The 243,793-nt window shown below is 41.5% G+C and overlaps 4 protein-coding genes and 1 long non-coding RNA gene across 14 annotated transcripts in view; 2 read left to right on the top strand and 3 right to left on the bottom strand.

The window, feature by feature from the left end:
* The window catches only part of LOC125454112 (TGF-beta receptor type-1-like), a 58,132-nt gene extending 39,573 nt beyond the window's left edge, over nt 1-18,559 (bottom strand). The window contains exons 1-3 of the mRNA XM_048534486.2: nt 18,481-18,559; nt 12,616-12,846; nt 10,169-10,336 (exon numbers count right to left, since the gene is read on the bottom strand). Of these exons, the coding sequence (XP_048390443.1) occupies nt 10,169-10,336; nt 12,616-12,846; nt 18,481-18,502 (421 nt within the window). The 5' untranslated portion in view covers nt 18,503-18,559. The remainder of the gene's footprint in view (nt 1-10,168; nt 10,337-12,615; nt 12,847-18,480) is intronic.
* Nucleotides 18,560-49,995: 31,436 nt separating this feature from the next.
* On the bottom strand, nt 49,996-185,962 carry LOC125454151 (activin receptor type-1-like). 6 transcript variants are annotated; one of them, XM_059647283.1, is made up of 11 exons: nt 185,743-185,962; nt 185,058-185,229; nt 102,584-102,657; nt 94,271-94,534; nt 80,979-81,196; nt 80,124-80,223; nt 71,852-71,998; nt 63,067-63,342; nt 57,899-58,096; nt 53,790-53,920; nt 49,996-51,141 (listed from the first exon to the last, which is right to left on the bottom strand). In XM_059647283.1, the coding sequence occupies exons 3-11, from the start codon at nt 102,651-102,653 to the stop codon at nt 51,007-51,009; spliced, it is 1,539 nt and encodes a 512-aa protein (XP_059503266.1). In that variant the 5' UTR covers nt 102,654-102,657; nt 185,058-185,229; nt 185,743-185,962; the 3' UTR covers nt 49,996-51,006. The 6 variants fall into 6 exon arrangements, with proteins under 6 accessions (XP_059503266.1, XP_059503267.1, XP_048390575.1 ...); XM_059647284.1 differs by lacking the exon at nt 185,743-185,962 and having other exon boundaries at nt 185,058-185,609; XM_048534618.2 differs by lacking the exons at nt 185,058-185,229; nt 185,743-185,962 and adding an exon at nt 153,956-154,343.
* Nucleotides 153,498-162,666, top strand: LOC125454152 (uncharacterized). The gene is made up of 3 exons (XR_007247930.2): nt 153,498-154,228; nt 162,094-162,237; nt 162,598-162,666. It is a non-coding gene; the product is annotated as an uncharacterized LOC125454152 (long non-coding RNA).
* Nucleotides 168,448-170,698, bottom strand: LOC125453788 (uncharacterized). Its single transcript, XM_048533723.2, has 2 exons — nt 169,738-170,698; nt 168,448-169,233 (listed from the first exon to the last, which is right to left on the bottom strand). The coding sequence occupies exons 1-2, from the start codon at nt 169,784-169,786 to the stop codon at nt 168,632-168,634; spliced, it is 651 nt and encodes a 216-aa protein (XP_048389680.1). The 5' UTR covers nt 169,787-170,698; the 3' UTR covers nt 168,448-168,631.
* c7h7orf57 (chromosome 7 C7orf57 homolog) lies at nt 185,452-242,602 on the top strand. Of its 5 annotated transcripts, none has more exons than XM_048533718.2 (9): nt 185,454-185,611; nt 205,044-205,109; nt 213,451-213,633; nt 218,439-218,538; nt 225,603-225,759; nt 229,302-229,438; nt 236,375-236,496; nt 238,706-238,856; nt 242,382-242,602. In XM_048533718.2, the coding sequence occupies exons 2-9, from the start codon at nt 205,079-205,081 to the stop codon at nt 242,440-242,442; spliced, it is 942 nt and encodes a 313-aa protein (XP_048389675.1). In that variant the 5' UTR covers nt 185,454-185,611; nt 205,044-205,078; the 3' UTR covers nt 242,443-242,602. The 5 variants fall into 5 exon arrangements, with proteins under 5 accessions (XP_048389679.1, XP_048389675.1, XP_048389677.1 ...); XM_048533720.2 differs by having other exon boundaries at nt 236,381-236,496; XM_048533719.2 differs by having other exon boundaries at nt 185,462-185,581.
* The last annotated feature ends 1,191 nt before the right edge of the window (nt 242,603-243,793 follow it).

Below are 243,793 nucleotides of genomic sequence, written 5' to 3' on the forward strand. Positions count from 1 at the left end.
TCTTCCATTCACTCTCCCACTCACTCTCCCACTCTCCCACTCACCCACTCTCCCACTCTCTCACTCTCATTCTCTCACTCCCACTCTCTCTCACTCTCACTCTCTCACTCTCTCACTCACTCTCGCTCTCATTCTCACTCACTCTCGCTCTCATTCTCACTCACTCTCGCTCTCACTCTCCCACTCACTTTCCCACTCTCTTACTCTCATTCTCACTCTCTCACTCACTCTCTCACTCTCATTCTCACTCTCCCACTCTCCCACTCTCTTACTCTCACTCTCATTCTCACTCTCTCACTCAGTCTCCCACTCTCTCACTCTCACTCTCACTCTCACTCTCGCTCTCACTCACTCTCGCTCTCACTCACTCTCCCACTCACTCTCTCTCACTCACTCTCCCACTCTCACTCTCCCACTCTCACTCTCCCACTCTCACTCTCTCACTCTCTCACTCACTCTCGCTCTCATTCTCACTCACTCTCGCTCTCATTCTCACTCACTCTCGCTCTCACTCTCCCACTCACTCTCCCACTCTCTTACTCTCCCACTCACTCTCCCACTCTCACTCACTCTCGCTCTCATTCTCACTCACTCTCCCACTCACTCTCCCACTCTCTTACTCTCATTCTCACTCTCCCACTCACTCTCCTCTCACTCTCCCACTCTCTTACACTCGCTGTCATTCTCACTCTCTCACTCTCCCACTCTCCCACTCTCACTCACTCTCCCACTCGCTCTCATTCTCACTCTCTCACTCTCACTCACTCTCCCATTCTCTTACTCTGACTCTCACTCTCCCACTCTCCCACTCTCCCTCTCTCCCTCTCTCCCACTCTCCCTCGCTCTCTCACTCTCCCACTCTCATTCTCTCACTCCCACTCACTCTCACTCTCCCACTCTCTCACTCATTCTCTCACTCCCACTCTCTCTCACTCTCACTCTCTCACTCTCTCACTCACTCTCGCTCTCATTGTCACTCACTCTCGCTCTCATTCTCACTCACTCTCGCTGTCATTCTCACTCACTCTCGCTCTCACTCTCCCACTCACTTTCCCACTCTCTTACTCTCGCTCTCATTCTCACTCTCTCTCTCTCACTCACTCTCGCTCTCATTCTCACTCTCCCACTCACTCTTCCACTCACTCTCCCACTCTCTTACTCTCATTCTCACTCTCTCACTCACTCTCTCACTCTCTCGCTCTCATTCTCACTCTCCCACTCTCCCACTCACTCTCCCACTCTCCCACTCTCCCACTCTCTCTCCCTCTCTCTTTTTCCCACTCTCTTACTCTCACTCTCATTCTCACTCTCTCACTCAGTCTCCCACTCTATCACTCTCACTCTCGCTCTCACTCACTCTCGCTCTCACTCACTCTCGCTCTCACTCACTCTCCCACTCACTCTCTCTCACTCACTCTCCCACTCTCACTCTCCCACTCTCACTCTCTCACTCACTCTCGCTCTCATTCTCACTCACTCTCGCTCTCACTCTCCCACTCACTCTCCCACTCTCTTACTCTCGCTCTCATTCTCACTCTCTCACTCTCTCACTCACTCTCGCTCTCATTCTCACTCTCCCACTCACTCTCCCACTCACTCTCCCACTCACTCACCTACTCTCACTCTCTCACACCCACTCTCTCACTCCCACTCTCTCACTCACTCTCACTTTCATTCCCACTCTCCCACTCTCCCACTCTCTCTCCCTCTCTCTCTCTCCCACTCTCTTACTCTCACTCTCACTCTCTCACTCTCGCTCTCACTCTCACTCTCGCTCTCATTCTCACTCTCCCACTCTCACTCTCTCACTCCCACTCTCTCACTCCCACTCTCTCACTCACTCTTGCTCTCATTCCCACTCTCCCACTCTCCCACACTCTCACTCTCCCACACTCTCACTCTCTCACTCTCTCACTCTCCCACTCTCCCACTCTCCCACTCTCCCACTTCCCACTCTCCCACTCTCTTACTCTCACTCTCACTCTATCACTCACTCTCGCTCTCACTCACTCTCGCTCTCATTCTCACTCTCCCACTCTCTCTCTCTCTCACTCTCTCTCCCACTCTCACTCTCCCACTCACTCTCGCTCTCATTCTCACTCACTCACTCACTCTCGCTCTCATTCTCACTCACTCTCTCTCTCTCTCACTCACTCTCCCACTCACTCTCCCACTCTCTTAATCTCACTCTCATTCTCACTCTCTCTCCCACTCTCCCACTCTCTTACTCTCGCTCTCATTCTCACTCTCACACTCTCTCACTCACACTCCCTCTCCTCCTCTCTTACTCTCACTCTCACTCTCACTCCCACTCTCCCACTGTCTCACTCTCCCACTCTCTCCCACTCACACTCTCTCGCTCTCCCGCTCCCCCGCTCCCCCGCTCCCCCGCTCCCCCGCTCCCCCGCTCTCCCGCTCCCCCGCTCTCCCGCTCTCTCGCTCTCCCGCTCTCCCGCTCTCTCGCTCACTCTCACTCTCATTCTCACTCTCTCTCACTCACTCTCACTCTCACTCACTCTCCCACTCTCTTAATCTCACTCTCTTTCTCACTCTCTCGCTCTCTCACTCTCCCACTCTCTTACTCTCACTCTCTTTCTCACTCTCTCGCTCTCTCACTCTCTCAGTCTCCCACTCACTCTCATTCTCACTCTCCCACTCTCTCTCTCTCTCACTCACTCTCCCACTCTCACTCTTCCACTCCCACTCTCCCCCTCCCACTCTCCCTCTCCCACTCTTCCACTCCCACTCTCTCACTCCCACTCTCTCACTCCCACTCTCTCACTCACTCTCGCTCTCATTCCCACTCTCCCACTCTCCCACTCACTCTCGCTCTCACTCTCACTCTCTCACTCATTCTCCCACTCTCTTACTCTCATTCTCACTCTCCCACTCACTCTCCCACTCTCTTTCTCTCACTCTCATTCTCACTCACTCTCCCGCTCTCCCGCTCTCTCGCTCTCTCGCTCTCCCACTCATTCTCATTCTCACTCTCACACTCTCTCACTCTCACTCACTCTCCTCCTCTCTTACTCTCCATCTCTCACTCTCACTCCCTCTCCCACTCTCCCTCTCTCCCACTCTCCCACTCTGCCTCTCTCCCACTCTCCCTCTCTCCCTCTCTCCCTCTCTCCCTCTCTCCCACTCTCCCTCTCTCCCTCTCTCTCCCACTCTCCCACTCTCCCTCTCTCCCACTCTCCCTCTCTCCCTCTCTCCCACTCTCCCTCTCTCCCTCTCTCCCACTCTCCCTCTCTCCCTCTCTCCATCGCTCTCTCACTCTCCCATTCTCCAACTCTCTCACTCTCATTCTCTCACTCCCACTCTCTCTCACTCTCTCACTCTCCCACACTCCCACTCTCTCACTCTCATTCTCTCACTCCCACTCTCTCTCACTCTCTCACTCACTCTCGCTCTCATTCTCACTCACTCTCGCTCTCATTCTCACTCACTCTCGCTCTCACTCTCCCACTCTCTTACTCTCGCTCTCATTCTCACTCTCTCACTCTCACACTCTCACACTCACTCTCACACTCACTCTCTCACTCACTCTCACTCTCATTCTCACTCTCTCACTCACTCTCCCACTCACTCTCCCACTCTCTTACACTCGCTCTCATTCTCACTCTCTCACTCTCTCGCTCTCATTCCCACTCTCCCACTCTCCCTCTCTCTCTCCCTCTCTCTTACTCTCACTCTCATTCTCACTCTCTCACTCACTCTCCCACTCTCTTACACTCGCTCTCATTCTCACTCTCTCACTCTCTCACTCACTCTCACACTCTCACTCTCACTCTCTCACTCTCTCACTCACTCTCGCTCTCATTCTCACTCACTCTCGCTCTCTCACTCACTCTCACTCTCATTCTCACACTCTCTCTCTCTCTCTCACTCACTCTCCCACTCACTCTCCCACTCTCTTACTCTCACTCTCATTCTCACTCTCTCTCCCACTCTCCCACTCTCCCACTCTCTTACTCTCCCACTCTCTTACTCTCGCTCTCATTCTCACTGTCACACTCTCTCACTCACTCTCCTCCTCTCTTACTCTCACTCTCACTCCCACTCTCCCACTGTCTCACTCTCCCACTCTCTCCCACTCACGCTCTCCCGCTCTCCCACGCACTCTCACTCTTATTCTCACTCTCTCTCTCTCTCACTCACTCTCTCTCTCACTCACTCTCTCTCTCACTCACTGTCTCCCTCACTCACTCTCACTCTCATTCTCACTCTCTCTCCCACGCTCCCACTCTCCCACTCTCTTACTCTCCCACTCTCCCACTCTCCCACTCTCTTACTCTCACTCTCATTCTCACTCTCACACTCTTTCACTCACTTTCCGCCTCTCTTATTCTCTCTCTCTCGCTCTCTCCCACTCTCTTACTCTCACTCTCACTCTCACTCCCACTCTCCCACTGTCTCACTCTCCCACTCTCTCCCACTCACGCTCTCCCGCTCTCCCACTCACTCTCACTCTCATTCTCACTCTCTCACTCTCACTCACTCACTCTCTCTCTCTCACTCACTCTCGCTCTCACTCACTCTCGCTCTCATTCTCACTCTCTCACTCCCTCACTCACTCTCCCACTCTCTTACTCTCATTCTCACTCTCTCGCTCTCATTCTCACTCACTCTCGCTCTCATTCTCACTCACTCTCGCTCTCATTCTCACTCACTCTCACTCTCATTCTCACTCTCCCACTCACTCTCCCACTCACTCTCCCACTCACTCTCCCACTCTCTTAATCTCACTCTCATTCTCACTCTCTCACTCTCTCTCCCACTCTCCCACTCACTCTCGCTCTCATTTTCACTCTCTCACTCTCACTCTCCATCTCATTCTCCCACTCTCCCACTCTCCCACTCTCCCATTCTCCCACTCTCTCTCTCTCTTACTCTTACTCTCATTCTCACTCTCACACTCTCTCACTCTCACTCACTCTACCCCTCTCTTACACTCACTCTCGCTCTCTCACTCTCTCGCTCTCCAGCTCTTCCGATCTCCCACTCACTCTTGCTCTCATTCTCACTCTCTCACTCTCACTCTCCATCTCCCTCTCCCACTCTCCCACTCTCTCTCTCTCACTCTCTTGATCTCACTCTCTTAATCTCACTCTCATTCTCACTCTCTCACTCTCTCTCCCACTCTCCCACTCTCACTCTCATTCTCTCACTCACTCTCGCTCTCATTCTCACTCAGTCTCGCTCTCTCACTCACTCTCGCTCTCATTCTCACTCACTCTCTCTCTCTCTCTCCCACTCACTCTCCCACTCACTCTCCCACTCTCTTACTCTCACTCTCTCTCCCACTCTCCCACTCTCCCACTCTCCCACTCTCCCACTCTCCCACTCTCTTACTCTCCCACTCTCCCACTCTCTTACTCTCGCTCTCATTCTCACTCTCACACTCTCTCACTCACTCTCCTCCTCTCTTACTCTCACTCTCGCTCTCTCGCTCTCTCCCACTCTCTTACTCTCACTCTCACTCCCACTCCCACTCTCCCACTGTCTCAGTCTCCCACTCTCTCCCACTCACGCTCTCCCGCTCTCCCGCTCTCACACTCACTCTCACTCTCATTCTCACTCTCTCACTCTGTCTCTCACTCACTCTCTCTCTCACTCACTCTCGCTCTCATTCTCACTCTCTCACTCCCTCACTCACTCTCCCACTCTCTTACTCTCATTCTCACTCTCTCGCTCTCATTCTCACTCTCTCGCTCTCATTCTCACTCACTCTCGCTCTCATTCTCACTCTCTAACTCCCACTCACTCTCCCACTCACTCTCCCACTCACTCTCCCACTCTCTTAATCTCACTCTCATTCTCACTCTCTCACTCTCTCTCCCACTCACTCTCGCTCTCATTTTCACTCTCTCACTCTCACTCTCCATCTCACTCTCCCACTCTCCCATTCTCCCACTCTCTCTCTCTCTTACTCTCACTCTCATTCTCACTCTCACACTCTCTCACTCTCACTCACTCTCCCCCTCTCTTTCACTCACTCTCGCTCTCTCGCTCTCTCGCTCTCTCACTCTCTCACTCTCTCGCTCTCTCGCTCTCCCGATCTCCCACTCTCCCACTCACTCTCGCTCTCATTCTCACTCTCACTCTCTCACTCTCACTCTCCATCTCCCTCTCCCACTCTCCCACTCTCTCTCTCTCTCACTCTCTTGATCTCACTCTCTTAATCTCACTCTCATTCTCACTCTCTCACTCTCTCTCCCACTCTCCCACTCTCTCCCTCTCTCTCTTACTCTCACTCTCATTCTCACTCTCACTCACTCTCCCCCTCTCTTACTCCCACTCTCCCACTCTCTCCCACTCTCTCCCACTCTGTTACTCTCACTCTCATTCTCACTCTCTCTCTCTCACTCTCTCTCCCACTCTCTTACTCTCGCTCTCATTCTCACTCTCTCATTCTCTCACTCTCACTCACTCTCCCACTCTCTTACTCTCACTCCCACGCTCCCACGCTCCCACGCTCCCACTCTCTCTCACTCCCTCACTCTCTCTCATTCTCACACTCTCATTCTCACTCTCTCACTCTCACTCTTTTACTCTCACTCTCACTCACTCTCCCCCTCTCTTACTCCCACTCTCCCACTCTCTCCCACTCTCTCCCACTCTGTTACTCTCACTCTCATTCTCACTCTCTCTCTCTCCCACTCTCACTCTCTCTCCCACTCTCTTACTCTCGCTCTCATTCTCACTCTCTCACTCTCACTCACACTCGCACTCTCTTACTCGCACTCCCACGCTCCCACTCTCTCTCTCCCTCACTCTCTCTCATTCTCACACTCTCATTCTCACTCTCTCACTCTCACTCTTTTACTCTCACTCTCTTTCTCACTCTCCCACTCTCTTACTCTCATTCTCACTCTTTTACTCTCACTCTTTTACTCTCACTTTCTTTCTCACTCTCCCACTCTCTCACTCTCACTCTCACTCTTTTACTCTCACTCTCTTTCTCACTCTCCCACTCTCTCACTCTCTTACTCTCTCACTCTCTCACAGTGAGAGAGTGAGATACTCTGTCACTCTGTCACTCTGTCACTCCGTCACTCTCACATTCACACTCTCCCACATGCACACACTGTCCCACGCATTCACACTCACACATACTCTTTCTCTTTCTCTCTCTCCCCACGTGTGATGGTGGTGTCCATGTTGATGATTCGACATTTCTTGCAGAGGTTGCCATTACAGGGTTGTATATAGTGTTGTGATCGATGTTGTCCTGAAAGCTAGGTAGTTTCCTGAGAACAATGGTCTATTTAAGGTTTGGTGGTTGTTTGAAGGCAAGAAGTGGAGGCATGAGGAACGTCATGGCAAGGTGCTCATCATCATCAATAATGTGTTGATGGCTGCAAAGAACTCTATCTCTCTCTCTCTCTCTCGCGCTCTCTCTCTCTCTCTCTTCCCCCCCCCCCCTTCACACACACACTCTCTCTCCCCCAACACGTGCACACACACATGCACATATGTTTTCCCCCATTCTCTCTCTCTCTCACACACACACACACACACACACACACACACACACACACACACACACACACACACACACACACACACACACACACACACACGTGAATGTATAATATGAATTTATATTTGCAGATACATTCTATTTTGTTCAAAAAGCACACAATTTATAGACAGTCAGTCAATGCGGCGTTTTAAAAATTCCTACTTTAGAAATAAAACCAGTCTGACTCCAAAGCAAAACACAAACAGATTCCAAACAAGGCCTCACACCTAACATGCATTGTCTGCCCTAAGCTGTCATCTCTTCTTTACACTGATAAGACCTTTAGTTCTCTCAGGACAGTGACTTCAATGGAATTTGGGGATTTACATATACATATTAATCAATTAAAACCTTCTAACTGATTAAAGATTGAACAGCATCTTAGCTTTTTTTAGTACATCCTCATCAGTCGTGTGGCCCTTTGATCTTTTATTTATAAAATCTGTCTGATACCACCTCTGTTACTAACACCTGAAGAAGTAATACCACTCTGAAATCTTGTGTTTTCAAAAAAAAAGCCATTGGGTTATAACCTAGTTTTAGACATAAATAGAGATTAGAGAAACATCCATAAGTTAGCTTTGCTGGCAAGAGTTCAAGTGTTTCTTTTGATGATGAAGCATTTCAAGGAGAAAATACATGAGATAAGAGAAGATGATGACAATAAAGTCTGCTTAGGCCAGGACAGAAGTTGTTCATGAGGATTTGTGAGTCTGACGGCTAGCAAATGGATAACATTAAGGTGAGCTTTTACTTGATTTAGGCAAAGAATTCAACATTTGTGTGTGGCAGTAGTAGTGAAGGAAATTTTTATAGAACAATAAAGTCCTATTGATCATCCAATCAGGTCCACCCCTGAAAAATGGTTTCAAATAAGATTTTGGGGAATCGCAGTGCAGTAGACAGTAGCCAGAAATATTGAAAGGTAAATTCATGCTAGGATTGTTGAATAGTTTGCCATGATTTAAAAAATATGACACAGAAAGAAAAGGTATGAAAGATCCTTTTGCCTGTATACCTTCTCTACTGATTGGTGGTACATTTCAGACATGTGAGGAAGCACTTAAAATCTTAATTAAAAGTTGACTATTGGTTATCTAGTGTTAATATTTCAAAGTTATAATTATCTGTCAGCACAGTCCCTTTTCTAAGGAAAAATATACTTGCATTGGAGAACATCTGGAGACGGTTAACTAGCCTGATCTCGGATATAGGGGAACTGTTTTATGAGAAGCAGTTTAGTAGGTTTGGTCTATGCGTATTGGAGTTTAGAAGAATGAAAAGCAACCTTATTGAAACATACAATGTTCGTTGGGGACTTCACAACATAGATGTCAAAAGGTTGTTTCCCCAAGTGGGAGAGTCTAAGGCAAGAGGACATGATCATAGAATAAGTGATTGCACATTTAAGACAGAGATGAGGAGGAATTGCTTCTCACTGAGGGTAGTGAATCTGTGGAACTCTTTACTGAAGAGGCTGTCAGGGCTGGATCATTAAAAATATTCAAGGCTGAGACAGGCAGATTTTTAATGAGGAAGGGAGTCAAGATTTATGAAGAAAAGGGAGGAAAATGAAGTTGAGGATAAGCAGATTAGTCATGATCCCATTGAATGGTGAAGCAGACTCAATGGGCCAAATCACCTACATTTGCTCCTATATCTTATGATTTTATAGACCAATATTTTTTAATGCAATATTGTTGTTTATTTCACACTCACAGCATGTAGGATGATTCAGGGGAATGGAACTGTAGGAAGGTAATGTTGTTCCTACAATGTCAGGAAGGCAGAAGCAAGTTGAGTTAAGCAAAACCTATAGAATTCTATCCAGTGCACAAAATAATGTTAACTATCCCTATATTTTGTGCTTACTGTGGTGATACCAGAATTAGCTGACCTAGAGAGACTATTACTTCTGGCTATGTGTTGACAAATCTTTAAAACCATTAGTCATCAGTATTGTGTACAGGCTTTAGGAATCTGAAGCAAACTTGCAATGATGCCACAAAGCTGCTCCTCACTATTAATAAATAGCCAAAGAGAAAAACACACAGGTAAGACAGGAGTATGAAGTCTAGCCACATGAATGTTAGAAACACGTGCAGAGTCTCATGTGGTGAAGACCAATCTGCATTAAGTGACAGACTTTATGGAACAGTCTTTCTATAATTTAACAGTAATATTGGTATTTCTCTGAATATCTTGTATTTAATATTTTGCCTTAGTATGTAATGTAATAAGCAATGTTAAGAAGCCCAAGCCTGAAGTTCTTGATCTCACCTTCTCCTCAACCAATCTGGTTTCAACTCAGACTCAATAATGTGAGCATAAAACATTCAACAAAATAACTCGTTTGGGTCAATTTAAAGTTTGCATCCATCACTGTCTTGCTTCATGTCAAGCATTTTATTTCAGAAAAAAATTCAGAAAAAAGCATTTCTCTCATGCTCAGTCTGTAACTTTCAACATATCTAACAATTTTAGAGAGGAGCTGCGAGTGCTGGTAATTGAATCCATTTAACCAAAATAATGGTATTGTAAATGTTTTTATTTAGTAACGTTCGGTAAAAGATTCAGAGTTAAGACAAACTATAAACATCCTTTCAACCATTTGATTAATTTGGGCTGAAAGCTATTTTTTACCTTGTGTGCCAATTATTTCCATATGGAGATGTGCTAGTCCACTAGCAATAGAGATGGCAAACTTCAGCATACTATCAACAGTCACAATGTATCTCTTTAGGTAGTCATTCAGTGAACCATTCTCATGGTAATCGGACACAAGCCAAAGCTGAGTCCACGTGCCAGTATCTGACAGGAAAGGAACATTTAACCAATATTATAATTATCAATAGACAATATTTTATTTAAGAACTCATCATTTTAGAATCTATCATTAATGTACTTTTTTCTTAAGTGTGTTCTTTCCAGTTACATTCATAACTATTCAACATTTAAATCATGGAGGGATTTCTTAAAAATTTGCTCAGAATATTCTTATTTAACTGAAGTATTACTTTCAGGCCATCAAAATACACCTACAATTGGATTACTCTGTACCCGTGAAGAATAAATCCAATTTCAAACATGGTAAATAAATAATGTCTGTTGAGATACAACATGGGTTTTTGAAAATAATAAAGGGACAAGGAATAATATCAATTGTTCTGGTCTCTAAAATTGTAATCTATTTCTGATAGTGAACCAGTTTGGTTATACTATTCAAATCACCCCCAGATACTACACACAGTTTTTTGATTACTATGTAGAATCAATGTGAGGAACAGCATGGGTTTGATTTCTTTCAGTTTGTGTTTCCAATTAACTCAAAATTTTAACCCTCATGCAGTTGACAAAAACTTGGTTCCCTTTACCATTCTCCTGTGAATTTCAAAGTCTACCAGTGCAGAAGTAGCTATCACAGGAAATCATTACTAGCACATGAAGAAAAATGCAAGTGAGCCACTTCCTACAGGGCCACATACAGACTTACACAAGAACTTTCCTTTTCAATAATTTATCTGTTACAAGACAAAAATTGGACAAAGATCAGTTGCAGATTTTGAGTAGAATCAAAAGTTCCATGATACCACTGTTCATTTGTTTTTATGATTCTAGTTTCAGCATGAAGACTCTGAAGGATGTTGCAATGAAGTAATCAAAGTAATAGAACACATGGTCAAAGATAGATGATGAGATACTTTGAATGCTATTTAAGAAATCACTAAGAATTTAATCCATTACTTAGAATATGTTGTGACCTTGTGGACTACTACAGCCAGTTTAAATTGCTTCCCTTCTTTCGAATCTCTTCACATCACTCAGTTATAATCATTTAAATTTGGAACAAAAGGAGAAATCTAATGGATTTAAGAATTTCAATTAAGCTCAGAACTCACCAATATTTGTTACTCTATTATTTTCATACGATCATTTTAAATTCTAATGTGCATAAGGAAAACAATAGCAAGTCAAATCAAATTCTACCTTTTGCCTTCATTTACTTGTTCAAATATTGAACTGGATCCAAATTTCCTCTTAGAAAAACTAACAAGATTAAGAAGTGTTTTCAAGGGGATTCAAGGACCTTGACAAAGAAGCCAGAAGGCTTGTTTGGTAAATAAAACACAAAGGATTACTCAATTTTAAAAAAAGAATAGATACTACAGGGAATATTATGGCTAGCATTTTCCAGAGCTGTGTACGAATGAAGAATCAGGCACTAAAATATGATGAACTGTATTTCCAAGAAGTGGCAATGCCTTGCAGATTGCTAATCCATCACTTCATTGCTGACACAAAATTCTGCTCAGGCCTCCTTGAGAACTGCACAGTTGTACTTCAATTCTGTCAGTACTTCCACAGTGTAGAAATGGCAGAGAAAAGAATATCATATCCCCTTTTCACCGCAGTCAGTTACCATGTTCTGTATGTTAAATCACAGGCTGAGGCGGAACTGATCCTGGGGGGCGAGTAAGAGAGAGGCAGATGCAGATCAAGTCTGGAATGGGGTAAGAGGGACGGCTGAAGAAGTGGAGAGCAGATGTGGAACCAGAGATCAGCTCCCGGGAGGTGAAGGGGAAGGTCAAGTGAAGACTGGAAGAAAGAGGGGTTCAATTCACGAAGGATTAGGTGCAGAGCACGGGAAAAGGTGAGTCTGCTACCTGGAAGGAGAGTGGGCAGAGGTATATGTGGAGTCGATTGAATAGTCACTTAGGAGTTAGGCTGGTGTTTAATCATCTAACTCTGTCTAACTCTTAATTCCATCAGAACTCTCCGAATTTAATGGATACTTTCAGAATTTCAAGTATAGAAGAATTGCCCAGTGGAACCTTCAATTTCCCAGACATCAGAGTCTGCTATGACAGGAATTCCATAGGAACCCATGCATATCTCCCACCTATGCTGGATAAACAACTATCTGGCCATCAGAAAATCTGGGCCAATTAGTAATGTAATAGATATAATACAATCTTTATCCTTCATCGCATGCAATTGGTATAAGAAATTGATAAACAAACCTCATCAGTGTATTATTTATTTGAGTGGACATTTCCTTCTAGAAGTAATTTCTTTGGCATTTGAATTACCTTTAGTGTCAGCAGCAATGAAACCCAGGATATTTTCATGTCGTAGCATGCAAGTTTGATAGATTTCTACTTCTCTGAACCAGGACCACTCTTTAAACGAGGAGAAAATTTTTACTGCTACGTCATTTCCATGCCACTTTCCGTGCCATACTTCACCAAACTGCCCTTTTCCCACAATTTCATGAAGAACAATTGTTCTGGCAATGGTCCTTTGGATAAGAAGTGGCAAGCCTGTCAATAAATTATTACAGACTAAGTATGGAAACTTTTTTCAGTTTTGGCATTCATGAAAGGTTGCACAAAAATATTTTGTTTAGATTCTGAGGAGTAAAATCTTCAGCATTCTTAATTATTCGATTTTTTTTTAGAAAAACAATGTTTGTTGCATGTCCAACAACCACTGAAGAAAAATGCTTCAAGTACATAAAGCAGAAAATACTGAAAATGTACAAAAAAGGCAGGTTTAAGTTACATGTAGAAACCTTTTAGAGAGTAAGAGAATTAAAAGCACAGCAGGACTAAACAAAGCAGAAACTATAGGTCAATATCAAAAATTACATGTAATTTTACAGAGGAGTAAAATATGATAAACTATGAAATGCAGAACTTTGATGTCACAAACTTTTAATTAAGTAGCTCATGAAGTGTAAAATGCTGATGATAAATAATATTCAGCAATGACAATCAAAGGGATTCAAAATAATTAAAGGTGAATCAGACAGCTACAAAATTGTCAAAATGGAGGGGGAAAAAAGTGAATTTCAAATGATTATATTTGCCTAAACTTTCTCTATCAGGGTCTGAAGTTTCTGTAGAATTTCCCATTCTTCTTGCTTTTCTTACTTTTCTCAGCTTACTCCATCTTTAGTGTCTACTCTGATGACCTAATTTTCTGAACAACATACCTAAGTATTCTTTTTCCTCTATTGAGGTCACTTAGTTCCTGTATCTGTCCAATTATAACTAGACAGCTTCAACTTTAAACCTGTCATCTTCATTTTCAATTCCCTTTAAGGCTTTGCACTCTTTCTGTCATTGTTAGCTCATCTAGCTCTCTTCCTATCTGCGATATCTGCACTCTTGAATTCCAGGCTTCTGGGGGTCCCTGATTTCAATTGCTCCATTTGGAATTTGGTCCCCAAAGTCCTTTTCTTTCTTTTAAGTTGTTCATCACATACAAGCAAATAAACAAATTATTCCAAACGTGAGATTTTATTTGCAGCGACCAAAAGTGAACATTAGCAAATTGAATAGGTGATGGCAGTTGACCACCACAATGCAAACCAATTGCTGGCATCATGATCGACTACTAATTAACATTCCATGATTGTCTGTTGTACCCAGCTCTTACCCACTGGAAGTGGGCATCAATCAGGTCCTGTATGGTTCATAGTGTCTGATGCAGCTGAGTTCTGTCCTGAACAATGCTGGCAAATAGATGGTCCAAATTTGGGCCAGTGGTCACTTGACTGGACTGGGTGGAGCTAATCTTTGTTCCAGCTCAATTTCTGTTAAGTACTCAGTTTATGTAGCCAGCAGCAACATGTATTTATTTATACATTTTGCTTGATTGCTTACAAAGGTCTCTTGTGCAACTCAGATGTAATGTAACTAGCTATTAAGGGTCATGTGATGAACCTGTTCAGTTTGTCAACTCTGAGCTTCTCGTCTGCTAAAGATGTCATGTGAACATCTTTCCTAAGTTGGTATCAGTAGCTTAAATTAATGCCCCCATAAAAAGGATTGGTGACAACGAGCCTACCCAAAGCATCTCTGATGCTTCTGAGGGATATAAACGCGACAGGTTCTATACTGGCAGAGCTAGTAAGCCACAACATACCAGTTGTTCTGGGCTACTTCAAGTGCATATCAAGGTCATAATTCACTCAACTGCACCAGGGCTTGTGCTTGATTTAAATGTAGGTGTGGCCTCAAAAATCATTAAATTCTCTTTAGGATAAAAATGGCTGACTAACCAGAGTTCTCCAAAAATCAGAACAGAACCGGGATTATGCTATGTCATTGAAATATTTAAAATATTTAATAGAAGGAATTATTTTAAAATAGATTTCAAATAAAAACCTTAATTCAAATCATTTTGATCTTTTTTATTCATTCACAGCATGTGGCTATCGCTGGCTGGGCCAGCATTCATTACCCATGCCGAATCAACCAGAGGGCAGTTAAAAGTCAACCGTGTTGCTGTGGATCTGGAGTTACATGTAGGCCATACCAGGTAAGCAGGTCAACATCCTTCCTTCAAGGACATTATTGAACCTAGGCCCCGAAACGTCAGCTTTCCTGCTCCTATGATGCTGCTTGGCCTGCTGTGTTCATCCAGCTCTACACCTTGTTAGCTCACATTATTGAACCAGATGGGTTTGTCCTAACAATTGACTCATTATTCCAAATTTTTGTTTTTAGTTAAATTCAAATTCCACCATTTGCTGTGGCAAGATTTGAACCTGAGTCCCAGAATACTATCCGGGTTATTGAATTAGTAATCTAGCAATAATATCACTAGACCAGCACCACCAGCACCACCACCACCCCCAAACCCTACTGGCTACTCCACCAGATAACAATGCAGAAACATAAGTAAAGCAGGCAGTTTTGTTATCTCAGGAAGCATTTGTTTTTTGCCATTTCTATGACGTCATCATAAAGTAGTTTGAAGTGGCGTCTAGAAATCTGGGGTGCATTTTGTATGTTGGGGGCATGAGAGTGTCAGGGAGTTAATGGCTTTGCCCTCGAACATAAGTCAGAGGCAGGTATGCCTGCACATTGCCATCTTCTGGTTCAGCTATTTAATGGCTGTTAGAGCATTCAATGGTTTGAGTTGGGCTTTTTTAACCCCTTTGGAGAGTAAGTTGCACCTCCAAGAACTATTGGAAATGTTAAGAAATTAGCTGCAGCATCTTGTCCCTGGAGTGCTCCTGGAAGTATGGCCAACGATGAGGACCAATGTACTTGGGGTTAGGGCTCTTGTTAGGTCAGGTTAGCAGGCTCCAAAAAGGTATGGAGGTGCAGAAGGATTCACAGGATAGTGGGATGGCAGGAGGTGAGGGAATTGGGGTAGGTGGGGAGAAATGAGGGGAAGGGAAGCACTGAGGGAGAAATACTTTGTCAGGGAGGTCTCAAGGGAGGATACCCCACTGTCTCCCAGGCCCAGTCTCAACGCCATCAGGTTTCACTTTGCAACCCAGACCTCCCTTACTATGGGAAGAATTCCACCTTAGGCAGGAAGAGTCCCTTAAGTGAGTATTGATTGACCACTTAAGGACCTCAATTGGCCAATGTATCAGTGCGCTGCCTGGCTTTTCTTCCTGCTGTAGGTATAATGCTGTTACCAGGCCCCCTAATATATGACACTTCCCCATTCTCTGCCTGCCTTCACTTCGTCTGGAGAGTCTAAAATTTGAGTTTGAACTCAAATGGCCTCAAATGGTGTGCAAGCTATTTATGATGTGTTTTCTTATTTCTATTACTATTTGACATTTCCATTCATCTTTCTGTTTTCCTCAACGTACTCCATCTCCTGTTCTTTCTTTTCCTGATTACATTTTGAAATCATCACACTAATTCATCTTCTCTCTGTCCTTCCCCTGTATATTTCTAAATCTCACGGATTAAAGGGATAAGGCCAGTGGTCCCATTGTGCTGTTAGCAGCATATATTTCCAGCAAACTGAAGTACACATTATTTAAAGGTAAAGCTTCAGGTACACATCTAAGTAATGCAGCATGGCACAAGCTGCCCCTCTCCAACAAATTCTGGACTATCAAGCAATTTTGAAGAGCTGAACAACAAAATGTGTGAAGCTGTTTTAATGTTCATGATGTTTTAATGGTCAGGTAGATAATGAGTGAAAATAGTACAATGAATTTAATGTTCTTACTACTGGTCATGCTTCACTACCTGAACTGAAATCACAAAGTAATTGGGCCATGGGCACCCGCATGGGCCCCAGCTATGCCTGCCTCTTTGTAGGTTACGTGGAACAGTCCATCTTCCGCACCTACACAGGCCCCAAACCCCACCTCTTCCTCCGGTACATTGATGACTGTATCGGCGCCGCCTCTTGCTCCCCAGAGGAGCTCGAACAGTTCATCCACTTCACCAACACCTTCCACCCCAACCTTCAGTTCACCTGGGCCATCTCCAGCACATCCCTCACCTTCCTGGACCTCTCAGTCTCCATCTCAGGCAACCAGCTTGTAACTGATGTCCATTTCAAGCCCACCGACTCCCACAGCTACCTAGAATACACCTCCTCCCACCCACCCTCCTGCAAAAATTCCATCCCCTATTCCCAATTCCTCCGCCTCCGCCGCATCTGCTCCCACGATAAGACATTCCACTCCCGCACATCCCAGATGTCCAAGTTCTTTAAGGACCGCAACTTCCCCCCCACGGTGATTGAGAACGCCCTTGACCGCGTCTCCCGCATTTCCCGCGACACATCCCTCACACCCCGCCCCTGCCACAACCGCCCCAAGAGGATCCCCCTCGTTCTCACACACCACCCTACCAACCTCCGGATACAACGCATTATCCTCCGACACTTCCGCCATTTACAATCCGACCCCACCACCCAAGACATTTTTCCATCCCCACCCCTGTCTGCTTTCCGGAGAGACCACTCTCTCCGTGACTCCCTTGTTCGCTCCACACTGCCCTCCAACCCCACCACACCCGGCACCTTCCCCTGCAACCGCAGGAAATGCTACACTTGTCCCCACACCTCCTCCCTCACCCCCATCCCAGGCCCCAAGATGACATTCCACATTAAGCAGAGGTTCACCTGCACATCTGCCAATGTGGTATACTGCATCCACTGTACCCGGTGCGGCTTTCTCTACATTGGGGAAACCAAGCGGAGGCTTGGGGACCGCTTTGCAGAACACCTCCGCTCAGTTCGCAACAAACAACTGCACCTCCCAGTCGCAAACCATTTCCACTCCCCCTCCCATTCTCTTGATGACATGTCCATCATGGGCCTCCTGCACTGCCACAATGATGCCACCCGAAGGTTGCAGGAACAGCAACTCATATTCCGCCTGGGAACCCTGCAGCCATATGGTATCAATGTGGACTTCACCAGTTTCAAAATCTCCCCTTCCCCCACTGCATCCCTAAACCAGCCCAGTTCATCCCCTCCCCCCACTGCACCACACAACCAGCCCAGCTCTTCCCCCCCACCCACTGCATCCCAAAACCAGTCCAACCTGTCTCTGCCTCCCTAACCGGTTCTTCCTCTCACCCATCCCTTCCTCCCACCCCAAGCCGCACCCCCAGCTACCTACTAACCTCATCCCACCTCCTTGACCTGTCCGTCTTCCCTGGACTGACCTATCCCCTCCCTACCTCCCCACCTACACCCTCTCCACCTATCTTCTTTACTCTCCATCTTCGGTCCGCCTCCCCCTCTCTCCCTATTTATTCCAGTTCCCTCCCCCCATCCCCCTCTCTGATGAAGGGTCTAGGCCCGAAACGTCAGCTTTTGTGCTCCTGAGATGCTGCTTGGCCTGCTGTGTTCATCCAGCCTCACATTTTATTATCTTGGAGTCTCCAGCATCTGCAGTTCCCATTATCTCTCACAAAGTAATTGGATTTCTTTGTGAGAATATAGCATTTTAAAATGATGTTGTGGTGAAACAGCCTATACAGATCAATGTCAAGGGTATAACAGAATGTAGTAATGAGGTTTATGAAGGATTTTAAGTTATTTCCCTACATGAAACCCAATAAAATGAGTGATTTTAAAAGTGAAGATAATTGCCAGATAACAGTTAATTTGAGAAAACTCAAAAGGAAACAAAAGATAGAGATAAACCCAAAGTATATAATAACACATTGACCTACCAGAGTCCGATCCTACAGTCATATCTGTGAGGTGATCCTTCAGTGTTTTACTCTCTGCAACAATGCTACAAACAGAATCCTTTTCATTCTTCTTTTCTTTCACATAGGCACACACTGCATGACTTTTGTAGGCAACAGCCACTAATAGGGCCAAGCATAAGAAACTGATAAGTCCAGTTATTATAGCCGCTAGCACTTTGGGTCCCCAGACTGATTTCCTGGGATGGTTTCCTACCAACAGAGAAAATTGAAAACACCACTTAGTACATCTTTTAAATATACAATACATTAAATGTATCCTTTAAGATGTCATTCTTTCTCGTTAAGAAAATGTCTCAGGTTAGATCCTATAAGCAATACATAATGTCGTCAAAGAGTGATACAACACGGAAACATACCCTTTGGTCCCACCAGTCTGTGCCAAACCTAATCCAAAACCAAATTAGTCCCACTTGCCTGCTCCTGGACCGTATCCCTCCAAACCTTTTCTAGTCATATATCTATCCAAATATCTTTTAAACTTATTTGTACCCACATCCACCACTTCATCAGGAAGTCCATTTCATATGTGAACCACCTTCTGTGTAAAACAAAAAGCCTCATGTCTTTTTTAAATCTCTCTCCTCTCACGTTAAAAATGTGTGCCCTAGTCTTGAAATTCCCATTTTAGGGAAAAGACAGCTACCATCAACTCTACCTATACCTCTCAATATTTTATAAACTTCTATTAGGTCATCTCTTGACCTCCTACTCTCCAGTGAAAAAAGTCCCAGCCTATTCGGCCTCGCCCTATAACTCTAACCTTCCATGTCTGGCAACATCCTGGTAAACCTCTTCTGAACCTTCTCCTGCTTAATAATATCCTTCCTATAACTGGGTGACTGGAACTGGACACAGTATTCCAGAAGAAGCCTCACCAATGTCCTGAACAACCTCAACATAACATTCTTTGAAAAACTGGTTATTCTTCTTAAAACTATTCTATTCATCTCTGTGACTAACAACAGAGGAGGAGATTGTTCTACATTCTTGTGACTGGGCATCAAATTTTCCTTATCGGTCCCATGAGCAACTACTCAATGCCAAACTCTTCCAAATAGTGGCAATCACATGCAAACTGCAACTCAATTGTTTCTATTTTTTAATAAAAGAATAAAACTCCACATTTCTGGCAGAGATTCTAGAACCAAAGATGTGGGATATTGGATTATAAATGTCAACTCTATTTCCATACCCACAGATGCTACTAACCTGCTACGTTTCTCCAGCATTTTCTAATTTTCTTTCAGATTTCCAGCACCAGCAGTATTTTGCTTCTATTTCGGAGTGGTAGTGCCCAGAATATGGAAGATGAAAAACTGTTGTTTGAACGTAAGGTCCTGGACGGAGACTCCTGCTAGTCATATTTTAAAATCTAAACTTTTCGGTGCCTGTGGCTACCGAGAGACCAACCCAATAAAAACAAAAAGAACTGCAGATACTATGAATCAGAAACAGAAACAGAAGTTTCTGGAAAAGCTCAACAGGTCTGGCAGAATCTATGAAGAGAAATCAGAGTTAACACTTCAGGTCCAGTGGCCCTTCCTCAGTAGACCAACCCAGTTTTGTATGGGGGTCATCAAAATGATCCCCTGATCTGCACATCGAATAAACCTAATGCTTGTTTCAGTCACAGGTCCTGAATGTCTTTATTCATGTTTATCTTTACCAGGATTATAATGGGTTCAATTCCAGTTTGTAATGGATAGCTGCTTCCTGCTCATTGTATCCCAGGCTTAAGAACCTGTGTTACCATATCGAAAAGTTTTGAATTTTTACATTTATTTTTCCCTCACTGTACAGTTCACATTTTTCAAAGCTAACCAGCCAGAAAATGAGCAGGTTGGACTTGATCTCAGGCCTACTGGATCAGAGGCAGCGGCACTGCCGCACAACCCCTTTCATGTATTTGTATCCTTTATTTCAGAGTTCTGCTAAAATCAGCATTTGGTTGCCAGTTCTATGTATCTGGAAAAATGACTGCCATTGTAGAGTATATTTCAAATTCAGTACTGTCTAAAATTGTCAACTCCAATGTGATGTATTCTTAAGATTTTATCACATAACAGTGATCATTAACATGTAATCATGTGATACTACACTGAAAAAAGTGACCTTATTTCACAACAAATGAAGAACCAATTATAAATCAAAGCACACATGACAATAAAATGATTTAAAGGATAAGTAATAATTATAAGCACAAATCATAGCTTTAAATCGAGGGGTGAAAGATATAGGACAGATGTCAGAGGTAGTTTCTTTACTCAGAGTAGTAAGGGAATGGAACGCTTTGCCTGCAACGGTAGTAGATTCGCCAACTTTAGGTACATTTAAGTCCTCATTAGATAAGCATATGGACGTACATGGAATAGTATAGGTTAGATGGGCTTCAGATTAGTCTGACAGGTCGGCACAACATCGAGGGCCGAAGGGCCTGTACTGTGCTGTAATGTTCTATGCTGTATATGTTCTATGTTCAAATACCACAGATTCAACCGAGATATCGATGTAAGTACAACAGTAGTGATATTTTACAACAGATAGTTATAAAAAATAACTAAATGAATCACTTGGGACGCACAGAATTTGAGTTTTGTTCCTAAAAGAGACATGCTGCCACAGCATGGCAAAAGCAAGCATGCCAAAGTGCAAAGGTAGCAACAACATATGCTATGAGGGAAAAGTACTGATTGGCTAAGGTGTTGATATGGAAATTGCACCAGGCAACTGCTGGCCCTATAAAAATCATTACAATCCAACCAGAGCTGCACAGGTAAATGAAGAAAGGATGTTCCTGATGGCTGGGGAAACCGGGGTCACAGTTTAAGTAGCTGAGATAGGCCATTCAGAACTGCAATACAGATAGATTTCTTCACCCAGAGAATGGTGAACCATGGAATTTGGCCACAGAAAGCAGTTGAGGCCAAATGTTGATTAATTTCAAGATCGAGTGGGATATAATTCATGGGGCTAAAGGGATCAAAGGGTCATGGGAGAAAGCAAGAACAGAGTACTGAATTGGACAATCAGCCATGATTGTATAGAATGGCTCAGCAGGCTTGAAGGGCCGAATGGCCTTTTCCTGTTCCTATTTTCTATGTTTCTATGTACTCCGCTCTTAATTTTGTTTGATTCAAAACAAGACACAATGCATGGACTTGGTCATTTTTTTTCCTGCAGAGGACAGGTGTCAGCACGTGAATATATGTAGTTTAATTTTCTTCTTGTATTATCTCCCCAGAGACAGTCCAATCCACAGCACCATGATCTCTAGCACTGGTAGAGCAATGAACCAGGTCCCAAATGTACCCCAGGCAGAACTGTGATCAAATCCTCATTGATCCACAATGGTCAATCAGGCACTAAGCCAATCTGTCCCAAGAGTCCAAGCTGTTGCGGTAGCATGTCCTTCATCACACATGCTGTAGGCCAAAGCTATAGATGATGTTGGCAGAGGTTCCAACATTCTTTCCTGCACATGGCTGATTAGGAACATCTCCCAGCCTGACCACATACCATTAGTATATGTTAGAAGAATCTACTTTTGATACTCAATTTGTGTGTCTGCACTTGAAAACCCCTTCCTTGACCTTGAAGTCCAGGAGTAGGATCTGAAATGCAGGGGCAGGGACATTACCCATTGCACTACAACACTTTACCTATTTTTAGCAAGCATAGGTAAACCATTTCTTGAGCCTGACTGATCATTTTAAATTGATCATTAGTGTAGTTCCTAGCACAATCAACTTTGTTCACCAAAGTGTTTAATTGTGAATCACAACCATAGTCAACCAGTTAAAGCTTGCAAAACTCAGAAAATAATACCCTATGTTAGATTTGTATACATGATGCATATGTGTCAAAGCATAATCTGAAAGACCTTGGTTTTCAAAACATATCTTTCAAACACAAAAACAGAAATTGCTGTAGAAACCCAGCAGATCTCACAGTGTCTTGTGGAGAGAAAGCAGAGTTAACATTTTGAGTCCACTGGCCCCTCTTCAGAGTAGCTTCTTTTAGTACTTTGACTAATTGGAATAAAATGTTCAACATAGAAATATTTCACCTTTTTCTGGTGTCAATTACGTCAAACAACGATGTTAATCCCCATTGTAACCTCACCTCACTTCACCAAACACCTTAATTTTGGCACAAAGAATGAATATTTTGGTTTCCAATCAGAAAAGTGTCTGAGCATTGGCATCTGAAAGGCATGATTCTCCAACATCCGTGAAAATATCTATTTTTTTTGGAAGCTCCCAGTTTTAGCTATTCACTATCCCACAGTTCAACTTGATTAGTGACTCCATTTTGGGGACACTCTGAAAGTAATTTCTGGTTATCTTGCTTTTCCAGACCAAATTAATTGAATAACAATTAAATTCTACCTGCTCCTTGAGCGAAAGCACCCCCTCTCACAGATTATCCCTCTTCCTCAACATCGCTTTGGAAAAGAAACCAATAACTCTTTGCATTTAAAGGTATTTAGTGCAAGCCAATCTGGAATATAATCATTTATGACAATTGACATGGAAGACAACTTGCAAAGTTTCAAAGAGTAGTTGTTCTCTCTTACCATTAGTAGTTCCTTTGGCTTTAGCTCTGGTACTTCTTTGCCATATGTGCCACTTGTTCCTTTTTCCCTTCCTTACCAACACCCTGACACTCCAATATCGCTCCCCCCCCGCCAGTCCACATTTATCTATAGCATAAAAGCCATCTATTTTCCAGCCCCCTTCAACTACAAAGAAAGTCATTCTGGACCTGAAGCATTAACTCTGTTTATCTCTCCACAGATGCTGCCAGACCTGTTGACTTTTCTCCAGAGCTTTCTGTTTTTGTTTCAGATCACCAGCATCCACAATACTTTGTTTTTATTGCTGTAACATAATATTCATTGCCATCTGTTTCCAATTACAACCAAAATATTTAGATTTGTTTCCTGACGTTTGGTAACTTTTCAAGTCATGTTAATTGACATTTCTGTGGAATTATTTTCTAATTCTGTACCAAGATGCAATAACACAGAGGCATGCATTCTTACCTTTAGGTTGTGGTAGGTCTACATCAGCGCTGTTACAGTAGTCTGTGTCACAACAGGTGGTTTTGGACACATTTTTCATACTGGCACAGATGAAGGGGTTCCCTGGCGGAATCATTTGCTGGCGATGCACACAACTCTTCCACTGTTTTACTGCTCCATCGGTAAGAAAGGCAGAAGCCAAGCAAACACCATCTGTTTCACATGTGTTATTTTTATATACACAATTGATGCACAAACATTTCAGGCCTACAGAAATGAAAATGAACCAGTGTTAGAATGTGAAAACTTAAAGAAGGTGAAAGAAAAGGGAAAAAAAAATGCAAAAGGGAGCGGGGGGAGTAGAGACAAGAAAAAAGGCATCTTGTGACAAAATTCAGACAAGTTAAGCTTCAAATGGGAATGACTGTCTTTAATCCTGAACTGGAGATGATCACAGCACACAGAAGTAAAAGGAAAATTAACTCTACACCTATAAAAGCAGCCACTGTCCCGCATGGCCATTTATCAGCACATCCCTCAACTTGGCAACATTAACAGAATCTTACGAACCATTGAACAACGTGAGTATTGGGCGAAAGGTGGGAAATCACTTGAAATCAGCAGTAAGTAGTTTCCTGCGTTGAGAGCAAAAAGTTCAATTTTTCAACCAAGTATTGAACGAGTTGAGATTTATGTTTGTGACCAGAGAAAGGCCTACTTGCCTGCATTAATATTATGTCATTTAGCCTCAATGACATGTATTTTCTCATTCTCCCACCCAGTAAATAGAAACTAGACAGTGACAATTCCTGAAATGAAAGTCAGAATAGTAACTTTGTGACTTCAGTTTGCCTCTTTCACCTTTGGCCTTCCAGGCGCCAACAGCTCAGGGCATGCTGCATGGGCAGCAACCAAAAATGCACAAGACTGCTCAGTCCCTGTCGGTATCCTTGACATGGCTGAGTCAATTGACAGGAACCGAGGAGGGCAGCTGCAGACAGCCCACACCTTACCAGTGTACAACTGGCCTTTAAAGCTGGCATCACCCTCAGGATCCTTGGTGTTCCCAGCAGTGGCCGGCAATTCCACCTGTGTTGAGGGGCAGAGTACACATAGCGAGCCAAGGTGTGAGGTACACATAGATAATGAAATGAGTCTGTGAAGATATCGTGAGGTTTCAATGAGAGAATCCCTCACTGAAACTGACCAAAACGGACAAGTAGTTGATTTCAGCCCTGCCTATAATGAGTTCCATGGCATTGTTGACAGGCATTTTGGATATGAAAGGTGATGCAAGTCCTCTCCCTGATAATGACAGCTCTCATCACTTTCTTTCTTGTTGTCCAGTATCACTGTTTTATTGTCACTGCTTTATTGCATAGTTGAATTTCAGACTGTTTTGTTTTCCAAAAGTATGCTGCTCAAGTCCGTGATCTTTTAATACATGTACACTATATTTATGCATGTTTCATCTACATACAAGCTTTTCTCCCTTTCCGGATCTCCTGAATTGCTCACATGGCATCATGTTCTGATTTTAGCTCCAACTGTGTACAACCCAATTCAAGAATGTGCATCATTACACTCTTCAGCTGCAGGGCTGAGAATTTATTCTCCTTTGCTGGGGTAGACTCAAACATTGTGCATATAAAAGACATTCCTGCTCGTTCTCAACCAAAGAGCATACATAAAACTACAGATACTGTTGGATAAGGGCACAAGGATCTAATGGGGCTAATATTCAAGAGTGCCTTAAGCACCACTCACAATGATAATGTTTTATAGACTTGAGGAGACAACAGTCTTGGAGGAGTAAAATCCAACATCCAGGTCCTCCTCATAGACTTGGATTGTGTCAAGTTTCTTCAGTGTTCTTGGAGCTGCACCCATCCACTTAAATGTGGAATATTCCTTCACATCCCTAACTTGTTGCTTGTACATGATGGGCAGGCTTTGGGGAGTCAAGAGGATAGGTACTTGCCACTGTATGCCTTGCCTCTGACCTGCTCTTGTTGCCTTTCTGTTTATGCAGCAATTCCAATGGAGTTTCTGGTCAACGTTAATTCCAAGGTTGTTGATAGTGATGATAACACCATTAAATGTCAAGGAGTAGTAGTTAGATTGTCTCTTCTTGGAGATAGTCATTGCCTGGCATTTGTGTGGTGCAAATACTACTTGCCACGAGCCAGCCCAAGCCTGGATATTGTCCAGATCTTGTTGAATTTGAACACGGACTGCTTCAGTATCTGAGGAATCGTGAATGGTGTTGAACGTTGTGTAATCATCGGCAAATATACCTAATTCTGACCTTGTGATGGAAGGAAGGTCATTGAAGAATTGAAGATAGTTGGCCTACGATACTACCCTGAGGAATCTAGCAGAGATGTCCTGGATCTGAGATAACTAACCTCCAATAACCGAAACCACCTTCCTACATGCCAGGTATGACTCTAACCAGCAGAGTGTTTGTCCCTCATACCTATTGATTCCAGTTTTGCTAGGGCTCCTTGATGCCACTCTCAGTTGAATGCAGCCTTGATGTTAAGGGCTGTCACTCTCACCTCACCTCTGAACTCAGCTATTTTGTCCCTGTTTAAACTATGGCTATAATGAGGTCAAGAGCTGAGTAGCCCTGGCGGAACCCAAACTGGGCATTACTCAACAGGTTATTACTGAGCAGGTATTGCTTGCTAGCACTGTTGATAACACCTTCCCTCACTTTACTGATGTTTGAGAGTACACCCATGGGGTGGTAGTTGGCCAAGTTGGATATGCCCTGCTTTTTATGTACAGGACATATCTGGGCAATTTTCCACACTGCTGCATAGGTGTCTGTGTTGTAACTGTCTTGGAAAAGCTTGGTTAGAGGAGTACTAGAGCTTAAGTCTTCATTGTTCTTGCTGGAATGTTTCCAGGTCCCAAAGCCTTTGCACTATCCCATGCCTTCAAACATTTCTTGATATCATGTGGAGTGAATTGAATCTGTAGAAGACTGGTATCTGTGGTGCTGGAGACCACTGGATGAGGTAAAGATGGGTCATTCACTCACTACCTCTATTTGAAGATTGCTGTGTATTCTCCAGCATTACCTTTTGCACTGGTGTATTCGACTCTTCCATCATTGAAGATAAGGATAGTTGTGGAGCCTCCTGCAATGAGTTGTTTAACTGACCAACAGCATTCATGATGTGATGTGGCAGAACTGTAAATCTTAGATTTGATCCATCAGTTGGTGATCTCTTAGCTCTGTCTATCACTTGCTGCATTTGCTGTTTACTATGGAAGTAGACGTGTCTGGTAGCTTTATCAGGTTGACACCTATGTTTAGGTATGTCTCGTACTGCTCCTGGCATGCCCTCCTGCAGTCTCCGCTGAACCAGGGTTTATCTGGTTCAATGGACACTGCAGGATAGATGGTGTCTATCAACACAGTAGATGGTATCATCAATGTGAAGGTGGAACTTCATCTCCACAAGGACAGTGCGATGGTCACTCTTACCAATACCGTCATGGATATTAGTATGTGCAGCTGGCAGATTGGTATGCATGTGTTTCCCTCATGTCGGTTCCTTCGCCACCTGCAGCAGACACAATCTAGCAGCTATGTCCTTTAGGACCCGCCCAGCTTGCTTGGTGGTGACATTGAAGAAGCACCAAATGTACATTTTGCACTGTTGCCACCCTCAGTGCTTCCTCCAAGTGTTGTTTAACATGGAGAAATACTGAATCATCAGGCAAGAGAGGACAATACGTGGGAATCAGCAGGAGGTTTCCTTACCCATGTTTAAGCTGAAGCCATGAAACCGCATGGGGTCTGGAGTCAATGTTGACGTTTCCCAGAGCGATTCTCTCACAAATGTACAGCACTGTACCACCACTTCGGCTGGATCTGTCCTGTCAGTGGGACAGGACATGTGCAGGGATGGCGATGATGGAGTCTAGGATAGAGTCTGTAAGGTATGATTCTGTGAGTACGACTATGTCAGGCTGTTGCTTGACTAGTCTGTGAGGCAGCTCTCCCAATTTTGGCACGAACCCCCAGATGCTAGTGAGGAGGACTTTGTAGGTCGACAGGGCTGGTTTCTGCCTTTGTCTTTTCCAGTGCCCAGTTCAGTGCCAGGTGTTCTGCATCTGCCAGTACAAGTGTTAGGAGTTCCCTGGAGAAGGAGAATTAGCTATCACAAAGCAGGGGCGGTCTGCGTTAACTGGTAATGGTCTATGGGAGAAGTCCAGAGTCAGACAGCATGTGATGGAAGATAGTCTACAAATCAGTCTTAGCAGAAAGCGTTCTTGTTTTTAGGTAACAAAAACTTCATGGTACCAAAGTAACTGTTAGGCATATTAACTATGACTAACAACTGGTGAAGTCAGGGTTCAGCCAGATAGACAGCGAATTCTAGAAGCTTCATGAGTAAAGCATATATCTGCAATTGTCATGGGTATTATGGGCTGGGAATATGAAAAATAAAGAAATCCTGACAGCTCAGAGCAGGCTCAGGAACATTGCAAATCCAAAATTAAAGCAAAAAAGGAGCAAATTATAGTTCTAAGCAACCTTAGTCTAATGGACAAAGCAAGCTAGGAGACCCTAGTACAGCCACAAAATAGGTGGGAGGTCATTCATTCAAACTGCATAAATGCAGGATGCATTTATTAAACTCTGAGGAGCAGGAATCATCCAAGAATGAAGAGTGAAGAAGCAGTACATATTTTTTAATTGCAGTGAAAAGCAGAAGTTTTTAGACAAACCATTTTCTATTAAAGCTGCAGGCAATGAGATCCATTTAGTAAAACTGCTAAGGAAAGGCGAATCATTTACTAGGATTGAGTGAAGCTGCTGAAAACACGAGATTCATCCATATTAGCTACTAAAGACATGAATTCGTCATTAAGTTGTAAAAGGGTGGAATTCTCCATGTTAGCCATGAGAAGTTCAGAACACTCCATTTTAGCCACAGTATATTATTGCAAAAGGAAAATTGTTAATTAAGGAAAATAAATAATCGCATTATAGCTACAAAAAGAACATTGTCAAGAAGATTCAATTTCAGAAATAGACAAAACAGAACACACTTGGACATCTTGGAGAAAAGAATTCTTACTGCTATAGCATACATTCCCATTCAGCCCATCAAGTCTGCACTGACCCTCCGAAGAGCATCCCTCCCAAAACCAACCCCATTTTATCTCCATAACCCCTATCTACTATGGCTAACCCATCGAGCCTGCATATCCCTGGACACTATGAGACATTTTAACAGGACCCATGCACCTCCTTGGACTATGGGATAAAGCCAGAGTACCTGGAGGAAACTCACAGAAGGAGGGAGAATGTGCAAAATTCAAACAAAGAGGCTGGAATCAAACTGGGTCCATGGTGCTGTGAGGCAGCAGTGCTAACCACTGAGCCATCATACCACCCCAACTGACAATTAATCTCATAACGAGATTTTTGAAAGAACAAGATTTAATAGAAGAGTTCAGCGTTCAGGGGAATATATAGATTATTTCATTGATGGTTCCTACAGATTAGCCAAGAAATGTGACTATGGTGACTTCAAGTCAAAATTCATAAGAGGCAGAATTGATCAATCTTTGCCAAAGTTATTAGAATCAAAAGACAACTTGATTCTAGAGAAAGCCATTCAGATGCTGAGAGAAGCAGAGGTCAGGAAGCAGCAAATGGTCAATATTGGCACAGGAGATCAGTAGAGCTCATTTAACTCTTAAGGTACAAGACCATAAAAGGCATGAGAAACCCATACCACAGGTAGGACAGGCAATATGCACTAAAATTTCTTGTCAGTGCTGTAGAGCAAAATTCCTCATTCGGAATATGGTGCAATCCTAAAACACTTAGCCAGTGAGAGGGCTCACCCACAAGAACAAGTGTGAATTCTCCAAAAGAATCTATTCACTTCCCATTATCAACAGCAGTGGTACAAATGGCAGACCAGCAGAAAACTAAAACCATTACGGAGTTTTCAACTCCATTGTCAGATCAAGACCTCCAAAGATTGTCAGTCATGGTAAATCAGTTGGTGAAATTATGGTGTCAATTGGCATCCTCACGAACCCTTGAGACAACTCCTCAATGAAACAGATCCTGCTTGTCAGAGAATTAAGGATATATTGACAGTCACAGATGTTCTAGCCCTCTACAATGTGTCTTTTCCAATCATGACAGCAATTGCTGCTTCAGCTAAAGGCTTAACAGCAGTACTCTTCTAGGAGCAACGAAACTGTTGTCATAGCTGGATCATTACACATCACAGGCATTATAATACAGAAACATTATATACTGTGAGTCAGAAGAACAAATTTGCTAGACATTTTTAAATGTATTCTTGGACAGAAAGTGGTCATGGAAGTAGATCCCAAACCTCTAGTTATTTAACTGATTGAGAAAGAACTCGTAAGGATGCCTCCAAGAATAAAGAGTTTTTCTAATCCAATTTCATGAGATTCACATATGTTGGAATATATGTGCAGTTAAAATTGCAGACCATGGTGGATGTATTCTCCAGAGTGATGGTCAACAGCCACATAATATTGCATTTGTTCATGAAATTGCATCATACACTCAGTCTATAATGAGACAGTAGTCAAAAAGTCATAATCAACCCAACCAAATATGACAGAGCAGGAATGTCTCACCACTGGCTGGGTTGTGTTGAATGCCATTGAAGGATGGTCATGAAAACGTACTTTAAGTACCAACAGCATTTTACAATCACGGATGACAAGTTAGTGTCATTCCAGCCTCATTTCAGAAAAATGTCCTGGAGAAGCTGCAACCAAGGACACTTGAGGATCACCAAACACAGAGCCAAAATTCAGTCAATGGTGTGGTGGCCTTGAACCACCAAAGAAATTGAAATCATGGCTGACTACAAAACTTGTGTTATTCACAGACCAGACAAAACAAGAGCCACTGACACCCATCACATCCCCCACCAGAGCATGGAAACGTGTGGTAACAGACCTATTCATTTGATAGAAAATCTCATCTCTTCATCATTCATTATTTCTCACTGTAGTTAAATGTTAAAGTTGCACTCCATGACTCCAAAAGCAGTTATCTGAGTTCTATGAGATATTTGTAATTCATGGCGTCCCTGAAGTGGTCATTATGGACAACAGGCCACAGTTCACGAATGAGTGCTTCAGCAACTTGCAACGAATTCTGGATTTAAACATTTCACAAGATTGCCAACATAGCCACAATCCAATGGGGTGGCTGAGCCCATGATCAGGACAGCTAAGTTAGTTTTAGTGAAAAATTCTTCACTGCTAAATTACCGATCCATTCCACCCTAATGTGGTCTAGCATCAGAGTTGCTACTGACCAAGAAGCCGAATATTCAGCTCCCTATCCTACCAAAGAGGCTGACTCCACTTTCATGACGATGCCAAAGAACATAGCAGGCCAAGCAGCATCTTAGGAGCACAAAAGCTGACGCTTCAGGCCTACATCTGATGAAGGGTCTAGGCCCAAAACGTCAGCCTTTGTGCTCCTAAGATGCTGCTTAGCCTGCTCTGTTCATCCAGCTTCACACCTTGTTATCTCGAATTCTCCAGTATCTAGAGTTCCCATTGTCTTTCACTCATATTTATTTTCCTGTTTGTGTCTCTGTGTCTATACATGACTGGGAGTTGAAAAGGGGATCAAAATTTTAACTAGTAAAGTTATATGTCTGCAGTTCATAATTGTTTATCTGCAGCTAATGTAATAAATAGTGATAACATAGTGTGGAGCTGGAGGAACACAGCAGGGCAGGCAGCATCAGAGGAGTGTCTGGAACACGCTGTCAGAGGAGCCAGAAAGTTAACATTTTGGGTTGGAACCCTTCTTCTGAAGAAGGGTCCCGACCTGAAAGGTCAACTTTTCCTGGTCCTCTGATGCTGCCTGGCCTGCTGTGTTCCTTCAGCTCCACACTGTGTTGTCTCTAACTCCAGCATTTGCATTGCCTACTATCTCTCTGGAATAAATACTAATGCTTTCTGTCAAGCCGATCTGAAAAATCAGGGAAACTGGGGAATTGGTGCTTCTTTAAAGTCTTCAACTTTTATGACGACACTAGAAATAGTTCCCCCTCAAATGACTCACCAAAATGATTTGGAAAGATATTGCCATTTCTTTAGTGTCCCGAGGTCAAAATGCTGCAACTCCCTCCTTAACAGTATCATGGGTCTGGCTACAACAAATGGCCTGCAGTAGTTTAAAAAAGCAGCTCAGCACCACCTTCTCAAGGGCACTTAGGGATGGGTAATAAATGGTGGCACAGTAAGCAATGCCCAAGTTCCATGAATTTTTGTTTTTAAAGCTCTGTTTTTCAGATAACGTTATAAGATCAGCAGGAGAACAAAACTGAGATTAATACATCATCAAAATGCTGGCTCTTCCAAACATGCAGCAGCGCCTTGTTTATTGCACTGAAGTGTCAGCTGGATTTATGTACTCAAGTCCATGATTGGACATCAATGTAACACCTGCTAACATTACAGGATAGCTGGTTTCTAGAATATAGTATGCTTATATAAGAACAATTTCATTTTATACTTGTGTCTTTAAAAACTGAGGATTGCAAAAAGAAGCAACTTTTTTTTTAGAAGAAGAAACACATGGCCGCACAATTTCACAGTGAGAAACAAAGAAACAAAGAAACTTACAGCACAGAAACAGGCCCTTCGGCCCTCCAAGCCTGAGCCGATCAAGATCCTCTGTCTAACCTGTCATCTGTTTTCTAACGGTCTGTGTCCATTTGTTCCCTGCCCATCCATGTACCTGTCCAAAAATATCTTAAAAGACGTTAACGTGTCTGCGTCTACCACCTCTGCTGGCAACCCGTTCCAGGCGCCCACCACCCTCTGTGTAAAGAACTTTCCACGCATATCTCCCTTAAACTTTCCTCCTCTCACTTTGAACTCATGACCCCTAGTAATTGAGTCCCCCACTATGGGAAAAAGTTTTTTGCTATTCACCCTGTCTATACCCCTCATGAGAAATTTGATACCGAGTGTGATCTCTTTTGTGGCTGTGGATTCCTGCAATGTGCAAATGATCAAGAGCAAAGAACTGTTTAAAAGTGAAGCTGATTGATTGTCAGCTAACTGAGCAGGTTGGAACTGGAAACAAGTTATAGAGTCACACAGAGAGAAACACACAGAAATGCGTGCTGTTTATCTCACCAGCAAAAGCTGTCTGTTCTACCTAGTAAAAAAATTAAACTTGGAAAAAACCAGTTACCTTTCCTCTAGCATATGCTGTGAGCTTTAACTTTTGAATTGATAAATCAGAGACATTTTCTAAGTTAATCAATTATTCTGTACTTCTTACAAACCAGTGGAAACTTCCAGAGAGAGATATCTGAACACCAACAGACTTGGCTAGCAAAATAGGATCACTTCTGCATTGGAACAAAGCACAAAGACTCTAAACTGAGTTTCGTTTTTCACTACCTCCACCATATCTATTTCCCTATTGCTTTGTTTGCTTTTGTTTAAAGGCAGAGTTTATAAGGGAATTAGTTTTAATTAGAAGTATAATATGCTAATGATTTTATCTGTTACTTATGACTATGGTCTGATTACTTACAATAAATATTTTTTTAGATACACAAACTTGATCCTTGCATTCAATCAAGGTCAGGTAAGTTGATATAGTGAGCCCACCTCTTAAAAATACTTTAACATTTGTTATGATTCCAGGAATAGTGGGGCTCAATTATGGCATGTTACTACCCCAGTAAGGAAGGAAGCATATTAAAATCAAAAAAGTAAATGCAGTTGTTCAGACTAGATATGAACGGAAGAGTACACACGAATCATCACTTACAGGAGAAATCTTGAAACAACATTACTGGATGATCTCAATAGATTAGTATGTTGCATAAGAGGAATGCAAGTTCTCAATCTACACTTAAGGAAACATATCCCAACATTTTTTTCTGAAGAAGGGTCTCGGCCAGAAACATCAGCCTTCCCACTCCACTGATGCTGTTTGGCCTGCTGTGTTCATCCAGATCTACACCTTGTTATCTCATATCCCGAGCAAACCTTTTTTACATAATTCCACTAAATTTGTAAAAATCGGATGCAGACGAGACCAGAATGCATTTGGTACTCTAATGAAATTTAAATACAGTCTAAATTGTGTAGTCCAGAACTAAGTTGGACATGTGGTCTACTTATGCAAGAACTGAACCATTATATTGCAGATAGATTTTATTTGTCAAACTTGAAACTCACATCATGTAACGGTTACATTAGAAGAAAACAAGTAGTAAAGCAAATGAACATATAAATTAGGAGCAAGAGTAGGCAATTTGTTCCCTGAAGCCTGATTCACCTGTAAATCATGGATAAGTAATTTTGGCCTTAATTCCACTTTCCTGTCTGACCCCATATCACCTCACACTCGGAAAAATTACAGATTTGTTCAACTCAGCTTTCAGTATATTCAAAAACCTAGCCTTCACTGCTCTGTAGGAAGGAAACTCTAAATGCTATCAAACCTCAGAAGAAATTTGTCCTTGCTGCCATCTTAAATGGAAGAACCTTTATTATAAAATAATGTTCTCTACCCCAAAGGGAAAGCCTTCTTAGCACACACCCTATCAAGCTCCCTGAGAATTATATGTGCTTCAATAAGATCACCCCTCGTTCTTCTAAAGTGCAATGAGTACGTGTCAAACTCACTCAACCTTTCTTCAGAAGACAACTGCTTCATTCCAGGGATCAGCATTATGAATTTCCCTGAACTCTCTCCTGTGCAAGTAAATCTCTCTTTAAAGGAAGGTGATGAACACTGTACACGGTGCTACAAATGTGGTCTCACCGATACTTTGTTTAGTTGTAGCCAAGACACTGCTACTTTGAGACTTCATTCCTCATGCAATCAACATACTATATTAACTTCATTTTCTTTCAACGTCTTACGCTTTGCCTGCAACGGTAGTAGATTCGCCAACTTTGGGTACATTTAAGGTGTCATTGGATAAGCATATGGACGTACATGGAATAGAGTAGGTTAGATGGGCTTCAGATCGGTATGACAGGTCAGCACAACATCGAAGGCCGAAGGGCCTGTACTGTGCTGTAATGTTCTCTGTTCTACGTTCTATGTTCTATGTCCTTTTTTACAATAGCATAAAACTGAACATGTTTGACCTCTGTCTCTAAAGTTCCAAAGAAAAGTCATGTTGGATTTGAAATTTTAAGTCTGTTTCCCTTGACACAGATGCTGCCAGGTCTGCAGGGATTCTCCAGCATTTATTTTGTTATTTCAGCATTCCATTGCTTTCCCAATCAGCTGCTGTAACTGAAGTAAATTTTCGCGTTTTTTTTTAACAAGAACACCTGTGTCTTTCTGTACTACGGCTTTCTACAGTCACAATTTAAATAATATTCCACATTTAATCCATTTAGTGTCTATGGCACAGAAAGAGGCCATTCAGTTTATTGTGTCGGCAGTGGTGTAATAAACTGGCCATCCAGTCTAATCCCATTTAGCTCCTACTCTGTAGTCTATCAGGTTTCAGTGCTTCAGGTGCAGATCCAGGTTCCTTCCATAGGAGTTGAGGGTTTCCACCTCAACGATCAATTTGGGCAGCAAATTCCAGGCAATCACCTTCTGGATTAAAATGTACTTCATCATGACCTTCTAATCCTTCTCCCAAATCAGCTTAAATCCACGTCCCCTGGTCATTGATCACTTTGCCTGGAGAACACAAATCTTCCCAGTCAACTCTATGCAAACCCTTCACGACTTTTAAGTCTCCCCTTACCCTCAATGTTGTAAGAAGAGCAATTCTAGCCTATTCAATGTTCCTTATAACTGCAATTTTCAAGCCCTGACAACATTCACGTAAATCCCCTCATACTCTCTATACAGCAATTATATCTTTTCTGTAACGTGGTGAACAGAACTGTAAAGAAAGCTCCAACAAAAACAGTGTTTTCAGTGCCTCATCCAACGAAGAAAAGTAGCCCATAGGTCTTCTTTACTATCTTATCTACATGTCCTGCTAGCTTCAGAGGTCTGTGGACTCGCACTCCAAAGACTCTCACTCCCTCAACAGTTCTCAGTATTCTTGCTTTTTTTGTGCATTGTTTTTTTTTGTCCACCCCAATGTAAACTATACACTTCTCCAGACTGAATTCCTTTTCTCATTTTTCCATCCATTCAACCAAATCATTAATATCTTCCTGCAATTGAAAGCCACCCTCTTCTCCATCAACTGTTTTCCATTCCCAAAAAAGATTCAACTACTACCCTTTGTTTCCCACAACTAAGCCAAATTGGGATCCAACTTGTCAGATTCACCTGTATCCCATGCATTTGAATATTTCTAACCAGTCTGCCACGTGAAAGTCTGTAAAATGTTTACTAAAATCGACGTAGGCAATATCCACTGTGCTACCTCTTCATTACTGACAATTGAATTTTGAGGAAGACATAACCTTTCGTTAACCATAACATGCTGACTATGCCTGATTGAACCCTGCTCTTTCTAAGTAACAGTTAATTCTATTCCTGAATATTGATTCGAGTCATTTGCACAGGTCAGATATACTTAGCCTGTCCCTTTTTCGATAGTGGTACATTGTTCACAAACCTGCAGCAGTTCAAGAGGGCAGCTTATCATCATCTTCTGAAGGGCCAGTAGACATGGACAAAAAATGTTGACCCAGCCAGTGATGCCCACATCCATTGTTTGAATAAATGAAAGTCTCCAATCCTCTGATGTTTTCTGTATTTGGCGTGGATTAGAAAATGATCCTCGAAGTGCCCAATCTTTCCTCTATGGCTTCCTTCAACCTTCAACAGTCTAGGATACAACTCATTTGTACAAATAATTTACCCACCTCCAAGGAGGCCAGCCCCTCGAGTACTCCCCATCTCATTATATACATTTTATGTACTATTTCAAACTTCCCTTTATCTAGAATGTCTGCATCATCCCATTGCTTTGTGAAGACAGCGACAAAGCATTCATTAAGAACACTACACTCATCTTCTGCATCTATCTTTCCTCCCAAGGTGGACAAACTCACATTTTTCCATTTTATACTCCATCTGCCAATTTTTTTTCCCATCACTTAAACTACCTATTTCTCTACAGAGTCTTTGTACACTCTCACAATTCACTCTTCTACCTATTTTTGTACCAGCAGCAAATTTGGTTCTTTTATCCAGGTCATTAGACTTCATAATAGTTGATGTTCCAGCATTGATTCCTGAAGGACTCCAGTATTTTCCTAATCTGAAGATGGCCAATTTAACCTAGCTGTTTCCTTTTAGTTAGCCAGTTCCCCATCCATACCAACTTATCTCCCATAACAGAATGTATTCCTTTTTATGTGGCACCTTATAGAATACCTTCAGAAATCCAAGTATGCTTTATCCAAAATGTTCAAAGAACTCTCATAAATATATTACACATGATCTCCCTTTCACAAAACATGCTGAGTTTGCCTGATGGTATGATGATTTGATACATATCCTGCTATTAACTTTTTAATAAAGGATTTTGACATGTCCTGATTAAAGATGTCAGGCTAACCGGCCTATAGTTTCCTGTTTCTTGTCTCTCTTTTGAACAAAGGTATTACATTTGCAGTTTTCCCAAACCATTTGGACTCTTCTAGAATCTAAAGAATTTTGAAAGATTACAATGAATTCATTCACTTTCTCTGCAGATACTTCTGTTTAGTTGCTTTTACCTTTTTTATATATCTAGCTAGCTTTTGCTCACTCTCCTAATGTTCTGTTTTTAAATTGGACTGTTGGAATCAGAGTGGAAGATAAGCATCAAACACTGCAAATCCTGAAGACTGAACCGGGATGGGAAATGCATGGGAAGTTCATGCTTGCCTGCAATCCCTGATTCCCCATCCACCACCACCCCACCCTACATATAATACATCCTTCCCCAATCCCCATAAATGTCTCCAACTATGAGCTAAAGGTGGAATCTTGGGACAGAACCCAATGACTTGCCTGCTAAGCTACTGTGGAGATGTTAAGATAGTTTAAAACCCGCTATAATTCCTGGGTTACCTTAAACCAACTCCCAATCATTCTCCCCAAATCATCCAACTAACCTTAAGCCAGACACTGTTAAATCACAGCCTCCTCCCAAATACTCAGCTTATCCACTCAATCACTCATTCAGTAGCACAATCTCAAAGACAGGACCTTTAAATCTTCTGTGACTGTTGTAAATAATTGGTATGTCCCCTCTGGCCGGAGCTTAATTTCAGTCTGTTGAAGTTTCTTAGGAGATGCTGAGCCGCACACCTCTGCAAGTGATCACAAGATCCCAGAAGAAATGGACAGCGGTGTTGAGCAGGGAAAATCTTTCTGAGAAACAGTGTGGTGCACAGCAATCTACTGACTAGAAAATTCAGACAATTTCTTAGAAAGTCATTATTTGCTGGTACAGTATTATCAACAGCCCCTTGAACCAATTCAACCTATATACGTAACAGCTGATCTTCTGCACCCACTCTTACTTCGTACATTCTCTGGATTAGAATTTGTTTCTTGTAACCAGCCATGTCAGACCAGACTCGATCGGTCAAATGCCCAATTCTGCTACTATTTCTTACGCCTAAATATAATACATGATGCAGATTTGAGATCGGGGTCAAAGAGCAATTAGAAACAGCTATAGAAAAGGATCTTACTACAACGAAATACTGAGCCCTGGTTTCATTCTGTTAAACATGGTAGGCGCAGTGTCAAAGTTAAGTTCAAATGTACAATTGCCTTCACCGTTTTAACTTTAAAGAAAGGAGCGTCCCCGCGGTTTGATGAATATATGTATGTCCAAAAATGAAATTTCAGCTCCAGTGAAGAAACAACCTAAGCAAGGTGCATGTTTGCAGTAACTTCCCTTTGGCAACAATTACTGCTGCTTTTCAATTCAGCGTGAATTCACAGCAAGAAATTTAACTTTGGCGCTAGTATCGCCAGTACAATCCGAGGCTGAGAAGTTCCACTGACAGCTCTGGCGACATCAGTAAAACACGACAAAATATCGCAGCACAACTTACATTTTAAAAAAAAGCAAGTCAATTCAACACTTACATTTCGATCAAGTGCTTTGTTATGATGAACCAGGAGAAAGAAATGTATGCGATCACAGCATCTTACCGGTAGTTAGGTGAGTATAGCTGAGAAATAAAGCCCAAGGAACACACCCCAGCCTGGCCATTGCTGCGCATCAAGGAGCCGTGCTACCTAAAGCCTATTCATATTGTGGAGGTACTGCTCACTTCACCCATAAGAACGCAAAGAGTGCTCAACCTCTCCAAGCTCCATGCTTTGCTCAATGTCGAATGGTTGGGCAGAGAATTCATCTGTGCTTTCAGTCAGGTAGCCAAGCTCTCAGATCGACTGACGATAGTATTGAGAGGGGTGGGATCTGGTAAATCAGTGGAAATTAAGCCGGTCGGTGGTAGCGTTTAGGTTCTAGTATTTGTGTTTACAGAGAAAGGTCTTGACTTATGATACCATGAAGACTTTTAATACCTGATCTTACCTTTCTTTAAAAAAAGGCATAACTCTAATGTTTCAAAAGTTATGCCTGAAATAGTGGCTGGATCTCCGTGTAGTATTTGAATGTCTAATTGATTGTCAAATTGACTAATCGTAAAGCAGTAGGACAAATTTCAATATAAAATCAGTTATTGGTAGAATACCATGGTTACATCCGCATAGTCACCAGTATTGAGCTTGAAAACAGTAGAAGATGGCTACATAAGCAGTGCAAAGTAAAATTGAGAACTTGCTTTAAGCCGCAAAGTTGATTTTGCATGTAATTGCAAACATTTTTTGAACATTTGAAATGTTTGCATAAGATTAAACACATCAAAAACATATCCATTTTAGGTAATGTTTTGTACAATGTTGCAAATCCCTGTAAAACAATTACCTTAGGTAGGCTGAACTTCTTTCTGGAGATTTGGATAAAGTTTGAAGCCCATAGCTGGGGCCTCAGTTACTGACTGTTAGGCTGCAGCATCATTTGTGTTAATAGATTAGCTTAACATTGGTTGTAATTTTCCTGGCATGTAGATATTTGCTTATACCTATTCTTCAATTGATTCTTCAATGTGAAAACTCTGTACCTTGCTTGATTTCCCACTAGCTCATTTCTGATACTAATCAATCCTCACCGTTCATTTTCCTCTTCTCCTAAACCTACTTCCATGCTATTGGCTCTGCCCTAGTTCCCCTAACCATTCGTTCCTCCTTATCTCCTCAAACTTTCTCTTTCCTCTCCATTGCATCGATCCTCTTCCAGCCAAGCACCTGATAACTGGGGTTAATAACTCAAACCTGTTCTTGGATGGAGGCATAAAAAGGAAGAAAAAAATGAGAGTTTTTAAAAATTTATTCTTGCTAAGTATGCAACAACGACAGACAGAATTTCTTGCCTACATGCTTCTAATCTTGGACATGTAGGATAATGCGATGTAGGATTTTCAAATACATATGATATAATCTAGTGGGAGTTGATTAGCTTGGATGGCTGCTTTGCATGGCATAATGATGCCAACAGCATGGGTTCATAGGACATAGAACACTACAGCAAAATACAGGCCCTTTGGCCCTCGATGTTGTGCCAACCTGTGAAACCAAACAGAAGCCCCAACTGGGGCGGCACGGTGGCTCAGTGGTTAGCACTGCAGCCTCACAACACCAGGAACCCAGGTTCCATTCCAGCCTCGGGCAACTGCCTGTGTGGAGTTTGCACATTCTCCCTGTGCCTGCCTGGGTTTCCTCCAGGTGCTCCGGTTTCCTCCCACAGTCCAAAGATGTGCAGGCTAGGTGGATTAGCCATGCTAAATTGCCCGTAGTCTTCAGGGGTATGTGGGTTATAGGGGAATGGGTCTGGGTGGGATGCTTCTAGAGGCGGTGTGGACTTGTTGGGCCGAAAGGCCTGTTTCCACACTGTAGGGAATCTGATCTAATCTAACCTACACTATTCCATTATTATCATATGTTTATCTAATGACCATTTAAATGCCCTTAAATTTGGCGAGTCTACTACTGTTGCAGGCAGGGCATTCCACGTTCAATTCCTGCACAATCTGAGACTACCATGTAGGACTCTCCTTCTCAACCGGTCCCCTCTCCTGAGGCATGGTGACCCTAACCACCAGTCATCTCACTCACTCTCTAATGAGAATACAGCCCTGTGGTCTGGTAAAACTATAGCAACTGTATCTTTTATAATCTAGTACCCTACTGACTTCTTTTACTGGTGCTAGTTCTCAAAAGGTCAAACTTATTGGTTTTAATTTCACAATTGGAGGATGCAGACAAGAGTTACCTGGGACAATACAAATTTCTTCAGTTTTGTGGGAAGACCAAAGAGGTTGGGATTTGTTCTCCTTATGGTCAAGAAGAGCAAGGCATGATTTTATGGAGGTATTCAAAATTAATTGATAAGCTATATAGGGAGAAACACTTTCCACTGTCAGAAGGGTCAATAATAAGAGAATGCAGTTTACTGAATTGAATGGAAGCGTTAAAAAATCAAAAGACAGGTAAAATGTACTGCCGACTTATTAACACCAAATTTGCACTCTCGCTAGCCAAACTATACCTCAGGTTTTGAATCTGAATTACGTAAAAAGATTTTAAAGTCATAAAGAGGGCCATCCTGTTTTTGGATTTTTAAAACCAATCTATCCGATTTCAAAATGGACCCGAAAACATGCTACTACAGATGATTTGTAAAATTGGCATATCACTGCAAGAATCTAAGGGAATCTGAGATGAGAGTAGTAAAGTACTATTGCTGCACAAGACACAAAGTTTTAAGGAAAGATTTTCTGTCCTGTTATCTGTTGGATGGAATACAGAGAGAGAGAGAATAAACTGAAGTCATATATGATTATGCATTTATAATATTGCTACATTATGTTTAACTAATTCTTATAATCTATTGTTGTGCAGACTCAATTCAAATTCACAGAGTGTTAACTTGGTCTTTGTTAACTGGCCTTTGGTTTTCTGCTTTCTGCCTCCCTCCTTTCTTGCATGAAGATATTACACCTGTTATTTTCCAATCTGCTGCAACCCTTGCAGAGTGAATCTATTATCTGTGCCACCTGGTCTGTAATATGGTTTTGTTATAATTGGGAGAGTTGACCTGTGAACAGAGTTTAACATTAGAAAATTGTACATTTTCTTTTGATTACAGGCAACATCCATAGCTTGTGAAAATGCTTTTAGCTTTCAACTTGGCAGATTTTACAGAAGTTTTATCTGAAGTTGGATGTGTGAAAGAGTTGTCCTGACAAAAGTTGATTGTTTAGAACTGTAAGAAATAGCAGTTTAGGTTGCAAATTCCAAAGCAGATGTATTTAATTCCCACCCTAAATGAGTTATTTGAAGCTGAAGGGTCCAGGGAGAGGTCATCAGATTCTCTAAATGGTGAACCTGAAGCCGCAGTTAACTTAAGCCCTACAGACGTGAAAGAGAAGGAAATTCTCTCCAGTGTGAATACTTTAAAGGTGTGCTTTTGAGATTGTATTTTGCCACCTGTTTATAAATCTTTAAACTTGTATTATATGTAAATATTTCGCTTTATTCCATTTTGATTTTCATTTTATTACACAAAGTGAACTTCTTTTTATTTTGTTAAAACCAAATCTGCAGCATTGCTTAATTGTGTTTCAGTGAAAGATCACCTTATTAAAACTAAAAAGAAAGAAATATGGTGTATCAAGCCAGATTTCATTCTGGGATCTGACATGTTTAGTAATGATACCCTGTAAAATCATTACATTATTCCACACAATATAATGAACGGTATCCCAAAATAGAGCTTGCACTTTGTTTCAGATCCAGTTTAGCAGTTATGTTCTTTAGGGTTTGAACTGTCAGTGGTGGAGCTGCCAAGCCACTCTTGGACATTGAAATCCAAATACATTCAAAGTACATTCATGACGCTTATCACCATTAGTACTTCCTCCGACTGGTGTTCCAAACAGCAAAGGATCTTCAACTATGGTAGCTCAGAATATGGTCATCAGCAAAAGGATTCCTTGTCCAAGTTGACCTGGTGATGTCACACTTTATAGAGTCTAGAATCAAATTTGAATCTTCCAGGGAAACTCCTTCCCCATTATACACTGATAGGCCACTATCACTATTGATTCTGGCCTGCTAGTGGATTAGAAAATACCCAGGAATTGTGATGATATTGGCTGGAATATTTCAAGGTATATTTCCATAGGTACAACTATGCCAAGCTATTGTTAAATGAGTCTGTGAGACCACTCTCATAATCTTGTTACTAGCCCCAAACATCATTAAGGAGGGCTCACAGGGCTGTGTTGTCCTTTTGATGGCAGGTGTCCACCCGCTTTCATTTCTTTCTTTACACTTTGAAGCAGTTGATACAACTGAGTTGCTTGCCGTGCCATTTCAGAGGGCAGTTAAGACTCAACCACATTGCTGTTGGTTTGGAATCACATGTAGGCCAAGATGCCAGTTTCCAGCCCTAAATTCTTTTTAAATAACATTCAAAAATGAATTTTTAAAAATATTTTTTATTCATTCACGGAATGAGGACATTGCTGGCTAGGCCAGCATTTATTACTCATCCCAGATTGCCCAATGGACTGTTAAAGAGTCAACTACATTGCTGTGGGTTTGGAGTCACATGTAGGCCAGGCAGGTAAGGATGGCAATTTTCTTCCCAAAAGGGCATTAGTGAACCAGAAAGGTTTTTTCCGATAATCAACAATGGCTTCACTGTCATCATTAGACTCTTAGTTCCTGGCTTTTTTCTAGATTCTACCAGCTGTCTTGGCAGGATTTGTAGCCAAGTTCCCCAGAACATTACCTGGCTCTCTGGCTTAATAGCCCCGTGATTAAACCACTAGACCATTGCCTGCCCAATTCTCATGAAACTTCTGATTTCAGATTTTTAGCATTAAATTCAAATTACCCTACAATGGGGTTCAGACTCAGGTCCACAGAACGCTACCTGGGTCCAGCAACAGTGCCAGCAGACCAACAATTCCAAAGGCTTAACTGTTTCCATTGTAATAACATGGGACTGTTTGTTCAGAATGCTGGAAATTACGTGGAAAACTAATGGGACTGAATGGCATCACTCTTAAATGCACCAAAGAAGAAATTCTTAAGGAAAATATCATGGATTAAATTGCAGCTCTAATGACAATTAGGAAGCTAGAGGTAAACATTGCACCTCGAGCAGGAGAATCTAATAAGGTAGACAAGAGATATAAAGGATTTTTGTCAAAAGAAAAATTAACCTCTTTTTCATCAATTGATGTCACTAAATCCATAATCATATTATGGAGCCACTGAAACTCTATTGTTGGAGAAGGACTTAGTTATTCTTCCAGATAGTGCATTGAAAGCTAAAATGTGAATGAACGAGATAAGAAGGGAGTGCACCCTGGTTCTATGGTGCAAAGTGCAATGAAGTGTAATGTGTTATCCAGAACACTAATAGAAGCATTGTTAAGAAATTATCTGTAGACTGAGTCAAGTTATTCCAAGGGACTGATCTGGGTCAAGCAAAAGTTATTGATTCACCTATAATCGCAGAAAAGTCCAAGTAAGGTTAAAAAGATGAAACTGTTACAGAAATAAGTACCAAAATTTTTCCTGTCATTTGTAGTGACCAGAGAAATGGCTAAAGAAAATACAATCAGAGTTCAAAGTAATACCACAGGAAGATGCTGAAGTCAGAGAATTTTTCTTTACGGATAGGACATCTTCTTCAGTTGAAGCTCAGAAAGCCGATCTGGAGTTATGTACATTAGCACAGGCAGCTAACACTGAAGTTAAGCCTAAGCGTTGTTCTATTAAACACTGAGTCTTGATGAGGAAGGGGAGACATCCTCACAAACCTGCGGATGAGGAATGAGAATTGAATGTTCATCAAATAACGAAACTGCCAACATTTTGTCAGGAAATATTCGGAGTAGCACAAAATATGTAGGAACATTGAAAGCTCAAGTGTTGATAAGCTTGCATTTTACCAGGCCTTGCAGAAGAGGCAAATTTTCTCCATATGTTGAGACTTGCAGTTCCATTGCAACGTGCCTGTGCAGCACATACTTCAATTGGGCATTGCCCATAAGTGTTAGCTTGCATGACTAGATGCACCACTTACTTGATCACCCATCCTGTTCCTTTTTTTGATTGATTTGTAGAATGTGGGCATTACGGGCTGGCCAGCATTTATTGCCCATCCTTGGTTGTCCTTGAGAAGGTAGTGGTGAAATGCTTTCTTGAACTGCTGCAGTCCACCTGCTAATGGTTTGATCCACAAGGTCTTTAGGGAGGGAATTCCAGTATTTTGACCCAGCGATGGTGAAGGAATGGTGATATTTTGCTAAGTCAGTTTGGTGAATGGCTCGGAGTGGAACTTGAAGGTGGTGTTCTCATGTATCTGCTGCCCTTGTCCATATAGATGGAAGTGGTCATGGGTTTGGAAGGTGTTGTCTCTGATTTTTGGTGAATTTCTGCAGTGCATCTTGTAGTCAATACGCGCTGCTGCTAGAGTGTAGGTGGTAGAGGAATTGGATGCTTGTGGATGTAATGCCAATCAAGCAGGCTGCTTTGGCCTGGATGGCATAAAGCTTCTTGAATATTTTTGGGGCTGCACCCTCCAAGCAAGTCAGGAGTATTTAATCACACTCCTGACTTGTGCCTTTAGATGGTGGACTGGCTTTGGAAAGTCAGGAGGTGAATTCCATGCTGAAGTATTCATCACCTCCAATTTGCTGTTGTAGCCACTGTATTTATGTGGTGAGTCCAGTTGAGTTGCTGGTCAATGATAACCTCAAGGATGTTGATATTTGGAGATTCAGCGATGGTAACATCATTGAATGTCAAAGGGGCAGTGGTTAGATTATCTCTTACTGGGGATGGTCATAGCCTGACATTAGCATGGCACAGATGTTATTGCCACTTGGCGTCCCAAGCTTGAATACTGTCCAGATCTTGTTGCATTTGAACATAGTCATAAAACCATAGAATCCCCTATAGTGTGGGAACAGGTTATTCAGCCCATCGAGTCCACACTAATCCTCCAAAGAGCTTTCCACCCAGACACGCGTCCCTACCCTATTCCTGTAACCCTTCAATATATGAGGAGTTGCAAATGGTACTGAACATTGGAGAACCAATGATTCCACATTTATACTTCTGACATTATGATAGAAGGTAGATCATTGATGATGCAGCTGAATATGATTGGGCATTGACACTGCCCTGTGGAATTCCTGCATAGATGTCCTAGAGATGAAATACTGATCTCCACCAGCCACACCCATCTTCCTATGTACCAGATATGACTCCAACCAGCATAGAGTTTGTCCCCTTATATCCATTGATTCCAGGGCTCCGTGATGTCACACTTGGACGAATGAAGCCTTGATGTAATGGGCTGTCACTCTCACCTCACTTCTGGAATGCAGCTCTTTTGTGCATGTTTGAATCAAGGCTGCAATAAAGTCAAGAGCTGAGTGATCCTGGCAGAACCCAAACTGAGCATCACTGAGCAGGTTATTGATGAGCAGGTGCTGTTTGATAGCCCTGTTGATAACACCTACCATCACTTTACTGATAATCAAGAGTAGACTGATGGGGCAGTAATTGACTGGGTTGGATTTGTCCTGCTTTTGGTGTACAGGACATACCTGGACAATTTTCCACATTGTTGGGTAGATGCCAGTATTGTAACTGTACTGGAACAGCTTGCAGCTTGGAAGATCTTTCTGCACTGGATCCACCTCCTTCAGCGAGGCCATTAGCACTCGAATGCTTGGTACCTTACCCAGCCCACTGGGGTGTGATGGGAGGGCATCCTCCTGCCATTCCTGGAGAAGACAACCTTCCTTCCTTCTTTCAAAGACACATGTAAGGAGATATTCTGAGTAGCACATGGAATTCCTGTGGCAGGATATGTAAGAATATTGAAAACTCAAGTGTTGACAACCAGCTATTTTACCTGGCCAAGATTTCGTAATCACTGGCAATCACTCACAAGGGATCACTGAACATTGGGAGCAGTTTGTGTTTCCTCGGAGACATTTGCAGTGACTAACTCAGGCTCCAACAATGCTACAAGCTGGAAGTGAGTAAAGGTCTGCCCAAGTAGCCTTTAAAATATGACACACAAAGTCTGAAACACCCAGACACTTCCAGTAATGGGGTGAACTTCCTGGCCAGCCCATGATTCACTCTGTATTTCATGCAGCAACTTGCACGCATGCAGAGCTCAAGGGAGTTTCACTTGGTAATTTACGATGGTGTATTTTAGTTTTCAAATAATCTCCTTAGCTCATAATTACTAATCAACCACCATTTTACTATTCTTATATTTGACAAATATCTGTATTATAGTTTAAAAATCACATCTCAGCTTCTATCTTAAACCAATGTGCATATAGAACATAGAACATAGAACATAGAACAGTACAGCACAGAACAGGCCCTTCAGCCCACAATGTTGTGCCGACCATTGATCCTCATGGATGCACCCTCAAATTTCTGTGACCATATGCATGTCCAGCAGTCTCTTAAATGACCCCAATGACCTTGCTTCCACAACTGCTGCTGGCAACGCATTCCATGCTCTCACAACTCTCTGCGTAAAGAACCTGCCTCTGACATCCCCTCTATACTTTCCACCAACCAGCTTAAAACTATGACCCCTCGTGCTAGCCATTTCTGCCCTGGGAAATAGTCTCTGGCTATCGACTCTATCTATGCCTCTCATTATCTTGTATACCTCAATTAGGTCCCCTCTCCTCCTCCTTTTCTCCAATGAAAAGAGACCGAGCTCAGTCAACCTCTCTTCATAAGATAAGCCCTCCAGTCCAGGCAGCATCCTGGTAAACCTCCTCTGAACCCTCTCCAAAGCATCCACATCTTTCCTATAATAGGGCGCCCAGAACTGGACGCAGTATTCCAAGTGCGGCCTAACCAAAGTTTTATAGAGCTGCAACAAGATCTCACGACTCTTAAACTCAATCCCCCTGTTAATGAAAGCCAAAACACCATATGCTTTCTTAACAACCCTGTCCACTTGGGTGGCCATTTTAAGGGATCTATGTATCTGAATAAGTTATTTAATTTTCGGTAAAATGTTTAATTCATGAAAGAAAGCTGATGCATTTCACTCCCTGCTTGAGAAGCGAATATTTCAGTGTGATTGACTGTTTGACTAGGGAGTTTTGAGAAGATTTGTAGCTCACGTTGAGGTTCTGGATGTGAGTTTGCTCATTAAGCTGGAAGCTTAGTTTTCAGACGTTTCATCACCATTCTAGGTAACATCATCAGTGAGCCTCCGCTGAAGCCTCATAAGAAGCTCACTGATGATGTTACCTAGAATGATGACAAAATGTCTGAAACCTAACCTTCCAGCTCAGCGAGCAAACTCACATCCTGACAGTTTGACTGTTTACCTAGCTCGATTACATTATTGTTACTGAACTGCTGGAGATTCCCTGATCTCAGCACCAGGTTGAAACTGACAATCAAGAAAGGAGGTATTCACTTCAAACGTCACAAATCTTCAGTCATTGATAAGCACTTACACTTCACTGCTAATCATAAAATCCAAACTATTAGGGAAACAGCTGTAATGAATACTATTAAAGAAACAAATACTATATACAAATACTATAACAAATACTACATTGAATAGTACAGCATAGGAATGGGTCTTTCACCCACTATCTCCGAGTTGACCATAATGTCATCCCATCTAACTGTACATACTGTATCCCTCTATTCCCTGCCTGTTCATGTGTCTGTCAAACTTTGCTAGTGCCCCTGTTCTACCATCTCCCCTCCAAGTACCTACCCCATGTCTCACATAATTTGATGTGTACATGCCAGAGTTGGACTGGGGTGGACAAAGTCCGAAGTCACATGACACCAGGCTATAGTCCGACAGGTTTATTTGAAACCACTAACTTTCAGAGTGCTGCTCCTTCAAATTGTTCAAATAAATCTGTTGAACCGTAGCCTGGTGTCATGTGACTTCTGACTTCCTCATAATTTGATATACTTGTACCAGTCACCCCTCGGTCTCCAACGCTTTAGCAAAAACACCTCTTCTTGCAGTCAATACACTCCAACCCAGGGAACATCCTGGTAAACATTTGGCTGCAAAGCCTTCACACCCTTCCTAGTTTGGGGACCGAGCGCACACACACACGCGCATGTGCACTATCCCAAATGTAGCCTAAATAAAAGTCTCATACAGCTGCAAAACAACTTGCCAACTTTGTTGTACTCCAATGTCCCAGCCGATGAAGGCAAGCGTGCAATTTGGAGTCATGGAGATGTACAGCACGGAAACAAATCCTTCAGTCCAGCTCATCCATGGCTGACCAAATAGCCAACATTAAATCAAGCCCCATTTCCTAGCATTTGGCTCATATCCCTCCAAACCCTTCCTACTCTCATACCCATACAGATGCCTTTTAAATGTTGCAATTGTACCAGCCTCCACCACTTTTAGCGGTTCATTCCATACACGCACCATCCTCTAAGTTAAAAAGTTGCCCCTCAGGTCCTTTTTAAATCTTTCCCCTCTCACCTTAAAACCTACGTCCTCTAATTTTGGACTTCCCCTACACTGTGGAAGAGGCCTTGACTATTTAGCCTATCTATGCCCCTCATGATTTTATAAACTTCTGTTAAGGTCACCTCTCAGCCTCTGATGTTGCAGGGAAAATAGCCTCAGCTCATTCAGCCTCTCCCTATACCTCAAACTCTCCAACTCCAGCATCATCCTTGTAAATCGTTTCTGAACCCTTTCAAGTTTCACAACTTTCCTACAGCAGGAAGGCCAGAACTAAGTGCCATATTCTAAAAAAAATGGCCTAACCAGTGTCCTGTCCAGCTTCAACATGAACCTCCCAACTCCTATACTCAATGTACTGGCCAATAAAGGCAAGTGTAACAAACACTTTCTTCACTACCTATCTACCGGTGACTCCAATGCCAAGGAAACATGAACCTGGACCCCAAGGTCTCTTTGTTCAGCAACACTCCCTCGGACCTTAAGTGTATTAATCCCACCCTGATTGGCCCTACCAAAACGCAACATCTCAATTTTCAAGTCATCTGCAGGCTTAGTCAGACTACCTACACTTCCATCCAAATCATTTAGATGCTTTACAAACAAAGGAGGTCCCAACACTGATCTTGTGGAATACCACAGGTCATAGAACTCCAGTCAGAAAAACACCCCTCCATAACTACCCTCTGTCTTCTACAACCAAGCCAATTTTGTATCAAACTCGATAACTCACCATGGATCCCATACAACTGAAACAGAACACGTGGCTGCACTTATAAAATGTTTTATTTAAATTATACAAATATAAAATATATAGATTAAAACACAAATACAGTAGTTAATTCTCTGTAAGAGTTCATAATGTAGATTTTACCTTGGACCACTAAACGTTTTCACATTCAAAAAAAAAGTAACAGCATTTCACTGGTATGTAAGGTTACACAACTTGTAGATGAATTATTTTTGCTCCTGTGAAAGCATTTACAATATACAAATACAAGAATTTTTAAAAAAAATTTGTAGTTCATAAACTAATGCTGTACACAGAGTACTCATCACATTAAATGTAAACATTGTGAAAAGGAGAAGATCAATAATCTATCCATTTAAAAAATCAGTTGCAGTATTCTTTCATAATTATGGAAAACAATGGCATTATTGCAATAAATAACTCAAATTCAGTAAGGTAGGTGTGAAAACATTTGGGTTAACAGTGCATGTAGCATATACCAATATTTAAAGAAATTAGTTAGAGGTGGAGATTGTCTGTAATATGTAATTGCCACCCAATAGATGCTATATCATAAAAAATTTGTAATTTGGCTAGTTAGAAAGGTTTTAATGCACTTAAAACTATAACATATAGTGCATACAAGGAAACTCAAGTCACCAGTGCAAAATAAATCATGAAAGGCCACAATGACTATGACATTTGAATATAAATATTAAACCAAAATGTGGACATTGTCAAGATTTTAGAACAGAATATTTTCTTTCAAAGCCCCCAAGTTTATTTTTACTTCTGAGAGAAGTTTTTAAAATTTCAGTTTCCTTTCTGATTACAGATGTTTTATCTACAGTTAGATTTTTTCCAAATCTAAGCAAGTTCTCAATCTTTGTACTCCTGCAATTTTAACTTCTTAAATCAAGAGATGTTCCAAAAATAATCATATGGTGGATAAAACTGAAGTGAGTTGTGACAAGGATATGACCTGAAATGTTAATCATGTTATCTTCAGTTTCTAAGCAACAATCTGCTTATTTCCATTGTATCGAAGCATTTCAGAAAGCTATTTTTCTTCCATTATATTCCCATTTGTAGATGCACAGATAATAGACACTTTTCAGGAATAATCAACGGTCCATTTTAAACTTATCAAATGAGCTGTCAATTTTGGTCAGAGTCTTTCTAATACGTAGGGCAGTTAGTCTTGCTGATGGATTATGATACCAACATTCCTTCATCACCTTTGCAAGAGATGTTAATGTCTGTTGACAAAGATGTAGTAGAGGTTATCTTTAAACGTTCACCTTTGATGTTCTCGCAATTAATTTAAAAATTCTTTTCCAGAATCCTTGCATTTGAAACCAAGAATTAGATTTTCCTTTCTATACTATTCTTCCTGCCACTTACCTGATTAGCAAGAACTATGAAAATCCATTATATTGCTGCTCAAGGGAAGGCATTATAGCTTAACAGAGCAGTAGTGATGTCAAAATCAAGAACTGTGACAAACCGGTCACAGACTTAGAGAAACAAAACAGAAGTTGCTGGAAAAGCTCAGCAGGTCTGGCAGTATCTGTGAAGGGAAAAACCCAGAGTTAACATTTCAGGTCCAGTGACTGTTCCTCAAAACTGATGGTAGCTGGGAAAACATCAGTTTATATGCAGATAAAAGGGGGTGGGGGGGATGGGGTCAGGAGTAAATGATAGGATAGAGCCGAGCAGTTGGACAAACAAAGAGTTGATAATGATCAGGCTGGGAGGGTGATTAGCTGTTAATGGAGACTATTAGTTACTAATAGTGGGTACTGTGTAATGGCAGGTTCTGCAGTAATAGGGCCTGGTGTGTGGGATTGGGGGCTGGGACTTGGGAGAGTTTAGGCCCTAAAATTATTGAACTCGGTATTGAGTCCAGAGGGCTGCAGGATCATCCGCAGTTCTTTCATTTTTATCACAGATGCATAGAGATGCACAGCACAGAAAAAGGCCCTTCAAACTATTGCATCCACACAGTCACCTAATTATTCTAATCTCATTTGGCCTATTGCTTTGTATCCCACGTGCACATCTAAATACTTCTTAAATGTTAGGAAGATTTCTGCACACCCCTATAGACAATGAGTTACAACACCCTCTGAGTGAAAAACCTTTTCCTCAACTTACTCTAAACCTTCTACTCCTTATCTTAAATCTATGCCCCATTGTCATTGATGCCTCCATTAAGGGAGACAGTTTCGTTCTGCCTTCCCGATTTATGCCCCTCATAATTTTATACATCTTAATCATGTTCCCTCTCAATCCCTCCTGCTCAAAGCAAAACAACCCCAATCTGTCCAGTCTCCCTTCGTATCTGAAACTTTCCAGCCCAGGCAACATCCTAATAAATCTCAGAGATAGTAGGAACTGCCGATGCTGGGATCTGATATAACAAGGTGTGGAGCTGGATGAACACAGCAGGCCAGGCAGCATCAGAGGAGCAGGAAAGCTGACGTTTCGGGTCCGGACACTTCTTTTCTGAAGGGTCCGGACCCAAAACATCAGCTTTCCTGCACCTGTGATGCTGCCTGGCCTGCTGTGTTCATCCAGCTCCACACCTTGTGATCCTAATAAATCTTTCTGCACCCTTTCCATTGCTATTACGTCTCTTGTGTGGATCCCAGAACTGCGCACAATATTCTAGCTGTGGCTTAACCAATGTTTTGTACAGTTCCAGCATATCCTCCCTACTCTTAAATTCTGTGCCCTAGCTAATAACGTCAAGTATACCTTCTTAACCACTTCATCTACCTGTACTGCTACTTTAAGGGATCAGTGCACATGCACACCAAAGTCTCTCTGATTCTTGATGCTTCCCAGGGTCCTACCATTCATTGTGTATTCCTTTGCCTGGTTTATCCTGCCCAGGTACATCCCTGAGGAAAGAATTTCATTTAATAAATCCAGCTGATGCAGTGAATCAAACTGAGCATCACTTCAGTCAACAATAAAGATGTGCCAGATGGTGAAAAATGTCTCAAGAATGCTGCTCCAAAAGGTGAAATTTTTAAATATAGCCAAACAGAAAAAAGTAAAAATCGCCAAAAACAGAAATCACCAATTGCCTTGCCGAAAAAACTTCACATAGTGTTTGTTGTACACACCATGACATCAACACAATGAGCTTACAGAATTGGAGATGCCACCATGAATGGGAGTTGCAAACCCAAAGCAAATTCAGGCTAAATTCATTCATGTTCCTTCAATGGTGTCCAAGTCCACCCTAAAATAGCTAAGCCTGTTTCTTAAGCATATTGTACCTGACACAGAGGAAAAATCTGTTCAATTCTTATATTTTAACATTATGAAGTTATAGCTTTTTTTTTCTTTTTTCCTCATTGAATAACCCACAATTTTCTCATGAAATTTTTCCAGTACATGCCTAACGAATTTAAGTGGCATGACTTGCACACTCGAATCACATCTGCAGCACCACAAGTAGAATAGCTTTAAAGAGCAGGCCCAAGTACGTTCTCTGAACTGATTCTTGACAGAAGGGGTTTTTTTGGCAGAATTTCTGACTGTAACTGGTGTACATTGTATAACAGCCTAAAACTACAAAAGTTCTATAAAATTTTATTTTGGACCCTTATTTCATTTTTCTTTACATAAACTTCTTGTTTAAAGTAATTCGCAGATATTACTTGCATCAGTACATTTTACTGCAATAGATTCCAGTTAGTTTTCATAATACTACATTTTTTCCCCAGTTTTCTATTATGCATTAATTCAATTTTAACTTTGTACATCAAGAATATCCCAGAAGTATATTTTAATTTATACTAATTGAAGATAGATAATAAAGTGTATCAATTTACAGAGAATCAACTCTCAATATTGTATATTTTAATGGTTGTAGTAAAACAACTATACTAACCGGATCTGAAAACCATCTGTTGGGAATATTTGGTCTTTGTTGATCCAAACAAATCACTTTTTTCATATCATCAAAACCAGGATCATTAGGAACAAGGTCATAAAATGGAGGTTTATAATCTTCAACAATACCTAAACAAAAACATTATTTGATTAGAAAATTAAAGATGCATATTAAAATGGAAATGCTGCTGATCCAGCATTTCAATCTCCAAAAACCATTTTTTGTTCAAAAGCAAAAATCAGATCAGGCAACTAATTTTAGAATAGGACTACAAACCTGTCCAGTTTCCCTGGATGTTAAACTCTTCTGGCTGTCCACAGGGAAATTCACCTCTACCATCATTTCAAATATTGTAAACATTGAATTACTGGTCAATATTTGTGAAACAAATGTACAATGGACAGTATTTAGATGTCTGAATTTAATGATTTGAAAGTGAAACCAGAAACACAACACAAAAATCACTCATAGATAATAAAGTGTGAAGCTGATGAACACAGCAGGCCAAGCAGCATCTCAGGAGCACAAAAGCTGACGTTTCGGGCCTAGACCCTTCATCAGAGCCTGTTGTGTTCATCCAGCTTCACACTTTATTATCTTGGATTCTCCAGCATCTGCAGTTCCCATTATCACTGATACAAAAATCACTCATTTGGTTCTAAAATGAACATTTCAGTCTATCCAACAAGAACTTTTAAAATAAAAATCAATATATTGTGAATGCTGGAAATCTGAAACAAACAGAATGCTGGAGAAACTCAGCAGGTGTGGCAGCATTTGTGGAGTGAGAAACAGAATTAACCTTGTGAATCCAATATTAGTCTTCTTCAGAACTAAGGATGAAGGACTTTTAAAAACCCATGTAAAAATCTGGAAAACAGTGGAAACTAACCATACAATGTTTTAGCTAAATTAAGGTCATAATCCAGGCTCTGTAAGAAAAATCACTGAACTGAGCTGCTGATGGGTTCTCACTACTCTTACACCATAACCCTATGCAATTCTGTACGTTATGGACGAGAAAACCAGTCTAACTGGTGATGAATCAAGGCAGGAAAACACCATTTTTAAAAAAGCACCAGAGCAGGGGAAGATGGCACATGATCTTTGTGTGCCAGGAAAAATATGACAAAAATAATATAGGAGATAAATCCAATGCAAAATAAATTATAATATTTGAACCTAACTCCCTACTGACCAGAGGGCCAAAGCACAAGATGGCAGCTTATTTAGGTCTAATTGACAATAGCAGTTAGAGAGCCCATAAAGATGAACGGCATGAAGTGAAAATGTCATCCTAGTTGGAGCTGTGCAGGGTGCTCTTTAGGTATTGGGGATAAAAAATAAAATGGAAATCAGGAATCTTTACTTTGAGTTCTTAAGGAGTGTCATTAGATTCAAAACATTAGTTTTGTTTCTCTCTCCCACAGGTGCTGCCAGACTGGCCAAGTTTCTGCAATAATTTCTGTTTTTGTTTCTTTAGTCTGTAGCTGACAACCTGCTTAGACGATGCTTAATGCTGGTATTAAGTTCTTGAAAAGAAGTACCCCTGTGTGAACATGGCTTACCTTGAGAAGCACAAAGATTTATCAAAATATTTGAAGTTTACATGACATTCTATAATTGGAACCAAGAACCATGTAGTTGATAAATATGCCAATCATCACATTTATTTATACAATTTATTTCTCCAGTCTAAGCAATAATATGGTGAACCCCATCACCTTTCCCGAATGGGCAGATCTTTATTTTGTCATTAGCACCTACTATGGGTATACACCTTGTCTACTGTACACGCATTAATCCTCCCGTTGTTTTCTTTGTTCTATGATGCTTTGATCTCCAATCTTTCACTTTTCCCTCACGCATCCTCTGTTCCACTCCACCCACTTTTCCAATAACATAAAACCCATGCCTTCTACATTTCTCCATTTCCAAAGTTGAAAACAGTCAGCAAATTCATCCAGGCAAAGAGCCCTCGAGTTAACAGATAACGGTATTTTAAACCATGATGCTTCGCTGCTACAATAGGAAAATCTTCAAATTGGATTGGAAAATACTATTTCAAAAACAAAGGACAATGGCAACACAGTGTTAGCAGTTTGCTTCTGAATGTGCATCTAATGGCAAAATCTCCTTTCATTAATACGAATCATTAACAAGGCAGTTCTTGTCAGATTAGAATAACTAACACACCTAGGGAGAAAGCAAGTATGTACAATGTTCACCATCCACTACGTTTCCTATAAACCTTGGTGACCGATGTAGCAGTGGGTAAATTGTGTCTGCCCAAGTGATGTAACATGTGATGTGATATCTAATTCCAAAGATTCTGACAGATCACATTTTCAGCAAATTATTCTCGGCTCCATTTCAACACAGGCAATAAACAAACAATAATAATTGGTTTTAGCACAGCAAAATGATTATGTTGTGCAACTTCCAAAGCATGGTCCATGTATCGTAATGGTTGAAAATGCAAATATATACAACAGTTTCTTCCTTCTGCACAATGATAGATTAAAAACTAATTTTAAAAAATAAATGACAGAGCTCCAGCAAGGAAAAGTCTGTCAAATCAGTGAAGTGTTTTGTGGCCAGTAGTTTCTGGGAATTCTATTAAGTATAAAGCTTAACATTAACTTAAATTATAAATAGAACAGCAGATAAACCAACACAAGTCAGACATGCTATTTGCTAATTGTTGTATAAAAAGTCTGGAGAAGTCACTGTGCCCAATAAATTCTGAGAAATGCATGAAGCATAAAGCTTTTAAGTAAAATGGTAAACAGAACAACAGTTTTCTCTGAAATGACATTGCCTAATGCATCAGAGTTTAAACAAGGTAATAGAGACAGTACATACAGGAGATTTGGATGGAAGAAATGCAATCCATAGCTAATGCTTGAACAATGGTTGTGCTGCTGAAAATAAACACTCGACATCTGCTATTTCTGTGAACACTTAAAAATCACCTTCACCTTACGGATTGCTTCTAAATTAATTGAACATATTACTTCGATTAGATAAGATAAAAACAGATTTTCTCACATGGCCAATTTACATAAGCAGCAGCTCTGGGCATTATTAACATTTTGAGTAAAATTTTTTTTCTTATGATGAGGTTTAAGGTACAATCTGCAAGACCTTCAATCACGGCCTCTAGAAACTTTACACAACCTCTTTAATGTATGAATGATGGTTGCTGGGTGATAATTTCAAACTTCTCCTTCACTGACCTTGGGGAGAAAGAAATTCAAGTATGTACATTTTAACATGATTATTGTTACCTTAGAGAATCTTAGAGTTGTTTCTTCAAAATGCAAAGAGCTTTCCACATCATTGGGATCAAAGGCTTTGATATTTATGCAATCCATAAAACCACAGGAAATAGGAGCAAAAATAGGCTGTTCAACCACTTCAGCCTGCTCCCCTATTCAGTAGGACCATGGCCAGATCGAACACCCTTCACATCCATTTTCCTGCACTTTCTCCATAATCCTCAATTCCCAACTGATTAAGAATCTGTATATCTCAGCCATAAATATATGCAAAGATTCTGCTCCCACAACTCTCCGAAGAAAGGGGTTCCAAAGACTTTAAATTGGTGTCCCTTAATCCTGAAGCTATGCCATCTTGTCCTAGTCTCCCTCATGATGGGAAACGTCCTCTTAGCATTTACTCTGTTAATCTCCTTAAAAATCCTATTTGTTTCAATAAGATCACCTCCCACTCTCTAAAATCCAATCAGTAGAGTCCCAACCTATTTAGCCTTTGCTCAGAAGACAATCTCTCCACACCAAGATCATCCTAGTCAACATTCTCTAAACTGTTTCCAATGAAGTAATAGTTTTTCTTAATGCCCACAATACTCAAATGTGGTCTCACCAGTACCAGTACAGTTGCAGTAAGACTTCTCTATTTTTATACTCTGACCCTTATGAAATAAGGCTCCACATTCCATTAGCCTTCCTGATTACCATTTGCATCTGTGTGCTAGCTTTCTGTATTTCATGCACAAAAATCCCCAAGTCTCTTTGTGTTGTAGTTTTCAGTGATAGTATTCTCACAGTTGTTACAGTCAATGAAACCATGCAAGCACTCACCATTGCTAATTGTTCTCCTTGCTACTTCCCATAAGACGAGACCAAAGGCCCAGATGTCCACCCTCCTATAGGAGTCAAACAGATTCACTTGAATTGTTTCATCCAATATTTCAGGTGCCATATATCGCTTGGTCCCTACCCTGGGATTATTGCCAACATCCAAATGATTAGTACACTGGGAATGCATCACAGCAAGACCTGAAAAACAAATGCAAAACAAGTTACAATAAAACTTTGCAGAATACCATGAGGAATCAGAACAATGGGTCAATTTACTCAACAGTTCACTTAAAATTATTCTGAAGCATCGTTCACTTTTCGTCCTTCAGCACTTCTTTGCAGATAAGCCAAATGAACATGTGAACAACACTGTAACAATGGTTTCAGACATCGATATGCATTTTCTGCAGTCATTCTCACATATTTTATTGAACTGGGTTAGCTTTATTGTCATGTGTACTCAAATGAGTACAGTGAAAAGTTGCTAAGTCACCACTTACAGTGCCATTTCAAGTACAAAGGTACCTAGGTATAAATCTTAGTTGCGGAATAGAGAAGTGAAGAAAAAAAGTTACATTATAGCTAAAAGCAAAATAATCATTGGTCAGAAAAACAAGAAGTTAAAAAGGCAAATAGGCAGTGTCTCTCTGAGGGCTTTCCACAGCAGACCAGCACAGGGGGCCTCCACATGGTCTAACCACTGGCTGCCACCACTACACACCACACAGGGTGACTGGCATCATCGCTTTGGGCCGCCTACCACTACCCCTGCTTTGGAGGCCAAGGCCGTGTATCCAAGGTCATGAGAAGGGAGGTAAAGAGGAAGAAAAAGAATGGGTAGAGCAGAAGAACACCAGCGACAGGTCCTAATTTGCTGCCACCTTACCAGAAGAACACAGCATGGTTGCAATACTATAATACTTTAATCATAGCTAGAGAATGAAGGACTGCTTGGAAGAGGGGAATGGAGCACAGCGAGGACATGTAGTACTGGGTAATGAAGCAAATCAAGAAGGAAATCTGAAAGTAGCGGGCACTCTCTAATGTTACTCTTTTTCTAAAAGAACCAGCGATAAGGCTGTAAATTGTGTTAACACAGTCTGTAAGATGTCTGAGAAAATACCAAGAACTGAACTGGGATCTGTCCCTCACTTAAAAGACACTCAGTGGCTGATCATGGGATCGAACATCATCAGGATGGGAGTCACCCACTGAGAACCACCTCTGCCATTATGCCAAACTCCATCACAGGTATTCATAACTCATAAACCTCCTTTTACCTTTACTCACAAAGAGTCTGGGTCCTTCTGTGATCCTTGGCCTCAGGTGGGTACATTAACAGCCATTGCCTCCCGAATGATGTTTTGATCCGAGGAAGGCCTACACCTCCCCAGTTAAGGGGATGGCTTCCTCTATCCTCTTCATCATGGCAATTTAACCTTTGCATTCAAGTGAAAATGCTAAGTAGCTTTGATACCAAAACTCCTAGAATTGGACAGGTTAGTGCATAGCTTAGACATGTCTTTGTTCCATGAATTACTCTGATAATTTTCTCTATTAATAATTTGTTTTTGTCATCTTTTCCTCTCTACCCATTCATTTTCTAATATTGGGATGCATTGTGCATGCAAAATATTTGCTCAAAGCCTCTTCTTCTTTATCTTCCATTATTCACTCCTCAGTTTCACACTGTGAAGGACGAACACTCATGTTAACTGACCTCCTCCTTTTAATATATGTTGAAAAGTTTTTGCTGTTTCTTTATTTGCTGTTTCTTTATTTGCTAGCTTATTTTCATACTATAATTTCTCCCTATAAAATTCGTCGTCCTGTGCTTGTTTCTAAAATAGACCCCATCTTCAAGCCTACCATTAATTTTCTTTGCATTGTGCCCCTTTGCTTTCACTTTGGTACTATTGTTAAATTGCTTAGTTAACCACAGATATGGAATCAATTTTGAAAGGTCTTTCTTTCTTAATAAAATAGATCCTTGTTGGGCTTTGCAAACCTTCCATCATTATCCATATGGATAATGATGGAATAGTGTTGGGGGAGGGGCTTACATTAGTTCACAGGTTGGCGCAACATTGAGGGCCTGTTCTGCGCTGTATTGTTCTATGTTCTATCTATCACTGCTTCTCTCCCTTACCTTTTAAATGTATTTCCATGACCTCTTTAACCAACTCAATTCAAGAGCCTCGATTATTTATCATCGAAATTGATTTGGAGGAGGGATCAGACTGCAATGTATCTAATATGGCTGATGATGCAAGAGTAGGTGGGAGGGCAAGTTGCGATGAAGATGTAAGAAATCTGCACAAGCCGAGTGAGTGGGCAAAAGCTTGGCAGATGGAGGTTAATTCAGCAAAGTGTGAGGTCATGCACTTTCTTGGATGAATTATTTAAATTATTATTTAATTGAAGAAAAATTCCAAAAGAATTGCAGCACAAAGGGATCTGGGTATTTTGATACAACAAGTATTAAGCAAGAAAGTGGAATTCTGGCCATTATTGTGAGGGGATTAGGGTTTAAAAATACTAAAGTCTTGTTACAACCATACAGCCTGCCAGTGAGGCCACAACTGGAGTACTGTGTAAAGTTCTTTTCCCCATTTTTAAGATCATCGTTGGCACTCTCTAATGAGTATGATTGTCCACCTAGGAAATTCCATGTCACTGGTCATAGGTTCCTCGAGTCCTTGTGTAGCCAATTAGCCTGATCCTACAGCCACATCTCCAGACACACTTTTGGCAGGTGTTTCTGAGATAGAATTGATCCTTAGCCTTAAGATCATTGGCATTCCTTTGTGGTTCCTTATTTATACTTCCTCTTGCTGACTGGTGCTCTCAAAGAATTGTGTTCCTTCTCACGGGAGTTTCTTCCAAGTTGGTTGCTTCTGAACGATGTTAATGTTGCATTTCTTGAGGGAAGCCTTGAGGGAGTCTCTGAAATGCTTCTCTGTGTTCCTGTCATTACAGTGTGCCTTCCTTGAGTTAGGCAAAGATGATATGTGTATTGATTTGTAACAGCATTCCCATGTTAAAGGATATCCTACACAAGGCATTTTTCTTGACAAATTTAACCTCTCCTACCCCACACACAGAAAAAAAGATACAAGCTCTGTGGCAAGAGGTGACAGACATAGGACTGAGAGATCTGGAAGGCTCTAGCTTCAGACTGGCACATAGGCAGTGGAGTTTGACTCAGTTGTTTCGTTCTTGGAGTAGAAACAGCAGGGTGTTTCAGCAGCTTTCTTATTGACTGAGCAGCTCTCTTCAGGATCCACTCTGCCCACCTCAAACAGGGAAGGGGCTGGAAAAGGTATCCTAACATGAGTCTGTTCCATCACCAACCTGGCTGGAAAATCATATCCAGTGGGCTCATCTACCTGTTGTGTGAAAACCAAAGTGAAGCTCAGTCTTGGAGCCTACAATGTATGAACCCTACAAACAACGAGCAAAACAATCATCCAGGCAAATAACTGCCCCTGGTCGCCTGTGAACTCAGGCACTTCAACATTGAGATCACTACCCTCCCCAGACTCAAAGAGTAGGCAAAGGGCAGCTGAGGGAAGAAGGTAGTGGTTAAACCTGCTTCTGGAGAGGCAAATCCACAGAATCATAGAATTGGATTCGCTATCAAGGACAAACTCAACAACCAACTCTCGAAGCTCCCTGTTGGCATCAGTTATCACCTCATGACTCTCCATCTACAACTTGCCACGAAGTAGCAGGCAACAGTCATGAGTGCCTATGCTCCAGCCCTTAATACCACAGAGTCCAAAAAAGACTCCTACTCCACCCTGGACAGCATACTTACCAACATCTCCAAGGATGATAAACATATGATGTATTGGTATTGGAAGCTGTTCAAAAGAGATTCACTAGCCAACTCCTGGGATGAAGGTGTTGACTTACCCAGAATGGCTAGAAGGTTAGTCCTTTATCCATTAGAGTTTAGAAAAATGAGGCAGAGCCTTGTTGAAACACAAGATTTTGAAAGGGCCTGACAGGGTAGATGTTGAGTTGGAATTTCCACTAGTGGGGGAAATGTCAAACTAAAGGACATAGCAATAAAATAAGGGGCATTTAATTAAAACTGAGATGCAATGGAATTTATTTACCCACAGTGTAGTGACTCTATAGATTTCTCAACCCCAATGTATTATAGAGGGTGGATCATTGAAACTATTTCAAGAGGATGGAGATGGATTTTTAAAATAATCAAGGAGTTAGATGCAATGAGGAACTGGCACGAAAGAGGAGGTGAGGCCTGGAACAGATGAGCAATGATCTTATTGAATGACAGAGCGGGTCTGAAGGGATGAACATCCTCCTCTCTTACCTATTTCTTACGTCTCTATCTTTATAACTTGCTTTTATTTAAGTTTAAATCACTAGTTTCAGACCACATGTCTTACCCTAAAACTGAATGTGTACTTATTGTATGCTCATTCTTGCTTAGAGGATGCCTTTCTTGGAAGTAATTAAACAATAGCTTTTCATGATGTATTACCTACAATAAAATATCCATTAGTAGAACTTCCTATTGATATTCCAGACCAGGATTAAAACATATGAACATATTGACAAAAATTAAGATCAGCTGCAACCCAAGAAAGATTAAATCCTAAATTGGTTCTAAAGTACTTTGTGCTGCTTTTATATTATGTAAAAAAGACTGTAGGAAAGCTAATCATGCATCTCAATCTCAAGCAATAGCCCATGCCTTTGGTGAAATTTAAAATTCGTGAAATCTGGCATTGAAAGGTAGTGTCAATATGATGGCCATAAATCTACCATTGATTGGTGTCAAACCCAAGCAGTTTACCAATGTGTAGTCATGAAAGAAATCTGCCATCCTTACTTGGTCTAGCCAGTAGGTACCTCCAGATTCAAAGCAATGTGGTTTACTCCTGACTACCTGCAAGCCAGTCAGTTCAACAGTATTTCAACATGGGCAAAAAATGATGGCCTTTCCCATGAGAGAATAAACAAAATAACATTTTTCGTTTAGAAACAAACATTCCAAGCCCATTAATCTTAAAACTGTATCAGCACATTTATTTAAAATTGGTTAGCAACACAAATGGCTGTGGTTCAAATCTCACTGAAGACAGGATTGACAGCAAGAGCCTTCACAGTATACCAGAGGAAGAAGTACTTACCTAAATCTGCAATGCAGCACTGTCCATTCTCCTTAACAAGGATGTTTTTGCTTTTGAGATCTCGATGTGCAATTGCAACTTTCCCCTGTGTCCCAATGATTTCTGTATGCAAGTGTGTTAGACCACTAGCAGTAGACAATGATAATCGTAAGCATCCTACAGTGTCCAGAGTTGTGTGCTGTAGGTAGTCATAGAGTGACCCTGCCTCATGATAATGGGTAATCAGCCATAGCTGCGTGCTGGAATTTCTGGACGTCATGTCAGAGGCAATAAAACCTACAGGGGAAAGAAACAAAATGTATAATTTATAACTTGCGTAAAGACTGAACAAAGTTCCACAATAAATTTGAATAGTATATTAAGCTGATTTTATATGTTAAATAAATGCCACTTACACCTCTAATTACTCTAGAAGTATTATTATTTAACAAAGTACAAATAAAACTATTTCCATGAGGATTCAACAATGAAAGGAGGGAAGGAGCTATGGAGTGAGTTAATATAGAAACATAGCAGCAGTGTAGACCATTCGGTCCTTTGAGCCTGCTCTGCCAATCCATGTTACCCTGGGTTGTCATCCAACTCAGTACCCTGTTTTACTTCCTCCCCATACCTTGATCCCTTCTGCATGAAGAACTATATTTAACTCCTTCTTGAAAACATTCAATATTTTGGCCTGGATCACTTTCTGTGGCAGAAAATTCCATAGGTTCACCTCTCTCTGGGTGCAGAAATTCCTCTTCATCTTGGTCCTTAGCAGTCTCTGAATTACACTCTCTAACAAGAGGTATAATGGGAGGGTATAGGAGATTAATGTTTGGCTACAGATATAGTGCAGAAAAGAGAGCCTCAAATTCCTAGGACAATAGGACCACTTCTGTGGCAAGAGGACCCTGTTAAAGATGGAGAGACTGTACCTGAATAGAGTTGGCACTGATATCCTTGGCAGGTGGATAATGTGTACAAAGAAGACATAAGGTATACAAAGGATTGGGAGAGACAATTAGAGTTACAAAAAACTCAAAATTAGATCAGATCATTAAAAATTCAAAAGGAGGTCAAAATCTGGTTTGGAATGCAGATGTAAAGGCAAAATGTGGTTAGTACCATTGGTGAGGTGCAGTTGCAAATAACTAAGTGGGAACATGGGGAAGCAACAATAAGTGAGAGTCAGCTTCAAACATAAAGTAGAAGCTTTGACATTCCTTGGCTTAGTTACTCAGCAAAGAATGAGAAAGGGCAAGCATGAGGAGATGGTAGCAGTTTTGATTCAGGTATATATTAGTGCTAGAATGAATGCACTTGAGGGTCATTGATAAAAACATCTGTCATTGGAGTTTTAATAAATTGCAGGTCAGATATTAGAAATTCTGCACCGGGTAATCACCTAAAGTCTCTCCAGTACCTGACCAAAATCTACAAGGCATAAGTCAGGAGTGTAATGGAATACTCTCAACTTGCCTGGATGGGTACAGCTCCACTATTACTGAAGCAGCTAGCTTGATTGGCATCACATCACCATTCTCAATATTCATTGGTGAGAACTCGATTCTGACAGAGTTTTTTTACTCGAAGCAGCAATGTTGTCTCTCATAACATAAGAAACTAGGTGTGTACATTGCAGTATTGAAGAATCCAACAAGCATTTATTACCACTACCTACTACCTACAAACATTGCATTCTTCAAACACATACATGTCTGGGATAACAATAAGCTCTGAGGTTACGAACAACAAAGTGCTTCCAGGAGATTGTTAAGCCTCAAGTAATCAGAGGGAAGGTGGAGTACAAGATCTTTGTAGGATTGAGCAATTTTTCAACGATTAATCATTTTGATTTGGTTAAGCTAGTAAGGAATTAAATTACATTCTATATCAGTGGGGTTAGTTACAAATACTTCTTGTAAGGAAGAAAACCATTAACTTCAGATGAAATTGGTTTATGTTTTCATTGTTTTATCGCTCTGTTAGTCTAAACTTAGGCCAATACACAGGAGAATGCTCTGTGGCAAAGGGATTTTAGACAAGACACAGCTCTTTTTTAAAATATTTTAGTTTTTCAACTTCAAGTATTTAGCAGGTCCCTTCGATAACACAAGAAGCCTGATTGGTTTTTGGGAAATAGCTAAGGTACATATTTAAAAACATTTTTCCTCATAAAATGGATCAATGACTAGTGGAACAGGGGGTGGATGCAAAGATTTATGTTACAGTGTAGGAGGTTTGGAGGGGTAAGGTATCTGAAACCATAAGCCATAACACATAGGAGCAGGAATTAGGCCATTTGGCTCTTCGGGTCTGCTCCACCATTCATTCATGGCCAATACATTTTTCAACCCCATTCTCCTGCTTTCTCCCCATCACCCTTGATCCCCTTGATAATCAAGAACCTACCTATCTCTGTCTTAAATATACTCAATCACCTGGCCTCCATAGCCTTCTGTGGCAATGAATTTCATAGATTTACCACTCTCTGGCTGAACAGGTTTCTCCTGATCGCCATTCCAAAAAGTCTTCCCTTTAGTCTCAGACTGTGCCCTCAGGTCCGAGTCACTTCTACCAATGGAAACATCTTCTCAACATCCACCCTATCCAGGCCTTTCAGTATTCTCTAAGTTTCAATTAGATCTTCCCTCATCCTTCTAAACTCGATCAAGTATAGACCCAGAGACCTCAAACATTCCTTATATGTTAAGTCTTTCATTCCTGGGATTATTCTCATGAGCCTCCTGTTGACCCACTCCAGGGCCAGTACATCCTTCCTGAGGTATGGGGCTCAAAATTACTCACAATACTCCAAATGTGGTCTGACCAGAGCAGAGCAAACACACTACCTGAGAAGGGTGGTGTAAGCAGAAACCATCACGTTGAAGTAGTATTTAGATGATGTGCCAAATGCAAGAAAATGAGACTAGAATAGATAGATGCTTGATGACTTGAACAGACATGATGGGCCAAAGGGCCTCATTTCACATGACAAAACTCTGACTCTATCTCAACCTAGTCAATACAAAATTGCTTGTGATTATTCATACGTAAATAAGACAATTAGAGTCGCTGATCATGCACAGCGGATGGTGATTTGCAAGGGTCATTAAACAAATGATTCTTGGTGGCTTGGCACAGAAAAAAGATTGAAAGACAAGGGGGACTTCAGTCCACAACAAAAAAAGAGAACTGTGCTCTGTCTATCCCTTCAAGTAGGTTTCAATGAGATCACCTGTCATTCTTCGAAACTCCAGAGATCATAGGCCCAGTTTGCCCAATTCTTCTTCAAAGGACAATCCTGCCGCCTAGGAACATGTCCTTTGAAATTTCATTGCATTCCCTCTGTGACAATAATATCTTTCTTACAATCAAGTTTACCAAAACTTCACACAGTACTACAGGTATGATCTAACCAAGCTCCTATACAGTTGAAGAAAGGCTTCTCTGCACCTGTACCCTTGCATTCCACTAGCCTTCCTAATAGCTTTTTGGACTTGCATGTTAATCTTCAGTGACTTATTAACAAATATACCCGAGCCCCTTTACACATCTACACTTTCTAACCTGTCACCATTTAAGAAATTCTCTGCACATCTGTTTTTCCAACTAAAGTGGATACTTTTATATTTTTCTACATTATTTTCCATCTACCATGAAAATGCAAGAGCTCAGAGCTCAGCTCCTTTCTCAGTCGTAGTTGGAAAGAGAGGGTATAAAACACAATTTGTAAGCAGAAAGGTAACAACCGTAAAACTGTCAATGAATCTTTATTCAGTTTGGAAGGAGATTACTGATTAAAATGCGAAATCCAGGTTTCTTTCAAGTCATTGTCCTGAGATAACTAAAGGTTTTATCAATGTATACAACAGGTGACATCTCAGGTCAGACAATGCATTTTGTCTGAAGTCTAGCTTAGAATCTATGTTTTAAACTGCTGTCAGGTTTTTTTTGAGCAAAACAGAACATATTTGCAACTACACAAACATCTTGGATGAAATAATTCACGTGTGTCAGCAAAAGTGCCTGTGCGCGTGTGTGTGTGTGTGTGTGTGTGTGTGCGTGTGTGTGTGTATGAACACACATACTCACTTGAGAAAGTGCGAGTGTGAGAAATCACTGAAACAAATTTCATCCCACCAGACTTACCATGGCCTACCCTCTAGCATCAGTCTCATTCTTGGACGCAAGCACTTCCATCAAGGACAGACACCTTAGTACCTCACTCTACCGCAAAACCTACAGATAACTTTATGATCCTGCACTTCTCTAGCTTCCACCCTATACATATTAAAGAAATTATCCCCTACAGACAAGCCCCACACTTGAGGATATGCTCAAATGAGGGAGACACGTAATGGACACCTGAAGGTGCTCAAAGATGCCCTCATAAGAACAGCATATGATGCTCAACTCATTGATCACCAATTCTGTCATGTCACAGTGAAAAACCGTAATGAGCTTCTCAGAAGACAGACACAAGATACGATCAATGGGATACCTTCGTCGTCCAGTACTTCTCCAGAGCGGAGAAACTACATCATGTTCTTCGCAGCCCTCACCATCTTATCGATGACGATGAGCACCTCACCATGATCTTCCCCATGCCTCCACTTATCGCCTTCAAACATCTGCCAAACCTTAAACAGACTATTGTTCACGGCAAACTACCCAGTGTTCAGGAAAACATTGACCACAACACCATTTAACTGTGTCATGACAACCTCTGCGAGTCTTGCCAGATCATTGACATGGACACTACTATCACATGTGGGAACATGACCCACCCCGTGCACAGCTAATACTCATGTGATTCAGCCAGTGTTGTCTATCTCATACACTGCAGGCAAGGATGCCCAAAGCCATGGTACATTGGCGAGACCATGCAGACGCTATGACAACAGATGAATGGACACCAAACAACAATCGCCCTTCCAGTGGGAGCATTTCAGGGGTCATACGCAAACAGAAACACACACATGAAGTATTTAATTCAAGCTGTTTGTGCAGTTGTAGATATATTCTGTTTTGCTCAAAAATTAAACCTGACCCCAGTTTTAAACATAGACAGATTGTAAGCAAGGCCTCATACACAAAATGCATTGTCTGACCTGAGATGTCACCTCTTGTATACATTGATAAAGTCTTTAATTATCTCAGAAGAATGACATGAAAGGAATCTGGATTTTGTGTTTAAATCAGTAGTCTCCTTCTTAACTGATTAAAGATAATGAGAGGCGGCCAGTTTTAAGGCTGTTACCTTTCTGCTTATAAATTCTGTATCTTATATATTCTCTCTCACACACTAAGCTGAGAAAGGAGCTGAGCTTTGAAAGTTTGTGTTTTCAAATCAACCTGTTGGATTATAACTTGGTATCATGTAATTTTTGATTTTGTTTTCTGTCTGTTAGCCTGTCACTGATCCATGCCAGTATATTACCTCCTATCCTATGTGCTTTAATTTTTCTAACTAACCTCCAGTGAGTGATCTTATCAAAAGCCTTCTGCAAATCTAAGGACATTAGAGCTATTGATTCTCCTTGTATCAATTTTGTTCTTGGCATGTTCAAAATAATTGTTCAACAGGTTTGTCAAACACTTTTATTTCCCATCCACAGATCCATGCTGATGATGCACAATCAGATCATTATCAAGTCACATTCAGAACCTTTACAGTAGATTTGAGCATTTTTCCTGCTACTGATGTAAGGCTGACAGGTTTCTGGTTCCCAGCTTTCTCCCTCATTCCCTTAAAAGTGGGGGAACATTGACTCCTGTGGATTGGAAATTCACATTCATGAACCTATAGAATTTTAGAAGATAATGACCATTATATCAATTATCTCTACAGCCACCTTAATACTCCTGGATGTAGAATATCAGGCCCTGGGGATTTTATCAACTTTCAGGCCCATTAATTTCTCCAATGATAACAGAAAAGTAATCAGTTTGCTTGTCCACCATTTCTCTGGCCCCCTTTATAACTCTGCCTCACAATGGAGCCACTTTTATTTTAGTCAAATGTTCCTTGTTTACACACGTATAAAACTTCCACAGTCCTTTGTTTTGCTAGTTTGTTTTTGTATGCTATATTCCCTTTCCTTATTAGTTTCTTGGTCTTTCTTTACTGTGTTCTATACACCTTACATTTATTACTATTTCTTGCCATGTTATAGGCCTTTTCTTTTAATCTTGTACAATCCTGAACTTCCTTTGTCAGCCACAATTGACTGACCTATTCAAGTTTTTGTACCTTGATGAAATGTACAGTTGCTATAAAACACATAAAAGCCCTTTATTCTCATGTACATTTATATTTTTTAAATGTATTTTTGCAACCCACCCCAACCACTTTGTGCTTCATAATTTCATTTAAATGCAATACCTTTGCTTTACAATCAACTACTTCATTTTCAAGCATAATGTAAAATTCTATCACATTGTGGTCACCCATCCCAAGATTGTTAATTAGCAGCTTCTTATTACATAATACTAGATGTAAAGTAGCACTTCTTGTAGTTGCTTCTTAACATATTGCTGTAGAAAACCAACCCTAAAGTGCTTTAGAAAATAGTTATAGATATAGAAAATCTATAACTAAATCCAATCAAAGTCTGCTATCCCTAGCTGTTTCTTACCTCCAACCAAACAGATTCCATACAATATTCATCCAATCTGAGGCCTTCCCTTACTAATGTACTGATCCCATTCATTATTATCAGTGCAACTTCACTTTGTTTTCCTTCATGTCTGCCCTTTGTAAACGTTGCATATCCTTGAATATTCAGGTCAGTTGCACAGGAAAATATTAATAAAGACAAATGCAAGTCCCTTATACAGTCAGAAGCTGGAGCAATTATATTGGGGAGAGAAAGAAATGGCAGACGAATTGAAAACATACTTTGGTTCTGTTGTTACAAAAGAGAGCACAAATAATGTCCCAAAAATATTAGGGAACTAAGTGTCTTGTTGGCAGGCAGAATTGAAGGAAATTAGAATGAGTAAGAAAACAGTGTTGAGAAATTCAACAGTTAATGAATAACAAATTACTAGGGGCTGAAAAATTTAAGACCCCGAGTAAAACAAAGTGACCCTGAAAACATTAGATGCATTGGTGATCAACTTGGATGGCAAATAGAGCCTCACTGTTTAACAAGGGAGTTAGAGACAAAACAGAGAATTACAGACCAGTTAACCTGACATCAGTAATGAGAAAATGTTGGAGTTTATTATAAAATCTGTAATAACCAAACATTTGGCTAGCATTATTGGGATTAGACAAAGCCAGCTTGGGTTTATTAAAGGTAAATCATGCTTAACAATCTACTGCAGTATTCAGGAAATAACTAGGAGAATAGACAAGGGACAACTAGTGGGTGTAGGGTAATTGGATTTACAGAGGCTTTTGATAAGAGCAGTGGGCAAGATTAAAGCACATGGGATAGGGGTTAATATATCAGCATGGTTGAGAATTGGTTGGCAGACAGGAAATAGACAATGGCAATAAATGGATCTTTTTTGAAATGGTAAGCAGTGGTTAATAGGATACTGCAAGAATCAGTGTTTGCAACCCCAGCTATTCACAATGTATAGAAATTATTTGAATGCATAAACTAAGTGCAACATGTAATGACACAAAACTGGACAGGATTGAGAGCTGTGCGGGGTGTGCAAGGAGGCTTCAAAGTCATTTAAACAAATTGATTGAATGGGCAAATGTGAAAGATTTTGCACAAAGTTGTTAAATGTGAAACTATATTTTGCTGTGAGAAAAGTATTATGTAAATGGTGATATATTAAGAAATGTGGATATACAAAGGGATCTCAGTATCCTTGTACACCAGTCAATAAAACATACGCAGGTGCAGCCAGTAATTAGGAATGTATATTGGCTAAAATAAAGGCCAAGGATTTGAGTTCAGAATAGAGATGTCTTATGGCAGTTATATAGGGCCTTGGTGAGACCACACTGAAGTATTGCACGCAGTTTTAGTCTCCCTACCTAAGATAGACTATACCTGTCATAGTGGGAATGTGGCAGAGTTCACTAGACTTATATTGGGGATGACAGGACTATCCTATAAAGAGAGATTGGTTCAACTGGGTCTATTCAGTACAGTTTAGAAGTATCTAATTGCAACATATAGAATTCTAACAAGGCTGTACAGACTAGATGCAGGGAGAATGTTTTCCCTGTTTGGGGACTCTAGAACCAAAGAACAGGATATCAGATTGACCATTTAGGACTGAGGTGAGAAAACAGTTCCTCACTCAGAGGGTGGTGAAGCTGTAGAACTGTAGAATTCTGTACTAGAGAAGGCAATGGACGCCAAATCACTGCATATATCCAAGAAAGAAATAGATAAATGATTCTAGAGGCATTGAGGGGTACGAGGAAAAAGAGGATCAGTCATGATCACATTGAATAGTGGGGCAGGCTCAAAATAGCCACTCCTGTACCTAGTCTCTATGTTCCCAGTACTGGTCACCACATTAGTGGTGGTCTGTGATGGCAATTATATTGTACCTGTGTTTCTTAATTTGTGCCTTCATACTGCCACCCTTATTGTAAATATAGCATGTGTTCAGGCAGTGTGCCCTTAACTTGTTTTTGTCTGTTTGAAATAATTCCACTTTCGAACCATATTTGATGTTCTGCTTCATTTATTCTTTCTTCTAGGCTCCCTAGTATCTTTGACTCTCTCTTACCAACCTTTCCAATTTTGGCTGCCCTTTGAGTTTTTTAAAAAAGAAAATCAATGCAATTTTAATTTCAGACATTCCAGATGGTACAACTCACCTAAAATATTTTCATTTCTCAACAACACACTGTTATAGATTTCAGTCTCTCTGAACCAAGATCTTTCATCTCGGGAAGAAAATATCTTTACTGCCACGTTTTCCCCTTGCCACTGACCCCGCCAAACCTCTCCAAAGCGTCCCTTGCCTGTGAAACAGAACACAAAGGAAATGCCAAATTACATTAAAAGATAATTTGTACACGTCAACACGTTCACAAAACAGCACCTGACTATCACACTGATAACCGAATAAATTCACTCAGTGGAAGATGAGAAGTGAAGGCATAGAGATACAAGATCACAGTGACATTAAAGGTCACCTCCTGGCTCTGCTTGTGTTTTGCTTTAAGCGTCAGTATTCTCAGAAAATCACTAAGCCTCACGTCCTCACTGCCAAAACATCAAGTGTGCATTTAAAAATCATTCCTAATGTGCCCCGATCAGGTAACAGGAAGGAAATAAACTCTAAAGGAGGCCAAGTAATCATGTATTTAAAAAATAAGGTCAGACAGCATCCGAGAAACAGGAAAGTCACAGTAACTTGGAGACAATAAGAACTGCAGATGCTGGAAGCCAGAGTCTGGCTGAAATATCTGAATCCCAGAGTACTAAACAAAGTAGCCCTGGAAATATTGGACACATTGGTGATCATCTTCCAAAACTCCTTCGACTCTGGAGCAATTCTACAGTTTCGAGGATGGCTAACGTAACTTCCATTTAACAAGGAAGGTAGAGACAAAACAGAGAGTTATAGACCGGTTGGGGGGGCTGATGGCCTAGTGGTATTATCACTGGACTATTAACCCAGACACCTGGATGACATTCTGCAGGCCTTGGTTCAAATTTTGCCATGGCAGATGGTAGGATTTGAATTCAATAAATATCTGGAATTAAGAATCTAATGATGACCATGAATCCATTGTTGATTCTTAGGAAAATCCCATCTGGTTCAGTAATGTCCTTTAGGGAGGGAAACTGCCATCCTTCTGGTAATGGTTTGCATGTGATTCCAAATCCACAGCAATGTGGTTGACTCTTAACTTCCCTCTGGGGGCAATTAGGGATGGGTCAGAAAAGTTGCCTAGACAGAGGCACCCTCATTCCATGAATGAATAAAGGGGAAAAAAGTTAATCTGGCATCAGTTGTGGGAAAATGTTGGAGTCTATTATAAAATCTGTAATAACCAAACATTTAGTTAGCTTTAATGGGATTGGACAAAGCCAGCTTGGGTTTATTAAAGGTAAGTCATGCTTGACAAATCTACCGGAGTTTTCAAGAAGTAACTAGGAGAATAGACAAGGGACAACTAGTGGGTGTGGTGTAACTGGATTTACAGAAGCTTTTGAAGACTAGTGGGCAAGTTTAAAGCACACGGGATAGGGGTTTATATATTAGCATGGTTGAGAATTGGTTGACAGACAGGAAATAGACAATGGCAATAAATGGATCTTTTTTGAAGTGGTAAGCAGTGGTTAATAGGATACTGCAAGAATCAGTGTTGCACCCCCAGCTATTCACAATGTATAGAAATTATTTAGATGTGTGAACCAAATGCCCATGTAATGACACAAAACTGGACAGGATTGGGAGCTGTGAGGAGTGTGCAAGGAGGCTTCAAAGTAATTTAAACAAGTTGACTGAATAGGCAAACGTGACAGATTCTGTACAAAGTCGTTAAATGTGAAATTGTATATTTCACTGTGAAAAGAAGTATTATTTTAATAGTGATATATTGACAAATGTGGATGTACAAAGGGATCTCAGGACATTTTCATGGGTAGTCTTTCTGCTGTTTTTCTAAAATAAAAAAATCTGCTCGTACTCTGGATTTCTCATATTTGGTCATTGCTTTCTTAAACCTCTCTTCACAACCAATCCTAACAGCAGCTTGCATTCTGCAGACACCTCAACACAAACCGCGGCCTCTTTCAGTGCTGCATCGCGTGACTTATGACGGGACAATAGAAATTCCTTTCGCATACTCTGGGATGGAGGAAGGATTTTTTAAACAGTTTTTTTGAGATGCATTTTGAGGTCCATTAATGTACCTCTCACAGAGGCCTCTGGCATGTCAAAAGTCAGAGTAAACCACTCATGGCGTTTATCATCTAGAAGCCAATAAATATTTTGAAGTTACAGATTTCAAAAAAAAATGATAAAAGTAGTCTTTGTACAATAACGCTTGCCTTGTTTGAAACAGTGGATGACTGTAGAATTGGCATGTCTGCTTTTCTTTAGCAGGAAACAGGGCAGCTTTACATTTGTGGTAGGATTTCTGAACACTGACTGTAACATTCTTGAAATTAAATAATACTTCATTACACAGTCACCCTCATCCGTAAACTAACTTTAGTTTCAAAATTTTAAGTTAACTTGATGTAAGTGTTTTAGTGGGATCCAGGGCAAAGGAAAAAAACCCACATGCTACAAAAAAAGGACTGCTCTGTTTCACCACCAGATGGAGCACTTCACCACCATCCTGAAAGTCCAGCCCTCCAAAACCCGTATCCTATTTTTTGATCATAAAAGCTTCAAAAAGAAAAAATATATCAGAACAAAATCAGGAAAATCAGAATATCAGAAGCCACCAACCTTCATGGCCATTCTACCCTCTCCAGAATATGTACCAGTGAGGACCAGATTTATCAGGAAAAAAGCCCTTTCCCAAATCAAAAACTTTGGAACCTTTGGCAGTGATTTTAAGGGAGGGCTTTTCTTTTGGCAGGTGAGTTTTGATATTGTTTCCTTCTGCACCTGAATTGTGAACAATGTGTTTTTAAACTCTGGAATTAATTTGAATGCCATGAACTGACTTTGCAACAATTTCGGGCAGAAATGCTGAAAAACTTCCCACTGAAGAGCTGTGGTATGGGCCCCATGCCCTAGGAGTTCCTACAATCTGAGTTGGTGGTGGAAGCAGAATGAGATCAATGCAGAAAGATTTTCAATTTCACACGAAGCTCAGTGCAGTATTCCTGCTTCAACTGGAATCCACAAGGAAATAAAATCACATCTTTGGGTCTAATATAGTGCCAAGCTGAGCTGATGATTATTTCCCAATCAGGACTCCAAAGTTCAAATTTCAGTCAAAATACATATTCAATTAAGGATGGGCAGGGGCCCTAGCTTCCTGCCACTTTGACAGATAGATAAAATGCATCACGCTCAGCAGTTTTAGGATGGGGAGGTAGCTTAGCAATTTTAAACTATCTACTTGTTCATGCTTTCTACTTATAATGTAATTTTGTTTAATAACTTCAGTGGGTTGTAACTGCTAGCTGTAAAGGCTTAAGTTAAATTCATTTGTAAATTCTTAACAATTCACGCGAATCCCACCGGTTTGTCTACATCCACAGCCCATGACTGGATTTGTTTCATTGTTGAAAAAGCATTTTACCAGCAATGAAAGCAGGAATCCAGGATGAGACTCTGGCTTTTTTAAAAATTAATTTACTTATAGGATGGGGGCATCACTAACCAGGCCAGCAATTATTGCCCACCCCTAATTTCCCAGAGAACAGATTAAGAGTTCACCAGGTACAAGAGTTTAGACAGCAGTTTTCTTCTCTGAAAGATGTTCATGAACAAGATGGGTATTTCCCCAACATCAACAATGTTTTTATGGCCATCATCAGACTCCTGGTTCCAGATTCTGATAGAGTTTTAATTCTATCTAACACAGGTCCCCAGAGCATTAGAGATAACACGGTGTGAAGCTGGATGAACACAGCAGAGGAGCAGGAAAGCTTGGCATTTCACGTTGGGACCCTTCTTCTGAAGGAGGGTCCTGACCCGAAACGTCGAGCTTTCCTGCTCCTCTGATGCTGCTTGACCTGCTTTGTTCATCCAGCTTCACACCATGTTATCTCAGATTCTCCAGCATTGGCAGTTCCTACTGACTCCCCAGAGCATTACCTGGGTTGCTGGATTAACAGTCTAGTAATAGTCTTTCAGGGAGGTGATGACCTAGTGGTATCATCACTGGACTGTTAATCTAGAGACACAGGTAATATTCTGGGGAAAGCAGGAACTGCAGATGCTGGAGAATCTGAGATTTTTCAGAAGGGTCTAGGCCTGAAATGTCAGCCTTCCTACTCCTCTGATGCTGCTTGGCCTGCTGTGTTCATCCAGTTCTACATTTTGTTATCTCTAATATTCTGGGGACCTGGATTCAAATCCCGCCATGGCAGATGGTAGGATTCAAAACATTATTTTTAAAAATTCTTATTTTTAGTCATTATTTTTGAATTGTATTCAATAAAAATCTGGAACAAAGATGACCAAGAATGCACTGTTGGGAAATAAGCCATCTGGTTCACTAATGTCCTTTTGGGGTTTGGACAGGAAACTGCCATCCTTACATGGTCTGGTCTACCTGTGACACCAGTCCCACGGCAATGTGGTTAACTCTTAACATGGCCAATAAATGCACACCTAACCAGTGACACCCCCATCCTATGTCATGCTGCAACTGTACAAAACGCTAGTGCAGAGATAATGGGAACTGCAGATGCTGGAGATTCCAAGATAATAAAATGTGAGGCTGGATGAACACAGCAGGCCAAGCAGCATCTCAGGAGCACAAAAGCTGACGTATGCTGACGTCTGATGAAGGGTCTAGGCCCGAAACGTCAGCTTTTGTGCTCCTGAGATGCTGCTTGGCCTGCTGTGTTCATCCAGCCTCACATTTTATTAAAACGCTAGTGCAGCCTCATTTGGAATATTGCGTGCGGTTCTGGTCACCCCATTACAGGAAGGATGTGTAAGCATTGGAAAAGGTGCAGAGGAGATTTACCAGGATGTTGCCTGGTCTGGAGCGCAGGCCCTACGAAGAAAGGCTGAGGGACTTGGGTCTGTTCTCACTGGAGAGAAGGAGGCTAAGAGGGGATTTAATACAGACATACAAGATGATCAGAGGATTAGATAGGGTGGACAGTGAGAATCTTTTTCCGAGGATGATGACTTCAGCTTGTACAAGGGGGCATAGCTACAAATTGAGGGGTGATAGATTTAAGACAGATGTCAGAGGCAGGTTCTTTACTCAGAGAGTGGTAAGGGCGTGGAACGCCCTGCCTGCCAATGTAGTTAACTCAGCCACATGAGGGACATTTAAACAGTCTTTGGATAAGCATATGGATGATGATGGGATAGTGTAGGGGGAGGGGCTTAGATTAGTTCACAGGTTGGTGCAACATCGAGGGCCGAAGGGCTTGTTCTGCACTGTATGGTTCTATGTTCTATGTTCTAAACACAGTGACTTTGATTCACCATTCATGTTACAGGCTTGGTGGCATCCTATTCTGGCATCACTCCAGTCAATGTAAGACTGTTGCAGTGTTATTAATGGTGAATCAAAGAATTGTAGGGCTGGCAAAAAAATAATCCCAGACAGTGGTATTTCAGAGCAAGTTACAATATATGTATGGGATTGACTTTTCATATATTTTGACCACAACCCTGATTTATCACAGGCTATGTTGGGAGGTTGAGGGTCGCTTTCACTATTGTCCCCAGGTATTTTGTACCCTGACCATCTCCAAGACCAGTGAATCTTTTCCAGATTAAACATAGAGCTGCACATGGGGACTGAACCAGACCCTCTAGCATGTAAATATAACTTTCATGCCTTTGTATTTTAGCTCCAACGAGATCAAGATCAGCATTTTGTTATCAGTTTTGAGAAGTTTGTTACACTCTTTGCCACTGCCAAATCGCTTTGCTTCTCCACAAAGAGGATGTTCTCAGAACTAAGAAAACAAACAAATTCTCTTTCAAGGATCCAAAGTCATTCCCTCCCTTTGAACCCCCTTTGTTACAGAATTTGTCCTTTCACTTAATCTGATGTCCTTCTGCAACCCAATTCTTGTATCCAGACAAGCTTCCGGGCCTCCCAAACATGAAAAATTGGGTAAACAACAATCTATTCCTTCATTTAACACAAGGATATGCAAGATTAAAAAACTGAGGCTCTAATGCAATAAGTTTAAGTGTGGAACTGGATTGATTCCCTACCCTAATGAGAATCAAAAGTTGTCAGGAGTAGACGGGAGCATAGAATGCAAAAAACAAACATCGGTCATGATCTTACTATGTCATGCAGTAGGCTGGAGGAGCCAAATGACCTACTTCTGCTCCTAATTCATATGATCATTTGTACAAATCTCAGGAGAACTACTCATGTCCCATTAAGCTCAGTCAAACAAAGTTAAGTCAGGTTTCTGTATAATGGGGGTTGATTTAAATGATCAGTTTTGAATGTATTTTGAAGTTGCTAACCTCTTGCATTTCAAGGAAAACTATCTGAAAATAAATGTGATTTGTACTTAATTCTGTATTTTGTGACACACAATTGAGTTAACTCTGGGGTCAGGATTGTAAACAAAATCAACTCTGTATCCAAGATAATAAAATGTGAGGCTGGATGAACACAGCAGGCCAAGCAGCATCTCAGGAGCACAAAAGCTGACATTTCGGGCCTAGACCCTTCATCAGAGAGGGGGATGGGGGGAGGGAACTGGAATAAATAGGGAGAGAGGGGGAGGCGGACCGAAGATGGAGAGCAAAGAAGATAGGTGGAGAGGGTGTAGGTGGGGAGGTAGGGAGGGGATAGGTCAGTCCAGGGAAGACGGACAGGTCAAGGAGGTGGGATGAGGTTAGTAGGTAGCTGGGGGTGCGGCTGGGGGTGGGAGGAAGGGATGGGTGAGAGGAAGAACCGGTTAGGGAGGCAGAGACAGGTTGGACTGGTTTTGGGATGCAGTGGGTGGGGGGGAAGAGCTGGGCTGGTTGTGTGGTGCAGTGGGGGGAGGGGATGAACTGGGCTGGTTTAGGGATGCAGTGGGGGAAGGGGAGATTTTGAAACTGGTGAAGTCCACATTGATGCTTGGGGACCGCTTTGCAGAACACCTCCGCTCAGTTCGCAACATACAACTGCACCTCCCAGTCGCAAACCATTTCCACTCCCCCTCCCATTCTCTTGATGACATGTCCATCATGGGCCTCCTGCACTGCCACAATGATGCCACCCGAAGGTTGCAGGAACAGCAACTCATATTCCGCCTGGGAACCCTGCAGCCATAAGGTATCAATGTGGACTTCACCAGTTTCAAAATCTCCCCTTCCCCCACTGCATCCCTAAACCAGCCCAGTTCATCCCCTCCCCCCACTGCACCACACAACCAGCCCAGCTCTTCCCCCCCACCCACTGCATCCCAAAACCAGTCCAACCTGTCTCTGCCTCCCTAACCGGTTCTTCCTCTCACCCATCCCTTCCTCCCACCCCCAGCCGCACCCCCAGCTACCTACTAACCTCATCCCACCTCCTTGACCTGTCCGTCTTCCCTGGACTGACCTATCCCCTCCCTACCTCCCCACCTACACCCTCTCCACCTATCTTCTTTGCTCTCCATCTTCGGTCCGCCTCCCCCTCTCTCCCTATTTATTCCAGTTCCCTCCCCCCATCCCCCTCTCTGATGAAGGGTCTAGGCCCGAAACGTCAGCTTTTGTGCTCCTGAGATGCTGCTTGGCCTGCTGTGTTCATCCAGCCTCACATTTTATTATCTTGGAATCTCCAGCATCTGCAGTTCCCATTATCTCCAACTCTGTATCCAACCTAGGTCGGTATGTTGTGCTGAGTGCTGGAAAGCAATTGTTGGACAGTGGGTCAAAACAGAAGGCCCTGATGCCTTGCAATTCACTACACAGACTTCCACACGCAGGACAGAGGCCTACATGAGTGCTGACTACTCCAAATGGAATCATATCAAATATCAGCACCTACAGGAGAAAGAAAGCAGGATGGAGAATGGAATCAGGATCTTTCAAAGTGAAATGCATGAGAATGGTGATGGGAGTTGGGAGCAAATCATTGAGTTGGGAAGAAAATCTTAATTTGCTCTGGCTCTCTAGGTTTGGCTTCCTCCATAGACCACACACTATCACACATTAGTGCGGGGAACATGTTGTTTGGAGCCCTTCAACAAATGCTGCATAATTCAAATGTCTGACAAACAGGTCCTGTTTTGCTGAAGGCAAAGTTTGGAAAGCATATATTATGTCGAAAGAAGTTTGAAAACCTCCTTAAATAATAATGCTTTACAAATTCCAAGTGCTAATGCCTTGAGAGAAGATCTTTTACTAATGGGTACGGAAAGTGAAAGGGAAGCAAAATCAGACTGATTTCTTTTTCTCTTTGCCCCTCCCAAAAACAATAGTCACACAACACAATACACAGTCTGGAAACAGCAAAAATACACTCAATCACATTAACTCACCTACACATTCTACAAGGGTAATTTGCCGAGCCACTGTTCTTTGTATGAGGAAAGGAAGACCTGATCCACTGCCTGATGTGCAGGAATGATCCAACAGATCCTGTGGGAAAAGCAATTATCCTACAAAGTGAACCGCAATTATTTATTGTCAAGAAAACATTTTTAAGACTTAATATTTTTAAAAGGAGAAAGGTAAGATATTTTGCCTTGAAGACAGCTGCAGATACCAACTTCCTCATGCAATTATGTTCTTTCAACACAAGAACTGAGAAAGCATCTTCTGAACAAAGTCATCTGACATTACAGGAATTTTACTTGGAATTTGCCAGTGCATCATGTCATGTGCACAAATAGTGCTTATTGTATAAAATTTACAGCACAGTTCCTATTGACAGGATGATAGCTCATTAACTGAAACTTCTGCACATCAGATTTTTTCCAGTAGTTGTCCACATCTTAATGTGTGTAAGTGGTCCACAAAAAACTTTGAAAGTGTAAGTCCATTTTTGTGACACCACTTATGAACGCACATGACATATTATGTGCATTACTCCACAGTTGTAGTGCACCAATTTCCAAGTTTCTCAAAACCAAATTGTATATTATATTTTCTTGGAAATTCATTAGAATATTATTACTTTTTATCTTTCAAGTATTTTCTTAAAAAATGCTTGAGCTAGAAAAAGGTAGAAGTAGTATATTTATAAAATCAAGCTAGCTTTCAAACTAAACTAGTCAAATATTGAAGGCTTATTTGATATTAAAAAATGATGTTTGCAAAATGATGCATTTGACCAAAGATAGGGAAAACAATAAAAGTCTCAGGAATAAAACAGATAAATGAATAATCCTTACTGCTAAGGTGCTATCTCCAACATTTGAAGCAATCAGTCCATCAATGGCACCGTACTCAACCTCTCGAGCATTTAGTCTTTGCATTTGATTTTGGTGGAGTTTGCGTAATATCAGTACCGTCACCATGGAAGCGATGATCAGAACAATTACCGGACCAATAACAACAATAACCAGGGTTCTTACACTGTAACCCAACTCTGTTTCTTCCTGTGACTTTCCTTTAGAAATAAATAAAGGAAATTACTTTCAAAAATTAAAATATTTAATAATAACCAAGAATTATAGAATCCCTGCAGTTGTAAAGTAGTCATTCGGCCCATCAAGCCTGCATCTACCCTCTGAAGAGCATGCCACCCAGACCCAGTCCTCCACCCCATCCCCACAACCTCACATTACCATGGTTAATTCACCTAGCCTGTACATCTTTGGGCTGTGGGAGGGAACTGAAGCACTCGGTAGACTCCACAAAGTCATCTAAGGCTGGAATCAAACCAGGTCCCACTGTCAGGCAACAATGCTAATCACTGAGCCACCATGCCACCCTCAAACCTTTCCAAGGTTACATGAATATGTCACTAGCATCAAGTTTTTTTAAAATTATGATTAAATGCAGATGTTAAAAGGGATACAGAGATATTCTTTTAGAAAGCAGCAGTGACTTACCTATCTATCACCCTTATTCAAAAGCAGTATAATTAAACAAGCTTTCTCCACAAAAATCATTGAATTAACCCAATGAATTATTAACCCATAAAAACTAGTAGAGTCGCAGGTTAAAATTCAGGTTCATGTTGAGTTTGCTCACCTCAGCTGACAGCTGTTACAACACTAATGTAGCTTCACTATCATGGTTTGGCAAAGAGAGCAAGACAAAAAAAGCCAAAAGTCCCAAATAGATTCAAAATCAGCAATCTCCACTAATGTTTGCATATACAGGCATCAGGCAAAGGCATAACGAAATTTAGCTGTGATGCTCCTAGTAATTGAATTGTAGCAACATTCAGTGAAAAGTCACACATAAATGATGATTAATTGGTGAAAGATAAGACACAACAATGACTCTCAAACTGCCCTTTTAAGAAACTAAAGCCTGGAAGAATTCAATTTTCTACACAAATGCTGTCTGATCTACCAAGTATATTCAGCATTGTTTGTTTAGGTTTTAAATCTCCATTCACCACAGTATTTCGTCCATGTGAACAAATAAAATTTTAGTTTTAGTTTTCAAGATATACAATTCAATGTTGTTTGTAGTTTACATTTCCATTTATAAAGGGATTTCATGTTTAAACCTGAAGGAGTTGCACAACTTTTGCTAAAAAGGTAAGATTATTAGATATGCTCAAACCAGAATTGACAAATGTTGTCTTAAAATCCACAGCAAGGAAACAATAAGCGTGAGCTTACATTGAACAACTGTTTGGGGCATTTGAAACAACCTGTTATGTTATAAGGTCCAGTAAACAGGTCTATTCTTCATAATCCTCTGGCATAGCCTATGGGTGACAAGGCTGGCATTGAGAGTCTTGAACTTCAGAGAAGATACTTCATGAGTTGGAAAATAATTTGGGTTCCCTAATAGGCACGATGTAACCACATCTTAATTTAAGAACATAAAGACAGGATTAGAAGTAAGCCATTTGGCCTTTTAAAATTTGCTCTGGTATGCAATAGAATTACAGCTGATCTTCAGTTTGAAGGCCACCTTCCCACATAATCCCTACCTCCAAAAATCTACCAGTCAATCTTGCATATATTCAATACTGAGTAGCCACAGTGCTTTGGTGTAGAGTTTTCCAAAAGATCACAACACAGTTAAGGAATTTCACCTCCTCTCAGTCCTACTGGGCTGACCCACCACTAAGAGTGGCTTGGCAGCAGCACTATTGATCGAACTGGTCGACTCCGAAAGGACACAGCTGTTACACTAGATCTCCAGCAGGTGGGGTGAGAGCCAACAAGAGGGAAAAGCATACTTGACCTCATTGGTAAGAGCAATCAGTGCAGAGTTCTGGTGGAATTGAAGTCCTGCCTTCACATTCAGTACATGCTCCAATGTGTTGTGTGGCACTGTCATGTGCTAAATGGACAAGACTTCGAACAGATATAGCAGATCAAATCTGGGCATCCGTGGGGCACTCTGAGCCATCAGAAGCACCAGAATGGTACTCCAGCACAATCTACAAACTCTTGGCCCAGCATATCCCCCACTCAACTATAAGACCATAAGACACATAAACAGAAATTAGGCCATTTGGCCCATTGAGTCTACTCCACCAGTCAATCATGGCTGATAAGTTCCTCAACCCCATCCTCCTGCTTTCTCCTGATAACCCTTGATCCCCTTGATAATCAAGAACCTGTCTACCTCAATCTTAAATGTACTCAATGACCTGGCCTCCACAGCCTTCTGTGGCAGTGAATTCCATAGATTCTCCACTCTCTGGCTGAAGAAGTTTCTCCTTATCTCTGTTCCAAAAGGTCTTTCCTTTACTCTAAGGCTGTGCCCTCGGGTCCTAGTCTCTCCTACCAATGGAAGCATCTTCCCAAATCCACTCTGTCCAGGCCATTCAGTATTCTGTAAGTTTGAATTAGATCCCCCTCATCCTTCTAAACACCAATGAGTATAGTTCCAGAATCCTCAAACATTCCTCATATGTTAGGCTTTCCATTCTTGAGGTTATTCTCGTGAACCTCCTCTGAGCCTGCTCCAGGGCCAATACACTCTTCCTGAGATATTTGGCCCAAAACTGCACACAATACTCCAAATGTGACCTGACCAGAGCCTTATAAAGCCTCAGTATTACATCCTAAGCATCAATTGAAGGGATCAACGCTAGTTTAATAAAGAGTGCAGGAGGGCATGCCAGGAGTGGCACCAGGCATATGTAAAAATGAGGGGTCAACCTGGTGAATTTACTTGCATGCCAAATGGCGTTGGCAGCAAAAGCACAGCTAAATGATGGTACAACTAACTGAAGAGATCTCAACTCTACAGTCTTGCCACATCCAGTCGTGAATGATGTTGGACAATTGAACAGCTCACTGGAGGAAGCTCCAAAAATATCCTCATCCTCAATGATAGAACAGCCCAACACAAGTGCAAATATAAGGCTGAAGCAATCAAAGTAATCTTCAGAGGAAGTGCTAAATGGATGTTCTTGCTTGACCTCCTCCAGTGCTCTCCAGCATTATAGATACCAGTCTTCATGTAATTCGATTCACTCCACATGATATCAAGAAATGGTTGCAGACACTGGATACTGCAAAGGCTATGAGCCGTGGCAATAGTACTGAACACTTACCAAGCTCTTTCAGTACAGTTACAACATGAGTATCTATTTGATGATGTGGAAAATTGCCCAGATGTGTCGTGTACATAAAGAGCAGGACATATCCAACCTGGCCAATTATCACCCAATTAGTCTACTCTCAATCATCAGCAAAGTGACAGAAAGCATTTTTTAAATTCATTTATGGGATGTGGGCATCGCTGCTTAGTCAGCATTTCTTGCCCATCCCTAGTTGCCCTTGAGAAGGTGGTGGTCTTGAACCGTTCCTGAACCGCTGCAGTCCTCCTGCTGTGGGTTGGCCCACAATGCCATTAGGGAGAGAATTTCAGGATTTTGACCCAGCAATGGAGAAGGAACGGCAAGATATTTCTAAGTCAGGATAGTGAGTGGCTTGGAGGGGAGCTTGGAGGTGGTGGTATACCCATATATCTGATGCCCTTGTCCTTCTAGATGGAAGTGGTCGTGGGTCAAGGTGCTATCTGAAGATCTTTGGTGAATTTCTCCAGTGTATCTTGTAGATACTACATACTGCTGCTACTGAGCGTCAGTGGTGGAGTGAGTGGATGTTTGTGGATGTTATGCCAATCAAGCGGGCTGCTTTTCCCTGGATGATGTCTTGCTTCTTGAATGTTATTGGAGCTGCACTCATCCAGGCAAATGGGGAGTATTCAATCACAGTCCTGGCTTGTGCCTTATAGATGGTGGACAGGATTTGAGGAGTCACGAAGTGAGTTACTTGCAAGAGTATTCCTAGCTTCTAATGTGCTCTTGTAGCATCTGTCTTTATGTGGTGAGAGTTTCTGAGTGTCAGTAACAGTTCTATCAAGCAGCACATTCTCAGTGACACACAGTTTGGCTTCAACCAGGGCCACTCAGCTCCTGACCTCATTCCAGCCTTGGTTCAAACATGGACAAAAGTGCTGAATTCCAGAGATGAGTGAGAGTGACAGCTCCTGACATCAAGGCCACATTCGTCTGAGTGTGGCATCAAGTAACCCTAGTAAAAATGGAATCAATGAGCATCAAGTGCAATCTCTCTGCTGGTTGGAGTTGTATCAGTTCCGGTTGTTGGAGGTCAGTCGTCTCGAGGACATTTCTACAGGAGCTCACCAGGGTAGTGTGCTAAGTCCAACAATTTTCAGCGGCCTATCATAAAGTCAGAAATGGGGATGTTCGCCAATGACTGCACAAACGTTTAGCACCATTTGCATATCCTCAGATACTGAAGCAGCCCATGGTTCAAATGGAGCAAGATCTGGACAATATCCAGACTTGAGCTGACAAAAGACAAATAACTTTTGCACCATACAAATGCCAGGCTAATGACCATCTCCAATACGAGAAAATCTAATCTCTGCCCCTTAACATTCATTGGTGTTATCACCATTGAATCTCACGCTACCAATATCCTTGGGGTTACCACTGACCAGAAACTCAACTGGACTCACCACATAAATACAGTGGCTACAAGAGCAGGTCAAAGGCTAGTAATACTGTGGTGAGTAACTCTCCTCCTGACTCCCCAAAGCCTGTTCACCATCTACAGGGCCCAAGTCAGGCCTAAGATGGAATACTCCCCTTTGCCTGGATGGGTGCAGCCCCAACAACACCCAGGAAACTTGAACCATTCAGGACAACAACAACACTCAAGAAGCTTGATACCATCCAGTACAAAGCAACACGCTTGATTTGCACCACATCCACTTCTTCCACCACCGACACTCAGCACCAGCAGTGTGTACTATCTACAAGATGCACTGCGGAAATTCACCAAAGGTCCTTTGACAGCACTTTCCACACCCACAACCACCACCATCTAGAAGGACAAGAGCTGCAGATACATGGGAACACCACCACCTCCAAGCCACTCACCATCCTGACTTGGAAATATATCACCGTTCCTTCACTGTTACTGGTCAAATCCTAGAATTCCCTCTTTAAGGATATTGTGGGTCAATCTATCGCAGCTGTTCAAAGAAGGCAGCTCACCATCACCTCAAGGGCAGCTAGGGGTGGGCAAGAAATGCTGGCCAGCCAGCAATGCCCACATCCCAACAATAGTCACAGTCACAGTCAGACACCACAGAAACAGACCCTTCAGTTTAACCAATCCATGCCGAACATAATCCCAAACTAAATAAAAACCCAAAGAACTGCAGTTGCTGTAAATCAGAAACAAGTACAGAATTTGCTGGGAAAGGTCAGCAGGTCTGGCAGCATCCATGAAGATAAATCAGAGTTAATGTTTCAGGTCCAGTGACTGCGGAAGGGTCACCGGACCCAAAATGCTAACTCTGAATTCTCTTCACCGATGCTGCCAGACCTGCTGAGTTTTTCCAGCAATTTCTGTTTTTGTTTCACCAGAACACTCCCAGAAATGGAGCATTTCAGCTATGAAGAGAAACTAGATAAGCTCAGGTTATTTTCTTTGGAGAAATCCCAAACTAAACTAGTCGCAACTGCCTGCACCTGGCCCAGATCCCTCCAAACCTTTCCTATTCATGTACTTATCCAAGATTTAATAAAAGAAAACCTTATCCTAGCACTGATTCTCAAATCTTCAAGGATGGAAATATTCTTCCAAGAACTTGTCACATACCTGAAGGATTTGTCAACATTTCAATTCAAACATCTCTCATTCTTCTAGTTTCTGGGTAATATAGGCTATTTTACTCAACATCACCATAGGCCAAAACCCTTTTCCTTAGAATCAGTCTGCTGAACCTACTGGGCACCAGTATTCATTACTAAAGTACAAAGATCAAAACTGCACATTGAGTACACAAACAGTAGTCTCCTCAACTAATGAAATTGCAGTTACTCTCCTGTGCCAAATTATATACAATAAAGGCTAAGATACAATTTTCTTGCTGCATCTTAGTTAATTTTCAGCATCATGCATAATAGCACACATATCCCTCTGAATAAAAGGCTGCCTAAGCTTGCATCATGTGAGAAAAAAAAACTGTTCTATCTTTTCTTCCAAACTTCATACCTCCCCACATTATACTCAAATTGCACTGTCTTTACCCTCAAGCTATCTCCAGGCAGTCCCCAGTTTGTGAGTGGGTTCTGCTCTGGTGTCCATTAACAAGTCGGTTTGTACACAAATCGGAACAGAATGTTGGTCAATATGAACAAGCTGTTGTTGAGTACAGGAAATGTTTGCATGTCAGATCTTTAAATTTACACCCCTGTCTGAGATTGCAATCATAGAGCGTTCACAAGTCGGATGGTAAAACGTCAAGAAGGGTCCAGACCCTGCTCCTCTGATGCTGCCTGGACTGCTGTGTTCATCCAGCTCTACACCTTGTTATCTCAGACTCCAGAATCGGCAGTTCCTACTATTTCTGAGGGGCCTCCTGTATATCACTTTTCACCTCCTCAAACAACCATTTTGTTTACACCAATGCCCATTTTGTTGACGATATCTACTGTAATTTAGGTGCATCAAGTTTTCTTTGTGGAAAGGAATTCATGGAAAGCATGAGAATTTTGATGACTACATCATCTGGCCCCTGTATTTGCTTTTGTCATTTAATACGACTGCGGTAGATCAGATTGTGACCTTAACTCAATTCCAACGTATGTGCCCAATAGATTCTTGACAAAAAAAAAAGAGTTAAATGTTATGTACCTTAGAAGGTAAGTTCTGAGGAAGGGTCAATCGACCTGGAACATTCACTCTGACTTTCCCTCCATAGGCACGGTGGCTCAGTGGTTAGCACTGCAGCCTCACAGCACCAGGGACCCGGGTTTGATTCCAGCCTCGGGCGACTGTCTGTGTGGGGTCTGCACATTCTCCCTGTGTCTGCGTGGGTTTCCTCCGGGTGCTCCGGTTTCATCCCACAGTCCAAAGATGTGCAGGCTTTGTGGATTGGCCATGCTAAATTGCCCGTAGTGTTCAGGGATGTGTGGGTTATAGGGGGGTGGGTCTGAATGCGATGCTTCAAGGGGCGGTGTGGACTTGTTGGGCTGAAGGGCCTGTTTCCACACTGTAGGGAATTTAATCTAATCTAGGTGCTGCCAGACCTGCTGAGATATACCAGCAATTTATATTTTTGACTCTAGTTCCAGCCTCTCCCACACATCCTGTCAGCATCCATACTGTCAAGTTCCGTCAGAATCTTAAATGTTCCCCTAAGATTACATCAAGCTTTTCTGAACTTCAATGGATCTCATACGAAAATGTCTCCATTGGAGGAGTTGTCCTTGTCTGAACTGCATTTATATATTTTCTTACAGAGGACCCAAAACAGTATACAGTACAGCTCCATATCCTTCACAATGACAGAAAAATCCTACTTTTACAACAAAAACAAAGTTGCTGGGAAAGCTTAGTTAGTCTGGCAGCATCTGTGGAGGAGAAAACCGAGTTAACGTTTCGGGTCCAGTGACCCTTCCTCAGAGCCCTACTTTAACATTCCATTCCCCTCACAACAAATGAGAACATTCCATTTTCCTTCTTAAGTCGCTAACATCGTGATTCATGCATGAGGACACAAAATCCCTCTGCAAATCATAGAACATAGAACATTACAGCACAGTACAGGCCCTTCGGCCCTCGATGTTGTGCTGACCTGTCATACCAATCTGAAGCCCATCTAACCTACACTATTCCATGTACGTCCATATGCAAATCAGACTGCTGCAATCCTATTTAATATATTGCTTTTTTCATTCTTCCTGCTAAAGTGAACAAGGTCACATCCTTCAATATTATAAACAATCAATCAAGTATTTCCAACACACATATCCTGTCTACAGCTTGAGTATAGCTGAAAAAGGCATTTTGTCAAAATTTTTTATCTTGCACCCATCAGGGCACTCACAAGAATACCAATGCAAAGGGATCAACAGCTTTATAGCGTGTGAAAAGACGGTGTTGATTGGTTTGCAAATTAACTTTGAATGGTAAAGGCACTTCTGTGGAGAATTAGATTAGATTAGACTCCCTACAGTGTGGAAACAGACCCTTCAGCTCAACAAGTCCACATCGCCCGTTGAAGCATCCCACCCACACCCATCCCCCTATAACCCACAAACCCTGAACACTACAGCCAATCCAACTACACTGCACATCTTTGGACTGTTGGAGGAAATTGGAGCACCCGGAGAAAACCCATGAAGACACGGGGAGAATGTGCAAACTCCACACAGACAGTCACCTAAGGCTGGACTGGGTCCCTGGCACTGTAAGGCCACAGTGCTAACCACTGACCCACTGTGCCGCACTGAGAATGTGCCTGTTAAATTATGATTGACAGTTAACTGCTAGATTTTATATTAATTTAAATCAAGTAGGTCAACTCTGATTGACACTGACCAAAAACAACAAGCTACACTTGTAAAAACTTATAACAGTGTCAAGCCTTAGATGTGACTCCATGTTTGATGGAAGCCACTAAATTATCCTGTGTGCTCTGAGTAATGCTGACAACCAAAATCATCAGTCAAGATCGCAATGTAGCATATTTGTGCTTACTAGAAGCTGCATTTATTGATACACAGGGCTCTGTTCTTTGCAGACAGAAATAACGTGCCCACATTGTAGCTGTTTTAACTTAAAATAAGTGATTGTCATTGTTTGGTTTATTCCTCAGAGTAATGCTGTGACCAGAGTCAACCTGCATAACTTTATTTTAAACAAAGCTTTGCATTTAATTGTCATTCATTGTTATAAGATATAAGACATAAGAAATAAGTAGGCAATTCAGCCCATTGAATCTGCTCCGCCATTCAGTGAGATCATCAATCATCAAATTCCCCACTGACAACACCCTCGACTGGACTCACCATATAAATACAGTGGCAACAAGAGGAGGTCAGAAACTAGGAATACTGCATCATACTTCCTGTCTCCCCAGAATCTGTCCATCATCTACAAGGCACAAATTAGGAGTCTGATAGAATACTCCACACTTGCTTGGGTGGGTGCAGCTCCAACAACATTCAAAAAGCTTGACACCATTCAGGACAAAGCAGCCCACTTGATTTGCACCACATCAACAAGCATCCACTCCCTCCACCACTAATACTTAGTAGTAAGAGTGTACGCTATCTAGAAGATGCACTGCAGAAATTCAATGATCCTTAGGCAGCACCTTCCAAACTCACAACCACTTGCATCTAGAAGGACAAAGGCAGTCACCACCTGGAAGTTCCCGAGACCTCTCACCAATCTGAATTGGAAATATATCGCCATTCCCTCAATGTCACTGGGTCAAAATCCTGGAATTCCATCCTTAAAGACATTGAGTCAATCTGCAGCACATAGACTGCAGCAGTTCAAGAAGGAAGCTTATCATCACTTTCTCAAGGACAGGTAGGGACAGGCAATAAATGCTGGCTCAGCCAGCAACACCCACGTCCCATGAGTGAGTAATAAGACAAAACTTCCCTGCCTTTTTCCCTTAACTCTTGATTCCCTCACTGACTAAAAATCTGTCCGCCTTAACAGAATATATACTCTTAATAACCCAATACAGCCTCTGTGTTAAGGAATTTCACAGATTTATCAAACATCAGAAGAAATTCTTCCTCTGGTCCCAGACTCTTCCAAGGGGAAACAAACTTTCCATATCTACCCTGGTAAGTCTACTTAGAATCTTGTATGTTTCTATAAGGTCTCCTCTCATCCTTCTAAAATCCAGTAACTACAGGCCCAACCTACTCAACTTCTCCTCATAAGAAAATACCTCTATGTCTAGGTTCAGCTTAACGAACCTTTTCTGGACTGGTTCTAGTGCCAATATCTATTTCTTTAGACAAGGAAACCAAGACAGCTCATAGGATTCCAGCTGTGGTCTAACTAGTGCTTTATATAGTTTTAGCAAGAGCCCCCTATTTTTATATCCATTCTGTTTTAAAGATATCTGCATTCTTTATTTTCTGCATTTCGCTTTATTCTCAAAGACATCCCTCTACCACAGTCTCCTTGATGTTCCCCATTACATTGGAATTTTTACAAAGTGCTGCTGAGTGCAAAATGAAAAGCTTTCACAAAATGTTTTTCAGCAAAACTCAACTTCTAAACCACCAACTTACTACTTCTATCTATATCCTTTTGCAGACTCCTTGTGTCCTCTTCATGACTTACTTCTTTACCTATCTTTGTGTCATCAATTATGACAATCACATTTTGATTCTTTTCTCCAAGTCATCAACATAAATTGCAAATAGTTGAGGATCCGTAATATTGTGGCACTCTACGTGTCGCATCTTACGAACTGAAAGTGAGCACTTTATGTCTGTTTCTTGTTAGCTGATCAATCTTCTATCCAACATAACATGGTACACACTACAAGCTCTTAATGTGCAGTGTAAACTTTGACGTGGCACCTTGTCAAATCTAAGTGGAACACATCCTCAGGTCTCTTTCATCCACATTTATTCGAGGCTTTTCTTTGAGAAAGTAACAAGCAAATAGTCATGATTTCCCCTTCTCAAAACTGCATGTTTACATTGGCAATTTCTAAGTGCCCCGCTAAACCATGCTTAATAGTAGATTCCACTTTTTCCCCAATGACAGCTAACAAGCCTCTGTATCGTAACAGTCACATGCTAATGATACTGTAGTTTCATTGTTGTTAGCACTGTTCATTTTAATCTTCATATTTTCTTGACAACCTGCAGATTTCAAAACTAGGGGGCACAGTTCTAATGTGAGATGAGAGAGATTTTAAAAAGGACACGAGAGGCAATCTTTTTGCACAGAGAGTGGTTTGCCTGTGGAATGATGTTCCTGAGGAAGTGGTGGATGTAGGGACAATTACAACGTTTAAAAGACATTTGGATAAATACATGAATAGGAAAGGTCGGGAGGGATATGGGCCATGAGCAGGCAGGTGGGACTAGTTTATTTTAGGATTATGTTTGGCATGGACTGATTGGACTGAAGGGTCTATATCCGTGCTGTATGACTCTATAGCTATATCATGTAAATTAGATATGATAAAAGGCTGATTTATAACACTATTATATTTTGGAAAATACATCCGTGAAGAATGATTACATAATAAGCTATACATCTATCACAAAATTAAAGCTTTAGGCCAAAATTGAGAACAGTTTTGTCAATCAAAAAATGGAAAGACTCTCACAACCCATATCACCAAGTTAGGGAAGTAACTTTTACAAGCATCTAGTATCGCACTGTTTTGGATATATCCAGTGAACTTATCTCGATGCTTCATTGTCCCAAATCTCCAACACACAGTAATAACTACACAAAGTTGGCCATATTATTTCAATATCTACCCAAGCAGGAAATAGACTCTGGATTCTATTCCATGCATATCAGGTTGCTGAAGTAATCAAAATTGATATTACAAACCTAAAATACCACAGAGGCAGAAACAATTAGGGCTTAAGTTAGTTTATCAACTTACAAAATAAGGCATCACCTCAAATAATCACTCCTGTTGCACACCTACCACTATTATAAAGATACAAAGCTTAGAGAGAGGGGTTTGGTTCTGATGTTTGAAATTCCTACCAAAGGTACGTGATGATAAGGAGGAGACAAGATGGAAAGAAAGAGAAATGAAAATCCACCTGTAGACAGAATCAGAAGTTTCGCGTTCTACACAGGGGTACCATAACACAGCAGTCAGTCGATGTGCACTGAGAAAATGTATCTCTTCTAGCTGTTCTCAGTATAGTCTAAAATTTTACAAACAAGTGGAACAGGAATTAGTTATCTGGTACTATTTCATAACGCTACTGTCAGAAGTAGTCAATCAATCTCTGACAAGATCAAGGCTTATTAACACACGAGTGCCCTTACTAAGACAATGCCAGATATCCAAATCTAACAACTAAAACATACATTTCAACATTCTCCAATTTTCCAACACAACTGCAAACATAACCACCTATCTGCCTTCAATTATTTAAATAGTTTCTATAGTGGCATTTTCCCCCACATACAGCATTACCATTGCAATGTGCATGCAGAACCCTATCAGCAATTAAAATGATTCACATTACGTAAAACTTCTTTGTCTATAATTTAAAACCACTTGCACTGGAGTGGCCTAATCTTTAAAACATTTTGTTATTCACATACCTCATAAATACCTCATATACACAAAGGATAGCCACTTCTGACTTGCCATCATTTAATTTGACCTCTTTCTCTTCCCAGTGTTTGACATCCATACTTGGATGAATTACAATGTCATGCTGTCAATTGTTGTAAAGGTCAAAGTTGTTGCCTTTGACCCCTCAAGAAATTCCTCACCCTTACTACTAATTTGATCAGCCACTGCCCAAGGTTGACCCTGAATGTCATTTTTACCAGCTCACCTGTTGTTTGAAACATTGATCCACAACTTTATCACATATAGACTTGGCCAGTGCAATGGTCCCCTCACCAGCCTCTTACCCAATATACTCAATACACTTCAGCTCATCCAGCGCTTTGAATCCACATCCTATTGCATACCAAATTCTGCAGCACTTATGTTTTAAATTTTCATCTTCATATTGATATTCCTTTATGATTGGGACGCTACATCTTTGTACCCCAAGCAGGAGCATGTACAGTAATATAAAACTAGAAACAGTACAGCGAGCAACCATTCTTGATCTCTTTTCAAGAACAGAATTTTAACTTTTGTAATCTAAACAAAGGACTAAGAGTACCGCAACAGGCAGTGTACATTCAACCAACACAGGAAATACAATTGTGCATGTTTTAACAATACAAAAATACAAATAATTGCCAATGTTTTCGATTCCCCTACAAGTTCATACAATGAAGTCAAAGTACTTTGTAGCAAGTTTGCAATGGCAGAAAAGTGCAGTTTTGGAGATCACTGAGTTCATCCCATAATTCAGCTTGGGGCATTTTTTTTATGCACACATTTTTTCTTCACCTCTCTTCCCACACAATGTAGTTGGATCTGGCACATCAGCGTCTGTGAAACAGTTGGCAATTATAAAAGTAGATGTCAACAATTTGAAAGACCCCAGAGTTTGTTGAGAAAGCTTTACCTTTAGGTGGCAGTTGAGCTGTAATATTCATATTACACAAGTTGCCATGGCAACATTCTACTGTCTGATCTGCTGAGGGTGGAGTCTTGCATGTCAGCTTACTCTGTTCATAAACTTGGAAGCAGCCTTTTTGATAAACTGGGTGACCATCATTTATGCTCAGTGATGCGAAACACTGCTGCCCTACACACTGATCCTCTCCTCCACAAAACATCCCTTCACATACGCACTTATACAGGCCTGTGTTTAATTCTGGCTTCTCCTCTGAAAAATAAAGTTCAAAAGTCAGATGAGCCATTGGAAAAATCTTGAGAAACAGTCAATCAAACCCATGACAACAAGTAACAAAATAAACTATAAATCACCTTAATACAAAATGTACTAAAAGTCAATGATAACTGCCAGTGTGTATCCTTCATACAATAGTTCCAAATGTTTCAAACCTCAGAACCACAATACTTCCTGGTATTAGCGGGAGGTAATAGAGTAGTGGGTAATGTCTTCTAATTCAGAGATCAACGGGACACGGGTTCGAAGCTGACCATAGCAGATGGTGAAATGTGAATTCAATGAAAATCTGGAATTAAACATGAAACTAAAAGCAATTATGTAACCATTGTTGATTGTAGGAAATGCCATTTGGTTTAATACTGACCTTCAGGGAAGGAAAGCAGTCATCCTTGCTGGTTACGCCTACATGTGACTCCAGACCCACAGCAATGGGTAGAATAGAGAAGGCGGCATTTGGTATGCTTGCCTTTATTGGTCAGTGTATTAAATGTAGGAGTTGGGAGGTCATGATTCAGCTTTACAATAGACAAGGTCTTTTCCCCAGGGTAGGCGAGTCCAAAATTAGAGGGCATAGGGTTAAGGTGAGAGGAGAAAGATATAAAAGGGACCTAAGGGGCAACTTTTTCATGCAGAGGGTGGTGCATGCATGGAATGAGCTGCCAGAGGAAGTGATGAAGGCTGGTACGATTACAACATTTAAAAGGCACCTAGGATGGGTGTATAAATAGGAAGGGTTTAGAGGGAGATGGCCTAAATGCTGGTAAATGGGACTAGATTTATAAAGGACATCTGGTCAGCATGACAGATTATAGGAACTGCCGATGCTGGGGAATCTGAGACAACAACGTGTAGAGCTGGATGAATACAGCAGGCCAAGCAGCATCAGAGGTGCAGGGAAGCTGACGATTCGGGTCTAGACCCTTCTTCAGAAATCTGGTCAGCATGGACGAGTTGGACCGACGGGTCTGTTTCTGTGCTGTATATCTCTTCTTAACTGCCCTTTAAAATGGCACAATAAGCCATACAGTTCAAGGGCAATTAGGAATGGATAACAAATGCTGGTTCAGTAAAGTCACATTAAGAACTCTATTACAGTGATTGATTTTTTAAAACTTCACTATCAGTAAAGAAGCATCTACTACTGATCTCAAGCATATTTTTCCATTTCAGCAAGTGTAATTTATTGCATCTGCTGAAAGGTTATGCTTGCTGGAGTTTTAAATTGATCACTGTAACCTCTAAAAGTAGTGTCAGTGATCGGTACAAATAAATGCAGATTTATTTGAATTCCATCCTTCTGAGTCTTTGTTTTCACTTGAAATATTAGTGGGCAGAAAATCAAACGTTCAGAAGGCTTTTCCTTCAGTTGCATTCTAATTTCACCCTCTCCCAGTCTTGCCATTAAAGACTTAGCTTACAATATGTTTCTGAAGCCAGAATTAAAAACTGACTTCAAATGATCTATTTCCTTAACTCATTCTGCATTGTACACAATATAATTGCATGTAAGTTGACTTTACTGAGCAATTTGATATCTTGGCAAAATATAGCTGGCATTTTAAGAGAACTCACTTTTTGTGGGTGGGGTGGGGGGAAGAGACAATAAATTGAAAGAGAAATTGCAAGAAAGCTAAAAGACTAGGAGAGTTTTGCAACTTGGAAAAAAAAAATCAAATGAGGCAAATTTTTTAGTTATGGAAGACAACATTGCTTTTCAAAGCAATGAGCAAAATACCTTGAGTCTGAGTGACACAGGGAGTCTTTGGATTTAAGAAATTCTGCCGAATGACAGCCCTCTGATTGGTTGGGCTCTTGTTTGTGATAAAGCCGCAAGTGCAAAAGCAGCAGAAATATACAGAGCCTTTTAACTGAAAATAGCTCTCTCTCCCACTCTGTATGAGGAAAAGAAGATAGAACAGCCAAGAAAGTTTAAAAGAAGGAATTCTAATAAGAGAAGACCAATGTCTGCCACACCAACTACTGAAGCAAAGATAATCTTCGAGTTACCGACAGCATGTCATCAGCACTGAAAATCAAAACGAACTGAGAAGAGAAAATTTAACCCACCCTTAAATCTGGGCTTCTGATCTTCCAAATGTTGCTTATTCTATGTTCTTCTTCCATCATAATACCTGTGTCAAACCATCTGTCTTTGTTATGAATGACTGTATAGGTATTTTGGGATTTAAAAGGGGTATAGTTTTAAGTTATATAGTAGTAGATACATAACCTTCAGAGACAGTAGGAACTGCAGATGCTGGAGAATCTGAGATAACAAGGTGTAGAGCTGAATGAACACAGCAGGCCAAGCAGCATCAGAGGAGGAGGAAGGCTGATGATTCGGGCCTGGACCCTTCTTCAGAAAAAAAATGACACATAACCTTATCTTTTTACTGCCAGTTGTTAGATGTGTCACAATTAAAAGAGTTATTTTCAGTTAATGACAAAACTTGGTATGAATTTTTGTTGTTTTCAGTAGTAGTCAGTCAGGAAAAAAGCTTAATAATTCACTCAGAACTTTATATAACGTGATGGCTTATGGGACAATGGGGCACAATTATCAGTGCACTCGATCCAGAGAAATTGTGCCAATATCCATTAACTAATGTTTCCATTAAAATGTTTTTATTTATATTAACAAAATTTGAAATTGCTTCTTAAGTCTTTGCAGAGTATGCCTAATATTGGACATGTTAGGTATCTTCTTACACTTTTTCTAAAATGATCCAACACACTTGCCAGTTTCACCAATTTCATTTTTCTTTCCCAGTTCTCCTACTTTAAAGTCTCTTCAGGCCGTGCATTATTTGAATATTGGGGTTTTTCTTACAGGTTATAAACAAAATGGCCCCAAATTTAGCTTCAACACATTTCCAAAAGCATCTAAAACTACATTAAATGTATACCAGATGGAAGTGCCAATTTCTGCCACGTTCAGTTTATCCACTACAGCAGGATTCCCTTGTCATTAGAGTCGCAGATTTGATGCCCTGCAATAGACTAGTTTCCTAGTGATAGAATTTATTTGGAATGTTATGAAATCCATCCAATGCATACACAATGAAAATTTAAGATATGTTTACTCCAGTATATCTTATATCAAAGTATATCAAAGTGTATATCTTAGCAGTAAATTAAAAGAAATAAATTAGGGCTTCCACAGAATAGAAAGTTCTTTGATCAGGAAGGCATGGCCGAGTGTTATTAGCATTAGACTATTAATCCAAAATCACGGCTAATATTCTGGGGACCCAGGTTTGAATCCCACCGTGGCAAATAGTGGAATTTGAATCCAATGAGGAAAATAAATCTGGGATTAAAAATATACTGATGACCATGAAACCATTGCGAATTGTCCAAAAAATCCCATCTGGATCACTAAAGTCCTTTAAGAAAGGAAATCTGCGATCCTCACCTGCTCTGGCCTACATGTGAATCCAGCCCCACAGCAACATGGTTGACTCTCACATGCCCTCTGAAACAGCCTAGCAAGCCATTCAGTTGTACCAATCACTGCAAAGCCTCAAAGAATTGAAAATGGATGGATCACCTGGAATTGACCTAGGCAGCAAAAAAGAGAACGGGAGAAACAGCCCTGCTGACCCTGCAGAGTCCTCCTTATTAACACCTGGAGGCTGGTGCCAAAAATGGGAGTGCTACCTCACAGACTAGTAACATGCCTGTAAGGTATAAGTCCATGAGTGTGACTATGACCCAGACACCACCATCGCCATCCCCATCCCTGGGTATGTCCTGTCTAACCAGCAGGGCAGACCCAGCAGAGGGGGTGGCACAGTGATATACAGTTGGGAAGGAGTTGCCCTGGGAGTCCTCAATATTAACTCTGGACCCCCTGAAGTCTCATGGTTTCCAGTTAAACATGAGCAAGGAAACCTCCCTCAGCTAATGAATCGGTACTCCTCCTTGTTGAGCAACACTTAGAGGAAGCACTGAGGATGGCAAGGACCATAAATGTACTCAGTGAGGGATTTCAGTGTCCACCACTAAGGGTGGCTTGGCTGCAGTACCATTGATTGAGCTGGCCGGGTCCTACAGGACATAACTGCTAGAGTGGGTCTGTGGCAGTTGGTGTGGGAACCACCAAGAGGAAAAAAACATACTCAACCTCATCCTCAAATCTACCAGCTGCAGATGCATCTGTCCATGACAGTATCAGTAAGAGTGACCATCGCACAGTCCTTGTGGAGACAAAGTCCCACCTTCACATTCAGAATAAACTCTATTGTGTTGTTTAATACTATCGCTGTCTAAATGGGACAGACTTCAAACATACCCAACAGCTCAAGACTGGGCATCCATGTGGCACTATGAGCCATCAATAGCAGGAGAATTGTATTCCAGCACAATCTGTAATCTCATGGCCTGGCATATCCCCCATTCAAACTTTACCATCAAGCCAGGACATTGACACTGGTTCATTGGAGAGTACAGGAGGGCATGCCAGGAGCAGCATCTGAAGATGAGGCTTCAACCTGGTGAAGCCACCAAACAGAACTACTTGCATGCCAAACAGCATTAGCAGCAAGTGACAGACAGAGCTAAGCAATTCCACAACCAACGGACTAGATTCAGGCTCTGCAGGTCCTGCCACATCCTGTTGTGAATGGTAGTGGACAATTAAACAACTCACTGGAGGAGGTGAGGCTCCAGCAATATTCCCATCCTCAATGATGGAAGAGCCCAGCACATTGGTGCAAAAGATAAGGCTGAAGCTTTTGCAGCAATCTTCAGCAAGAAGTGCTAAGTGGGTAATCCATCTCAGCCTCCCCCAGTGGTCCCCAATATTACAGACACCAGTCATCAGCCAATTTGATTCACTCCGTGTGATATCAAGAAACAGGTGAAGACACTGGATAGAGCAAAGGCTTTGGGCTCCTGACAACATTCCCGCAATAGTACTGAAAACTTGTGCTCCAGAACTTGCCTCTCCCCTAGCCAAGCTGTTTCAGTGCAGTTTCAACACTGGAATCCACCCAGCAATGTGGAAAATCACCTAGGTATGTCCTGAACATAAAAAGGACAAATTCAACCAATCCAATTACTACCCCATCAGTCTACTCTAAAGCATCATGGAGGATGTCACCAATATAGCTATCAAGCAGCATCTGCTCAGAAATAACCTGCTCAGTGATATCTAGTTCAGGTTCTGCCAGGGCCACTCAGCTCCTGACCTCATTAAAGCCTTAGTTCAAACATGGCTAAAAGAACTGAATTCCAAAGCTGAGGTGAGAGTGACAGCCCTTGACGTCAAGACTGCATTCAACCAAGTGTGGCATCAAGGAGCCCTAGCAAAACTGGAATCAATAGGTATCAGGGAAAACTCTCCGCTGGTTGGAGTCATACCTGACACATAGGAAGGTGGTTGTGGTTGTTGAAGGTCAGCCATCTCAGATCCAGGGCATCTCTGCAGGAGTTCCTCAGCAAAGTGTCCTAGGCCCAACCACCTTCAATTGCTTCATCAATGACCTTCCCTCCATCATAAGATCAAAGTGGGGATGTTTGCTGACGATTGCACGATGTTCACCACCAATCATGACTCCTCAGATAATGAAGAAGTCCATATTCAAATGCAACAAGATCTGGACAATATCCAGGCTTGGGCTGACAAGTGGCAAGTAACATTTGTGCCACACAAATGTCACACTATGACCATTACCAATTAGAGACAATCTAGCCAGCGGCCCTTGACATTTAACTACCACTGAGCCATCCTCCCCACTCACCACCACCGCCACCACCCCCCCAACCCACTATCAACATCCTGGGGATTATCATCGACCAGAAACTCACCGAGACTCACCGCGTAAATACAGTGGCTACAAGAGCAGGTCAGAGGCTAGAATACTGTGGTGCATAACTCACCTCCTGACTCCCCAAAGCCTGTCCACCATCTACAAGTCGAAAGTCAGGACAGTGATGGAATACTCCCTACTTGCCTGGATGAGTGCAGCCCCAACGACCCTCAAGAAGCTTGACACTATCCAGGACAAAACAGCCCACTTGATTGGCACTACATCCACAAAGATCCAATGCCTCCAGCCCCAAGGCTCAGTAGCAGGAGTGATTACCATCTACAAAATGCACTGCAGAAATTCGCCTATGTCCTCTGACAGCACCTTCCAAACCTACGACCACTTCCAACTAGAAGGACAAGCTACTTACCATCCTGACCAGGACATATATCGCCATTCCTTCACTGTCGCTGGGTCAAAATTATGGAATTCTCTCCCTAACAGCATTGTGGGTCAACACACAGATGGACAGCAGCAGTTCAAGGAGGCAGCTCACCATCACCTTCTAAAAGGTGACTAGGGCTGGGTGAGAAATGTTGGTCAGCCAGCAATGCTCACATCCCATAAATGAATAAATAAAAAAAATTGAAACAGCATTGTAATAGCCAATAGATCGCCATTAAATGATATACTAAAATAAATTAGGAAAGCTCATTGACCTCTCATTTACATGGCACTTTTCGCATCCTCAGGAGTCTCCAAATGACATTCCAGCCATGGAGTGACTTTCACTGTCCATGATTTTATACATACACATGATGTGGAGGTTTTGGACTAGGATGGAAAATATCACAAGTTGCACGATACCAGGTTATAGTCCAACAGGTTTACTTAAAGTCAAAAACTTTCAGAGCACTGCTCCTTCAGGCAATGCTTCAAAAGCTTGTGATTTCAAATAAACCTGTTGGAGTATAATCTGCGCGCACACACACACACGCACACACACACACACACGCACACACACACAGGACTATAAAGAGCCACAAACAGCAAAGATGAAGAACAACTGGCAAAAATGTTCTAGCATCATTGGTCAAATAACGGCATGAGCACTCAAGAGAATAGCTGCTATTTTTGGAATGGGATCTTTTACTAAGTAGGTAGATGGGGCCTAATCTCATTGGAAAGATAGCATGGTCAACATAAGGAGCCAGCCTTGCCCCAGTCAGAGCACTTTTCATCTGAGACAGAAAGTTGTTGGCTAATAGCACAATTCTTAGATTTGACCTTATAATCCAGGCTGATATTTCAGTGTAGTACAGAGAAAGTGCTATTACAAGTTTACAAATGGTACAAAAATACGTGAGAAGGCAAGTACGTGAGAATGACACAGTATGCAGAGAGATACAGATGGGTTCAGCAAGTAAGCAAAAACATAAATGTAATCTCGTGGGGAAAATGACAGGTTATGCATCTCAGTAGGAATAATAAAGGAGCCAATTATTATTTAAATGAAGAGAGATTACTGAAACCTACAGAAAACGAGGATTTGGGAGCCCTCATTCATGAATCACCAAAAAAACTAACATTCAAGCTCACCAGGTACAGGGGAAGGCAAATGGAATGTTGGCCTTTATTCCAAAAGGAATAGTGTATGAAAGGCGGAAAATTTTGCAAAAAACTACATAAGGCACCAATCACGCCACAGCTGGAATTGTGTCAACAGTTGTGTGTGCTTATCCAGTGAAAGATCTCTGCCAGGGGAGGTAGTCCAGAGAAGGTTCATTAGACTGATCCCTGTATGGACAGACCATTTTATGAGGGGAGGTTGAGTAGGTTGAGTCTGTACTCATTTTAATTAAGAATGAGAGGCAACCTCATTGAAACTCAGTAGATTCTTAAAGGACTTGACAGGGCAGATGCGGAAACATTGCTGCCCCTGAGGAAGTATCTTGGTCCAGAGGACATAATCTCAGAACAAGGGATCACACATTTAAGACAGAGATAAGGAGAAACGGGGTAGTGAATCTTTGGGATCCTTTACCACAAGGGTTTGTTGGGGCTGGGTCTTTAAAGTATGCGATAGATGGAACACATTTTTAAATCAGTGGGGATGTCAAAGGATATGGCAAAAAGGCAAATTGGAATTTAGGATCAGGTCATGATTTCTCACGATTGGCAGAGCTGACTCGATTGACTAAATGGCCTATTTCTGGTTCTATGCCTTACAGTTTTATAGAGTAAAAATTCAATAATTACCATTCCTTACCTTCACAGCTAAAACTCGGAAAGGTCAATGTCATCAACACAGGAAGGATCATGGTACCAGTTAACATCATACAACTGAAACAAAACACACCACAATTAACATTACAATGTTTCTTTGTCTGGCCCATGCACATCTGATTTTTTTTATAGACAAAAATAGGCAGTGGGGAGAAAATACACAACTAAAAGAGGGAAACCAATCACAAACAAGCAGACAACAGTATACTTGAGCTATCCAAATACTCCCTAGCTCCAGGGCATTTCTGAAACCATAATTCTACTGAACCAACCCGCTTGCACACTGCACACTGGTGATTTTTTTCTCAAAATAGATTATCTGGCTCAATCAACACTATGTTTAGATAGCTGAAGTCAAGCCAACAATTTTGAAACATCAGCATTGTGCTGGATGTTTCTTTCCCATGAATGTGCTGAAAGTTACTGTATAAATTTTGTAATATATCTCCAAGAAACTGTAAACGGACATAGGAACGCAAAATCCTAAAAATGGAGAGGTGAGGGAGGGAGCTGGGGGGAAGCTAAGTAAACACTTTACAGGAGTTGCAAGGGAAAACTTTGAAAATTCCATTGCTTCTCTGACCAACAGAAATAACCTCTGTTTGCTGTGCTATAAAAAGGAAAAATGTTAGATCCCAAGGCCAGACTGCATGAGCAGAGACAGTGCTGCATTCTATTCAAATTACATGTCAGTTGATTGCTGGTTAATAATGAACATCTTGGCCTCACAAACCAGTTAAGGAGGCAAGCATGGTTGCCTGCCACTTTGCTGTTCCGACATAGTTTAACCACCGTGGGCTATAAAACAATAAGTCTCTGGGATAAACTGTTTCCTGTTGCAGAGATAATCCCTGAAAATATAGTTCTTCTGAAAAGAAACACTATGTTTGAAAGTCTTACGCCTGCCGGAGCCAGACATTTTTGTGGTTTCACTTCTTTAGCATAATTTAGAAGCCACCATCAGGGCCGTCTGGCAGGTTACACCCAGATACATATCAAAAAGCCAGCTTCTGCAACATCTTTATTTTTGCCATGACGAGGGTATGATGAGATTGTTCTAATTACAGGCTTCATTATTCATTGTCGTGGTGCTCACCATGATCAGGAGCCATGAATGCACATGCTGACAAAAACATGCTTGCGTCCAGACCTCCAACAGCAATGTACTATCATCATTTTACTACATGACATCGTCATCATCAACACACATTTAAAACTATAGATTTTTAACATAAAATGTCCCAAGGCACTGAGCCACATAATCGAATATATGGGCTAATGATCTGAAAGTTTGGGCTCTGGGTTATTTTTAAGCCGTACCTAAGGGAAAAAGAGAGGTAGAGTGCGAGGAGGTATAAGGAAGGTTTCTAGAGCTTCCAGTTTAAGCAACCAAAGGTTCAGCTAAACATCCAGAGATTAAAATCAGAATTTTCACAAGGCTAGAATTAGTGGATTCAGCTTTTGAAACAAATTATCACCTTACTTCTGTCTCTCACTCTTTCACATTGATAAAGTAACCCTCTGTGTATGCTCTTCTTAACGTAACGACCAGTTCAGAAAACATTTATGCCCAGAGAACTGAGATGCAAGACTCTGATTAAAAAGGCTCTTGATTCACAATGCATTTATTTTAATGTCACAATGCATGCACACAGACACATTGACTTTGTAAACACACTAAACCAATCTGAGATACCAAAATATAAAATTACATAAATTTGGAGATCAAGGAATCTGGGAAATGGTTATTCCTCACGAAGGTTAGAATTTGAATATTTATAGCATTTGCATTTTTGTACTGCTGATTGTTGAGCTGTGGCCCATAAAGTTTCTTTTCCGAAAGAGAACTGGATGGTTGCTTGAAACGAAAACGGAATTAAGGGATCAGGAGAGTAGGAAGAGTAGAATTGGGTTACATAGCTCACAAGAAGAAAAATGAATGTAGATATTAAGGACCAAACAGGCTATTTATATTTCTTAACAGTCCATAATTCTACATAAACCTTTAGTTTGAACCAAATCTTTGATATGTGGGAAAACTGAAACAAGAGTGTACATAAGAAAATATAATAATCTAGCAAACAGAGACCTGAAAATCATTGGAAACCTGGAGGTCAGAGGCATAGAGATATACAGCACGGAAACAGACCCTTTGATGCAACTTGTCTATGCCGACCAGATATCCTAAATTAAACTAGTCCCATTTGCCAGCATTTGGCCCATATCCCTCTAACCTCTTCCTATTCATATACCCATCCAAATGCCTTTTAAATGCTGTAATTGTACCAGCCTCCACCACTACCTTTGGCATCTCATTCCATACATTCACCACCCTCTACATGAAGAAGGTGCCCCTTAGGTCCCTATAAATCTTTCCCCTCTCACCTTAAACTGTTTAAGAAATTATGTTCTGCTATGAACAGTGAAGTTTAACTGTTCTACCCCTTGCTCTTCTGTCACTTAGCCAATTCTGGCTCTAATTGGCCAAAATTTCCTCTGCTATCAGTCTCTCATGTGGGACCTTATCAAAAGTTTTGCTGATGTCGAAGTCCAAAATTCAATCATGTTGGTCAGACATGACCTCTCCTTAACAAAATCATGCTATCTGTTCTTGATTAATCCCTGTCTCTCGAAATACAGATTAATTCTGGCTCTCAAAATTGCTTCAAATAGCTTCCCCACCACTGAGGTTAGATTGACTGCTAGCCTGTAGTTATCTGGTTTATCCCTTGCTCCCTTCTTGAATAAAGGCACCACATTGGCTGTCCTCCAGTCCTCTGGTATCTTTCCAGTGACCCGACAGGGATTGAAATACATTGCTCACACTTCTGCTATTTACTCCCTTGCCTCAATCAACAGCCTAGGATAGAGTTGATCTGGCACTGGATATTTATTTACTTTAAGACTGGCAGACCACTCAGAATCTTCTCTCTGTCTATGTTAATTTTTTAAAAATTTGATCATAGTCCTTCTCCCTGATAGCTAAAGCCGCAGATGAACACTGACCCAAAGTATTCATTTAGAATTCTACCTACCTCCTCCAGCTCTGCACACAAATTACTGCTGTGGTCCTTAACGGGTCCTAATCTTTCCCTAGTTATCCTGAAAGTACGTGTGAAATAACTTAGGACTTTTCTTTATTATATCTGCCATTATTTCTTCTTAGCCCTCTTTCTTCTCTCCTAATTTTGTTTTTAAGTTTCCCCTTGCAGTAGTCTCAGGTAGTAACTACACCAGGTTGCAACATCATTTTTTGATGCAAATGGTGCAACTCCTGGTGTGCACTCCTGCCATTTCGTTGAATTAGGGTTGTTCCCTAGCTTGGTGGCAATGATTGAGTGGTAGAGTGCTAGGTCATGAGGTTGCTGATTGTAATGAATACCAATATGCTGTTACCGATAGCTCATGGGAACTTATGATTCCCAGTCTTGTATTGTTCAATTTGTTTGAAATCTATCCTATTTAACATGGGTTGGCCTTGTTCCCTGAAGTGTCGGAGGAGGAGGGATGACCTTATAGAGATTTATAAAATCATGAGAGACATGGATTGGGGAATAGTCATGGTCTTTTCCCAGATTAGGCGAGTCCAAAACTAGAGGATGTAGGTTTAAGGTGAGAAGGGGAAAATTTTCACATAGAGGGTGGTGTAATGTATGCAATAAGCTGTGGTGGAGGCTGGTTCAATTACAACATTTACAAGGCATCTCAATAGGTACGTGAATACGAAGGGTTTAGAAGGACATGGGCCATACGCTGGCAAATGGGACTAGATTAATTTAGGATATCAGCTCAGCGGGGGCAAGTTGGACCAAAGATTCTGTTTACATGCTGTACATCTCTATGACTCCATGATTAGTGTCATGAAAATGAGAAAAATTTAGGAACAGAACAACAAGCAACTGAATTGACAAGAGATTTCTTGGAAGATTTAATATGCCGGTAATATGTGTTCCATAACCCTCAACCTTTTGTTGAAAAGCTGATTTAAAGTTTAGTGACACTGTAGCATTAATGTTAAAACAATCTTACTAGACTGGAATTTCAAAAATGCCTTTGAAAAGAAGAATCAAACATTGAAATAGGAGCTTAAGGCAGTTTCAGGATATGGCAATAAACTAGACAAAGAAGAACATAAAGAAAAATTTCACATGCAATCAGTTTTTTTTGGGTGGCAGGGTAAAAATGAAGATAAAATTATGAAAACATTTGATACTCTGCTTTAAGTAACAACTAACTCATTTACATTTATCAAGGGCAAATTCTGCTGGTTCTCAATGTCTGTGCACAGAAATCAAGTTTGGCTTGAGAATTTAATGTATTGGATAACTACAACATTTTCAATTAGCAAATACTGGACCAAATTCGAGTCCTTTCTTGCGCAGGTTCAGCTGAACAGTGAAAGCAGCAGCTTCAGTTGGCTGAGGCTCAGAACAGGAAAAATAGCCATGTTTCCTGCTCTTGATCACCATTCAGTAGCTTCTATGGGAACTAAGTGAGTTTAACACTGGGTTTGGCTGTGGTGCCCACTTGCATTGAATCACTCAGTTGAATAAAACATCAATTTGTCCTCTTCCATGTACTTGGTACCTGGCAAGAGACTTTTATTTGTTAAACAGCATTTAAAACTCTGTTTATTCAAGCAGTTAGAAACTGAGCCCAATGCAAACCTACAGCACTGATATGCTACCATTTTATTGCATATTAGGCGTGTCCTCAGATAAAGCCAGCTGTGGGAAGATCCATGTTAGTATAAATTTAGATGCATCACAGGCAATTCTGTTTGCCACTACAAAACGCTTCAGCACAGTGTTCTGATTTCTGCAAGTGTGATGATTGTTATTCTGCAATCATTTTTCAGACAAGGGTTACTGCTTGCTCTTTCTAACTCTATTCATTTTGCACTTGCAAATAAGCAAGGTTATCAGTCTACGTTTGAAACCTCCACAGATATAGTTTCATGGAGAGAAAGGCAATAGTGCATCAAAAGTCATGAGCTATAAATTATGAAAGCTTCTGAAATATGATTGTAGCCATCAGAATAACCAAGTTTGCCTTTCAATTCAAAGTGCAACATGAAGCTTTGAAATTTTACTTGATTATTTAACATTTCTTCATGCTTACGCTAACACAATATTTTAAGTGGTAATACAAATTATAACACCAAAAACAAAAGTAATCCTCATGACAAGCTTAAAAAATGGAATGCTTGCATAAGAATTAGGATGAGTTTTTATAATGTAAGAAAGCTAAAAACTAAGATTTTAATAATTTGCATTTCTGCTTTTCTTACCTCCAACAATACTACAACATAATTAATATCTCCTCATAGTAAAGAAAATGTTATTACTTATAATCCAAAATTTTTGATATTGTAAAGTATTTAAACTAGGCACTTGACCATCCAAAATTCAAAGTGATACATATGTCCTGTGATTTCCCACCTACAAGTTAATTATTTTCCTGTATTCTTATCAATTACAGATGAATTTAAATGTAACCACTCCAATTATAATGAACACTTCAAAAATCAAACATAAATAACATTGAAATTTCGAATCTGGTTTCAACGGAACACAGTTAAAAGAGTCTGAAAATTTGTGGCTATGATCATTCCCAAAAAATCCCAAAAACTAGCTGTCCAGCATTAAAAAAAAGCAAACAAATGGTAGAACATTGCATCATGAACACAAAGAAAAAAAGAAATCCATGGAACTGCCCAGAGTCAGCTTCAATCAAAACTTCTCAAATGCATTTAATATTTAGGCACAAGATCAGCCCCAGTCGAAACACTCTAAAGTCTCCACCAATGTTCAGGCTACCCTTTAACAGTCTGATTCTGAAAAACCACAAATGTAGCCTTGGTAACTGTCCAACAAGTGGTTCATACAAGTGATTCATATATCGGGGTCAAGTTGTACCACACTGCAGCTTGTCTACGACAATAATGTTAATTTGAAGTACACATTACAACTCTACAACAAGTGGAGAATTTCTTTCACTGAAGCTCTGAATAGTGCACCAGTCAATCATAATCAGTGACAAAATATACAACTACAATATTTGGCAACTTCCCTGAAATAGCACAAAATGAGTCAAATGAGTATGAGATATTATATTTACATATGCCTAGAGAATCATCTCAGGCAGAAAGGAAAAATCAAGGACAACATTTCACAGTGGTAAACAGAATGTATAATTCAACAAAGTATTTGTTACGCCAAATATTAAAAGTGCAAACTGATTCAAAACGGAACCACATTTCCAGTAGATTTCCAGCAGTCAAAAATTCACATACATGTTTTGATTTCAGGTTTCCTTTCACAGTAAAACTCCAGAAACAAGACATTTTCCACCGCCACCGTACATCACACTTGCAGCTGTGATTTAGGATTGTTCTGTGAGGGCTTCCTGCAGCTACCTTATGATTATGTCATAAAACTGCACATAACTGACCAGAGAAAAATGTTTGGGTATGGTTACAACTGATAACATTACAACACTCCAGACTAGACTGTGCTATAGTCCGGAATGGCAGAGTTTTAAGAACAAAATGGACATGATCACAAAAGGATAAATTAATCCTTAGTTATTGTAATTATAAGATCAGAGCTGGTATGTCTATGATTACTACATATAACAGAATTTAGTATGAAGGTATAATAAATAATGTTACTTTGAAGTCTAAGCCTAAAGACAGTTCTTGACCTTGCCTTCTCCTCAACCGGTTTCTCACAAACCTAAAGTCAATGTAGAATCAAACCTCATGATGAAAGAAGGATCATAAAGCTATTTATAGCATACTGATGTGCCAGTAAACTATGCACTCAGGAAGAACTAATAATTAAATTTTCAAGCTTCTTATACTTTATGTTTAAAACTATTCAACACAAGCATTGAATCTAAAGATGATTCAATTTGAGGGTGAGGTACTTCAAAAGACAACAAACTGCAACTTTCACATCCATTGCCACCACCCTAGCCATCTCCCCACTCTGTAATAAGATGGTTTACGATTGGCAGTGCAAAAGCACCAATGGAAGGAGACACATCTGAAATTCATACTGTACTGGAAATTAAATGCTAAGTTTTTTATGTTGGAAACATTCTCTCTTTTTAAAAAGAGGTACTTGGGTACATATATGTGTAAATTATTGAAGGTTGCAGAACAGGTTCAGTGCTTTACAAAGTATATAGCATTCTGGGCTTTGTCAACAGGGACGTAAAGTGCAAGAACAAGAAGGTTACATCAAACCTACATGGGATACTGCATCGATCTCAACTAGGTTTTAGAAGTGAGTTCTGGGAACCACACTTGGCACAGTTTATAAGACGTTAAGAGAGGATGCTGGAAAAATTCATAAAAGTAAGTTCTTCATTCCTGGAACCAGGAGAATGGAGAAGTTGAGGCCATTCTCCTTGGAGAAAGGAAGGTTGATAGGAAATTTGATACAGGTATTCAAAGTCTTGGTCTCTGGGCAAAGCAGAGAGGAAAAACATCCCCATTTGTTGGATGATCAAAACCAAAGGGGACAAATTGAAGGCTATCGGTTAAAGAAGTAATATCAAAATAAAAAGATTTTTCAGGCAGTGAACAGTTAAGGTCTGGATTGCACCGCCTGAGCTTACAGTGGAGGCAAAGCTGGGTCCCCTCAAAAACGGAAATGAATTGGCTGAAAAAATAAACATTTGTAGGACTTCAAGAGAAAAAACAGGCTGAATTCCATCTCGGAGTGCCAGCACAGACAATAAGGCCACTTCCTGCTGTGCTGTAACCATTCTATGATTCTATGTTAATCTGATAACAGCACTGTATGGGACTACTTTTAAAAAAGCTGGCGAAATTTACATCTGTTCTGGCAATAATGGATAATACTGAATCTGCAGACCATTAACACACCATTAGATTTTCTTCTGCACAGTTAAGACAACTAGGTTGCTGATTGACTAGCATCTATTTTGCATGCCGAAAGAAAAAGATTTATATTCCAGAGCTTTCCAAATTGAAATGAAAAATAGAGTGTTGGAAATATACAGTCATCGACATCTACTCAGGAACTTACTACTAACTGTACAAGTCCTGTCCTTCTTCAGTACCATTGTCTTAAAGTTACTGTTTTACACAAATTTTCAATGATTCTCATACTCGATGGCCTTTCAGTCCATTTTGTTCATGCCAGTCAAAGATCTGTCTATACTAACCCCATTTTACAGTTTTTCACCCATAGTGACAACAACCTGTGGCTATCTAAATACTGTGTAAACCTAATTTAGATTGTATTCCGTTTTCCATATTTTTAATCTAGGGTTGACTTGGTGGCACAGTGGTTGGTGCCAGGGACCCAGCCTTGGTGATTGTCTGTGTGGGGTTTGCACATTCTCCCCATGGCTGCATGGGTTTCCGCCCAGTGCTCTGATTTCCTCCCACAGTCCAAAAGGTGTGTAGGTGGATTGGCCATTCTATAATGGTCCGTAGAGTCCAGGGATGTGGAGGCTGAATGGGCTGGGGATGGGGGAAGGGAGTGCTCTTCGGAGGGTCTGTACAAACTCGATGGGCTAAATGGTTTCTATGTAAGGATTCTACGATTACGAGAATTTCTTACCCAACCACCTTGTCAGATAGTGAGTTCCGGACTCAGTCTGCCCTCTGGGTGAAAACATTTCTCCAACTCTCCTCAACCTTCCAACTCTTACTTTATATCTATGATTAACCATCTACTAATAGAAAAGGTGTCTTCCTATCCACATTATCTATGCCCCTCATCACCTTGCACACTTTCGTCAAGATCCATCTCAACCTTCACTGTTACAGGGAAAAAAACGCCAGCCTTGTTAATACTTCACTGCCTTGATCTCTTTTTAATTCATTTGTGGGATGTGGATGTCACTGGCTGGCCAGCATGCATTACCCATTCAAAATGGTGATGAGCTGCCTCCTTGAGCCACACTTGCTGTGGATTGACCCACTATGTCATTAAGGAAGGAATGCCAAGATTTTGACTCAGTGACACTGAAGGAACTGTGACATATTTCCAAGTCAGGACGGTTAATGGCTTGAAGGGGTACTCGAAGGTGATGGTGTACCCAAGTATCTGCTGCCTTTGTCCTTTTAGATGGTCATGATCCTGGCTTGGAAGGATAGGTCTGAGGATCTTTGGTGAACTTCTGCAGTGCATCTGGTAGATAGAACATTGCTGCTCCTGAGTATTGGTGGTGGAAGGAGTGATTGTTTGGGGTCTGGTGCCAGTCAAGTGAGCTGCTTTGTGCTGGATGGTGCCAAGCTTCTTGTGTGTTGTAGGAGCCGCATCCATCCAAACAAATGACGAGTATTCAATCACACTCCTGTCTTGTGCCTTGCAGATGATGGACATACAAACCACTCTCCATATAAAAATGTTGCCTCTCATAGCCTTTTTACATCTTTCTCCTCTCAGCTTAGAAATATGTCCCCGAGTTTTGAAAAACCCTAGTTTTGCAGCAGAATATAGATAGATTGGAAAGTTGGGAAGAGAAATGGCAAATGGAGTTCAATCCAGGCAAATGCAAGGTGATGCATTTTGGAAGACCCAATTCAAAAGCGAAATATATGGTAAATGGAAAAGCCCTGGGAAAAACTGATGTACAGAGAGATCTGGGTGTTCAGGTCCATTGTACCCTGAAGGTGGCAATGCAGGTCAATAAGAGTGGTCAAGGCAGCATACGGCATACTTTCATTAATCAGACGGGTATTGACTACAAGATTTGGCAGGCCATGTTGCAGTTGGATAGGACTTTGGTTCGACCACATTTGGAATACTGTGTACAGTTCTGGTTGCCACATTACCAAAAGGATGTGAATGTTTTGGAGAGGGTTCAAAGGAGGTTCACCAGGATGTTGCCTGATATGGAGCGTGCTAGAAATGAAATGAGGTTGAGTAGATTAGGATTATTTACATTAGAAAGGCAGAGGTTGAGGGGGGACCTGAATGAGGTCCACAAAATCGTGAGAGGTAGAGACAGGGTGGATAGCAAGAAGCTTCTTCCCAGAGTTGGGGACTCAATTAGGGGTCACGATTTCAAGGTGAGAGGGGAAAAGTTTAAGGGAGATATGCGTGGAAAGTTCTTTACACAGAGGGTGGTGGGTGCCTGGAACATGTTGCCAGTAGAGATGGTAGAGACGGGCATGATAGCGTCATTTAAGATGTATCTAGATGAATGGGCAGGGAGCAGAGGGATACAGATCCTTGGAAAATAGGCGACAGGTTTAGATAGAGGATGTGGATCGGTGCAGGCTTGGAGGGCCGAAGGGCCTGTTCCTGTGCTGAAATTTTTTTTGTTCTTTGTTCTAACTCCACCTTAGGGAGATGACACTTGCCATTCACCTTATCTGTGCCACTCATCACTTTATAAACCTCTATAAGGTCACCCCTTACCCTTCTATGCCCCAATGAAAAAGTTTGCAGTCTTGCCAGTCTATTTTTTACATCTCAAACCCTCTATTCCCAGCAATAGTCTGGTAAATCTCTTCCGAATCTAGTTTAATAATATCCTTCCAATAACAGGGCAGCCAGAATTGCAGACAGTGCTGATTGCCTTCTTAACCACCCAGTCTACCTGTGAGGCAAATTTCAAAGATTTATGCACCTGAACCTCAAGGTCTGTCTGTTCTACAACACTACTAAGGATCTTACCATGAATTGTGTAAATCCTGTCCTTCTTTGGTACCATTGCCAGAATGATGTCAAGGCCCATAAACATTGCAGTATCTTGTGTTGACAACCACTTCTTGATAGCACATGGAGTAACTCGAATTGGTTGAAGACCGGTATCTGTAATGCTGGGGTCCACTGGAGGAGGCCAAAATGGATCATCCATTCGGCACTTCTGGCTGATGATTACGGCGAATGCTTCAGCCTTATCTTTTGGACTGATGTGCTGGGCTCTTCCATCATTGAGGATGGGAATATTTGTGGAGCCTTCTCTTCCAGTGGAGTTGTTTAATCGTTAACTATCATTCACAACTGAATATGGCAAGACTGTAGAGCTAGATCTGATCCATTCGTTTTGGGATCACTTAGCTCTGTTTATCACTTGCTGCTTATGCTGTTTGGTGTGCAAGTAGTCCTGTTTGATAGCTTCACCAGGTTGACACCTTATATTACTAGTAGGTGCTTTTTATTTATTTTCAGCTTTTTCAATTTTTAAATTTATTTAAAAATGTAAAATGCTACATATCATACACCTTTTTATTTATAATAATTTATATATGTGTGTGTTTTCCTCTTAGTGGATTCACTGTTTCTTCCGATTTTTACCTTTTTGTGTTCCTGTTATTTATGCAATTGCAGCAGAATGGCAATGTAAATTACCAGAGCGATCTGCATTTACATGGGTACCTTACAGGCCTGTTTGCCAAGCATTTCACAGATTCAAATAAAATTTCACACCAATGACAACTTATTCACATGGCCATAGGGGTAGGATTCAACAGGATCTTAAATGAACATAGAACATAGAACAATACAGTGCAGAACAGGCCTTTCGGCCCTTGATGTTGCACCAATCTGTGAACTAATCTAAGCCCCTCCCCCTACACTGTCCCATCATCATCCATATGCTTATCCAAGGACTGTTTAAATGTCCCTAATGTGGCTGAGTTAACTACATTGGCAGGCAGGGTGTTCCACGCCCTTACCACTCCCTGAGTAAAGAACCTGCCTCTGAGACATCTATCTTAAATCTATCACCCCTCAATTGCGGCTATGCCCCCTTGTACATGCTGAAGTCATCATCCTCGGAAAAAGACTCTCACTGTCCACCCTATCTAATCATCTGATCATCTTGTATGTCTCTATTAAATCCCCTCTTAGCCTCCTTCTCTCCAATGAGAACAGACCCAAGTCCCTCAGCCTTTCTTCGTAGAGCCTGCGCTCCAGACCAGGCAACACCCTGGTAAATCTCCTCTGCACCTTTTCCAATGCTGACACATCCTTCCTGTAATGGGGTGACCAGAACTGCACGCAATATACACATATACATCCCTTGAGGAGTTCTGTTTAAATTGGAGGATTTCACTGACCTTTAATTAGGAGTGAGAATGATGGCAAAAATCAAAGAATTAGAGACTGAATGGATCCAAAATATCACCCTATTGGTTAAATGTTGGCCGATTCCTCCTCACAATCAGTTCCAGGTCAATGATTGCACTTGCAAGAAAAGGTACTGTCTGCATCCCTCAGGACATTCCTAGCTCCCCCACCAGTGAATAGCAATATGAATAAATGTTCAGTCATGCCAAAGGTTAATGTCTCTTCTGGAGATACAGGGAAGCTTTGAATTAAATTGTATGCTTAAGTTTACAAATGGGATGTGCATTCTCAAATCTCCGATTTAGATGTGAAAGTGCTATCTCTGAGACAAACAAAAGTCAGCATTAACTTGCAATCATTTGGAAAGTTGATCATAATCTTTCACAAAATTTCACACACCGATTTACTATACATTATACTAAATCTGACACTTTTTTAAAGCAAAATCAGCATTGTACTTGATACTAAATTCTTGGCTGTGAATGAAATAATATTTGATAAGCAGCGTCCCATTAATAAAACACAGCTGAAACCTAAGTACAAGAGTTGGTAATTAAATTGCCATTGCAATTCACATTTTCACTCAACTTTCACATGAATGAAAATAGTGTGAAGAAACTAATCTTTTCAGAGTTAGATTAAAAACTTCAACTCTCCTTCTGCAATGTAAAACATCTAAAAATGAGTGACTAAATGGTTATTTCTCTTCAGTGAGATGCTAAAAAATAACTTGCCATTTTAATTAGGCCCATTTTAAACAGTAGAATAGATGGAGAATATATTAAATGACATAATTATCACACGTATGAGGCAGTAATGAGGGGATATTGAAATAATATCCACTTTGTACTCATTATCTATTGAGTGCATATGAAGCACAAGAACTGAGTACTGTTGTGAAACCTAATCTGGGCAGTACAGTGGCTCAGTAGTTAGTTTTGCTGCCTCAGAACACCAGGAACCTGGGATCAATTCAACCACTGGGTGACAGCCTGGGAGGAGTTTGCACATTCTCCCTGGGTCTGTGTGGATTTTAGCTGGGTGATCCGGTTTTGTCTCAGTCCAAAGATGTGGAGGTTAGGTGGATTGGCAATGGTCTTGGGATGTGCAGGATAGGTGGGTTAGCCACAGTAAATAGGAGGTAAAGGGGATAGGATCACTGTATTCTTGATAGGCTGGATGGCCTCTTTCTGCACTGTAGAAATTCTGTTGTTCTATGATTTGATCTATACTTTATTCATATTGAAAGAATGAATTTGCTTTACTTTACCAAAATGAATATCATAGTAAACAAAAAATTACCCATCTCACATGGCACAGGATAAACAAGGAAGATGGGGAGCCCTGTTGATGCACAACAGTTTGTAGTATTCAGTATTGCATGATTTTGTTTCAAGCAGTTTTCCCATTTGATCAATAAAAACAAACTTCAACTCTCTGCTCAAACATATATTCTGGCAACAGAACTTTAAAACAACTTAACATAAACATGCTTGTGTCACCCACTTGAAACATTCCCAGGGCAATAGGGGCAACAGACCAGGAACCCTGGCTCAGCGTCTCTAATGCAACTGTGTGTGTACCTACACCAAATGGACTGCAGTAGTTCAAGAAGGCAGCTCATTACCAACGAGCATCACCAAGGATGGGAAATAAATGCTCAGCCAACCCATACCACTCATCCTGTGGCTGAAAGAAAATTTATTTTCCCTTTGCTTTGTTCTCTACCAATGATGGTATTTGTATCCTAATATGGAATTGTCATAGTTCAGTCAGCTCTCTATCTCATGCATTCCTCCATCGTTATTTACTTGAACTCATCGAGTCCTTTACTGCATTCTCTGATGAATGAATTCAACTGCAAAATCCTCTCTTCCGCACCCCCCTCCCAGTTCTATATTATATTCCAGCAAAAAAAGGACAAAAAGATCAAATGATAGCAGCTGTAATGTATGCTAAATCGTCAGAGAAACAAAACAAGAATGGATTTTCTATCACCATGCTTTTAATTCAATTTTTAGGAAACTAGTATACCCAAGACAGCTTTGATGTTTTACATTTCAGACTCTGTACAATTTCGTTTGATGATTAAAATAAATTTTAAAAATGGTGTCTGAGCCAAGGGCTGGAATATGTAAACTAGTTCAGCAGAATAAACGCCCAAAAAGTTAAACTTACCGCATCTGGTTTTTTTCAGACACTAGAGTCGTGCTTTATGGCCTCTAGCACCAGTTCTATTGGAGGTAGACAGCATTTAAATTTGGCTCTGTCACTGTATTATCATAATTGTAGCACAAACCCAAATGTTTAATGTGCTGCTGGTTGCAACTGGAGGTGGCAAGAACTGCATTGCTAGTAACATTTTGCCTTCTTAAGAGCTGATTGCATTTAAGGTAAACTGTACCAAATAATATTACACATTTTAAAAAACAGAAAATGGAACACCAGGTGTGAGGGCTGCAAAGAGAAAGGTGCCAGGAGATCCCCACAATCCACCCACAGAAAAGAAAGTGGGAGCAGTAGAACAGAGAGATTAATTCCTGACTCCCAGACCAGGGGACTTCACAGCAGTGCCACAAGAAACTGAACACTGTATTTGGGGGAGTGATGTCAGTTAATATATCTTCAAATAACGTTACATAAGCCAATAAATTCTCACGCTGGTCAACACACCATAGCCCCATCATTCATCCAGCAACATTCCTGAAATCTAGGACTCACACCTAACATCCCGATACTTCTTCACAGGCTGAGCAATGTGACCACCCTTATACCAGCCATTTATGTCTTCATTTAGTTATGGTTGCCACATAAATGAAGCATTGAACTATTACTACCATTCTACACTGGCCTTTGAAGGAGATGTATCTCAGCTTTGTCACTAAGAAAGTTGAAGACAGCAGCTTGTTTCCATTTTGTGCTCTTTCCCAACTCTCAGCTCACCCTCATCCCAAGATGTGGACTGTCCATGTATCCCAGAACAGAGAAGGATAATATTTGCCTGGAGCATCCTAAACAGGTCAGATATCTTGGTGACATTCACCAAAGATCATCTGAATGACGATCACTGGGTGGCATGCTGAATAGTTAGCAATGTCTTGGGAACTTTAAATAAAAAGAAAAAGGAGAATGTGCAGTTTTTTGAAATGATTTGGAACAGCTAAAAATTTGCAGGGTTATCTATAAAATAATATTTTTTAATATTCTTTGGGACGGAATGAAAAAGCAAAACAGAGAATTAAGACCAAATGGAGATTTAACAGAATTTTAAAAATTATCTAAGGAATTTTGTTCCGTGAATGAGGCCAGATCGTTTCCTTCACTTGAAGCTTCAGTAACAGGCGTATCAATGTGAGGTAGTTACTGAGCGCACAGGAAGCTGAAATGTCTTTTGATTTGCTGTCACTGAAAGGGCAAGGTTTCTCCCTGTGCTGTGAATGACCATGATTTTAGACATAGAACATAGAACAGTACAGCACAGAACAGGCCCTTCAGCCCACGATGTTGTGCCGACCATTGATCCTCATGTATGCACCCTCAAATTTCTGTGACCATATGCATGTCCAGCAGTCTCTTAAATGTCCCCAATGACCTTGCTTCCACGACTGCTGCTGGCAACGCATTCCATGCTCTCACAACTCTCTGTGCAAAGAACCTGCCTCTGACATCCCCTCTATATTTTCCTCCAACCAGCTTAAAACTATGACCCCTCGTGTTAGCCATTTCTGCCCTGGGAAATAGTCTCTGGCTATCAACTCTATCTATGCCTCTCATTATCTTGTATACCTCAATTAGGTCCCCTCTCCTCCTCCTTGTCTCCAATGAAAAGAGTCAGAGCTCAGTCAACCTCTCATCATAAGTTAAGCCCTCCAGTCCAGGCAGCATCCTGGTAAACCTCCTCTGAACCCTCTCCAAAGCATCCACATCTTTCCTATAATAGGGCGACCAGAACTGGACGCAGTATTCCAAGTGCAGTCTAACCAAAGTTATATAGAGCTGCAACAAGATCTCATGACTCTTAAACTCAATCCCCCTGTTAATGAAAGCCAAAACACCATATGCTTTCTTAACAACCCTGTCCACTTGGGTGGCCATTTTAAGGGATCTATGTATCTGCACACCAAGATCCCTCTGTTCCTCCACACTGCCAAGAATCCTATCCTTAATCCTGTACTCAGCTTTCAAATTCGACCTTCCAAAATGCATCACCTCGCATTTATCCAGGTTGAACTCCATCTGCCACCTCTCAGCCCATCTCTGCATCCTGTCAATGTCCCGCTGCAGCCTACAACAGCCCTCTATACTGTCAACGACACCTCCGACCTTCGTGTCGTCTGCAAACTTGCTGACCCATCCTTCAATCCCCTCATCCAAGTCATTAATAAAAATTACAAACAGTAGAGGCCCAAGGACAGAGCCCTGTGGAACACCACTCACCACTGACTTCCAGGCAGAATATTTTCCTCCTACTACCACTCGCTGTCTTCTGTTGGCCAGCCAATTCTGTATCCAGACAGCCAAGTTCCCCTGTATCCCATTCCTCTGGACCTTCTGAATGAGCCTACCATGGGGAACTTTATCAAATGCCTTGCTTAAGTCCATTTACACCACATCCACAGCTCGACCCTCATCAACTTTTCTAGTCACATCCTCAAAGAACTCGATAAGGTTTGTGAGGCATGACCTACCCCTCACAAAGCCGTGTTGACTGCATTTAATCAAGCCATGCTCTTCCAGATGGTCATAAATCCTATCCCTCAGAATCCTTTCTAACACCTTGCAGACGACAGACGTGAGACTTACTGGTCTGTAATTGCCCGGGATTTCCCTATTTCCTTTCTTGAAGAGAGGAATTACATTTGCCTCTCTCCAGTCCTCAGGTACGACTCCAGTAGAGAGCGAGGATGCAAAGATCTTCGCAAGTGGCAAAGCAATTGCATTTCTCGTTTCCCAAAGCAGCCGAGGACAAATCTGGTCCGGGCCTGGCGACTTGTCAATCTTAATGTTTGACAAGATTTTCAGCACATCAGCTTCCTCTATCTCTATCTATTCCAGCATGCACACCTGCTCTTCAAAGGTTTCATTCACTATAAAGTTCGTTTCTTTCGTAAAGGCAGAAGCAAAAAACTCATTTAGGGCTTCCCCTACCTCCTCAGACTCCACACACAAGTTCCCTATGCTATCCCTGATCGGCCCTACTCTTTCTTTGATCATTCTCTTATTTCTCACGTAAGTGTAAAATGCCTTTGTGTTCTCCCTCATCCGTTCTGCCAAGCCTTTCTCGTGCGCCCTCCTGGTTCTCCTCAGACCATTTTTGAGCTCCTTCCTCGCCTGCCTGTAATCCTCTAGAGCTGAGCTTGACCCTAGCTTCCTCCAGCTTATGTAAGCTACCTTCTTCCTTTTGACGAGAAGCTCCACCGCTCTCGTCATCCAAGGTTCCTTTATCTCACCCCTTCTTGCCTGTCTCAGAGGGACATATTTATTCATCACTCGCAACAACTGTTCCTTAAACAGTCTCCACATGTCTATAGTGCCTTTACCATGGAACAATTGCTCCCAATTGCTCTTTAGAAGTAATCATTAATATATTAGTGTAGTAAGCCAGCAAGCACTACATACTCTGTGCTCTTCGCTGTGAAGTAAGAGGATATTTAGTTGTGAGTCTTGTCTAGCTTCTCTGAAAATCTTCTCTAAACTTCCTACTTCCCCACTTTCATCCACATTTCAGAGGAAAATATCTGACAAAATTGTCCCCTTGCAATTGTTTGATCAGTGGCCTAAAAAAAAACTCAGATTCATACAGCATGGAAACAGACCCTTTGGCCCAACTCATCCATGATGACCCATGCTACACTCAACTAGCCCCATGTTGTGAAGTTTGCATCATATTTGTAGATTGGAAGGCAGGATGTTAGGATTTGATGTTTGTAAAATGATAGGGAGGAAAACAGTGCGAGGTTCTTTTAAAAGATGACGTTTTTTGTATGGTTGGAGATTAGAAAAGAGAGCTCCTGAAATTGAAACACTGTATCAAAAGGCTATGAGGTTAACAACTCTGGCAGTGGTTTGTTTTATTGTTAAGGCAGGGATTTTGAAAAATCAGCCAATTAATTTAAACCAGGCACTTACAAAATAAAAGCCAGTTAAATTTAAATCTTTATTTTTAGAGATTAAAGATTTTTTTTCTGAAGAGGCGTCTAGGCCCGAAACATCAGCCTTACTGCTCCTCTGATGCTGCTTGGCCTGCTGTGTTCATCCAGCTCTACACCTTGTTATCTTAAATTTAAATCTAATAGTTTTGACAACCTAGGACCAAACTGTATTGCAAGAAATTAATAGGTCATCAAGGGTATAAAAGAAGAGGACATTTGAGAATCGGTGCAAGAGCAACTGCCATTTGCACTCACAGTAGCACTCTGAGCTAAAATTCCTAACACAAGAATTCAATGGAGAAAAGTGTTCTTGACTGAAGATCAGCAGAAAAGGCACAAACATTCCAAAGGACGTATCCAGGCTGTAATTTTGAGAGATTAAATTTTAGTTTATTTTATTAGCTTGATTTATATAAGTGGGAATTATATTAATTGGAACAGCATTCTATTAGAATTTTGTTTTATTCAGGACTAGTTAGTAGTTAAGGGGGGGAATTGTTCAGTTTGTTAGTAGCTCAGTTAATTTGTTCACTGTTAGCATTAGATAAATGAATTGTTACTTGTTGATTATAGAAGGAGTGAAAGGATTTCATTTTATTTAACCTCCCTTTTACAACAGATTGGGGGTGAGAGGCAGGCACTTGTCATGCTTCCTTTAACAGATTATGAGGCAAGGCTAGCCTCAGTGGGTCTTTCAGTTTTAGTTATCAGAGCAGGTGTCAACCTCCACTTCATAACACCCCATTTGCCTGCATTTGGCCCACACCCAGTTAAACATTTCTTATCCAAGTACCCATTCAAATGTTTTTTAGGTGTTGTATTTGTACTTGTCTCTGAAAGCTCAATCCATACTTGCACCACCCTCTGTGTGAAAAAGTGGCTCCTCAGGACCCTTAGAAATATTTTCCCTCTCACCTTAAACCTATGTCCTCTGGTTTTTGACTCCCCCACCCTAGGGAAAAGACCTTGACTATTCATCTTATCTATGCCCCTCATGATTTTATAAACGTCTATAAGGTCATCCCACAACATCCTACACTTCAGGGAAAAAGCTCCCAGCCTTCTCAGCTCTCCTTATAACTCAAACCTTTTAGTGTCAGTAATACTAATAAACCTTTTTTGCACTCTTTCCAATTTAATAACATCCTTCGTAGAGCACAGCAACCAGAATTGGAAACAGTACGCCACACGTAGGCAAACATGCCAAATGCCTTCTTCTCGACCCTGTCTACCTGTGATGCCATTTCCAATGAACTAACAACCTGCACCCCTAGATCTCTCCGTTTGACAACAACATCCCAGGGCCCCGCCGTTACCTATGCTATCTATGCCCTGGTTTATCCCACTATGCATTTAATAACTTAAACTCTATCTGCCACTCCTCAGCCCACTGGTCCAGTTGATCATGTGTACCCAGCACTGATCCTCGCAGCATACCACTGGCCACAGGCCTACAATCTGAACAACAACCCTCTTATATAAGAAGGGATTTCATGTCTTCTTTTCAGAAAAGTATATATAAAGGCAAACTGATAAAGAGCAGTTCATTTACTTAAAAAAAGGTTTTCCCTCCTCCTTTGCCACCCATTGCCTTCCCAGTAATGAACAAACAACTTGTGAGCTTAGCAAGGCAATAAAAACAAAGCACATTCCAAACACTGTTAGAAAGTTGCTTAGACTTTTGTTTTAAGTTGCTTTAAACCAGCCCAGCTCATCCCCTCCCTCCACTGCATCCCAAAACCAGCCCAGCCTGTCTCCGCCTCCCTAACCTGTTCTTCCTCTCACCCATCCCTTCCTCCCACCTCAAGCTGCACCTCCATTTCCTACCTACTACCTCATCCCGCCTCCTTGACCTGTCCATCTTCCCCGGACTGACCTATCCCCTCCCTACCTCCCCACCTATACTCTCCTCTCCACCTATCTTCTTTTCTCTCCATCTTCGGTCTGCCTCCCCTTCTCTCCCTATTTATTTCAGAACCCTCTCCCCAACCGCCCCCCTCTGATGAAGGGTCTAGGCCCGAAACGTCAGCTCTTGTGCTCCTGAGATGCTGCTTGGCCTGCTGTGTTCATCCAGCTCCACACTTTGTTATCTTGGATTCTCCAGCATCTGCAGTTCCCATTATCACTTAGACCTTATCTATCAGGCATGGGAGTGAGCAAGAATAATTTGAAAACTCAGCAAGAGACAAACTTAAGGGAGAACAAGAGAGAGAAAGATTTAAAAGAAAAGCACAGATTGACAAAGAGGCTTTCGACAGACAATGGCAGTTGAAGGGAAATTTCATGTTCCATTGCTCACATTCTAGAAGAAAGATACTGCTCAAGGTTATTAAGACATCCCAGTGATGTTAGTTAGTGCAGTTTATACCTAATTTGGTATTAATTCAAAGCAAGTTCTACAGATTAAGGAAGATGAATTTCATCATAATAGCTATTTTATATGCTTCACCTATCACATGGAGCAAAACAGTCTGCAATCTTGCTGTTGTATTCTGTCCTAAAATGAGTTTCCAATATTTTCCCCACACCATCACCACAACTGCCTCATCCTAATGTTGCTCAGCTACATCGTTCTTCCCTTTCATCCGAAGCGCTCATTCATCCTTCGTTACAATTCCAACTGTAACAATTCCAATATTTTCTTACATGATATTCAATTTTCCACTTTCCAAAACTTAAACTCAATTGTATCCTAGCTCAAATCAAATGTTGTTCAACCATTATCCCTGTTCCTATTGTCATGTTATTTAAGTGGGAACCAATTTAAAAATGTTATCCCAATTTTCAATTTGCACCACTATCCCTTCTCTCAACAATCTCTGTAACTTCCTTTAACTCTACAACTCAGATATCACTCTACTCCTCCATTACTGGCCTCTTAGAATGCTCCTATTTGAACCCGCTCCATTATTGGTGGCTGTGTCTTCAGTATTCCCAACCTCAAACCTGCAAATATCCCCCCATTTAAAAAGAGAGGTGAAGATGTTTGAGACACAGCTCAAAACCCACCTCCTTGACTAAATTTTTGGTCGCATTTTTTTAATTTCTTATGTGGCTCAACATCACATTTAGTTCAGGCACGTACCAGCAAAGCACCGTAGGATGTTTGATTTACATAAACGCACTATGAAAATGAGAGTTGTTGCTGGGGACGCCCTTGTTCAGCAGATTTTACTGACTGATTTACAAATACTAAATCTGAATGTAATATTGATGCCTTTAGAAAAGATAAAGAGATATGGATATGAAGCATTAATGAGTATGGTTTCTCTCTGCATGGATGCTGCAGTAACTGAATTTTCAGAATTTTCTATTATCTATAATATAAATGTTGATGCCGTGGAGATCAAATCAGAATGGACTGAAAATGAGCAATTAGCCATGTTGGACATTAAAAAGTTCTAAGAATTTTACAGAAATGTTTTCAACTGTTTTTACAGTGATGATTATACCATTTGCCTTGCCTGCAGTGATATTGGGATTGTGCTTATATAGTGAGAGAGCTTTATGAATGGAGAGCACAAACATTGAAAGATAGCAATTTGTTTTTGGTTTAGAAGAATCAAGAATTGATTCTTTTTTGCTTAGGAAAGCCCATAAATTGGAAAGTTTTTGGCTTCAGTTCATAGAATTGTCTGGATTCAGATGCAAGACCAGTTTCTTCTTACGAAATGAGTTTATCGGAACAATTAGCAAATAGGTTAACTCAGTGAAGGGTGTTAGTTGGAAAACTGCAGACCCAAAATCTTTGGTTAGAACCCTGATGGGATTTATTCGATGCTTAGAAGTTTTAACAACCTTTAACAGTGAACAATTAAAGAATGGCCTATCGAATCCTTAATTGAGGGATTTGGAAGATACAGTTTGGTCAAAACTATGGATAAGATTGAAAAGGGAATTCTATCTAGTATTTGAGCTCTGTAAAGTGCTAGTGCTTCTGCCAAATGTTTTGAAATCTTTTAAATTGTGCTGTATGTAAAAAGCCTGGCTTACTTTGTCTTCAATGATTTTGTGTATTAAACTTCTGTTCTACTGTTAAAACCAAATCGGCAGCACTGCTTGCTTATGTTTCAATGGAAGACCACCATGTTAAATAAAATTTAACAAAACTCATTATATAATCTATCAAGTCAGATTTCAGTCTGGAATCTGTCCAGCTGGGAGCACAATATGATTGGTACATTTATCATTAGTTCAACCTTCTACCACCACTTGACCTTGTCAAGTCTGTGATGTCATAAGTACAAATACGCTGGACATTTTGCACTTTTCTTGAAGATTAGTAGATCTTTTGCTTAAGGATGTTAACCTGGTGCTGATTTGTGAATCATTTTTCTGCTGGACGACCTTATCTCCCTCTAGTATTCTTCGCAGAGGACAGTTTCTTTTTGCTGGCCCATTACCTTATCTGGAGGGCTCTTAAATCTCCTAAATTTCCTTTGCAGAGGAACTCTTCTCTGCTAACTCAGGTAGTTCTCCTCGTACACCATCTAAGAGACCTTAAATCCTGAAAATGTCCATTTTGGAAAGCAGCTGCTTTGTTATATCAAATATTTCGTCCCTTGAAGTATCCTGGATTTCTGGACCAAGGATATCTTTCTAAATGGAAGAGATGGTCATTTCTCAGTATCCTGAATGCAGAGGGTAATAACTTCTTGTCAACAGTGATCTGAACATGTGGACATTGATTTCGCTTCCTGGAGTCAAAAACAGCTCATCCCACTCAATTTGTCGATCAGGCTAGACATCTTCAGATACCTCTGTTGTTGCTTGATTGGTGAATTTGACTTTTATCATTAGTGGTGTTATTGGAAAATTATGGCTGCTTTGGCATTAAATTTACCATGAGCATTGATAAATATTTTGCATCCATTTGTTCAGACTACTCACCTGTCTAAACATGTTACAAAAAATCCAAAATAATGTTGTTACTGTTTCTTCATGTTTAGTAATTAACAAACTCTCTCTGGCAATTCAAGGGAACCTAGTTAAATCCATTCCTTTTAAAGCACAAGTTCATTTGCTTTTGGGAAAAAAACTATCCCCATGGGAATGGATTTCTGTTGAATTAACCTTATTGTTACCAGTAATGTTTGGGAGTGGTGGGAAGTGGTGAATAACTGAGAGGAGCCACTTAATCCTTCCTCACCCAAAAGCTTATCTATTTGGGATAATTTACTAGAACCAAAATAAACTGGAGAATCTCTTCCATGGACTGCTCATAACATGATGTATACAGTAATGACTGTGAAGGAGTGCACCCAATCTGATATCACACAGAATCTTCGAGTGCAGACAGTATATTCCACACTAACCTTCACTGGGAATAGGTGTATTCTGTATAATTCCTGAGAATGTCTCAATTATACCAGACTTGAAACGTGAGTTGTACTTATTGCTGTCATGCAATAAACCAGCCTGTTGATGAAGACACATCCCTCTTCTATTAGAGATAGTAGGAACTACTGATGCTGGAGAATCTGTGATAACAAGGTGTAGAGCTGGATGAACACAGCAGGCCAAGCAGCATCAGAGGAGCAGGAAAGCTGGCGTTTCGGGGTCTGGACCCTTTTCAGAAAATCCCTCTTCTATTGTCTGCCATAGACCTATGTAAGTAAACCAATAGCAGAAAAGCCCTCAAGTCAGTACTGACAGAAGATTGGTAGTAGTGAACTACCTCAGACACTCCTAGTCATGTATCAAATGCCACACGGTAGTAGTATTTGAATTCCATGCGGAAATCCCTACCACAAGGAGACAATTTCAGTAGAACGTGGAGGATAGTTTTTCTTTTTGAAGAAGACAAATTTACCACTTCCAGAAGTCACAGCCAGTTAGTCAGTTAGTTGAAATGCTAGTACTGACAGAGGTTGCTACTGCTCTGACAGCAGCAACAGAACAATTTTGGCACTGAAAGGGCCAGAAAATAAATTTAGACTTGGGGAGACCTCAGAATTGACTTAAACTGGAAAAGAGCAAATTTGAATAAATCTACCAAAAAAAAAGAGTCCAGCAGAAGAAAAGTTAGGAGAAATTTAAAGATGTAAAAGGATCAATAATTAACTTTTAATTTTGGCTGGAGGATTTATAAAAGGTCATAGCCAGTGAATTTCATATAACTTATTGCACAAAAAAGCATCGTGACTTGGGCTATGAGGTGTGGGAGAGCTTCCATTTTGTATGGAAAGAAACAGAAAATATTTTTGTTGCAAAAGACAGGAAACCATGAAAAGGGTGAGAATCCATCATCTGGTCGTCAAAATGGCAGGGAAATCCTGAAAAAAGCAGGAAAACACTGGTAAAATGGTGGGAAACCTCAGTGAACAGTAGAGGTACAGCACTAATTAAAGGCTAAAATTTTGAAAGCTTGAAAAGTAGCAAATTGCACAGAAGAGCCAGTTATACAACTTGACGTTTTATTGAAGAATTATTGAAGAATTTAATATAATAGAGTTTAAAAGGCTGTCAAAAAAAATTTACTGTTAAGCAAATTCTACAGTAATGAATTTAAAACAACATTGAATATGTTGAATATGCAGAGTGCCAGCAATATTGAAACGTTACAGATTAAAAACATCCACATAGTATTAGAATTAATAAAGTCAAGCAAAAGGTCAAATTTGACTCTTAGAGACAGCCATTCAGATGTGAGTGAAGCAGAAACCCAGAAGCAACATTGATCAATACTAAGCAGGCGAGATCAATCTGATTACAGGAGATCAACACAACCCATTTTGTTCTTAATGTACGTTTTACACAGGGGGGTGGTAGATGCATGGAACTCGCTGTCGGAGGTTGTAGTGGAAGCAGTTACTATAGTAACTTTTAAAGGCATCTTGACGAATACATGAATAGGTTGGGAATAGAGGGATACGGTCCCCGGAAGGGTAGGGGGTTTTAGTTGTGATGGGCAGCCCATCGAGTCCACATTGATCCTCCAAAGAGCATCCCGTCCAGACACACTGCCCTACTCTATTCCTGTAACCCTGCATTGCCCATGGCTAATCCACCTAGCCAGCACATCCTTGGACGCTATGGGCAATTTAGCAATGACCAATCAACCTAACCTGCACATCTTTGGACTGTGGGATGAGACTGGAGCACCTGGAGGAAACCAAGCAGACACAGGGAGAATGTGCAAACTCCACACAGACAGTCACCCAGGGGTAGAATCAAATCCAGGTCCCTGATGCTGTGAGGCAGCAGTGCTAACCACTGAGCCACTGTGCCACCCTGCCACTCTAAAAAAGCAAGAAAACCTCAGAAACATGCAGTACCCAGCTGTTTAAAAACAAAGTGCTTTATCTGTAAAACAATAGGTCACTTCCAGAAGGTGTATTGAAGCAGTGCACAATGATAGAACAAATGTCAAAAAGCTACTCACGCAAGGACATGAAGTAGAACAGGCTAAAATAAAAGACAAGCCAAACCAGGATGAAATAAGTGACACAGAATGAGACTCTTGGCAAGAATATATGTAGATCAATGGACAACTCACTAACAGCCTGACACAGGGACAAACATCAATATGTTTTCAGTAAATGTGCTAATGATGAAGTTACAACAATGCAACTACCATTGCAACTACACCAAGAGGTATTGCACTTAAGATGCTATAAGCAATTCTGCAACATACAGTTTATCAGATCGTGAAGAACATGCAAATACTTCATAATGAAGAATTCTCACTCCCGAATATGAATGCACATTTTGACCTCGAACATCTTCAATCAGCAGGAGTTCAACTAGATATTGTCAAGAAAAACTAATCAAGGAATAGATGGTCATAGAACTGAAATCAATTTGATCTTTTGTTAAGTGACAACCACTTGCAGAGCTTATGAGACTCATGGTGGAACCCAAACAGAAGATTGGATTAATTGAGATTAGATGTATTGATATAAGAGAATTGTTTCAAACTGAAAAACACAATGGAAGCCTGTGACTATATAGGGCTGGTGGAATACCATCAACACTAAAGGTAGCTCAATGACTATTTGAAAAAGAGCCAACATTTGAGAGGAAATGGAAATGATGAACAAGCATAATGATTTACTGTGGTTGGGCACTGGAAATCAAGCCCCACTAGTCTTAGAGTCATGACAAATGTAAAGATGTAATGAACTATCACAAATTTCAAGATAATAAAATGTGAGGCTGGATGAACACAGCAGGCCCAGCAGCATCTCAGGAGCACAAAAGCTGACGTTTCAGGCCTAGACCCTTCATCAGAGAGGGGGATGGGGTGAGGGTTCTGGAATAAATAGGGAGAGAGGGGGAGGCGGACCGAAGATGGAGAGAAAAGAAGATAGGTGGAGAGAGTATAGGTGGGGAGGTAGGGAGGGGACAGGTCAGTCCAGGGAAGACGGACAGGTCAAGGAGGTGGGATGAGGTTAGTAGGTAGGAGATGGAGGTGCGGCTTGGGGTGGGAGGAAGGGATGGGTGAGAGGAAGAACAGGTTAGGGAGGCAGAGACAGGTTGGACTGGTTTTGGGATACAGTGGGTGGAGGTGAAGAGCTGGGCTGGTTGTGTGATGCAGTAGGGGGAGGGGACGAACTGGGCTGGTTTTGGGATGTGGTGGTGGAAGGGGAGATTTTGAAGCTGGTGAAGTCCACAATGATACCATTGGGCTGCAGGGTTCCCAAGTGGAATATGAGTTGCTGTTCCTGCAACCTTCGGGTGGCATCATTGTGGCACTGCAGGAGGCCCATGATGGACATGTCGTCTAAAGAATGGGAGGGGAGTGGAAATGGTCTCCATCTCAGGCAACCAGCTTGTAATCAATCTCCATCTCAGGCAACCAGCTTGTAACACCTACACAGGCCCCAAACCCCACTTCTTCCTCCGTTACATTGATGACTGTATCGGCGCTGCCTCTTGCTCCCCAGAGGAGCTTGAACAGTTCATCCACTTCACCAACACCTTCCACCCCAACCTTCAGTTCACCTGGGCCATCTCCAGCACATCCCTCACCTTCCTGGACCCCTCAGTCTCCATCTCAGGCAACCAGCTTGTAACAGATGTCCATTTCAAGGCCACCGATTCCCACAGCTACCTAGAATACACCTCCTCCCACCCACCCTCCTGCAAAAATTCCTTCCCCTATTCCCAATTCCTCCGCCTCCGCTGCATCTGCTCCCAAGATGAGGCATTCCACTCCCAAACATCCCAGATGTCCAAGTTCTTCAAGGACCGCAACTTTCCCCCACAGTGATCGAGAACGCCCTTGACCGCGTCTCCTGCATTTCCCGCAACACATCCCTCACACCCCACCCCCACCACAACCGCCCCAAGAGGATCCCCCTCGTTCTCACACACCACCCCACCAACCTCCGGATACAACGCATCATCCTCCGACACTTCCGCCATCTACAATCCGACCCCACCACCCAAAACATTTTTCCATCCCCACCCCTGTCTGCTTTCCGGAGAGACCACACTCTTCATGACTCCCTTGTTCGCTCCACACTGCCCTCCAACCCCACCACACCTGGCACCTTCCCCTGCAACCGCAGGAAATGCTACACTTGCCCCCACACCTCCTCCCCCACCCCTATCCCAGGCCCCAAGATGACTTTCCACATTAAGCAGAGGTTCACCTGCCAATGTGGTATACTGCATCCACTGTACCCGGTGTGGCTTCCTCTACATTGGGGAAACCAAGCGGAGACTTGGGGACTGCTTTGCAGAACACCTCCGCTCAGTTTGCAATAAACAACTGCACCTCCCAGTCGCAAACCATTTCCACTCCCCCTCCCATTCTTTAGATGACATGTCCATCATGGGCCTCCTGCAGTGCCACAATGATGCCACCCGAAGGTTGCAGGAACAGCAACTCATATTCCACTTGGGAACCCTGCAGCCCAATGGTATCAATGTGGACTTCACCAGCTTCAAAATCTCCCCTTCCACCACTGCATCCCAAAACCAGCCCAGTTCGTCCCCTCCCCCCACTGCACCACACAACCAGCCCAGCTCTTCCTCTCCACCCACTGTATCCCAAAACCAGTCCAACCTGTCACTGCTTCCCTAACCTGTTCTTCCTCTCACCTATCCCTTCCTCCCACCCCAAGCCGCACCTCCATCTCCTACCTATTAACCTCATCCCACCTCCTTGACCTGTCCGTCTTCCCTGGACTGACCTATCCCCTCCCTACCTCCCCACCTATATTCTCCTCTCCACCTATCTTCTTTTCTCTCCATCTTCGGTCCGCCTCCCCCTCTCTCCCTATTTATTCCTGAACCCTCACCCCATCCCCCTCTCTGATGAAGGGTCTAGGCCCGAAACGTCAGCTTTTGTGCTCCTGAGATGCTGCTGGGCCTGCTGTGTTCATCCAGCTTCACACTTTGTTACCTTGGATTCTCCAGCATCTGCAGTTCCCATTATCACTATCACAAATTTCAGTTTGACTAATTCACTGGTACCCATATTGAAAGCAAACCACACCAGATTTTCTTCAGTAACAATAAAAAACACTGCTTATTGCAACACAATTTTAAAAAGAATAGTAAGAGATTTCTAATTTATGCAATATAAACATTACCCCCTTTTAAAACATGCACGAAAGAAAGGGAAAAAAATAAATTGAGTCAAGCAGACGAAAATGTCAGAGGAACAGAGTGCTATATTACCAGACAAAAATCACAAAATTAAAATGGGCTTGTTTCAAAACCCGTTCCTTCGATGATACCTTGCCTGTGCAGTGAGGATCAGTCTTTAGTTCATAATTAGAGACATGTTGCTTCCAGCTGTCTCTAGGGTTTTGGATTATTTCTTTCATTAATTCCATAGGTATTTTTCCTGCTCTGTCAGCAGAAAATTGGACAGAACAACTTTACAGAAAAAGGGTAGAAAGGTCGGCCTGGACTAGTTGGGTTGAAGGATCTGTTTCCATGCTGTATGACTATGACTGATGCAGCTGGTTTCTTGATGTCTCCTTGCTTTTGTCTCTCACCCTCCCTCACACAGTCAGTGTTAAATTGCAACCTGGTCCACCAATAACTTATGCAATGCCAAGCTCATCTGAACCCACACAACTGGCACTCACTGAAAAGCCAAAATACCAACTCTAGGTAGAGGTGACCTGAACAAATCCAGGTGCCACTGGTTTTTCAGGACTCAATATCACCAGGAGAAACACTACTTAATATGCACCTGTTAGTTCACTTATTTTCCCAAAGTTGCAAACAAGTCCTTGTACTTTCTCTCCTTTTTGAAAAAGAGTCTATTTTTCTCTTTTATTTGCAGTATGGGCTGAAAAAGATTTGGTCACTTATAAAGAACTAATGAGTAAGATACCCAACGAGTTCATTCATGAATCTTTAACTGAAGTCATTCAGATTGCAACATGTAAATGAAACATGGAGACAGGCTTAAGACTGCTGTCAGATGCTGAGAACATGCAAGTTCAGGCGGAACATTTATCTATTTAAGGGCGGCACGGTGGCTCAGTGGTTAGCACTGCAGCCTCACAGCACCAGGGACCCAGGTTCAATTCCAGCCTCAGGCGACTGTCTGTGTGGAGTTTGCACATTCTCCCTGTGTCTGTGTGGGTTTCCTCCGGGTGCTCTGGTTTCTTCCCACAGTCCAAAGATGTGCAGGGTAGGTGGATTGGCCATGCTAAATTGCCCGTAGTGTTCAGGGGTGTGTGGGTTATGTGGGGGTGGGTCTGGATGGGATGCCACAAGGGGCGGTGCGGACCTGTTGGGCCGAACGGCCTGTTTCCACACTGTACAGAATCTAATCTAATCCATCCTCGCAGAAGTATCAGCAATGGAGATCATGCCACGCAGGACGCAATCCTTCAGAAGGACAACCATAAGAGTGAACTCGTTTCAGCAATGATACAATCATGAAAGGGAAATGAAAATATCCAACCTAATGAACAATTTGAAGTAAAGATTCTGTATACTTCAGCTACTTCAGCAGACTAAAAATCAAAATCTGCTCACCCTGACCAAAGATATGGTACACTATGGAAGGCACCTCTGAGACATGTCAACCAATGTCCACAAATTCAGGACACAATCACATAGAATTGGCATGGTCAAGAGACCCAGTATCCTATAAACACAGACAATAATTGTTTCAACAAAACCGAAAAATTCAAGAAACTTAAAGGTCCTCCAGATATGGTAATGGAGCAATTACCTGTTTCAACTGGAAAGTCTTCAATGGTGTAGAAATCTAAGAGACTCACAGTCCTCCAGTTTAAAAGGGATTTACTGACATCATACGATCAAGAACAGAATCAAAAAGTCAATAGTCTTCAACTCAGGCCTGCAATTCAGCAGTAATCCAATGACAATTACATTCAAATGAATGTCAAATACCTGCCATTGACAGTTACCAAGTTCCTGCAAGTATTCAAGGGTTTCACTTCTGAGGAGCTGATTCACACCGCCCTATAAAAACAAAAGCTTCTGGTCCCTGGATCTTTGGAGACCAGATGTCCAAATGAAGATTAGCATTGCAAAACTCTGCTTGTCCTAATGCATGGACCTACACGGAACGGTGTTGGACAATTCAGCAGGAACCTCCACAAATGCCTCCAACTCTCAGCTAAAGTTAGAGACACAATCTTGCAGTATTTACCCACCCAAGGAATATTAGACAGATTAAACATGGTCTAACACCTAGGTAATTCCACAACAAACTCTGCACCCCATCACCTCTATCCCAACAGCCCCCCAAACAGCCAGACCACTCTCGATGCCCTATTTGGCTCATTAGACCCGACAAGAAATCCACAGTGGTGTTGAGTTGGAGAGTTTCAGAAAGCTGCAGCAATCCAACCATCGCTGTTGCTACTTTGAAGATCCCAGACCACCTTTAACCGAGGTCATTCAGATTGCAACACAGTGAGGTAAATGAAACATGAAAACAGGCTTAAGACTGCTGTCAGATGCTGAGAACTTGCAAGTTTGGGCAGAACATTTATCTATCCTCACAGAAGAGGACTGTAACCTGGGCTGGAAATTTTTACTTATTAGACAAACATTCAAATAATTGAAAAATGAACTCAAACTTCATGAAGCAAAGTTTAGTGGAAATTGCAATCCTCTTCATTTCACAACACTTTTAGAATACTGCATTCAATTCTCGTCAGCCTGCTATAAGGAGGATGTTGTCAGAAAAGATTTCAGGATCTTGCCTGGATTGTAGGGTTTGTGCTTTGGGGAGAGGGTGTTCTTCCGCTGGACCAAAGGTTGAGGGGTAACTATAAACATTTATAAAGATCATGACAGACATGGACAGGGTGAATTGTCAAGTTCTTTTACCTATATTAGGTTAGACGGCCTGGGTTTATGGTTAGCCGGGAATAATTCAGAAGGGATCTGAAGGGCAATGTTTTCATGCAGAGGATGGTACAGGTATGGAATGAGCTGCCAGAGGAAGTGGTGGAGATGATTACAATCACAATATTTAAAAGGTATCTGGATGGGCACATGAATAGGAAGGGTTTATAGAAATATGGGCCAAATGCTTGCCCATATTTCTAGGATAATATGGTCAGCATAGACAGAGAGTCAGTTTACATGCTGTATAACTCCAGGAGTCCACGGCTCCATAACACTGCAAAAAACTTGCAGAAGGGTAGGTATGATCAGACTGTATTTGTGAAAAACTACGAAATAATTGAGTAATCTCTCCTGTCCCACAGCTTTCAGAACTTTCTACTGCTTGCTTCAATACTTCTCAACAATAAAAAAGTTCTCTCCAAATGGATTTTCTAACTCTGCCCAACGAGCCTCCTTTGAAAATAGTTGAAAAAGTGACAAAACACTTGCTGAGACTCCAGAAGGAACTACTTTCAATCAACCCATCAATCACTTCTCATTTATGTGCTTTATGTCCAGTGCAAAACAAAAAAAACTTTGTTTTAAATGCTTTTGCCTTTTGACAAACTGCATTGCAGATCGGAGAGTTCCATGGAAGATTTTGCACATCAGTGCCACATTTAACAAGTTTTTTAACAGGATTAAAGGCCATCAACTAATCATCCTTCTCCACCACTGGCGGCAACCACAGAAACCAGTTCAAAACGTAAGTTAGCCAATATACAAAATTGGCGCAGTTGAGGTTGCAGTTCTCTTTCCAAATAAAATCTCCTCCCAAATCCTAAATGTCAGCAATTATTCCTACACTTGAAATAAATACATGCAAAATGTTACTAGGTCAAAGCTTTTTAAACAGCTCTGAAGACACCCATCTCTTTTGTTGCACAATCTCATTTTAGGGCTCAAAATGAATCGCACACAAAGGCACCACATTCCTGTGAAGAACACAAGCTGGCTTTCAATCTTTCTTTAAACTAAAACTTTAGAGACATTTTGAGCTAAAAGAGTTACAGTCGTATAAAAAGTGCACTAAACCTGCTGCTACCCAGGAGACACGGTCTAAGAACAAGATAAAACCAATAATGAGTGAATTCAATTCCAAGTTGCAACAAAACGAGGAACATGTGCAATTACACGTTTCCATATCTTAGGTTTACATTTAGATCACTTGAAAAATAAACAAAGTTTTAAAACCTGTAGGATAAGACTATTTGACAGCAAATAATCCAAAAACTCAAATGGATTTCAGACAAGAAGCAATAAATCATAAAAATAATTTTAAAATATTCATTTTTAACATCTTTGAAAGCCTTGCTGGGTAAAGCTGTATATTTTGTATCTGTAAAATGGAAAAAAAGGACTCTTAAAACTGAAAGGACTGTAAAGGAATTGCTATGCTCCAAAAACATGTTACTGCAACTCATTGTGTGTGGTGTTTATAAAGCTGCTTTGTTCCAGCAGTGGGAGACTATTCGAAGGTCAGTCACTCTCTCTCAGTAGTAAAAATAACTGCACTGAGCCAGTTTTTTTCCCCCACTAGTTGTTTTAAGCCATTTTCTTTGACCAGTGACTAAAAGCCTTTGTAGTAGGCATACAAATCATATTCTGCCTTCTGCAAAGAAATAAAAGGAAATTGGAGAAAAGAGACTGAAGAACAGGAAATCCAAGCAAACAGAAGGATCATCTTCAAGACCCAGTGGACTGGTGCTATTGAATAGCAGTACCCAATTAGTTTTCCTTAACTGATTAAAACCAGTGTTCCTTTGTTTATATCTGTCTGTATGTGTGTAACTCTTTGGGCATGGGGTTAGAGTTTCAACTAGTAAAGTTCAATGTTGATACTTCATAACTGTTTCTGTTTAGATTTTACTTATTTGTAATGAACAGTAATTCTTGTAATGTACAGGAGCCTGGTCAGGTTTTCTTTCTATTGGACTAGCTGCTGGAATCGGTTAATCATGGACTTTGCAAGCTTAGATTAGATCAATAACTATTGTGGTAACCCTAGGAGTAGTAGTGCTTGAGAATCAGTGAATTTTCCCAAGTGGGTCATGAAAGTTGTAAAAATGAAAGGTAATTTAAATAGTTATTTTGTCAGTCTGGAGACTACGGACAGAAAAACAGGCTTAAACACACACCCCCATTCCTCCATCCCCATTTTCATTTCCTACTAGAAGCCACCATGGAATTCTGCCAGTTTTATTCTATACTGCACATCCAATCTACAATACGCTGCATCATACCACTGAAATATTTACATATAAGAAACTTCAAAACTATCAATTTAGTTTTGAATGATTATACATTAATGCCTGTATGAAAAAGTCTTAAAAACTTGTATCGCAGTGTTGGCATTCCAATACAGTTCAAAACTAATTCATTCTAGTTGACACGCCAGTGCTGCAATCAGTTTCATGTGAAGCAAAAGTCCTACAAATGTCAAATCAAATTAAGAGGCTAATAATCAGTTCCAAAGCCATGCAGATTCCCACAAATGGCATATTTTATTTGGAAGATATTAAAATAATTAAAGTTGAGTAAAAGAAAAAATTGCTCACTGCAAAGATCAATTTCAACAAGACAAAGTGACAGACAGAAACTGGTTGAGCTGCAACTCAAGTAGCAGCATGCTCTCATGTCACTCAGATAGACAAGGAAGATCTGTAACAAATGTTCTCAAACGTCTTAGGTTGATAGACATATTTTCAAATGAATTAATAACCACAAATCCTTTAGTTCCCCCTTCTAAATTATAACATGACACAACAATCATAATATCTCAGCAAAATTATGCTTTGCAGTCCTTCGAGTTTGTAGTATGTAAACATATATAAAAGAAACTCCCTTCTTGAACCGGCTAAACTAACCTGGCCCAACCTTACTGACCTTGGTGCTTATCTACCCAGTGACCTACATGCTGCTCTCAACACCTCTTTGTATGCAACAACCCTCCACAATGCAACAGACAATCCACCTGCATAGTACACGGTCACTTCACTTCCGAGCCTACCTCCAGCCAACATTCATTTGCAAACTGACCCACTGTTTTGCTTACCTACTAGAAAGTGCAAAAAGAGAGAAGAACAGTGCTGGCAACACAGTGTGGAGCTGGAGGAACTCAGCAGGTCAGGCAACAATCAGAGGAGCAGGAAAGTTGATGTTTTGAATCAGGGCCCTTCTTCAATTGGCTGTTCTTCATTCTCTTTGACCTCTATCTCCACTTGCCATTTTTGTTCATAACTTAAGAAATGTTGATGTCGAGGGACTGAACATCCAGACCAAGAAGAGTTATGGATCTGTCATATGATGCTGTCATACGATGCTTACTTGCTTATCTTTTCTATTATTTTCTATTTTCATAAATGAATTCCCTCTCCCTCTCAAAGTAGTGCTGAGACATTTAGTTTTGACTTGAGCAGATAAATATTACTTTGTTTAAGCATTCCACTCAAATGGCAATGTATCATTACTACATTAAAGTGTCTTCAGTCATTCATAGAGGTCTTGTACCTACAATCGGGGATTTGGACGCAGGAACAGTACTGCTGCAGACAAACTGATATAGATTTCTTGGCAATAGTTTCATACAGTTAAACAGAAACTTTAGCTGGAGCATTTTTGAAAATGACATAAGATGAACTAATTGTCAAATTCCACAAACTGCTGGATGACAATGGCTGTATTTTTGAACCTTTTAAATGAATAGTATTTCCAGCTGCCCTTTTCTAAATTTAGCACTGTGTTCTGCCATGATTTTTAAACTGTTTCACTGTTCATTTATAATAATTGCTATACAACATGATCCTCCCTTTCTGGTGGTACAAATTAGACCTCCTGATGTCAACGACTGCAAGCACAATCCTGAACACGAAATAGGAAATCAGTAAATGACAGCTTGGCTGGGTTGTGGAGTAAGCTGAATCGGAACTACTCTATTAGAACTAGGAACGTAACACTAAGCACAGAGTCTATCTCCAGCAGGCTATGCAACATTTCTGCAAATACATTTTGCATTTTTGTTGAGTTAGTGTCAAATTAAGGGTTTCCAAATAGAGTATGGTAAGGAATATTACTTGGATTAAACAAATGGAATCATAGAACGGTAGAGCACAGAAGGAGGCCACTCAGCCGACTAAACTGCATGTCATCTTTATAATTGAAAATCAACAATTCATTGAATTGTTTTTAATAGACGGCTAGAAGGAACATGAATGGCTAAAGTGCCCTCAAACTAGAATGCTTTTCCAGCATGGAAAGTATCAGGAAGAATGATTCCTATTTGTTGTGGACTTAGATTTCGAGGCCAAGTCCACAAATGCAAATTTCCATAGTTCTGATTTACTAGTTTAAAGATTACCTCTATCCTCTATTTCAACTCTTTTAAACTGAAAGTAAAGCTCTCTCCACAGTATCCCATCAAACAATCTCTCAGGATAAGGACAACATGGGGTTAGAAACAGTCTAAAGCTTCCTCTACACTGTCTACATCAAATAATCCCAGGACAGAGGCAGTACGGAGTTCGGTACAAAATAAAGCTCCCTCAAATCTTTTAAACTGAAAGTAAAGTTCCTTCAACAGAGTTCCTATCAAACACTCCCCAGCACAAGGACAGCATGGGATTAGGTACAGAATAAAACACTTCCAACTCTTAAGCAGAAATTCAAATAGCCCCTGCTAGGGCACTGCAACAAAAATACAAATTAACCGTTTAACAGAGACTTAAATGACAAAACAAATCTTATAAGGAAACAGAAACTTACTAAATTAAAATAACATTTTCTGGGATGACGATGCACCCCTACCCCATCAGTCTCTAAAGGCTTCCTCTGTGCCAGTGAGCACCACATGCTGCTTTGGGGGCATCTAAGTGTAGACTTAACTGCAAAAGACAGCAGAGAGTCAGGAACAATAACCCCCTCCAGGGCCTGCTGCCTGGACCTGTTAATAGCCACATAATAGTCAGGCTCAGGAGCAGACCAATGAGAAGGCCATCTGACCTATCCACCTCTTTCCCATGGGATGCCAGTAAGTCAGGAATGTGGAACCGAAGTGCAACCAAAATTTAAGGGGCAGCCTCTTCAAAAAACTAAAAAAGCATTGCAAATGGAAACACTATGTAAATATGAAAGATAACAAAGTGTGGAGCTGGATGAACACAGCAGGCCAAGCAGCACCTCAGGAGCACAAAAGCTGATGTTTTGGGCCTAGACCCTTCATCAGAGAGGTCTGATGAAGGGTCTAGGCCCAAAATGTCAGCTTTTGTGCTCCTGAGATGCTGCTTGGCCTGCTGTGTTCATCCAGCTCCACACTTTGTTATCTTGGATTCTCCAGCATCTGCAGTTCCCATTATCACACGTAAATATGAAACACTGTTTTCTCTGAGCCATAAAAACTACACCTCGACCCAGTGAGCTTACTTAACTCATGATTGCAAAGGACTGCAATGTAGAGCTCTCTCCACCCCAGATCTCTGACAGAACAGGGACGGATACATTGCAGGGGACTCTCCAATATGAATATCCCCTGCTGGAGGGCAAAAATTACATCAAGGTATATCCGCATGGTATTTACAGGTGAGAAAGTGGAGAGTATGCAGGAGCAGCCTGTACAGGGAACACGTCGGTGCCACTCAAAAGGGCACGGGAAGGATTTCATTGCGATGGCTCAGATTATGAGGGCCCATTGCAGCAGGGCAATTGTTGCAATCCAGACAGACAGGGGTCAGTTTTATCCAGAAGTCTACTGGACACCTGACCCACCGTGATTTCATGTGAGGCATCAGGGCTGTAAACCTTGTCCATCAAGCTCTGGATAGCTTGGTCATGAACCAGATGTTGACTGACACCCTCTCGACCATATGTACCGGTGTTATCGAACCCGCTCATCCACCATCCAACAGATCCCCGACTCTGTCGGCCAGTGTGCCATGCAGAAACCACGTTGATGAGGAAACCTGCTCCACTGCAGCGACTTCCTTATGACGGCCGCCATACCATCACCCTCTCCCCTCCCTAATATAGTAGCTGCATTGTTCCCATTTAATGAAGAGAGTTATATAGGTCACCACCTTGGAACTGCTGCTATCCTACCTCTGCAAAGAATAGGCAGTTTTGCCATAACATTGTGGGCAAGTGGACACTGACACTGGCAACCCAGCACCATCTTTGTGGACAACTCAGCTGGATAATAAACCAAATATTATACTGCCTGTCAATGACAAAATGCAGTTGGCCTATGGAGACAAGCAAGAGTAGGGAATCTGCTTTTCAGAGGAAGGAGGAAATATCAATTTGGGGAAGTACCCTCTGGTGTTACCCTCTGCATGCTATTGACATCTCCTACCTCAAGTTGATACCACCCCATGTTATGACTTTCCACCTGGACTCTAAATCCACTCTCCTCACCAAATGATCCTGGACTTGACTGAGCCCAGGCCAAATTGGAAGTGATACAAACTCACAGAAACGGAGGGCGACACAGGGGCTCAGTGGTTTGCACTGCTGCCTCACAGCTCCAGGGACTGGGTTCAATTCCAGCCTCAGGCGACCGTCTGTGTGGAGTTTGCACATTCTCCCTGTGTCCTCATGGGTTTCGTCCGGGTGCTCCAGTTTCCTCCCACAGTCCAAAGACGTGCAGGTTAGGTGGATTGGCCATGCTAAATTTCCCGTAGTGTTCAAAGGATGCCGGGATTAGGAGGCGTTAAAGGGGGATGGGTCTGGGTGGGATGTTCTGAATGTCAGTGTGGACTTGTTGGGCCGAAGGGCCTGTTTCCACATTTAGGAATTCTATGATCTTGGGACTTGCTGAGTCCTAGCAACATCCACGATGGAGTTCTAATGCTACTGGGACAGCCACAGCCTCTGTGGCAGGGTTTCCTTTACAAGTCCCACTCTCTGCTTGTTTAGACTGCTGGCAGCACTTTATCACTCTGCAACACCCTTCATTAAAAAAAATCAGTCATTTATAACAGGGCATGGGGTGAGGATTATGTATTATGTATCACAGCAGATAAGTGATATACTTTTAAAGGGACATACTCTCAATGCCATCACTATGTCACGGCATGAGACCTAATGGAATAAAGTTCTCAGTCTCCATCTTCCTGAGCTCTGTCGTCTTGCATGACAAACTGTGGTACAGTCTATCAGAGTTGTTTAGCTTGAGCCCAGACATGTGATTGCAATATAAGTAAATACAAAGAACTCCATTAAAATTTCATTGAATGCTACATGATCCATGTCTTATGCTCATGTGGCAGATCATCCATGTATCTCATCAGCTCACATCTCAGTGGCAGCAAAGTAGTAAGCAACAGCCACACAGCTTAAAAAAGAATCCTCTCTGAAGATTAGACAACTCTAGATTGAGAAGCATTCATTGACCAACCAAGAAAAGTTTACAGGTGTATAAATCTCCATCTTAAATCGCCAGCAGGCAGATTTACTTTCCACCTACCTATTGAGCTAAAATCCCAAAATGAGGTTTCAGCCTACTTCTTTATTTAGAAGTTAAGAACTTCCTACAGGTATCCCAGCAAATTCTGCAGCTAAAGGTTGGCCTGTAAGAAGCCAAACATCAACAGCCACAGGATACTATCAATTTAACTGCACAGCCCATCTGCCTGAAATAAAAAGTATTTAAGCACTGAAAAGTGACTTCTCTAAACTAGAGAACATACGTACATGCAGTATTTGGTTGAATTCACCATTGTGTTTCGGTGATTCGATGTCAAAGCTTACTTGGTGTGACCTCCCTCTAGAGAATGAATCCTCCTACTAAATGCCTTTATTTCTTAATGACACAGACCCACACTGAGCAAGACCTCAGAAAGAGGTCACAGCCTTAAAAAATAAAGTAGAAGCAAAAACACCAGAACAGTGAATCAAGTGAAAGAACAAACCAGCCCTGAGCCATCGAAACAAAAAGCCACAGGCAGTCAAAGAAAAAATGGAAGGCAAGCATTTGGTTGGGCAGAGGATAACATTTCATTGAACTATATCTATTTAAGCAACATTCACAGCTTTACTTGGCAGTTGAAGGTGTAAATAATCCCAAGAGGAGATTTCTTAAAATCCTACTTGCTATTAGCAATGAGGAGAATCACAGAATAAATACGTCTGGTCTTTGAGAACAACAATGAAAAAAAATCAGAGAGTACTCTAGGACCAACTCAAGTAACAAATCAACTTCCAAATTAATGGGCTCGAAATCATGTCTTATAGACAGAAACCCCAACAGCCTATTAGTGACTGGTCACTAAATTTCCCAGTAAGGGCCACAAGTAGCATTTCTCTTAAGAACTTAGAAGTGCTAATTAAATTGCTCGTTGCCTCTAATCCAATCAAACCCTTCCAGAAAGATCTTCAAGGCAAATTGATGCCTTGCTGGAAGATGGATACCAACATGAAGCCATAATGACAGGTCAACATCGATTACATGTTGGGTGTAAACAACACCATGGCCATGATCAGCAAAGTGTACCAAACCAGCAAGATGTAGTTTGGTGCATCCACCCAGAAGTTGTCTGCTGTTTCCTCACATAAATAAAGTATAGGGCAACAAAGGACATTTGTCATACATATACTGAAAATCAGATCACGGAAGCTAAACTAGACATGAGAATAAGACCCAGGTAACTGACAACATAGCAAAATACAACGATACTGATAGCATGAGAAGTTGTACAACCTTGCATAAACAGATCAACAAAGTAAACAGCGAAACTGAAATGCAGCCTTTGAAAGGTGTCCAAGCCTTCCATTTTGTCAACATAACATGCCACATCAATGGTTTAGGATGAACAGAAGCTTTTACTACCATCAACATTGTAGATCCCCAAAAGCCAGATCAACATGCAATGAAAGCCAAAATTGATACAGGAGTTACTACCAACATACTACCACTTCACATCCTAAAAGACATGTACCACAACAAGTGGCGCTCCAATAAGAGAGCTCGGAGCTTGGAAGTAGCCAGTGCCCCACAAGTTAGGGTCAGGCTGCTGAGCTTTGACTAGACCACACACAGTGTGTTAGAGAGTGACTGTTCATTTCACACCAGTTTGTTGCTGGACAGGCCAGAAGGGACAGAATTATCACACTTAAATCGGTCTTTACGGGAGATCTGTAGGGCAGAAACTTCAGAACAACTGGGATAGATTGCCTGTAAGAAATCTTTAACTTTTGTGTTGACAGTGGAAAATAGCAGGACTTGACATTCAATGTATGACCCAGTGAGACGTAATAATGGACACTTGAATTGGAAAGGGGGTAATGGAAAGAAAAGAGACATGCTGAAGAACCAGCCCTCTCATAATCCAAATCCTAGGAAAGATCACAACTTCCTCAGGAGTGAAGAAAATTAACCTACCTACATCTTTATCAGTACCTGTGATACAGGTACTTTTGTTTTGCTATCTTGTCATGGAACACTTGCAATCTCTAAGTAGAGACAGAAGGTCATTTTCAAAATTGAAAGTCTTAACAGCACTCAGGTAGCTATTTTGGCCCCAATATTGGATGGCACATTGTCCTTGATTCTTTCTCCTGAGGTACTATTCACATTCACATCTGCCACTATCATCACTATTCAAAATAATCACCCTGTGAAAAGGCTTTAACCTTCCAAACTATTGTTTTATCAAAACTACTGTTCCATTTCCAAAGGCCTTGAATGTCTTGTCACCTCCAAAAATTATGACCACCTTTCCGGGAACTCTATGCTCAAATCCAGCAAAATACATTTCTGCTCTGCGACCAAAAGAATTATTAATTGGATCGTCAATCTCATCTGCATGATCATGGTAAACCGTACCTTCTTGTCCTCTCCGTTGCCTCTGGGCTTTGACACAGTTAAGCACAATCAATCATTCTTCAACACCTCTGCTCCATTGTCTAGCTGCATGAATCTACACTCACCTGTTTCCATTCTTAACTAACAGAAGCAGAAAATGCTAGAGAAACTCAACAGGTCTAGTAGCATCTATAGAGGGAAAGCAAAGATAACAATTTGAGTCTGAATTCCTGAAGAAGGGCCCAGATGTGAAACGTCAGCTTTCCTCCTCCTCTGATGCTGTTTGGCCTGCTGTGTTCACCCAGCTCTACATCTTGTTATCTCAGATTCTCCAGCATCAGCAGTTCCCACTATTTCTGAATCGAATTTGAGTCCAGCAATGTTAACTCTGCTTTCTCTACACAAATGCTGCCAGATCTGCTGAGTTTTTCCAGCAATCTGTTCATTTGCTTCAGATCTTCAGCATCCACAGTTCTTTGTTTTGTTTCATTCTTAAGTTTCCAGTTGCACTGGGATCCAATTGACAAGGGTTTCTCCCCATTCTCTCACATCATAATGCATACTGGTGTCATCCAGCTCTACTTGATCATGATTTCTATTGATCCCTTTGCTGTCAAGTCTGCTAGTACGACAGCAGAAATTCCTCTCCCATCATTAATACATATTGGAAAAGCTAAAACTATTTTCTTTGATCCTCACCCTAAACTCCATCCCACTTTCTGATAAATGTCGTAGAATGAGCCCGACAGTTAGCAACTTTGGCATCATATTTGATTCTCAGATTTGTTTCTGACTAGTACTAACATTGCCTATTTCCATCACTTGACACCATCCAGGTCTATCCAACCCAACCAGTCTGCTGCAAAAACTCAATGCCTGCTCTTATTTTGACACCTCAAACTTCAGAACTTTAATATTCTCAAAGGCTCCACTACTTCACAAACTTAAACTCACTGAAAAAAACTGTGCTGCTCGTATACAAACTCACATCACATTCTGTTCGTGCATCATCACTGTATTCGCTGACATAACTTAATTCCCTAGTTAAGCAACATGTTGATTTTAAAAGCCTGCCAGACCCTTACCTCTCCCTATTTATTAACATAAACCTTCTTCCAGCACAGTTCTCCAATTCTCCCCTTTAGTGGAACCATGGTTTTAATTACTGCAATACTGGTGGCCTGCTATCAGCTGCTAAGGCCCAATGCTCTGGAATTTTGCTTCCTAAACTCCAGCTCTCTAAGCTTCCTTTCTTCTTAAGATAATACTTAAAACCTAACACTTTGATCAAGCTCTTGATCCCCACACTAATAACACCTTCTGTGGTTCAGTGCCAAACTTTAATAATGTTCCTGTTAAGGTCTTGTGACATTTTAATGTGTTAAAAGAGCGTTATACAAATAAGTCTTTTGGTTATTGAATATTGTACCACACCACACACAAATTAAGACATCAAACTGCTATCTGCTCCAATTCATTCTTTTTCCTATCTCCAAAACTCTAGATTTAAGAATGGAAGAAAAAGATGAAAAGAAAAAAGCATTTGAGATGAGAGACAGGAAAAAGATAAAGCATTCCTGGTTCATATATTGGCCTGAAAAAAGAAAATCACCCCAGAGATCCCACTCAACAAACCATCTAGCATTCTCAGAAGGAAAAATTCACAGCAGCATCAGACTCCAGTACAGTAAGGCTGAACGGCTACTCATTCATTTGTAGGTTTACACACGAGTAATGGACAAACAACTACCCCGAAACATGGCCCCTGCTTAAATTTTTACATTAAAAAACTTGTGCAACATTTTTGTTAATGTAACTGGAAATGTTAATGCTGGTCTGGGATTCTGTCAAGCTGGAGAGTTATTGCTCATCAGTCACAAACCTGGCAGGGAGACCCAGTCAGTTCCATGGAGAACAGCCATTTGCTACGTTCAAGGTCCTGAAGGCGAGCTCTCCAAGACCTCCCAGGCAATGAGAGATCAATAACTCTTCATGTTGTCAGCAAGAGCCATGAATCTGGCCACAACGAAGCAGTCAGATCTGCGCAGTTGAGGTGGGGGTCCAGTCCAAAGGTGAGTAAGTGCAGGATGGAAATTGCAGGGTGGGTTGAGTCAGAGATAGGGGCATGGCGAGGTGGCTTTTCTTGGTCATCCTGCTGCCTGTGCCTTGGTGACTATGTGGCCTTCCAAGGCCATGTAAAAGCCTTGCGACCTCCACTTAATCCTTCAGCCAGCCAACTGCATTGGGCTCAGGGTGACTGGTATCAGTGGCTCCTTCATGAGTCAAATCGACATCCTGCTGTCAGTAGCCAGGAATCCTGCATTATCTCTTCCAACCTTGACTTCAGGCAGGAGAGGTTTTTCTGCAGGAAGACTGACTTGGAACCTCCGCCATGATTATGTCAGCCTGGCCACCATGTGTGTCTCTCACTGTCAGGCTACATTATCTTTTCTTTTATTGCAAATCTACAAATGATTTAATTTCGAAAATTCAGATTAAAGTCATAAGTGCAATGTGTTTTATCCATTAAAAAAACCATTGAAATGACCCAGTTCTTCCCCCACTAAAAATCACAAAATCCATCTGATTATAAAGATTCAAAATTATTGCTCCAACAATGTTGCCTAGAAGTTCATTCTAAGACTTGATCACTGTGTGGAGAACTTCCTAAAATTCTAACTTATTAGTTTGATTTCATATCCTTCCACACATTGACATTTTAATGTCATATTAACCATTATATAACTGAAGTTGGGAGTAGGTAGTAAAAATGCATATGTTCTGAATTAGGAAATTATCTGTTAAAGAAGAGATATTAAAGACAACCTCCCCCACATAGTCACATATTTCAAACAGGACAAGCAAACAAGTTAAAAATAAAATACAATGAGGTCACTTGTGCAACTTGATCAGGATTACCAGGCCTTTCAAAACACATTAGAGTTAAGGGTTGTATAGTTAAAGCATCTTGCTCTATACAGTCCCTCAAAAAGAACATAAACAAGCATTCAAGAAAGTTATTCATCTAATTGATCCAACCTATTCCACAGCTTTTATGAAAAAGCAAATGGCAACTTATTTGCTCCATTACCTATTGAACGGTTATGAAAATTTATACCTGTTATCCAGAATAAATATCCTTTAAATAAAATCCTTTGAAACAGACTACTCTCAATGACTAACATAACAAGGTGTAGAGCTGGATGAACACAGCAGGCCAAGCAGCATCATAGGAGCAGGAAAGCTGATGTTTCGGCCCTAAACCCTGCTCCTCTGATGCTGCTTGGCCTGCTGTGTTCTTCCAGGTCTACACCTTGTTATCTCAGATTCTCCAGCATCTGCAGTTCCTATTATCTCTACTCTCAATGACTCACTGGAAAATTATGAGTGGACTTCCAATTTTCAATCTTGCACAATTAAATGATCCAGCAGCTCAGAATTAATCATGTTCCATACTAATATTAAACTGCTTCTGTGGTATTTATCATTATAATCCATATCCTGTTTCTAAAACTATAAGTGATAATAGGAACTGCAGATGCTGGACAATCCAAGATCATAAAATGTGAGGCTGGATGAACACAGCAGGCCAAGCAGGCCTCTCTGATGAAGGGTCTAGGCCCGAAACGTCAGCTTTTGTGCTCCTGAGATGCTGCTTGGCCTGCTGTGTTCATCCAGCCTCACATTTTATTATCTAAAACTTAAAGTATCTGTTTTGGTGAAGATTTCTTTTAAAACGTTTTAGAGGTTAACATTAACTGTTTCAAAAGAAGGTCCAGATTGTTTCAATTTCTACTCTGGAGTTTGAAATTAAATATTTGGTATTCTCAATGGCTGTAGTGACTGATTAATTAAGGATATGTACCAAGTTCAATCCAATGTACTCCACTGTATTATCACTGCTTCAACTTTTTTCCCCGCTAGCTCGGTACCAAAGTAATCTAGGTATCAGTTATTTACAGTGCATGGTCTGTAAAACTGTTTTAACTTTGCAAAATCTGCTTTAGGAAGCATGTACAATATTTAAGCAAAACATCATGGCAAGTACAAACAGTAAACATCTGATAAATCAGTTTAACTAAAAATCATGTTCAAAGTACTGAGATAACAAGGTGCAGAGCTGGATGAACACAGCAGGCCAAGAAGCATCAGAGGAGCAAGAAAGCTGATGTTTCAGGTCGAGACCATTCTTCAGAAATGGGGGAGGGGAAGGGGAGATTTTGAAGCTTGTGAAGTCCACATGGGAACCCTGCAGCCCAAGGGTATCACAAGCTTCAAAATCTCCCCTTCCCTGACTGCATCCCAAAACCAGCCCAGCTCGTCCCCTCCTCCCTAATCATTCCTCTCAACTCAAGCTCCACCCCCATCTCCTACCCACTAACCTCGTCCCGCCTCCTTGACCTGTCCGTCCTCCATGGACCAACCTATCCCCTCCCGAACTCTGCACCTACACTCACCTTTACTGGCTCCAAACCCACGTCTTTGACCTGTCTGTCTCCTCTCCACCTATCTTCTCCTTTATCCATCTTCTATCCGCCTCCCCCCTCCTCTCCCTATTTATTTCAGAATCCCCTTCCACTCCCCCTTTTCTGAAGAAGGGTCTCGACCTGAAACATCAGTTTTCCTGCTCCTCTGATGCTGCTTGGCCTGGTGTGTTCATCCAGCTCTACACCTTGTTGTCTCAGATTCTCTAGCATCGGCAGTTCCTATTGTCTCATGTTCAAAATACTGCTGCATATTGATGAAAAGGAAGAACTTTCAGGTCCAGATACCATACCAGCCAAAATTTGATTTTGCAAATACAGAAAAACTTAGAAAATGTTGATCCATTACTGCACTAACCTCTCAAGCTCTAATTGATAGTCAACAAGTGCTCTGGATTTAATGAATTCCAAGACTAATGACATTTTGTGCTGGTTATGTATTCCTCTTTTGGGTTTAGGTTGAATATTTTACTGCAAAGTATGGTTTAATGTATATAGATGGAGCACATCAAATGAAACTCTTCAGTTCTTAATATTTGATCATTCGAGAAGGAATTTGCTAAAAATAGATCAGTTCTCTCTCTAACAATTCAGAGCATAGAGCATATGAGCAGGAATAGACTATATGGCCCCTCAAACCTACTCCAATATTAAATTAGCTCATGGGTGATCTGTCTATGACCCCAATTCCATGTCTTCTCCAACTTCTGATAACCTTTTGATTCTGGAACAAAAACAACGTTGCTGGGAAAAACTCAGCAGGTCCGGCAGCATTTGTGAAGAAAAAATCAGAGTTAACGTTTCGGGTCCAATGACCCTACCACCGGACCCAAAACATTATCTCTGTTTTCTCCTCCACAGATGCTTCCAGACCTGCTGAGCTTATCCAGCAACTTTGCTTTTGCTCCTGATTTACAGCATCAGCAGTTCTTTTGGTTTTTATTTAACCTTTTGACTCCCTTGTTTGTCAAGAATCTACCGGCTATACAACTTAGGCTTATTCAATTACCCAGCCTCTACAACTCTGAAGAGTTCGAATCACTTTCAATCCTGCAAGAGCAAAAGAATTCTTACTTCAGCCTTAAATGGGAAATTCCTTATATTTAGTGAAAATAAAATACTGGAGATGCTTGAGATCTGAAGTAAAAACAAAAAATACTGGAGAAACTCAGTAGATCGGGCAACATCTATGGAGGGAGAAACAAAGTTAATGAGTGCAATAAAGAAGTCATATTAGTCAGAAAACATTAACTCGGTTTCTCTCTTCACAGATTCTGCCAGACAGGCCCAGTTTCTCCAGAACTTTGTTTTTATTCTTTACTTTTAAAACATTCCCCCTAGTTTTAATCTTTCTGACAGAATCACACATCATCTCACCATTCACCTAGTCAAGTGTCCTTTAGATCTTTATGTTTCAAGAAGATCACCTCATATTTTTCTAAACTCTACTGGATACAGGCCCAGACTTTCCAAACATTCTTCATACATCATTGACATACCAAGTTATTAGCTGAGTGAACTTCCTTGGAATCGTTTCTAAGCATTTGCATTCTTTATTAAATACGAAGACCAAAACTGTACTCCAAATGTGATCTTACCAACATCCTGTCCAACAGTAGCAGAACATCCTTATCTTTAATATTCTAATGCTTTTGCTATAAGCTACAACACCTCATTTGCCTTCTTAATCATGTGCTGTACTTGCATGTTAATTTTGTGATTCACATACCAGCACACCAGAGTTCTGAAATCTGTCTCCATTTAAATAATATGCTGCTGTTCTATTCTTCCTACCACAGCAGTCAAATTCCCATTTACCCATATTATTCTTCACCTATCTGATTTTTGACCAATCATTTAAGCTGTCTGGAAATGTTATGCCTTCCCAACTCCTCTGACAACTTACTTTCCTACGCACTTAGTATCATCAAAATTAGCAACCATGTATTTGGTTCTTCATTCAAATCATTAATATAAATTATCATTGGTACAAGCTCCAGCAATGATCATTCGTTACATCTTGTCAATCCAAAAATGAACCATTTATGTCCATTTCCCGTTAAACAACCAATTCTCTGTCCATGCTAAGAACTTATTCCCTGTAGTGATATCATTTTAAGAGTGAACATGCTATTGATTTTCAATCCCAGACCAGGCAGGTAGATTGATTGGTCATAGTATTATCATGGTGATGCCAAAGAACTGTGCCATGACACTATTTTTAAAATTGTGCAACATACGTTCAAATTCTTTTTGGCTACATAAACCAGGGGCCTATGTGGCTTCTAGCACCTTGCACCCAGCATCACACTGCTAGCCTGAATGATGATCTGAAATTGATTTCAGGTGTAACAGTAACTTTAGCACAGTTCAGATTAGTTGATAAATGATTTTCAATAGTAGAAACATATCTAACGGTGAATACACTTCTGAGACTCGCCAATATGGGCTGGGCTGGTTGACCATGATTGGCACACTACCTGCTGTGTATGGTCAATCAACGTGTTATTTGATACAATTCACCAGCTGCTGGAACATATGGCCTACATGCCTGGCATTGCATTGAAACTCAAATCACATATCACTCATTTGTGTGATAACAAGGTGTAAAGCTGGATGAACACAGCAGGCCAAGCAGCATCAGAGGAGCAGGAAAGCTGACGTTTCAGGTCTAGATGCTTCTTCAGAAATCTCCTCTGATGCTGCTTGGCCTGCTGTGTTCATCCAGCTCTACACTTTGTTATCTCAGATTCTCCAGCATCAGCAGTTCCTACTATCTGTCTCACTCATTTGTGTGTTAGGCATGACGTCCTTTTGCATGTTGGCAACATCCTGTTGGTGGAGAAACCCACTTAAGGATTCACTGAATAACATTAGTGTGATACTGCTAGCTTCAACAGTTGTTCAAAATTTTGAGACACCTACACTTTTGAGACACCTACCCCTTCCAGAGTGATCAGAGGTAAATTCTTTGCTCTGGGCAGTAGGGTCACAGCAGCTAAAGGCTTTGTAACTAAATGTTAGAAAAATGCATGTCTGGATGCAGAGAAGAGCAGAAACAAAAAATCCAAAAGATGAAAGAAATTATCATCAGGCTAGAAGAGGTCAGGTGAGATAGTGAAGGGAGTTGACAAACAGACTTTTCCAATTCAAACTGAAGACAGAAAGCCAGCATAGACCAACAATGACCGATGAAAGCTAAGTCAAATATGGTGCAGGGAGTGAGAATTTTGGACAAGTTAATGTTTATGGAGAATGGAGGGTGTGAAGAATAACGTTGAAAATAAATTGAACTGGAATAAGGGAAATGTAGTTAAAGGCTTCACTGGCACAGTTCCAAAGAAACAAATTTGGGAAACCATTCTGGAAGAGCAAGGAAATTACGTTAGTGATGGACAATTTATTGGTTTTGATGTTTTACTCTACACAAGATAGGATATTGAGATTTTCAATAAGCTGAATCAAAATGCTTGGAAAGGAGATAGAGTCAGCAAAGGAGAAAAGTTTATTGTGGAAGCCAAAAAAAAAACTGATTCCATCTTCCTGGTATAAGTTGAAAACACCCTTCATTCAACACATCAGCAGATGGCCTGACAGCACAGTCTTAGTCTTGAAATTGGGAAAACTGGTGAAAACAGAGCTGACTGTTATCAACTTACATTTTGTTCCCTGACTGTGAAGTAACTGAGGAACAAAGGGCAATGAGATAATTGAAGGGAGGCATTCACCTGGGTGACTACAGGAAAAAAAAGATAGGAGGAGAATTAATACATCGTAGTATGATTGAAAGGCAGGCTAACAGAAGAAGAGTTGGAAGACAAAATAGCAGAGCAAAAGAATGTGAAAGCAAGGTAGTCAAACAGATAGAGAAACGTAGCTTAGATTCTGGATGTGAGTTTGCTCGCTGAGCTGGAAGGTTAGTTTTCAGACATTTCGTCACCATTCTAGATCATCATTAGTGAGCCTCTGGTGAAGCGCTGGTGTAATGTCCGGTTTTCTATTTATGTGTTTAGGTTTCCTTGGGTTGGTGATGTCATTTCCTGTGTTGCTGCATCCTGCTCTTTTTCTCAGAGGGTGGTAGATGGGCTCCAAATCAATGTGTTTGTTGATGGAGTTCCATTTGGAATGCCATGCTTCTAGGAATTCTCGTGCTTGTCTCTGTTTGGCTTGTCCTAGGATGGGAACAACACATCCATCCTAGGACAAGCCAAACAGAGACACGCACAGGAATTCCGAGAAGCATGGCATTCCAAATGGAACTCCATCAACAAACACATTGATTTGGAGCCCATCTACCACCCTCTGAGAAAAAGAACAGGAAATGGCATCACCAACACAGGAAATGACATCAACGCAGGAAATGACATCACCAACCCAAGGAAACCTAAACACATAAATAGAAAGCCGGACATAACACCAGCGCTTCACTGGAGTCTCACTAATGGTGTTACCTAGAATGGTGATGAACCGTCTGAAAACTAACCTTCCAGCTCAGCAAGCAAACTCACATCCAGAACCTCAACCTGAGGTACAAATCTTCTCAAAACTTGATAGCTTAGATCGCACAGGCCACTGCAGGAAGCTAAATATATTGGTGGATGCTGAAATGAAATGATATGTTCCAATAGCTGAGGGAGTGATTTCAGGTAGAATCCTTGCGACAATAAGTAGCAATGGAGCAAGTCTATTTTGGAATTGAATTGGGTCCATGGTTCAGTGGGGAGGTGTGGTGGTTGATCCAAGGCAGCAGTGTGGAGGGGAATCAGTAAACAACAGTATAGCCTGAAACCAACATAGTGGTTGAATTCAGTCCAAAACCCAGCAGAACGTAACCCAAGGAAGCCTTTGTTTATTGTAATTTAAATGAAGTGGTGTAAAAAGGAAACAGAACAAGGTATGGCTTTTGAGGAGACCAATAGCATTCCCTCTTCCGACAAGAATTTTAAACGAAACCTTACAATGCATCCCTCTCACTATTATCAGTTTGATCATTTTCAATCTAATGATAGTCTATGCCGTATAATGTCTTTCAGTCGGAAATATATTGAAGCGAGCACGTTAGCCAATAATCGAAAGTGGATAGTCATGTAATCTCCAGCCCTCACGGGCCAGAGGGAATATAATCCAATACCAGACCGCCATTTAAACTGGAGAGAGAGAGAAAAACAAACTTTCCAAGGAGGGAAGAGTCGCCGGAGTTGAACGTTTCCCAGGATTCTACACAGGATCCTATGGTTACCCTGTTCACAGAGATTTCAAACTTGGCATTGCAGTGGGTAACAGCTGGGACCACGTTGGCCTGGGGCTGCCACATGAAGCCGGGCATTCCACCCTGGCAAGCTGTGCAGCTGAATCAGATGGAAGAAAAGTCGAACAATAAATTGCGGAGTTTCGCTAAGACCTCAGCTACAAGAAGTAGATCTTGAATTGAAGCTATCTGTCAGCACACTTTTACAGAAATGAAATGCGACCAGCTCTGTGCAGCTAATGGAAGGATTCTTAACTAAAGTTCTAATTTACCTCTTGCGAAGTTCAAATCCCTGTCGAGAAGAAATCGACATCGATCCAACCCCTCAGAGCCAGGTTCTGCCACTACAGCAAAGAACGTTCAACCATACAAGGGAGTTTCGACACGCACAGCAAACTCCCTTAAACTGTACGGATCTGTTTTGATCAGCCAAATTCAGCCGACATTGCTTTACCGGAACTCGAAGTTTGCGATTTTGTCGCGACCGCTGTGTTTTGCCTTCGAGGGAAGAAGTTGAGAAGCTGGTGATGCAGCTTATACGATGGGTATTGGTTCTTGTTTTGTCTCCTCCTCCACCCCATGGGGAGAGAAGCGCTTGATCAGTCCTGGGCTGGAATTAACAAGCCCATTACCACATCATTTCCTCCTTGTGCAGTTTCCCCAGGCAGGCACCCGAGGGGGTGCACAGAGCGAGGGTGGATGTGTGGAGAGGGGGTGTTAATTTGTGCCTGGAGGTGGACAGAGATCGGACCAAGTAAAAATCAGACACCGTCTGTTCAGGTGTCACCGCGCTTTGCTTTCTTGTTGAAAACCTGAATGCACCTTTTCAGTCTTTAATAACCCCCATGATAAAGTCCATCGCAAAGTAGTCTTGCAAATCTTCCGTACCCGTGAATCTAATTCATTTCCATTGACTGGAAATGTTTCCAAATCCAACAGAACATTCGCTATTCAGATTTAAATAGAGTCGTGAAACTAACTTGCGGTATAACAACCGCAACGTTCCCCCGCCCCCCAACCCCCGCGCAGTGGACGAGAACGCCCTTGACCGCGTCTCCCGTATTTCCCGCGACACATCCCTCACACCCCACCCCGCCACAACCGCCCAAAGAGGATCCCCCTCGTTCTCACACACCACCCCACCAACCTCCGGATACAACGCATCATCCTCCGACATTTCCGCCATTTACAATCCGACCCCACCACCCAAGACATTTTTCCATCCCCACCCCTGTCTGCTTTCCGGAGAGACCACTCTCTCCGTGACTCCCTTGTTCGCTCCACACTGCCCTCCAACCCCACCACACCCAGCACCTTCCCCTGCAACCGCAGGAAATGCTACACTTGCCCCCACACCTCCTCCCTCACCCCTATCCCAGGCCACAAGATGACTTTCCACATTAAGCAGAGGTTCACCTGCACATCTGCCAATGTGGTATACTGCATCCATTGTACCCGGTGTGGCTTCCTCTACATTGGGGAAACCAAGCGGAGGCTTGGGGACCGCTTTGCAGAACACCTCCGCTCAGTTCGCAACAAACAACTGCACCTCCCAGTCGCAAACCATTTCCACTCCCCCTCCCATTCTTTAGATGACATGTCCATCATGGGCCTCCTGCAGTGCCACAATGATGCCACCCGAAGGTTGCAGGAACAGCAACTCATTCCGCCTGGGAACCCTGCAGCCCAATGGTATCAGTGTGGACTTCACCAGCATCAAAATCTCCCCTTCCCCCACCGCATCCCTAAACCAGCCCAGTTCTTCCCCTCCACCCACTGCATCCCAAAACCAGCCCAACCTGTCTCTGCCTCCCTAACCTGTTCTTCCCCTCACCCATCCCTTCCTCCCACCTCAAGCCACACCTCCATTTCCTACCTACTAACCTCATCCCACCTCCTTGACCTGTCCATCTTTCCTGTACTGACCTATCCCCTCCCTACCTCCCTACCTATACTCTCCTCTCCACCTATCTTCTTTCCTCTCCATCTTCGGTCTGCCTCCCCCTTTCTCCCTATTTATTCCAGAATCCTCTCCCCATCCCCCTCTCTGATGAAGGGTCTAGGCCCGAAACGTCAGCTTTTGTGCTCCTGAGATGCTGCTTGGCCTGCTGTGTTCATCCAGCTCCACACTTTGTTACGGTATAAGAATCCCTGATAGATAATTTTCTTTGTCTTTCATATACAACACTGGCTGATCTCACCTTGACTTGCACAACATTAGTAATAAGTGTATTAACTTGAAACTCTGATGTTAAAAGACATTAACATATGATGGCGGATTAAGCCAAATTCTGTTTTCATTAAAGAGTACTGGGATGTTTTTTTAACCAGTGTCCTACAGAACATCATGCCACTATTCACTGCGTATTTCTGCAAATCATCGACCTTGGCTATCTATTGAGGAATTAAAACCTTGTCCCTAACATTCTCTTCTGACTTGTTTCAAAACGTGTACAAACAATCTGAGCAAAGATAAACTTCGGATTTTGCAACTGAGAGAAAAAAAATCATGTCAGAGATAGGAGGAACTGCAGATGCTGGAGAATCTGAGATAACAACGTGTAGAGTTGGATGAACACAGCAGGCCAAGCAGCATCAGACGAGCAGGAAGGCTGCTGTTTCGAGTCTAGACCCTTCTTCAGAAATGGGGGAGGAGAGGGGGTTTCTGAAATAAATAGGGAGAGAGGGGGAGGCGGATAGAAGATGGATAGAGGAGAAGATGGGGGAGAGGAGACAGTCAGGTCAAGGAGGCAAGGATGGAGCCAGTAAAGGTGAGTGTAGGTGGGGAGGTAGGGAGGGGATAGGTCAGTCCAGGGAGGACAGACAAGTTAAGGAGGTGGGATGAGGTTAGTGGGTACGAGATGAGGTGGGGCTTCAGGTGGGAGGAGGAGATAGGGAGGCAGAGACCAGCTGATAATGGGAACTGCAGATGCTGGGGAATCCAAGATAACAAAGTGTGAAGCTGGTTGAACACAGCAGGCCCTTCAGGGTCTAGGCCCAAAACGTCAGCTTTTGTGCTCCCAAGATGCTGCTTGGCCTGCTGTGTTCATCCAGCTTCACACTTTGTTATCTCAGTGACCAGCTGGGCTGGTTTTGTGATACAGTAGGGGGAGGGGAGATTTTGAAGCTTGTGACTGGTCACTCTGGAAAGAAGATAAAGGTGGGGAGGGAAAAACGTTTTTGGTGGTGGGATCGGATTGCAGATGGCACAAGTGTCCAAGGATGATGCGTTGGATCCGGAAATTGGTGGGGTGGTATGTGAGGACGTGGGTGATTCTCTTTTGGTTGTTATTTGTGGGGAGGGTGTGTGAGGGATGAGTTGCGGGAAATGCAGGAGACACAGTTGAGGGCGTTCTCGACCACTGAGGGGGGGGATGTTGCAGTCCTTGAAAAACAAGAAAATCTGAGATGTACGGGAGTGGAATGCCTCATCCTGGGAGCAGATGAAGTGGAGGTGAAGGAATTGGGAAAAGGGGATGGCAGTTTTGCAGGAAGGTGGGTGGGAGCAGGCATATTCTCGGTAGCTGTGGGAGTCAGTCGGCTTGAAATGGATACCGATTTCTAGGTGAGTGCCGGAGATGGAGACAGAGAGGTCCAGGAAGTAGAGTGAGGTATTAGAGATGGTCCAGGTGAACTTAAGGTTGGGGTGGAAGGTGTTGGTGAAGTGGATGAACTGTTCAAGCTCCTCATGGGAGCACGAGGCGGCGCTGATACAGTCATCAATGTAATGGAGGAAGAGATGGGGTTTAGGGCCAGTGCAGGTACGGAAGAGGAATTGTTCCACGTAACCTACAAAGACACAGCATAGTTTTGGCCCATGCAGAACCCATGGCCACCCCCTTTGTCTGTAGGAAGTGGGAGGTATTGAAGAAGTTGTTAAGGGTGAGGACAAGTTCGGTTAAGCGGATAAGGGTGCCAGTGGAGGAGAACTGGTTGGGCCTGTGGGACAGGAAGAAGCGCCCACCCACCCCCCCCCCCCCCCATTTTCTACCTATTAACCTCATCCCACCCCCTTGACCAATTCATCCTCCCTGGACTGACCTATCTCCTCCCTACCTCCCCACATACACTCACTTTTACTGGCTCCATCCTCGCCTCTTTGACCACCTATCTTCTCCTCTGTCCTTCTTCCATCCACCTCCCACTCTCTCCCTATTTATTTCGGATCCCCCTTCCCCTTCCCCTTTCTGAAGAAGAGTCTAGGCCCGAAACGTCAGCTTTTCTGCTCCTCTGATGCTTGGCCCGCTGTGTTCATCCAGCTCTAGACCTTGTTATCTCAGAAAAAAAATCGTGGCCCACTTTTGCAATTTTCATTTTCGAATCACTGAATTTTAAAATACAGGAGGCCATTCAACCCATCATGTCTGAACTGGCTCCCAAAAGAGTTACGCAGCTAGTCACACTCTCCAGCCATATCTCCATAGCCCATATTTTACCATCCTTTCCTCTCTCCTTCTCTCTCCAGAACGTGAAAGAAGTATAGCAGTTGGGAGACTATCTTTTGGGTGTGCAGGACATTGGTTTGGGCACTTTGTAATATTATGTTCAGTTCTGGTCTCCCTGCTACAGGAAAGATGTTGTGACAGTTGAAAGGCTTTAGAAAAGATTTACAGAAATGGAGCGTTTGAGCTATAGGAAGAGGCTGAATAGGCTGGGGCTATTTTCCCTGGAGCATATGAGGCTGAGGGGCAAACTCATAGAAGTTTATAAAGTCATAAGGGGCATGGATAGAGTGAATAGTCAAGGGGAGGGGAGTCCAAAATTAGAGGGCATAGGTTTAAGATGAAAGGGAAAAAAATTAAAAGGGACCTTTTAAAAGGACAACTTTTTCACGCCGAAGATGTGTGTATGGAATGAGCTTCCAGAGGAGGCGGTGGAGGCTGATACAATAGCAGCATTTAAACAACATATGGTTGGGTATATGGATGCTGGTAACCTATTTCTGACTACACGATGTCTCTGGCACTGTAATTTTTAACTCCTGCATTCCTGAGTCTTTCCTGTGTCATTTAGGGTAAAGTAATGACCAAGTGGTACTAGACTATTAATCCAGGGACTCAAGTAATGTTCTGGGGAGCTGGGTTCGAATCTCACCACAGCAGATTGTGGAATTTGAAATCAGTAATAATCTGGGTGTAAGAGTCTAATGATGACAATTGAATAATTGCTGATTGTCAGGAAGAGTCCATTAGGTTTGCTAATGTCTTTTAGGGAAGAAATCTTCCATCCTTACCTGGTCTGGCCTATACATGACTCCAGCCAAAAGTAATGTGGTTAGCTCTTAACTGCGGTCTGGGCAATTAGGGATGGACAATAAATGCTAGCTGAGCTAGTGACACCCTCATTCCATGAATGAATTTTTTTTTAAAAATCATGTGCCTGACACCAGACTCCCATATTTATACTAATCTACTGAAAAGTTACTTATGGAAGAAGACTCGCAGGAGTACCATGGAAACACTTTGGGGGTGTTCTCAAAACATTTCTGATGAGATTGTAGATCTCTACCAACTGTTGGGAATTAGGTTATCATTGACCAAAATGGAGAAGATCTATTTGGAAACATACCAAACACAGTGAGAAACTTCATCAGTATCACACAGAGGTGGTATCAAAGCATAAAAAAGAGGACACAAAACTCCATCTCCTCATCTGCATAATGTTTCAAGTGCCACCTCCCCTGAAAGGTGCCAGAGTCTGCGGATCACAGATTGAACTGATCATTGATCTCAGAAACTATTGAACCCAAATGAGAGCAAGTCATCACTTTTTAAGGATCTACCTAAGCAGAAAATTGGAGGCTTAGTCATCCTTTTTGAGGAAGTAACCAAAAAGATTGATGTGGGCAGAACAGGCGTTGTTTAGATGGACTTTGGTAAAGCCTGTGACAAGGTTCCACATTAAGTAGACTAAGTAGTAAAGTTTAGTCACATGGAATTTACAGTGAGCTTGCGAATTGGATACAAAATTGGCTTAACCGCAGGAGACAGAGAGTGATGGTAGAGGGTTGTTTTCGGACTGGAGGCCTGTGACCTGCAGTGTTCCATTGGGATCAGTGCTGGGTTCACTTTTGTTTGGCATTTATATAAATAATTTAGATGAAAATAAAGAAGGCATGGTTAGTAAGTTTATAGATGACACCAAAATTGGTGGTATATTGGACAGTGAAGAAAATGATCTAAGATTACAAAGAGATCTTGATTGATTGGGGTCGATGGGCTGAGGAGTGGCAGGTGGAGTTTAATTGGGACAAATGCAAGTTATTGCATTTTGGTAAAACAAACAAGAACAGGACTTACACAATTAAAAGTAGGGCTTGAGTTGTGTTGTAGAACAGAGAGACCTTGGGGTTCAGGTACATAATTCTTTGAAATTTGCATCATATGTAGACAGGGTGGTTAAGAAGGCATTTAGCACACTTGCCTTCATTGCTCAGACCTTTCAGTATTGGAGCTGAAAAGTTATGATGATGCTGTACAGGACATTGTGAAGCCTCTTCTGAAGTACTCTGTCCAGTTCTAGAAAAGTACAGCACAGTACAGGCCCTTCGGCCCATGTTCCGATTACCCTGTTATAGGAAGGTTATTATTAAGCTGGAGGGGGTTCAGAAAAGATTTACCAGTTTGGTGCTAGAATGGAAAATGTGAGTTATAGGGAGAGGCTGGACAGGCTAAGACTTTTTCCACTGGAGCATAGGAGGTTGAAGGATGACTTCATAAAGATTTTTAAAATCATTAGGTGTATAGATAAGTTGAATGGCAGATGTCTGTTTCCTATGGTGGGGGATTTCAGTACTGGGGTCATAATTTTAAAGTGACAGGAGAAAGATTTAAAAGGACATGAGGGGCACCTTTTCTTACACAGAGACTGAATTATGTGTGGAATGAACCTCCAGAGGATGTGGTGGATGCTGGTAGAGTTACAACATTTTTTTTAAAAATTGGACAAGTACATGAATAAGAAATGTTTGGAGGGGCATGGGCCAAGCTCAGACAGGTAGGACTTTAGATTGGAATTATGATCAGCATGAACTGGTTGGACCAAAGGGTCTGTTTCCCTGCTGTATGACTTAATGACTCTGGCTTTGTCTGGTTAATAACTTAAAAATGGGCATGGCACCACAGATTTTCTGGGCTACTGTTTGATTTTTCACAAGTGATTTTTTTTTCCCCTGTGAAATTAGACTCTGCTAGTCAGGTCAGCTATTCTATTCCAATTATGGTCATATTGTTAGTGAATTTCAGCACTGTCAGACCAATCCTTTCTTAAACTCAGGTTCATCAAACATGTCTTACTCATTTGTGAAATAAATGACTGCCATTACATTGTTTAATGCTCCTGTCACAGCTAATCTGAATGTGGTTCCTGCCTGACACCAGTGCTTCACCCTGGGGTTCTTTGCTTCAAGCTCCAACTTGCGAATCCTGATGTTGTGATTGATCATGAATTCCTGTCTGTTTAAAGGAATTCCTCTTCCCTCCAAAAAGTAGTAGTATCAGGAAAGGACTGCAGCTGGGCAGTGTTTTGATTAGATAACCAAGAAGAAAAGGTTTGTGTGATGTGGAGACAGCAGTTTGAAGAAACGTATTTCCCTTAAATGTGGGGCATTTGGAGGGGAAAGAACATCTATTATCTGGGAGGCAAAGTGTTTCTACGGGACCCCAGCAAGTTGGTGGAGAGGGAAGTGCATCTGAGAAAGAAAGGGTGATATCTGTGGTTTTTAAGTAATTATGACAGAGTTAGTTTGTTACAGAAGGACAAACTGAAATGTTACTTAATTTTTAATATTTAAAAACCTACTAACGGTAAAGTAAGAATTTTCAAAGTTAAGATTAAATTATTTGTAGTGAGAATACTCAAAATTTACAAAATAGGAAGCCCTTAGACCCCTGCCCTGAATGAAGTGTGCCAGTATATCTGGGGGATGGACCCTGTATTTGTAATTGCATATAGTTCTAAATGTTCTGCCTACAACCTAGATACATGAGTACCAGGTTTCATACTTGGTCTGTGCTGTGGATCACAGCCAGGCCAGCAGCAGAGGTTCTGAACTTAGCCTGGAATAGTTCCAGACTAGGTAGATGGAAAGCTACTCTAGTATCACTTCTAGTTCTGATAAAGAATCTCCTAGCAAATTCTATGGCAGAGTGAAATTATAACCTGTTTCCAATAAGCAACTTCACATAATTGTACAGCTGTTATCCAAACTGTAACCCTAGCATTTTAACAGACACTTTTAATTACCATGTTTTGGGGACCCAGCATCAAAGCAAAAGTAATTATTCAATCAGCATTGACTGAAAGCAATGTCTACAACACCACCCAAAACCTATGTCATTGTTAGAGAACTAAGCCAGCAAAGATAATGAAATAAAGTAATTTCTTCCTTTTCAATTCTAATTTCACACAGATACACCTTACACAACTTGCTGAATGACATTGTCACTGTCATAGTTGTAAAAGCCTTTGTTCAAACTGAATTTCAACAACAACTGAAGCAAGGAAAAGGGGACGAGGACACAAAGCAAAGCACTAATCCACTCAAAGAAGGCAGGTATGAAAATAGAACAGATAGACATAAATCAACAATTATTACAAAAAAGTCTTTGAGGTATAGTAAAGTAATTGAAAATGTCAAACAACAACATCCATCACTGGAGATTTGAACAAAAATACAAAATGCTGGAAGTCATCATCAGGAAAATCATCACCTGTGGAGGCCATAGATAAGTTAACATTGCAGCTGCATAAATTCTGTATTTTAGAAATAAAGTCAATATCCTTTTTGGATATATCCAGTCATATGTATACATTCAATACATTGTATTTTCTCCAGTGATCAATTTGTAGTTCCACATCATTTTAATGCATAACATTGTTCTTTCTTTTCCTTTCCACTCCACTCATTTTCTAGGCACAAAATAAAGGAAGCAGGAACAGAGACTGGGCCCCAGAGCAAATCCAAGTGCAGAAAATATTGTGCAAATAAAGTGAAAATGTTTCTAAATGTCCTTGTCTTACTTTCCAATTAATCACCCGTTAGGTCACATTTACAGATGCTTCCAGGAAAGTTACATTGTCAAATTTACCAGAGATGTACATGACAAAGACATTGAGCAAAAAGTGAAACAAAAACAGAAGTTGCTGGAAAAGCACAGTCAGTCTGGCAGCATCTGAGAAAAGAAATCAGAGTTAATGTTTCGGGTCTGGTGACCCTTCCTCAGAACTGATGACAGCTAGGAAAATAGTAGGAACTGCAGATGCTGGAGAAAAGATAACAAGGTGTAGAGCTGGATGAACACAACAGGCCAAGCAGCATCACAGCTTTCCTGCTCCTCTGATGCTGCTTGGCCTGCTGTGTTCATCCAGCTCCACACCTTGTAATGACAGCTAGGAAAATGTTGGTTTTTATGCAGAAGATAGGGTGGCGAAGGGGTTAAGGAGTAAATGGTAGGTAAGGATGGAACCCAAAGAGAGAGAAGAACAGTTGGCCAGACAAAAGAGTGGATAATGATCTGGTTACGAGGGCGAATAGCTATTAATGGAGACTGTTAATGGCTAACAATAGGTAGTGTGTAATGCCAGACTGTGATAACAAGGCATGGTGTGTTTCAGTTGGGGGCTAGGACATGGGAGAGTTTAGGCCCTAAAATTATTGAACTCAGTATTGAGTCCAGAGGGCTGAAATGTTGGCAGATAATCCTCTGGATGTGGACACTGGTGGGATGGTAGGCATGGACAAGAGGAATCCTATCATTGTTATGGGAGGGAAAAGAGAGGATGAGGGTGGAAGTGCAGGAAATGGATCAGACCCAGTTGAGAGCCCTGTAAACGACACTGCTGGGGAATCCGCCATTTCTGCCACCTCAAAAGAGATGCCAAGACCAGACACATATTCCCCTCCTGTCCCTTATCTGCCTTCCCCTTCGACCATTCCCTCCAGGGCACTGTGGTCCACTCTTCCATTACTCCCAACACTGCCACCCCCACCGTACCACGGCATCTTGCCCTGCAATCACTGAAGGTGTAACACCCACTCATTTGCCTTGTCCCTCCTCAGTATCCAAGGGCCCAAACATACCTTCCAAGTGAAGCATCACTTTATCGGTACTTCACACAATCTAGTCTACTGCATTCACTGCTCACAATGCTGCCTCCTCTACACTGGAGAAATAAAGTGTAGACTGGAAAACCACTTTGCAGAACATCTAGTTGCCAGTCACTTTAACACACCACCCTGTTCCTTGGCCAACATCTCTGTCTCTGGTTTGCTGCAGTGTTCCACTGAAGCTCAGCACAAGCTAGAAAAGCAACACCTCATTTTCCGCTTGAGAACCCTGAAGCCCTCCAGACTCAATTTCGTGTTTAATAAATTTAGGGCCTAAACTCTCCCATGTCCTAGCCCCCACTCCCACCCCACCAGGCCTTGTTATCACATAGTGTGGCATTACACACCACCACTTGTTAGCCATTAATATTGTCCATTTGTAGCTTTCACTCTCCCTGCCAGATCATTATCCACTCCTTTGTCTGTCCAACTGTTCTTCTCTCTCTTTGTGCTCTATGCCCAACTATCATTAGCCTCTCCCCCAACCCTATCTTCTGGACAGAAACCAACATTTTTGTAGCTGTCATCAGTTCTGAAGAAGGGTAACCAGAACTGCAACATTAACTCTGATTTCCCTTCACAGATGCTGGCGGAGCTGCTGAGCTTTTCCAGCAACTTCCGTTTTTGTTTCTGATCTACAGCATCTGCAGTTCTTTCAGTTTTTATTAAGCAAAAAGTGAATGCATTTGGACAAACTGACATGCAGCTGTCATGATTGAGAATACAGGGGAGTCCTTCTTCAAACTGAGTGCTGTACTGACTTCAGACATTTGCATCTCTACGGTCTACTGTGGAGAATTCAGCTTTCTTTGTGGAAGGTGCTGAACAATGCAAAAACAGCTTTTATAGAGCATCCACCTGCAACCATTCGGGTTCTAGTTACCCGCATCTTTAGTTTGGAGAGGTTGCCAATCATGCCAAGTTGATAGAATGACTAGAACTTTTCATAGAACCTTTACAAACTATCTACAGTGTGTGTTTTTATTGATGAATGGGAAGGATTAGAACTGGCAAAATGGAAGTTTTGTACAATATCACAACAAAATAATGACAACTTGCATTACTACTTCAATTTAATGTGGCAAAACATTCCATTGTATTATCAAACAAAATTGGACATCAAGCCTCTTAAGTAGAAATGGAGATCCGACAATCTGTTGGAAGATAAAGTGAAGGTGATCAAAGGTGCACCGGCTCCCAGGTCTGAATCAGAGCCTAAGTCTTTCCTTGGATTTGTAAATTATTATGGTAAATGCATACATAACCTGGCCTCCATATGGCACCCTTACAGCTGCTACTGAAGAAGTGTCAGCCTTGGAAATGGTCTCATAGCCAAGATGTAGCCTTTATGAAAGTGAAGAAGCAGCTATCGTCATTTAAGATGTTGGCACACTGCGATTCCAAGCGAGATATAGTGCTGAGATGTGCTGAATACCTGCATTTACAGATGTAAATCTGTAATAGTAATGGACCACAACCCCAGCTTGGGCTACTTAAATATGATGGGGCCGTGCTGTCCACAGCTTCAGATCAAATCCAGTGTGAGCTCTTGTTCTGAGTGTGTACAATTACAATTTGGAACACTGTCCAGGAGGCCAAGTGGCAAATATGGATGCCTTGAACTGCTTCCCACTCATGGGTACATCACCAGTGACACGTCTCAAAAAAAAAGTCTTTTCTGGTTTAAACTTTCTGGATACTCTTCCAGTCACAACTGACTGTATCAGACTGTGGATGCAAAAGGATCTTCTCCTGGCAAAAGTGAAACAGCTGGTGGTGATGGGGGAAACAAAAGGACCATCACAGCCAGAATTGAAACTTTTCTGGACCCAGTGAGACCAGATCATAGCACATTATTATGGAGAGCAAGTGTGATTGTCGCAAGCAAAGGTTGCTGCTGGCTGAACTCTGCCAGGATCATGCAGGAATATCCAAAGTGAAGCTGTTCATAAGAAATTATGCCTGGTGACCAGGATTGGATGTCGACATACCCCCGTTGGTGAGGCAGTGCCCAGAATGCCGACGAGGGCAAAAATTACCACCAGCAGCTCCCTACATTCATGGGAATGGTCAGATAAATCCTGGACTCAGTGACACGTCAACTGTGCCGGTCCTTTCATTGGCTTTATGCTCTATGTCATTGTGGTCGCCCATTCAAAGTGTTTGACATACATAGCGTGCATTCAGAAAACAAGGGGACAATGATTGAAAAGCCAAAAACAGCTTTTGTAATACACAGCAAGGAATTCAAGTATTTCCTAAAGTCAAATGGCATTAAACATGAAAGAACAGCTCCATACCATCCATCATCCAATGGTCTGGCAGAAAGAGCAGTCCAAGCCTTGAAGTAGGCTTATAGAAACAGCCTACAGTGTCACTTGCTACCAAACTGTCCCAGTTCTTGTTCAATTATAGGACCACCTCGCACACAACTGCAGGGATAGCTCCAGCACAGTTGCTAATGGGGAGAAGATTCTGCAACAGGGTAAACTCGATTTTGCTAGACTTGGGTGAGTGGTAAAACAGCATCAGGAATGCTAATGCCAGACACAAGACTCCTCTAAATGAGAGACGCAGTTTATGTTAGGAGATGAGTTTGGTGTCAAAACAATGGGAATGGCCTGCATAGGTAATAGGCATAATCAACGCAAGTTCAGGTCCCGTGACGTACAAAGTTTGGGTCGACAGTCGGTCCTGAACAAGCACGTGGACCACATGAAAGCTGTAACCGCGCAAATGGACTAGGAGCAAAACATACCCAGTCCCTTGGAGCATCCAGCAAAGCTGTCAGAACTGTGGGCTCTCCCCTCTGCCCAGCATTTGAGGATAAGATGGACACGGCCAATGTTGCAGCCTCAATGCCAGAAGATGATGAACGTCTTCCGTGATGGTCCAGACACAAGAGCTGGGTCACGATCTGGTAGACACCACCAGTAAATGAGCCAGAGCTGGGGGTACTGGACCTGGTATGCTAAACACCCCAGGGGAGGCTACAAGTTTAAAAAAAAGTGGCCAATGTCCCAGGACTTAGATGGGGAGAGATGTAGTGATTGGAACATGGTTAGCTAGGCCAACCTCATAGAATGAGTTCCCTGACTGGGACTGTTAACTTGGTCAAATTAGGGAGCCCTAGTTGACAGATATGTTAAAAGTACTGTTCATTTTAGGAGCTGGCTCTGAGCTAGGTAGATCACTATCATGTACTATGCACATATAAATAAAGTGTGACTTGGTGATGGGATACTGGCTTTCATGGAGTGATTTCAGTTCTGCAGTGGGGTGGCAAGTATGGGAGAAACAAGGGGAGCAGGAAGATTTTGCAGGGTGAACATCATGTCAATTGCTGCTGAAAGAAATTGCCTCTCACTTTACAAGTTGCCAAGTAATTCTGTTACAAGTCAGTCCTTACTCTTCAGCATTCCATGCTTCAGTTTTAAAGCTATTGAAACCTATTCCACAAAAAGGGGTCATTTAATATAGCTGTTGTTTGAAAACTAATATACTGCTATCAGGAGTTGATCCCTTGCATTTTAGCAAAGCACTGCCACAACCAGAACTGCGACAGTGTATGTATTCTGTTTTCAACTCCAGATGTTCAGATGATAGCCCTTTGCCCACCAGTCATTCATTAGCTCTTCCTACTGAAAATTGCTTGGACATTCGACTGTTGCAATATGGCCACATTGTGACATCTTCCTAGGAACTGGACACAAACATCCATAATTCTCACGTTATGATCACTGTGAAGTTAGATTTTCAGCAAACAAAACCTGTGCAAAATTTTTAAAAGTATATGTCTCATGGGGAGGTGCCATGTGTATCTAATCTAATACTCTTTGGGAAGCCAGTAATCCCAAAGGCAACAATCTGCTCACGTTGGCTGCTAATCGGTAGAGAGAGAGAGAGAGAGAGAGAGAGAGAGAGAGAGAGAGAGAGAGAGAGAGAGAGAGAGAGAGAGAGAGAGAGAGAGAGAGAGAGAGAGAGAGAGAGAGAGAGAGAGAGAGAGAGAGAAATGGGGTTGAGGCCAAAAATGGCCAATGAACTCCAGCAAGGCTGAAGGGTAGGATGTGCTGCCAAACTTATTGGCAGGATCTCATTAACATATTGTAGCTCTGTCTCCGAGTTTCCAGCCAGCAAAATAGACAGTCTGGTGAGTGGACATCAGCAACAGGGAGGTATTGCCACCTGCAAATAAATCTCAGCCAACTCAATGAAATGCAAAGTAAAAACATTTCCACCTTTGTCCATACCTTTGGATTCAAGGCAATGACCTCATTAAGATTCAATTGATATTTGACTTTAAAAGTAGGTAAAGCCTGTGATATTTCCTACCAATTTCAAATTCTCTGATCTCTTCTGTTAGATGTAGGTATAACTGTTGGAGGAATACACAAGGCTTTTAACTGAATTTTTAACCATTGAAAAGTAGGGAGGGCACATCCTCTACATAACTTCAAGGCAATTTTTTTCCCCCTCTTCTCTCTGTACTTGGCTAACATTTAGATGAGACACATTATTGTATCTGTTCAATAGAACTTAATGTCCAGACTAGTAAACTGAAGAGTAGCCAATTTTCTTGCTTATTGTATTCCACACCAAATATTTTATTGCCTTTTGGTAGAGGGTTTATTTAACAGAATAGATCTGCCACTGGAGGCTACATCAGTGATTATAAAATGACATTTCAGAACTATTTTATATAGAATTGGTCTAAAGATACTGTCATCACCAATATTCAAGTAAACATTGCACTGATAACATTTTAACCCATATACCTTGCATACCATTGAAGTGCATACAGTATCAAAAATTGCACAATTAATACATTAATTTGTGGAATTCAACATGGTGGCAGAGTAGCAGGGCTGATCCTGGGGCTCATCCACTCCCAACTTTTGTTTTGTTTTCTTTTCCTCTTTTCTTTAAGCCTTTTGCAGCAATTCAGCAACAATCGGCACAGAGAGAGAGTGGGCCATGTGCAGAATAGTGGCAGTGTCCTGGTTGTCTGAGGTGGCAGCTGGATCAGAGGCAGTGGCCTCCCTGGCGCTTCGGTGATTGGAGGAGATGGCAGCACAATGTTGGCAGTGAGAGCGGTGTGGCAGTGTTCAGTGTTCACAGTTCCTATCTGGATCCTCTCAGCAATTGAAGACAGCAGCAGCATGACATTGGCAGCGAGAGTGGGCCTTTTGCGTAATGGCAGCAGCCTCCCAGCAGTCCTGGTGATTAGATGCAATGACCCAAGCAGCAGCAACAACATGGCTCCTTCCAGCATTGAGGCAGTGGCAGTAAAGCTCCTCCCAGTGATCGGAGCAGCAGTGGCATCATCTGCGGCAAAAAGAACGTGGCTTCTCCCAGTGAAGAATGTGAGACTTGCAGGCTGACCAATAGTCCAGGCCATGGCTAGATAGGGAGACCTGCATCGGTAGCTGAGATTTCCAACACCTTTATGGAGATAAGGCTTTAGACTTTAAAGATCCAGACATTTCCTTCCTTTTTGGCACTTTAAAAAAATTTAAGTGTTTTTTTTTAATTCTGGTTTTGCACCCAAGATGGTTTGAGAATGGCAACTTGGTATACTTTTCACTGTCCTCATGTATTCTTATACTTGACTATGTGACAATAAATTCTAATTCTAACAACTTCAGAATGGTCCCAACATGTAAAATCAAGTAGACTGTACAAGTATCTTGCCTTAAATATCAGATAAACAAACACTCCATTTTTATTTGAGAAAGGAAAGACATGATACACAAAAGACTGAAAAGAAATATAAAGTATTAGAGGCACAAAATAGTTGGAACAAATCTAGTATGGTCTGAGATGAAAAACTGCTGTTCTTTAAACTTAAAACTCATTAGTTATTTTAATTTTGACTATTTTCATACTTAACTAGTAGATTCATTTTTCTGAGAAGGATTTTGGGAGAATCTCTTCCTTTCTACTCACCTACATTTAATTCTCCATTACTGCAGTTCACATCTGTAGTGTACTCCATCTAGTGTCAGTTTACAGAAACATTGCATTCCAATCAATCTCCTCCAGTCCTGAGCTGTGAAAATTACAGGTGATGATCAACCCACTAGTCATCCCAACCTTGCAGGTAAAAAGGGCTCAAGAAACCCTGGAAGCTGACGAGCCAGCAAGCCAGAGATAAACAGGTCAAGATGGACGGCTGCCAGCCAACTGCTGTATAAAGGAAACAGGACAAAAAGCATTATTAACTGCCAAGCCAAGAATCCCAAAAGCAACTGTTAAAAAAAAATTATGTTCCACCATCTACTCTTCATGAATCATCCAGCAAGACTGACTTACTTCTTAACGCTAACCTACATGAATCTGCCTAACAGACAACACATCCAGGACACACCAAAACCCAAAACAATAACCAACATTCCTTGTATAAAAAACCTCAGAATTGACAGCCAGACTACTCAGATCACTAGGAATCATGACAGCACACAAACTGGCAGTCACACTAAGACAGCAGCTAACCAGGGTTAAAGACAGAACATGCGCAGGACAAATGTGATCTACAAAATACCATGTGGAGACTACACAAAACACTGCATGAGACAAACAGGCAGACAACTAGTAACCCGCATCCACAAACACCAGCTAGCAACTATATACAACACGACCAGATGTCCTTGGTTTCAATACATACAGACAAGGAAAAAAAAAAAATCACACTTTCAACTGAGACAATACCACTATCATTGGACAAGCCAAACAGAGGACAGCCAGAGAACTCTTGGAGGTTTGGCATTCATCCACAAACATTAAACGCATTGAATGAGGCCCAATATACCGCGCATTACAACACAGCCAGAATCGGCACCTACCAGATCAGGCAAAAACCAGACCATTATAAATATAAACTAGTACAAAACAACAGCACTACACAGGAGGAGGTGTCACAGCACTGAGGATATCACCTAGCAAGGGGATGAAACATCTGCTATCAGACCTCTCAGCTCGAACAACACCAACATCTACAAACAGCACAAATTTTCATTCAAGCCCTGAGTTTAGGACTCAAAGGCGGACCAAAAGTTTGATTTAGAGGGGAAATATAGAATACGTGGGTTAAATTGTAGACTGTAAAATAACAAATATGTAAAAGAAGCAAAAAGACAAATGTCTTAAACTAAAAGGAGAATCGATAAGGAAGAACAACATAAATGGCAGAGCAATTAAATAACTACTTTCATTCCATCTTCACGGAAGACAACTAACTTCCAGAAATGATAGGGAATCAAGATTCTATTGAGTAGAAATTGAAGAAAATATTAGTAAGAACATTAGGAGAAAATCAATGGGATTGAAAGCTGATAAATCACAGGGCCTGATAATCTACATCTCTGGATAATAAGACAAGTGGCCATGGAAGTTGGATGTGTTAGTTGTTATCAGTCTCAGAAGCAGTCCTGGAAGACTGGAAGGGGGTTTTCAGTAGGTTGAAACAATCCTATAACATTTTCATTACAGCATTGCTCTGGCATGCAAGCACTTGGCTGCCTCCATAGAATGGGTGGTAGTTGCTTTGGACCCAGGTCCATCAAAACACTTAGTAGCTTCTGGATATTCATAGAGCATTACTTCATTTCATTCACAGTGTGTGGTCAGCATTAATGGCAAGCAGGGAGGGAAACAAGGAACCATATCCTTTCCTCTCAAGCAGAGAGGAGTGGTGCCAGCAGGTAAGGGGTAAGTAATGCTATATAGGTACAGTGGTAGCTTCTCCTCAGGACATTCCAGAGGTGCTCTGCCATGCTGGTTCTCTAAAGTGTGCAGCAGTTCAAGCCCAGGAGGATAAGCCTGCAACTGGATCCTCTAAGTTGAAAGGCAACAGTAGACAACTGCCCAAGTCAACAGTCTGTGACAGAGTAGGCTCCCTCCACACCTGCTGAGAATGTTGGACCTGCACCTAGACATTGTAGGAGGGAGGGGGAAGAGGAAAATACATGATGGCCTCATAGGCAGCACATGCACTACATCATTGTAAATAAACCAGAACTTTTACCAATATATTTTCACTTACACAGTTACAGTGTCTGCTATCATATTATTTTCACTACACAATCTGGTAAAGTCACACCCATTTGGTAAATCAGTACCCTCTTCCTAGATCCCAAGCATGTAAGACATTGTAAATACCAAGCTTTGCTCATCTCTCATAAGCAAACAAGTCTTTGACTGTAGGTACCTTCAGACATAGTGCAACTTTAAATCTTAACTTGCCTGCAGCTACACAGTGTTGCATGTTCAAGTTGAGGACACGGAGACTAAATTCAGTGCCCAGCAAATGATTCAGTGCCTGAATAGCACATTTTTAAAATACTTTTATCCACCTATCGGCAAGAGTAAGGAAATCAGTGACGATTCCACACATCTTAGAAGAGAATTGTTATTCTGATGTTTGACTGTTTCAAGATAGTGCAGTAATATTCAAGCTTGGGAGATGCTCAATGACAAGCTCACATATCCACTTTCCCCAGTAGTGCAGCAGTCTAGAGAGAAAGGCTGGAGAAAGTGCTGCCTCTCGCAGCTATGAATTAGTCATTGAGAATGCTTAAGCATAACAAAGATACATTACAGTCTCCACACACTTCAAAGCATTGAAAGAATGAAGAGGGATACTGACTATACTGTTGGAAATTTGGTTCACTTGGGTTTATCGTAAGAAGTAGACTCTCCAGAGTGAGATTATAAGTTGGGGAGGATAAAACATGGATCAAGAGGCCAACCTCCATTCAGAAAAACACAACTTGACGCAAATACAAGGAAAGAAGCAGATTGGTGACTATTTCTAGCATTTAAAGCAAAAATAAGGTCTTCAATTTGTGTTTGGATCTCCAGTTTTTCCTCTTCTCTCTTCTTAAAAATACCTGCTTAATGGGTGATGTTTCTCCTTTTTAGGTAATCTCCATTACAGTGATATATCATTACATGAAACCAAATTTCCAACAGTATAGTCAGTATACCCCAGTAAAATGTAAAGACTAGAGAATCTTGAGTAATTAACATACAAGTCAATTCAAATAGACCTGGTTTGGTAAGAGATGATGAAAATTCCCATTAGGCCTTACAGCAAGAAACTCCCGAAATAATGGGATGCAATCTGGCTTTAAACAAAAAAAGTTCAATTCCACATTTCCATTGTACTCTATTTCATGAGCTCTAACTTCACTCACAGGTTTGTTCTATGGCACCTTACCAAATACCTGTTGGAATCTATTTTTGGATTTTCTTTTATGTTAACATATAGATATTCATCCTTTTTTTCCTCTCTCTCTCTCAATACTGTACCTTTGTTGAGAATTATAAAATAAATGTCTGCTCTCCTTCTCCAATGTCTTCCCTTTTCTCAGTCAACTGTCTTCATACTTCTGCTATAGATATATGACTTTAAATTCAAACACAAGTTTCTCACACAAACTGAATTCCATAATGTTATAAACACTACTTCGGGGATCTTTTACAATAAGATCACAAGTTAATCCTGTCTCATTACAGTTCTGTGATTCTGCAACATATTATCCTGAACTCTGTCTCAAATACATACTACAAGCATGGCCTTAGGGCTATCATGGCAAATTTGGTTAGTCTAACTCATGTAAGAACTAAAATCACTCATGATTATGATATATCTTGCAAGCCCTCAGTACGTTTTGATTTCTAGTCTGTCCCACACCATAGCTAGTGTTGAGGGCTTATAAAATACTCCCACCAGTGACTTTTGTTGGCTTTTTCATACTTAAACCCAAACCAATTCTACGTGTTCATCTTCTGAATGGCGATCATTTTTCACCATTGTCCTGATCTCATCTTCATATGTACAGGATGTGCACCACTGATAGCGACAGCATAAGAGGAAGCCAAATTCAATATTCCTGCAATGACATAGTAGCAATTATACAGTTAGTAGCCCAGTGGTATTACTGTTGGACTGTTAATCCAGAGACCAAGGTAATGATCTAGATATCTTGGTTTGAATCATGCCACAGGAGATGTTAGAATTTGAAATCAATAAAAATCTGGAATTAGGAGTATAATGATGTCTATTGTTGACTGTCAGGAACATCCCATCTAGTTTATTAATGCCCTTTAGGGAAGGAAACTGCCACCCTTACTTTGTCTAGCCAACATGTGACTTCAGACTTGCAGCAATGTAGTCGACTCTTAACAATTAGGAACGTGCAATAAATGCTAGCCCAGCCAGGGATGCCTTCACTGCATGAATGATTTTTTTTAAAAAGCAGAAGTGGAAGCCATGATCTAAAGTAGCAGAGAATACTGCTATCTTTTAAAATGGCAGTAATTATTCTGCGTCACTCAATTGACCTGGACATGAGGTAAGAGATCAAAAGGCTAGGAGAGTATCCCTGTATGGGAGGTCATAGTCATCCAATTGTTCAGCTGGAAATCCTCCATTCCCATTACCTCAGCACCCCTGATTTCAGCTGGATGCCTGAAGGGGGATTTAAATGCATCATGCCGTTTCCTAACAATGTGCTTAATGCCATACAAAGAAGCAAGATATTACTTTATGAAACAAAACCTAAAGGAATCCACACAGTTGAAGGTATTTCCTGGATTTCCTTGGAAATTATTCCAAACTTGTGATATTAGTGTGGACTTCCTGAGCAGGGATATTTGGAGAGAAAATACAAGAGTGATTTAATTCTTTAATTTATTAAATAAAATTCAACAGTGGTAATACGCAATTTATTAAGCACCAGCCAATGCTACCTTTTCATCCAGAGGCGTACATTGACTGAAATTGGGAAAGGATGGTTATTTATAATTAAGTTACTGTAGGGGAATTGGAGGGATTACTAGAATAATTTAATTGGTCCCATGATTTATTGATGAACTTCTGAGGAACAGTCAAAGGAGATTTATAATTTATTTATTACTGTACCCCAAAGTGTAGGGGAGGGCTTTAATTAACTTAGCTGGACAGCTTCAAAGAAAGACTGTAGGAAGTAATTTAGAGGTGAACATTATATCACAGCCAGTGTGAGGTTGAAGGAGAATTTTATTTTTAAACTTATTAACTATCCAAAAGCAGACAGACAATTATTGAAAAGGATTGGAGTTCCAATGTAACAATGCTTCAATTGATCTAAAGTAAGGAACACAGTATTCAAGACACAGTAATGAATTCAGTAGCAACAAGCAATGCCCAATAGATTCCATGGCATGGTGTAAGACTGGCAAAAACTATGAGTCAGGCACGGCCACTGTAGGATTCACTGCCTGAACAAAAATGCACCACGTTGTAGGAGTCACTTCACACAAAAATTTACTTTGCCAATATAAGAAAACTGAGCCAAGCAACCTCACATATGTGATAGAAAAACCATGTGGCATGTACTCACCCACTTTGTAATCTAGTAAATCATTAAATTTTTGAAGAGGTTTTGTGGCTGATTTGGTGGTTCTGGTGTTTGTAGCATTAGAAGGAACCTTCATGATATTATAAAGTCATACAGCATAGAAACAGGCTCTTCAGCCCACCAACGCCATATTACACTAATTCCACTGACCTGCACTTGGTCCGTAACCGCCTATGCCTTTGCATTTAAAGTACTTATTCTGAAGCTTCTCAAGAGATGCGAGAGTAGCTGCCTCCACCACCCTCTCAGGCAGCGCATCCCATATTTTTTACCACCCACTGAGTGAAAAAAAATTTCAGATCTCCACTAAACGACATGCTCCTCACCTTATATGTATGCCTTCTGGTCTTAGACATGTCTGATATGGGGAAAAGATTCTCATGTTCTCCCCCATCTGCCTCTCAAATTTTGTATACCTCAATCTGATCCTCCCTCAGCTTCCTCGTCTCCAAGGAAAATAAACATAGCCTATCCAGTCTTTCCTCATAACTGAGACTTTGCATCTGAGCAACTTCCTGGTGAATCTCCTCTGCACCCTCTCCAGTGCAATCAAGTCCTTCCAATAGCAAGGTGACCAGACTGCAAACAGTATTCCATCTGTGACCTAACCAATGTTTTATAAAGTCGTAACAAATTGTGGTTCAATGGGCCTGATAATCAGCTTGCTAATTCTTCCAACACCTCACCCATTTCCAAAAGGAAAAAAAAGAGTGAAGATTTCAAACAGCTTTTCAATTGTTTTGGAGCTTCTTGTTTTATTTCTCAGGAACAGGAAATGTTTGTTATCAGGGTAATGGGAAATGATTCTGCTCCTAGAATCAATGTGGGTTTCCTTTTTGCCAGTAACATTCTTTATAACTACAAAAACAAACAATAGAAAAAAAAAAGAGAATCCAGGCAAATATGCCATGTTTGTCTTTCAGCAGAAATGGAAAAAAACCTGTACCCAGCAGAAATCGCAATATTCAGGGTTAACAAAGTTAAAAGCAAGCCCCCTCTAAATCAACATTACCACCATCTGGAATAAAGAGATTGTGCACTACTGACCTCCCTGCTATGGGAAAAATGATGTGAGACTTGAAAGAGTTCAGAAAAGATTTACAAGAACGTTGCCAGGGGTTTTGAGCTATAGGGAGAGGCTGAATAGGCTGGGGCTATGTTCCTTGAAGCATTAGCGGTCGAGGGGGGAACCTTACGTAGGTTTATAAAATCATGAGAGATATGGATAGAGTGAATAGCCATAGTCTTTTGTCCAGGGTAGAGGAGTCCAAAAGTAGAAGGCATAGGTATAAAGGGGAGATGGGAAAGATTTAAAAGGGATGTAAAGGGGCAACTTTTTCCACACAGAGGGCGGCGCACAAATGGAATGAGCTGTCAGAGGTGGTGGTGAAGGACGGTACAACATTCAAGTGGCAAGTCGTTGAGTAAATGAATAGGAAAGGTTTAGAGGGACACAGGCCAATGCTGGGAAGTGGAACTAGACTAATTTAGGATAAATGGTCAGCATGGACAAGTTGAAGCGAAGGGACTGTTTCCATACTGTACACCTCCATGACGCTAAGAGGTTTTGACATGTTGAAGCAGTGCAGTGACTAGTTTATTAATATCTTGGTGGCATTAAAATAATCTGCACACATTGTCTAATTAAATCCTTCCCTTAAAAATCCATTTAATCATGACCAGTTAAATAATACGTTAGAAATATGGGCACAACAGGCTCACTAGTACCTCTGAAAACAACAGGTAATCTAATAGTTCACATGGGCTCTTCTAGCACTTCCTGCTTGCGCTCAGATTTCCAGCATTTGTAGTTTCCTTTTTCTTAAATCATAGGGCACTTAGATTTCTCCAAATTGATTTAATCAACTGCACTGAAGAAAAAGAAGTCTGTGGCTACCCTGCAACAATTGGAGTTTCCTTTTTAGAGACATGAGTTGGAAAAGTTCGATTAATAAAGCCTATTGGCCTGAGTAATATGTCCATTACCTGTTTCATCGGGCCTGAATACATTTCGGAAATATACATTTGCTCCACACAGCTTGTCACATGTCTTGGGATTTTATTCAAAGTTTTTTTTTCTATTCATTTGTGGGATGTGGGTGTCACTGGCTGACCAGCATTTATTGCTCATCCCTAGTTGAGCTTGAGAAGGTGGTGGTGAGCTGCCTTTTTGAACCGTTACAGTTCTCCTGCTATGGATTGATCCACAATACCATTAGGAAGGGAATTCCAGACATTTGATCCAACTACAGTGAAGGAACAGCTATATATTTCCAAGTCAGGGCAGTGAGTGTGTTTTGGAGGAGAACTTGGAGGTGGTGGTGGTGATCCCATGCTCTTGTCCTTCGATGGAAGTGGTCACGTGTTTGGAAGGTGCTATCTGAGGATCTTTGGTGAATTCCTGCACTGCATCATGTAGATGGTACACACTGCTGCTACCAAGCATCAGTGGAGGCAGTGAATGCTCGTGGATGTTGTGCCAATCAAGCAGCTGCTTTGTCCTGGATGATGTCAAGCTTTGAGTGTTGTTGGGCTGCACTATATTTTATTGAATATTTTGTTAATCAATACTATAGTGTTTCAGTGAGAGATCGAGCTGGAAATCAATCCTAGATAACAAAGTGTGGAGCTGGATGAACACAGCAGGCAAGCAGCATCTCAGGAGCACAAAAGCTGACGTTTCAGGCCTAGATCCTTTTCTGATGAAGGGTCTAGGCCCGAAACATCAGCTTTTGTGCTCCTGAGATGCTGCTGGGCCTGCTGTGTTCATCCAGCCCCACATTTATCTAGGATTCTCCAGCATCTGCAGTTCCCATTATCTCTGGAAATCAATCCTCTCTATTCCCAGGAGTCATTAGATGTTAAAGATTGTTTTAAAAACCCCACAAATAATTCCTCAATTTGGGGTTACTTTCAAACCCAGGATGACAGAAAACAGATTGGCTTTGGCATGTAATCAGAATTTCAAGTAAATAGACAAGTTACAGGTAAACAAATGCGAATGTACAGCATATAAATCTAATAGTTAAAACTGTAACCCCCTATGAACTCCCATTAAAGACACATGCAGATTGGAATAAATGGGTATTATGGGCAGAGGGCAAGTTTAGGAAAGCAACTCAGCCATTTCTGTTCACAGGATCCTCCAAGATGAACGTTGTGCTGATTGGAATACTGCTTTTTGGTGTCCTTTCTCCACGTTATCATTGGTTTGCAGAGTACAGGGTGACTGCTTCACAAATAATAACCCTGTGATTTATTAATTAAAAATCACATCTTACAGCAACCATGGAAGGAAAAGTAAACTGACTTTATTCAGGCTTAAAGTGGCTTTTACTGCAGAAAGCAGAGAAAGCTCTTGTGCTGACAGATCTGATGGACTCTTGCTGTCCTGTTCACAGCCCAAGCTCTTCAGCTAGCTGAGAACCAGAGTTATTGGCAGGCAGAAGGCCTTTGTCAATGATAACTAGTCCACAGACCAATTCTCTATTAGTTGCCAGTGAAATCTTCATTTGTACACAGCTGTGTTTCCTGCTCATCATCTTTGCTTGAACCAGAGGTCTGTAATCAGTACCCACAATGGATGTCAGGAATACATTATTTCAAAAGCATGCAGTGGTCCTTCACCAAACCCAAGAGTCTTTTCCCATTTCAGCCCTCAATTAAAAATATTGAGAAATAAACACACCATCTTTGCCAAATTATGATCTTCAGATCATGACCAATATTCAGCCCATAGGGAAGGCAATGGTCCGGTCGTATAATTGCCAGACCATTGATCTGGAAATGCAGGTTTGGGGACTCCTGTTCAAATCTCACCATGGCAGACGGTAGAATTTGAATTCAATAAAAAAAGCTGGCCTCAAGAATGTAAAGATGAAAATAAAACTAGTTCACTAGTGTTCCTTCAGGAAAGGAAATCTATTACCATGTCACGCAAGACCTTACAGCAATGTGTGGTTGACTCTTAACCACACTCTGAAGTGACCTAGCAAGCAATTCAGTTGAAACAACGCAAAGTCTGCTAAAAGAAATGAATCTGGCCGATGTTAGTAAGGAGAACTTTGAGTCTCCTTACTAACATCTTGGGGCTAATGCCAAAATTAGGAGGGCTGTCTAACAGATTAGTCAAATCGCAGCCCGACAGTCATAACTTAATGCTCCGGACTTCACCCTTGACTGAATGGCAGGTCAGGTCTAGTAAAGCTGGTGGCATGCAAGTAGTGAAATCCTTTTTCTGAAGGGTCTAGGCCTGAAATGTCAGCTCTTGTGCTCTTAAGATGCTGCTTGCCCTGCTGTATTCATCTAGCCCCACACTTATCTGGCATGCAAGTAGTCTTGTGTTGTAGCTGGCATATAATCGGAGGGAGTTGCCCTGGGAGTCCTCAACATCACAGAGTCCAAAGGCAAAGTCTCATGGCATCTGCTCCAATATGGACAAGGAAACCTCTTGCTGGTGACTACTTATTGTCCTTCCTCAGCTAATGAACAACATTTGGAGGGAGGACTGAGTTTGGCAAGAATGGGGGAGTTCCATCACTAAGAGTGACTCGGCAGCAGCACTAGTGATCAAGCTGGTGGCGTCCTAACGGACATTGTTGCTAGACTGGGTGTGCAGTAACTAGCAAGGAAATCAGCAAGAGGGAGAACAAACAAAAAACACTTGACCTCATCTCATCCTTACCAATCTGTCTTCTGCAGATGCATCCCATGGTGATATCAGTAAAAGTGATAGTTCACATTCTTTATGGCGACAATATCCCACCTTCACAAAAATACATTACACCTGTTGCATGACACTGCCACTGTGCTAAATGGGACAGACTTCAAACCAATCCAACAACTCAAGATCAGGCTTTCATGATGCTCTGTAGGTCATCAACAGTAACAGAATTATTCTCACGCGCAATCTGCAACCTTATGGACTGGCATAACCCACACAACATTTACTGTCAAGCAAGGGGATCAACCCTAGTTCAATGGAGATGCATGACAGGACCAGCATCAAGTAAAACTAAAAAAGGTCTTAACCTGGGGAAGCTGCAACACAGAACTGCTGGCATGCGAAACTGCATTAGCAGAGAGTGATAGACTGAGTTAAGCAATTTTACAGCCAATTAGTTTTCAGGTCTGTAGTCCTACCATATCCAACCATGAGTGGTGGTGGACAATTAAACAAAAATCACTGAAGGAGCAAGCTCTCCAAATATTCCCATCCTCAATGATAGGGTAGTTCAGCACACCAGTAGAAAACACAAGTCGGAAGAATCCGCAATAATCTTCAGCCAGAAGTACCAAGCAGATGATCTACCTCATCTTCCTCTTGGAGGTTCCCAGCATCACAGATGCCAGACTTCAACAAATTCAATTCACTCCACACGCTATGAAGAAAATGTTACAAGGAAATGGATACTGCAAAGGCTAAGAGCCTTATAATATTCCAGTGGAAATTCTGAAAACGTGTGCTCCACCTTGTTGTACATCTAGCCAATAGAGTGTGGCGAGCTGGAGGAACACAGCAGGTCAGGCAGCACTCCAAGTCAATACAGTGGCTGCAACAGCAGATCAGAGGCAAGGAATACTGTAGTGAGTAACTCACCTCCTGACTTCCCAAAGCCTGTTCACCATCAACAAGGCACATTTCAGGATTGTGACGGAATACTCTCTACATTACCTGGATGACTGCAGCTCCAACAACAAAAATCTTAACACCATCCAGGACAAAGCAGCCCAATTGATTGGCACCACATTCAATCATCCATTCCCTCTCCCACCAATGCGCAGTAGCAGACGTGTACCATCCACAAAGATGCACTGCAGAAATTCACCAAAGCTCCTTATACAGCAGCTTCCAAAGCCATAACCACTTCCATCTAGGATAAGGGCAGCAAATACATGGGAACACCACGACCTGCAAGCTCTTCCCCAAGTCGCTCATGATCCTGACTTGGAAATATACTGCCTTTCCTTTGAAGTTGTTGGGGCAATGTCCTGGAATTCTCTCCCCAATATCCTTGCTGGTGTACATATGTCACGTAGTGGTTAAAAAATTTAGCTCACCACCACCTTCTCAAGGTGAACTATGGATGGGCAATAAATGCTGGCACAGCCAGCAACATGCACATTCCACGACTGAAATTAAAAAAAACACCAGTTGCTTATGCAACTGAAGCCAACACTATAGGAAAGGCATTGAATAAACTTTTTCAGACAAGGCACAGGCTTAAAAATCAATAATTTCCATTAAAATCATTTACATATGCTTGAGAACATAATTTGTAACCTGCATTCTTCAATAATTAGGTGAAATAAATTTTGAAGGCAAATGGAAAGCAAGTTCCTGCCCAAAGTTAAAAGTGATGTACTCTTCACACTTTGCATGCAGTTGCAGCCATTTAGTGGACTTATTGTCCATTGACTTCCAACATTGAACCTGGAGTGATAGTGTCCCTACCTGAGCCCAAAGTGGTGGGTTCAAGTCCCACCCACACCAGAGCTGTTTAAGTAACAGCCCTGAACAGGTTGATTAAAAATACATCTGACTTTGAATTTGTATGAATGGCTTGAAGACTCTACCTGTGTCACATGAGTTTCCCACCAATTTTCACATTCCATTTTGTGTTGCTGTGCCTGTGGCCTCAATGATCATTCAGTCTTGCCTGCATTTTGGTTGAGATTCTTTGCATCCCTGTTAATGTCTCTGCATTAACACAAAGTCCATGACTTGAGAAGCTCCTATTAACTTGCTATTCCTATACCATTCCCATGTAGCGACTGAGTAATGGACTTCCTGGAGCATCCTTGCAAAAACTGAGTCCACTCCCATTAACTATGGATTCCCATCCTACTATATGTGCATGCTGCCAATCAATGACACCATTCCCTCAATTACCACGTACAAGGAAGGCCATCATTAGACTTGCTCTGTCCTTTCTCCTCAGGATGCCATATGCTGTCCGTGATAAGACTCCTAACCTCCAGTGATGAAACCCCACAACTGACTATGGCCAACTGTCTGGACTGATCTCTCAACACCACCTGGACTGACTGACAGGTAGTTACCAGACAGCTTGCATTTTTCTCCCTCAAGGATTAACTGGGGCTTCATCCCCAGATTGCACGAGAAACGAACTCTGGACTTGTGTAGGAAGAAGTTCCTGACTATGCCCAAATCTCAGACTGCAAACTGACCAACATCTTGACTGACTGTGGCAGCAAGTCTTGACTGACCGACATCCACTTGCAACCCAGTTAGCACTTGTCCCCTTTGACTTTCACACATGACTGTCTTCTTTAAGTGCATGAAGCATATTTATCATGTAAACTGCTGGCACGTACTGCAGTTCTGACATTGCTATGGCTCCAGCAACAATTCAACCCACTCTCCAACTGATTTTTTTATTCTCAGTGCTCCCCACTATCACCAGCTGCCTGCCTTTCCTGCACTAAAAAAACAAACTAAGACGTACAGTCTGCCACCTCAAAGGAAACACAAAAGACTTTGTGCACTAATAAAATAGGCTCACACCATGATATCTACTTCCATGTTGGTGCTGAAAATCTTGTGTGGATATAAAACATACCTGGCTAGCTCTCAGCACAAACCAACACGAATGGAAGCCCTGGCTGGCCTTCAGCTCTGAGGTACTTGCATGATGTCCTGAAGTGGTGACTGTCAGTGGGCCAAGAGCAAGTGTGATGTTGCCAGGCTGGCACTTTGTTGATGCCAAGTTGACTGATGGACAGTCCAGGAAAAATTCTCTCATTAATCATGGAGGTACCTTGTGCAGAAGAAGTGGTTCAATGTAAAAACTAAACCAGATGGCTTGCACAGCCTTTCTGTGAGTTGCAATAGGTGCTGGAGAGACATGTAGTCAGGTATTCATTCTGTTTTATCACTTGAGTTTTTGCATCATCTAGTTTCTCAATTGCAGCGAACAAATTTGGAAGTGATATCAATACTGAGAGTTGGACTGACAATGAGATGCAAGTGCATGGAAATAAGCTTCCCACCACCTTGACGGCGAGATTCTGAATGCCTATTTGAGGCATGAGGGCATAAGCGGAACAGATTTTTTTCTCAACATCAACACTTTTCACTTTGGGCTCTCGCCCAGTTGAATTATTTTGCATGTCATCATTTTTGCCACTTCAGAAAAATTCTGACCAAAAATCCAGATATGCCATCAAAAAATACATTGTCCTTAGAGTCATGCAGCGTTAAACAGACTCTTCGGCTCAGCTCAGTTCATCCATGCTGGCCTTACTTCCACTCCTATGTCTTATAATTAAGGACTATGGGGAGAGTGCGGGTAAGTGGAGTTGAAATGCCCATCAGCCATGAATAAATGGCAGAGTGGGCTCAATGGGCTGAATGGCTTTATGGACCAGTTTTCCTGAACTGAACTAGTCTCATTAGCCTGCATTTGGCCCATATCCCGCTGAATCTTTCTTATCCATGTACCTGATCAAACATCTTTTAAATGTGAATGTACTTGCCTCTGCCACTTCCTCTGACAGCTCATTCCATATACGCACCAAACTTTGTGTTAAAAGGTTGCCCCTCAAATTCCTTTTAAAATTTCCTCTCACTTTAAACCTATGCTCTCTAGTTTTGGACTCCCCTACTGTGGAAAAAAGACCTTGGCTATTAACCATATCTATGCCTCTCGTGATTTTATAAACAACAACATCCTTTAGCCTCCTAGATGCCAGGGGAAAAAGTCCCAGCTTATTCAACCTCTCCTTTTGACTCAAGCCCTCCAGTCTCGGTAATATCCTTGTAAATTGTTTTTGCACCCTTTCCAGTTTAATAACATTGTTCTTATAGCAGGGCAACCAGAGTTGTACATGGTACTCCAAATGTGGTATCACTAATGTCTTGTACACGTGTAATATGATGTCCAAATTCCTGTACTCAGTGCTCTGACTGATGGCAGCAAGGATGCCAACTGCCTTCTATATCACCTTACCCATGACACTACTTTCAAGAAACTACGTACCTGCACCCTTAGATCTCCGTTTGACAGCATTACCCAGGGGCCCTGTAATTATTTGTGTAAGCCCTGCCCAGGTTTGTTTTACCAAATTGCAACCCCTCGCTAATTCCACACCAAGGCGGTTGAAATGTTTAGCCATATGAGAATAAGTGATCACTAACCGATTAACAGCCTTTCTAGCAATGAAAACATTATTTTTCAAACATAGTATCACATTCCTTCAGAACAAAATTAGTGTTAGCAATTTTCAATTTCTTAAAACTTGTACTAACTCGCTTTTTTAAATTCCACCTGTTTCCCTATCAACCATTTCAGTCATTTTCATATTTTCTAATTTGCATTGCATAGTTTAGACTCAAAGTGAATTCTTCAACGTGATTTGCTGAAGAGGTACCCTTGTCCAACCCTTAGACATCACAGATCCACTGCTGAGGATGTCGATCTGAATCAGACACCAGATTACGGCAAGCCCATTTTCTCACAGCCGTTTGTCGTCAGCTAGCATGGTTCCTTTACCCCTGCTTCTGCAAGCCTGAACAAACTGGGAAAAAAAATCCCCTTTCTTGCTTGCTGACTACAAAACCCTGCAATCATAGATTCGGGACAATTTGCTGTGACTTCTTCGAAAATAATTTAAAAACTTACAATTTTCAGTGCTTTTCTTTAAGGTGTCTGATTTTTCTTCAAACCAATTACAGCCAAGCATGTAGTTATTGTCGCAATGTAGTCAATATGTGCCCAGCAAACTCCCATAAACATCAGTGAGATAATGGAGGGATAAACAGGACAGAGAATACCATCCCCCCGCCCTTCTTTCAAATGTTACCATGGGTTCTTTAAAAATGTTTAAAATGTTAAAAGTTACTTAGCACGTCAAGGTAGAAAGAACATTTCACGGGTTATGATCTCATACTGAAGACCACAATTCCTTCGGCACTGCAGTTGCGTGTCAGCCGCTTGTGCTCAACCCCGAGAGTGGGTCCTAGGTCCCGCAACCTTGCGGTTGGGAGGCGATGGGGCGACCAAACGAACCGCATCTAACACAATAATAAATGAATGGCACAGTTAATGATATTAACGTTTGTTTTACTAAATGCTGTAATGTGGTACTCATTCCCTAGCGGTCGGAGCAAATAACAATATTTCCAAAGAAACAAGATGCCGCAGATAGTGATAACCGAAAAGTTGGAGAAGACTGGACACATTCAGTTTGAGTACAGAGAAGCAGAGGGGAGGTTAGGAGGGATCATGTGACTAAGCAGCGACATTGTAACATTCTGGTTGCTACGGTCACGGCTTGACGTTGCTATGGTCACATTCCGGCAGTTGCACGGAAAACATTTGGTGCAGTGGCGAATTTAGGCGACGACCACCCGCCCTCAGCTCCAGGTACAGATCAGCCGATCTTGGCGACTGCAGGTAATGGCTGATATATCTGCAGTGCACTGGCTGCAGGGGCCTTTGCTTTCCCGCGGAGAACGGGGCCAGCCATGGGCACGAATCTGGGGAAATAATGACAGGCGGTTACGAGAAGGAATATCGTTGCTTACCTAATTCAATAGGTAGTCCAACCTTGCGATTTCTCACGTCAGTGGTCGTTAAGTGGCACACATTGAACGACACAGTACCAGAAATACCCTAAGTAAATTCTGTGGGCAGATGATACCACGAAATGGAGGTGGAGATCGCGAACAACTGATTCGCACGCGGTACCTCTTGGGCGAGGGAGGGACAATAATCTTGCTTTAAATTGTTGCCCATGGACTTCTGCAATTTTGTGTGTATGATCACTGTGGGCTCACCAGATTAGGCTGAGCTGTGAGGCTGGCTCCCCTTGTTATATCCTCCTTAGGCTTTGCAATTTACACCTAACAAGCTCCCACCATCTGTCATGCAATAATTACCAGTTAAACTCTTTTCAGGTGACATTAATTAGTTTAACTTTTCTGCATTTTTAAAACAAAATTCCTGTTATAAATTCCCCGATCTTTGCCTGGAATGGATCCACATTTGCCTTTGTGAATCTTTTCCTTTTTAATTCCCTAGAGAAGCTTTTACAATCAGTTTTTATGTTTCTTGCTATTTTACATTCATATTCAATTATTTCTTTGTCAGGTGTTTGTCTTCCTTTGCACAATTCTAAAATCCTCAGGCATACCACTTTTTCGAGGGATGAGGTGGAGCTTTTATAAGCCTAATGCGTATCTAAGGCTAACTTCATTTGTCTGTCACAGCTCTCTAGCTTTTCCTGTTAGACAATTTTACCTTGAAGGCATGTCCATCATTTGAAAGCCAAGTATTATTTCTTCAGATATTAGCCATTGCCTATCTACTGCCAAACTTTAGAATGTATTTTTCCATTCCACCACAACCAACTTCGTTCTCTTACTTAGTGCTTGCCTATATCTAAGGCAATAGTTTCAGGTTGAACCACATGTTTTTCAAACCTAATGGAACATTCTATCATATTATGATAACTATTTCCAAAAGATTATTTTACAACAGGATTGTTAAACTCTTAATTATTAAATAGTCCTTTATCATTGCACAATACTAGACATAAAATAGCTGATGCTCCAGTTGGTGCCTCAAACATATTGTCTGGATAACTACCTTAAACACATTACAGGAATTGCTCAAGATGTTGACCCAGAAAACATGGCACATAATGGGTAATGCATACAATCAAACTTTGAGTGTTGTTGGGAGTTTCGAATATGAGACTGGTGGAGTAAATTCCATAACATTCTCCAGATCATCAAATTCTAGAAGGAGGATTTTTGGCCTATGGTACATGCTTTGGCCCTCTGAAGGAGCAAGGCAAGTATTTTCCCAATTTCTCAATTCTTTTTGAGTAATCAGAACTTCTTTTACGGAACCACTCGTGAATCTTTTCTGTGCCTTCTCTGAAGTCCTAAACCAATGCCCCAAACTGAACCTTGTTAAGGCCAATCTAGTGTTTTATACAGATTTAACACAACCTTGCTTTTATACCCTATGCCCTGTTTAGAAAGCCCAGGAGGACATATTCTTTATCAAGCACTCTCTCAAACTGACTTGCTGTCTTCAATGAGTAATGTACTTAGACACTCAGGCCGCCCCGTTCCTCCGTCCGTTTCAGAATTATACCCTTTATTCTTGATATTTTGTTTTATGTTGTCTCCAAGCACCTCGGAACACTGCAACATGTTACAGTTGTTGTACAATTATAGATTATAAACTTAATATCGTTTTGTTGGGAATACCTATTGACCTTATACAGTCTGGCCCATATGTTGCTTCAGTCCCTCAAACTGGTTGGTTCTGCTGACCAACCAGTTGTGCTGACACATGAGGATACAGTTGGAATGGAATGACACTATTTTTTCTTCTCTGATATAAAACAAGATTTAGCAATGTTGCCATGAAGTCAAATTGCCATTGAAACAGCACTTTTACTCATGTAAAACACTTGTTTGTAACATGTTTTTTAGAATTCAAGTCTAGTGTGCAGGAACTCCGGTTCTCAGTATTAGCGGCACTATAGCACGAACACAGTTTGCAGCTTTATTTCTTATTTTTTGATCAACCTGTCCAGACATGTTGCAACACACGTCAGGGAGGGGTGGAACTTGAACTTGAATCTGATGGCCCAGAGTTAGGGATGTGACTACTGAGCTCCAGATCCTGAAGAACTCAGCTCAGTTTAAAAAATCAACCTGTTAAGCTGCATTGTGACTCTTGTGTGGGGCAGGAGGCACTTGATCTAGGGCCTTCTACCCCAGTAGTAGCTAACACTACTATTGTGTCACCTGAGTCTTTTGCAGCTGCTTTCTGCTTATTTGGATTATCTCTCTTCACAGTTAATTGTGGTGAGTCTTAATGAGGCAACAGTTCTACTCTGCCAGCCCAGAATGTGACTACAGACTGGTTATTAAGTCAAGAGATAATGGGAACTGCAGATGCTGGAGATTCCAAGATAATAAAATGTGAGGCTGGATGAACACAGCAGGCCAAGCAGCATCTCAGGAGCACAAAAGCTGACGTTTCGGGCCTAGACCCTTCATCAGAGAGGGGGATGGGGGGAGGGAACTGGAATAAATAGGGAGAGAGGGGGAGGCGGACCGAAGATGGAGAGTAAAGAAGATAGGTGGAGAGGGTGTAGGTGGGGAGGTAGGGAGGGGATAGGTCAGTCCAGGGAAGACGGACAGGTCAAGGAGGTGGGATGAGGTTAGTAGGTAGCTGGGGGTGCGGCTTGGGGTGGGAGGAAGGGATGGGTGAGAGGAAGAACCGGTTAGGGAGGCAGAGACAGGTTGGACTGGTTTTGGGATGCAGTGGGTGGGGGGGAAGAGCTGGGCTGGTTGTGTGGTGCAGTGGGGGGAGGGGATGCACTGGGCTGGTTTAGGGATGCAGTAGGGGAAGGGGAGATTTTGAAACTGGTGAAGTCCACATTGATACCATATGGCTGCAGGGTTCCCAGGCGGAATATGAGTTGCTGTTCCTGCAACCTTCGGGTGGCATCATTGTGGCAGTGCAGGAGGCCCATGATGGACATGTCATCAAGAGAATGGGAGGGGGAGTGGAAATGGTTTGCGACTGGGAGGTGCAGTTGTTTGTTGCGAACTGAGCGGAGGTGTTCTGCAAAGCGGTCCCCAAGCCTCCGCTTGGTTTCCCCAATGTAGAGGAAGCCGCACCGGGTACAGTGGATGCAGTATACCACATTGGCAGATGTGCAGGTGAACCTCTGCTTAATGTGGAATGTCATCTTGGGGCCTGGGATGGGGGTGAGGGAGGAGGTGTGGGGACAAGTGTAGCATTTCCTGCGGTTGCAGGGGAAGGTGCCGGGTGTGGTGGGGTTGGAGGGCAGTGTGGAGCGAACAAGGGAGTCACGGAGAGAGTGGTCTCTCCGGAAAGCAGACAGGGGAGGGGATGGAAAAATGTCTTGGGTGGTGGGGTCGGATTGTAAATGGCGGAAGTGTCGGAGGATAATGCGTTGTATCCGGAGGTTGGTAGGGTGGTGTGTGAGAACGAGGAGGATCCTCTTGGGGCGGTTGTGGCGGGGGCGGGGTGTGAGGGATGTGTCGTGGGAAATGCGGGTTATTAAGTCAAATTAGGTTCTATACTAAGCTTGATTTTGACATGCACTATTTTCACTCTTTCTAACAAAGACAAACAGGGAAAGGACTAAGAGATAATGGGAACTGCAGATACTGGAGAATCCGAGATAACAAAGTGTGGAGCTGGATGAACACAGCTGTGTTCATCCAGCTCCACACTTTGTCATCAGGGAAAGGACTAAGGCTGATATTTCATTTTTCCCTTAACCAGCCAGGGACACAAGGTCAGTTGCAATACTCTGATAATTTACTTAGATAATCTTAGCAGCAAAATAATCATATGATAAAGACTGTACTGACTGTATGGCTCAATGTGAACATTTGGAGGAGGATTAATTTTTGCACCTATCTGGCAATGTGGAAAATTAGTCAGTGTTTGTCCTATCCAGAATTAGCAGGACAAACCCAACCCAGCCAAATACTGCCCGTTTTGTCTCCTCTCACTGTTCAGCATAGTGATAGAAGGGACTATCGACAGTATTACCAAGTGGTACTTGAAAAAGAATAACATATTCATTGATAATAAAATGTGAGGCTGGATGAACACAGCAGGCCAAGCAGCATCTCAGGAGCACAAAAGCTGACGTTTCGGGCCTAGACCCTTCATCGGAGGGTCTCTGATGAAGGGTCTAGGCCCAAAACGTCAGCTTTTGTGCTCCTGAGATGCTGCTTGGCCTGCTGTGTTCATCCAGCCTCACATTTTATTATCTTGGAATTCTCCAGCATCTGCAGTTCCCATTATCTATGATACATATTCATTGATGATCAGTTTGGGTTTTGCCAGAGCCACTTTGCTCCTGACCTCATTACAGCTTTGATTCAAAGATGGATAAAAGAGCTGAACTCCAGAGGTGATGTTGTCTGCCCTTGATATCAAAGCCACATTTGACCAAGTATGGTGTCAAGGTATCATAGCCCTAGCAAAACTGAAGTCATTAGGAATCTCTTGTAGTTGCAGTCACACCCTAACTCATAGGAATATGGTTGTGGTTGTTCAAGGTCAATCATCAGGATAGCCCAGGACAATGACATCAGCCCAACCATTTTCAGTGGTGCATAAATGACCTTCCCTCCAACCTAAGATCATAACTGGGGACATTCAATGATGAGTGCATAATGTTTAACACTGTTCCCAACACCTTTGATACTCCAACAGTCCATGCCCAAATGCAGTAAGACTTGGACAACATCCAAGCTTGATCAGCTGTGAGTAACGTTTATGCCACACAAATGACCATTTCCAGCAAGAGAGAATCTAAACGTCTCCTTTTGACATTCAGTGAATTTATCATCATTGAATTCACCAGTATCAACATTCTAAAGATTACAACATTCAAAGATTGACCAGAAACTGAACTGGACCAGCCATTCAACTACTATGGCGACAAAAGCAGGTCTGGCAGCAGGTAAGTAACTCATGTCCTATCTCCACGATGGAATACTTCATACTTGCTTGGTTGAGTGCAGCTGCAAAACTATTCAAAAAGCTTGAAATCACCTGGGGCAAAGCAGCCAATATGATTCATGCCCTATCCACCACTCTTAAGATTCACTCCCTTCACCAGTGATACACAGTGCCAATAGTGTGAAACATCGACAAGCTGTACTGGGCAATCTCACCAGGACTCCTCCAGCAGCAATTTCCAAACTGATGCACCATACTACCTAGAAAGACAAGGGGATCAGATGCATGATTACACCACTAATTCCAAGACTTCCTCCAAGGTACTTATCAACCAGACTCAGAACTCTATCTCCATTTCTGCACTGTTTCTGCATCAAAAAACTGGCACTCCCATCCTAACAGCATTGTGGGTGTTTGCACATCCCAACGACTGTAACATTTCAAGAAGTAGTCTCGCCACCATCTTCTACAGGGTAATTAGGGATGGGCAATAAATGCTGGCTTAGCAATACCCACATCTTGTGAATGAATAAAGTAAATGACTCTTTTATTAGATAGTGAAATTGTGAACCTTAATACAACAGTACCTATCGGAGTAATAAGAAAATATGCATGAGACAGTAAGAAGAGAGAAGAGGCCATAATTTGCTATAGGAGTGAATAAAATGGAATCTGACATTACATAGACTTGTCCTCCGATGCTTGGCTTTTAAGATCTTTACATGGCAAGTACCTTAGAGCGTGAGCTGACAACATCACAATGAAGGAAATTAGACATCTAGAGTCTTAGTGAACAGTGCAAGCAATTTTGAATCTCTTTGATCAATTAAAGGATTATGAAATTATCAGAATTAAGGACTGAAAGTATAAATTAGAATGGTGAGAATTAGTGAAAATAATGTAAAATCAGGTCCAGAAATAATTAAAAGGAGGAAAGAATGGCTGGATTCAGAAGGAAAATAAGGTATTTTTAAATATTGTTATAATTTTGCATTTGTAAGTCAGCTAGTATTATTCAAGGTAGTTGTTAGCATCGCTTACCTCTGAGTCACAAAGCTCCAGGTTGAAGTCCCTCTCTGGAGCTTAAATGCAAAAATCATGGCCAGCACCCTAGCACAGTACCGAGGGAGATTGGCACTAGACCATAAAGGCCAAAAGATAGAGGAGCAGAACTAGCTCATCAAGTCTCCCCATAACCTTTGATCCCCTTACTAATCAAGAATTTATCAATCTCTGAATTAAATGCAATCAATGTCTTGATCTCCACAGCTATATGTGACCATGAGTTCTATAGATTCAACTACCGGAGGTGAGAGATAGTAGGAACTGCTGATGCTGGAGAATCTGGCATAACAAGATGTAGAGCTGGATGAACTCAGCAGACCAAGCAGTATCACAAGAGCAGGAAAGCTGACATTTTGGGAGTAGACCCTTCCACAGAAAAAGAAGAACCGAAACATTAGCTTTCCTGCTCCTCTGATGCTGCTTGGCCTGCTGTGTTCATTCAGCTCTACACCTTGTTATCTCAACTATCGGAGATGGAGTCTTTCCGATGAAATGTTAAACTGAGACCCATTTCTTGATCAGCAGGATGTAAAAGAGCCCAGAAGAGAGCAGAGCTTTTCTTGGCATTCTGACCAACATTCATTTTTGGTGTTTAACATGGCTAAAACAGATTTTCTGAGAATTAACACAAATGTAGGAATTTAATGTGTTCAACACCAATCATTTCTGCTCAGACACTGAAGAAATCTGTGATCATATCTAGCAAGACCTGGACAACATTCAGGCTTGTGCTAATAAGTGCCAAATAGCATTCACAGAAAGAAACTAACCACCTTCCTTTGACATTGTCTTAGATTACCATTACTGTGGGAGATGTTGATATTGCATTAGTATCACTGGACTGGTAACCCAGAGATCCAGAGTAATCCAGACTCTTCTGAAGAAGACCCCCTCCCCCACCCCCGCCACACTGGACTTGCAACATTAGTTCTGATATCTCTCCATAGATGCTGGCAGACCGATAGAAAATGCTGGAGAAATTCAGTTTTTGAATGTAACATGAACTCTCCAAGGACAAAAGAGAGAGATAAGGCAATGGTGGCCTCACTGATGCCAGCAGCTGTTCTAAGTGAACGTTGTATGTAACAGTATTGCCAGGTTCCCAATCAGCATGAGAACTGTCAGTGTGGTTAAAGAATTAGTAACTATCCTGGAAAAATATCCTCTTATGGTCAGGAGTACACTTGAACACTCAGGCTGCTTGACTCAGGCTGCAGTATCCACTGTTGGCTGCAGACTTGGCACCTGACCACAGGTTTCACTAATGTACCCTGGACTTCTGGACGACACGACAATTACTGTCAGTTTCTGTCAACTTCAATCAAGCCTACTTTGTCTGGTTGGTCATCTCTTGCCACTCTCCAGGAACAAGACCTATTGCCTCTCGTGAATTGCTTCCAACATAATTTCAAGAGCTGCATCTGTAAACTATGACGCAGCCCTGCCTTGGATTCTATTCTATGCCGGCGCCGCTCCATCACACAACAATGGCTGCCTCATGTCTATAAAATCTGGTGCTCACTTGAGGGGTTTATCCTGTGCCTGCCTCTGCTGATTGGCTGTCAACACCATGTTCTGGCAAATTAACATCACACCATGGACTAAATCACAAACTGTGGCTCCTCCCTAATCCCCTGTTCCCACGGAACATGGCCAAGAAACAGTTTGAGCTCCTGACTCTACGTGGAAAGTCCAGCCACCAGAGCCAGGCAGCCTGCCTTCATTCAGACATAAAGAATGATATCTTAGGCAAAGGGCTAGATGGTTGCGAGTATACCTTGTCCCATACTCCAGGATGTTCTGCTGCATTCAGGATCCACGCCCAGGACTAGTCTACTTCCATCTGCTTTTCTTGTTTCTGTTTTTTCTATTTACTTTTATTCTTTGCTTTTGGTCATTTTCTTTTCTCGTTTTTCTCTTTAAAAGCCTTTTACAGTGCCTTTGGCAGGGTGAGAGTGGACCCAGCCTGTATGACATGTGCGACAGGGGCAACAAACAGAGTCAGCTCCTCCCACCAATCAGTGGTGGTGTCAGCAGCAGAGCAAATGGGTCTTCACGCGGTTGTTTTTACACAGGGAGTCGGTTACAGCCAGGCCCTGCACAACCTCACGTCCGTGGCCGGTTCTGGCACTGTGTCGCAGAGGCTTCAGTAATCAGCAGTCAGAGAGACCGGAGCCAGGACCCCAGCAACCAATCACCAGTGGCAGCATCTGAAAGAGCATTGGAGGGGTGCAATGAGTATGAGAACAGGCCCATGGCTCCAGCTCAGAAACAGCAGTTGTGGGAGTGGTAGCAACATTGGAGGTGGGCCCATTACTGAGACCCCAGAGCCTGCTATGGAGCCACCATGCAATGTCAAGTAGCAAATGCAGGAATAGCAAAGGGTAACATGAAGAACAGGGAACGATTAAACTCTATAACAGTAAAATCTTGTATTATATTAAATATTTTAAGATAGCGCAGGAGCGTGGTGACACTTTCAGTTTTGCGCACAAAAAGCACTTCACTGCATTTTTGTACACATATGACAATAAATCTAAATCTAATCTAATCTAGATGAGTTGGGAACAAAATAACAGAAAGGTTTGAAACAAAAATTACATTTTCAGCGATTAATAGAGAACATGAAGTACTTTTCATGTCAATAGGAAGATTGACCAAAAATCTTGTTTTCATGTTTGTGTTTTCAAATGTTTGTTCAGAATCTGAGGAGTCACAAATGTTTCTGAACATTGTGCAATCATCAGAGAATGTCCCCACTTCTGACCTTATGATGGAGGGAAGGTCATTGATGAAGCAGCTGAAGATGGTTAGGCCAGGACATTACCTGCTCCAAAGGTCTGAACAGGTTAATTAGAAAATACGTATTCTAGAGAACTGCTGCAGTGATGTTCTATGGCTGTGATGATTGATTTCCAAAAGCTGTAACCATCTTCCTTTGTGCTAATTATAACTTAAGGCAGTGACAAGTTTTCTTGCTGATTGCCATCAACTCCAATTTTGCTGGGGCTACTTGATTGCACACTTGGTCACCTGCTGTCTTGAGATCAAGAGCACTCACCCTTCTCCTCCCGTCTTGAATTCACCTCTTTTCCCCTTGCTTGGAGCAAGGCTGTAAGGAGGTCAACAGCTGAGTCATCCTAATGCAACCCAACTGAGCATCAGTGAGCAGGTTTTTGTTGAGTAAGTGCTATTTGATAGCACTGTCAATGACACCTTTGAACACTTTGCTGATAATTAAGAATAAACTAATGGGACGGTAATTGTCAACTCTGATTTGCCCTGCTATTTGTGCATTGAACATACCTGGGTAATTTTTCACGTAGTTGGGCAGATGATAGTATTGTAACAGTATTTCAACAACTTGGTTAAGAAGGATGAAATTAGCTTTCGAGTTCTCAAGACTTTAGTTGCATTGCCAGAATGATGTCAGGGCTCATAGCCATTGTCACATCCAGTGCTTTAAGCTGTTTACTGAAATCACATGGATTAATCAAATTGACTGAAGGTCGGCATCTGTGTTCCTGAGAACCTCAGCAGGAAGCTGGCAGAGGTTATTCACTTGGTATTTCTGGCTGAAGATAGTCGCAAATGCTTCAGACTTGTCTTTTTTACTGGTGTGCTGAGATACCTTGTCATTGAGGACTGGGATATTTGTGGAGTTTCCTTTTTCAGTGAGTTGTTTAATTGTTTACTGCCACTCTCAACTGGATGTGGCAGGACTGTAGAGCTTGGATTAATCTACTGGTTGCCAGATCACTTTGCTGTGTCTCTCACTTTCTGCTAACGCTGTGTTGCAACTTCACCAAATTGACACCTCATTTGTTTTTAGTTATTCCTGATGCTGCTCGTGGCATGTCCTCCTGCCCTCTTCATTGAGTTAGAGTTGATCCCTTGACTTGTTGGTAGCGGTAGAATGGAGGATTTGCTGAGCCATGCATTGGAATATGATATTGCTGATTGCCCATAGAGCCTCAGAGACGACAAGTATTGAGCTGCTAGATCTGTTTAAAGCCTGTCCTATTTAGCACGGTGATGGGGCCACAACATGATGTAAGGTATTCTCGGTGTAGCCAGGACTTTGTCTCACAGATGCACCTGCAGCAAGTATATTGGTAAGAATGAGGTCAAGTATGTTTCTCCCCTCTTGTTGGTTTCCTCACCATCTGCTGCAGACCCAGTCTGGCGGCTGTGTCCTTTAGGACTGGAACAGCTTGATCAGTAGCGCTGCTGTCACTCTTAGTGGTGAACATTGAAATTCCTGGCCCAGAATACATTCTGTGCCCTTGCTCCTGACAGTGCATCCTCCGAGTGGAGGAGTACGGATTCATCAGCCATGTAGGATGAGTGAGATGGTAACAAATAGGTTTCCATGCCTGTATTTGGCCTAAATCTGTTAAATGGGGTCCAGAGTTATTGAGGACTCTCAGGGCAACTCCCTTCCAACTCTGTGCCACTGTCCCATCACTTCTGGGGGCTTCCATCCTGGCAATGGTATTGGACATACCCAAAGATGATGATAGTGTTGTCTGGGACAATGCCTTTAAGATATGATTCCATGAGTATGATTTTGTCAGGGTTTTGTTTGACTGGTTTGAGGGATAGCTCTTTCAAGTTTAGAACAAGCTCCCAGATGTTCCGGAGGATGACTTTGCAGGATCAACAGGACTGTATGTCAATATCATTTCCAGTGCCTTGGTCAATATCAGATGACCTATCAAATGTTGGTCTGGTCTCTGATTTAAAAAGAAGGATTCTGAATATACATTGGACTTACCTACATGCACTGAAAACCATTTTGTAGACATTCAGCAGAAGCCACAGTAGAATCCGTTGCCATATTTCATAGAAATAGCAAACAAATATTTGATACAATGTAGCTGTCTGTACCTCAAATGTGGCACCTGGGAAATCTGCTTCCATTCTTTTGAAGTGATGCCTTATCAGTCAGTGCATCCAAAGTAAAAGCTTTGACCACAAGCTTGATCCTATCACTTTTTCTAACATTTTCAGAAACAGCAGTCAGGCAATAAGAAATTATCTAGCATTGAAATAGACCCTTGGAGAGTTGGTGCTCTGTAGTACTCAAAATATTCAGTACTTGACTTTTTGGTTGGTTCAGTACTCCGTCTTGTTAGTAATATTACTGTAAAGAATTTCACCCAGTAGGTGGCGTTAACCTCTTCAAAATGTAACTTGGCAGCAGAATGAAATACGCCAATCAAATGTAATTTGAGGCCCACATTTAGGCTTATGGTTAAGCAACAGTTTAAAATACATATATGGTTTTATGTTTAGATATTCATGATTTATTTCGTTCCAGGAAAGTGATTAAACATAGTTCTTGAACCCTAGGGATAACAATTCTCATCAATAAAGTTCACGTGCACATGATAACAATGTCTTCATACAACATTCCTGCATTTATTTTACACAGAAATTTAACTCAGAGAGTCACACAGCATAGAAACAGACCCCCTTCGTCCAATCAGTCCATGACAATCAAACTAAACTCATCCCACCTGCCTGTACTTGGCCCATATCCCTACAATATTCCCATTCATGAACTTATACAAATGTCTTTTCAATGTTATAACTGTCTGGCAGTTCATTCCACACAAACCACTCCCTGTGTAAAAAAGTTACCCCTCGGGTCCTTTTTAACTCTTTTTCCGCTTACCTTTAAAATATGTCCCTTAGCTTTGCACTCCCCCACCCTTGTCATTCACTTTATCTGCACCTTTTTGACTTTATAAACCTCAATAAGATCACCCCTCAACCTCCTATGCTCAGTGAAAAAAAAAGTCTCTCTTTCCAGCTTATTTTTCTGTCTCAAACTCTCCAATCTCAGCAACATCCTGGTAAATATTTTCCGAACCCTCTCCTATTTAAGTAGGTTGAAGTGTGTGTGTGAAAGTGGCACACTCAAGAATGCAGTAAAAGTACAATACATGAAATCTGCCAATTGTAATTTCTCTCCACTAAAGTCTTAGTTATCTAAGGAGCTTAGAATAAAAATGATGAGTAGTCCATTTTGTACAGCTTTGGATTTATAACATTTGAAAATCTTTGCCAGTGAACATTTGTTGAACATGATGGCCAGGGTCTCCTGTTCTCAAAGTGGAAAGGTGAGTTTCTTGAAGAGTGAGACACCTCTCACCTTGACCACCAATGGGAAAAAACAATGGATCAAGAGCCAATCAAGCACTTAAGTAGTCACCTCTTGGGTTCACCAATCAATCACTTCCTAGGACAGCAATGCCAATCAGAGGCTGACAGCCACTGTGAAGATCAGCACTATTTTGGAGATCTAGGTTGTTTTCTACACAGCAGCACTCAAGCCCAGAAGCAGTGGAAAGGTAAATGAGGGCACCAGAGGGTGAAGATGGGACAGAGAGGGGGCTTGGAGGCAAGAGCTGAAGTGACATTCAGCGACCAAATTGCTTGGTTCCTGTCCATGCCTATGATCACTTCCAGATTGGGGCAAACTGAGGCCCCAACTTAGCAATTTATTTTAGCAATCAGGAAGGTTTGTCACCACCAACCACAGCTAATCAGGTCAGGCATGGAATGAGGTTCTTAAATGCTTGCTAATTCACTGCTTAAAAGCATCAATCAGCACCACGTTGTGAATTTTAACCACAGGACTTTCTGCTCAGAACTTAATTCCTGAGATGATGAGAAGTTATCTCCCTAGTACCAACCCACCCATTCATTTATCCTTCCTCTCATCCTCTTTTCCACATCTGGAGAGGAAAATTCTATCTGATGTAACTGTGATATCCAAGAAGAATTTTGCTATCAAGATAATGCTATTATACTTGGAGAATCTCTTTTGTCCAGAAAATTTGCCTTCACTTGTTTTCAGACTTTTTTTGTTTCAGTCTTTTAATAGGATTCAACATTTTCCTCTAAAGAGGCCATGTACTCCCAGATTTCATATTAGCAATTATTTCTACAGAGTTTTAAAGATATATATGAAGGCAGCCTGGGTAATCAACCTGACCAAGATGGACTTAATGATTAAAGCAATCATGACAGTTGTATAATTGCTGTTTAGTCCAAACATCAGAGAGTCATCTTAGAGTCATTTAGTGCAGAAACGGCCCGTTCAGTCCAACTCATCCATTTTGACAAGAATGCCACTGAGGCTGGAGGGTTTGAGTTATAAATAGAGTCTGCTGCTTTCTTCAAGGTTACACTACCATTTCCTCTATTCTTTCCCAAACTAGCCCCATTTGCCTGTGTTTGGTCCATATCCCTCTAAACCTTTCCCATTCATGTATCTGTCCAGCTGCCTTTTAAATGTTGTAACTGTACCTGCCTCTAACATTTTCTCTGGCAGTTCATTCCATATGCACACCACCCTCTGTGTGATAAAGTTGCCCTGCAGGCCCCTCTTAAATCTTTCTCCCCTCACCTTAAACCTATGCCCTCTGGTTTTGGATTATTTTACCCTGAGGAAAAGATCTTGCCTATTCACCCTATCCTTGCCCCTCATAATTTTATGAATCTCCATAAGGTCACCCCTCAACCTCCTACACTCCAGTGAAAAACATCCCAGCCTCGGCAGACTCTATTTTTAACTCAAACCCTCCAACCTCAGTGGCATTCTTGTAAATCTGTTTTGCACTTTTCCCAGTTTAATAACATAATTCCCACAACAGGAGACCAGAACTGTGCACAGTACTCCAAAGATGGCTTTACCAATATCCTGTACAACTGCAACCTGACATCCCAACACCTGTACTCAGTGCTGTGACCAATGAAGACAAATGTGTTAACTGCCTTCTTCCACATCCTGTCTACCTGTGACACCACTTTAAAGAACTATGTACCTGAACCGCTGGGTCTCTCTGTTCAACAACACTCCCCAGGGCCCTACCATTAACTGTGTAAGCCCATTTTGTGATTCTTCCCTCCTGACTTCACAAAGTTTACTGGTTGCTGCCTCCATTATCTACTTAGTCATTCTTCACTGTTGCTTGAAAAGGCTTACTCCGAAACTCAGTAAAGATGGCAGACAGCTGTCAGAAACTCCTGGCACTATAAACGTTCTCTGTTTCATATGAAATTATGACATAGTAATAGAGGAAATGGTAGTGTAACCTTGAAGAAAGCAGCAGACTCTATTTATAACTCAAACCCTCCAACCTCAGTGCCATTCTTGTAAATCTGTTCTGCACTTTTCCCAGTTTAATAACATAATTCCCACAACAGGAGACCAGAACTGTGCACAGTACTCCAAAGATGGCTTTACCAATATCCTGTACAACTGCAACCTGACATCCCAACACCTGTACTCAGTGCTGTGACCAATGAAGACAAATGTGTTAACTGCCTTCTTCCACATCCTGTCTACCTGTGACACCACTTTAAAGAACTATGTACCTGAACCGCTGGGTCTCTCTGTTCAACAACACTCCCCAGGGCCCTACCATTAACTGTGTAAGCCCATTTTGTGATTCTTCCCTCCTGACTTCACAAAGTTTACTGGTTGCTGCCTCCATTATCTACTTAGTCATTCTTCACTGTTGCTTGAAAAGGCTTACTCCGAAACTCAGTAAAGATGGCAGACAGCTGTCAGAAACTCCTGGCACTATAAACGTTCTCTGTTTCATATGAAATTATGACATAGTAATAGAGGAAATGGTAGTGTAACCTTGAAGAAAGCAGCAGACTCTATTTATAACTCAAACCCTCCAACCTCAGTGCCATTCTTGTAAATCTGTTCTGCACTTTTCCCAGTTTAATAACATAATTCCCATAACAGGAGACCAGAACTGTACACAGTACTCCAAAGATAGCTTTACCAATATCCTGTATAACTGCAATCATCAGAAAATTTCTGACGAAGATTTTCTGATGAAGGATCTAGGCCCGAAACGTCAGCTTTCCTGCTCCTAAGATGCTGCTTGGCCTGCTGTGTTCATCCAGCTCCATACCTTGTTATCTCGGATTCTCCAGCATCTGCAGTTCCTATTATTTACAGTAATCCAAATATGTTTGTGTTTCTGGTTTGCAATTTATTTGGTCTAATCATGCTCCCTGCAACACAAGGGGCCAGTGTCCAATGTTCAAATGGATTAAGTGCATAAAAAGTCAGAATGTTCAATGTGCCGACAGTTTTGTCTATTTCATTCTATATTGGAGGTTTAATTTTCATAATTTTCTTTATGTTTTGTTCAGGATAAGATTGCTTAATTGCTTCTTGAAAAGTACATTTTCTGAAATTACTTGAGAAAAGCTATAAATGATTAGCCTAGAGACAGGCAGGGAAACATCAGGCAGGGATGCCAGAGCTCCTTACCAGATTGCACTAAAAGATGAAGACACAGAATCATACAGTAATACAGCATAAAATCAGGCCCTTCAGCCCGAACTGGTCCCTGCTGACCATGGTACCCACTCAGCTAGCTCCAATTGCCTGCAAGATAACAAAGTGTGGAGCTGGATGAACACAGCAGCCCAAGCAGCATCTCAGGAGCACAAAAGCTGACATTTCGGGCCTAGACCCTTCATCAGAGAGGGTGATGGGGTGAGGGTTCTGGAATAAATAGGGAGAGAGGGGGAGGCGGACCGAAGATGGATAGAGGAGAAGATAGGTGGAGAGGAGAGTATAGGTAAGGAGGGGATAGGTCAGTCCGGGGAGGACGGACAGGTCAAGGAGGCGGGATGAGATTAGTAGGTGGGAAATGGAGGTGCGGCTTGAGGTAGGAGGAGGGGATAGGTGAGAGGAAGAACAGGTTAGGGAAGTGGGGACGAGCTGGGCTGGCTTTGGAATGCAGTGGGGGGAGGGGACGAGCTGGGCTGGTTTTGGGATGCAGTGGGGGAGGGGGAGATTTTGAAGCTTGTGAAGTCTACATTGATACCATTGGGCAGCAGGGATCCCAAGCGGAATATGTGTTGCTGTTCCTGCAACCTTCGGGTGGCATCATTGTGGCACTGCAGGAGGCCCATGATGGGCATGTCGTCTGAGGAATGGGAGGGGGAGTTAAAATGGTTCGCGACTGGGAGGTGCAGTTGTTTATTGTGAACCAAAGAGGCCTCCCCCTCTCTCCCTATTTATTTCAGAACCCTCTCCCCATCCCCCTCTCTGATGAAGGGTCTAGGCCCGAAACGTCAGCTTTTGTGCTCCTGAGATGCTGCTTGGCCTGCTGTGTTCATCCAGCTCCACACTTTGTTATCTTGGATTCTCCAGCATCTGCAGTTCCCATTATCTCTGATCTCCAATTGCCTGCATTTGGTCCATATCGTTTTAAACCCTTTCCATCCATGTACCTATCCAAATGTTTGTTAAATGTTGCTATTGTACCTGACTCAAACAATTTCTCTGGCAGCCCAGTTCAAATGTGCATCATTCCCTGCTATAGATGTTGCCCCTCAGGTCCTTCTTAAATGTTTCCCCTCTCACCTTAAACTTATGCTCTGTAGTTTTTAATTCCCATCCCTGGGAAAAAGACTATGCATTCATCCTATCAGTGCCCCTCATGATTTTATACACCTCAATAAGGTCACCCTTCATTCTCCTACGTTCCAAGGAATAGAGTCCCATCCTGGGCAACCCCTTTCTATAATAAGGCCTACTAGTACTGGCAACATGCTCCTAAATCTTCTTTGCACACTTACCAATTTAACTATGCCTTTCCTGCAAAGCATCTGGAATAGGATTTCCTCCTAGTTTTTGTGGTCATTGGAGCTTGCCCAGCAGCTGGCATATATAGGAGACATTAACCCAGCATAATGAGGCTTCATTGCATTGATCCCTGTTGACTTGATTTCAAGCCAATACTCTGTCTACATTGGCCCTCTTGCACAGGCTGATGCACAACTTGTTCCATCTTCTCAGGTTGCTGTTGACACCTGCAATTTCTTTTCTGGAGTGTGGTGACTAGAGGAATGGAAAGGATGATTGATGTCATCTTGATGCTTTTAGGAGGTTTGTGAAGACAGCAGATGGCGATGTCTCTCTTATACTTTTGTGCTGCCAACCTGTCTCTTCATACCTGTCTGTCATGTCACAATGTTTCTCACATAACCTTCTCCCAGTCATCACGTATCCCAGTGGAAACTGCATTCCATACAGCTTTAAGGATCAACTTCTTTTGAGCAACAATGACATGTGCATGTGGGAGTGTACATTACGTAGGGTACTGAAAGGATGATGAGATTGAGCTTGCTCATTGGAATTCAAACCCCAATGTTACTCCTGCCCCCACATCCTACTGTCTCTGTGATCCTCCACCAACCGCCACCCCCCCAACATATCAGCAGTCATTGTCACCATTGAGACTCCTGAGCTTTCCCCCGGACCTCCTCAGAGTTGAGGCCTCAGTGCCTCTGCTGAGCCTTAATCCTCCTTTGGTTGAAGCCTCCTGGCATTCTTTGAACCCCCCACAACAAGACATTATGGTCCCTGCCTCAACCATCCACATCCCTGACTAGAACTGCAACCACTCCCCTACTCTTGTGGTCATTCCCGCTGCTTTGCCAAACCTCCCAGACTGATCCCCAGACATGAATTGGCCTCAGCATCAACACCATCATGAACAGATGCTTCAGCACACCTAACTGACTGCAGGCTAACATCTTCAAGACACACTGGCCGTGGAGTGAGATACTGACTCACAGAAACTGCTGAAATACCCATGCAGATTTTCACCTACACATATACTGGAAGTTTTTCATGGTTGCCAGCAGTCCTTAGTCAAATGAAAGATGCAGTCCTGACTCAGGACGTGCCACCAGTAGTTAAGGGCAGCCTCCAATACCCATCCAGGGACTCAGAAACAGCCAATCAAGCAGTGATTTCTGAAGAGTTAAGATGTTGTCCACATAAGCTGTAAGGATTTGAATGTCAGGTAACTCACCAGCAGTGTTGACTCTTTCTGTTGTAATTATTGTCCTCCTGGAATGTGAGAGAGGTGGGTATTAAGGGTGATGAAAGTGATGACACAGCTGTTATTTTTGTTACTGTTTGGAGATGTCCCAAGTGAGTAAGTAGGCAACATAGAGGGCTAGCACTGACAGAGGTTAGGGTCTTTTAGAAGGAGTGAGGGAAGCTGTTAAAGTGGTAGAGCATGGGCCTTCGTGGGAGGTGAATCCTGTAGAAAAGATAGATTGTATCTGAGGTATCAGGAAGAAAATGGTGACACATACACTGGCAGAGTGGAGAAGGGCACAAACCTTCTTCTGACAGTGTTAGGCATTCTTCCAGGCAACTGAGACTGCACTGACTCATGTGACAATGTTGGTGTAGGCTGACACGGTCTGGCATGGTGACATCTTTTGCTGGTCCTGGAGTGGAGGTGGGGAGAAGAGGATATCCCATCTCTGCACTGACCTATCTGGGCAATTGTCCAGGTCCCTACCCCAAGTGTAGCACCAAATTTCCCTTGTCTGCCATGTCCTGGGCAAACCTCATGAACTCATTGCTGCTTCAGACTGATGGTGCTTGTCCAGGTGCAGATGGCACCAGGAATGCAAGTGAATTCCAGGATATTCCAGCTGTGGCACTTTGCTCCAAAAATGGCACGTGATAAGATGAGCTAGAATCAACTGATAAGAATGCTGTAGCAGCAGATGCCAAGGAGCAAGATGGCAGAGACAGCAGGGTAGGTAATGTTCAGGCTCCTGGTCCATCCACTCCCTTTCAGCTGACCAGCCACATCTTTTTTTTATTGATTCTTGTCATTATTATTATTTATTAATTTCACTTTTTGTGTCAAATTCATCTTTTGTTCTTTTTGTGGCTGAGGTGTGGCAGTTTTGGTTTTTAGCCCCCTGTTCTTAGCAGTTGGACAGTCCTGAAAAGTTGGAGAAGGCCTCAGTCCTTGGCAATTGGACAAAACCAAGAGACCGTGGAATGATATTTGTTTCAACTTTGTTTCATTTTCTAAATTTATAATTTATGCAATTAAATGGCACTTTTTTTATGGCGACTTATATACATTTTACTGAATTTTCACAAATACGAAGTAACAATAGATTTCTATCTGTTTATTTATCAGGGTATGTAGTTCATTAGATAAGTTTGGTAAGATAATGGCAAGAAATCTTGCTCAATGAGAACCCTGCAAAATAACATGACAAAATTTGGACTTAGAAAAGTGGAAGACTCAGCCCATTTGTGTCTCTTTGTTAGAGAGAGAAAACAAAAATAAACAAGAACAGTTGTGAATGCAAAGAATAAGCAGTCTTACGTGAATGAGGATGCATTTAAGGATTTATACTTAAAATTTGCACAACACTTGAAGTACATTTAAACACTACATTTATTTTATAGTTCCACTGTAACCAATCATCAACTGAAGGGGAATAATGGCTGACAATAAAATCCATAACCAATCTGGTAGGCAGTTTTGATGTTTCTTACGTCATGTACATATTTTAATCCAATAAAATTTGATGAAATAAATTGCTGCTGGAACAAGCAAATTTGTTATATGTGACAGCACGTTTAAAAAAATCTCACTGTTTAGTTCTTTTAAACTGTTATTAATGCCATCATTACCAAAGTATGTTCTAATTATCATATTTTGCCTATAAAGCTATGTTTATATATTCATTATATGATGATGGATTAATACTAACAGAGAGAATTCAATGTTAAGCAAATTTCCAGTGGCGTTGAAGAAATGGCACAATGCTTTTAGTAAAAGTGAAGTCGTTATAGCAAAAATATTACATGTAGAATCTTTCAGCCTCTTGATATTTCTAAAACAAAGTACAAATCACAAATTGAATTGGCTGGAAGTTTTATCTTTATGCTTTCTTTTAATTAGCAAATTATCCAAAAGAAAAATTTCTTGAGTACCTTTATGCAACATTGTTGGTTATATTATCCACTATGTTTTTGTACATTTACAGTTTTAATCTTTTTGAAGATTGGCAGGCAAACAGAAAACAGACAATAGGCTTAAATAGGTCTTTTTCATATTGGCAAAATATAGTGAATGCTGTGGGATTGGTGTGGGATCCTCAACTTATATATACTAATATATGGCCTAGAGTTGGTTGGCTTAGATGGCTGATTTGTGATAAAGTATGATACCAGCTGTGTGGGTTCAATTCCTGCACCAGCAGCATTACTGTTCCATGAAGGCCTCTCCCTCTCAACTGCTCCCTTCACTTGAGGTGTAGAGACCCTCACGTTAAATGACCACCGATCATCATCTCTCCAAAGGGAAGACAGTCCTGTGATCTGGCCAAATTCAACAACACTCAAGAAGCTGAACCCTTCCAGTAGTAAGTAGGTGAATTGATTCTCACTCCATCCATCACCTGCAACACTCACTCCTTTCATCACTGATGCCCAATGGCAGCAGTGCATACCATTCACAAGATGCGTTATGGTAACTCAGCAATGCTTGTTTGATTGTACTTTCCAAACCTGCGATGTCTATGACCTGAAAGGACAAGGGCAGCAGATACGTAGGCACACCAAGATCTGAAAATTCCCCTCCAAGCCACTCACCTTTTGCCTTGGAAATAAATCACTATTCCTTCGGAGTTGCTGGGTCAAAAAATCCCAGAACTCCCTACCCGCATTGTGGGCTTACCTACAGCACATGGACTGCAACAGCTCAAAAAGGTGCCTCACTACCACCTTCCTAAGGCCAATGGACAATACATGCAAGTGCCACCTACGTCTTAGGAACAATTCGTTTTTTTAAAAATCAACCAGTTTATATGGGCAGAAGCATCCATTTCTCAACTATTAAATTATTCCCATAATTTGGCTGTCAATGGCTCAAATGCCTGCTCAGGACAATCAAATGAAATTGAGAAGCACTGGAAATTATGATTGTCAAAAGAAGTAGTTCTAAATTTCCCGTCAATTGTCAAGCATTATGAAGATATCTTCTATTTTAACATTTGCAGCAAATTGTAAATGTGTTCACAAGAATCTTGTACATGATTCTGCTGCAAATAATGGCCAGAGCAAATTATACTCCTTCATTAAGTTGTGAACCTCAACTGGCACGAAATTGGTCGGAATGGATGATCGCTAATAAAGAACAAAGAAAATTACAGCACAGGAACAGGCCCTTCGGCCCCCCTAGCCTGCACCAATCCAGATCCTCTATCTAAACCTGTCACCTATTTTCCAAGAAATCCCTCTGCTCCCTGCCCATTCATGTATCTGTCTAGATACATCTTAAATGATGCTATCATGCCTGCCTCTACCACCTCCACTGGCAATGCGTTCCAGGCACCCACCACCCTCTGTGTAAAGAAATTTCCACATGTATCTCCCTTAAACTTTTCCCCTCTCACCTTGAAATCGTGACCCCTAGTAGTTGAGTCTCCCACGCTGGGAAAAAGCTTCTTGCTATCCTTCCTGTCTATACCTCTCATGATTTTGTAGACCTCAATCAGGTCCCCCCCTCAACCTCCATCTTTCTCATATAAATATTCCTAATCTAATCAACCTCACTTCATTGCTAGCGCCCTCCATACCAGGCAACATCCTGGTGAACCTCCTGTGCACCCTTTCCAAAGCATGCACATTCTTTTGGTAATGTGGCAACCAGAGATGTACGCAGTGTTCCAAACGTGGTCGGACCAAAGTCCTATACAATTGTAACATGACCTGCCAACTCTTGTACTCAATACCCCATCCAATTAATGAAAGCATGCCGTGTGCTGCCTTGACCAGTCTATCAACCTGCATTGCCACCTTCAGGGTACAATGGACCTGAACACCCAGATTTCTCTGTGCATCAGTTTTCCCCAGGTCTTTTCCATTTACCGTATAATTTGCTCTTGAAGTGAATCTTCCAAAATGCATCACCTTGCATTTGCTTGGATTGAACTCCATCTGCCATTTCTCCACCCAATGCTCCAATCTATCTATATTCTGCTGCATCCTCCAACAGTCCCCTTCACTATCTGCTACTCCACCAATCTTAGTGTCATCTGCAAACTTGCTAATCAGACCATCTATACCTTCCTCCAGATCATTTATGTATATCACAAACAACAGTGGTCCCAACATGGATCCCTGTGGAATGCCACTGGTCACGGTTCTCCATTTTGAGAAACTCCCTTCCATTACAACTCTCTGTCTCCTGTTGCCCAGCCAGTTCTCTATCCATCTATCTAGTTCACCCTGGACCCCATGCGACTTCACTTTCTCCATCAGCCTACCATGGGGAACCTTATCAAACCTTATCAAAAATAATAAGGACATTTGCTGCATTTACTTGTGCAGTTTAGTGGACTACCACTATAGTTTTGTCAAAAGTCCACATGAACAGTTACAGACTCCACAGGAGTGCATCTGACAATCATGATGGATTGTGATCCTGATGCAAACAGCAATTCAGGGCCATAGCATGTGAGACATTAAACCATATGAACCACAAAAGTTCAGAAGAAGGGTCTAGACCCGAAATGTCAGCTCTCTTGCTCCCTTGATGCTGCTTGACCTGCTGTGTTCATCCAGCTCTACACCTTGTTATCTCAGATTCCCCAGCATCTGCAGTTCCTACTGTCTCCTATTCCACGAAAGTTACCTGGTTGATTCATGATCTGTGCTGACTTAGCTGATAGCAAACAAAAGGTTGATAATGGGGTGACTAACTTTCTTTTTAGGGAAAGAAAAATTTGTTCTTCCTAGAAGGAAGGCAACATTAAAACTGGGGAATGAGACACATTGGTCCCATATTGTATACTTCCACATGTAGGACGAGAATGACCAGCATGTTCATTTCCAAGTATTGTTATTGTTTATTTAAACTATTTTTTCTCTGTACTATTCTTTGGATTCTGCTCAAGTCTGTGGGAGAATAAGATTGTAGCCTCCATGGTTAACTAACCTCCCTGTGCGTGATCTTCTTAAATATTTCTTGGATGAGTTTCCAGATGACATTTACTGCGCAGGTGGATACCAGTACCTTGAACAAAGGTGTAACTGGAGGATTTTTTAAAATACAAACTTAATCACAGCTATTTATAAAATATCCATTTATGGGATTGGACTTAAATGTTTTATTATTTATTTTCTGAGTTTTTAGTGATTAGTTGGTCTCTAAATTTTACAGGATTTTACAAGGCACTTCAGTACTAATCCCCCCGAGCGAGAAAGTTAGGGGGAATCGAATCACAATCTTAATGGTTGCCCTGCAGCAATTTAACGCTAGCGCTGGGAGCAGTGATAATTGTTCTAAATCAAGACTACTTTCCCTTTCTCAAAGGGTTGACCTGGCTCAGAAAGATCTATCAATCAATTGCTTGGCAATGAATTCTGCAGTCCCATTGGTTGAACTGCAGCTAGTCCAACTACATTGAGATGGACTTGACACTGTGAGTGAGAGAGGGGTGAGGCACAGAGTTCTAGATTCCAGGGACAGTGGGCGGTGGTTACTCTCTCACTCCAGGTACCTCCACATCTTGTTCAACACCATGTCACACAACTAAACCTTCTGGGCTTTCTATAGCATTGGCTTCCACCCATATCAGTTGGATGAGCCCTTTAAGTGGACAGTGATTAACCAAGAACAGCCAGGCTTCCCAAGGACACCCCACCTCTTATACAATTTCAGATATGTTGTTTGGGTGGGCAGGTTGCAGGAAGCCATCTGCTGGATTTTACATGCCCTGCCACCTTTAAACCTGCCAGCAGGGGAGCATAAAAAGCATAAAACCCAGCTGTAAGGGAATCAGGGAATATGAGAATAGGGCAGGGAAGTGGAGTCATGATAGAAGATCATAACTGATCTTACTAAATAGCAAAGCAGGCTTAAAGGGCTATTACTCATCTTCTTCCCTTAAGCCCTACATTTATATATTCTGATATCATGATAGATTATTGGCTCAAAGTACAAAAGTAGTTTCCAAATTGATAAATTTTAAAATATTTTTAAGTTTACTCAGAAGTTTCTACGATGGGTATTTTCTGTTAAATAATAGGTAGCATGTTCAATCTTTGACGATATGCTGACTGTGCATGCATTTAGTTGTGTCAGTGCCTAGATTGTTCCAGAGGAAGGTTTTGTGTCTGACCACAAGCCTGTAAAAATGATTGTGAGAGCATTTTTTGAGAGAGAATGTGTATTGTTCACTGGTCATTTTGTGAGGCTTACACATTAGTCAGTAGGATTTGGAACAAAGCTACAGAATTTCATGAGTACAAGAAATTTTCAATATCCAAAATGAAACTCTCATCCCTATGATTACTAAATAATCCAGTCATGTCTCATCAATTTAAAAACATTGCAGATTCAGAACAAAAAATCTATATTTAGCAATTTGAAGAGCTTGCATGTAATAACTTGGGTCTTCCCAACCATGCCTTTATTCAATGATTTTATCCGCTTTGTTTATGCTGACACTCAGTAATATAATTGATATTTAACGGTTTATGAACCAAGCAGATCTATTAATGCTTTTATAGCTCCCCGTTTCCTTTAGTTACAAGAGTTGAAGATAAATCGAGAAAGTGCTAGAATACGACTCTTCAAAACTTAAGGAGCGTTGACATTCTGGATGTTGGCGAAATGCCAGATTATTACAGGAGGCCAATTCTTTTTCACCACTTATACTAGCTCATGTCATAAATGTAGCACAAAAATTGGGAGGGCTGTCAATGAGACAGTAGTTTGTTCAGACAATTAACATAAAGAAAGGGTGGTCCTAAAATGGGAGGAGAAATGAAATATATTGGGAGGAAATGAATATATATAAAAACAGGCAGGAATCAGATCACAACATGGTGGCTTCTAGAAAATATTGATGAACACTCCAATTAATACCACTACAGAATCTTTCACTGAAATGGATCTAAGCTCAGGATCATCAAACGCCATTTCTCCAGCAAGATGCCACCACCAGACACATATTCCCCTTCCCACCTTTGTCCACCTTCCTCAGGTACCGGTCCCTCTGGGACACCCTGGTCCACACTTCCTTCACCCCCAACATCTCCCCAAAGCCCTATGGCACCTTCCCCTGTAACTGGTGAAGGTGCAACCCCTGCACATTTATCTCCTCCCTCCCCAGTTCCAAGGGCCCAAACATACCTTCCAGGTGAAACTGCAATTCCCAGAATCTAGTCTACTACATTCGCTGCTCACAATGTTGACTCCTCTACACTGAAGAAACGAAGCGTAGACTTGGCGACCACTTCTCAGAACATCTACATTATGTTTGCAAAAATAACCCTGAACTTGCTGTCACCTGCCACTTCAATGCACCAGAGATAGTAGGAACTGCAGATGCAGGAGAATCCAAGATAACAAAGTATGGAGCTGGATGAATACAGCAGGACAAGTAGCATCTCAGGAGCAGAAAAGCTGACGTTTCGGGCCTAGACGCTTCATCAGAAATTGGGGAGGGAGAGAGGGTTCTGAGATAAATAGGGAGGGAGGGGGAGGCAGATCGAAGTTGGATAGAGGAGAAGATAGGTGGATAGGAAACAAACAAGTTAAAGAGGCGGGGATGGAGCCAGTAGAGGTGAGTGTAGGTGGGTAGATAGGGAGGGGATAGATCAGCCCGGGGAGGACGGACGGGTCAAGGGGGTGGAATGAGGTTAGTATGTCGGAAATGGAGGTGCAGCTTGAGGTGGGATGAAGGGATAGGTGAGAGGAAGAACAGGTTAGAGAGGCGGGGACGAGCTGGGCTGGTTTTGGGACGCACTAGGGGGAGGGGAGATTTTGAAGCTTGTGAAATCCACATTGATACCATTGAGCTGCAGGGTTCCCATCAGAATATGAGTTTCTGTTCCTGCAACCTTCGGGTGGCATCGTTGTGGCACTGCAGGAGGCCCAGGATGGACATGTCATCTCAGGAATGGGAGGGGGAGTTGAAATTGTTCGCGACTGGGAGTTGCAATTGTTTATTGCGAACTGAGCGGAGGTGTTCTGCAAAGCGGTCCCCAAGCCTCCACTTGGTTTCCCCAATGTAGAGGAGGTCACAACAGGTACAGCGGATGCAGTATACCACATTGGCAGATGTGCAAGTGAACATCTGCTTGATGTGGAAAGTCATTTTGGGGCCTGGGATGAGGGTGAGGGAGGAGGTGTGGGGGCGTTTCTGATTTCTGATGAAGGGTTTAGGCCCAAAATGTCAGTTTTTCTGCACCTAAGATGCTGCTTGGCCTGCTGTGTTTCTCCAGCTCTACACTTTGTTACTTCAGTGCACCACCCTGCTCCTTGGTCAACATCTCTGTCTCTGGCTTGTTGCAGTGTTGCAGTGAAACCCAATGCAAGCTGGAGGAACAACACTTCATTCTCCACTTGGGACCCTATAGCCCTCTGGACTCAATATTGAGTTCAATAATTTTAGGGCCTAAACTCTCACATGTCCCAGACTCCCACCCCACACACCTGGCCTTGTTACCACGTAGCCTGTTGTTACACACCCTCTGTTGTTAGTCACTAATAGTCCTCATTAGCAACATTCCCAGCCTGATTGTTAGCAACTCCTTTGTCTGTCCAACTGTCGTTCTCTCTCTTTGGGCTCTATCCTATCGTTTACTCCCTACCCCACCCACCCCGCTATTTTTCTGCATATAAAGTGACATGTTCCCAGCCACCATCCGTTCTGAGGAAAGGTCACCAGACCTGAAACTTTATGTCTGTTTTCTCCTTCACAGATGCTGCCAGACCTGCTGAGCTTTTCCAGCAATTTTATTTTTGTTCCTGATTTACAGCGTCCACAGTTCTTTTGGTTTATATTTGGATGTAAGCTAAGTCAGCATCTTTTTAGAATAATTACTAAGTTATTGCCATCTGTGCTTACCATTAACTTGCATTTGTATTCCTATTCTATAGGAAATGAATTTCTGTATATCCGTTTCAAGTCCTTTGGGGCTTTATCCAAGTAATCAATCTAAAAGTGGCAGGGGTAGGTGAGAACCAGTAATTGCAGGAAATAGCACCTATGGTAGAACATCCAATTTTATGAGCCTCTCCAACTGCCAGCTTCCCCAAGTACTCTTGTAGTCCTGCCTTATGTATTGCAGAATGGGGTGGGAAATATATAGGGTGCAGCTGAGCTTCTTTTCTCTTTTCTGCTTCCATTTCTACTATCTTCCATTACTAGAAGTGATCTGACAAAGGCATTGAATACATGAGCCTAAATATGGACTGGTATTCAAAAGCTTGTCTCTAAAAATAACATGCTGTCTTATGTGTCGTCTGTTAATTCCCTGCAAAACTGGGATCGTTGAACCCTGTGCTCTCTTAGCATCCAACACTAGAATTGCACATAGTGACGATAGTCTGTTTTCTATAGGATGAGCACAGAGTTACTCCTCAGTGCACAAAATTAACTGGTAAAAACTGAGTGTTCACTGCTTTTTCCTTGCCAGCAGGCAATATCTTTAAATGCAGTGAGACACAACTGACACCTCTTCAAAGTTATTCTCTCCTTTTCCATAATATACTTTCTAATGCAGACCATGAACTAAATTACCATGACATTAGCAAATTGACTGGAATCCAGCTGGACCTTTGAGTGTGCGGATTAAGATTGAACTGAGATTTACCCAAGGCAATAAGTCCTAGCCTAGGTGACAGGAGGCATGCCAGCTGTGTCTAAGCTGGTATTCAGGGAAATATATGGTTAAATTCATTTAGTTTTGATGCATTGCTATAAATTAAGAAACCTGAAGTAAAATAACCGATGCAGATGTTAATAGTATTAGTGTGCTTTGTTGAGGTTTTAAATTCATCTTTTTGTCACAGAGCAATTTAAAACTACCTTATACTTAAAAGAAGGAAATTGTAACAGTAAACAACGGGAAACCTCACTGATCCCTGGCCTTGGCTACATGACAACTGGAGAGGAAAGATTCCGAGGACGGCGCAATGCTGTTTTGGATTCTGATTCAGATTACGTGAAGTTGGCAAAACGAGGAGGTGTTCCAGGTAAGTCCAAGGGCAACTAAAAAAAAATACAGGTGGGTGAAACTCAAATCTCACATTCAATTGTATGAATTAGGAGCAGGGGTCAGCCACTTGACCCCTCAAGCCTGCTTCACCATCCAATAAGATCACAGCTGATTTGATTACTTAATTGTTCCATCTACTCCAGTTACTTTTCACTTCTTTGCTTTTCAATAATCATCTACCTCTGCCTTAAAGGTACACAATGATTTTGTTTCCACTGCCTTTCAAAGTACCCCAAAGGTCCCTCACATATATTAAATGCACAGCCCGTGATTTTTTTAGATAGTGAGCTCTAGACGTAATTTCTCCCAGAAGATGAAACTTTATTTCCATATCCACCTTTTCAAGACCCCTCAAGATCTTATGTTTCAGTCAAGGGGATTCTATCTAAGTTTCCTCTTGCCCTTCCAAGCTCCAGTGGATATAAGCCTAGCCTTTCTAACCTTTCTTCTTAGGACAACCCACCCATTCCAGAAATTCATTCAATAAGCTTTCTCTGAGTTGCTTCCAGTGCGTTGACATCCATCCTGAAATAAGATTATTACTTCAGTGTTGGCTAACTGTATTTCTATGGCATTAGTTGACGGTTGTTTAAATATTTTGAAGTGAGATAGCAAAGTTAGGACATATGTAACGTGGACAGCTTCATTCTTGCAATATATACACTTATGAAATGCATTGTTTTAAATAAAATGCCCTTGAAATGTCATAGTCCTGATAGGAGGAAATGCCAGGTGCCAGATTGTTTTTGAATAAAATAGGCATTTCAGTGTCAGCAGAGGTTGTTTGATGCAGAATCAAGGTGTGCTCATATTCTGATGCTGAAGGAGAAAGAGAATAGTTAATAAGGTGTGAAGTGAAAGCCACTGAAGTCATCAGCTCTAAAATAACTCATCTCTGCAAGGTTCCCAAATGTATTGTTTGAAGAAAATGCCCTTAATTTATGCCATAAATCTTTCAGACCACTTTTGTCAATTTTTTTGGTCCAATCTATGTGAAGGTTCAAAGCTGCCACAATATTACAGTGCCTTTCTTCCAATTTCAAATTATTTCTTGATTTATACCCTGCCCTATAGTGTAACTGCTCAGAGGACATATAAACCCTTTCCACCAGAGACCTTTTGTTATTTTATGTCTCTGCCCAAACTGATTTTATATTTTCACACTCTAAACCATAATTATTTTCACCGAGTACACCGATTTTTGTCCTTTACTCACAGAACTACTGCAAGCACCTTTCCTTTCTTTCTGTTCTTCCAGAATATAAAACACTTTCTTACTTCCACCAACTTGGATGGCTTCCTGCACGAGAGTGCTTTTGACAGTTTGCTCATTCTCCCTGCAGTCTCTTCTGTCATCTACACAAGTCGTAAGTTTCTTGACCCTGTTGGATAATTGCAAGGACTGAGGGTCCACCATTGCTGCCTTTGGATCCCATTCCTACATCATATCCACATCCCCTATCTAAAACTACTAACCTCATCCCACCTCCTCGACCTGTCCGTCTTCCCTGGACTGACCTATCCCCTCCCTACCTCCCCACCTATACTCTCCTCTCCACCTATCTTCTTTTCTCTCCACCTTCAGTCCGCCTCCCCCTCTCTCCCTATTTATTCCTGAACCCTCTCCCCATCCTCCTCTCTGATGAAGGGTCTAGGCCCGAAACGTCAGCTTTTGTGGTCCTGAGATGCTGCTGGGCCTGCTGTGTTCATCCAGCCCCATACTTTGTTATTTTGGATTCTCCAGCATCTGCAGTTCCCATTATCTCTGATAAAGGGTATGTCTGCTTCCTGGAACAAAGTGGAACAAAGTAACTTTACCTTCCTTGATGCATCATAGTGTAAAAGAAGCAGATTCCAACTATCAGAGTCAAAGTTTCTTAAGTTACAGGAATGTAATGTAGTTGCCATGAGCCACATTACTGCTGGCTATATATATTAATGGTTCTGAATTGGCTAATATTGTGGAATTGAGAAGTCTGGCTTTAGGCTCTGCTAGATGTGTCAAGATATGATATATCTGGCTCCTCATATTCTTAGTATTATGTCTAACTAACTAATATAAACTGCACGCATAACTATCATGTAATAAACTACATTTTGTTAAGACAAGTGCCTTTTCCTGTTAAGACCTACTCACAGTGCACCCTCTGCCACTGTTAACTGAAAAGCCCTTGATAGAAAGTATAGGACAGGAATTGGGGGGTGGCACTTGCAGCACAATGGTAGTGTCACTACCTTTGAGCCAGGAGCCCTGACTCAAATCCCACCTGTCCAGAAATATGTAGTAACATCTCTGAACAGGTTGACTCAAAAATATCTAGAAAGTAGGATTATGGAAGGCTCTGGGGCACTAGGGACAGCATATTGGAGTTCTTCTCTGGGCGCTTGTGGTACAGTGTTAATGTACCTACCTGTGGGCCAAAAAGGCCCAGGATCAAGTTTCATCTGCCGCAGAGATGTGTAATAACATGTCTGAACAGCTTGGTTAAAAATATCTAGAAAGGAAAATTGATGCAGTGTTCGACCCCAACCTTTAGTTGGTTTCACAAACCATGTCCACCAGCATTTATATGCTCTAACTGCAACATATCACCTCACTTATTGCTTAATTTAACTAATTAGCTGACCAATGTAAGTTTTGTTTTTAAAATGGGAATTGGACCAATGACCTCAACTTTATTAGTACCATACTCTAATCATCTGATCTAATCAGACTATGGTCAGCTTTATCTTTACTTCTTATCTGTTTATACCTAGAAGTGCTATCACACACAACCGAGTGATTTTCCTGCCACCAAATCACTGTGATTTTTGTTTGTCTTTCTGCTCAGCACTATTGGTAATCACCCATGTAGCCAATTTACAACCAAAGCCCATTATAGGTAATATGAACACTAATTCAAGGTTAAAAACATAATTTACGCCTCTACAGTTGTTACATCAAGTTGTTTAACAATTAAGCTTTAAATTTAATACTTCTATCTTCCCAGTACTGATATGAAATGCTGTTTGCATTTGGAGGGATAAAATCAAGTAACTATCTGCTAATTAAAGTCTTGAACACTCACATCTGCTGGAGACTGTAAAAATGGAGAGGGAAAGCAGGACCTGATTCACCTTTGCACCAAAACTCCACCCTGTGCCAAATTCCAAAGTTAATATACATATCTTATTGACTCAAGTCTCAACACATTTTATGGAAGAGCAAAATCTGCCTACTTTTATCATACACTGATGACTCATACTGAAATTCCAACTGCGAGGGAAGCTTCCTGATAGTGTCAGTAACACTTCGAATTGTTTAATGTATAACTGCTACTGGCTGGTAGTTTCTGCAAATGAGCCTCCTTAAGTAGTTTATAGTTTCCCAGGAGAGCCTAGGGCTTCTGTGGCACAGAGGTAATGTCCCTACCTCTGAGCCAGGAGGCCCAGATTAAAGTCTCATCTGCTCCAGAACTATGCAGTAGCTTCTCTGAACAAGTTGATGACAAAACATCTCTAAAGCAGAGTTTGCAGATGTCTTGCGGCGACGTGGTGGTCCAGCTTCTGAGCCAGGACACCTAAGTTCAAGTCCTACTTGTTCGAGAGGTGTGTCATAACATGCCTAGGCAGGCTGCCTTTTTAAAATGTATTTAAGGCAGAGGCTGGAGGACTCAAATGGCACAGTGCCAGCAGACTCAGGTTCAAGTCCCACCTACTTCAGAGATGCATCATAAAGCATTTTAATAGAGTGGTTTAAAAAAAAAATCAAATGTCCTTGACAATATCTGTGAGAGACACAAATTTTTTAAGGCAGAGTGTGACATCTAATCAAAATTATAATTGGGAAAATGCCACTAGACAAATTTCTATCTGCATCAAATTCAAAAGTTAGCCTGTGCCTCATTGCATTAAAGCCTCATCACATTTTGTGGAATAACAAATCTATTCACTTTTATAGCGGGCTAATGATATCCTTAAAATCTTGCATTATTTGTATGTTCATTTTCACAGGATGTAGGAGTCACTAGCAAGGCCAGTATTTGTGCCCTTCCCTAATTGGGCCTGAGAAGGTAAGCTGCCTTCTCAAAACAGTACACTGTTGGTACATCCATAGTGCTATCAGGGAGATAGTTCCGGGATTTTCACCCAGTGCTACATTCCAAAGTCAGAATGGTGTGTGGCTTGGAGGGGACCATGCAGGTAGTGTTGTGCTTGTACATCCATTGCCCTTGTCCTAGTAGGTGATATAAGTTGCATGTTTCAAAGCTGCTGATGAAGGAGTCTCAATAGGTTCTGGCAGTGCAACTAGTAGATAATACATAGCTCTGCCACTATGCATCAGTAGTGGAATAAATAAATGTTTAATATTCCAAGTCAGCATCTGATGACTAATCTTAATGATAGCTTCAGAAAAAAAGTACCAGAACCTGCACCAAATTCCCAGGTTGGCACTCATACATTGCAGCAGTACAGCCTCATCAACCTTTGCACTTCCACACGTGGCCATTGAAAAGCTGCAGTGGGATTTAATTTTCTATCTGCTCCAAAGTCAGTAAATCTGTCAGGAGCAGCACTACTAGTCAAAGGAAAAGCTGCTATGAAATGAGGTGACTCGGAAGAATTGTGAATAAATTAACTGCAAATTCACATTGCTCGTGGTATTATTGAACTACTATAACCAAGGACCGGGCAAAGAATTTAGCCCACTTTTTGTAACATTTTATTATTGATCATTTAGCAACAGCAATGCAGTGAAATGTCTAGAGTTGGGTAAAAAACATTTTTATTTGTTTTGCTAAGATCTACTAACTTTCGGTGGATTGTCCTCAAAATCAACATGTATTCCCCTCAAGAAACCTGAATGGTTGCCACCTGAATCTTCACTGCAAGAAAACAATCAGTAAGTAAACTTCAAATTCTCTGTGTGCTTGGCAGCAGAAACAATTGACTGAGTCATCTGAGAATTGTCATTCCCTGTTGGAATGCCATTCTGATTCTACTTGTTTATTGTATGATATTTCTGGTGGAACTTCTGAAGCCATTCAGAAGTGTGGAGTGGACTTTCATGAGAGTCATTCTTCCTAGAACAGGAGAATCAAGGATGGGGAAAGAGAAACCGTGAGCCCTAGTTGCTGCATTCCGGTAATTCTTCATTTAGTAACACATTGAAAGGTTTTGGGACATTTATAAAAAACGTTTTTCAGTTTGTTAGTGAATGAGTGTGAGTGAGGCAAGTGGATAAGTGGGCTAGAATGGCAGCGGGACCATATGGCAGTGTTGGTAGGATGGTAGGTTGGGAGGTGGATAGGATGGCAAGTGGTACTGTGAGCAAGCTGACAGGATGGTTAGATTGCCTGCCACGCAGGGTGATAAGTGGGTAGGGTGCAGGCTAGGTCAGGTTGCAGTGTGACAGAGGCATAATGCTAGGTTAGTGATGTCACATCACAGGAGGATGACCTGGGGGGACCAGGAGAGTCAAGGAGGAGTAGGAGGTTAGGGGTGGGGTCAGTTGTAAGGCCTCCCCAATAGTTCATAGTGACTCACTGAACAAAAACTAAAAGAACTGCAGATGTTGGAAATCAGTAGTGACTCCCCACTAGTGGTTGGGTTCCTTATTCTGTCCTAATAATGCAATACTCTTAAGAGCTGTAACAGTATTTGGACCTGGTTTATGCTTTTGTATTTTCTGTGGGTTGTCTCAGTCTGCATTCCAAACCAAACTGACATTTGTTGCAAGATTGTTCAGAGCTGCTGCAGCAGACAGTATTAGAGATGTAAACAGAGCTTTTAGTAATCGAAAAATAATTTATAGCCTGAAGGTTCCCATTCAGCCCTTATATGCACAGATATATACGTGGCAGGCAGTTGAGGTCAGGCCCATTTTTGTCAAAGGTGCTGTGAGTAATTGATGTGTCATCTGTGTTCCTTCATTTAAAGTTATCATTGGAAGTTGTATTTCATTGATTTGTACTCCAATTCCTAAATTCTAATAAGGAACAAACGGCCTATAGTTTTTGACTTTGCATATTAGGTTGTAGCTGCAAGGAGAAGGAATGGCAACTAGATATCTGACAAAATTGATTTTGTTAGTTTCCAGTAGCAAAGATAAACTTCAGGCAATTTTAATACCCTCTAGCTATTGGAAATAAGGGAGATTAAATTGGATGAGTGACTCACTGTCTGGTGTCTGACATAATCCCATTGTTTTCTGTTGAGAAACTCACCAGTGAAGATAAAAGCTGACAAATCCACAAAATAAGTGCCTTTTCCAACACCAATTCTAGGCCAGGACGATCAATTGACAAGAAATCTGACAGGATCCTGCTTCAAAAAAAAACAATACTGCAGACGCTGGAGATTTGCAATAAAAATAGAATTTGCTGGAGAAACTTAGCAAGTCTGACAACATCTGTGGAGAGAAACAGAGTTACCAATTCGAATCCAAAATTCCTCTTCGTTGGAACTCTTGTCCTGCTTTATGTGGACTAATGAGGGTCTGAGGACATTGTGACCCTCCTGCCACAATTTTAATTGGTTTCTGAATGGGAAAGCTGATGGTAAGAGGAATATGTTGAGGCTAATGAATGACAGGGAGTCATAACTGCACTCCTGTGTTCTAGATTCCCTGGTCAACATCCCTGATATTGTGTCATTGTTATCATAACTTCTTCTGCACCTACTACTAAGGAACCAGTGTTTACTTTACCTGCTATCTTTTGTAGATATTTCTTATAGCTTTTCACAATCTGCTTTTATATTCCTGACTAGTTTATCTTCATTCTAATGTTGTTCCATTTTATCATCTTTGTAGTTACTTTTTCCTGATTTCAAACACTGTCCCAGTAGTCTGTTTTTTGTGGTGGACAAATTTCTCCCTGCAGGAGATGATACGAATACAGCCTAAGAACTTTGGTGAGGGGTCAGATGAGATCAAGTTCTTCCATAAGTGTGACACATGAAGTTGTTCCTTGCCGATGGTGTGGGATGATCTTGTTTCCAAGAATGGCATCTACTTTGGAACTTCTGAAGCCACATGCCATTGTGGTGAACTCCTGACCACATCCTGTATTGTCATTTATATTGATTGTCGGTTAGAATTTCTCACTTGTCATGGTTGATGTGAAGGTGCTCATATAGATTTTAATGACATCCCTGAATCCGAGTTTTGGGCTTCTTGTGGTTTCTTGACACAAATCTCCCAATGTAGCATACCCTTGGGATATATGGACATCTTCAATTCTGTGCACATGCCCAAGCCAGCAAAACCTTCTTTGCCTAACTAGTGTTAGTATTCTTGGCATCTTTACTATTCATTTGTGATTTTGTCTTTCCATGTGATGCTCAGGATACATCTCAGGCACCATAGATGGAAATTATTTAGCCTTCTCAATAGGGATTTAAGTTACCATGCAGCAATTTGGCGAGGATGCAGGCCTTATAGATAAGTACCTTGTCCTGCCCATCAGCTTTTTGCTTCTCTGTGACCATTTTCTTAACCAGCTGAAGTTGGTCACTACCTTTGAAGCGCTTGTATTGATTTCTTTGTCAAGAGACAGGCTGTCTGTCACCATATAATAGTGGTAGCTGAGAATCATCAAGCTTGCTACTGCGTGTATTCATGTGGAATCCCAATTAACAATATGTCCTGCATGCAATTAATCACAGTGGATAGGCAATTAACAGCCAGCATGGTTTCAAATGTGCCCAGACCAATTAAACAATTCATTCTTTTCCTAATGCTAGTGTCAGTACCCTGTGGAACCAAATCACTTTTTCCTCACAATGCTCTTTGAGCCACACATTTAATTCTTTCCTCGTTGCTTGACCTGATATTATTTTGCACATGGTTCAGGTAATAATGTAGAAATTATCCTTGAGCTTTTATTTCTGAATTCCAAACAAAATTTCTCCAACGATGCCTGTTGACCTCATTCTATGTTGTTGATTTCAAACAAAGAACACCAGAACTGGATCCTCTATCTCTCAATCAAAGTTCTTCCCTCCCATTGAAGAAAGGGCCTGAACACATGCACCTGGCAGACAGGCAACCTTCAGAAGCCCTGGTCTTGGCTGCAGAGAATAGGACCTATTTCTGGGACTATTATGTCCCCAAACACCAGCACTTGCTTTATACTCCTCCCTCTTGAGCTTGGGCTTCTGCATAATAGCATTGTGGCCAGTTTACCCTTCCACACTGCAGTCCTTGTTCTCATCCATACAGGCAACAGACCACTTGTATCTATAAAGCATCAAGCACAGGGGTCCTTCATCACCACATCATTCATCCCATAATTGCCAAACCACTTGCTCAATTGATAATTTCATAAATTGGGTTATGTGGTTTACTAATTAAGTAATTAGTAAGTTTCAGGTTGACATACTTTAACATAGAACATCGAACAATACAGCGCAAAACGGGCCCTTCGGCCCTCGATGTTGTGCCGACCTGTGAACTAATCTAAGCCCATCCCCCTACACTGTCCCATCATCATCCATCTGCTTATCCAAGGACTGTTTAAATGCCCCTAATGTGGCTGAATTAACTACATTGACAGGCAGGGCGTTCCACGCCCTTAACACTCTGAGTGAAGAACCTGCCTCTGACATCTGTCTTAAATCTATCACCCCTCAATTTGTAGCTATGCCCCCTTGTACAAGCTGAAGTCACCATCCTCAGAAAAAGACTCTCACTGTCCACCCTATCTAATCCTCTGATCATCTTGTATGTCTCTATTAAATCCCCTCTTAGCCTTCTTCTCTCCAATGGAAACAGACAAATGTACTTTCATCATAAGGCCTTCGCTCCAGACCAGGCAACATTCTGGTGAATCTCCTCTGCACCTTTTCCAATGCTTCCACATCCTTCCTGTAATGGAGCGACCAGAACTGCACGCACTATTCCAAGTGAGGCCGCACTAGCATTTTGTACAGTTGCAGCATGACATCACTGCTCCGGAACTCAATCCCTCTACCAATAAAACCTAAATCACCGTAAGCCTTCTTAACAGCACTGTCAACCTGGGTGGCAACTTTCAGGGATCTATGTACATGGACACCAAGATCCCTCTGCACATCCACACTACTAAAAATCTTTCCATTGACCCAGTATTCTGCCTTCCTATTATTCCTCCCAAAGTGAATCACCTCACAAACCTGAAATGTTCACCAACAACTACCTACCTGCTGTCCTGTGACACATGATATCTGCTGCTATAAAAAGGCCACAGGCAGGTATTCAGAATGTTAGGAATACACTCTTCATGCATTAACTTGATCGTTGTTTGGGGTAAGGGTTGGTATTAAAATCATTTTCTCCACAATCTGGCATCCCTTAGAGTACTAGTTCAGCTTTAGGAAGGCCATATTATGTGAAACAAGACAGAAACTGCTGGAGAAACTCAGCAGATCAGGCAGAATCTGTGGAGAGAAAAAGCATTTTGAGTCTCGTGACCTTTGGGGAAAGGAAGAAAAAAATGGGTAAGTGGAGCTGAAGCCCATAGAGAGAAAAAGACAACATTAATCAGACAAAGGGATGGATGATAATAAGTCCGGGGAGAAGGAAAGCTGATAATGGGGAATATAAATAGGTAAAAATGGGTTCACTGTGCTGAAAGCAGCCAGTATGGTGATAGGGCCTTGTGTATGGGGGTGGTTAAAGGATATGGAATGAGGTATTCACGTTCTAAAGTTATTGAAGTCAGAATTGCGGCCTGAAGGTGCAGAAGACCACAATCTGAGGGTGAGAAATAAAAGGGAATGAACAGGCGTTCAGAAGCAGAGATTGAGAAACAGAGCGGCACAAACAGAGCAGGGTCACTAGTGAAAATTGAGATATGCTGTTCTTCCAGCTTTGCGCTGAGCCTCACTGCAGCAAACCTGAGACTGAAATATTAGCCATTATATGTAATTGGATTTGTGACCTTACTGTGTTAAATTGGTAAATAGAATCATGGGATGATTTCAAAACAGGAGGTCATTTGGTCTAAGAGACAGTAAGAACTGCTGAAACTGGAGTCAACGATAGCACTGTGTGGAGCTGGAGGAACACCACAGGCCAGGCAGCATCAGAGGAACAGGAAAGTTGATGTTTTGGGTCGGGACACTTCTTCAGAAGTCATTTGGCCTAACTTGTCTTTGCTGGTTTCATGAACAGAAATTCACTAGCATCTCACTTTCCCACCCATTTTCACATAGTCTTGCATCTCATTTCTCTTCAGGTACCTGTCCAATCCCATTTGAAAGCCTAAGTTTTATTTGTATTCACCCGCTGCCAGGCAGTGCATTCTAGATGTGAATCACTTGCTGTGGAAACAAAAAAGTTTCCCTCATGTCACCATTGTTTCTTTTGCCAATAATCTTAAATTTGTCATCACTGGCTCTTAACACTTCTGCCAATAGGAATAGTTTCTTTCCAGCTACTCTGTTCAGACCTGTCATAGTTCTGAATACATCTATCAAATCTCTTCTCACCTTTCTCTTTTCGTAGGAAAATAGTCCAACCTTTCCAATCTTTCTTTCTAAGAATTGTGCATCATACTAAAACATGTAAGTTTTTTTCTGCATCCTCTGTAAAGCTTTCCTGTCCTTCCTAAAGTGCAATGCCAGGATATGGACACAATAAGCCTGTTGAGGCCACACAAATGGTTTGAAAAGTTCATCAAAACTTCCTTTCTTTTGTATTCTATGCCTTGCATTTAACAGACAATAATATTGCTTAAGTATAAAGCCATAGAGATCTACAGCACAGAAAAAGGCGCTTCAGCCCATCAAGCCTGTGATAGTCAAAAACAGCCACCAAACTGTACTGATCCCATTTTCCAGTACTTGGCCCATAGGCTTGTCCTCCTTGGCATTGCAAGTTTTGTTTTAATTCATTCACAGGATATGGCTGTCTCTGACCAGGCAGCATTTATTGCCCATCCCTAATTGCTCAGAGGGCAGTTAAGAGTCGTCCACATTGCTTTGGGTCTGAAGTCATATGTAGGCCAGACCAGGTAAGGATGGCAGTTTGTTTCCCTCAAGGACATAAGTAAACCAGATGGGTTTTCAGAACAATCGGCAATGGATTCCTGGTAATTGCTAGACTCTTAATTCTAGATTTCTCTTTTTGAATTCAAATTCGTCCATCTGCCATGGCGAGAATCAAATCTGAGTCCCCAGAACATTACCTGGGTCTCTGGATTAACAGTCCAGTCCATTGGGCCATTGCCTCCTCTTCTTAAATGTTATGAGGATTTCGTAATAGTGTGGAGTCACATATAGGCCGGATCGGGTATGGATGACAGATTTTCTTCACTAAAGAAAATGAATGAACTCATCTTGGGCCCTTTTTAATGATAAGCCACTAGTTTCATGGCTAGCATTATGAAAATTGTATTTTTTAATCCCAGTGTTACTTCATTAACTAAATTAAAATTTCCAGCTACCATGATGAGATTCAACTTTAAGCTTCAGTATCATCAGTCCAGACTGCTGGATTGCTACTATAGTACTATGACTGCTATGCTATTGTGCTCAATCATAAAATAAATTGTCATTTCTCTTTGCTCATCCATGACATCAGCATATTTAAGTTATTTGTGAAAACACCCTGAAGAGTCAATTTCAAACAACATGATTTAATATTAGTAATCCCTACATTCTATTTCAGTTTATAGATTTGCATATTTTTAACATTCTTTTCATAAACTGCCTCTCGGCCCTTCTTTCATTGAACAGTCTATAATCTATTAAGGATCATCTTTAAGAATCACCTCTGGACTTTTTCTGAAGGTAATCTGTGAACATCATTTGATATTTTCGGCCATGTGACCTTTCACTAGTTAACATGTGGATGGGGATCACATTTTTACTTTCATCTCTTGTGCCATTCATTGTATTGACTGTTCCAGAAGATAGTCTCAATGTAATTGCTGATGTTGGGAGTAATGCACAATGGTAATTATCATGTTCTCTTTCTTACAGGACAGTGCAAATGAACCTTCCAGGTAACATGTCTAATGACATAACTCAAGACATGTCAGAGGGTGAGAAGTATAAACTCTCCCCCACTCCCATTGAAACAACCGATACACATTTATCGGAGAAGGAAAAAATTCATGGTGACTCAAGAAACTGTAAGGTAAAACCTCAAAGCTCAAAACCCAGATATTCATTACTCTGTTGAAAACCTGAGCCCCTACCTGGTGGATAGCTCTAGCAGATGATCTCAAATGTCAATTTTGGAATATATATTTATACAAATGCTTGTAGTTTCAGCTATTTAAATGTTAATTTTGATGAGCGACATTTTTATTACCTTGAAGTAACCAGACAATTTTTCATGTATGTGAAAATAATGAATGAATGACTTTATAAAGCCTTTTATTTTAGACATTCTAAATCCATTGCTTGTACATACTCTATAATGGGTGAATGAGCATGGAGGTGCTCTTGTCTAACATGGGGGTGTTATTCAACGGGAATTAGGGAGAAAATTCTTCTCCTTTAGGTCAAGAGAATTCTAATTTTACAGCAAGCAATACTCCCTTTTATGTTCAAAATCTACAAGGAAGCAACAGTACGGGGCAGTTCGCACTGCAGCGTCACAGTGCCAGGGACCCGGGTTTGATTCCAGCCTCAGGTGACTGCCTATGCGGAGTTTGCACATTCTCCCCATGTCTGCATGGGTTTCCTCTGTCTGCTGTGGTTTCCTCCCAGTGTCCAAAGATGTGCAGGCTAGGTGGATTAGCCATGCTAAATTGCTCATAGTGTTCAGGGGTGTGTGGATTATAGGGGGATGGGTCTGGGCGGGATGCTGCAAGGGGCGGTGTGGACTTGTTGGGCCGAAGTGGGCCTGTTCCCACACTGTAGGGAATCTAATCTAATTTTCTTGTATCTGTGTGGTTATGGGAAAAAAAACACACAGGCACTTATCTATTATTTGATCTGTAGAAACTGTTTAAAACACCTGTTCAAAAAGGCCGTGATATATGCTTATCTACATCATTTATGAGTTGTCCAAATAGGTAATCTTATTGAAACATACAAGGTTCTGACAGGACTTGGCGAGGTATTTGTTGGGAAGATATTGATACTACTGGGTAAATCTCGACTAGAGGACGTACTTACAGAATAAGGGGATGCTCATTTAAAGCTCATTTAAAGAAATTTCTTCTCTGAGAGGGTAATGAATATCTGGAATTCTGTACCTCAGAGAATTGTGGAAGGGTAGGTCAGTGAAAGTATTTGAAGAAGAGTTATATGGATTTCTGAAATATTAGGGAGTTGAGGGCTATGAGAGGGAAGTTGAGGCCTGGGGCACATCAACCATGATCTTGTTGAATGTCTGGGGTGGCTTAAGGGTTTGAGTGGCCTACTGCTGCATCTTAGAGTCAGAGAGTCATACAGCACAGAAGAAACCCTTTGGCCCATCAATTCTGTGCCAACCTATCCACACTAATCACACTTTCCAACACTTGGCCCATAAACCTTGAATATTATGACATTTCAAGTGCTCACCCACTATTTCTTATATTCTTATTACAATGTCCCATCCTGGGTATAATCTACACAGAGCCTTTTAATTAGTCTGCCTCAGCCCCTAACAACTACTTTGCGTGCTTCAAACCCTCCTATCTGGATTGTCTGGCTGATTGCAGCAGATACTCTCCCTCCCTCAATAATGATGCCATTTCTTTCTCCTGAAGCTGGCTGGCCATGCTGAGAAATTTCATAATTCTTGTTACCTGACTCAAGGATGAAAATCCAAGCTGAAAAACTCTAAAGAATAACTGTTGTAAGATATAGAATATTGCTAGCTAGAATAAAAGAAATATTGAAGGATGATTTTGATCCTATTTGTTCCCTGGAAGCAGGGTATTTACCCACTGGTATTCACCACTTTTTTCTCTTCTCCTGCTTTTCTGAGCAAACAGCAGGAACTCCAACCTAAACTCATCAGGGTTTTTCCTCAAAAGTACCGATCATACCCGGTCAGTCAGCAGGAATGGGATCTTGTACCAGAAAAAGCCATTATCAAGGCTTACGTGTTCCCTTTTATTGAGGGGCCAGGAGGAGCAGGAATGCTTCTTCAAGTTCCAGAAAAAAGGTTTAAGCTGCCCCTGGATCAAGCTTTCCTCCTGCAAATTGGTGGCTGACGATAACCTGTATCAGCCGAAATTCTGGTCCAGCCATCCGATGGCTGGTTTTATAAAATTCATGACTCATTAAAAACTACTGTATGTAGAAGGAGCGTAAATAATGTTTAGTTTCATGGATCCTCAGGGCCACACAAAGCATTTTATGGCCAATGAAATATTTTGAAGAATAATCAAATTGGTAAAGTAGAAAGCCACAACAATTTGCACAATTAGTTATGTTGATTGGGAGATGAATGGTGATCAGGAAATCAGGAGAAAGTCTTTCATGCTATTTTGAATTTTACCATGGATCTATAGATACTGACTCTACAAGATCACATTTTCAACACATGTGAAGCAGTAGCAGAGTAATACTGACGGTTTGAGGATAATATCACTGTGATGGAGCCTATAGTGGAGGCTAAGCAGTCCATTCTCATTCATTATAAAAGGGATCTGAGCGAGAAAACCCTGAATGGCAGAACTAGATATCACATCCAAAGGCTTAACTATTCTATTAACTTACCTGCCATGGGTAGGGCATCAATTTGTCTTCCTTCCTGGGTAACCATCTCACCATCAGATAATTTATTCCAGAGTCATAAATGTTATTGATTTAGAACAGTATTGAGGCAAAAAATAATTTACATTTTCATATCGTAGTCAGAGAACAAGAAGAATATTGTTCTCCATTAAGCCAATAGGGGTGCTCACTGTTTCATCATATGACTGATACTAATTGAATAAAATGATGACCTAATTTTTAACCCCTATAGAAAAGTGGACCTTGAATTTATTCTATTTCTCCAGCTCACTAGAAGTTTTACTGCTTTTCACTTGAGAGACCTGAAATAAGGGATTGATGCAGTCAGTGCCCTCCAGTAATGTTACTCAATAAAATGTGTGTTGATGTTTGCTCTGACTGAAACTTCCTGAAGGAGTTGATGAGCTTTCAGTCTCATGCAAGCAGTAAAATTACCCTAGGATGCTTCAAAGATTTTGATTATTTTAGCTGTGGGAGTCATGATATAGACCCCATCACAACAACAGCTCAAAAACTGCTTCCAACCGGATAACTTACTGTGGTATTATCTCTTAGAGCCAAAAAGTGCACTTTTCCATAACAATGGAAATTTAGATACTGCTCTTAAAAATACATTGTCAAAAGTAGCCCTGATTTTTTAGGGAGCATGCTTGTTGTGGATGGGTGAATACATGAGCAGTTTTCATATTCAGCTGTGCCATTAAAGAAGACAGAAAGCTTTATACTGGGACACACTGAAAATTATTTGAGACTCCGTGATTCATTTTGAGCTGTAATCTATCGAATAGCATCTTCAGGGGCTATGAAACAAGGTAAGCTGCCCATCCTTTCAATTAAAATCAATGTACCAAACAGGAAGATTAAGAACAGAGGAAGCGACTAAAATTAAAAGTTCGAGTTGAGATTCTCTTTATTTATTATAATCATCGTTCTTACTATTTTCAGAAAGAAGGTGTGTTTCTAGATTATTCACTTTTTACCCTGATATAATGTGTTCAGCCAGGGACTCCTGAAGTTGGTAATATGGGACAATTGGACAAGAATTTTCCACCTCATCCTCAGATGGAGGACATGACCTTAAATGCTGAACCAAAACAATGGACAATGCAGTCTGGCACTCCAACTAATACAATGAGGTAAATGCTACACATTATAACGGTGCTAAGGTATCAGTAAACAAATAAACATTTCCACAGTTATCAATTATTATCTTACTGAATATCATCGGACAGCAACATGGAACAGCTGGAATATTTAATTTAGTCTCAGCCTTCTTCTGGAACAGTAGCAATAAAAGGCAGAATTCAAATTAACTGTTGTATTCTAAACAGGAAAGATTGTAATGTTTAAACTAAGAGGTGTAAAATCTTGTAGCCATGATGTTCTGTGTCATGGGCCTGTTTCTGCCATGTTCTACTTTATGAAGAGCATGCAGCCATGCTACAGAGAGGCAATGGAAAATGCTGAAGAGAATAGACATGTCTGAAGGTGAGCTCCCATGAGTTCCTCAAATATATACTTCCTTGTTTGTCTGGAGCCTAGAAAATAAACCTTTCTCTTAGAAGTATAGAATCATCTAACTTTTTATGGTACAGAAGAGGCCATTGTATCCATGCCTGCTAATCCCACTCCCCTACGCTTTTTCCAAAGATCTACAAATCTTTTCTCTTCACATAATTAACCAACTCCTTTTTGAAAATCATGATTGAATCTGTCTCAGTCCCTTAGCCTGTGCATTCCAAATCCAGACCACTTGCTGTATGAAAACACTTTTCCACGTGTCACCTCTGGTGTTTTTACCATTTACTTTAATTTAGTGCCTTCCGGTATTCTAGACCATTCATCGATGTAGCATTTCCCCCTTTCAATCTGCTCAAACTCCATATAATTTTGAATACATCTATCAAACTGCTTTCAAATATCTCTTCCCTGAGGAGAACAATTCCTGCTGCTCAAGGCTATCAATTTAATTGAAGTCTCCCATCCCATGGAAACAATATTGCAGATCTTTTCTGCAGCCTTTCCAATACCTTCACATCATACCTAACATAATAACAAAATTGGACACATTACACCGACTGAACCCAACTTATTGCTTTATCAAGGTCTCTGTAACATCCTCACATTTTAAGTCTCTGCCTCTATGTACAAAATTCAGCATCCTGTTTGCTTTATTAATTTTTTTGTTCAGTCTTCAACAAGTTGTTCACTATTACCTCAAGGTCTTTCCATTCTGGCAACTGCTTTAAAATTGTATGCTTATTTTTATATTGTCCCTGCGCATTCTCCCCAATAAAATGTATTACTTCACTCTTTCTTGTGTTAAATTTCATCTGCCACATATTAAAAATTGCTAACAAACTTGTTAAGAAGAACTTTCTTGTTACATAGAATGGTGTCAGTACAGGCTTGTACTGACAGCAGGTGGACTGCAGTGGTTCAAGGAGGCAGCTCACTATCACCTTCTCAAGGGCAACTAGGAATGTGCAATAAATGCTAGCCAGCCAGAGATGCCAAGGTACCACAGATAAATAAAAAAAGGCCATTTAATCCATCATGTCTGTGCTGGTTTGCTGAAGGAGCAATTCACCAAATATCACTTCCTGCAGTTCAGGGCCTCTCGCCATAGACCTGCACATTCTTCCTTTTCAGATTATAATGCAATTCTACCTTGAATGCTTTATTTGAATGGGGGTCTATTTTTAATATCCTGATTAGAATAGTAGACAGAGAAATTCAGAAGTAAACATGTTTAATATTCATCACTGACATCACCAATAATAATTTCCACTCAACTGAGTCATTTGTAAAGATCATTTGAAGTACACTGGACTAAGGTATAAGGCACAAGTCATAGAATACTGAGATAACAAGGTGTAGAGTTGGATGAACACAGCAGGCCAAGCAGCATCAGAGGAGCAGGAAAGCTGATGTTTCTGGCCTAGACCCTTCTTCATAGAATATTGCCCACTAGCCTGGATGAGTGTAGCGTCAACAACCCTGAAGAAGCTCGACATAATCCAAGACAAATCAGCCCACTTGATTCGCCACCTTAAATTCACTCCCATCACCACCAGTGTAGAGTTGCTGCTGTGTGTGCCATTTACAAGATGCAGCGCTGCATGTCACCAAAATTCCTTTAACAGCACCTTCCACATCCACAGCCTGTACCACCTAGATGGGCAAGAGCAACGAGACTTGGGACCACCACCTCCTGCGAAGTTCCACCAAGTCACATGCCATGCTGGCTTGGAACTATGTTAGTTCCCCATCTCTGGTGCTGGGTGAAAGCCCTGGTCCATCTTAATTACAACACTATGGATGTACTTACACCATGTAACCAGCAATGGGTCAAGAAGGTCACCTTTTCAAGAGCAGTTAGGGACATAGATTAAATTTTGGTCATGCCAAGAATACTCCCATTTCAAGAATAAAACTTAATTAATTATCTCTGGGAATTTAAACTCTGAAATGTTCTTTTGCAGTTGTTCCCTGTAGAGGCCGGTCTATTGGCCAGCATATTTTCTGGCGCAAGGCACAGTCAGCTCTGGATGCAGACTGCATCACACATTCCTCCTAATTTTCAAAGCTACTACCACATAAAAAACTTAAACAGAAAGCCTGACCTATGTTACACATCACTAGGGCAAAATAATAACACCCACCAGCAGTGGTTCGTAAATGCTGTTGCCACCCTTTTAAAGGCAGTAGTGATTTTAAAGTAGATTTACAATGTTACTACAGCAGTAGCTGGGCAATGCTACCACTTTAGGTTTTAGTGGTTGGTGGATCTGTTGGGTTAAGTGCACCAAATGAAGGTGGCTCATTTTGAAATTGAAGACTGTTGTCCAGTAAAAGTATACAAGAAGGATACAAAGAGAAAGATGGGACAGTTCCTCAAACAACTGGCAGAGCAGCTTTTCCAGGCCCACACCTAACAGTTAGAACATAGAAACGTACAGCACAGTACAGGCCCTTCGGCCCATGATGTTGTGCCATGGAATAATCCTAATCCAAAAATAAAATAGCCTAACCTACATTCCCCTCCATTCACTGCTGTCCATGTGCATGTCCAGCAGTCGCTTAAATGTCACTAATGACTCTGTTTCCACGACTGACGATGCATTGATAGTGGCTCAGTCATTGGGCATTTTGATGAAGTAAAGAATAGAAGTCACAACAGAGCACTCCTAAGCACTCATGATGGGTGCATGGCCCTCTGGACATTCAGGGCATTTATTTTTAAGTGCAATTGGCTTATTTCTCAGTAAAGTAGATGGTGTAACATAACTATTTTTCCCTGTTGATTGCATAACCATGTTTATTTGTACTAATAGTTCATGGCCTAGCAGGGAATCTTTTTAGCAGAACAGTGTATTCGTGAAAGATGCTGAACAAATGTTTTTGAGGAAAAGTCAACTGTAATTTTTGACACGTGTCAGTGTTTATCAACTTTCTTATTGCAGGCTGCGTGTTAATACACTCTTCACCCATATTACTGTTAGCTGAATGTACTGCTGCGTGACCAGAAAATCGGAATGTATATGAGTGTTTAGATGGAAAATTCTGTCTTGATAAGTTTGGACCTACTGATCTTTTATCGTCCCAAAAGATCAAAATTTATTTCTTAATATATTTTTACTGTAAATATGGAAATATAAAAATGTAAATATGGAAATATAAGAAAGAGATAACACAGTGTGAAGCTGGATGAACACAGCAGGCCAAAAGCATCTGACTAGCAAGAAAGCTTGGCATTTAGGGTCAAGACCCTTCTTCAGAAATAGGGGATGGGAAGGGGATTCTGAAATAAATAAGGAGAGAGGTGGATGCTGACAGAAGATGGATATAGGAGAGGGTTAGGATGAGAGGAGACAGTCAGGTCAAAGAGGCGGGGTTAGAGCCAGTAAAGTTGAGTGTAGGTGGGGAGTTAGGGAGGGGACAGGTCGATCCAGTGATGATGCAAAGATCAAGGAAGCGGGATGAGGTAAGTGGGTAGGAGATGGGGGTGGGGCTTGAGGTGGGAGGAATGGTTAGGGAGGCAGGGACTAGCTGGCTGGTTTTGGGATGTGGGAGATTTTGAAGCTTGTGAAGTCCACACTGATACCCTTGGGCTGCAGTGTTCCCAAGCGAAATATGAGATACTGTTCCTGCATCTTTCAGGTGGCGTCATCGTGGCAATGCAGGAGGCCCAGGATAGACATGTCATCCGAGGAGTGGTTGGGGAGGAGTTGAAATGGTTTGAGACTGGGAGGTGTAGTTGTTTGTTGCGAACAGAGCATAGGTGTCCCGCAAAGCTGTCCCCAAGCCTCTGCTAGGTTTCCCCGATGTAGTAGAGGCCACAACGGGAACAGCGGATACAGTATATCACATTAGCAGATTGTCAGGTGAACATCTGTTTGATGTGGAAAGTCTTCTTAGGGCCTGGGATGGGGATGAGGAGGGAGGTATAGGGGCAGGTGTAGCACTTCCTGCAGTTGCAGGGAAAAGTGCCAGGGTTGGTGGGGCTGGAGGGGAATGTGGAGCGGACAAGGGAGTCACGGAGAGAGTGGTCCCTCCGGAAAGCAGATAAGGGTAGGGAGGGAAACTGTCTTTGGTGGTGGAGTCAGATTGCAGATGGCGGAAACGTCTGAGGATAATGCGTTAGATTTGGAGGTTGGGGGGCTGGTACGTGAGGATGAGCGTGATACTATTTTGGTTATTATTGCAGATAGGTGGTGTGAGGGATGAGTTGTGGGAGACATGATCGAGGGCATTTTCGATCACTGTGGAGGGGAAATTGTGGCTCTTGAAAAAAGAGGACATCTGGGATGTTCAGGAGTGGAATGCCTCATCTCGGGTGCAGATGTGGCGGCGGTGAAGGAATTGGGAATAGGGGATGATGTTTTTACAGGAAGGTGGGTGAGAGGAGGAATATTCTAGGTAGTTTTGGAAGTCGGTAGGCTTAAAATGGATATCGGTTTCCAGGTGGATGCCAGAGATGGAGACAGAGAGATCCAGGATGGAGAGAGAGGTGTCAGAGATGGTCCAGGTGAACTTAAGGTTGGGGTGAAAGGTGTTAGTGAAGTGGATGAACTGTTCGAGCTCCTCGTGGGAACACGAGGCAGCACCGAAACAGTCATCAATGTAACGGAGGAAGAGGTGAGGGATAGGGCCAGTGTAGGTACGGAAGAGGAATTGTTCCACGTACCCTACAAAGAGGGAGGCATCGCTTGGGCCCATGCGGGTACCCACGGCCTCCCCCTTTGTCTGTAGGAAGTGGGAGGAATTAAAGCAGAAGTTGTTGGGGGTGAGGACGAGTTCGGCTAGGCCGATGAGGGTGTTGGTGGAGGGGGACTGGTTGGACCTGTGGGACAGGAAGAAGCTGAGGGCCTTTAGGCTATCTGCATGTAGAATGCAGGTGTATAGGGACTGGACGTCCATAGTAAAAATGAGGTGTTGGGGACTGGGGAATTGGAAGTTCTGGAGGAGGTGGAGAGTATGGGTGGTGTCACGGATGTAGTTAGGGAGGTCCTGGGCCAAGGGGGAGAAAACAGAGTCCAGATAGGTGGAGGTAAGTTCGGTGGGGCAGGAGCAGGTGGAGACAATGGGTCGACCAGGGCAGACCAGGGAAGGAGATAGAAGTGGGAAGTGCCAGGTTGGGGAACGATGAAGCTAGAGCCTGTGGGTGGGAGGTCACCTGAGGTGATGAGGTTATGGATGGTTTGGGAGAGGATGGTTTGGTCGTCAGGGATGAGGTCATGATCAAGGGGGTGATAGGAGAATCTGAGATAACGAGGTGTAGAGGTCTAGGCCCAAAATGTCAGCTTTTCTGCTCCTAAGTTACTGCTTGGCCTGCTGTGTTCATCCAGCTCTACACCTTGTTATCTTGGATTCTCCAGCATCTGCAGTTCCTATTATCTCTAGAAAAATTACTAATTGGGCCAGAAGTCAGAGGGAAGCCAATGGATTGTTGTGAGTGTGAGCCTCTTCCAATAGCATAGTCTAATCAGCTGGTCCACTGTGATTATGAACAGTTGTTCACAGAAAAAAAAGATTAAATATTAGTAATCCAATTTTAATATGATGTGGAGGTGCTGGTGTTGGACTGGGGTGGACAAAGTCAGAAATCGCATGACACCATTTATAGTCCAACAGGTTTATTTGAATTCACAAGCTTTCAAAGTGTTGCCCCTTCACCTGATGAAAGAGCAACACTCTGAAAGCTTGTGTTTTCACATTAACCTGTTGGACTATAACCTGGTGTCATGTGATTTCTGACTTTTAACAAACCTATGATGCTGTTAAATCTTTAATCTGTTAGAAGGTTTTAATTATGCATATATGTAAATCCCCAAATTCCTTTCAAGTCGCAATCCTGAGAGAACCAAAGGTTTCATCAGTGTAAAGAAGAGTTGACATTTTAGGTCAGACAAGGCAATGTTAGGCGTGAGGCTTTGTTTAAAATCTTTTTTAGTTTGGATTCAGAATGGTTTTATTTCTAAAGTAGGTATTTATAAAACACCACATTGACTGTCTATAAATTGTGTGCTTTTTGAACAAAATAAAATGCATCTGCAAATACAAATTCACCCCATAGATTCGTGTGTGTGGGTGGGTGTGTGTGTGTGAGAGAGAAAGAGGATTTTGAGAGAGAGAGTGTGTATGTGATGGTGGGAGAGAGAGCAAGGGGTGTGTGAGGTGGGGGAGAGTGTGTGTGTGTGTGTGTGTGTAAAACATTGCATGTGTGCCAATAAGGACCAATGTCCAGTTTCCAGAATTAGTTGCTTTCAAAACAATTTCTGTTTTCACCTAATCCCCAATAAATATGCAAAATAATTACTCATGGCAGATTGATGAATTTCACTTGCATCCAGCAAGGCATTAAGTAACAGTATGATTGAATTCTCTTGTGATACTGTTGAATAGATTGAAATAGCTATTGTTTTGTTACATGATTATTTAGAAACACTACCAAAATTTTCTCTGAAACATGTATAAATTAGTCTCACATGATCTCCAGTTTATAACATATCTCATAGTTAAATATTTTATATTGTAATTATTTGTAATTAATATTTGATTTTACTAAGTTACAGATTTTCCCGGAAAAAGGAACCACCAGTTAGCATGCAAAAGTTGCTAAGTTTTGGTTATGCTGATGATTGGTTTTCAGAACGTGAGGATGTGAAGAAGAACAAAGAACAAAATATGGGTAATGTATTATAGTTCACCACTCCCAGAGAACTACAAGTCTCTGACAGGTCATATCTTGAAAAATGAGGCACTTTATGATGTATATGCAACATTCATTACAATGTAATTTTTTTTCAGGTACCAGAAGAAAATGAATTTACCAGCCACTTTTATATTATGTGTTCAGTGGGAAGATTCAGGGAGTTGCGACAGTGTTGGTTTTGACTGAAAATAAGGATTCTACTACATATATAATTAAACTTTTCTGGCAACTTTGTGGCGTAGACATTTTGATGTTGTATTTGGAAAGTCTTTAGGCAATAAGGCAAATAATACAAAGTTTGCACCCCACAGTGCTCCTGTGCCATTTGTATTGCCTGTAATATTAAGCAAAGTTGGCTGAGGCCAGGGGAATGGTGACATGAAAAAACAGGGATAATATTGTAGGTCTTCACACCAAATTGGCCTTCCTTTAGATCTTGAGTGAGAAATTGTCTTCTGTTCCAAATGTTTCCAAGATTGCAAGGGTCTACCCCACACTGTAGAAACAACTAGAGTGAAAGTTACTGCATATGCTGTATTTTCACCCCCAATACAAAACCTGAGCTCCAAAACACTTCCAGTGAAAAACAAGAGGAGCAACCTTACAGCCTACAATTGAAGCAAAATACTGCAGATGCTGGAAATTTGTAATTAAAATAGAAAGTGTTGGATAAAACTCAGCAGGCCTGGCAGCAGCTGTGAAGAACATTTCATTAACATTTCAATTCTAACATGATACTTCATTAGAACACTAATAGCCAATCTCTTGGATACAATCACCAGAACAACAAATCAAGAATCCAGTTAAGAACATATCTGCCCTTATCTCTGGACAGAGAAATTCAATTGCCTCATTTTGCTTCACATTACACAAATAATTTGGGCACATTTCTGGGACAGTGAAAGGAAACGTCATTAAATTTTTATTTGCATCATTTATTTGTATCATACAGAAATATAGCCTCAAGATTCTTAGGAGGAAGGGTAACATTTATAATAACTTTCAGAATATCATAGGGTGCTGGAAAAATATAAAAACTAATATATACTTCTCAATTTCAGATGTTGGAACATTTATAAAAGTGTAATTTTTCACAAAGTTTGCACTTCTTAAGATACCCAATATCACTGATAAATATATTTGACAATTTCCCGATTGACAGAATAGCAGGTGTAAGGCCTATAAGAGCAGGAAATGCAGTGTGTAAGTTGATTGGACTATGTCGGGGTTAAAATTTTGACTTCCTGATGGTGGGTTGAATTGCAGAGATTAAGTGGTGCGTTGCAACTCATTTTGCATGTCATGAATAATCACTACCATAATCCCTTTGATAAATTTTGTCATACCTATAAGATGAAGTCTTATCCCCTAAACATGGCATGCACTACATGACTTTGTATCTTTGTATGTAAGCTCAACTCTTATTCTTGCTGAACTGTGCTGAAGAGGAGAGGGGTGCAGAAGAATGGCAGCTTATAAGGAGGCTTAAGACTGGCATGGGTGAGTCAGTGATGAGGGGAGAATAAAGTGGAGTTGGGGTCAAAAAAAAGGGAAAGAAGGATTCAAGAGACAATAAAGGATGGGGCCAATGGCATGGACAAATGGAAGAGTGAAGGGCCTGGGTGTCCTTGGTGTGCTGGTGCAAACAATTAGTCAAGGTAAGAAAATGGAGCCAATTTCCAATCCTCTGTTAGGAACAGCACTTAATGGTTCTTGCAGGGTATTCAGCAATCAGTTGACTCAAGTAGAACAACACTTCCTCAGGCAGTCATTCCAAAGTTTGCTCTTGTCTCCTGCTGTTTCATATTTTGATAATAATCAAGATTGTAAAATCTTTGGCTATAACATGTAATTAACAAACTCCACTTAAAATATCATCTAGCTTCTCTCACAATGATCATCCATCCAGCATAGAACAAACTGCACTAGCACCATGCCAAAATCCATCATTCTGAAGTCAAAAAAGGAATAATTGAAAAGCCTACTATTTAGTTCCTCTTCATTTTGGGTCAGAAACAGACATCTTGCCCGATTTAAGGCCAGTGTTTTCTTCAAATAAATTTGAAAGGATTAAAACATGAGCACTGTTTGCTGCATTCATTTTAGTGGATATTGAATGTAAAATGCATTGAATGTTTGATTAATTAAACATGTTCTTTCTAATCTCAGAATCTGATTTCTTTAGAAGAGCATTCAGTTGCCGAGAAAACTGAAGTTTTGCCTGAGGAGAATCAGTCCACGTACAGAGGAAAGAGGATGACTGGCATCAGAGGAAATGAAAAGAATAAAGTTACTGGAGAAAATGATTCATTCTTCAAAATCTTTGGCGAACACAGGCAAGATATATATTCATAACTGCACAAACTTTGAGTAATAAGAAGTTATTTCTCTTCCTGTAATCTTTCCAAGATAGTCAGACTTTGGTGTCTGAAAAAAAACTTTCACCTTTTAGTTTCTGTATGCCTTCACAGAATGCACCACCCATCTGGATACCTAACCATGTCCAGTGGTCTTGATGAGTATGGCAGGTTACTTTTGACTTACTGTGCCGGGATTCGCTAACTGATGCTTAACTCAATGGACTTGATTAAGGACTACACCCCTAAGTATTCGATACATGGCTGTCTGTTTGCTGCACATGCAGTGTGTTTGCCAGATATACCGTTGGAACATGGTACAGATGTGAAGTTGAGGTAGTACATTGCAATATCGCAAGGTGTGCCCCTCCTACACCGAGGACTGCTCAGCAGCAAGGCATGTTAACTAGTTGCGTAACTTCATTCTTGGCAAGGCAAGGCAGGGACGCTGTGAGCAAACGAGTAGGCACGTAGTCAACAAGCACTAACACAGCATCTGAGCATCCCTGAGCTGCAGCCTGGTGCAGTCTGAGAGCTGACCAACATGCAACTTTAAAATGTGCACAGCAGATTTTCACTACACCTCGGACATAACGCAGCCTTTTGGATTTCTGCTCCATATTTAAACATATTTAAACTGAATTTATATTTCTTCCGTTTAATTATCTTTTATGTAAATTCAATAATTGAAATTCAAACTGTAACTCAATCACATGAAAATTTATTAGGCAACATCAAATGATGAAACACAAACCAAAGGTAAATCTATGAAACAGTACTGATTATTGAGTACATGACCCCTTTTTAAAATTGTTCAAGTGATATGAGCATTACTGGCAATTTGTTGCCCATTCTGAACTGCAGTTGAGAAACAAAGGAAATTGGTGTAGGAGTAGGCTAATCAGCCACTCGAGGCTGCTGTGCCATTCATTATGATCATGGATGATCATACAATAGCCTGTTCCTACTTTTCTCCTGTACCATTTGATCCCTTTAACCCCGAAATGCTATATCCTACTCCTCCTTGAAATTATAAAATGTTTTGGTCTTGACTACTTTCAATGGTAGTAAATTTGACAAGCTCACCACTCTCTGGATGAAAAACATCTCCTTATCTCAATCCTAAATGGTTTACCTGAAAAGTTGTGGTGATACACCTTCCTAAAACACCACATCCAGATGATGTGAGCCTACCCTCCGTTGTGGTCAAGAGGATTTTGACCAGTGAATGTGAAGATTTGGTGCTATTGTGGATTGAAGAGAATGTGCAGGTGTTCCGGTGCAGCTGCTGCCTTTGTCCATCAAGGTCCTCTAATGTATGTAACTCAACGATATTGTAGTAACATAGGAACACAGGACCGGGGAGCAGGAATGGGTTATTTGGTCCTTCAAGCTTGTTTCATCATTAAATATGATCATGGCTGTAGTGGTTGTGGTCTCATCTCCACATACTTCGCTACGATGCACAACTCTTGGCTCTCTTGTCTATGTCAGCCTTAAATAAATTTAAAGACCTAGCCTTCACTACTTCCTGGGGAAGACAATTCCACAATCTAACCACCTTTGAGAAAAAAAATCATCTCTGGAATAAAGGGGCGACCTTTTATTCACAAACAATGTTCCATAATTTTAGTCTCCCTCCATAAAGGGAACAACCGCAGGTACCCGCTCTCTCCGATTCTCTCAAGATCTTGTATGTTTCAAGAAGATCAGCTAATATCCTTCTAAACTCCAATGGGGATAGACACAACCTCATCCTGTTCTTCATAAAATAAGCCCTTCATTCCAGGAATGAGTCACAGTGAACCATCTTTAAACTGCTTATGAAGCAATGATTTCTTTTTTCAAATAGAGACCAATACTGTGCACAATACGCAAAGTGTAGTCTCACCAATGCCCTAAAAAACCGCAGTAAAACTTCCTCAGTTTTAGCTTCCATTCCACCTGCAATAACAGCAACATTCAATTTGCTTTCCTAACCACTTTATGTGATTTATGCACCAGCATGCCCAGATCCATCTATAATACCGAATTCTGCAATCTCTGTCCACTTAAGCAGAATGTTGCATTTGTATGCTTTCTGCCAAAGTGAACAACTTCACCTTTAACCATGTTCTTTGGCATGAGCTAAATTTGTACCATTCACTAACTTAACCTAGTTATAAAGTAATTGCAGGAAAATTCCCTTGGAAAAGGTTGCGTAACTTCCCCTTTGTGCTGAGCAAGCACCCTGAAAATGTCCAATAAATTCTGAACATTCATGAAATTCCAGCTGAGGTCAAGGTAGAATCCCAATAAATCACTGGCAGGAAGCTGGAAATTGTGACGGAGTTCAGTACCTCTCAAATACAGGCAGTATTCTTTTCTCTGGTTTGGTATTTTTGAATGGGGGTAATTAACTTTTACTGCTATCACATATCAATGGGTCAGTCAGAGAGTTCCTGGGGTATTCGGAAATTCTGGGCAGTAGGCAGAAATATCTGCACAGAAGCCAGTATCCCATCACCAAGTAACCCTTTATTTACTTGTGCGCAGTACACTGGCTGTGGCCAGCCAGCTCAGAGTCAGTCCCCTGAACTGAGGAGATTCTAAATCCCCATTTATATATTCTTTCAAAATAAAATGCCTGTTTCCCCATTTCTACTTTGATATATCTCTTCAGTTTTATTGTTGTTAGAAACAAGACCTTTGCCTTGAGGTTAATTAGCATTTATCTTTGCTATCAAGTAAGCATGAAGGAAACTAATTATTTGGCTCCAAATTGGTAGGTCCAATTGGTATATAAAGATGAGGCTAATGCCCAATTTTAGGCCCTTTAGAATGACTTTTTTTTTTACTTAACCTAGTCTTCTAATCAACACATTTGGAGATGTTGTCATACATCTCTAGAGCAGGTGGGACTTGAATCCAGGTCTCTCAGTCCAAGGGTAAGAATGCTACCACTGCCCCACAAGAGAGCCCTAGCCACTGTTTATATTGGTCAGCCAAGGCTTCCTGATTGACCCAGGTTAACAACCCCGATCAAGGATCTTGTGGTCAATCTAATTCCTATTCTTGCTTCTGACCTTATTCAAATGTTTGCCCCTGCAATTCAGTTAGCTGCAGCAGGGTGCCCAAGAAATAATGCTTCAGTGGCTCTGAGATACCAAACTGCGGGGTTTTACTGGAAGCTCCAGCACCAGGATTATACATGTTTTAGTTAAAATGGTTGAGGTGGGGTGACATTAATTGTGTCATGTGATTCCAATTTAAATGTGTTCATGACTTACTTTGGCTACCCCTGGAAGGTACAAATTTGGAAGCTTATTGAGAACACAGTTATAAGTGGGAAGCTACTATTTTAGCTGCCCATCCACCGTGATCTCTTTACTCATGTAAAGTTAAACTTAGGTCCAGTGATTGCATACAAACTACATGTGAAATTAGATTTCCAAAGTTGTTGATTGCTGTTAAACTACTATTTGCTGATGTCCAGTTGGATAAAATACTGTTCCTTCACACTAGGCCAAAAGAGATTCGTCGAAGTGTGGAGAACCGTCTGCAGTCTGAGATTGCTCTTGCCTGAATTTCTTGCCGACTATGGAGGACGATAATAAATAGTTTAATATAAAAATTCTGATTGATTTTGTAGTACTGAAATTTTTATGCTTCTCATCAAATTGATATTTGAGAAAATGTGTAATACATTGACAGAAACAAATAAAATGCTATTCTTTCATGCAAAATTACTCCTGTAGTTTAAATCGCGTGCAATTTTTCAAACTGAACTGGCATTAACCCATATAAATATAATTTTAAAGTTTAATTTTTTAAAAAATGAAGACTTTTTGAGGTTTACACTTTTCAAATTGTTTAATGATGGCTTTCATTCCAATGCTGGAGGTAAAATAAACACTCTATTAAGATTTAAATGAACTAATTTTGAGTTTGATTGACTTTAAAGGGTGAACAAACATTTTTTTTGCTTGTATATGGGGCCTGAGCATCACTGTTACTAGCAGCATTTGTTGCCCATCCATAACTGACACCCAAGAGGGTGGTGGCAAACTGCTTCTTGAACCAATCCATTTCATGTGTTGTATGTGCACCTGCAGCAAGTACCGCTAGGGAAAGAAATTCCAAGTTTTTGGCTGAACATCTATGAACTAATGTTGAAACTAATATTGAACAAACATTGTAACTGGAGTGGGAGTGTTCATCAGCTCCTCCTGCCCGTCAAGATGGTTTTTGGAAGGTGTTATCAAAGAAGGCGTGGTGAGTTACTACTTTGCAATTAGTGGATGGTATATGCTGCTATCACCATGCATCAAAACTGGATGTGGTGCCAGTTCATCAGACTTCGTTGTCTTGTATTCTATAATTTTTCACAGGTCATCACAACCTTTTCTGAAAAGAACACATATCAGTATGTCATTTAACACATAGAACAGCTAGTGTTTAAAGCGTTGCTATAACTAGCCAAAACAGTAAGGTGATGGTATATGAAATAGCTCCACAGGGGCTGGTATCCCATCAACAAGTCACCCTTTATTTACATGTGGAGGATCCTTGACACTGATCCAGATCCCTCAGAGCCAGTTCTCAGAGTGAGCAGGATGTTTAACATGCTTGTTCTTATCTGTCAGCCAGGGCTCACTGATTGGACCAGATTAACAGTCCCAATCAGGGAACTCATATTCTGTGATGACCATCTGGCTGATCTTGTTACAGTCACTACAGTATTATTGCTAGACTATTAATCCAGATATTCAGGTAATGCTCTGGGGACCTGTGTCTGAATCCTGCCATGACAAAATCCATTATAATCTGGAAATAAGAGTCTAATGATGACCATGAAGCTATCATCAATTGTCAGGAAAAGCTTAATGTCCTTTAGGGACATCCTTACCTGGTCTGGCCTACATGTGACTCCAGAC

The sequence above is a fragment of the Stegostoma tigrinum genome, chromosome 7 (genome assembly GCF_030684315.1).
Source record: "Stegostoma tigrinum isolate sSteTig4 chromosome 7, sSteTig4.hap1, whole genome shotgun sequence".
Classification (NCBI taxonomy): Eukaryota; Metazoa; Chordata; class Chondrichthyes; order Orectolobiformes; family Stegostomatidae; genus Stegostoma; species Stegostoma tigrinum.

Coding starts and splice junctions, on each gene's coding strand:
- LOC125454151 (XM_048534618.2), bottom strand. CDS start 153,996: ATGTCGATTTCTTCTCGACAGGGATTTGAACTTCGCAAGAG. Junction 71,999..80,123: donor TACCCTTGTAGAATGTGTAG/GTGAGTTAATGT, acceptor TCTGTTTCACAG/GCAAGGGACGCTTTGGAGAG. Junction 53,921..57,898: donor AAGGAGAACAATTAGCAATG/GTGAGTGCTTGC, acceptor GTTTTTGTTTAG/GTATTGTTGAAGATTATAAA.
- LOC125453788 (XM_048533723.2), bottom strand. CDS start 169,786: ATGGAGTACACTACAGATGTGAACTGCAGTAATGGAGAATTAAATGTA. Junction 169,234..169,737: donor TAATGGAGAATTAAATGTAG/GTGAGTAGAAAG, acceptor ATCTCCATAAAG/GTGTTGGAAATCTCAGCTAC.
- c7h7orf57 (XM_048533718.2), top strand. CDS start 205,079: ATGGCTGACAATAAAATCCATAACCAATCTG. Junction 205,110..213,450: donor TAAAATCCATAACCAATCTG/GTAGGCAGTTTT, acceptor TTTTTGTCACAG/AGCAATTTAAAACTACCTTA. Junction 225,760..229,301: donor GTGACTCAAGAAACTGTAAG/GTAAAACCTCAA, acceptor TAATGTGTTCAG/CCAGGGACTCCTGAAGTTGG.